At 43.9% G+C, this 250837-nt stretch overlaps 1 protein-coding gene across 1 annotated transcript; it reads right to left on the bottom strand.

Moving 5' to 3' along the window:
* Positions 1-8872: 8872 nt before the first annotated feature.
* On the bottom strand, positions 8873-208135 carry LOC146855232 (uncharacterized). Its single transcript, XM_085650584.1, has 6 exons — positions 208082-208135; positions 207890-207973; positions 161440-161660; positions 11619-11708; positions 9976-10095; positions 8873-9181 (listed from the first exon to the last, which is right to left on the bottom strand). The coding sequence occupies exons 3-6, from the start codon at positions 161626-161628 to the stop codon at positions 9044-9046; spliced, it is 537 nt and encodes a 178-aa protein (XP_085506710.1). The 5' UTR covers positions 161629-161660; positions 207890-207973; positions 208082-208135; the 3' UTR covers positions 8873-9043.
* Between the last annotated feature and the right edge of the window lie 42702 nt (positions 208136-250837).

Genomic DNA, 250837 nt, shown 5'->3' with positions numbered 1-250837 from the left:
GGAAAATGTGTTTTTTGGGGGGGATTCCTGTTTTTGAGGGGGTGTTAAAGAAATGCCTTTGTTGTGTGTGCCTGGTGTGTTGGTGTGCACCCTGCAGACCTTGTTTTGCCCTGTGGATTTTCGTTTTTGCATTTTATTGCATTAAAAAGGCACAGCAGTGTGGTTTAGCATGCTTCTTTTGCCTGGCTTCTTTATAGGCCTTTTGGCAGTTCATTGATTGCCAGGCCTCCAGCTTGTTGCTTGTGATTTGCGAGTGTCCATGTGGCTGTGGGCCTTTTCTGGTGGGAGTTATTAGTGTGCTGCTTTTGCCATATATAGGCCTGCATGGTATTCCTTTGTGGCCTAGGCTTCTTGTTGTGGGCCTGGCCATGAGGCTGGCGGCCATTTTGAAGGCAGGCAGTGAGTTTTTTCCAACAGGCTTGCATTGTCTGTCTTCTGTTTCTTGTAGTTGGGTGGACCTGGCCATGTGGCTGGTGGCCATTTTGAATACTAGGCCTGCAAGCTTGTGTGGCCTTGTCTGCCCATGGGCCTGCCTTCATCCAGTAGGCTCAGAGCAGGTAGCCACAAGTGCATTAAACAAGTGTTTATCTGTTGGTCCTGTTGAATTTAAACATCATTTAGGGAATGGATGGCATTGCATTGAGTTGGAAAATGAGTTTTTTGGGGAGGATTTCTGTTTTTGGCGGTGTGCTAAAGAAATGCCTTTGTTGTGTGTGCCTGGTTTATTGGTGTGCACCCTGCAGACCTTGTTTTGCCCTGTGGATTTTCGTTTTTGCATTGTATTGCTTTAGAAAGGCACAGCAGTGTGGTTTAGCATGCGTCTTTTGCCTGGCTTCTTTATAGGCCTTTGGGCAGTTCATTGATTGCCAGGCCTCCAGCTTGTTGCTTGTGATTTGCGAGTGTCCATGTGGCTGTGGGCCTTTTCTGGTGGGAGTTATTAGTGTGCTGCTTTTGCCATATATAGGCCTGCATGGTATTCCTTTGTGGCCTAGGCTTCTTGTTGTGGGCCTGGCCATGAGGCTGGCGGCCATTTTGAAGGCAGGCAGTGAGTTTTTTCCAACAGGCTTGCTTTGTCTGTCTTCTGTTTCTTGTAGTTGGGTGGACCTGGCCATGTGGCTGGCGGCCATTTTGAATACTAGGCCTGCAAGCTTGTGTGGCCTTGTCTGCCCATGGGCCTGCCTTCATCCAGTAGGCTCAGAGCAGGTAGCCACAAGTGCATTAAACACGTGTTTATCTGTTGGTCCTGTTGAATTTAAACATCATTTAGGGAATGGATGGCATTGCATTGAGTTGGAAAATGAGTTTTTTGGGGAGGATTTCTGTTTTTGGCGGTGTGCTAAAGAAATGCCTTTGTTGTGTGTGCCTGGTTTATTGGTGTGCACCCTGCAGACCTTGTTTTGCCCTGTGGATTTTCGTTTTTGCATTGTATTGCTTTAGAAAGGCACAGCAGTGTGGTTTAGCATGCGTCTTTTGCCTGGCTTCTTTATAGGCCTTTGGGCAGTTCATTGATTGCCAGGCCTCCAGCTTGTTGCTTGTGATTTGCGAGTGTCCATGTGGCTGGGGGCCTTTTCTGGTGGGAGTTATTAGTGTGCTGCTTTTGCCCTATATAGGCCTGCATGGTATTTCTTTGTGGCCTAGGCTTCTTGTTGTGGGCCTGGCCATGAGGCTGACAGCCCTTTTGAAGGCAGGCAGTGTGTTGTTTGCAACAGGCCTGCATTGTCTGTCTTCTGTTTCTTGTAGTTGGGTGGGCCTGGCCATGTGGTTGGCGACCATTTTGAAGTCTAGGCCTGCAAGCTTGTGTGGCCTTGTCTGCCCACGGGCCTGCCTTCATCCAGTAGGCTCAGAGCAGGTAGCCACAAGTGCATTAAACAAGTGTTGATCTGTGTGTCCTGTTGAATTTAAACATCATTTAGGGCATGGATGTCATTGGATTGAGTTGGAAAATGTGTTTTTTGGGGGGATTTCTGTTTTTGGGGGGTGTGTTAAAGAAATGCCTTTGTTGTGTGTTCCTGGTGTGTTGGTGTGCATCCTGCAGACCTTGTTTTGCCCTGTGGATTTTCGTTTTTGCATTTTATTGCATTAAAAAGGCACAGCAGTGTGGTTTAGCATGCATCTTTTGCCTGGCTTCTTTTATAGTCCTTTTAGCAGTTCATTGTTTCCCAGGCCTCCTGCTTGTTGCTTGTGAGTGTCCATGTGGCTTGTGGCCTTTTCTGGTGGGAGTTAATATGGGTCTGCATGGTTTTCCTATTGGCTTACTGCTTCCATCCATCCCCTTTGCCAGCAGCTCCCTTTCATTACATTTGTATTTTTGTGGTTGTTCTTATTCTTTCCTATCCTTCTTGAGAGTGTAGTGTGTGTATACTGAACACAGTAAGTAGTATACCATAGCCCTTTTTGCCAAAGTCTCACAAATGGCCACACTATATCTTCTATTTTTTTGTTTGTACTAGTAGTAATTGAACCACAACAACAAATGCAACATTTCACTGATGTTCTTCTCCTGGCTTATTTGCTTTTAGGTGCACAAAAAGACATAGGAGAAGGTAACTATCAACATCATCCATTGTACTGCCAGACAGAAGTCCTGCTGCGCACCACATCACGTCCAACTGTGACCACAGACATCTCTGCAACTTGTGCACCTGCGTCCTGTCTGACCTCTGAAGAAAATGGGCCCAAAGAAAGGTACCAGGTCCTCCAGTACCAAGAAAGTTGCTGGTGAGAAGAAGGAACAGAAAAAACAAGAGGCACTAACTACGACTGGTGTGCCGGCAAATGTGTTTTTTTGGGACCAAAAAACACACGCCTGCAGCATCGTTGTCCGGTGGGAACCAAGCTGGGAGCAGCACATCCGCACCAGCGGGCCAACCCCACCAACCTAGGCCCAAGCCCATGAGTGTCGCAGAGGTAGCCAGTCTACTAACGAGCAGTGATGTTGGAATGTCAGTATCGCAAGGTAGTACACAATCAACGCATGCCGAAATTCAGCAGATAAGTCTGCAACAGCAGGCGCAGCCACAAGAACAGCAGGCGCGGCCACAAGAACTGCAACAGCCGCAAGAACAGCAGCAGCCGCAAGAACAGCCACAACACCAGCCACAATAGTAGTTGTTCCTCCTGAAGTAGGGGCATTTCAGGAAATCGAGCTTCCTGCAGACAAAGAGGGGCAAGCCACTGTTTCAGAAGATCCATTGTCTTCCAGACCCTCGGCAAGGAAAAGGAGGGTTATTCCATCATCTTCTTCTTCAAGCCCCGCTTCTGATGATCTTGATGCCACTTGGAAGCCACCAGCTCAGTCTGAGAGTGATGTATGCCACAAGACAAGGCTAGTGAAAAGGAAGGTTCCAGAAAGCTTTAGAGTTATGGAGGTAGATGTACAAGAGGGAGATGATGATGATGATGAGCCAATCATAACGGACATCACTCCCGGCCCAAAGGATATGGAGACCAACATTATTACCCTATCCAAAATGGCTGCAAGGGATGTAGCACGGATACCACCAACACAGTTAACACCACCATGACCTCCAGCTTCCATATTTTCATTTGCAAAGGAAAGGCAGGGACCTACATCCAGCTCAACCACCACCTCAGTAGGTAGTGGTAGAAGTCACAGTGTAGCTGCTCAGAGTCTCATTCCAAGCACACCCTCCAGTTCATCTGGTATTGAAAGTGGCACATCCAGCAGCACCAGAAAGTTCCCCTCCCCAGTTTGGGACTTCTTTTCAGTTAGCAGTAAGGAGGAGAACATTGCTATATGCTCAATTTGTTGACATGCTGTTCAGCGGGGTAAGCTTGGTACAAACTATGGTACCGGAGGCCAAACAAGTCATCTCAAAATACACCACACTATCGTGTGGGAGGCTCACCTACTTCGCTTAGAACAAAGTAAAACTCAACCCATTGTTGTTGGGCATGAAGAATCAGGGGACGATATTATCGCGGTGGAAGGTGAACAAGAGGGAGACTATTCTAGCCCTGTCCCCAGTAGTGTAGTAGTATCGCCCACATCCTCCTCAGCAACATCTCAGTGGCACCGCTGTAAGAGTCTGAGTTAGGCTGAGACACCAAGGCGACCAAGTAGTACTGCAATGATTATGAAACAAAGTGCGTTGTTGAGCCTAACTGGGTTAATGAAAACTGCACCACAAAGGAAAATATTCCAGACTACCATTGACAGCATGCTTAGGTTGGAGGGGCAGTACCAACGCAACCACCCAACGGCACGGTTGTACAATGCGAAGCTGGCTAAATGTTACCGCTGGACCTTCTCACTTTTTCATTTGTGGAAGGGGTGGGTTTCCTTGCATTTGTGTCAACCATCTGCCCTAAATGGAAGGTTCCCAGCCGATCCTATTTTGCAAGAGTTGCTGTTCCAGCACTACATCATGATGTGCTGGAATTGGTTGGACAAGCTTTGCAGCAGAGTGCTGTTCACAATATCCACCTAACAACAGACATGTGGACCAGTTGCCAAGCCTCTGATTACATGTGCATCTCTGCACACTGGGTCTCATTTGTAGGGGTTAGAGATAAGCAATCTGAAGGTGCTGTTGACGCAGCTGAGATTTTTAAAGCTACTCGGAAACATGCACTGTATCCATGTTCGCCATGGAGAAATCTTATACTGCTGTAAACATATTGGAAGAGTTTCAGAGCAAGGTTTTTGAATGGCTGCGCCCAAGAGGGCTTAAGATTGGTTTTGTTTCCACGGATAATGGCAGTAATGTACTTAAGGCCATGGAGCTTGGTTCCTATTTCAGGGTTCAGTGTTTGGCGCACTGCATTAACATTATTGTTCAAGACTTTCTGAAAAAAGAAGCCATAGTCAGCAACTTATTGACCATCTGCAGAAGAATATGCACTCATTTCAGCCATTCTTTTAAAGCTCAGAAGCAGCTGAGGATCATTCAACGTGACTATAGAATGCAAGTCAAAGCACTCGTCCAGGAGGTGACAACACGTTGGAACTCAACTTATTACATGCTTGACCGTTTGTTTGAGCAGTACAGGCCAATCAGTTAATATGTCATGCGAAGAGGGGATGCTACTGTGAAAGGCATGAGCCTTCAGATGGACCAATGGTGCCTAGTTAAATGCCTGACTGAGATGCTTCTTCCTTTCGAGGTCTTCACACGTGAAGTCAGCAAGGAGGACTGTACTATGGGCGAAGCTATCCCATTGTTGCAAATGCTAGAGCATCAGCTGAAGAAGGTGTCTGAAGCATACAAAGATGTAGAGGAAAAAAAAGAAGCATATAAGTTGGTGGAGAGCTTAGCTCGTCGCTTAGCTGACAATACAAGGGTGCCAAATAAGATTTTGTCACAAAAACATTACATTTGTGCCACAATTCTGGATCCACTGACAAAATGGGCACTGAAGACATTAATTCCTTTTTCAGAAATGGATGCTGCCTGGTACAAAACGTGGATAGCTGATTCAGCGAGTATGTTGGAAAATGAACGGCTGCTAATTAAAATCCAGCTAGATAAACCCACAAGTACTGCAGCAGGGCATCTGGCATCAAGTTCAACTTGGGAGCCTGAGCGCAGTGCGTTTGGCTCAGAACACTCACCAACACTATCTACAACAGCAAGAGCTGTATCTTCAGGCCCAGTAAAATCGTTACAGGATTGGTATTTACAGCAAGGCATTGGTCAGTCCACTGCTGATGCAACAAGAAAAGAGCCCGAAAAAAGTTTTTCACCCCTGAACATTGAGTGGATGGTCCAGGCCTATCTGGATGACCCAACAGGGGTGTACATTGATCAAAACCCATTGAGGTATTGGTATGGGAAAAGGGCCCAATGGGCAGTGCTCAGCAGGCTGGCGATAAACTATCTGGCTTGCCCTGTCGCAAGTGTCTCTTCGGAACGTGTTTTCAGTGCTGCTGGTTCCATTGTAACAGTGAGAAGGACCAGTCTCTCACCCAAAAACGTGGAGAGGTTAACAATGATCAAAATGAACTTTATACCACAGAATTACACAATACATAAATCAAGGGAGGAAGATGAGGACAGCGGCTCAGGTGACGTAACTGGTGTGTTAGATGATGATTACCTACTTCTGGTTGAACCCCCAGAGTTTGAGGACGAGCTATACTTCCCTGACAATTAGGCTTGCACTTCCAGTTCTTACTGTCTTCCTCACTTATTTTCTTTTATTGGTGTATCTGTCTTTCCGGTTAGAAACTTTGAATCAAAACAAATCCATCACCACCGTCTTCTAATTGTTTTATTGCCATAGACAAGTTTCGGCTGGCTGCATATCACAGTACACTCCTCAAAATCCTGCTCCTCCATCCTCCTGAATCTCCCTAAATCCATTGCCCTCAAGAAGTCAGATGATGATTGGATGATGCAAAATAGAAGAAAAAAGAAAAAATATTTCCAAGTCCCTCCAAAATAAGTGGAACATGATTGATGATGACTACTATAGCTATCCTCCTTTGTGATCCGAGAGAGACTGCCCATTAACTGAAGATGAGAAGGAACAGGTACTGAATGGTACCATGCATTGGATGCTGACTGAGTGATTTTGTTGTTGTTTGTTGTGCATGAAGTTACTTCATTGTGTACTTTATGTAATAATCTACACACTAAAAGTAACTCAAGTCCCTTTTCCCTTCTTGTTTTTTAATACCAAATTTGTACTTCTACTGCAGGCCGATACATTGCATTTTAAATATAGGAAGGGGACTCACTCGGTACACCCAGACTGAGTTGAACAACACCATCATGATGACCACAGTGACATAGTATCTTCACAGTCACTCAGTACACGGATCGGAGATGATTGATGGAATAAGTCAAGCCGTTTCATGAGTGGCATATAAGGTAAACAAGTAAACAACAACCACAGCAGACCTAAATGTCTGTGTAGCGGTGTAGTCAAGTGTAGCGGTGGTATGACTGCGGTAAATTGTAAAATGCTATGTTGCTGGATATGTGCTTTGTCCAACTCTTTCAAAAAATGTACGCTAAATGGAAGATGTGAAAAGGGTGCCGTCACCGTGGGCCTGCTCTGTCCTGTTGGTGTTGTAGGTTAATGCTGGAAACAGACTAGAGTAGAGCTGATGCATCCATGCCGCCTCGGAAAGTGTTCTTGTTGCACTACAACATTAACTTGTCCATATTTTTCAACTTGGTTTCAATCTCAATATCCCTTTTGTTTTTGCATCTACAATTACAGGCCGGGCCTTACCCTGTGCTATACTGGGGAAAACAACAATGCACACTTACCTTACCAATGAATCTACATCTGCCAGGCAGGCAGTGGCGTCACCCAAGATTGATGGACGGAGCATCCATGGAAGGGAGGACCAAGAGGAAGGCCGAGATTCAACTCACCATTTGACCAGGATAACACAGTAACAGTATCAACTTTCATCTTTTAAATGCTTAGATTCATTTTTTTGTCTACAATCATTACAACAGTGTGTTCTTGTTGTTATTACTATTATTATCATTAGGTTTGCTCCCTGTCTATAATTCATCCCTACAGATATTTTAAAATTTTCTTTGCTGTCTGTAAAAGTAAGCCCGGTAACACTGAACACAAACTGTATGTAATCCTGGTCTCTCCTTATCTTCAATCAACATGCAAGCATTATTTCCTTTTTCTCCCTTAACATATTGATATGGATATGGTAGTCTACAAATATTCTGTTGTTTGATGTTTGTCCATGCATACCGTTTTTCTTTCTCAAACCTTTCCCCAAAACCCCCTTTCCAACCATTTAACAAACCCTAACTCTCTTCCCCCGGGCTGTGTGACTTATTGAGGTATGACTACATTAAATGTACATCAATAATTTATCACACGCTTGCTGGGGCAGATGTGGCAAAAGCAACAGTACTTCAATTTCAAGGCAGGGCGGGGATCTTCGTCTGCTTGCCCACCCATGAGCAGTATATTTGTGAGTTAATTTTTTTACCAAAGGAACCGGCTAATACATCAGCATTAATTCCCAGCATTGATTAGATTAATGGATTTCATTCGTTGTGATCCTCCTACACAGCGCTAATAGTTACGCTTGTGTCAGTGTGCTGTAGGCCTAGTAAAGTGACTCGACAGAACTAGAGTTTATAACTCTGTGTACTACTAGGCTATCTCCACCACCAATATGTTTTGTTGTATTTGGTCATATTATTGTTTGGCAGTAAGTTCTGTACTGTTCTTCATTCTACTACTCCTTGAAGAGTCTCTCTCAGGCTACTGACTGTCTCATTTTCTTTTTTGGCAAATGCTGCTCCCAGTGTCTACTACTACTACTACCACCACCACAACCATGGCATGTTAGGAAAGAAAACCATCATCACCATGCAGCCATCGCTGTGCCTAAGTTAAACATCAAGCAAAGGTAAGAGAAGTTTGAGGGAGGCATAATTAATAATGGACATGTCTTCATTAATTCAATTTCACACACCCCTTTGAGTCCAGTTGCAGAGTGCCTAGAGTAGAAGAGACTGACAGTACTAGTAGTAGGACAAGTCACTCAGTGAGGGGTGTCGCATCTATCTGTTTCTGTCTTTCAAAGTCATCCAATTATTAAAATCCAACACTGGCTGTGAGCGGCCCTGCACCAGCAAGGAAAGAAGGATACAGTGTGATGTAAAACAGTAACCCCACCCAGAAAACATTAACAACATTGTATGTAAACTTAAGTAGAAATATATTATTTAATACCCTAAAAAAATAACCTATGTAAAAAAAAAACACACCTGACCCACCACTCTCCCTAACCCCAACCAATGTCTGTAAAGAAAATGTCAAATTGTCCAAAAGAGAAAACCCAACGCCCGGTCCCACCCACCCCAAGAATAATTTAAAAAGGGGCAAAAAGAACAGGGTCTAAGTTCGGCGGGCTTTTTTCAGGAGGACACGAACTTGCGGGCAACACAGCGCTTCAATCCGCGGCAGTTGCATCCACAGGGGGGGGCAGCTCTGATAGAGGGGCGGCAGCGGGCAGCTGCCAGACGGTGGTGCCGTACCACTGGTGGGCAGTGGCTGGGGCCCGGGGCATTGGAGGAGGCTGCAGCTGCTACCGCCTCCTCCTCTTCCTCCTCCTCCTCTTCCAGGACCACCAGCAGCCGATATTCAGTCTGTATAGCATCCAGTTTCCGGCGCCGGGCCTTGGCTGCCAACTCCTTCCGGTCATGTTTCCCCTTCGAAGGAGTAGCTATATATGAAGAAGAAAAAACAAGACTATTGTAAAATATACTCTTAGCAAAGCAGGAAGACAAATATTTCTACACATAGTGTCATGGTAGCACTAGCAAACACTTAACATTTGTGGTATGTACTATCTATCCTCCCACTTTCTTGGATTTTAACATTTGTGGGAGTTTCAGGCATTCAACCAACCATGTATCTGATTCCTATCAGCCACCCGTATGCATGCTGCATGCATCCCACGAATCCTTCTCTGTCAGTCATAAATCTTAAATCTCGCCCGTCCTTCTTCCTTCCACTCTTCTTTCCCTTTTCGTTCAACCCATCCATCAAGGTCATCTGATCTGACTTTTAGTCTTCTCCATAAAACTTTCACAGCTGAGTTGAAATCCAGTAGCGGTCCGTGGAGGGAGTTCGGTGGGGCAGTGAGGCGGGGCGGGGGAGGGGCAAAATGCAATGCAGCGCGCGCAGCGAAATTCGTTTTATTTATTTAAATGTGTACTTACCTCCGTTCATCCATATTCTGATCTTTACATTTCCCCACCCTGCCCCTCCCCCACCCCACCTCACTACCCCACTGAACTCCCTCCACAGACCGCTACTGTTGAAATCATCAGATAGAAGAGGCCATTGGTTACTCAACAACACTCCCGCCACTAATGCTTTTACTAATGCTAAGTAAAGGGTGTCTTCAACCGTTCACAACAACCTCTTACTTAGTAAGTCAACTGTACAGTACTATACAGTACACCCTTGCAGTGAGTATGATGTCAATAAGTTAGGATTAGGTATCTAGCTTACCACCGCCTGCCACTGCTGCTGGCGCACCCCCTGCAGCTCCTCCTGAAACTGCCGCCTCCTCCTCTCCTCCGTCAGCAGCCGTGGCGCCGCTGGCCCCGGCACTGGTGGTTGGTAGTGCGCCTCGAAAAAACATTACACATTTTTTAGGTGTCATATCCACCTCCCTCTATTTTTCACTAGCAAGATTGATAAATGAGTTAATAGTAATACATACATATACAACATACATCACTAGTACAAATCAGGTAGTAGTAGAGTAGACACTAGTAGTTATATGGTCCCTAGAGTCATTCTAGTCTTTGCTTAGTTAGCCCGAGCCATGCTACCATTTTACCTTTGTGTCTTTTATTTTAGCACATGCGTCGTCACCTCGCAGCTTGTTGTATAAAGAGTGAGGCCTTTGAGCTCACATGAGCTCATACTGCTACTGTCTAAGCGCTGCGTACAAGGTCAATCAAAACAAGCCACTTTGTTATGGAGTTCTGGTGTTAGTCCATATTGCTTATCCAAAATGCTACACTTTTTACCACAACTGAGAAATGCTCGCAATATACTAACGCGCACCATTTTACTCCTAACAGACGGAAGATTCCATTCTATGAACCAGAGCTTTTCAGATCTTTGATGTAACCAGTACTAGCTTCTTCTAAAGTGAGGGGTCCACAGAATTCGCTCAGATCTTCATATATAATTTTATATAAACTATATTCCTATTCCTACAAAGGGGATCGTGGTGCTTCCACCACTGTTCACTTATTTATTAATCATGATTTTGCTTTTTTTTTTCTTCGTTCTATGGACTTGTAGTTGTTGTAAGTGTAACTAAGTGCAACAATGTGTATAGTTTTAATCCTATGCATTTTGCTGTTGATTATAGAACAACGTACATAGCTTGTCAGTTGCAAATAAAAGTTTTGAACTTACATAGACTCGGTGGTATTTGGTGTGGATGGACTTACCCGAGTGAACGAGCGAAAGGAAGGGTGTGCAAACTGTGCTTGTGCATTGCTTCCACGACTGAGAGGTCAGGAGTGTTATGTTCTGGGTTGTCTACTCATTGGGTATCTTGGGGGGGGGGTTCGGAGAGATAATAGTAATAAAACACTATTATAACTAGTTGGGCAGGGGATTGTGGTGGGTTCTGTTCTGACTGAGGTGTGAGTGTGAGGAAGGTCCAACCTCCCATCGCCAACATCCTATTTTCTTGTGCAACTGCAATGTTCTGTATGTGGAAAATCCCTACAACAGTAGTAGTATGTCCTATCCTATCAAAATAGTAAAATCTGGTTGGGAATTTTGTTGGTGAGAATTGTCGAAAAACATCAAGATTAATAAAGCCTCAAAGATTAAGAAGAATAGAAGGAGTACAAGAAGACAAGAGGACAACTCAAAGGACTGGACTCATCAATGGCTAGACCTACTGGTGAATCTGAGTTTTATTTAAAACCTTTTAAATAAAGAGTGGCCAACTGGGCATTCTTAGCTACAGACAGACTAATAGTAGTAGAAACAGATAGTCTAGATCGAAGGGTAATTGTTGGTAAAAAATAGCATTAGGAAACTTAAACAATAGTTCGGGAAAAAAAATACGGTGCAGTAAAAGTTAGTGAATAAGAATTAATATTAAAAACAGGAAGACTTACTGGGGCCGGCAGAAGAGCCCTCGTTCTGGTCCTCCTGTCCGACTGGAACTGCTCCCGCCCACTCTGCCCCCGTCTTCTTGCCCCTGGGTGCTGATCATGAAAGATATAAGAAAGGAAGAGAGAAACATTGATGATTGGTGTGAAACAAATAAAATATTTTTATAAGACTGTCAAATAAACATTTGTGTAAACAACAATTGCAATAAAATTGACCTATCTAATCTGGTCGACAAGTAGTATCTGGGAATTCGCGGACCGACTAGTTATTATTTATCTACATTAATCCAGTGTTCCATTCTGATTCCAGAATACTAACTAAGCCTAAGTAGTACGTACCACCTGACCGAGCCCACCTATTCCAGGCGTGCCAATTGTTCATTAAGTAAGCATTTCCACTTCTTTTAGTCGTCAAAAATGCATAAATGGAGGACATATGCCTGTGTTTTTGCATACACAAAATTGTTGGTTCGTTGATGCAGATGTTCTGCTAGTGCTAAGCCTATTAGCACTCACTGAACAAACTACAAAAGGTTCTACTAAGGACTGGGGTAAGCAGTAGCAACACTCAGCAGCATGTGACGTAATAGAGGGGGCGTCGCAGACCACTAAAAAATTACAAACTTATAATAAGTAACTAAACCTAAGTATCAAACCACCCCTATCTCTTAGTGACAGGACAAAGGAAGTACTAGAGTCACTCTAGCATTACCTAACTTAAGTTGTCTAAAATAAACTCTTACATAATCACGCAAAACGAGCGCAAACGCAAAGTTGCAAATAACAAGATTAGTAGCGCAGAGCACCAGTGTCATAACAATCACAGAAGACTTTTAAATGTAAATTACCTGTAATGTATGTAAGCAGCAGCATTCTAGCTGGTCGGAAAAAAAATATATTCGCAATATATAACACAGAGCAGAAGAACAGACACAAAGTAGTAATAATTAAATAGCTACTCACCAAGACCCGGGACCTCCACTCCTAGCAGGTCCAGCAGGTCCTGCTCCCGGTCCAGGATATCGGACCACTGGTGCGTCAGCTGGTTCTGGCTGCGCCGGACACACGAGCATCGAAACACTGCCCGGCGCACCTTCCCCCACCGCTGCCGACGCTCCCGGAGCCCTTACCCGGACCCAGGCCTGCCGCCTGCTGCCAGGGTGAAGGGGAGGTGGCGCTGCACAAAAAAAACCAGTGCAGCCAACTCCACCTCCCCAAATAAGGCCCGTGCCTGCACCCCTTGTGGGCGCTGCCTTCCGCAAGGAAGGTAGTCGCGGCTCAGGCTGCGATGCCCCCTGTGGCCCTTTGCCATGGTTTTGGGGTAGGCGGGGGGCGGTAAAGAAAAGGTAAAAATTAAAAAAATAAGTAAAAGAAATGAAAAAAGCAAGTAATAGAAAAAGAGTGAAAAAGTAGTTGAAAAACACAAAAAAAGTAGACAAAATCAAAAAATAGAGAGTCAGGAAAATAGAGAGAGAGATAATAAATAAAACAGATCATAAAAAAAGTTTTCAGAAGCAAAGAATTGAAAAGATAGAGGGAGGATTGAAAAGCAGGCCCCAGAACCATGGCATAGAGTGAAAAACAAGATGGCTAAGCCCATTGTGACCGCATGGGCAAGTTGCGAGATATTTTGCCCCCGAGCACTCAAAAAGCATCGCAAACATGCAATACGCGTTCCCGAACAGGAAATACCTAACGCGAACAAGCGCAAGCATGCATTGTGCGACCCGGAACAGGAAATAGCATCGCGAGCAGGCGGGACAAGTGAAAACAAGATGGCTGCGCCCATTAGCGACCGCATGGGCAAGTTGGCGACACATTTCCAATGCGATCACGCAAAAAACATCGTGAACGGGCGGGACAAAAACTTCCACGTCTTCGCGATATTTCCGCGCGTTCGCGATAATTTTTAGTGTTTTCGCGAAGTTTTGCGGAACGCGATTACGCAATTTCCACCCACCCTTACTCATTTTAACTGTGTTGCCATAAAACGTGGCTTAGTCATCATTTCAGTACATTAATCCTATCAGCAAACCACGGGTCCAGAACATTGGAACATGCCCTCACCCTAAATCGCAGGGATCTCAAGAAAGTAATTCAGAGGACACGTCGAAGGTTCGACTGCTTTTAGTCACGTCTCTAATAACATGGTAATTGGAGGTAAATGCAGCAACCGAGATTCATTTCGTTATCACAGTTCTGTCATGACATAAGGCCCTCTTTGTAACCAATATCTTCAATCGGAAACGGACAATAGGTTATGAGAAATAAATAAATAAATAAAGCAGCCATGGGGCATGTGATCATTGTCCTAAGATCATATCAACGATTGTGGGAGGACTGCTGCATGTCACTTAAAAAATGAACGCATTTCAATAGGGTTTAAGTCTTGTACTTTTAAATCACAACTCCACAATAACCTTGTGTATGGAATTATGTTATAATACACTAGACGGGAACATTAAGCAGTTACCTCAAACTCACGTCTGCAATCAGAGGTTTGCAGCTGGGAAATGAAAAGCGCACCTTGCCACATGTACCACAGCAATCACTGACCTCTAACTGAAACCAAGTATTGCAATGTTTAAATGAGGCCCGATGCAGAGGATTACTGCATGCTGAAATCCTATCCCAGGCCTGACAAGTTAAAGAATCGATTCAGAATATTGCAGCACATCATTTTCTTCTACAATTCAAAGGTCCAACGCAGTGAATTGACCTAGGGGCACACATAAGTTAATGTACGTTCATAGCTGGTCAGCGCAGCTCGTCGTTCGTACAACAATCCTCGGATCTAAAACAAGCATTGGCATAGCCTATTGGTCTCGCCTTTGGGACGTTATAAGTGTTTAGTAATCCAGCACAATATCTTTGGTGCAAATGTTTTGGAATGCTTGCATGCATAAATAGTTTGGAATGCTTTCATTGTAGTTCGATGGTGGTGAAGGAATGCACGTGTGAAAACGCGCTGAAAGTTAAAAAATAAAAACAAGAACGCAAGTGGTGCGCACGCGCACCACAGCAAGCCATGTGTTTTGAATTATCGCGTCCGTGTCTAGGCACGATATTTCAAAACATATGGTGCCTGTGCGGGTAACCGCAAGTAATAGGCCACACACGCACGAGCGAACGTGTGGTGAGCTTTTGAAAGCCCCTTACTAAAAGTCTCGCCAGAGCAGCACATGCGCGCCGCTACAGGCTCAACCTAAAAACGGCCTAATCAAGAGCACATCAACTGGCCACCTTGGCACAGTTACAAAATTAAAAATATGTTTACAAAAATACAGTTTGCAAAACAATGGGGCCTAATAGGAATCCTCACAATTCAAAAAAACAGGTTTGGCAGAGTGAGTGGCCAAAGCTAAAATCCATTCCTACTAGAGTAAATTGTAAGATTGCATATAAGAAATTACTTGTCTAAAGCCTGTAACACAATGTGTTAACAACCGACTGTTAAAAGATTACTGGCTTTAACAAATGCTTTTCACAATAAATAAGCTAGTTCAACTGCCTTTGTCACAACTCTTCGTAATAAGCAGATCAGACTTATGGCAGCAGACAATGTTTTGCAGTGCACCAATAAGGCCAATTGCTTGTAAGTAAAAGCGACTTTCCAAAAGACACACAGTCGTAAAATTAGAAAGTCATAGAAAATTACACTTGGTTAAGCAAAATACTCTCTTCTTTAAGAGAGCTTAACAAAGATCCTCACATAACAAATCCTCAATGTCCAAGGTTACCACAGGGGGGTAACCTGCACCAAATAAATTGCCTGCTGTGAAAATCTGTGGGATTTCATATAATAAAATACCAATCTGCAGGCTATTATAGTAAGCAATAACAATCAACCCTTAAATCCAACTGACTAACTTATACATCAGGTTTAGCGCCTATATCTTAGCATATCATAATAAACAAATCAGGCCTATAGCTTTTGCTTGCCACCATAGCCAACTCAATACTGCTGTATCAAGTGCAATACAAGCAGTCTTTTTAGTGGAAGCACACAAATTTGGCCCAATCAAATCCTGTACTCAGGGAAACCAACATGTGGGTGGAACCTATGACCCTCCCCCAGTAGTACTCTGAAAGCTCTTTTTTTATTCATCACAAAGTCGGAAGACAGCTGCCCTGTTAAGCTAGACCTAAACATTCATGCAGATTAGTGTAGCTCTAGGCATGCCATACGGCACTCAAACACACAAAGACACTATAGAGTCTAAAGTTAATGATGGAAGGGGGGGTTCTGGGACTGGAAAACAGCAAACATTCATTATGCCATCTCTCCTCCCCTCTGTGCTGGTGCCAGAAAAAAAACACACTGTAAATGATCTACATATTTAAGACACTTTAACAGCATTACAATGTCAGGTGAGTGGCTCAGTCATTCAAACCATACTGCTGCTGGCTCAGGCAGAAAGATTAAAAAAACAAAATATTCACAGCTGTGTGGTGGGGAAGCACTTTTTCCTGTGTAAGCACACAACTTCTACCCAATCAAACCTGTGGTCCTTCCTGTCCACCAACATGTGTGCCGAGTCAATATACATTTCTGTAATACACCTAAAAGCTCTTTTTAGGTTGAACACAAGGTCAAGTGACAGCTGTGCTGTCTAGCCAATCATAGAAAGCACAAACAGACAATTTTAAGTGTTAGTAATTACTTAATTCAATGATTCGAATTGACATCAGAATAAAGGGAGATTGACTCTGCCCTCAGGATTCAATTCGATGACCTGCAGGTTACACAGGGATCCCAGTAGACCCAGCTGCCTTACCAGAGAAAAATGTGAACAAGTCAGACACTTACCACTAAAAGCCAATGTGTAGTCTCCAGATGTCACAAAGAACAAAATATACATTGTTAGTGCTGTGGATGCACAATAGTGTGAGGATTGTGAAAAGAAAACATGTAAGAAACAAACACTTGCTGGCGTTGTTTTGAAGGAGGTGGCACATAGCAAGGAAGAGCAGCTAAAGCGAATATCTATAACATAAAAGCAATCAGACGTTGTTCATACCAATGAGGTGATTGTAAGAAAGATTTACCAACAGCCTTATTCGGTCACAACATTTTAACCACCACAATACGGAGGCCATCCTGCAAATCAATGCTTGGTTAAAGAATGCATCAACTAACCATCCAGACCCAGCACATCAGAAAAAGAGAACCGATTTCTAACTTAACAATCAAAAATAGAGGGATGAGTTGAAAAATGCAAGGTGACCACTAGCCAACTGATGGAACAGATGATGTTCAGATGCAGTGAGATATTGACTTTTGTCTTTTCAAACACTGTTTCCTCATCATCTATTAAATACCTATGGTTTTGGTAGAGTAGATGCAAGCCTTAATTACGTCACATGAATTAACCATAAGTTATACTATTTTATCGACCTTAAAAGGGTTAGAAGCAGAGTTTTCAAACAATTACTTGAACCCAATACCTTCGGCTTAGAAACCAATCTCTGAAAAGGATGACTAAGTCCCTGTGCTAGTCCACCGGTTGGATAAAAAGAGAAGGGAACTGACTACATCACTGGGAAGCACGGGTGGCCAAGAAAAGATAATGTATAAATTAATTTCAGAGTTTGCGAACACCTTCCGCATGCCTGCTTGGTAAGACGAAACCGACAGAGGAAGGTTCTGGTATAGAGGCATAATGGTCTCCAATTAGTGGTGTCCATCACCTCACTATAAGAGGGTTGGTAAAGGACAGATCCACCACAGGGTTTAGGATGTCTCCTTTCCCAGATTTGTATAAACACAAAGTTTTAAGGAAGCAAAACGAAACTCCGCGAAAAAAGTGCTATGTAGAAGCTGGACATTTTCATGCTCGCAAAGACAAACAAAATCTTTGTGGAACTCAGTCTATTCCCACCCCCGTACTTCTGCTGAGCTCAGAACAGGCTTTTACTAAAAATACCCATGACAAGAACCGGTGTTCTACTGAAACAATCACATACAAGAATTACCTGTAGGCTTCTTGGGCTTCCAACTAACCAAGTTCATTATAAAGGCTTACTGGATGGGCCCAAGCACACTCCTAAATTAGTTTGGTCCCTGGGGTTGGTTGCTTGAGGAGGTTGGCACTGCCACATGCTCAAAGAGTAGTTTGTCAACCTCCTGAAAGCCATATTGAAGGCCAAAAACACAGCTCAATGTCTCAGGTCTAGTAGCTATGGCACCGGCATCTAAAAGTTAAAAAGAGCTAGTGATATTCTAACAGCAGTGCAGAACATTATCCTACGCTTAGCTGCCGGTCACGATTACAGACACATGTGAAAAGGACACAGAATGGACGTATCAAGGTCCGAGTAAATATTCAACCCACAAAGGAATGAAGCAGTCCTCATTTATGCGAGGTAGCTCTTAGAAAGGATCGAATACTTTGAAAGCAGTTTATCTCTACTGCTCGTTCGGGGTGAAATTTCATCCGTTAGTTGTTCGGTATTAATCAATACAGAGGTTAATCCTTAGAAAGCAGGGTCACGAACAATCGGACATGACAGTTTCAAATCAGAGCTTTGAAAAAGCCCAGGGGGCGAAAAGTGCATCGGCTGCTGTTGTTCTTCGTGCTTTTAAAAGTGAAAATAAAAACGGAAGGACCTGATTCAAGACTTTGCCTGATTTTCAATTGAAAGGACATTTGATTAGTGGCATAATTGGAACACATTTTGTGGAAGAAACTCCACTCTATCTTCTCTGACTTCTTAGTTGGATTATAGACATAATGATCTGTGTGCTCGGTGTATTGTGTTTTATTATCCTAACATACTCTGACTGTGGAATGTGATTCACACTCGCGATCAAGGATGTGAAAAAATAAATATCCAGCTTGGGGTCAATAACCCCTATATATGTTGCTTAAATAGTCAAAAAAGGCAATGATTCATGGAAACAAAAATATATAGGTGACATATCAAAGCAGAAAATAGTCTGAGACTGAAGTTTAGCAAAAGAAAACACAAAAACAAACACAAGTGCCAAACTAGCTTGATATCATAATAATACTGGAAGCCCTTTAATGGGAAAGAATAAAACAATTTGCTAGAAGCCAAAAGAGCTCCATTTCACTACTAGCCACAACTAGGGTCAAAACCACCTAATATATCATCAGGGCTCATAAAGAATAGCAAAAGAGCATCTGACTCCAGGGGGGCTTTGCCAGCTTACAAAAACGCTCTTTGCAAGTTTCTGACCATCCAGAATTCACCAGCTTGAATAACCTCTCAAGTTCAACAACTCCTGCCACTGGTCTTATCATCCTGTGAGTAAATTTACCTTCCCATTCCCTTTTAATGTTACTATCTAGTGTTCTTGAATTATACAGCCGTTTCCATTATTAAAGGCTCTCAATCGAGCCCTGCCCATAGGAATTCTACAAATTATATTTGGCCTACACATTTTTAGGTGGAGTCTGTGCAGCGCATGCGCTGCTCTGCGGCATGCTGCAGTGGAGTATGGAATAGAAGCCTCGCCCACTCCCCGCCCATATTTGTAATTGGCTTTAGTCACTGTACTTCGTAAATGCTGGCTTCTGATTTCTTAATGAGCTTGTTAGTCCCTCTTTAGTACCGCCTTGCCTTCATTTGTAACCTCCCATGAGGACTGGCCCTTTTTGACTTCGGTTGTTACACAGTATGACTTTAGTCTGTAAACACTATTTTCTTTAATGTGTTTCTCCTACTGCAGGCACCACATTCTTTCCAGCAACATTCAGCGCACCATGCATTCTTTCACTTCTTCTGCTTCTTTGAATAGGTCTTGCATTTACAAGAGTTTGAGCTATTGGCATTGCAAATGACAGTGCCTTTTATTTGTGTGTTAATTAGCAAAACAGATAAATAAAAAGGCAGTCTTTTACAATGTCAATAGCTTAAACTCTCGCAAATGCGAGACCCATTGCATTGCAAAAGCTTGTTTTTTTTAAACTGAGGACAGAAACCAGAACTTCACTGCTTTACAACCAATAGCCGAGAAAGGCAGTGTGCAAAGGTTGTAATATGCCTCAAACACCGACACAAAAATGAACATTTACATGTTATATAGGTTTAGGAAGAACTCAACTCTGTGCAATATCTTTTCTTCCCTGGACAGCGCCCAACAATGCAAGGCTGGGGTGCCAGTACACTACATGCACATGAATGCTCGTTTTTACACAGACCCACCCCACAATTAGAGAAAGCGATTGTCGAAGGAAGGACAAAACGTATGGGCGTGAATACACATGGAACGAACAAAAGTCCTTTTTATCGAAAAATAGAAACCAAAGCTCAATTGTTTACAAGAGGCGACTATGAATATTTAACATGAACCATGAATTGTCGAGGCACGCATTTACTTTTCACAAAGGCTTGCTTGTTTTTTCGTCCCACTTAAAATATTAAATACAAAACGAAGCTAGCAATGGTGGATAGCAAGACACCCAGCAAGCTATATACAGCACTACAAATACATTTCAGTCGGTGAGTGATCATTTACAGAGTGCTGCTTCTAAGCATCGCAAAATCACAGTAATGAAAAGTGTGAATCTCTGCATGCAGAACGCTTTTCACCAAAACAAGCAAGGGAGTGGAGAGGGTCCCAGGGCGGGCTATAAGCGAACCCTCGGCTTTCATTCCGGATGGCCGATTCAAAAGGGAGTTTATTTTCGGCTAGTTTCAGTCTACTGCGCAATAAGAGCGTAATGTAAAGAAGAGAATAACGCTGGTACTTATATGTATACAGTACAGAGACAAAAATACACACGATCATAAAAATATAACAAGCGTGCGCGCCTCGCGCTAAAAGTGGAAGGGGTGGGGGAGTGCGACAGCATACAAAGCGTTTCCTTTGAGGGAGCGAGCCAGGGGCACCATGTGTTTGTAAGTTAATTACAAACATATGGTGTCAAGCTCGCTCCCGCAAGGCAATCGCCACATGTGCACGCATTGCCATTGAAGGCAATGGAACGTGTTTTGGCTGAAAAGCCGAAGCAATTGCTAAAAGTCTTTTTGCCTCTGCAGTGCATGCGCGCTGCATAGGCGAGACCTAAAAAGGAGCAGCAGGTCATTCTTTATAAGGTATGCACTACAGTACACTCGCACAAGTAAATAGTACACCTTAAATTACAGGTGGATACAGTTAGTGGAATGTACTTATTAAAGTACAGCATGCCATTTCTAAACGGTCAGTCAATTAGGTCTATAGTTTGACCGAATATGTATGCCATGTAATTTTATTATTTTACGGCGTTTTATATAGCGCAAACTTGACCCGACAATTGTAATTGTTTATAAACTATAGATCTACCAAAGTAGACATTATGCAGCCTAAACCTAATGAGTTGCAGTATGCAGCCATGATTCCAAAATGGAAGTTTGACTAAGTCACTTTGTTTGATGTAGACTGAAAATATGAAGAGAAAAAAATGTGAGCGAACGGCGATATCCCTAATGGTTTAAGTGTACTTTGATCATGACCAACGCCTGACAAGATGATGAAAGTGCTGTGTACTGTGTTCATAATTTAAGATGTTTGTTTTTTAGCATAAATAATAAATAAAAAATGCCCGTTTGGTAGAACACAAAAGAAGCACGTAAATTGATACGGGACAGCAGTCGAGCGTTGTAGTCCTCTAGATGCGTCCAAATTCAGAAATAATTAGGACCCAAATTCTTTTTGGGTCGGAGTTACAATTCCAAAAGGAGAAGATTAAAAAATGACCGGAGGAAAAGTGGGTGCATGGGGTGATTTGCGCAATGTGGGGATATACTGAAAAATTGCTTATTGTTAAAGAACACCAGCTTTGGCAAATTGCATCCGTTTGGAACAAGGCAGGTGGCACAGAAGTATGCTGGTAAAAACAAACGAGCACGCAAGTGGTGCGCGCGTGCGCGCCACAGCAAGACATCTATTTTACGGGCATAATAATGCCAAACAGATGTCAGACGTGCGGGTAACAGACACCAATAGGCCATGGGCGGGGCAAATGCGGGACATGCGCCCGCATTTGCCCAATTGCGTGCTGTCTTTGTTAGAAAGACGCATGCAACGCCCAATAGCCTGCAACGATAACAAAATCACACACACGAGCGTGTGGTCAGCTTTCAGAAGCCCCTACATGAAGTCTTGCTGCTCATGCAGTGCTAATCACTGCAACGCTAGGCGCGAGACCTAAAAAAGAAGATTTTCACCTGTACTAGTTACACTATGTGCACGTTACAGGATTATACTTGAAAGAACATTATTATTTTTACTTGTTTAACAGCAGTACTCTAACACAAAGGTAAAATGCACACATTTTAAAAAGTGACATTTCTCATATACTATATATGGTTGCTCATAAGGCCCCACAATTGAACGAATTGGTTAATAGGCTAATTAAAAAAATGGGGCAGGACAGTAGGAGAGAGTAGTAAATTGGAGGAAATCTGCCTTTTCTGCATTGTCACCCCTGAATATTCACATTTCTTTTAGACACTAAGGGGCATATTTACAAGAACTTAAAGCAGCCGTAGCGTCAATTTTTTGACGTTATGGCAGCTTTTTTTTATCACCGTATTTACAAGTTGCGCTAACTGCAGTTAGTGGATTTTTTCAAGCGTAAACATGAATTTTTAAGATCGTCACTTCTGTTAGCGGGACTTAATGAACAATAGATGCAAGGTGGTCGTTCCCGTGCATAAACTGCTGCTAACCCCATTTTGTGATATTTACAATGAAATTCCCATATGGCGATAACCAACCAAAACTGGCTCTAAGTCTAGTTAGAGGCAGTTTTTTAAGACCAGAAAATAGCTGGTCTTAAAATTCATGCAAACACTTGGGGCCTCATTTCAGAGGTTTTGGTGCTGGACACCACTGCAAGGAATGTTGCTGCACTGCCCTGCGACAAAACAAAAGGGCAGGAATGCACACTATCAATAAGATTAGGTGCATTCCTGGGCCTCAATCATGAGAAGTGTTGCATCACTGCGATAAAACAGAGTTGCAACACTTTTCACTGCACCCTCCTTCAGACACCATGGATGCACCGTATTCAATGCATGGCACTCCATGTCGCAATCAATGACAGATACGTCTGGAATCCTGACGTTTCTGGCAGCGCTAAAGTCACACATTGCTACAGTTGTGTTGCAAGCATGACACAACTCAAGCAATGCATGGGCCTGCCTATCCCTATGTCACTGCTTCACCCTTATGCCTGCCATAAGGCAGGCGTTGGGTTTTGACGCAGTGGTGTCCTACAATGTTTGCAGTGAAATCAGAAAGACTTCATTGGGCCAATCCTACAAAGCTTTGTTTCGTGGGAACGCCCACCCTCATAAATCATACCAGACGAAGGTATAATGTGACACAGGGTTTCACAAGGTCACGCATATGCCTAGATGTGTCACTTTGTAAACACAGTGCAACATCGTGCAAGATTCACACTGCAAGTGCGTCAAGAAAATGACGCACCAGAGGCATTAAACTGCCGGAAGGGGATCACAATGGTTGCCATGCGCAAAACGCAGGCACCCTTGCACCATTGTGCAAGGGTGACTGCGTTGTGGAGTTGATTGATATTGTTGCTCCTTCTCTACTCGAGACGTCTGCAGGTGTGTCTGGACTAGTGGAGGGCAGGAGTGAAAAAGTTAACCTTCTTGGAGTGTTGTTTGCCTGGTCTTTTCTTGAGGGGTGCCAGGGTGTCAGCGCAGTTGAACATCTATCAGTGGAGGTTGCGCGCTATGGGTTGGCGTCTGTAGGTGTAGGCAGAGTGGTGGTTCCAGAGGGAGTTGACGAGAAGTTCTCGGTGGCCTTGTTCCAGCTGCGATGGGGGGGTGGAGGCTGATGGCAGTGGTGTACGGTGGGCGTGGTGAAGGCATGATGTAATCAGTCCAGGAGAGTTCTGTGGTGTGGCTGCAGTTTAAGTTCCTGCTGGCAGAGAAGAGCATGTGTCCCGCTATGTGGGTTGGTGCGGTGACTAGCTGCTTGAGTCCAATGTTGGTGAGATTCCCCAGGAGGGGTGTGGTGTTCTGGCACTAGGTTGTCCTGGTAGAACTTGAGTTCTCAGAGTAAGATGTAGTCGGTGGATGGGAGAGCCTGGGGTGCGACGAGGTCTACGATGGCATCGGTGAATGGGGGCTCATGGACTGGGGGGCATGTAGACAAGGGTGCCACTGAGGGTGGTGTTGGGGTTTGTCCGGATCTGGAAGTGGAGGTGTTCCATGGCCTCCGTTTGGTCATTAGAGTGCATGGTCAGTCAGAGTGTGCTTTTGTAGACGATGGCAATGCCTCCCCCTGGATGGTGGGGGTGGTCCTTGCAGGTGATTTTGTAGCCGCTGGGGATGGCGATGTCGGAGCAGAGGTTGGTCCAGGTGTGCATGAAGAAGGTGATGTCTAAAGAGGTGGCGTTGAAGAGGTCCCAGATTTCTATGGCATGTTTGTTGAGGGAACGCACGTTGAGGATGATGCAGTTGAGCCAGTCAGGTGCACTGTTGGCCAGCTTGGCTGCAGAGGCGCTGGTGTGTTGATGTGGGAGAGGTGCGTTCTGCAGTTGTGGTAGGCACAGGCTGCAAGGGTATTCTTTGGTGATACTAGATGGCAGGTGGCATGGCGTCAAGGGTTGAGGGCGAGGAGGGTGCTGGTGTCGTAGTGGTAGGGTGTCCAATTGGCAGGGTGCGGTGCATGGAAGGGGGGCGGACAAATGCAGACGAGCTTGGCTTTGGCTTACCTTTGGCGCACAGCATCTGCCATTAGGTAGTGTTGCAGGGGGGCTGGATAGCTGGGAGGCAGGAAACGCAGGAATGGACACTGGAGGGTGCGGGGACGCAGGGGATCGCAGTGGCAACGAGGGAGAGGATAGGAAAAAGGAACTGTAAAAAAGCACAGGAAAAACAAAGCCAAACAAAGCAAAGATAAAAAAAACAAAGGCAGAAAATCAATGAAGAAGAGCCGAAATATGAATAGGAACAGCAGAAAAGAGGGGCAGGAGGGCAGTCAAGCTGCAGAGCAGTGACGCTCTACCATTGGCCCACCAGGGATGAGGCGCAGGCAGGAGCCTGTGGGTGGAGGAGGGACTCAAACTCCTGACCTCCAGGTCAGAGGAGCCAGCAGCAGCAGATGGGGACAGCAGCAGCAGCAACCAGACAGCACGGCGATGTGGGAAGAGGAATTCCACTAAGAATTAGTCCCCCGTACACCCAAAAGCAAACTAACAGGGGGCAAGGAAAGGCAGCACCATCCGGTTGCCTCTTCCAATCTAACAGTGGCGACCAGATTCCGTGTTTCCCAGTTCCTCAGTGAGTAACGGCGGATCAAGCTGCATTCACAAGGGCCTGGGCCAGAACCGGCCCTCGTGCCCCTAGCACTCACAGCCACCAATGGCTGATCTCAGAGACTTGAGCCAGTTAGTGAAGTCCCCCACCAGTCTTGTGCGGTGACCTCAGTGATGTAGGTCAGCCACAGTGCAGGGATTGCTCAGAGCATGATGTGCATCACTCATAGGTGCTAGGCCTGGGCCCGACTCGCCCCTGGGCATCCTCTGCTAAGCGTCCCACCTTCTCCTCACCTGGACATTGACACCGGGGCTCAAAGCGCTGCACTCTCTCCAAATCTGTGACTCAGCCAGCAGGAGCCTCAGCCAGGAGGGATTTCACAAGCCTGGGTACAGCAGTCACCGCCAAGTCCACTGGGGACCCTCCGGATGCAGGTGATGCAACAGTGCCCCACAACACAATTTTGATGCAGCTCAGGGACCTCACCCTCCACAGCGTTTGACCAGCACAACATCCTCCAGCCTGTGATGCAGAGAGGTGCGGCCCACCATTGGTAATCTCCTCCGTGCACCGCGGTGTAGTAGTGGCGCCTGGTATGTAATGCAGACCTCCCGACATTGGTGCACAGGAGCGCCTCTACCATTCACAGCTCCAAGGTGCCCCAGGCGGTCTTCTCACACAGGTCAGCAACGTCTCTCCATGCAACCTGCCAGACTTCAACATCAGGTAAGGGCAATAGTAGACATCTCAATGTCTACTGCCACAGCCCAGCAACTCTAAGCACCTCTGCCTCCCACTCCGGTAAACAGACGCAGGTCCAGCGAGGCCTCTTGGCCCCGGTGCTGTCCCCACTTTCAAGGTTTTGGCTGGCATGGTGTTGCAAAGAGGGCACTATGAGGAGTGATGCATCACTGTTTTTCCCCAGGCATGCACCTTGTTTTATAACTGTAGCCCTGAATCTGTATTCCCTCTTTCCCTGGGACTCTGGGTGGTCATCCTGCCTGTAGGGAAGGTTGGGGAGGGGGGTTGTTGATCTGTGCTGCACTTGGCCCTGGCTGCTCCATTCTGCATTCCATTGGATTAGTTTCCTATTTTCCATTGGAGGTGGACATATAGGCTTTGTTTGCCTCCAGAGGCAAAAAAAGTCACGTTGGGCTGACTGACGTGAGTTTTTTTGCCGCTAACGGGCCTTTGGTCACTTGCCGCTCGCGAACGTCAACATTTTTATCGCCTTGACGCTAGTGTTAGCAGCAGTTTTCACCGCGGCTAGCTGTTACTATCACGATGTAGCGATGTATTGTAAATACATCGCTAACAGGGCAATAGTATTTGGTGCTAGGCCATGTTAAGAACTGCAGCTAACTAAAGCTTACGCTAGTTAGCGGCAGTTCTTGTACATATGACCCTATTTTTTGTGGTAAATGGACTCTGTGCCCTGTGATACTACTATTCAGTGCCATAGTGAGTTCACTCTGGCCCTTAGATGATAATTTTAACATTGCTTCTGGCAACTTGATCTTTCCTGTAAAACCCTAGCAGATGACACAGAAACCACACCAGTAGCATGGAAGTTAAATCTCATATGTGGGTTACAGTGTGTAATTACACAACTTACATACATGACAAAAGTATATATGGGTGCCTGGAACACCACTGTGCTCTAACTAGGCTGTCTTTTATAAGCAGTTTATAAGCACTACTTTTAAGTAATGGAAATTGCCTTTGCCATGCAAGACAACAACATTTATAAAAATGAATTAAGCACCATAACTGTACCTTCTGAGGTCACAAGGCAAGGGTACTAACACACTAACAGACACACACACACACACATGCACACACACACACACGCAGTCTCTCTTTCTCTCTCTCACTCAAAAAAACAAAGGTTACAGGGACATTTCAGTTAGGGTCAGATTTTGCACATAAAAACCATACCAATTCAGCAGTCATTATTATACATATCTCAAGAAACTATAATTCATGCCCTAGGGTAACTATAACTTGCACCCGCACCATGCACAGTTTTTTCATCAATAATTTTATTGCAAATGCTGAAGTGATATTATCAATGGTGTCATAAAAGATGTCATGACTGATATAATACGTGTAGTAATTATCAGTGCATTGAGAGGGAATGAGTTATAGTTTCTTGAGATATCATTTCTTGCAATAAGGATAGGATAGGATAGGATAGGATAATCATTTGTATAGCGCAACGAATGCTGGAGCGTCTTGGCGCTGGTAGGGAGAGAAGGAAAGACGTCATCTTCACCAGCAAGTCTCATTAAAGAGCCATGTTTTTAACCGTTTTCTGAAAGCTTGATGATTGTCTGTTGATTTCATAGAGCAAATAGCTTATTCCAAAGACCAGCGGCACGGAAAGAGAAGGCTCTACCACCCCATCTAACTTTCCGTATCCGATTTATCTTGATGAGGCTTTGTGTAGTGGACCTTAAAACCCGTCCGGGAGAATAAGGAATGAAAAGCTTCTGAACATCCTTGGCTCCTCCTCCAAATATAGCCTTATGTACTAAACATATAGCCTTAAAGTCTATACGCTGCTGGATCGGGAGCCAGTGTAGTGTTTTAATTCCACCAGAGATAGATTGATCTCTGGGGACAGCTATCAGAAGTCTTGCAGCAGCATTCTGCAGAGTCTGCAGCCTCTTCATCTGTGTCCTATTTATCCCTAACAGCAAGGCTTTGCAGTAGTCAAGTCTAGATAATACAAGGGCCACTACCACCGTCTTTCGGAGGTCAGGTTCGATGAAAGGAAGAATCTTCCGCAGGGTCCTTATTAAAAAGGAACAAGATGACGCAAGGTTGCTGACGTGTGCTGAGAAATTGAGCTGATTATCAAAGAGCACACCCAAGTTCCTGACTTTATACACAGGACAGGGGCACTCCCCCGCCTCCACCGGCCACCAAGATCCATTCCACACAGGGCTGCCCTGGCCGAACTCTATAATCTCTGTACAACTATAACTGCTCAATTTCTATGGTTTTGTGTGTGTAAAATCTGAACCTAAATTCCTGTATCCTTTAATTTTTTCAGTGAATGTTTAAGGTTTCTTAAATTCAGTTTCTGAACTAAAACATCTCTGTTTCCTTTGTTTCTTTCAGAAAATTTCTGTTGTTTTTTTAACGTAAACTAATATTTTATTACCATACGTTAATCTATCTCTATGCTGCTCATGGTCTTTAGCCATGCACAGCGGAGGGTTGACTGCAGGGCCTGGCTTGTGGTCAACCCCCCTGCATGCAGCAGAGATGATGTAGCCTTACCGATAGAGCGCCGACTTTGGAACTGTGGAACCAGGTTTGAGCCTCGGCGACGGCTCAGCAGCCAGTGACTCTTGGCAAATCACTCAATCTCCCTGCACCTACCAAAAAATGAATATGTAACGTAACTGGCGCTCATGTAAAGCGCTCCAATACCTTCAAGTTGAGTTCGTGCTATATAAATCTTTTTTTTAAAACAACACACACTGCACATGCTGGGGACCCCTTCTTCTGGGGACCAGCCATTTTATAAAGGGGTAGGGGACACAAAGCTCCCCTCCCTGGGTCAATTTCACCGCAGGGACCCCATACCCGGGGCCCAGCTAATTAGTCAATTGTTCAAAATTGGGGATTTTATTGTGTTGTTTCTTTACTTTAAATTGTTGGTACTCTTTGAACTTAATAGGCATTTTTCTTGGAAATGGCCTGCTTCACACCAAGGCTTAAGCAACGTTTCTCTGAGCCTTGCGTCGAGACCTTACCAGGGTGGGTGTATTCAATTGGTGATTACTCCTCCTTTGCAAGTGAATAATCCACTTTCTGACCCAGAGCCTCTCTGAAAGTAATCTGGGATGGACTGCCTTTTCTCAACAGAAAGCCAGGCATTCACTAGTGTCAAGATGGACATGAGAAAAGGGAATGCAGATGTATAACAGCATTATTCATGAGTCCGTTAGGTCATTTTTCGTTTCCCCTACAACACAACACCCCTTTTACACAACATGAGCACTGCTATGCAATAACCAGCCCACCTATTTGGCAATCCTTAGCAATCAGCCTTTCAGAGCAGTCTTTCCATTCTTACCTCCTTTGCTGCTCCATCCAGTGGTATGTTACCTAACATTTGCTGTCTTGTTAAGAATGTTTATAAAGTTCTCAGACGTATTATCTTGATTTTATTTATCTCATCAGGACATGTCTGAAGAAAAATTCAGATCCCAACTTGGCATTAGCCATCTCTCATGGGTACAAAATCCTTTCCAGAGACAGTCTAGAACATTCATAGGGTGGCATTGTGTTGAGTCAATTCACTTTGCTACCTTTTCCTTGGACATAAAACTTTCCCGTTAACTCCTGACAATATTTAAGCAAGTCCTAATTCTAATGATAAGATTTTTCTAATCAGACACCCTTGTGCCCTCTGCTCAATAGATCACCTCTCTTCTTTATCTCTTCTTGGAAGGCAAATCATGGCAGCTGCTTACTAGAACATTCCTGGCAGAAGACAGTGTGAAGAAAAGTACAGGAATATCACCCTTAATTATCTAGGAATTAGAGGGAAAGGGGTAGAATTGATGACACTTGCTGTTTTCTTAATGACCCTTGGCACCCTCAGTGCAAGGGGTACAAAAGGACAATCCAGAGGCAGTAACTGCCCCCATTAGCAACTCCTAAATAGTATCCATGCATTTTAGAAAGAGAAACAACTATGTCTGTGAGCAACGTTGTCATTTGGGCCAAATCTCTGGTTGACACTATCTGGCAAGATCCTGCTAAAACCCATAAATCAAAGAGCATTGACCTGATATTAGCTTCATACATACTTATTCATTATTCATTGATCATTCAATTATCACTGCCTACAAAGCTCTACACTCAAAGCTTTACTACTTATGTATTTATATTATTTCTAATAATGTTGATGTCGCCATATTCCATTACTTATAGATTTTGAGCGGGGCGTGGCTAACTGACGATCATGGCGGCCGCAGATTAGAAGAGCTTCTGAACCCGGGCACAGTTATCCTGGTAATCTACCGTGTGCTGGGCCCATTGTGCCGTGCTGTGCGACCAGTATAGTAAACATTTTGCCCTGATGCTGGGAGGCTGTGGCACCCACGGTACCCAGCGAAAATCGTAATGCGGCCTCCCCTCCGGTTGCCTGCTACAGAGGAAATGAGGCCTAGTGGACAAGAGCCTATATTAGACCGAAATGTCGACAATTATACTTTTTCTCGTTTTTATTATTGTTTTTATTATTCAGAGAAGGTGTTCACAATTGTTACTAGGAAGAATATTTATGTCAAAACAGCTTCAACTTTGTACCCTTTATGAGAATTGGTTTTCTAATAATGTAAAACTCTTTTGAATATACACACCTGTGTTCTTGGTATATCCAACATCTATGCAAGATTTACACATGAGTAAATAATTGTGAATATGTCTTTTGATGAATAACGTTTGTTGACAAGCAAATAGAGACAGCTTGTCACCATTGAATGTTTGAACTGTTTTAATTGTTTCACTGAGTAAATCCCTTGTTGACCAATTCACCTTGTTTAAGGCAGACCAGTGAAAGAAAACAGCTTAGCCCTGGAAGAACTACTGCTTCAACACAAAGACCATGTGTTTCAACTCCAAACTCTGCAGAGACAAGTCACAGGCCTCCTAGATAGGGTCGAAGATGCGAAGGGTAGTGCTAGATGGAACAATTTACGTGTGATTGGGCTCTCGAAACGAAGCGAGGGGTCAGACGCCACCACCTTTATGGAACAATGGTTCCACACACATGTAGCCCCTGATGGTCTATCAGATTTTTTCTGCATCGAAGGGGCCCACAGAATCCCTACTGGACGACCGAAGGTAGGAGCACTGCCAAGACCACTCATCATCAGGATCCTAAATCGAGATACTCTCCTCCAGAAGGCACGAGAACGGACCCAGATCCTATTCATAAACAGCCAGAAATCACTGTATTCTGACTACACACTGATGGTCCAACGCAGTAGATCCTCCTGTCAGGTGGTAAAAAATAAGTTGCGAGACATGACCCTAAAATATGCACTGCTGTTCCCTGCCTGCCTGAAAATAATTGATGATCAAATAACATACTTCTTTGAAAGTCCAGAAGATGTGGAGGAATGGATCGAGGTCATGGATCCAGCTCCATTGTCTGGATACACCACCAGGAAACCGCTGAACAGTCCCAAAACGGTCAAAAGGTCGATGATCACGTCGTAACACAAGACTACCAGTAATCCATCACTCGCTGGCCCCACTCATGAACAGGTGCAACGAAGCAAGGACATAGCGCTAGCAGCTGCGTATACGTTCAGAGACAAAGCCATCCGACGGGACTCTGAATCCTCAGATGGCAGCACAGTGCGATCCGATTTGGAGAACAGCTTGACATTATTCCCCATGGTAATGCCACAAACTACAGACGATCTGCTGGGCCGGCCTAGGAACGGAAAATAGACTATCCAGCACATACCGCAGACACGGAGCATGACGGAGCCGGTACAAGAACTCATGGACACGTATATCTTTTTTCTTATTTGAAAATATGACATGAAAATGACAAAAGTATTCGCTCTGGCTCAGAAGAGCTACTGCATGTGATTGCTTGGACATGGTTGGTGTGGAAGCTAATCCCCTACTTGCGAATGCTACAGTTTACTATAACAAAGATCAATGTATTCTGTTGTTGGTTTGGCTTTGTTTTGTTCTCAAACAGGGCCTTGTATTAATGTTACAATGGGAGTTTAAGGGCTCTGGCAGGCAGCAGCTGATATGTCTTGATTGTGTGCATTATCGCCGACCTGGACGCATACATCACAGTTAACACGCAATGCACAAGCTAGACAAGTATAAGTTAAGTGGAATGTCCGGGGCCTGGGTTCAGCACAGAAACGGCACAGTGTACATGCGCAATTGCTGCAGCTGCAGGCACACATTGTCTTCATACAGGAGTCACACATGATAGAAATAGAAGCTGCAAAGATGCAAAAGAAATGGAGGGGTCAGATCTTTACTACTAATTACTCGGCATTTGCTAGGGGTGTGACAGTCTGGGTTCGATATGGTGTCCTGTTTGTAGTACTAGATAAAAGGATAGACACGCAGGACAGGTACATATTTTTACGTGGCACGCTGGATGGAGTACCTGTTGTGCTACGGTCTATATACGCTCCAAATTTTGATCAGAATAAATATTTCTTGGGGCTAAACACGATAATGGCGGGTTGGGAGGCATACCCATGGATCTTGGGGGGAGATTGCAATGTGGTCATGGATGTCGGGCTTGACCGATCACATCCGCCTCTCCATGGCACGGTGGCTAGTAAACAGGCAGAAACACTCTGCAGCTGGGTGGATGGGTGGTCCCTATGCGATGTGTGGAGACAAAAAAATCAGTTGAACAAAGAGTATTCTTTTTACTCTCCGGTACACCAGTTACATACCAGTATTGACCAGATTCTACGTTCTCTTTCCATATGCAGATCAGGTCACCTACATCACATATTTAACTAAGACATTTTAAGGTCATAACCCACTGGAGATCTCCCTTAATTGGGGGAATACCCACCCTAGTGCCCACATGGAAGCTTTGGCCCCAGTTACTGGAGGACACAGTTTTCCGCAGTACACTGTCCAATACACTCACTCATTCCTTGTCTGAAAATAGAAACACTGCATCCACGATGCTGATTGAATGGGACGCCTTAAAGGCAGTAATTAGGGGGACGGCAATCAGCGCCACAGTAGGAGCGAGACAAGAGATACATCAGAACCTGAAAACAGTGGAGGACACTATGGGGGGCTTCAACAAGAAGCGGTGAAATACCCCACTAAACAGGCCCCATTACAGGAGGCACGCATCCAACATGCGAAGCTATTGGAAACCTTTAGAATAATCGATTACAGGGCCTTCACCCAGATAAAACACCCTGAAGCAGGCACATAGGGGACACTGTTAGCTAAGATTCTTAGAGATGATCCACCAGTCACCGTCATTAGCCAAATCAACACACCTGGGGTAACGTGGTATGCATGCAACTTCATATTTTAACGAGGCCTTCAGCTCAGACTATGAAACACTGTATAGTAAGCCGCCGGCTTACTATACTATCTACCTTACCCGCAATCTACCTTACCCGCAAGCCCCGGCGTACATGGAGGAAGCCTTGGCAGGCCCTATCACCAGGGTGGAAATAAAGGCAGCTATTAACAGGCTCCTACGTAATAATGCACTGGTTCTGGGTGGCTTACTGGTGGAATTCTTTGAAACTTACTCGGAGATACTACTGCCTCAACTGGAGGAACTATACAATAAGTCGGTGGAACTAGGCCACCTCCCCTGCACTACTGCGCAAGCGTTAGTGGTATCATTGCCAAAGCCAGGGAGGGATATGACTGACATGTCGGGTTATCGTCCATTATCATTATTGGCAACGAGTACAAAATATTAAAATATTAAACATTTTGTAGCGCGCCCTCCATCACAAAATGCGGTGCAGCGCGCGCTACAAAATTCTTTTATTTATTTAATTGTTTACTTACCTCCAATTATCCATTTTCCGGTGTTTAGTACCCCCCACCCTGCCCCTCCCCCGCCCCGCCTTTCCGCCCCACGGAACTCCCTCCACGGACCGCTGCTGCTCGATAGTACCGCCTTTATTACACACCGCACTAACATGCTGGAAAAAAGCCCTGAAATACACGTTTAGCTACAGCCCCTACGCAGGTAACATCCCGTTAGTGATCCCTCTTGAGCGGTAGACTCACGAAACACAAACTCAGACCGTGGCTAGATGCAGGGGTAGGAACAATAGGGGCACTTTTTAGCGGGGAGATCCTAATGGATCATGATAATTTTGTGCGGGAAACGGGGGCACCAAGCACTCTATATATGATACATGCGGCGTTACTGCAATATGTTAAGAAACACTGGTCTCCTCACCGGTAAGAACCCAAGGCGCATGAATTGGTTAAATCTCTTTACTATATGGGACAGGGAAGCCACCTTATCAAATGTCTAATTTTGAGCATCTGAACACATGTTAAATTGCCACTGGACACCCTCTGGGTCCAATGGGTAGCAGATGTGGGAAAGGACCTCTCTGATAGGGAATGGACAGATATTTTGGAGCACCCAAGGAAGGTGTCCCGTAATGCCAAGTTTAAGTTCATACAATATATGGCCCTGCACAGAGCTAATCTAACGCCACATCGCTTACAGAAGATGTACCCAAACACGACACATCGATGTCCCAGATGCAAAATAATGGAGGTGGATTTAATACACATGCTGTGGGCATGTGCGTGTCTTGGCGAGTTCTGGGGAGGGGTTAAATGAATAATAGAAGAGACTACGCACCTTTCAATAGATGTCTCGGTACTGGAGTGCTTGTTGGGCCTACGGAAGCATAGGAAGTCACAGAAGGTCCAACTCCACTTCCTGGACTTGGCATTTATAGTGGCCAAGTGATCCATCACGAAGCGCTGGAAATCAGCTAAACCCCCTGCACTATATACATGGCACAGCGAACTCATAAAATTGGGGGGAGTCAAAAGCGCTGGCTTGTGCAGGGGGAAGGCCCGAGGAAGAACCCATTATCATTACACTGGAACACAATGCTAGAAGACCTTAAAGGCACTATCCCGGACGACATCTCTAATACCCCAAACACACAGTAGGCACTGGCATTGAGTAAGTGTATATGGTTCTTCTATAATAGATGAGTAGAGGGTCGGTGTACAAATTTGCGCAAAGTAAAGGAAGGACAACACAATCCCGGGACGTAATAAATGTCTTTGATGCGTAAGAGATTGCCAGAGTTTAGGTGGGTGGGGGAGGACTGGTCTGGAAGAGGTTGCAAGTTCAAAGTTAATGATTATTGTATGTACTTATCGATGACACTGCACTCGGTTATATCTGAAGTAAATGCCTGTGGTATTTCAGCACAATAGAGTAGGCAAAAGGTCATGAATGCAATGTACGCAATGCCAAATTGAAAATATAAATGTACAAAGGACAAAATATTGGATTGTAATGGTAATATGTTAAAATCAATAAAGTATGTTTTAAAAAAATATATAGATTTTGAACTATTACATCCATCATTGCCAACATTGTCAGGCATGCATGGGTAAACTTTGAGCCTTGTCAAAATGTCAAACAGTGACTAAGTAGATGCTCACGGATACTGCTCAAGTATACTTTACTTATCATTGTCATCAATAGTTGTGTCAAGATCCTGTTGTAGCAGTCATAGTGTGTGCTAAAATTAACTGTTGAATCACTGCTATCAAAGTAGTTTACAGTTTAAATGGACAAAAATGTATTATTCAACAGCACACGCTGTTATTGAAGATAAACAAGAAGAACTATCTGTCAATTGACAATTTACAAGGTAATGTTTAGTGCCCATAATTAATAGCTATAAATCACAAATGGAGAAAACTCATTGAAATGATTGTGAAAATTACATATATTAAGTCTTTGTTAAAGGAACCTCAAACATTATATAAGTATGGTCTCACACATCAAAACTTAGAGGACTCATGGTAAAATTATCGTACAAGAGGGGCCTAAAATAGGCACACAAAGGCATAAACTATAAATATTAAATCAAATAAGTTATGCCATAATGTATGGAGATGTATAGCTTCTCATCTGATTGACAATAATTATATGCTTACTCATGGAAACTTTATTGTAGGAAGCTGACTTTTTATCTAGTAGAACCCACCATGCAAAAATGACCCTTATTGATTTACAGGAATTACTTTAATAATCCCAAGGGCACTATTTGTGGCAGTGTGGTCGAGACGCTTAGCCTTATCAGAAAGGGAGTGTTAAGCTTTTGTTGCACACATAGGGTGAATAAATAAAAGACACACTCAAGAAGAAATTTGAGACCAATTTAGAAAAAAGATGCTGATTATATATAGTATAGACACCAATATCATCAGAATGAGGTAAGTACTTTCAGAGCTATTCATGTTTACAGTTAAACAGTAAAAGGCTCAAATAATGTTTTTTGAGGTAGGAACCTCGAAGCAGTAATAGTATGCCATGGGAGAAACATACACTGCATACATATACTTGGGAACAGTTGTTAAAGGTGCCTTTTAGGACTTAAGGTGCTTATGGGCAAAGGACCAAAGAACCACCAGCAGTTTGGTTTTACCTGCACTGGTCTGTTTCTGTGCACAGGTGCTGGTCAAGTTGGTAGCCTCAAGCGCTACACGTTAAAGTCAATGGAAGGAAACCTGGAACAAAAAGGCTGCAAGTGGTTTTCTTGGGGATAAGTTCGGCAGAACCCAAAGGAGGCCTCTGCTCATGAGGAGCTCTCAAGCAAGAGGACACAGTCAGTTTACGTGTACCCAAGTTGTGGGCTTGGGTGCAAAGGTGTTTTGTTCAATGAGTCGCTTGCATTTTAGGCTCTCATGATTGTCGATGATTTAGCAGAAGTGGAAAAAACAGGAGAGCTGGGCCACCCTCCTCATGGGTCTTTCTGGCCTTGAAGTCCCTCATCATGCAGGTCAGTCTTCCTTGGTGGTGGTATCCTGTCTGGACAGAAATAATCCTTGGTTTACGCATGTACTCTGGTACCCAGGGTATTAGTGCAGGTAGGTTCCTGGAGGGTCTAGTGTCTTGAAACATGGTGCAGAGAAGAGGCTGACCTCCTAGAGTCACAAAGACCTCCTCCTGACTTGTTGCTCCCCTGGTGGGCCGGATGACATTCAACACAATGTATTGGCCAGATGCGCTCGGTGCCTCCAGATGCAGGGGGATGGCTTCTCCACCCCAAGGGAGATGCTAAGTGATTGTTGAAGCACTGGACAGTCCTCCAAGGGATTCAGAGGATAAAGAGCTTTTGGACCAGTAGGGCCTTTGCAATGGTCAATGTACCAGCAGCCAGGCATGGTCTGACTCCAACTTCATAGCAGGTCCTCTTTTCTCATGGTGACCCTTCTTCTGTTCCCAGGTAGACAAATCAGAAACTCTTGTGTCGGGGGACTCCTCAATACTGAATTTAGGGGTGTTTAGGAGCCTGTAGGGAGGTAGCCAATTGGCTAACTACCTCTTGGGTGTCTACACCCCCTATGTGACAATTTCGTGCAAGGATTGGGCATAATATTGACCCAGAGTTCCTAGTTTTACTAAAACCAAGATGATGAAACCTTTCTTTGACTGATCCCCTCAGGTGGTCCCCCTTGGGGGTGTGCCTACCCTGTAAGTGTGACACACCTTCTGACTAACTAATTGTCCACCTGATCTGGTGTCAAATAGGCCCCAGTGCAGGGGGTTGCATCCCTCAGGTCTAGAGGGAAGTCAGGGTCGCATTTCAAAGGTGGCGGAGGCTTTATATGCTAAATCACTGACCTGCCCAGGGAAGACCTGGCTTGGCAGTTCGCGCTGGACTGTTCCCATAAGGAACAGTGTCAAGACTGATTTGCATATAGCCCGGTTTGACCAGGGGTGGTGCAGTTCGCTAAAGAACTATGATGATTAAACCTAGATCTGTGACTGGGGATGAGTGTCTGGAAAGTTTCAGTACTCTGTCCATCATCTCCTTGTGTTTGCTTTGTTTGCCCTAAGTTGGCAGGGCGTGCCAGACATGGGTCCCTTGCTCACTTTGCCACTGGATTCAAGCTAGCCTGGCTGAACAGGGGTGTTACCCCAAAACAGGTCCCAGGTTGCCTGTTTCCGGTCCAGGGAAGGCCTGTGCTTTGCAGTTCGGGCTGGACTGTTCCCATAAGGAACAGTGTCAAGACTGATTTGCATATGGCTGGGTCTGACCTGGAGTGGTGAAGTGAGCTAAAGAATGATGATGGATTAAACCCAGATCTGTGACTGGGAGTGAGTGTCAGAAAGTTTCAGTACTCCGTCCATCATCTCCTTGCGTTTGCGTTGTATGTAAAGGCCAATGTATTTACATTTGGTGGTGTGGGATGCTGCATTCCTCCCCTCACTTTTTATGAGTGCTGTGTCAAACCATAGAATGTCTTGGAGATTGTAGATTTGTGCTAAAGACATATGCCCCTGAATGCAATTAGGACATATACCATTCACCCCTCTGCTAGAGCGGGGCAAGTTCTTAATATGGTGTATGTTGCAACTTTTAGTTTAATTCAAATGCTATTCATGCCACGTGCACCATTCTCTCTTACCAATGTACCTCTAAGTTTGGAGAGAACTGAATTCCTGAGTGATTCTAGCAGTACTCTTGGAAAGCTGTGACAGTAATAGCTTTGAGGATAATTCACCTCAGTAAGCATGTATGAAGCAGGCATATATTTACTTGTGTTAATTTCTCATGGGGAAAATTGTTTTTGCCCGTGGAGAACACCTTTCTCTTACACATGCTCCAGGGGCCAGCCATGCCGGTTATCCCACCTCACACTCAGCCAATTCCCTCAGAGAATCGCAACTCTCATACCCTCCACTCTCTCCTGCCACCACCAATCGAATCACTACAGTTGGACTTGCGCGCTCAGACTCACATTTCCCCAGTCCGAGCATACCCCCCGCTAAACCGGTTAGGAGTTACACTTCCATCCGGGTGTTGTATCTGAACAGCCGTTCCCTGATAAAACACCAAGCCGATATCTATATACTCCTGTCTAATGAGAAACCAGACGTACTTCTGCTCACAGAAACCTGGCTGACTACAGATTCTCTCCCTGACATTCTGGCGGCCCTCCCCCCAAATTATTACATCCTTCATGCCGATCGCACTGGAAATCGCCCCGGGGGTGGGGTGGCAGCCATCATATCAAAACACCTTAACTTCATCTCCACATCTTCCCATATCCTCCCGGAAGTAGACAACCTAATCATCAGCCTAAAAACCGATGTAGGAGCCCTAACACTCCTTCTCTTATACCGGCCTCCACACCTTATGCCGTCCTTTGCTACCACCTTGATGGAACAGCTGTCCGACCTACTGACACTGCACTCCAGATTAGCTTTCTTTGGCGACCTTAATTACTGGTTCAATGACGCCAACGCCGGGCCCCATGCCACAGAACTCTTCGAAGCCCTTAACAGCCTTAACCTGACCCAACAAATCTCCTCGCCCACCCATATCAAGGGCCACATTCTGGATCAGATTTGGACACAAAACTTAGCACTCTTCCAGCCATCTGTTTCCCCCTGCGTCTGGTCAGATCACCATCTAATCGACACCACCCTCACTGTCACAGGCAGGACTTCCGCCCCTCGTATGGCCGGGAGCCTCTCGCGCAAATGGAACTCTCACGACTCCCAAGGCTTTCTCGCGACCTTAGCCAACACCCGCCCAGTCATTAACACACCAGCCAATATCGACTTGATGGAAAGTGATATTGGCACCTGGCTAACGTCCGCCAGTGACCAATTCGCCCCCTTTACCAAGTTCCCCCGCACCAGACACCACAACTCCCACAGATGGTTCTCTGGCGAACTTAAGAATCACAAACTGAAGGTGCGCCAGCTGGAACGGACGTGGAGACGCAATTACTCTGAGCCACATAGACTACAATACACCATAGCTCGCAGGGAATACAAAAACGCAATCTCCTTAGCCAAATCGGAACATTTTTCAAACAGAATTTTTTCTGCGGACAATAAATCAAAGGAGGTCTTCAAAATCATGAACGAACTTACCTCAGACGACAGAACTCTCCCGGGTCAGATCCCCACCCAGGAGACCTGCGATGCTCTTAATCTGTTCTTTATCGAGAAAATCAATAAAATCAAGGACTCCATCCCCCCTCCCTGAGACACTCGCCCCAGATACCCCTCCGAACAACTCATCGTCCTTCACTCACTTCCCCACCCTCAACCCCAACTCACTAGCTGAACTTGCGACCCGGGTAAAATCAGGCTCTCCGAACGACTGCTGCCCTCTACGGGACGTCTGTCTTAAACTACCCAACTGCATTCTACCCCTACTGAATGGTTTTCTCAGCACCGGTATTGTCCCCAGTTCCTTCAAGGAGGCCATTTTAGTGCCTCTCCTGAAGAAACCTGGTGTGGACCCGGCGGAACTTTCTAACTACCGTCCCATATCGCTTTTGCCTTACTTTTCCAAATTAATGGAGGCCCACGTTACCCGGTCTCTCTCCAACTTCATCGAGACCTCCTGCCACTTGGAGCCTAATCAGGCCGGCTTTAGGCCAGCCCATTCCACCGAGGCCGTGATCCTAGCAGTTTTGGACACACTGAGGAGGAACGCTGACACAGGGATTCCCCAGGCCCTCGTACTCCTGGATCTGTCTGCCGCGTTCGACACGGTTGATCATAACATCCTTCTTCACCGTGTCGAGCGGGCAGGCATCCAGGGTCCTGCCCTCAAATGGACTCAGTCCTTTCTAACCAGCAGAACACAAGCCGTCTGCTTGGGCCCCTACACAGCGACCAAAACTTCCACGACCTGTGGAGTCCCTCAGGGTTCTTCCCTGTCACCCCTATTATTCAACCTCTACCTCCGTCCCCTGATTCACTCGCTTCAGAGCTGGGACATTACAGTGTACAACTATGCTGACGATCTGCAGATCATCTTCCCACTCAACTCCTCGGATGCTGTGAATAACTTCCATTCCGCCATGATACACATCCAGGAGTGGATGAACTACAACCAGTTAAAATTAAATCCTGGTAAAACTGAGCTCCTTCTCCCCGGCTCCAGCCCCTCCCACTTGGGTCCGCAGTTCTGGCCTAATAAACTTGGCTCCCCCCCGGCCCCTGTGAAATCAGTAAAAAGCCTTGGTGTGATCATCGATACCGAACTCTCCCTCAGATCCCATGTGGGCGCTGTGATTTCCTCATGTACGTTCCAGCTGCGCAAAATCCGTAAAGTCAGTCACCTACTACCATCCGCCGCTCTGGTCCAGGTTATCATCTCCCTGGTACTAGCCCACCTGGATTTTTCCAACTCCCTGTACTATGGACTCTCAAAATCATTGCTACATCGCCTTCAGGTCGTGCAGAACCAAGCAGCCCGTCACATCTACAAAACTCCCAAATGGCAGTCGGCCAAACCTTTGCTACACAAACTGCACTGGCTACCCATAGAACTAAGGGCGGCCTTTAAGTTGGGCTGCCTCACGTTCAAATCCCTCCACTGTTCCAGCCCTGCCTTCCTGACAACACTAATCAATCCACACCGTCCAACGCGCAATCTTCGTTCAGCTCTTCTCAACTTGCTTACTGTCCCCAAAACCAAAACCCACAAATTCGGCGGCCGTCGGTTTGCTCACCTTGCCCCCAAATTTTGGAATCCTCTTCCCCTGACCATCAAATCCAGTAGCTCCCTCCTTCATTTTAGAAAACTGCTCAAAAGCTTTCTTTTTCCTCCACTCGGCTAATTCCGTCTCCTCTGACCCCAGAGTCTCCTCTGTCTTACAGCGCCAGAAAACCCACGGTGTCAGTGCGCTTTATAAATTTCACTTAACATAACATAACATAACATAACAATTGTGAAGGTACGTCTTCACTATTCCCATCACAGCTTTTTGCCATCTTGCCTTTTAAATTGTTTCATTGTTTTTCAACAGCATCTTCAACATTATACAGGTTCGCAAAAAACAAACTTAATTATTGTCTCTCTGGTTTAGGCCCATGTTTGGAATACAGTTATGATTTAGATTTTTTGTTTTAATTCTCAAAAGATTTATGAGTTCTAAAGTGAATCTAGGGAATATTTTCACACAAACACATTTTCTTACACCTTAACCAATTGTGAGGATGTTCCCTCCCAATTTGCTACTCTCGATACAAATTTATTTCTGCCTTTAAAAGGAATAAATCTTCAGCTGAATGCAGGGGGCCAGATTGTGCCATCCAGAAGTGTGTCAAAATCCAAAAACTCGCAAGTTTGTGACTGCTTCTCTCCTTTTCAATAAATAATCGCAACTAAATTCAGCCTTGGTACACAAGCTGCTTCGCAAATCTGGCTCAATGAGGCCATACATGTGGATATAAAAATATCATGGAACAACACTTACCTATTTACTAGATCATCCGATCATGGATGTAAAGCAACTCAAGCACATCTACTATACAATTTAATTTTATTGCTTAGAAAGATATTATTTCACAAACCAGAAGGAATCAATTGTAGACATGTTTAGCTATTTTGAAACATACAAGTGAACAAGGGGATGTAAGTGCCAAGTTGACTGCAAAGTAGCATTTTAATAAAAAACATTTTTATAAAATGAACTAAAGATGAATTACAAATACAGCCCTTAGCCCTAAGCTGAGTGTTTAAGATGTTGCTTAACCTGTTTTGTGCTTTGAAATTGTGTTTGTAAAGTGTATGTAGCACTCATTCCTGGCTGGAAAAAGAAGGTATTTAAGTGAATGAAAAGCATTATTTAGTAGTTTCATTTGGGCTTGACCTGCAGAGCTGAACAGGACCTACAACGTGTGTATTGGCCTGTCTGTATTCAAGGAGATTCTGAGATCACACCAGATTCTGCTTTACCGAGTGGCTCACAGTACCAGAAGACACTCTCACATACCCTTACATCCTCACTACAACACAACCAAATACACTTTTAACTTACTTACCAATAAAACACAAAATTCGCACGCAGTCATAGTCATAGGATTTTATTAAGCGTGCATATCATCCATTGGTCTCAAACAGCTAGCCAAAACAATAGAAGGGATTGAGAGACGACAGTAGAAGAACAGAAGTGACCAAAAGAGCCAGGTTTTAGCCTTTTCTGAATATGGCTATGGTCAGTAACCATATGTAACTGCAGAGGGAGTGCTTTCCCCAAGGTGGGGGTGAGATGTGAGAAGGATCTGCCACCGTTCCTGGTGGTACTGACCCTGAGAGGAGTGAGGAGATGTTTGATTCCTGATCTGAGGGTTCTGTTAGGCAGGTACCAATTACGTTTTTTTGCCAGGTAACTTGGCCCGTTCCCGTGGATGGTTTTGTGTACCAGACTAATGATCTTAAAATGCATTTGTTTCCTGATGGGGGGCCAGTGGAGGGCTCTCAAACTTGGAGCCGACGGGCACCGTGACGGTAGATTTAGTGCTTGTCTGGCGGTAGTATTTTGTAGCACCTGAAGTTTGGTAAGAAAGAAGCTCTTTGTTGATGAAAGCCATCAGGGTGTTCCCGTAATCGAGCCAACTCATGATTAGACACTGCACAAGCGGTGTTCTTGACTTAACTGGGATCCATTGGAAGACCTTGCGTAGGCTTCGCATTAATCCATATCAAATGCCTGTTACATGGTTAACATGGTCTTTCATGGACAGTTTGTTATCGATCATCATTCCTAGGTTTCGAACTAAGAGTTTAGGTGAAGGACAGGGGCCAAGATTCTGAGGCCACCAGTCACTGGACCAGGATTCATTGGCTTTCCCGAAGTGGATAATCTCCATCTTACTGGCGTTGAGCTGAAGGTTGGTTGGTTTGCATTCAGGTGCTGATATGGCCCATGCAGTTTAAAAATTTGAGTTTAGTGTCTGCGCCAAGATTGATCAATAGTTGCGTGTCGTCTGCATATGACACTGTGTCGAACCTGTGAGATCTGATCACCCTTGCCAAGGGTGTCACATAAAGATTAAAAAGCGTGGGACTCAGGATAGATCCCTGGGGTACTCTCGTATCCACTATCCGGCTTTGAGAGACGAAGGTACCAATTTGAACCATTGAGGTTTGATCCGTTAGATAGCTCCTGAGTCAGTTTAGGGCATTTCTCATGATTTCCATCTCCCACAGTCGATGTATTAGAGTTCTGTGGAAGATGGCGTCAAACGCAGCTGATACATCAAGTAGGACAAGCATAGTTGACTGCCCGTTGTCTTGGGCAAGTATAATATTGTCAACTACCTCTATCAGCAATGTTTCTGTGCTGTGGGCTGCCCTAAACCATGATTCAGAGGGTTCCAACAATTTATTACTTTCAAGGAAGTTTGCTTATTAAGCAAGGACTCTAGAACTTTCCCAAAATAGGGAAGGAGAGAGTTCAGTCAATAGTTGCTTGGTTCTTTAGGGTCTATAACAGGCTTTGTCGGGATAGGTTTGACCCTGGCTGCCTTCCAATTTAAGGAAACAGTGGCAAAGTTTAGGGATAGATTAAAAAGGTCAGTTAGACTTTTAAGGAGAGTTGGGGTAATGTTGGACATGAAATGGGGTGAGACAGGGTCAGCCGGAGAGCCTGATTTGATGTTGGAGAGAGCAAGACTCTCGTCCTCCTGGGTGAGTTTCGTTAACTAATTTAGATAATTTAAGGTAGGTTTGGGATTGCTAATGGGCGCGTTATAATGGTATTCAGTTGTTGAATCAGGAAAGAGGTTATAAATAGTGTTGATCTTTTCCTCAAAGAAGGCGGAAAGTGTGTTAGCCCAATCTGTTGAGGTGGGATCTTCACACTGACAGGAGCAGGGGCTGATGAATTCCTTTAGTAGTTTGTACAGTTCTTTTATTGAGTTTGCAGCCTTGACAATTCTGTCACTAATGTATCTTTTTTTAGCTGATTTAATGTTGTTGAGATAGTGTATGTGTATAAGATTGTACTGCTGCCTATCCTCAATATTTTTGGTGTTCCTTCATTTGCGCTTAGCTTTCCTACTGGCCAGTTTATCAGATTTTTTAAGTCTTCTTTAAACCATGGTGATACTTTGTGCTTGAGTTTAACTTTGGTCAGGGGTGTGACGATGTCAAGGGCCTAAATGATTGCCTTCTCAAAGGCTTCTACTGCATGGTTTATATTATCGGTGTCTTTGTAGGATGGAAGGCTCAGGTGTGGTGTGAGAGTAGCTAGACTAACTTATTTCCAGGGTCTACTCCACTTCTATTCACTAATGGGATTATTGTAAGTCGAGACAGGATGTAAAGAAGATTTTAATAAGCAGTGGTCTGACCAGAGCACAGGAACAGGGGGTTCTACTTTAATATTGAATTAATATGTGAACAGGAGATATAATGTATGGCCTGCTGAGTGAGTGGACCCTGTTACCAATTGTTGTAGACCCTGTGTATTAAGACTGGAGATCAGTTGGCTAATGTTGGTTTCAGAAAGAAGTTCTGCATGAAAATTAAAATTGTGATGAGGAGAAAGTTGTCAGCTGCTAACACATGTGAGGCAATAAGCTCTATCAAATGATTAGTGAAGTTAGTTTTGGTGCTGGGGGGCCTGTAGACTAAGGCGCCTCTCCAGTTTCCCTTGGTGTAGGTTTCTATTTTAAAGATGCAGAGTTCAACCCATTCCGAGAGAAAGGTATCAAGTATGCTAATCTTGGTGTGAGCCCTGGCGGCAATTGCTAGGCCACCTCCTCTCTTATTATTCCTATCCTATGTTTAGTATGTACTCCGAGGGGAAGGCAGTTGCAACATCAGGGAGGGCGGCTTCATTAAGCCAGGTTTCGGTAACAAAACATATATCAGTCTTTTCGGAGTCAAGCAGTCTCCATATCTCGAAGGTGTGTTTAGGGATTGACCGGGCGTTAAAGTAGAGCCCTGTTTATTGTTTAGGATGTTTAGAATGTTCAGCCCCTTTATTCCCTGCTGTGTTTGTCAACACTGGATTGGGATGAAGGAGGGGTTCAGTTGTAGCATGTTCTGTGTCTGAATTAAAAGGAAAGGTTGATAAAGAGGTTGCCATGAAATTAACCGGGGAATTGGCCGAGCATTGCTTATTCAGTGCCTTGAGTTCTAAGCTCGAGTAACGTTGGACTGCCATTAGAATGGAAAAAATACAGCTGAGCCTATAACTAATGGTGAATAAAGATGAGAAGGAGGCAGAGATGAAAATGGGCAGGGGTTCCGGCGGCCGACAGCAGCCAGGCACGGACAGACACTGACCGGCTTGCCTTTGGCGCGCCTCCGGTACACCACTGCTCAGTTCCGCGCCCTTTCGAGACTTATGTAGGAATGAGGTGGAAGGAAATGAGAGACATCTAGAGTGCTGCCCGTGAGTGGAATTGTACTCACTTTGGGGGAGGCGAGTAAGTATTGATGTGTAAGTCGCTCTGCTCAAGCAGCACCAGCCGTGGTGGAATGGGGACAGTAGCAGGGAAAGTCAATACGGCGCAAGTAAAATCATAACGTGAACAGCAATAAAATGTGGATCTTAGAGAAATGCCCGTTACATGTTACCACGTCAAGCCTTCCGCAGCGAGGGATTAGCTGCGGATCTGCGCTCTTTCCAGGCTTATGTAGGAAGGAGGTGGAAGGAAATGAGCGGCGTCTAGAGCACTGCCACGTGAGTGGATTGTACTCACTTCCGGTGTGGCAAGTAAGTATTGCCCTGTAAGTCCCTCCGCTCAAGCGGCACCAGCCGTGGCGGAACGGGGAAAGTAGCTGAGAAAGTCAGGATATAATCATATAGTCACATATAATCTCACAAACTGCCAACCTTGCACCATGAATACCTTTCACTACCTTCTCACTACTCCTAACATTACACTTGTGATGAGTCTGAATACTCACTTCAACCATCTGTGATGCCGTTTAACAACACAACAATCTTCATCTTCTCACACATGACAAATAACATGCTATCAACACTACCTTACACAAATACAGCAAATACGGCAAAACCATTGCCCTACTCAACCTATAAACATATCTCAAATCAAATATTTTGCCTCTCTCACAATACACAAAGTCTATACTCACATACATCCCTCCCCTTCTTCTTAAACATTCAGAACTCACCAATCCTTCACACTCAAACAATACACTTCAAACCACTTACTATAAAAACAAACAAACGTGTTAGACTTGGCACCATTGGCGTGGGTCTCCCTTCCATTTTTTGCTGTTGCCTCCTGTGTTTCTGCTATGTGTTTTGCTGGTCTAGATGCTTTGGGCACTGTGCCACTGCTATTCAGTGCCACAGTGCAAGTGTTCCCTAGTGTTAAGTGTTGTAATGGATTAGTGATTCCATGATTGGCTTGTTTGATTTACTTGTCAGACCCTTGTACAGTGCACCATGTGTGCCCAGGACCTATAAATCAAATGCTGCTGGTGGGCTTGCAGCACTGGTTGTGCCACCCACAGAAGCAGCTTTTAAAATGTAACTCAGTCCTGCCGTTGCAGAACCTGTGTGCAGCCTGGGGCTACCATGTCGACTTGGCAAGTGCACCCACTTGCCAGTCCCTAAACCTTCCCTTTTCTACATTAGTCAACCGTAAGGTAGGCCCAAGGGCGGGGTGCATTGTAGGTAAAACGTAAAAGGAAAGACATGCCCCGATGTGTGTAGCATGTCCTGATAGTAAGTTACAGCCAATTGCGTTTTTCACTATTCGTAAGGCTACCTGTTCCCATAGGCCAGAATGGGCAGTTTGATTATAACATCTTATAATCCTAACTGATTAAGGGAACTAGGTAAAAATTCGAGTTTAGTTTGCCTGAACTCAGAATGATAAACTACATCTTTTAATGAAGTTGGTTTTAACATTCTGTGTTTGAAAATACCACTTTCAGAAAGTAGGTATTTTCTTGCCTAACCATCCAAGCCTGCCTCTGCTAGGTTGTGTATTCCATGTCTGGTTTGTGAGTGACAGGGGCTGGGGGGCTCCAGGAGACAGGGTGAGTCAGCAATAGACCTGGGCGGTCAATTCCGTTCCGCTCGCTGAATTTGCGGAATTTGGGTAATTTTGCGTTCTGCGGAGAACAATTCCGCGATCCGCGGCTTCGTGGAATTTTTTGCTTGTACACGCTTTCAAAATGCGTGTTCGCAAGATATTTCCCCTCGAGCAAGCACTCATGAACAGGAAAAAAGCATTGCAAATGAGCGGAACAAGCAACTCCACGTGTTTGCGGAATTTCTGCATGCTTGCAGAGATTTTTTACCATTTTGCGGAGCTTTGCTTAGCGCGACTACCCAAATTCCACCCACCCCTAGTCAGCACAAGGCTGAATAGACCTATCTGCATGAGGAGTTGTGGGAGGAGTAGCACCTGGGCCTGAATAGGGCTGTGCCTGCCTTCCACAATGCTGGCTCCACCTCCTGTGGTAGAGGGATTCAGACCCCAGAACTTTAGATCACTTCTGGGAATCAAGACGACCCTTTGCAAGGAAAAGAACCAAGGAAGCTGAAGGAGGAGCAGCCCCTGTGCTGTGCTGTTGGGGTTGGCCTGCAGTGGTTACTTTATTTGCCAAGGAAAGGAGAAAAGGAACTTTGTGTGTACTTTTGCAATCTTGAAGAAGAATCTCCAAGGGCTTGAACTGAGCTTGCCTCCTGCCTGAAGTCTCCGGAATACAAGACTTCACCACCCGTTCCTCTGAATTCCCTTCCTGTGGAATTCTGCCTGCATTCGAGGGGCCTACTGTTGTCTGGGCCCTCTGAAGAGACTGCAAGTCGCAGGGAGCTGGAAGCGCGAAGCAACAAGGAGTAGCGTGTCACCGCCGCAGCAGTTGCCGTTGCACCGCTGAAGAAGCGTGCCGCCGCTGCAGCTGTTCCCCATCGCATCATCGACGAAACACGCTGCATCATCGGAGAAGCGCGTTGCTGCCGCAGAGGTCGCCGTCACATCTCTGGAGAAGGGTGTTGTGAGGCATGTCGCGGCTCAGAAGTTCGCCGCACGGCCGTCGGGCATGCAAGCATCCCATCCAACGTTGCTGCATCGCATCAAGATGCCATTTTCTCACATCGCACCAGATCGTTGCATTACATCGAGGTGCCATCTTGTCGCATTGCCCTGGATCACAGTTAGAATCCGACGCATCACCTCCTCTCCGGTAAGGAACTGACTCATCACCTCCCCTGCACTACAGTAAGAAACCGACCCATCACCTCCCCCGAAGCAAGGAACCAACGAATCACCTTCCCTGCGACCCTTTTGTTTGTATTGCTTGACGCATCCGTAAAGTGTCGCATTTACCATCTACATTTGAACTAAGCTATTTCTACCATTTTGAAGCCTATTTTTGATTACTGTATTGTGGATGTATCGTTTGGTCTTGTGTTAAGTCTAGTAAAGATTACTTATTTTTCTAAACTGGTGTGGTGTCCATTTGTAGTGTTTTCACTGTATTACTGTATGTGTTCACAAATGCTTTACACACTGCCTCTGAGATAAGCCTGTCTGCTCATGCCAAGCTACCAAGGGGGTGAGCAGGGGTAATTTTAGAAGTGTACCCCCTTGCCCTGACTAGAAGCGAGGGTCCCTATTTGGTCAAAGGTACCTACCTCTGCCAACTAGGGACCCCCAGTTCTAACAACATACAAAATCTTCTAGCACATACTCTCATTCATCCAACACCTCGCACCCATCCCAACACACTTACATACATTCACTCCACCAATCCCCAAAAATAACCCACATTTAAAGCCTTCCCAAACTCACCCTCTCCATACAGTATTCACACCAGTCGCTCAATCCACAAACACACAACAATACCCACCAACACATCTACCATCAATTCAGAGTCATACAATATGACACTCAGGCTCCACCACCACTGTTCTCCCACACACACTGATCACCTTCAACATATGCAAAAGAAAGCAACCACACAAAACTCTTCATAACTTCGAATTCCCTTGTCTATTCTAAAACAAAGCCAGCATTCAGACACAACACAGCAGCCCAACCCCTCCAGTTTAAACACACTCACCACCACTCACACAACCAGACCCCAAAACATGTCTTCTAAACCTTTTGCAAGAAGGCAGTAAAAACCATCAATAACATTCCTTCTCCAACCCCACAGTTAATTCCTCCGACACCACCCACAACCTCAATGGGCAACACAAACTCTCTCCACCTCTGCCTACTAGTTACTCTGCCGACTGATAAATGCTTCTGCCATCTAAAAAACCAGAAATCGGGAAACAACCATTACAATGCAGTCATTACAACGCACTACCTTTACAATGCAGTCATTACAACGCAACATACTTTACATCGCATGCCATTGCAATGCAGCCATTACAATGCATGCTATTACAACACATTATAAGGTAAGTAATGGGAAACAGTAATTTTTACCCCTATACTATCCAACACTTACCCTACTGATGCACTCACTGGAGTGGGAATAGCAATTTTTACCCCATCACTATCCAACACTTACACTACTGTTGCCCTAAACGTATTATTCGTTGTAATGGTATGCGTTGTAATGGAATGTGTTGTAAGTGCGGTTTCTAAAAATGCGTTGTGATGGCATGCGTTGTAAAATCATACATTGTAATGGATGTTGCGATGTAAAAACCACGTTGTAAAGGCATACGTTGTAAAAGTTTCCGTTGTAATGTGTTCTGTTCCCACAAGTCCAACTTTCAATGCCTCGTTAGAGATCGTAAGTGCCCTGAAAGTACATTTACAAGTACAATATTTGGTCTTAAGATCTTTAATAACAAGAACATGGCACTTCACTCATCAGCATACTAACAGCCTCGGACTCTCTGCGGCCAAGCAAGAGTACTAGAAGCCCTACTGTAAGAAATTGGGTAATTGGTTGAAAGGGGTGGAACTCTATTCAAACAGCAACCATAATCCTTACCAGGGTGCAGTGACATGCAATCCCTTAATTAACCTGTGCTTAGCCCTCTGATAGCTTGGCACAATTCAGTCAGGCTTAACTTAGAGGCAATGTGCAAAGCATTTATGCAACACTTCAAACAGTAATAAAGTGAAAACACACCACAGGGAAAATTCAACACAACTTTTGGAAAAATAGATTAAAACGTAATGAATAAATCAAGACCAAAACAACAGAAATTCAATAGTAGACCCAGAGATATGTAATTTTTAAGATTTAAGTGAATATAGCACCAAAAGGCCCAAAGCGCCACTCTCTGCTATCTGGTCGCATGAGACCAGCCAGGAGAAAGTCGCAAGTTCATGATGGAGCACTGGTCGGATACAGGGACCTGATTAGTCTCGCTGTAAAGTTACCTTCTCAGTCCAGTGCAAATACTCCTGTTCACGATGGAGGGGGCAGCGAGGAGCAGGGAAGATTTGCTGCTGGTCAGCGATGTAGCGAGGGGCACAGGTCTGTTGTCATTGATTATCTTAGCAGTAGTGCAAATATCCTGTTCCTTGTGGACGGTCGGACCAGAACTTTGCTATACTGCTCCCCATGGTCAATGCTATAGCGCGAAGGGTTGTGATGGTGGAACTTTGCGTTGGCAGGCAGTACAAGTGACAATGTTTTGGCACCAGCAGGCTTGTTCATAGTCACAAAGAGCCCAAAAAATGCAATTCGGCTTGACCACACCAAGGGCCCAGAATTTGAAGCCACCAGTTGAAGTTCAGGGGGTAGCTCTAGTCGGATCTGGGCACTGGTTCAGGAGTCTGGGCACCCAAAATGTCCCGGTGACACTTAACAGGAGGCCAGTAGACTAGCCCTTGGAGCCCTTGGAGCCACTCTGGAAGTCCTGGGTTTGTGTGCATGTCTGATCCCTCTGACTCACACAAGAGGGCTGCAAGGCAGCAAAGCAGCAGTTCAGCAGGGCAATAGTTCTGCAGACCAGCTGTCCAGCAGAGTGGCAGTCCTTTCAGCTGCACAGCAGTTCTTATTTCTGGCAGAGTTTCCACAGGTCCAGAAGTGTACTGAAGAGTTGGTGTCTGACGTCCAATATTCATACCAGGTGCCTCCTTTGAAGTGGTAGAAGCTTCTAGAGGTTTCCGTTTGAAGTAAACAGGTTTCATGCCCCCCTGCCCTGTCTCCAGACTAACTACAGGGAGTATGCAGCCCTTTGTGTGGAGAAAGGACACAGTCTATAAGTGTGAGGAGGGTTGTGACCAGCTCCGCCTACTGTCCTGCCAGTGATGACCCATCAAGGCACAATTAAGCTTTCTATTGTTAGTGGCTATCTAAGGGAAATAGACAAAGCTCAACTGTCGGCTACACCCAGTCATGTGACCCAGAGACAGGCTGCAGGCACTAAATGGCTTAGGCAGAAAAACGCCAACTTTCTAAAAGTGAAATTTTTAAAATTGTAATTTAAAATCTGACTGTACTATAAGAGAGGAATTTTCATTACAATTCCAAAGACATCAAACGTGAACTAGTTACCTGTTCCCATTTGGAAGTTTCAGCTTTTTAAATGTAATACAGTAACTCCAATTTTATCTTATTGGAGAGGTAGGCCTTGCAATAGTGAATCATTAATTTAAGAGTGTTTCATTACCAAGACATGTAAAACTTAACTGTATTTGCTCTGCCTTTTAAATACACCACATCCTGCCCTCTGGGCTGCCTTTGTATAACTTATGTGCATTAAAAGGAAAGGTTTTGTGTGAATTTTAGCATCAGAAGTGACTTTAAGAAGTGAGGCCTATACCAAGAGATAATCTGTATCGGAGAAGCTTGTGTCTGTCGAGTGGCAAAAAGAAGGTAACTTCATTACCCTTTGGGTTATGCAATCTCCACACATCTAGGAGTCAGTGTGAAGAGCACAGTTTGGCCATCTGTTTGTAGGCTTTGGGTGTTCTGAAGTTGAAGGTCGAATGTCTATCCAAATTTGGGTCCATTGGCAGATTAAAATCCCCTCCCAGAATTATCTTTGCCTCTGTGGAATGTCATCTTCGTTTCAGACATGCGCATTATCACCATCTATTCTAAATCAGCCAAATAAAAAAGAAAATGAAATATGTCGGGATATCCTGTGTCAGAGAAAAACGTGGAACTAAGGAAAGAAATGTATCTTTTCTTTAGGAACAGCGAAAACTCTGTCTCTTTCCCTGTGACCTTTTGGGTCACGTTTAACTGTGTCATGAGGGTACACATTATTAAACTATGGCAAACAAAAACCGAAACATAATCCTTGCAGTCCCTAGAAATTGACATCAAAAGAAAGGAAGAAGACATGTGGGTGACAAATCCCTCTTGAAGGACATTAAACAACTAAAATACACATATAATACCATAGTCAGCAAAAGAGCGCAGCTCTTCATTCATGCTCAAAAGTTCAAACACCTTCATTTTCATAATAGAGAATGGCTAATATGCTCATATTCAAGAACACAAACACCCAAATTACACATATTGAAGCATAGGATGGAGCACAGAGAGTGAAAACTGAAGAGATTCTGGAGGTGTTTAGAGAGTTTTACGAAAAGCTTTACACATTCCATAGTACACAGGACAAATCTAAATGTCTGGAGTAGTTAAAGTCCTTTCCTATTGCTTCATTATCTGACAAGGAGAGAGAACACCTTAACCCCCATTCACTTCTGATGAGGGTATTAAAGCAATAAAATCAGTCAGCTCGAGAAAAGCTCCTGGTCCCGATGGGTTTTCCATCAATTTTTATAAAACATTTCCTCACTCGATCATTTCATATCTTAAAAATACCCTGGATCATTTTGTGTTGTCTGTCTAAGATACATTATTGCCACGTTTCAGTAAATTGAACCAGACTCACGTTAAATGGGTTGAGATCTACTTGATTCTGCTTACCGCCTATTTTACAAGATTTGACGCACTTGTATCAATCGCTAAAGAGTTTTGAGAACTGCTTATGATGATTTATGCCTAATACATGTTCAATAAATCTTTCTGGTGAAAAGCGCATTTTTTTTGTTGTTTAAAAATTACACACCAGAGGGCTAAGCGTACACCCAGGGGGTCATAACCAAGAAACAGCTAAACATCCCTGGAGGCAGGAGCGGTTCAGATGCTTGACTCACAAACCCCAGTGCCATATTCAGCATTTAGGTCAAACTCATTGATAGCCTCATGAACTATTTACAATTTCAGGCAACTGCATAGCTACAGTAAGATTACAGTCAAATGAGGTCTCTGGGTTGCTACACAGTTGTGCCGAGATCAAACCATAAACCTGCTGTTGAATTCCAAATGTAAGTGACTACCTTTTAAGGAAGGGAGGCTCCCACATCTGTTACTTGTCATTACTAAGTTATTCGTGTACTGAGTTCATACAGGAACGTCAAAGTCCCTTGCAGATCCTACATCTTTTCTGTGGGACTAGAGGTAATGTATGGTTTGAAAGGCGAGTTTCCTGCTCAGTATATTTGGGATTTGACTACTAGCACTCTGAAGATCAGTAACTGACACTTACGTCACACGCGTGCAAAGGATTCTTTAAATTGTATAACGATATTCTCCAAGAAACCTCTTAAATTATTTGAGTTAAAGCCAGGCCGATAGATCAGAGCTGCCCGCTCCTATATCAAAAGCACTGCGTAACCTCACAGCATGACCCAATGGAAAACACGTCTATTTTCCTCTCTCCCTAATAGTTGAAGTAAGTGTTAAGGTGGACCATATGCTGAAAGGGCAGGCAAAGCACTCAGGTGCTGATGCAGTGTCTGGGTGCAAACCTGTTAAGTTAACTTTATTATTTAAAGTTCTACATTTCCTTTTGCGTTGGATTCTCCCTTAAAGGCATGTATGTATCATTAGCTACGTATATGGCCGTAAAAGTCTCAAATGATGCCTGACAGCTCTCCACAAAAGGGAACTCGTCAGGCATAAATTGTTTTACTACTGCATAATTGTACACCATGAATGTACACAATACATAGTAGTAAACCCCATGCAAGGGGTGGGCTATTGGAAGGTTAATCCTTACCTTGCATTGAGTGTTTGTGGATGCCACAAACTCATGAGCTTCTCTCCTACCATTTGCCACCCTGGAAATGATTATGAATTTACTCCAGCATATGATGCCTTAAGTTTCTTCTAACCAGGAAAGGAGAATGGAACACAACCAAACATCATTGGGTTGTAGTGGAAGAGGATTCGTCGCAGAGAAAAAAGTTTTCACATGGAAAGAAAAAGGAAAAAGTATGCAATCCATTGCGGTATTATACCCTGTGAATAGCTGAGCATTGGAGAAACAGCAGATATCCCATGACATTCCGAGTCATATGCCTGAAAAACTGTGAAAGGCATATATTTTCAGGCATGCTGCTGAGAAAGTTTGTGAATTCTTAAAAGATATTAGAACATTGGAATGTTGAGCACTCCTTTGAAAACAATGGAGTGCTACGGGCTTCTAATGGCAGTAGAAGCCTGGTGCACCAAAATTCCAATGTTTAAAAACCCTCACGGAGTCCGAGGAGATTTCAACACCCTTGGACTCAGTGAGGCCTTTGTTTTACAAATTGGAACACACTGCCCTCTAGGGGCGGAATATTCTAATAGCCTTAGAGTCCTATGTAGCGGACTCTACCGGCCTTTACAGGCCGCTCCCTTGTTAAACGCCCTTGCCTTAGGCTCGGGCCTTAAACGCTGGAGTGGGCCTTTAATTGCCCTGTAGAGCCCGCGACAGAGGGCTCTAAGGCTACATTGGATTTACAGGCTCACATAGGAATGAATCTATGCTTCTAAATGTATGACTTTTCCTTGTGAATACAACTGTAACTCTTGGGATTACTGAAGAGACTAAGGGGCATATCATCAAGCGGCAGTGATAATAATCGCTGGCTGCACTCAGAGCGAAAAATGTTATCGCCGGGTATCGCTGTTAATTATCGCCATGCTAGCGCTAAATCAACAACGCATAGCGCAATGGCGATAATTATACCAGCGATAGTGGTGTTTTCCATGGAACATCGCTGGTTTTTCAGCGATGTTCCACGGAAAATGGCAATAACCTTGCTGATACGACCCTGTGGTCGTATCAGCATAATCCACCCCCAATGGTAAGTATACCTAAGTCAGCATTTTTGCAGACGTTAGTTTATTTTGCCAAAAACGAACGTCTGAAAAAATGCTTGGGCCTCCTTGTAAATATCGTGATGTGCACATCAGCGATAATTTAGAAGGAGTACTGCACAGTGACTCCCACTTTGCATCTCATTAGAGATGTAAAGCTAGGCTTCGGGAAAACGGGTGCTAACATGTGCTAATGCATGTTAGCATACCCCTGTAGATAGGGCGATGTCATTTTCGCACTTTTTCAGCTTTTAAATAGGGGTGGGCGGAATTTGCGTAATTGCGTTACGCAAATCTCTGCGAAACGGTAAAAAATCTCCGCGAACACGCAGAAATTCCGCGAACACGCGGAATTGCTTGTTCGCGATGCTTTTTTCCTGTTCACAATTGCTGTTTGCGTGCTCGGGGAGAAATATCTCGCGAACACGCATTTTGAGAACGCGAACAAGCAAAAATTTCGCGAAATCGCGGAAAGCACACTTTTGAGCAATTTCGCGTTCTCCGCGGAACGCTGAAATTACGCAAATTCCGCAAATTCCGCAAGCGGAACGGAATTTGCCGCCCAGGCCTACTTTTAAAGCCAAAAAAGCGGCAAAATGGCCCTTGATAATATGCCCCTAAGAATCGCAGCATCCTGTTCTTTTCACCCAGTCCTCTGTCGGGTCAAAGTCTAAGCTTCTACTTATTGAAAGGATTGTGAGGTGTAAATGGGGAAGTAATCGATCATCACCTCCAAAATCCCATTCCTTATTTGTGCTGTATGGCAAAACAAACCCGGGCAGAAGACTGATAATACTAAACTATTTAAAACACTGGAAAACAAACATGATGTAAAAACAAGCAGGATGTAAAATACAATGGCCTTTACTATGCTGAAAAGGACAACATTCACAAAGATATGGAACTCTGAATTCCCATACAGAAGGTTGTGTCTGCAATACGTATCAGCAACAAAGTAAATGAGCTTGTTCTAAGTTCTGACCCTTTCTGCTACAGGAAAATCCTATACTACTCCCATAAAACAGGCATTCTCTTCATGGTGTGACCACAAGTCTGCCAGAGCACATGCTAAGGCAGAACTACAGGTTGAAAAAAAGGCAAAAGTCATGCATTCTTGACCCAAATGCCTAAAATGGAAAAAAGGAATATTTGATCAAATGAAAATTAAAAATCTGTTGAAATACAAGAAAACAGCCATGTAAACATTTAACACGGTCTGGAGCATTTCCTGTTCAGAAGGAAGGAAGAGACTGATGCTGCGATGATCTGCTCTTGTATTTGATGGAATACTAGAGGTACCTTGGTTACTAAGTCTGGCTTATGATGGAAAATTAGATCAGCAGGAAAAGGTGCCAGTAATAGTTTTCAGCTTATCAGAAGTTGAAACCTACCCATTCACAGGGCCGAGGTAATAGGCACCTGAAAACAACCTCCATGGTTGGGAGATTTGAACTGCATGCCCCAAAGGTTTAAAGAATACGCCCAGAGAATGAAGAAACTGAGTCAAGTCCCATGATTTGACGAGAACATAGGAAAAGGCCTAAAAGTGAAAATGTGTTACAGTAATCTTGAAAATAAAGCTCTCCTCCTCCAAACGTCTTGAGGGCTCGTTGAAGGTCTCAATGGTCCCTGACAAACCCTCGAAAACTGAGCATCTTTTCATAAAAAGAAGCAATTGATACAGGGGCTGCTCCTCCTTCAGCTTCCTTGGTTCTTTTCCTTGCAAAGGGTCGTCTTGATTCCCAGAAGTGATCTAAAGTTCTGGGGTCTGGGTCCCTCTTTTAATACCCCAAAATCCTTTGTTCTCTGAAGGCAGAGAGTGTCTGTACCTAGTCCAAGCCAGTTCTGGGTGCATTCTGCCAGTGCCCAACTTCTTCCTTTGTCAGTGTGTCCCAGGGTCATCAGACATACCACAGGAGGTGGAGCCAGCATTGTGGAAGGCAGGCACAGCCCTATTCAGGCCCAGGTGCTACTCCTCCCACCACTCCTCATGCAGATAGGTCTATTCAGCCTTGTGCTGACTAGGGGTGGGCAGAATTTGCGTAGTCGCGCTAAGCAAAGCTCCGCAAAATGGTAAAAAATCTCTGCAAGCATGCAGAAATTCCGCAAACACGCGGAGTTGCTTGTTCCGCTCATTTGCAATGCTTTTTTCCTGTTCATGAGTGCTTGCTCGGGGGGAAATATCTCGCGAACACGCATTTTGAAAGCGCGTACAAGCAAAAAATTCCGCGAAGCCGCGGATCGCGGAATTGTTCTCCGCAGAACGCAAAATTACCCAAATTCCGCAAATTCAGTGAGCGGAACGGAATTGACCGCCCAGGTCTATTGCTGACTCACCCTGTCTGCTGGAGCCCCCCAGCCCCTGTCACTCACAAACCAGACATGGAATACACAACCTAGCAGAGGCAGGCTTGGATGGTTAGGCAAGAAAATACCTACTTTCTAAAAGTGGTATTTTCAAACACAGAATGTTAAAACCAACTTCACTAAAAGATGTATTTTATCATTCTGAGTTCAGGCAAACTAAACTCGAATTTTTACCTAGTTCCATTAATCAGTTAGGATTATAAGATGTTATAATCAAACTGCCCATTCTGGCCTATGGAAACAGGTAGCCTTGCGAATAGTGAAAAACGCAATTGGCTGTAATTTACTATCAGGATATGCTACACACATCAGGGCATGTCTTACCTTTTATGTTTTACCTACAATGCACCCCGCCCTTGGGCCTACCTAACGGGTGACTAATGTAGAAAAGGGAAGGTTTAGGGACTGGCAAGTGGGTGCACTTGCCAAGTCGACATGGTAGCTCCAGGCTGCACACAGGTTCTGCAACGGCAGGACTGAGTTAAATTTTAAAAGCTGCTTCTGTGGGTGGCACAACCAGTGCTGCAAGCCCACCAGCAGCATTTGATTTTCTTTTATGTCTCATTCTTCTTGGCTTTTTTCACCTTTCCTCTTCCATGTCTCATTTAAGCAAGAGTTGATTGTATCTGAACATTAATGCTTTGCAAATTAATGGTCAAGGTATAGAATCCTAAGGTGGGTAACATTTGAGGCATGAAATGTGATACAAACTAGAGAAGCGTTTGAATAGTTTGCTGACTTATATTGCAATAACAGAGCTGCTCTACTTTTAGCAACACAGTAAATCTTGTATCTCATAACTTGAACATGGATGCCAGTGCAGGCACAGCTGTAAGCCACATGTTGAAGATGTTCTTCAAATAATTTAGTGTATTTTGTACTGACAACATTTGGATCCTGGTGTGTTGTTCCTTGATTGGCACAACTATTTCTCCCAAAACCATTAACCAATGCAGCGGAAGCGAGTGCTTTCCTTAAATCCACAAGTCCTCCTTACCATGCATGCTCTAGTGCACCTCTATTATTTTTGTCCTCCTCAGATCAAGTAATACTGCATTCATCTAATTAATATAGTGCTGGACTTAACATGGATAATCACCAACTGATGGAACATTGTATTTGTAAATGATTACTCCAATTCCTTATTAATGGGTGCGTTGGTTGTTTCTGTTTTTGTGTCATTAAATTTTTTTGGCTTATTTAACTACTATCAAATCATTCTTTATCCTATTGCAATCATAACCACAAAAGATAAAACCACAGAGCAAATATATTAAATACAGTATCATAGTTAAATACCAATAAAAAGATAGAATAAAATCACATTTAGAAGAATGTACTGTAAAAGTATATAACCACATAAATCAGTTGGGTCTCAATTGTCTTGACCTCAAAGCTGCCCGAAGAAAGGAGGTTAGTGCAGAAAGGGTGCAAGTACATGAGCGCCACACAGGCTTGTGCAAAGTTCAGGATTTTCAGGAGAGGCAGGAGAACCTGCTTCCTGGGCCGGCTAAAATATTTACAAAGAAGCACAAAATGCAGGGACCCTCGGTCGCAGCCACAGGGCCCTAGCATACTTGATTGAAACCAACCAGATGGAGTGGACAGAAGATGGTGTAGCTGAAAGAACCAGAAACGAGCCACTTAAAACCTACCCTTTTCTCTACTAAGAAGAGAAAGGTAAATCTCTATTCCATGCACAGTTTTCAATAATAAATGTCCCCACACTGCAGGCTTCACAAGGTGTGCGCATTCATGATGAAAGAGGGCGTACTTAAAGAACAAGTTCATCACATGCGTAAGGGAATCATGCTTGTAAAAGATATCCATCCTGCTTAAACCAATGAAAGATGCCTTTACGTAAGTGATCCAGGGATTTGTATGCACATTGTCAAACAACAAACAGTCATTCAGGATCAGATGATTTAACTGGGTGCCCTCCCGGGACCATATTTTAATCCAACACAGCAGAGGCTTTAAGGCCACCAAGTCAGCAATATACTTGACCTCAAGCTCTTCAAGGACAGAAAAGGACAGAGTGCTTTGGGGAACCCTCAGGATCAGCCGTAAAAACTTGTTTTGTGCAAGCTGACTCTTATGCCCAGAAGTATAGACCCACACTTCGCTGCCATATAAGACCTTGGAGAGGCATTTGGAGTAATAGAGCTTTATTAAAACTCTTTGCAACCAAGAACCAGTCTCTGGACATAGCTAGCTATGGCCCCTATTGACTTGTTCATATCACACAACGTTCCCTCCGCCAAAGGTTTCCAACTCAAATTAGCATCAAAAAGCAATCCCAGATAAGAGAAAACCGGTATCTTAGCCAAGGTATGGCTCCCCGCCTTAGAAGTTTTGGACCAAGTCATCCAAGGGCCAACTACCAAAACGTATGATTTTGGGAAGTTGACCTTCAGATCCAAACTGTCCATAAAGGAGGCAAACCTATCTATTAAAGCCTGCAAACAAACTGCTCTATGGGCCATAAGCACTGCATCCTCTGCATACAGTAAAACTGGCAGTGAGTTTGTACCTACTTTAGGGAAGTCAGTCTGTACTGTTAGATTGGCCTCTAATGTACAGGGTGACCAGGAAGGCGCAAGTATGCACCCTTGACAAACGCCCCTTACACATTTGACTGTTCTGTATAGCCCACCCCCTGTGAGTATCTAACCGCTGCGGTGGTGTTAGCATGAAGGTCCTTTAGTAGAACTATTAGAGTCAGCACCCAATGAAAGGAGCAATTCCCATAACTTTTTCTGATTAACCCCATTAAAAGTGGACGTAAGGTCCATAAATGCTAAAAACAAAGACTCAGGCTAGCTCACAGTATATTTATGAACTATTAGATAGAGGTTTAGACACTGGCCAATCGTTGATTTACCCGGCTGGAAACCATACTGAACCTCTGTTAATATTTCGTAAGTGCCTACCCATAACAACAGTCTATCTAATAGGACCTTAACGACTACATCAATGAGAGAAATGGAACAATAACACTGTGGGTTATCCTTGTCACCTTTCTTGAAAACTGGTATTATAATGGCAGAAGACCAAGAAAACGGAATGTCCTCCCTTACTGCTGCATTTAGAACTAGGGTCAAAACTGGACCCCAGACCTCAATGTTTTCTCGAAAAAGGTCCTGGGGAATACTATCAGGCCCTGGAGCCTTGTTGCAGGACAGAGCCTGGATTCTCTGACAAACTTCCTTAAGGGAAAAAGTAACATTAGCTCTCCCCTGTAGCAGGTCTGCCTCCTCCTTCGTCCCTTCAGTGAGTCCAAAATCATACACACCTTAAACTGTTCTTCCCATTGCTGTATGGCATTATGGTAAGATAAGACTGGCCCGAAATGCCCCAAAAAGCAAGACCTATTTATGACCCTCAAAAAAAGTACGCTATCCCTCAGCTCACTAGCTTGAATAAGATCTTCCAAGGCCAGCATCTGTAGAGTTTGCTTCCATTTCTTAAGTGCCCCCTTATAATGCATACGACAACTGGCCTCCTTGTCACAAGGAGACTGCTTGACTTCATCTGGCAAAGGGCCTTTGAGCACTCACTGTCAAACCATTTAGGTTTGCCTGGACGACTCTTACCCTTGGGGACCGTTAGCAAGGCTGAAACTTTCTGTGAGATTGTTGCAAAATAACTTTTCCCCAAAGCGGAGGGATCCAGGCAGGCATTTATCTCCTGCTGGCAAGATGAGAAAAGTGAATGATTGAAGGCCTTAGAATCTACCTGTGACCACCTCAACCGCTTCCCCTGGTCAGATAGGGTGAGTGAGCCAAGCATCTTATGGGAGGATCCCAGCCCACTCCCCACCCCCTCAACTACTAGGGACAAGGGGTTATGGTCTCTGAACGGAGTGTGGGTAATCATTAAAATTATTGGCTTGTGTAATTAATGGGGCTCTAGAGCATTAATGTAATTGCACACATCGTCTTTGCTATAATATATGTTTAAAGCATGACTAAACCTCATACTTATAACATTTGATCAAATCATTTTCCTGACGGTGTATATTAGAAATTGTATAGTTTAATTTAATTTAGTCGTTGTGAATAGTGTGTATTCAGAAAGCTACTCATGAAAAAGTGCAAGCATCACTACAATATTTAAATTATCTCACAAGGAATAATTGTATTCACAATATATTACAGGTGAAATTAATGGGGCTCTAGAGCATTAATGTAACCTTCAAATTCTTTTAGTTATGATATATGTTCAAAGCATGACCAAACCTCATACTTATAATGTTTGATTAAATCATTTTCCTGAAAGCGCAATTAGGAAATTGTATAATTTAATTTTGTAGTTGCATATAGTGTGCATACAGAAAGCAACATGTGAAAAAATACAAGTATCACTACAAAATAAAATTACCTCAAAAGGAATAATCATATTTACAATCTATTGCAGGAGAAATATTGGCTGCTTAGATGATTGAGAGATACATATATACAGTATATACAAAGAGGCTTGGCTAGCAAGCAGTATCATAGTAGAGTAGAGTAGTAGAAAGGCATGTTTACAGAAGGATAGCTAAAAAGATGAGGTCGGAGCGGCAGGCATCCAACAGAATAATTATGGTTGAGTAGATTGATGAAATCTGCTGAACAGGAAATGTTCAGGTTTGATATCAATGAGGGAGGGTTACGATGAGAGGAGTGGGAACTGCATTTCAGATTTGGCGTGCACTGCCAGAGAAGTAGGACTAAAGGTCAGTGTTTCTTCATACCTAGTTTCCTGGTTACTTAATTCCCTAATTACTAGGATGATCCATTAGATTGGGGTAGGTGGAAAGGAGAGTAGACTAATTTTGTAAGTGTTGCCTACAGGCAGGTTTAGCTATTTGGAAGACTTCATATTACCAATACTGTACATCCAAGTATAAATAAGAAATTTACAGAATAAGTGGGATTAGTGTCAGCCCTCTTCAGACATTTACTTTCATCAGTTTTCCATAGCTTGTTATTGCTTGGTTATGCCACCTATTCAGCCCAAGGCATTCTGTGGAAGGTTACATAATCCTATTATCCATTTAGAATTCCCATTAGGTTTGGGCTTCAGGACATAGTTCCATACGTCGGTCTCCACTCTCCTCGTCTTCATGCCTTATTCCCTTTGTCCCCATTCTTTTTCTCTTACCTCTCCTATGCTACTGCTTACCATTTGCCCCCTCTATTGTCCCTCCCTATACCATTCATCTCTGGCTTCCTTCCTCCCACTTTCTTTCCCATAATTGATCCTTGTCATCCCTCCACCTCCGGACCCGTCATCAACCCCGTCACTGTTGCAGCATTTTTATGGCTCTTTCACATTTCTCTACCCTGTGACCCACCATCACCTCCCATTATTGCTGCCTTATGAGAGAAGGCAGGCAGCATGAGTAGAGGTTGATGCTGGTCATTGCGACCCTCAAGAACATCCTGCAACAACTGCTGGCTTTCAGTACCAGAGGGTGGGCTTTACAGTGGCATGAGCTGGTCTGCTAGCTCTAAAACATATTTGCTATTTTTCCCTAGACGGAAAAATAGCTGGCAGTTCGGGTTTGTTCCCATTGGCTATGGATCTGCATCTGGCTGGGTCCAAATTGAGGTGGGATGGTGTGCAAAAGAACAATGGACTGGGCTGCGTCCTGAGTAATTACCAACAGCTATGAATAATTCAATCATTTCATCCATCACGTTTTTGCATACTGTAGTGTCTCTTTCTAAAAGTAGTGTTTCCTTAATTGTGACTTAAAATCCAACTTTACCATTAAACAGGATTTTAAATAAATTATTTAGATACCAAATATGACATTTTAGCCTGTTCCCAAACAAAAGGTATCCCTTACTAAATGTGATAAGGTGACCCAATGTTATCCTATGGGAGACCTTGGCCTCACAGTAGTAAAAAATGAATTTGTGAGTTTTTCATTAACAGGACATGTAAAACTTAAAGGTATGTGCCCAACCTTTTACATACTATACATCCTGCCCTATGAGCTGATGAGGGACTACTCTTGGGGTGACTTAAATGTTTTCAAAAGGGAGTTCTAGGCTTGGCAAAGGCTTTATTTTGCCAAGTAAAATTGGAAGTTTAAAACTTCACACAGGCTGCAATGGCAGGACTAAGACATGTTTTAAGAGGTGCTGCAGGCCCACTAGTAGCATTTAATTTACAGGCCCTGGCTATTTATGACCTGCCACTTTCCTAGGCCATTATAAGTAAATTAAATATGCCAATCAGGTGTAATACAATTTTACCATGTTTTAAGGAGTGAACACATGCACTTTAGCATTTGTTAGCAGTGGTAAGTGTACAGAGTCGTAAGGCCAGCAAGAACAAAATCAGCAAACCAGGAGAGGAGAAGGAAGGTAATCGGACACAAAATGTTTTGGTGCAAGACTACTCTGAGGCTGACATGTCCACCAATTATGTAACACATGCTTAAGAAAAACTTAACAAGTACCTTTTTCTCCTTGCATCTGATCCAGAAAATAATTATCCACAAATTATCAATAAAGCTTGTGTCTATAAACGTCGCCAAATGTATGGCATTAGAAGCCATATAACATTGAACGTCTGGAAGAGCCACATCTTCCAATTTTTCTGGTTTATTGTGCTGATTATTTGGCATAAAGAGAGAAGAACAATGATGTCAGCTGGGTAGGGAAGCCCATGAACCATAACTCCTTGAACAAAAATGCCCAACCGATGTGGGATTATGAGTTCTCCGCATCTAATAAAAAGATGGCCATCAGATTAGCAAAACTAAAAAGAAAGTCAATTGTTTCTATTGCAAAGTATGTATTAGTGCATATTTACCAAGAAGCAATAAAACCATTTTGGTCCAGGTGTATCAACAAGGGGATTTGAACTATAATTTGTAAAGCTAGCATTTTGATCAATAATTTATGATCATCAAGTAACATGATATGTTGATAGGAGTAGTCAACAAGAGGATTTTCTCTTTTTTAGAAAGCAGATTAATGTGCCCTTTGTGGAAGGAGGAAAGAATATGACCACATCTTAAGATAAAACTAAATAATGTAGTAAGTGGGTATTTTACCTCATTTCTGAAAACATAAGTTGTACATTTCTACTCTTGCATTTTTTACTTTGAGATGTGATTATGTTTCCTCTTAGAGTTCTTTGAAAGCATCCCATAGCACATCAGGAGTAATAATACTCCTCAATTACTATTACTACTTACTAAACTTACTCCACCAGTTGACAAGGGGAATGTATTTGCGATAACAAATTTCCAACATCAAAAGCTACAATTTGGGCTCTGCGTGATGGAGATCCACGCCTCCACGTGCACCTGAGGATTCCCGGTTCCTGACTCCTCCCCCCCTCCTCGAGGCTGTGCAGTTTCGGCTGCGGCTGATGGCGGATGGCGGCGGTTGGCGTTCTCCTTGTCAAGTGGATTTGTCTGGTCTTTGCTTGCGCCAGAGCATGCTGGAAGCATAGCGGAAGCATAGCGGCTCCTTTAGCTTCATCGTTAGATCTTCTGGGGTTTCCTCGGCATTTTAGTTTTCAATTCCGCACTTCACGTTGCTGCTTCGTGCCTTGAGCTTTGTTCCGCGGATGCAGCAGAAAAGGGAAAGGTAGAAGTGGAAGGAGCAACGCGGGCTGTGATCGGCGGTGGTGTATCGAAGAGTGTTGAAGAATTTGAATTTGTTTACCTGAATGCCTTTCTCCATCGCAGCGGATTAGTTCTTTTCATTCAGTTTCGTCGGCAGCGTGAGTTTGCCTAAAACGGATGACCAATACCTGACGACGAGGACCGAGGCTTGTTAGTCTTACCGGACGCTGGACGCCGGACGCCGGGAAGAAGAGAAAGGAGAAAAAAAAAAGGGTATCTTGTTGCCAATACTGCTGCTCCCGGGTTTTTTTTTTTTTTTTTTTCATGAGATCTTGAGGTATTGGGCCTTAATTGGGACTGAAATTATAAAGGAGTCAGTATTATTATCGACCACTTCTAAGGATGGGGAAATTATTGAATACTCGTAAGGCAAAGGCTTCACGTATTCAGGCTAAAGAAGCGCGGAACGCGGCCAAACTATTACATAAAGATGCCACTGGCGATGGTAAGGCGAAGGAGAAAAGTGACAGCGCAGGAAGCTCGGAGGAGCTGGAAGAATCTATTGGCGAGACTCCGTCTCCAGACTTAAAAGCTCAAGACTTAAAGGCTTCTTATTGTACAGAAACGGCACATTCTTCACTCACTCAGGATTTCTCGCCCACGCAGGTCAGCTTAATGGAGGCGCTTAAGGGCACTAAACCTTTTCCTCTTTTCTATAAGAAAAGCGCTGTACCCTGTCAAAACACCTCCGCCCAAGTTTGCCCTTCTCGTTCTTCCTTAATTATTCAACCTCCCAATTTTCTGCATAAGTCCAACATTGCGGCATCTTCTATACCTTCTGTACACTCCCCGACAACTACGGATGATGCATTGACTCTGGGAGGCACAGGTATAGTGGAGTCAACCATTGACAAGTCTTTAATTTCCCCTGTGAAGTCTGTCTCTAGTGTGAGTCATCTCGGTCCTTTGTTAGATTTAAATACCGAGACCGTCAGGGAGATTCAGATGTCAGTCAAAGATATGTTAAATTTAATCCTCGACGAGGTCCGCGAGCTGAAGAGATTTCAGAAATCCAAGCTTGCTTCAATCCATCAGCGCTTGGACAAAATGGAGGATCTCTTCTCTACATTCCCCGCCGACTCCAAGAAGCCGAAACTCGTATCTCCAATCTGGAGGATCAAATGATTAAGGTCAAAGAGGATGCAAACCAGCTTTCCCTCACTTCACGTACACTCGAATCTAAATTGGACGATTTAGAGAACTATAATCGCCGATCCAACCTTCGCATAGTGGGGGTTCCCGAGGGTCTTGAAGGCCCTAGCACGTTGCAGTGGGTTACCTCCTTTTTAAAATCTAAAGTGATTCCTAATCACGAGGGTGACTTGACCATTACGCGAGCACATCGCGTTCCTGCTCAACCTTTCCCAAATTCTTCTCTCCCTCGAACAATTCTATTAAATTTTTCTGACACACGGATTAAGGAGACTATTCTCTCGACGGCAATTCAGAAAAGACAATTTTTCGTTAATGAAACTGTGAAGTGTTGTATTTTTTCAGACATGTCTGCTTCTGCTGCTCGGAGAAGAAAAGAGTTTGTCCAGATGCTACAATTATTTAAAGCGAAAGGAGCTCAAGCCACAATAGCGCAACAATTCAAGCTTAAAGTTTTAGTTAAAGGCAAATTCTTTATGCTATCTGACATTGCAGCAGCACAGGACTTGCTCAGGGAAATTTCGAACTCTTCATGAGGTTAAAATTTAGAGGAAATTATATGGAGCTTTTTCTCTGTGTTTTTTTTTTTTCTCCTTTTCTGTTTATAGATGTTGATAGAAGCGTTAAGTTGGGAAAGCCTTTTTCCTTTTTTTTTGTTGGAGGGAATGAGTGGGGGGGGTCAGTTGAGCAAGGTGGAGTGCGGAATCCAAGGGGCCCAGGGGGTGCGACAGGTCACCCTGATGGTGGGGGTAGGATCCGATGGTCAGCGTGGGAAGGAGAAGTTCGACCATTGGTGGGGAGGGGGGGGGTTCAGGGGGGTGAGGATGGTGAGGGTGGTCACGGTGTTTGGTTGGAGGGTTGTGGTGTTATAACAAAAAATGAAGTTGATGATGTCAGGATTTTTGGTTATTACGTATGGGCAAGATGAGGCCTGCAGACGATTCCTTATATTCAGATAATTTAAGATGTTAATGTCAAATAAGGAAAGTCTGAAATTGTTTTCTCTTAATGTCAATGGTTTAAATAACATAAAGAAAAGGCGAGCGGTTGAAATTTGGATCAAGGCAAAAAATCCATCTGTAGTTCTGTTTCAGGAGACCCATATCTCCTCTTTTAAGATAGATCAGTTTTCAATGTTTAAATCATGGGCTTCATATCGGTGTTTTGCATCATGTAATGAATCTAAACGGGGGGTGGCGATATTTATAAACAAGAATATACATGCGGAAATTATTCACTCAGAAACTGGGGGCTCAGGGCGTTGGTGCTGGGTCTCTTGTAGAGTTAAAAATAGACCGCGACCTTTTATTTTTCTTAGTTGTTATGGCCCATTAAATTATGATTTCAATGTTTTTGCAGAGATGTTTCAATCCTTATTGACCTTGTCAGGGGATATTGTGATCGCTGGCGACTTCAACATCTTAATGAATCCCAATTTGGACTCATCGTCTCAACAAAAAAAACAACTTAAACCTAAAGTTTTTTAGACCATCTCTAATTATAAAAGACTATTGGATCTCTCTGATCATTGGCATCTAGATAATCCCTCTAAAAAAGAATACACTTGCTAGTCGAGTAGATTTAAGTCCTCATCTCGTATTGATTTTGTTCTAGCCTCACGTAATCTCAGGTTAGGCTACTCTAATACAGTGCATAATGTATTCTCTGACCACACCATGCTCACCAGGGAATTTATCTTAGGGGATACTGTAAGGTCTTCCAAAAGATGGGTCTTTAATAAATTATATCTCAACGATGAAATATGGGTCTCTGAACTTAAAGATATGATTAGAGAATTTATAATTCGTAATACTGGCACCGCCCCTCTCAGTATTATCTGGGATGCCCTAAAAGCTTTTATTTGCGGATTTATAATTACAAAAGATGCTGCCACGTTCATTGCCGCTAGGGCTATAAAAAACTCCTTTGAACAACGTATTCAGGTTCTAAGCGAGCTACGACAACAAAATTCTTCTAGAAATATCAAAGATCAACTAGATGAAGCTAAACGCGAATTCCGTTCATATTTATTTGAGCAAGGAGAGGCGTTTTTTTGTCGTCAATATCAGAAAATCTACGAAGAAAGTAATTTCACGGGTAGATTTCTGGCCTGGCAGGCCAAAGAACAAGCCGCCTCCAATTTAATCTCTGGTTTAATCTGTCCCGTCACTGATCAATATGTGACTGATTCCGAGGGGATAGGTAAGATAATGCATTTTCATTATCAAAAAATATATAGTCATCAGCATGAAATCGATCACTTAAAATTAAATGCATTTTTGAGAAAGGAGGTGATCCCTTCCCTTTCCGAATCTGAGCAATTAAATATGGTTAGTAAATTCTCCCTACTAGAAGTACAATCGGTAGTGAAAGAACTCCCATCAGGAAAAGCTCCCGGCCCAGATGGACTACCTGCTGAATTTTTTTAAGTTTTTTTTCCCGCCTTCTCTAATCTTTTTCTACAACTCATCAACTCGATGCTCGCTGGAGCCTCCATCCCAGATTCGTTTCGCGAGGGCACGGTGGTCAGCTTTCTGAAGAAGGGGAAGGACGCTAAGGATCCTAATTCATATCGCCCCATTACTCTTTTAAATTCGGACTATAAGATTGTTACTAAATTACTTGCTATCCGGTTTAACCATATTGCCCCGGATTTGATCCATGAAGATCAAAATGGGTTTATCGCTGGCAGACAATTGATGACTAATACTCATTTTCTTTCGGAAGCCTTGGATTATTTTCAGACACAGACGATTCCAGCCCTAATTATGTTATTTGATGCGGAAAAAGCTTTTGATTTGGTGGTCTGGGAAACTCTTTTTATTATTTTGCAATATTTTCACATCCCATTAATTATTATTAATTTTATTCGTAATCTTTACACGGGTGCTAAAGCTAATATTATCATTAATTCATCGACAGTGGGATCCGTGTCAGTTAATCGGGGTACACGTCAGGGTTGCCCTTTATCATCAATTCTTTTTGCCTTTTTTATTGAACCCCTCGCAATTGCAATTCGGCAATGTGCCAAGATTTTGCCTCCGATTCCATCAATGTCAAAAATAAAACTTTACGCTGACGATATTATGCTTCTTATTAAATCTGATTTGCAGTCTCAAGTCTGTGTATTTCAGCTCTTTGAGGAATTTGAGACTCTCGGGGGATATCGTATTAATAAAAAAGAGACAGAAATATTGATCTGTGGTAACCATAAACCTGAATCATACCCGGACCTAAGGAGCTGCATTAATAATAAGCCTAAAAGATATCTTGGGGTTTTTTTACAGCCTCAGTTAAAGTTCTTTTTAGTCTTAATTTTGAACCCCTCCTTCAGAAAGTTGGCTCAATGCTCACTCGTTGGAATAAATTACCATTGTCAATCTTGGGCCGCGTCGCTTTGATTAAAATGTCAATCTTACCGTTGTTTAATTTTCTGTTTTCAACGATTCCCTGCTTTCTTTCGGGTAGTTTTTTTTCTAAAGTTGAATCTATATTTTTGCGCTTTTTGTGGGCACACAAAATGCCTCGCATCGCGCTGAATACTCTTTATGAGGATTTGGACAATGGCGGTCTCGCATTACCCAATATTAGAGATTATTATAATGCTTACTTTGCTCAGTATTTGACTCGATTTAAATCTCCAATGTCAAACTCCAACGTTTTTATTAGTTTTTTTGTTGACTTAATTTTTTCGGAAAGTCAAATTTTTCCCCCTCTCCAAGTTACTAAATCCCCTAAATTGGTCAGGTACAAAATAATTGCTTGGTTTTTCAGGAAACGTACGGCCATGTTAAAAAGATATTCTCTATCCCTGTTTCATTCCTTGTCTCCGTTGACTAATCTACTTTCATTCGATGGACAGGCGTTTGGCTCTGATTTAATGGGTCATTGGACAAAAGCTGGATTTAGTAAAGTGGGTGATTTTTTACAAAATAAAAGATGGATAACTCCGATGGAGATGAGATTACTTATTCCAAGAAATTTTTTGTTAATTGGCTCCTATACTTACATTTATCAATTCTTGCAGCGACATGCCCCCATAATTATTTACTCAGATCTCTTCCCTAAACAATGATCTCTTTTTTAATTATAACTTGGTAAGGAAACCTGGAGAGTGGAAACGCTGTCTTGCTCAATCAAGACAAAGGGATCTGTGTGCCAAAGCTGTAAAAAAATGGTGGGAGCAAGAAAATCATGTTTTGACAGTGTCTACGTGGCGAACTATTAATAAGCTGAATTTTTCTACATTAAGGGGAGCCAATTGGCGTAGAATGTTATTTTTTGGAAAATGGCTTTTGTATCGCACTCCGGCGGGAATAGCTAAAATGTATAGTAGCTATCCTTCAAATTGTTTTCGATGTTTAAACTTCGCCCCTGCAAACTGGACTCATGCAATCGCTGATTGTAGCTTGGTTAAAACATTTTGGGACGACAATTTTGTTTTCTTAAGCTCTAATTGTTATATTCAGATATCCTAAAATGTTAATCTGATGCGCTATGGTTTTGATTCGCATCTTAATCTATCTGTATCATTGGTCCAATTAGTTTATATTTGTATGGCCGTTGCCAGATCTCTGCTACTTCAAAATTGGCGTACAAATCAAATTCCATCCATATATGAATGGCTTTCCAAAATGCGAAGAGTAAAGAGGAGTGAGCGAAGTTACGCTCTGAGGACTGGGGGGGGGGGAGGAAATTCGATAAAATTTGGGGGACCTTTTTTGATTAATTTTTTCAAATATTTTGTCTGTCTTTTCAGTATGGTTAACTGTAAATTCATTATCCGTGTATATTTATTGCTGAAAGCAGGATATTTTCGTTGCGAAGATTTTTGTGCTTCATTTCTGTCTTCATTGTATATATATCATATTTTATATTCAGTATATGTATGACACCATTCATCTTCAATAAAAAATAAATAAACATTTTTTTTTAAAAAAGCTACAATTTCGAGCGCTATATATGAGTGACATAGTTTAATATTATGCATTAGCCGCTAAATTTTCCAACAATTGAATGGTAGAAACAGGCTGATTAGACATCGAATTGTATGGGATATGTCTCTGCAAAACAAAAAAATCTATTATGAAGCGCAAAAAGAAATAGCTTTACCGATGCTTGTTGAATCTTTCTATTGATACTATTTGGCTAGGGGACTCTAGGCAGTTGAAGCTTTGGGCTGTTTATATGTTCTGTTTTGGGAAGTTTGACATATATTTCACTATCGTTTGGCAAGACATGGTCTCAAATTAACTGAAAATATGTAATAAATCCAAAATTGTTTCAAACTCGGGGTGTAAGAATATGTTGTGCCCCAATATTTAACTAACTCAATGTATTTATATTTGTTCCGTACGTAGCCCTCTGCTGATATTCATTGTCCGTTTTGTGTCCTGTCAAGATCTCTGCACCTTCGACTGGTATCCACTGTACCCTATGCAAAGCTGCTGATAAGTAGAATGACAGGCACCAACCCACGTAGGGGGCGGGTGCCTTTAGTTGCAGCCAAGGGGCAGAACAAGGCAGGATCTCTTCCGGGTTAAGCTACCCGGAAGAGCTTGAGTATTGCGGACCCCCCTCCCCCGGAAGTGCGTCAGGTGGCCATAAACTGGCGGGGGCTTTAAATACTCAGGGGGCAAGCTGGACCCCCTCTTTGTCCCCTCACCGCGCGGACGGCAGCATCGGGCGTCGCAAAGTTACCCACCCACCCATCCCTAAGCTCAGAGTTTGGTTAGGCGGGGTCCTGGACAAGAGATAGGTCAGGGACTCCGGTTGGCGGCGGCTGCTTGGCCCCAGAACGGGGCGCGCATTCTATTGTGGGCTCTGGGCTGGCGGGAGAGGGGTCTGACCTGCTGGTGGCCCTGGACTCTCTGGCCCTACCCAGGAAGCCGGTGCTAGTTGTCAGCACGGATGAAACTACCTGCGGCTCTGTTGGTCGGTGGGCAGTCAACTCTAAAGAGAGCAGAGTATCTTGGTTGGGGCCTGCTGGCACAACCCGCGGCAAACGACCGGTGGAGAGTCAAATGTAAATACAAATGTAGAGATGAAAATTATAACCGGATATCTTATTAGTGTGCTGTGGTGTATTGAATAAAGAATAATAAAGTTGGTGAAGAGTTTAACAGTGACTAAGCCAAAGTTAAATTGGCGGTAGCATGTTTCAAAATTAATAAAGACTACGCTGTGAATACCGAATACAGCCTGGCGTGTTTTACTGGGGATATTATACACGGCAGGGGTGGGGGAGAGAAGGTTGAAGTTGGGGTGATTTGCACAGTGTCTGCCAACTATGAATAAATATGAATGAACATGCATAAATAAATATAAAATACATTTACAAATGCATTCATGTGAGCCAGTTGCTTAATTCACCAGTTACCAAAGGGTGTCAAAGACAAACCTGTGCTACTGCATCTTTGAATCTACAAGTGCCATCTGGCAAAGGGTCTTCTGCTGAAGCAGCTCAGCCATGAATCCTAGCTGTGACTGCGTCCAAGCTTAGCAATGAATCCCTGTTTATATCGAATGCACAGAACACGCTGTATCCCTGCCATCTCTAACAGTTCAAGCCCAGAGCAAGCAACACTATGTCATCTGATGCAGCTGGTTTGGGGTGGAAACTTAATAAGTGTTGGCTGACGAGTTAGAAATGTTGATGTCCTTAGCTGTAACACTTACCAATGATTAATTGTCACATACAACATCGTGGCATAGATTCAGCCATGCTCTTCCAAAATCAAACTCTTGAATAACGCCAGGTAATGTGGAGACAATTATTACTTTCCAGAAAATTAATTGTATGTTTATTTTAATACATAACACCATTACCATCGAGGCACAGATACAACATCTTGGTAGATGGCAATGTAATTCAACCGACCAAATTGAGGTGGTATATATTTCCATATATCTGGAGAGGGCGAGGTATATGTGCAGGGCCAGTAGTGCAGCACTGTGGTGTGATGTGTTGCACACCATCATCATTTAAATTGTGATCCATGTATGGTATGCACTAGATGTGTGTGGATGGTAATTTTCTCCTAAGTGCATGTTGTTACAGCTCCTGAGAGAATGCCGGTGAAAGTGTGTACGCATGCGCAGGAATTGTCTGCTGCTCGTTTCAGAGGGGCGGCAGAGAGGCAGCATTTTTGGTAAACACTCTGGACTAGAGCACATTGAACAATGTGTCCTTTTAAATTGAACCCAATATGGTCCAGATGATTGACCCAGTACTGTCCTGATTAGACCCTTGAATTAAAAGATGGGGCCACATGTGGCAAGAATGGAAAGGGGAAGCTTCCAGGCAAATTATTACTGAACTCTTACCGAATGCCGGCCTGGACTGAAGAAATTGTGGTTTCAACAAAATCCCCTACTAAGAGCATCTTGCAATAGGGTTCGCACAAAGGTTTGGACTTCAAATTTAGTTGCAACAGACAAACACAGTTATAATGTGGTCGTGTTACACTTTTTTTGCTCTTTCAAGATACGAAGGGGCTTATTTACAAGCCCCTTGCGCCGCCGGTACGTCACTTTTAATATGCGAACACGTGACGCACCAGTGGCGCAAGGGGCTTGTAAATAAGCCCTGAAGATTTTAAGAGAAAATATTGTTTTCTCGCTTTTCTCTCCGCATATTTGTTGTACTTTTCATTCATGATGTTATACTCAATTGAGTGAGATTACCTTTCCTAAAAGCTATTGACAAGTCCTTAGCTGCTTATCGAATTTACATCACAACAGTAACATTGAATGTATGTTAATGCCAATATTACCATGGCGCACTAGTAAATATGAATTTGTATATTCAAATGACGCAATATCATTAGGATTTTCATTAAGTGTAACACAGCCTAAGTTATTGCCCTGCGAACCAAAACCAGTTTATTGAAAGCTACAGCCCAGCATGAGCATTCAGCCTCTTGCATGGCTTCACACCGTACGCAGTCATTCTGGGCTTGTATACGTTTATTATTATCTATGCATAGCATCATATAAGGGGAGTGTGCGGCCTCATGCTGGCTCGCAGCGTGCCTGAGTACAATATCTAATATATTCTGCCCAAAGATCGTGTATCTTGATACCTTCATGTCTTGCTATGGTAAACTGTACTCAAGTACCTGGATCTCCTCTGGGCCTCAGGTATAATCTTCCAGACACCGACCACACACTGACAGGCCATATAACAGACTGGAGCTTATTTGAATGTGTGCTGGGTACCCCGATCAATCAATCAAACGACCAATATCTTTGTTCCACTTAAAGGTCATAAAAGAACATTTACAGAAATCCAATACGATGAATGTTAAAATCACTCCTTGATACATACATAAAACATGAGTTTAAAACAAAAAGTTCCCTAAAACCAGAATAAATGAGCCTGCTCGCTACATTCCACCTGGGTACATGCGTGGTGAGAAGCAGGGGAGGCAGCATGTCAGTACATGAATGTAAGTAGGTATCCACCCTCCGTGCTTCTGAACTGGCCTATGCACAGCACGTGGCATCATTTGATGGAACACAGCAGCATAGCCCCGTTCTGTGCATCTGAACAGAGCAGTATATTAACATGGCCCTGGATACATCTGAGCAGCCCTGCAGGCAGGCAAATACAATAAACATCATACTAATAACAGGGCCAAGTCATGTTTTGAACACTGTCCTAATAGTACTAGAATCACTTCAGAAAACATATAGCTCTCTCCAGGATATACGGCTACAAATGCATTGAATTGAGTGGGCAGCGTAGCAGCTGACAGTGCGATGGCCTCCAGAGCTAGAGGCTCACCGACTGTGACAAGCTCACTCATGTCAACGTCTTCGAAACTCTCCGTACCCAGGAGGCAGCGGGACCCGGGCCTAGGCCATTCCTCCAGGCTTGGCACGGCAAAGTTCCGGCTCCCAGTAGCCACTTGGAGTAGCAGGAAGAGCATGCTTTGTGCTTCCAAATAGAAGATGGCGGAAGTGAGTTTAGAAAGAGGTCTTTTTACCCCCAGTCTAGGATACAGAAGAAGTAATTCTAGGGTAACTTCTTGTTCCTCACCTATATAAATAGGGGGCTACTGCCACTTTCTTGTACTGCAGCACTAGTGAAATATGTTACATCGGGCTTCAACCCCTGGTTCCTTCCAGGTTCTTTCCGTGAATTCTGTTCCAGTTAATTTGCTTCAGTCCTCTGCTCCAGTTCATTTGCTTCAGTCCTCTGCTCCAATTCATTTGCTTCAGTCCTCTGCTCCAGCTCATTTGCTTTAGTCCTCTGCTCCAATTCATTTGCTTCAGTCCTCTGCTCCAGTTCATTTGCTTCAGTACTCCGCTCCAGTTCATTTGCTTCAGTCCTCTGCTCCAGTTCATTTGCTTCAGTACTCCGCTCCAGTTCATTTGCTTCAGTCCTCCGCTCCAGTTCATTTGCTTCAGTACTCCGCTCCAGTTCATTTGCTTCAGTCCTCTGCTTCAGTTCATTTGCTTTAGTCCTCTGCTCCAGTTCATTTGCTTCAGTCCTCCGCTCCAGTTCATTTGCTTCAGTCCTCCGCTCCAGTTCATTTGCTTCAGTCCTCCGCTCCAGTTCATTTGCTTCAGTCCTCTGCTCCAGTTCATTTGCTTCAGTCCTCTGCTCCAGTTCATTTGCGTCAGTCCTCCGCTCCAGTTCATTTGCGTCAGTCCTCCGCTCCAGTTCATTTGCTTCAGTACTCCGCTCCAGTTCATTTGCTTCAGTCCTCTGCTTCAGTTCATTTGCTTCAGTCCTCTGTTCCAGCTCGTCTGTTGCAGTCCTCTGCTCCAGTTCATTTGCTTCAGTCCTCTGCTCCAGTTCATTTGCTTCAGTCCTCCGCTCCAGTTCATTTGCTTCAGTACTCCGCTCCAGTTCATTTGCTTCAGTCCTCTGCTTCAGTTCATTTGCTTTATTCCTCTGCTCCAGTTCATTTGCTTCAGTCCTCTGCACCAGCTCGTCTGTTGCAGTCCTCTGCTCCAGTTCATTTGCTTTATTCCTCTGCTCCAGTTCATTTGCTTCAGTCCTCTGCACCAGCTCGTCTGTTGCAGTCCTCTGCTTCAGTTCATTTGCTTTAGTCCTCTGCTCCAGTTCATTTGCTTCAGTCCTCCGCTCCAGTTCATTTGCTTCAGTCCTCTGCTCCAGCTCGTCTCTTGCAGTCCTCTGCTCCAGTTCATTTGCTTCAGTCCTCTGCTCCAGTTCATTTGCGTCAGTCCTCCGCTCCAGTTCATTTGCTTCAGTCCTCTGCTTCAGTTCATTTGCTTTAGTCCTCTGCTCCAGTTCATTTGCTTCAGTCCTCTGCTCCAGCTCGTCTGTTGCAGTCCTCTGCTCCAGTTCATTTGCTTTAGTCCTCTGCTTCAGTTCATTTGCTTTAGTCCTCTGCTCCAGTTCATTTGCTTCAGTCCTCCGCTCCAGTTCATTTGCTTCAGTCCTCTGCTCCAGCTCGTCTCTTGCAGTCCTCTGCTCCAGTTCATTTGCTTCAGTCCTCTGCTCCAGTTCATTTGCTTCAGTCCTCTGCTCCAGCTCGTCTGTTGCAGTCCTCTGCTCCAGTTCATTTGCTTTAGTCCTCTGCTTCAGTTCATTTGCTTTAGTCCTCTGCTCCAGTTCATTTGTTTCAGTCCTCCGCTCCAGTTCATTTGCTTCAGTCCTCTGCTCCAGCTCGTCTCTTGCAGTCCTCTGCTCCAGTTCATTTGCTTCAGTCCTCTGCTCCAGTTCATTTGCGTCAGTCCTCCGCTCCAATTCATTTGCTTCAGTCCTCTGCTTCAGTTCATTTGCTTTAGTCCTCTGCTCCAGTTAATTTGCTTCAGTCCTCCGCTCCAGTTCATTTGCTTCAGTCCTCTGCTCCAGCTCGTCTCTTGCAGTCCTCTGCTCCAGTTCATTTGCTTCAGTCCTCTGCTCCAGTTCATTTGCTTCAGTCCTCCGCTCCAGTTCATTTGCTTCAGTACTCCGCTCCAGTTCATTTGCTTCAGTCCTCTGCTTCAGTGGATTTGCTTTAGTCCTCCGCTCCAATTCATTTGCTTCAGTCCTCTGCTTCAGTTCATTTGCTTTAGTCCTCTGCTCCAGTTCATTTGCTTCAGTCCTCCGCTCCAGTTCATTTGCTTCAGTCCTCTGCTCCAGCTCGTCTCTTGCAGTCCTCTGCTCCAGTTCATTTGCGTCAGTCCTCTGCTCCAGTTCATTTGCGTCAGTCCTCCGCTCCAGTTCATTTGCGTCAGTCCTCCGCTCCAGTTCATTTGCTTCAGTACTCCGCTCCAGTTCATTTGCTTCAGTCCTCTGCTTCAGTTCATTTGCTTTAGTCCTCTGCTCTAGTTCATTTGCTTCAGTCCTCTGTTCCAGCTCGTCTGTTGCAGTCCTCTGCTCCAGTTCATTTGCTTCAGTCCTCTGCTCCAGTTCATTTGCTTCAGTCCTCCGCTCCAGTTCATTTGCTTCAGTACTCCGCTCCAGTTCATTTGCTTCAGTCCTCTGCTTCAGTTCTTTTGCTTTAGTTCTCTGCTCCAGTTCATTTGCTTCAGTCCTCCGCTCCAGTTCATTTTCTTCAGTCCTCTGCTTCAGTTCATTTGCTTTAGTCCTCTGCTCCAGTTCATTTGCTTCAGTCCTCTTCTCCAGCTCGTCTGTTGCAGTCCTCTGCTCCAGTTCATTTGCTTTAGTCCTCTGCTTCAGTTCATTTGCTTTAGTCCTCTGCTCCAGTTCATTTGCTTCAGTCCTCCGCTCCAGTTCATTTGCTTCAGTCCTCTGCTTCAGTTCATTTGCTTTAGTCCTCTGCTCCAGTTCATTTGGTTCAGTCCTCTGCTCCAGCTCGTCTGTTGCGGTCCTCTGCTCCAGTTCATTTGCTTCAGTCCTCTGCTCCAGTTCATTTGCGTCAGTCCTCCGCTCCAATTCATTTGCTTCAGTCCTCTGCTTCAGTTCATTTGCTTTAGTCCTCTGCTCCAGTTAATTTGCTTCAGTCCTCCGCTCCAGTTCATTTGCTTCAGTCCTCTGCTCCAGCTCGTCTCTTGCAGTCCTCTGCTCCAGTTCATTTGCTTCAGTCCTCTGCTCCAGTTCATTTGCTTCAGTCCTCCGCTCCAGTTCATTTGCTTCAGTACTCCGCTCCAGTTCATTTGCTTCAGTCCTCTGCTTCAGTGGATTTGCTTTAGTCCTCCGCTCCAATTCATTTGCTTCAGTCCTCTGCTTCAGTTCATTTGCTTTAGTCCTCTGCTCCAGTTCATTTGCTTCAGTCCTCCGCTCCAGTTCATTTGCTTCAGTCCTCTGCTCCAGCTCGTCTCTTGCAGTCCTCTGCTCCAGTTCATTTGCGTCAGTCCTCTGCTCCAGTTCATTTGCGTCAGTCCTCCGCTCCAGTTCATTTGCGTCAGTCCTCCGCTCCAGTTCATTTGCTTCAGTACTCCGCTCCAGTTCATTTGCTTCAGTCCTCTGCTTCAGTTCATTTGCTTTAGTCCTCTGCTCTAGTTCATTTGCTTCAGTCCTCTGTTCCAGCTCGTCTGTTGCAGTCCTCTGCTCCAGTTCATTTGCTTCAGTCCTCTGCTCCAGTTCATTTGCTTCAGTCCTCCGCTCCAGTTCATTTGCTTCAGTACTCCGCTCCAGTTCATTTGCTTCAGTCCTCTGCTTCAGTTCTTTTGCTTTAGTTCTCTGCTCCAGTTCATTTGCTTCAGTCCTCCGCTCCAGTTCATTTTCTTCAGTCCTCTGCTTCAGTTCATTTGCTTTAGTCCTCTGCTCCAGTTCATTTGCTTCAGTCCTCTTCTCCAGCTCGTCTGTTGCAGTCCTCTGCTCCAGTTCATTTGCTTTAGTCCTCTGCTTCAGTTCATTTGCTTTAGTCCTCTGCTCCAGTTCATTTGCTCCAGTCCTCCGCTCCAGTTCATTTGCTTCAGTCCTCTGCTTCAGTTCATTTGCTTTAGTCCTCTGCTCCAGTTCATTTGGTTCAGTCCTCTGCTCCAGCTCGTCTGTTGCGGTCCTCTGCTCCAGTTCATTTGCTTCAGTCCTCTGCTCCAGTTCATTTGCGTCAGTCCTCCGCTCCAGTTCATTTGCTTCAGTACTCCGCTCCAGTTCATTTGCTTCAGTCCTCTGCTTCACTTCATTTGGTTTAGTCCTCTGCTCTAGTTCATTTGCTTCAGTCCTCTGCTCCAGCTCGTCTGTTGCAGTCCTCTGCTCCAGTTCATTTGCTTCAGTCCTCTGCTCCAGTTCATTAGCTTCAGTCCTCCACTCCAGTTCATTTGCTTCAGTACTCCGCTCCAGTTCATTTGCTTCAGTCCTCTGCTTCAGTTCATTTGCTTTAGTCCTCTGCTCCAGTTCATTTGCTTCAGTCCTCCGCTCCAGTTCATTTGCTTCAGTCCTCTGCTTCAATTCATTTGCTTTAGTCCTCTGCTCCAGGTCATTTGCTTCAGTCCTCTGCTCCAGCTCGTCTGTTGCAGTCCTCTGCTCCAGTTCATTTGCTTCAGTCCTCTGCTCCAGTTCATTTGCGTCAGTCCTCCGCTCCAGTTCATTTGCTTCAGTACTCCGCTCCAGTTCATTTGCTTCAGTCCTCTGCTTCAGTTCATTTGCTTTAGTCCTCTGCTCCAGTTCATTTGCTTCAGTCCTCTGCTTCAATTCATTTGCTTTAGTCCTCTGCTCCAGGTCATTTGCTTCAGTCCTCTGCTCCAGCTCGTCTGTTGCAGTCCTCTGCTCCAGTTCATTTGCTTCAGTCCTCTGCTCCAGTTCATTTGCGTCAGTCCTCCGCTCCAGTTCATTTGCTTCAGTACTCCGCTCCAGTTCATTTGCTTCAGTCCTCTGCTTCAGTTCATTTGCTTTAGTCCTCTGCTCCAGTTCATTTGCTTCAGTCCTCTGCTCCAGCTCGTCTGTTGCAGTCCTCTGCTCCAGTTCATTTGCTTCAGTCCTCCGCTCCAGTTCATTTGCTTCAGTCCTCTGCTCCAGTTCATTTTCTTCAGTCCTCTGCTCCAGTTCATTTGCTTCAGTCCTCTTCTCCAGTTCATTTGCTTCAGTCCTCTGCTCCAGCTCGTCTGTTGCAGTCCTCCACTCCAGTTCATTTGCTTCAGTCCTCTGCTCCAGTTCATTTTCTTCAGTCCTCTGCTCCAGTTCATTTGCTTCAGTCCTCTGCTCCAGCTCGTCTGTTGCAGTCCTCTGCTCCAGTTCATTTGCTTCAGTCCTCCGCTCCAGTTCATTTGCTTCAGTCCTCTGCTCCAGTTCATTTTCTTCAGTCCTCTGCTCCAGTTCATTTGCTTCAGTCCTCTTCTCCAGTTCATTTGCTTCAGTCCTCTGCTCCAGTTAGTTTGCTTCAGTCCTCTGCTCTAGCTCGTCTGTTGCAGTCCTCTGCTCCAGTTCATTTGCTTCAGTCCTCTGCTCCAGCTCGTCTGTTGCAGTCCTCTGCTCCAGTTCATTTGCTTCAGTCCTCTGCTCCAGTTCATTTTCTTCAGTCCTCTGCTCCAGTTCATTTGCTTCAGTCCTCTGCTCTTGTCCATTTGTTTCAGTCCTCTGCTCTGGTTCATTTGCTTCAGTCCTCTGCTCCAGTTCATTTGCTTCAGTCCTCTGCTCCTGTTAATTTGTTTCAGTCCTCTGCTCCGGTTCGTCGGTTACAGTCCTTTGCTACAGTTCATCTATTCCAGTCCTCTCCTATATTCATCTGCTGCTGTTATACTTCAAGCTTCTCCTGTCATGCTGTCATCCGAAAGGTTTTTTACCGGTTGCCTTTTTTCCTCACTGGACCCTATTCTTTGCTACCTTTTGCTTCCTAGCAACACCAGCATCGGGACTACTGGAAGATCCCAAATCAGTAAGTTGGGTCAAGATAGGCATCCTCATACTCCCCCACTGACAATTATGTATTTTGACAGTGTGGTGCATGCAAAAAGAGTTGACTTTTTTCCAAATGATCACACCTACTTTGGGGTGTTTGCAGCAGTTTGCTGCCACTGTTTCTGGTCGTAGGGGCTGTCAGCTGGAACTTGTGCCTTGGAGTATTTTATGTGATAGGTGGGAAGCAGGGGAGTCTTGATCCATAAGCTTTTGCTAGCCAAGGCCCCAGCATGTGCATTTCCACCTTCACGGTCATTCCCTAACTCCTTAGGGCCTCATTACAAGTACGTTGGTCCATGGACCGGCAGACTAGTGGGGGCGCTGACCAGGCCGGGAGGGTTGCCCTTCCACCACCGCAACTGCGAGGGATCACAGATCCCTGACGGTGGCGCGGCAGTCTTGAGTCTGCAATATGCTTGGCCGTCCTGCCAAGCATATTATAAGGTTTCTATCCACCAAGGTTTTCATGGCAGTTAGGCTGCCCTGAAAACCATGGCAGGGATGAATCGAAGGGGCCATGGGGTGCATACAGTGGGGGGCACAACATGTGCATACACCCCAGTACCTGTACGGCATGTATTGCAGCAGTCCATGCCATGCAGATACTGATTTTGATATTCCCATTGCCGTGCCTATTTCACAGGCATCGCCGTGGGAACACCAAAGAATTGCACGCCAGACAGAAGAACACTCCTAATCTGGTGGGCGGTTCAACCACGGGTTTGGCGGTACAGGAGTACGCGGTCTCGCTACCCCACCGCTAATCTCGTAATGAGGCAATTAGTGTGGTGAGGGAATCGTGCACCACTTCTACCTCTGCTGTATCCATTCTGTGTTTATGTGGGAAGCCTGCACTGCTTCCTGGTGATACTGATCTGTGTGCCTTAGGAAAACTTGCATTGGTATTTTGCCTGGCCATTTAGGGGTATGGATTGGCATTAGGAGGTTTTGTTGGGCATTAGAGGCTGTAACTGGGCCTACCACAACTGTCAGGCATGTTTCTATCTGTCTCTGAGTGTGTGTTATGTGCATCACTGACATCTCATGTTAGCAGTCTGGTTAGTATGTAAATAATAATTAAAATAGACTTCTACCAATTTTAGCAATGTTTTTGTTATTTTATTAATAATGAGTGCAATGTTTAAAGTTGTGCTTATTGTGTTCTATCTAAATGAAATAACTTCCTGTCAAAGGTCATGTGACGCGTGATGCCCCCAGGGTGTGTTGTCAAAGGTCATATGATATCACTTCCCCTTCCACTACCCCTGGCCTTTTGGTGCATTATTGTCCATTGTTATCACCAACAAGGTAATAACCTACACAATAACGTCACTGCTTCCCAGACAAACCTCTCTTTCGTTGGTCAATACAGGAAGGAGAAATTAAGAAAACATGCCTCGTCCTCCTTTTCACCCTTCCTGAGGAACATCTCACCCTTCCTAAGATTGCCAATATTTCTTGAAATAATTTTTTTTTAAAAGACACTGCTATCCTGCCTTGACAGTTACTCTCTTCCATTAATGGAATCTGCAATGAATATTATGTAAAACATGTATATCCTGTAATCTTTGGAATTTATGACACTTTTTTAACTATGTCATACTGCAACAATGATATAACATTCTCGGCCTCCCATTTGTGAACATTCGCTCGTGGTCCTATAACTTGCATGTGGTTTCTCACAATGTCTAGTTCTCAAGTAAAGTGCTCCTTTCACTCTTCATATGTAATTTGTGTTGTCCTCTAGAAATAACAACACATGAAAAATACATTGTTTTATTGCTTTTTTTGGGCACTTGTGTACATAGTCATATTTATAATTAAGTATATTGCCTTGCATCTCATCATTAGGAAGTGGTTCGACTGCCCTATTACAAGTACGGCAGTTGAATTTCCATGGGAGCGCCGACACCGCCAGGGATCTGCGATCCCTGGTGTTGGTACGATGGTCTTGAGGCCCCAATATACTTGGTGGTGCCACTGCGGCACAGCTAAGCATATTACGAGTTTCCTCACCACCAGCAGTCTCATGGCGGTTCTCGCGCCATGAAACTGCTGTCAGTGAGGAAACAAAGGGGGCCCTACAGGGTCCCATCTTGCCTCAGGACCAAGGGGTGTCTGCAGGCTGTGTGCAGTCACCCCCTTTCATGCATGGCATGGACTTTATAGTTCATGCCATGCAGGAGTGGTCTATGGCACTCCCATTTTGTTGGCTTTTTAATAGGCACTGCTTTGGGAATGCCAAAGGACTGCCCGCCAGACCACAAGATTACTCGTAATCTGGTCAGTGGCTGGCAGTCATGTTTAGCTGTCCTGGAGTGGGGCCCTGGCGTGGTGGACCACTCCAGGACAGCCACACTTGTAATCATGCCCTAAGTTATCACCATGACAGTGAGTTATATGTCTGTGAAGTTTATAAAGGCTACATGATTGGCGAACTGCAACTTTTTATATAGTAGACGGGGATGTATAGAAAAACAGCCTAAGAGTAGCAGTCAGACTAGCCCTCTGTTGGGAGCTTGTTTTACTTCAGTATGTCACTTTTACAAAAATGTGAGGTGCAAATTGATTGCATCTTTGCTAATGAGCAAGACCATATGTCGAGGATCGTTGCTGTCAGCACTTGTAGGTGACAAGAAAAGCACTGCATAAACATGTTCCTGAAACTCCACTTTGATTGCCACGCTCTTAAAGAACTGAATCACAGTCTTAATTCCTTGGAGCCTAGTTGCTTCAAGTTCCTCATACTCGCTCTCTGCTTGTAAAATATAACACTATTAACACAGCTATTTTAAGGGACTGCTGAGCAAATCACTTCCCTCAATGTTAATTTTAAGGAGATTTCAAAAACGCTCAAATTCTCGGGAAACCAGGAACGTCTAACCACATCCACACGATGGTGGAGCAATAAAAATGCTTGACTTGCTTCAGAAAACATGGAGCTGTTCACAAATTGCATTTTGTAGTACGTGAGTAGTTCATAGTAGAACTACTCACATACTACAAAATGCTATTCACCAGCAGCGGTCCGTGGAGGGAGTTCTGTGGGGCAGAAAGGCGGGGCGGGGGGTACTAAACTCTGGAATATGGATAATTGGAGGTAAGTAAACAATTAAATAAACGAATTTCGTAGCGCGCGCTGCACCGCATTTTGTGATGCAGGGCGCGCTACGAAATTTGTTTGATTTATTTAATTGTTTACTTACATCCAATTATCCATATTCCGGAGTTTAGTAACCCCCACCCTGCCCCTCCCCCGCCCCACCTTTCCGCCCCACGGAACTCCCTCCACAGACCGCTGCTGCTATTCACAAACCTAGTGACGGAGACATTTATTACCGCCTCTCCTTCCTCACTTTAACAATATCTCCTCTATGGTGGGGGTGATCACCACACTTGTATGGATGTTTGAATGGACATTTTAGTAGTAAATCAGGCAGGTACAAGCGGGAGGGCCTGTAAAATGGTGAATACTCACTACAAAATTGGACGTGTTTAGGGAAAAGTAAGGAATGGGTTTAAGGAGGAACAGCAACTACAAACTCCCACCCAAAAATAGAGTACAACCATTGGTATTCATAACTGGGTTTGAGTCTCAGCAATGACGCTCAACATCCTGTCATTCTGGGCAAATCACTTAATCTAGCGCTCTGATACAGGATACCTTCTGCTCAAGTTCGCGCTATATAAAACTCTGAAATAAAAATAAAATAAAAACTAAAAGTATTTTAATATTTCACATTTTGATAAAAACTTACACATAACATTTAACAAAATACCTATAAAATAAAGATCCAAATAATACTGTTGTTAGGAACTGTTCAAAAATATTCTTCAAGAATTATTATTTTTAAATTAAATAAATATATGTTTATTAAATCATAGTTTAATGCACACTTACTTTAATGAGTTAATCTGCTGTTGCATTTTATTTTAATGGTTCTAGTTTTATAATGGATATTTTAAATGTTTGTACATTTCATTTTGTGTTAAAATATTTGTAAAAGATATATTGTTAAAAAAAGTATACACTTTTATATTTTTCCCAATACTTTCCCATAAGGAGATCTCTGCCACAGTGGTGAAGATGTCTACCTATGTGTGAAAAGCTGCTAGCAGTAGCTATACACTCATAAGTCCTTTGTGTAAATCTGCACTAGGAAACAACAAAAATATGTATGCATTAGTAGATTTACACATGAGTATATTTACATATGGAAACTTACTTTTGTGAATCAGATCTGTGGTACCCATGTAAATTCAAATTGCACGCGTAATAACTGGAATCTCCATCCTGTAAGTTTACATTTGGAGTAATTTTGAAAGTTTATGGAATTAAAGAGAAATCCAGGTATATACTTGGGAATCTGCGACTGTCTCAGATTGCCAGAAGTAATAACATGCAAAACCGTTTACAAAGATGGAATAGTACAGGTGTACAGTTCACTGGTGGAAGTTGATACAAAATAGCATTTGTGTTTTTAAACCTTTTCATATCTTTTCGTTTCTCCAAAGGGAAAATATTATTCCAAAGCAGAAACTACTTTGCAGATACGGCCATGAGGTTTGAGCATATCCTCTCCCATCTTCAAATGAAATATACATTTACGTCTGCCAATGCTAGCAGTAAATCTACCAGCAAAATAAGGGCACAAAATATCAGAAAAAAGGTCATGAGAACCCACAATCTTATGAGTTTATTTATGGCACCAACTTAAACTGCTTACACCATTTTAAAATGTCCACAAACGCACCACAAAAAATTATATGCACACATGGGGAATACAATGCACAGTCAAGATGTTGTGGATGAGGACTCAGATTTTGTTAGACCTGCCACCCTTGGGTGGTAGTTCCCCAAACATTTTGTGGCACCCCTCCTATATTGCTGAATTAGTTATTGTTGGCATAGCACCATGTGTACTTGAGCACAGTGATAAAGTGCATGTGCCCTCTCCTTAAAACATGGTAAAATAGACCTACACCTAATTGACACATTTAATCTATTTGTAAATTTCTTGTAAATTGTACTACATGTACTTAGGCCTGCAAATTAAATGCCATTAGTGGGTCTGCAGCACTCATTGGGGCATCCAATAAAAAAACAATTTAAAATATGTCTCAAGTCTGCCACTGCATATTGGGTACAGTTTTTAAAGTGCCATTCTGGCCTGGCAAAATAAATCTTTTAACAACTTTCTGTTTTAATACATGTAGGCCTTGGACAGCCCAAAGGGCAAGGCGCAGTGTATTTAAATGGTGAGACATGTACTTTTTAGTTCTACAAGTCCTGGTAGTGAAAAACTCTTAAATCCATTTTCACTACTGCAATGCCTACCTCTCCCATAGGCTAAAATTGGATTGCCTTATTACATCACATAAGTGAAAATGATGGGAGCAGGTGATCAGTTCATGTTTGGTTTCTTTGGAATTTTAATGAAAAATCCCCTCTCATGGTGAAGTCGAATTTTAAATTACAAGTTTGAAAATGCCACTTTTAGAAAGTTGGAATTTTACTGCCTTAGCCATTTAGTGCCTGCAGCCTTCCTCTGAGTCACATGACTGGATATAGATGTCAGTTGAGCTTTGCGTATTCCTCCTAGACAGTCACACTCAATAAGGGCTAAGGGCCTGATTTAGATATTGGCGAATCTGGTCCTGCCGTCACTTTTTCAGTGATATCACTGCCCACCTACTTGGTGGTACGCCCACTTTATTTAGATGTTAGCGAGTCCATGGATGAGAGATCACCCGAGTGCCGCCAACTCTGCCAGGAACTTTCACGCACATTGATGGTGTCATGGGCAGAAGTGGCTGTTGGCGGGAGTCTAGCTTAGATTACCACTGGGCCAATCATGATGTGCCTATCCGTCGAGGTCACTGTGGCAGGGATACCTCCTTCTTTAGGTTAGTGTTTTCGAAGGACATGAGGTAGAAACTTCGCTTTTTTCCGTTTCCCACATCCGTTTCCATCTTGAACCCCATTGTCCAGGTCCTGCCTTTGCTGCTAGTACATGACCACGATGCTAATCAACTCTGATGTCGCAGGATCTAAGTTAAGCTTCTTTTACACTTGTCTTACTATAAATAGTGTGTTGACAATTGCTTTAGTCTCGTGTATTTTTACATTGCTCATATATGCATTTTTTAATGTGCGATGCATTAGTGTACATTTTACAACTTATCAAGGTAATATGAACACACTTGTATTGATAGTAAACAAAACAAGCATTTGCAATGCAATAGGCCTCGCATTTACGCGAGAGCTATTGCATTGCAAACGGGAGTGCGTACGGGCGGAGAGAGGAGGGCAAGCGAGAAGGCACAGATATCGGGAGTGTGGGGGGGTGAGAAAGCAAGGACATTGGGAGTGCGGGCGGGGAGCGGGAAAAAATAGTGCCTATTAAGAACACATAGGGTACAGTGTAATACTCCAAGTAAAGGGGCCAATAGCCCTGAGAGGGTACAAATGACGACATGGACATAATAAGGAGGGACTAACAAGCCTCATAATCAATCAGAGCACAGAACTGATGAAGGACAAAGACAAAAGCCAATGAAAAATATGGGCGGAGAGTGAGGGAAGCTTGTCTCTCCATACTGGACTACTGCATGCCTCGCAGAGCAAGCAGCCCTTGCGCACTGCCGCTAAAGCTCGACCTAATTATGTTGTTGTGGGTGTTGTGCTTGTGTGCCTGTGGGTGTGCGTTCAATAGTGTGTGGTTTTTGTTTGTGTGCTATGCAATATGTAAGAAAAGGGGCATAACACATAACCTACATTTAGAAACAAAAAATTGTATATATGTGTATGGACACATAAATAAGTAGTACTTACCAGTCTCCACTTCACCAGGGACTCACTCAATCAGCAAACCACTACTAGAAAAATGCCAACTTAACGGAGACATCTAAATAGGCTTTGCGCAAACCCGCCGACCTGACGGCGATGGGGTACTGTAAGCCAGCAGAGTCTGCTGCCTAGACAACAGTGCAACACTTACACAACAGAAATAGTCTGTTGATGCGGACAGTGGTTCACTCCGCACACATCTAAATACAGTGGGCGAGATAGCATCAGCTTGGTGGAGTACTAGGATACTCCACCACAGAAGGACGACTGGCGTTCCGCCAAAATCTTATTGAGGCCCTAAGTGTACCTGGATGGGCCATCACTGGCAGAATGAAAAGGCAGAGTGGAGCACAGCCCTACTTAGACTTGAAAAGGCTGTGTACTGTCTCCATACAAAGGACTGCATACCTCCTGTTGTTATTCTGGAGCCATGACAGGGAAGGCAGGTTGCCCGGGGACTTCAAAGCAAAACCTCTAGAAGCTTCTCCAACTTCACAGGAAGGCCCAGGTATATATATTGGAGCCCAGGCACCAATTCTTCGGTACAATTCATGACCTGAGAATACTCTATCAGGAAGAAGAACTGCTGTGCTGCTGAAATAATTGCCCCATAGAAGGACTGCTGCCCTGCTGTGCTGACCTGCTCTATACTGCACTTTTGCCTGGGTAAGAAGGCCTGGATCTGCAAATCTGAACCCAGGACACCAGACTGACTCCAAGGGCTAGTAAACTGGCCTCCTGATCAAAAGCCTCAGAACCATAACAGGCTCCCAACAACCTTGAACCCTGCACCTGGACTCTACCATCTTAGAACCCTGCCCTCCCAAGAGGCGCCACCCCAGTCCTGGACCCTTGGAAGTAGCCCTGAAGGTGCTCTGCCAAGCCTAGCTGTGGTCCCCATCTTCAACTGATGTTAAGTGGCGTGCAGCTCCACAAAGCCTTGCTGCAGAGCTGCCAGCCTCATCGGAATCAATGCCTTGCGACATGAAGCTCTACAACAAAAAGGCAGCCATCCTCATCGGAATTGAAACCAAGTTGTGCAAAGCCCAAAAAAGCCTTGCTGCACACCTTCCAGTTCCTTCGGAACTGACACAAAGCAATGCAAAGCCCAGCACAGCCTCACTGCACAGGTTCATCAGAACCGACGACACAAAGGCCTGCATAGTTACGCTGAGCAGGTTGTGCACATGGATTTAAAGTACTTTGTTCAGCGGGCCTAACGGGGTCCCTGTAGCCAAACTATGCACCATCTTTGACCCAGTTTGGTGCGACCAGATAACCACAGTTGGCACTTCATGCTTTTTGGTGTTATTTTTTACTTAAATCTTTAAAATTCTAAATGAATGTGGGATATTTCCTGTGTTGTGTTTTCACTTTATTTCTGTTTGAAGTGTTACGTAAATACCTTACATATTGCCTCTAAGTTAAGCCGAATTGCGCTGTGCCAAGCTATCAGAGGGTTGAGCACAGGTTAATTTGGGGTTTGCTTGTGCCTCACCCTGACAAGGATTGTGGTTGCTGCTTGAGGAGGGTTTCACCTCCCTCAACCAGTAACCCAATTTCTCACAATATCCATAAAAGAAACATATTATAACTGTTATGGTAATAAATAAAAAAGACTATTTAATTGGTTATAATTTAATTTTAAAAACGCAGATCACACATTCCCCAAAAAGGCCAATGCGCCAAAAATATGCAAATTGATTTTAAACATGTAAGCAAATAAAAACACTGTAATACTTGACACATTTTACATTATTAATAAGTAGTGTATGTACACTTTAATTTAGCAAAACTCTTTCAAACAACAATGCCCCACACAATTCATAAATAAAATCCCAAAATGATTCAAACAGATCATTTGTAAATGAACACTAAATATGTAGAAAACAATTTCCAAATAAAGAAATGCATAATTATATATATATATCACGCTCCAAGGTCGCCCAAGCAGTGAGCTGCACTCCACACAGGCACTTCCTGACATCATGCAGAGCTACGATGACTGTAGTGTGCTCCCGATACTCATGTCTCCGGCGCTCGGTGGGGCCTCCTGACCTGCACTGGGGAGCGCGGAGATCTCTGGTGTGGCGCCTCTCTGGGCCTGGAGGAGGGGCCTGCGATGAACAGCTCTTGCGTTCAGCCGCGCTGGACTCTACTGCCTGAGGAGTGACTGTCGCTGCAGCTCGAGCCCCCAGACCGAGGCATAGTGCCTGGTGGTTCCACTCACCGCCTGCGCTCTCAATTGGCCAGCACCTGCAAAGCATGAGGCTTGGGACGAGCTTGAGTGCCCCGGTTGTGGCGTCGGAAGCTGGTGAGCCTTTTCTGAACTGTGGTCTGGCACGGCATCACCGGAACTGTGTCCCCTCCCACTGAGCTGTTCTCCGCATGCGGTGGTCCTGCGCCGCTGCAGCTTGGCCTCCCTGACTGAAACCTGGTGCCCGGCCCTCCACCTGCTGCCCGCACTGTCTGTTTGTCATTGCCTGCATGGCGTGAAGTCTGAGGCGAGTCAGGAGCCCCTGCTGTGACGCCGGAGACACTGGTGAGCTGATCTTCGGAAGCAGACCGGTGCGGTGTGGCCATGGCTGCGTCTCTTTCTCCTGGGCTGTCTTGTGTGAGCGGTGCCTCTGCCTTGAGAAGCAGCCCCATTGGACTGGCATGCTGGGCTGGAGTGGAGGTGGCTGTGGTGCCCTCCTTTCTGTCCTTTCCTCCCACATGACGGCGAGTGTTTTTCCCGAGGGCTGCCTCAGAAGCCTTATCCCCCTGAGAGGCGCCGGAGGTAATGCGCCCGATATCCAGCACACAGTGTGAAAGTTTGCTCATAGGGCACAGGCTGTTGCTGCCGTTAACTGATTAGCCAGGAGTGTGGCTGTGACAGTACGGCTCCCCTTGCCTGACTTACCTGGTTGCGCCTATGCTCCCGGTCTTGGGTAGATCTTCATTTTCTGGGGTCCACTGGTGGTGCGCACTGCTGTTCTTTTACTTGAGGCGGCGGGTGTCCTGCTGGTCTTCCGGGCCCCCCGGCACACTTGAAGAATGGTACCTAATGATGGACTGGTATTGGGCATTGATTGTGCATGCAGTTATGTGGAGTGGGTGACGCTGCTCCTCTTGGCTCTTCAATTTGTGCATGCCATCTTCTATTACGAACTCTGACTCAAAGTTGCCTCAACGAAGGCACGACCTGACCGGTTCCAGGTGAGAACCGGTCTGGGCGCAGTGAACTGGCTGGCTGACTACTACCCATTTTAATTTTTGTTTGGAGGCACGGTCCTTGGCCTGGGGTTGCCACCATACTACTACTGTTCTTGATGCGGTGTGCACTGAGTCCATAGTGTGTTGTCACACGCTGCTGCGGCGCTGGCCACTGGAGTTAATTTGCTGCTTCACGGCATGCCGGCTGACCTTGTCCAGTCCCCACAACGATTCGTAGCTCCTCCAGCTCTGGGGTATAACAGCTGCATACTGGGTCCGTCTGTAACAGAGCCTCCTCAAAGTTTCCGCTTGGACCCTTCCATATTCGTATCTACTCCATAGTTTAGCACGGGGGTGGCCATGGGCAGGGGTAAGCCGCGGATGGCTTCTAGAAGCGGTAGGGCAGGATCGCTCTCGCCATCATCCGCGAATTGAGCAGCATTAGATAATCAATTGGGCACGATCTCTGTGGACCTTAACCTCCTTAAAGATGATCATTGGAAGATGGCTTATAAAGTGAAGTCCACAGAACGAACGCTGGAACCTTTGCTGCCACAAGAAGAACAATTATGCCAAATGCGCCAGCAGATTGACTCGCTGCAGTACCGCCAGGACGATGCGGAGGGCAGGGCCTGCCGCAACAACCTGAGAATTGTGGGCCTTCTGGATGGTTCGGAAGGATCCAACCCTACGATTTATATGGAGAACTGGTTGAAGACCACGGTGGCTCCCACTGGGTTATCAGCGCATTTTATCGTTGAACGGGCTCACGAGTTCCGGCACGCCAACCGCTACCTGGGGCTAATCTCCACCCAATATTGGCCAGAATTCTGAATTAAAGAGACCGTGATCATCTGTTACAGGCCGCCCGTGATAATGGCTCACTGCGGGTGGACAACACAACCCTTTTGATCTTCCCCGACTACACATTGGCTGTGCAGCGGATACGTTTCTCGTTTATGGAGGTGAAAGCTCGGGTCCATGCAGCTGGCCTAACATTTGCCTTACTGTTTTCTGCAAAATTGAAAGATATATATCATCAGCGCTCTCTATTTTTTGTCACACTGGATAGTGCTTGGGACTGGCTGCACAGAATTTTTCCGGACACTCTTCCCGCCAGATGCCTGGATTCTACTCTGCCAAAATCACAGCGCCCCCCTTGTAGGCGCGGGACAGGACTCTTTACGCAAATTGTGGGACCCGGCACTCCGCCGCAGCGGCAGGTGATGGAGGGGCAGCGGGAAGCACTGTAATCTGCCGAGGCCTTCCACTCCAATCGTCCACCTGTCAGTACAAGCCCTTCAATTGCAGACACTTCGTCACTGAATAGGACGGCAGTGTGGCGCTGTTCCCAATGGTCTCCACACAGCTAAGTAATGATCCACTGCGGTGACTTTGTTGAAGTGTGCCTTATCCCATTAATATGGTCCAGTTAATCTGCAGCCCATGGGCATGGTATGCTGTTCATAACTGCACCCTGCGGTTTTGTATGCTCATTATGTTCGGTAGTCTGTAACTCAGTTATGTCTGATTTGTACGCTAGGTAAGGGATTGTGGGATATGTTCCCTGTCCTGGCCTGTCTTGGGCGTATTCACGGATTGCTCTTTTAATAGCACATGGAAGTGGTGCTAGTAGATTCCCCCGTGAGTGATAGTCACAGTTTGATGTGAACTATGTTAATGTTTTTTACACAGTTTGGTCGTGCGTTGTTAGGTCGTTGGACCCAGTATTGGGTTATGGTATTATTGCTAGCACTTTTGCCACAAGATCCAGTGTGAGGGGGTGGGTGGGGGATGGGTTGGGGTGGGGGCGGGATGGGGGGTTTAACATATCGTGAAGAATTCCACTCCCAACTCTTATACTCTCATATCTTGGAATGTTAGGGGAATGGGAGCGATTCCTAAACAACACCGTATAACAGCACAACTACACCGCCGTAAGGCCCAAATAGTATATTTACAGGAGACACATCTAATACCCTCCGAAACTGCAAAATTGCAACGACGTTGGAGGGGTCAGTTTTATGCTACAGCATATTCCGCTTTTTCTAGAGGGACTGCAATATGAATCCGGGGGGGAATTCCCTTTTCGCTTAATGAGAGTAGGATAGATGAGCAAGGGAGGTATGTGTTTTTACGGGGCACCTTAGATGGTAAACAGGTGGTCTTGGGGTCCCTTTATGTGCCAAATGTAGACCAAGATACTTTTGTATCACGGATGTCACTGGCTCTCTCGTATTGGTCCTTCTATCCCTGGCTATTGGGAGGGGACTTGAATGCAGTTTTTGATGTCTCCCTAGACTGCTCTCAACCCCCCTTGCCGAATACCGCAGCACACACCCAGGTGTCGACATTGACCCGCTGGGCCCAGGGGTGGAATTTAATAGCTGTATGGCGGGCACAACATGTAAACATGAATGCATACTCCTTTTATTCTTACCCCCATGTATTACATACCCACATGAACTACTTTTTATGTTCGCCCGAACTCTCATCTACCATTCTGCAATGCACTTACCTGGGCAAGACAATCTCGGACCTCAATCCCATTGAACTAAATCTCCAGTGGGGAAGCTTTCCCGCACCTATACCGACCTGGCATATTAAACCCCTGCAACTGGAAGATCAGGTGTATAGGGCTACGGTAGCCACTGCTGTGGAGTCGTATTTTACAATAAACGAAGGTACAGCTATGACCCGATCAATAGAATGGGGGGCGTTTATGGTGTCGATCTGGGACAAAGCCTTGTGCTCCTTGGTGGGAATTTGGAGGGAAGCGTTTAGGGATCTCACAGAGCTGGAGGGAAAATTGCAAAAGCATGAGGTAGAGGCCCAAACAAATGAAGGAGTAGAGCGCTTCCAGTCAGCTCGGATCTAAAATGAAGAGTTATTGGAACGTTTAAGGCTGATTGATTTTAATGCATACATGCTTCGCACGCACCCTGAGGCGGATTGGGCTGGCACCTTATTGGCGAGACTCGTTGCGCCTCGGACAACCCCCACTCCTATATTGGCGATTAATACTGATCAACATTCACAGGTCACCACACCAATGGAGATAAACTCCACCTTTCAAACCTACTGCACTCAATTATATGCGGCTCCATGCCTAGATGTGCTGGATGCTACTACTCGCTTCCTTGCAGAACTCCCAGTGATTTCAGATTCTGACGTCTAGGACTTGAAGGCTTCGCTTACACTGGTAGAAATAACAATGGCAATTAAGGCCTTGTTCGGAATAAAATGCCGGGCTCAGATGGGCTCCCTATTGAATTATATTCCACCTTTTTGACTGCTCTGGTCCCTAAGCTCTTTCAGCTTTACACCACCGCGCTTGCTGAGGGTACATTGCCCCCTACAACTAGGGAGGCACTGGTCACTTCTTTGTTGTAGCCTGACAAGGATTCCCTTGAGCTTACATCCTAAAGGCCTCTGTCCATTCTTAATACAGAATATAAAATACTCAGCAAACTCCTGGCATCAAGGCTTCTTCCATTGCTCCCCCAACTCATACACATAGATCAGTGTGGATTTGTTCCCAAACATAGCAATTCTTTAAACATTTGTCGATTCCATGCTATACTACATGCGTCTAAGGCACAGGTCCCGCGTACTGGTTGTCTATCCCTGGATATACGCCAGGCCTTTGACACTCTGAGTTGGTCTTATATGTTGGCGGACTTGACCAAGTTCGGCCTACCCCCGGAATACTGTGCCTGGGTAAAACTACTCGATACTACTCCTATAGCCCGCGCTAAAACTGGATCGGTTGTATCGCCAGTGTATTCTATTTATCGAGGGACGCGACAGGTTTGCCCCCTGTCGCCTTTGCTGTTCATCCTGGCGCTCAAGCCTCTAGCCCGATATGTCCGGCAGACTATGGTCCCCTATGGCGTTCCCATATTGGGTGCACTTCACTCTGTGTCACTTTACGCAGATGACATGTTATTGTATTTCGGGGACTTAGATGTAGATATGCATGCGGTAGCAGATGTGTTTTCCCAATTCAGTGAGCTATAGGGATTGCACATTAATGCCTCTAAGTCCATAGCATATTCCTTTAATAATATGTATGCTGCCCCCTTTTTGGAATTTGGTCCATTGCGGTTTACAGTCGAACCAGTAACCTTTAAATATTTAGGGATTTATGTATACCGAACCACCGCCAACACAATAGCGGGAAATGTAGTCCGGACCGCCGACTCCTTGCGGTCCCAAATCTCCTTCTGAAATTCTTTACCACTCACAGTAGAAGGCCGTCTCGCGGTGTCCAAAATGATGATGTTACCTAGGCTTCTTTATCAGTTTATAAATCTTCTGGTTATTCTTCCAGTATGGATATTTAAAACACTAGACACCTTATTGATCTCCATACTGTGGGGTACGAGTAGACACAGACTGGCGCTAGCCAAGATGCGGCTCCCCAGCACGGCACGCAGGATGGGAGCTCCCGATTTTAAAGCTTATTGCATAGCTGGACAATTGCAATGGCAGGCGTATTGGTTAGCGGGCCATAATATGTTTGAGATAGCGTACACTCCTGACTAACTTGGCCGTGGTACCTTACAGGCGTTGCTGTGCCCCGGGGCAGACAAATTGCAGAACCCTCCCTTTCTTTTACATATAGCGCACCATTTTTGGAAACTGGCAGATAAATATGTGAAATTACCCTTCACATATGCCCCAAATGTCCCACTCTGTGGATTACCCACAGTGAGTGCAATAATAAGCAGGATGCAGATCCGTGCTTGGAAACAGCTAGGGCTTGAGACAGTTGAAGGATTTTTTCAGGATGGCAACCTGATGCCACATGAGGAGTTTGTACGCACCAACGCAGTACCTGACACTCTTTTCCTTCCACATGCCACTATCACACACGTTAGGGGGTTGAGGGAACATCTGAATGTCCCGTTGGGGTCTCTCCGACAGAAATGTGAAACAACGTTATACCGCAGCTTCGACGATAAGGCATGGACCCGGATATTAGGGCATCCTAGAGAGGTATTTCACAATTGCCGTCTTAAAGTAATACAATTATTTATTGTGCATAGAGCCTACCTCACCCTGAAAACGCTACATAAAATGTATACTGTTGCCTCCCCAACCTGCCCCAGATGCCCCGCTCAAGAAGCTGACTTTGTTCATATGGTGTGGTCCTGCCCCACATTGCATGAGTTTTGGAGTCAGATCACACAGACTTTGTCTGTCTTAACAGAACGCACACCCTGGGACACTGTAGAGGCATGTATATTAGGCCTTTTCCCACTCCCCTCATAATCAAAGCTGCTGCGCCGCTTCGTGGGCCTAGCCCTGATGATTGCCAAAAGGCTGATTACACAGCGCTTGAAATCTCACGCCCCACTGCGTGTAGGTAACTGGAAGGAGGAGGTCCTTCGTTGGGCCACTGCAGAGAGAGAGGCTCTACAACGGGAAGAATACAGGGGGTTACGTAAACATCCAATATCCTTAGAATGGGCTCAATTGATAGAACTATTTAGGTCAGATATGGAGGTGTCGCAGTGAACCCACAACACCCCCAAATGAATAGTGGAGTGGATAATAGGTCCCCTTTCATATAAATGCCTGGGTTGTTGGTGGTTGTCCTCAAAGTAGTTGGTCGGCTCCTCCCTATCCCCCCCTTTGGCCCCATACATGATCGCTGTCCCCCCCATCCCCTTATCCCCTATTACACACGGTTATATTTCCCACCTGGTGTCCTCATCGGGATAGTAGGTGATCACTGCACAGCGGCAATTGGCTCGGTTTTGTTTGTTTTGGTTTTGTATCAGGTTGGGTTTGCAGGGGTGGGACAGGTTAGGTGAGATGCATTGGGCTTTTAATAACTATTTGCCTTAGCCACGACTTTTAAAATGCATGATTCTAATGCAAAGTAGAAGACAGTGTTCTTGTTTAACTATTATGATTATGTACAAAGTTATCTGAATATCTTATGTGAAGATGTTTTGTCATACTATATATGTAATATGAACCCCCTGTTACCAGGGTCCACCAATCCAGAGTTAATGATATAATGTTATCCAAATGTACCTAAAAAAAAATGTCGTCCATGAATTTCATGCCAGTACAAACACATCTCATTCAATATTTAACCTCATTAAACGCATTGAACATTTAACAGAGCTGCTAGGATGCTTATGCAGTCCCATCCAATTTCAAAATGAAAATATGATACATTGGTAAAAACAGTTAGTGATGACAACTCACGGTGAAAACTATCTGATCATGAAATTGTGGGAAGCAAACACTATTCAGGTGACAACTGATATGCCAGCCAGTAAATTTTAAAACCCTAGTGGGATGGCTGACATCCTTACCAGATATGCTAAATATTGATATGCTCAGAAAACCTTGCCATCTCATGTGTCATCACTGCATGATATCATACAATAACTAATGCTACTGCGCATTGATTGAAATAAAATCTAAACATTGAAATTAATAAGCTAAATGTAAAGTGTGTTCCACCTTCCATAACTTGTGCCCCTGCAAAACAGTATAAAAACACATCAACTCCAATCCTCATAAGATGACGAACTCATTTTGACATAATTGCACAAAGTGCCTAAATGTCATATCCATCTGAACAGACTAGAGAGATTCTAAAAATCAACCTTGTTTATGTGCATAAAGATGTACATGCAAATCTTCTTCAATGTTTAACCCAATAGGTGTTATGGTAATCAGATTCAGGATGTACCGAGACCCCAGTCTCATAAATTGCAGGTCTCTGTTACCTCCCCTTACATTAGTTGGTATGACATCAAGGATAAAATAACCCAAGTCTGTATCTCTACTGTCATTGACCTCTTCAAAATGTTGTTCCACAGTGTAGCTACGGTCTGTATTCTTTATTGCCAGGATGTGTTGTAGGTCCGGCAGATGCACTTTGAGAATCGTTCTCCATACATACATTTTTGGGCACATGCATTGTATTATATATATGCGGCTAATTATCTTGTACAATGTAGGGGTTTACAGATTTTCAAGGAAGTACTGGACAAGGGTAACATCACCTCCATTGTGTTAACCCCATAGCGGCCGGCCCTACACTTGTGGCATTTTCTAAAGTCTGGACTGCTAGAAAGCCAGCCCTCTGACGTTACCATTTCTGGACTTCTGACCACCAAATATTGCCTCATGGATTTGGCTTTTCTGAATAACATAATGGGCTTACTCTGCATCATGTTGCTAATCGTAGAGTCACTTATTATAAGGTGACAATGTTTGTTAAATATACATCTAGTCTCTTGATGTTGTGTAGAGAAACCTGTGATCATTCTTATGTCATGTTCCCTTGGTTGATGTGTGTCTTTTTTTGATGAAAAATAATGCATTTCGATCCCTAGTACTGGCGTTAGTTCTAGCTGCCTGTACCACTTCCTGACTATACCCCCTTCCTAGGAACCTCATTCATCGAGAGTTCTTGGGAGCTAAAAAGTTTTCAAGTCCCAGGTTTTAAATATGTTAGCAAGAGTACACTGTGATACAGTCTAGGGTCCCAGGACCGCAGAAACATAACTTGGGGGGTCAAGACTCACTCCAGCAGATGCCACTAGCAGGGTCCAGGGAGGTCTGTTGGAACTGGTCAGCTGGGCTCTTCAGGAAAATGATTCTTGCAGCATGGTGTGGCCCTGACCCTTGGTGTCAAATTCTTTGTCCTGTGTACAATTAGGAGCAGTTCTAGCCCTTTAGGTCACGTCACAGATCTCAAACATCAGGTGCAGTTATTCTTCTTTTCTTCCACTGGTCAAGAGAATTCTCAAGAGCATGGCAGGAAATGCCACATTTATGCCTGCCACTATCCTGTGGGTGGCCCCTCCCTAACCAATAGGGAAAAGGGTCCCCAAGGCCACCCCATCCACTTTTGTAGTAGTTCCTGTATGCTCTACTAAAAGCAACCCCACATGCCCCTCTCAGCCTATATCTAGGATGGCGAAATCCTTCTCCACTTGTGCAAAGTCTATGTGCTCATGTCAGAGGAATGACCAGGGAAATGAGAAACCTTTCATCTGTGTTCTATTCAAACCACTTCTATCGACAGCTCCCTTCCCACTGTGATTGGAGCCTGTCTTACTGGGGGAACAAACAAAGGGCCTGTGCAGATGTCATTTGACATCTGCCTGTGAAAGCAGAGGCCCACCTGAAGGTAATCAGGTTCTTGGGCACTGCCCAAATGATCATCCTGCCAGAGGAACAGAAACACCTCTCCACACCCAGGCCTTTTTTCTGCTCTGGGAGCAGTTTTCACACTTCATTCAGGATGGATGTGAGCACTCAGAGAGCTCCTCCTGAGACTTTAGGCAGGGAAAAGTTAATTATCTAAAAGTACCTTCCTAAATTGTTTCCCAAGCCTCTAAAAATGTTACAGGTTTTACATTTCTACCCTTGCAATAAATCCTAGAGGCTGCTTGCTCCACTTACATTTTCTGCCCAGAAATTGCTGTTGTGTGAATGGGTCATGAATTGGGAAAAACACGCAGGCAGCGGACTATGGGCCGGATTTAGACCTCGGTGGACGGGTTACTCTGTCACAACAATGAGGGATATCCCATCTGCCGAAATATAAATCCCATTATTTCCTATTGGGTTTATATTTCAGCAGACAGGACATCCTTCACCCGTCCGCCAAGATCTAAATCAGGCCCTGTGTATCTGGAACCAGCAGTGCAGGGGCGTGAATACGTCCAGGAAGGAACAGTAATGCCAGCCCCTTATTCTCATGTTTACTGCACCAAGCAACTGGTGATCAAGGTCATAGATTCAGAGCCCTGCATATATTGTTTTTCCAATCTGCTAAATCTGGAAGTTGGAAGGAACGACGATGAGGGTTACCAGCCGCAAGTCTTGAGAAGTGTGCTGCACCTAAATTCACTTCACTTTGTACAATATTTCCAAGGTTTTGTCTAAGCAACAAGTGTGTGAAAACATAACATCGAGACTGCTTTTATGCAAACGGAAGGGCATTTTTCTTTCTAATTGTTGATAAAATGAGGGGGGAGCTGCGGGCGACGGGTTGTTGAGGCATTCATTAATGGGTTATTGGATATCAGAAGTATTGTTAAATTGATGTCTGCCGCTCACAACACCTAAACATTATTTATAAACATGAGCACAGGTCAGTTGTGAAACTTTTTTAATGGAAAACTAACATACCATAAAATAAACAAAAACACTTACCTCTAAAGACAGGCGAGCAGCATTGTGTTCAAATTACAGAAGTACAGGATGATAAACTAGAGAGAGGCATTTTACTTGGTGAAGGCACTCTGCAGTGAAAAACCTGCCATCTCTCAAACCGTTTTTCATATTCGTGTCCATTCTCTCATATTTAAACTGTTTCATTTTCATGTGGTAAAACTTGCGCATATTGCATGGCATGTCTTTAATTTTATTAGTCATGGTATTATTCTTGGAAACGTAGATTTTGCTGTAACTGCCAAATGGAAATATTCCACTCCTATTTGTGTGATAATATTTCCCACTGCACTCTGGTGCATTGCCATCCTACATACTTCATAATTTCTCTGAAATATATTTTCTTCCTTTTGAGGAAACATGCTTTAGTGTGAATGCAACTGTAATAGCTCAAACTGTCACTCAAATGCAATGACCCGAATATTAGCAACAATTTTAGTCACTCATGACTATATTTTCTCATTTAATTCATCTATTTGTTAAATACATGTTTGAGCTAATCACAAATTATCCACAGTAATAGGAATAAAACACTGGTCCACCAATATACTTTTTCAGGATCACACAGCAAATTGGTGTCTGAGTCAGAAGTGATACTCTAAAAACATCATGCAGTATATGTACTATGAATAAAAAAATGTGGAACGTTAGCAATGCAAATGTAATAATTGTGCAGGGGCAGCGTGTCCATTGCGCAAATTAACAGTGAAAGTGCAAAGCATGCAAACACACAGTTGTCCTGTTTCTGAAAAGTGTGGAAAGTGCACAGATTACAGGGAAACAGTTTGCATTGCTTCACCCACGAGCAAGTGATTTACAATTATCCAGAAAGAAGCCAGGAAATGCCCGCTACTTACTGATAATCTTCACTACCCTTAGTTCATCTCATCCTTGTCACAGTCAGTATTAATGAGGGGATTGTCACCTCATGACAGATATCAAAAGAGATCCTAAAATGCTAGCCCCACCCACCTGGTAACCATTATGGGGGCTGCTCCTCCTTTAGATATCCAAAGGACTGAAAGGGGGCATGGTGGGTGGGATGTAATGACTGTGACAAGGACCGGATGCACTAAGGGTAATGAAGATTAGAGGTAAGTACCCGGGACATTACTTTGTGCATCCTTTGTCCTTGTCTCAGTCATTATTAAGGGCTACCAAAGCTGAATTCCTGTGACCCATTCATCAAACCGGCCAAACAAAAGTATATTACAAAGTATCAAATATGCATCATTCTATTTTTTAATGCTTATAAGAAGAATAAATCAAGTGAAAAATTCAGGCATTATCATGCAGAACCTAAGGACCCTGTTACCAGATTCAATTGTAAGTCTGAAACAGATTGTAGACAATAATGTCTCACAAAAGTATGTTCTGATGACCAGGTAGGTGCCCTGCAAATTTCGCGGATATACCGTCCCTAAAATTCTGCCCAAGAAACAGTCATCCCTTTCTTGGATCCTCCCTGATCAGAAGGTTTGCCTAAACTGCCTGATCCAGCTAGCACAATGGTTGACACCTGCTGAGAGTCATTGATTGTGCCGTCTTCCCCCTTCCAGATTGATCAAATGGCACAAACAAGTGATCAGACTCTCTGCAATGCTAACACCTGTCAATATATAATTCAAAAGAGGTCTTTTAACATCTAAGTTACTCAAAAACACTTCTTCATATTGGAAGTTGAAGGAAAGAAGGAAGAAATAATTTGTTCTTGAGACCTGTAATAAACAAACAACGTTTGCAGTAAAGGTAGGGTCATGTTTTAGAATAACAGCATCAGCCATAAACCTGATATAAAGAGGATGGCATCTCAAGGCATCCACTTCCCCTATTGTATGGGTTGAAGTAACAGCAACCAAGAAGAACACCTTGGAAGAAAGGAATTTTAAATCAAGAGTTTCTATCTGTCCAAATGGGTGACCTGTAAAGCTTTTCTTACCAAGAAGATCCCATGCTAGAAAAGGAGCTGAAAAAGATGCTGGAAGAGGTCTAGACGCGGCAAAATACTTGCACAGTCTGGAAATCAGTAATTTCAGTGCAGAATGTCTCCTTGATTTCTGAATAACTTCCACCAAAGAGGGAGTAAGGCCTTTTGCCAAGAGACTGGACTTTTTCAACTGTCAAACCGATTGTCTGAGGTTGAGAGGGAGGACAGAGCAGAAGGTTTATTCAGAGATTGCGAACGTACCCAATGTGGAAAAAGTACCAGGGATTTCAGCAAAGGAAATTAGGGCCATCATAGCCAATAGAGAACCCCTAATATCAGATCTCCTTTCTCTTCTAGATATTTAAAGGGAACTTTCTGTGTCAATGGGAACGGAGGATAGAAGTAAAGCAGTTGTTTCAAACATCTCATCACTTGAGCATCCACTTCCCCGGCTTCCTACTCTGAAAAGCTGGAGCAGAATTTCGAGAGCTGAGTGCCCACTGGGACCATTTGATACATGGAGATCTAAGAAGGAGACTCCACATTTCTTGTATATTCCCCAGAAAGATATTTTAAAAGAGTGAGATCCTGTGAGGGAGGAATCTTTCCGCTCAGTGAATACACTATCATGTTGTCGATCCCCTTGATCTGAATTACTGAAAGATAGAATAAGTTCTTCTCCACCCAAGTGCTCAATTAAACTGCCCCCAAATTAAGACTCTTTGAGCAGGTACTTCCTTGATGGTTTATTTAAGGAACCACAACAAACCACAGCTGTGTTGTTCATCTTGACTGATACATTCCTTTAAAACAATATGATCTGGAAGAACTTCCGTGCCAGGAACACTTCCATCTGTTCTCTCTTATTCAAAGATTTCCAACTCTTCAGGAATGACCACTTGAACTGACATGTTTTGTTTAAAACCCTTGCTTCCCATCCGAGATGACTGGCCTTTAGTGGCAGAACCACCAGAGACTCTTGATACATCCTCAGACAATTTTCCCGAATCCAGACATCTAACCACCAAGCAGGAGATTCCTTTACTTCTGATGAAAGCGGGATCAGTTTGTTTAAAGGATGTATGCATGATGATTACTGGCTGTTGAGATGCCACAAGAAAGTTTGTAAGTGCGATCTCCCCAAATCAACAATGAGCACCTCTCCTGCCATGTGTCTCTAACCAAAAACCATCTGGAGACCCTGGGGTGACAAAATTCTGTGTATTGCTGAATGGAAGTGTAAAATTCTCTTTTCTGGGAAAAATCCCTTCCGCATATCTGTTCCCAAGCAAGTTTTAATGAACACTCAATCTTTGGATGGAGATAGTTGAAATTTGTTGATGTTGAAAAAAACTCACAGACAATAGATGATCATTTGCATTTGCTTCTACATGAGCCTGGTCTGATCTATTGTTGGAGCTTGAAATAACCAGCCGTCTAGACATTAAAAATTGTGATTCCTTATACATGAGGATAAACAACTACTGGAGCCATCATTTTTGTAAATTCTCGCAATGTTGATCTTAGAACGAAAGAGAGGACATTGAACTGTCAATGATGGCCGATAACTGCAAACCTCAGAAACCTTTGATGGTGCTTGGCAATTAGAATACTGAGATATGCATCCATGAGATCTAAGGTTACAGGGAAATGGTTGGACAGAATCAGTGGAATAATCATCTGCAAGGCTTCAATCTTGATCCTGGTATTCCAAATAAAAGTGTTTAGGTTCTTCAAATTGATCATGAGACAGAACTGTCCTGAGATGTTAGAACCAGAAAGATAATGGAGTATACTCCCAGAACCCTCTCCTTTTCTGGCACTATAAATTTTGCTCCCTTAGTCTGAAAAGCAGAAATTCCTTTTAGGAGAGCTTCCATTTTGATATGGTCTGAGTGGAGCGGAGCTTGAATAACCCCTGTTGGCACTGGTTTCAATAGGAACACTTTTGTGTAGCCCTTGCTGATAACTTGAAGAATCCAAGGATATGTCATGATTCATTGCCATTCACAAATGAGCTGCTGAATCTGATCTCAAATCTTTAACGGAGAACTCTCTTCCTTGGCATAGTCATGCATGCTGGCTCTTGTTACTTCTGTCCTGCTTTTGCTTCATATAGGGTCTGAAGTAAGATTATTTTCCTTGGAAATTAGAAGATTCATCTTGGGATAGTAGTCTCTTTGATGGCTGGAAAAACAAGCTTTTTGACTTAGAAGAACTTGACCCTCTTCCTGATTTGGCGTTGCAAAGAAGAAGAATGTTTTCTTGCTTTAGATATGCAGTGTGGCTTGCACTCAAGCTTAGCTCCTAGAACCCTTGAATGATGTTTTCAATGCTGTTGCTTCGGGGCAGCAGCAGTATTCCAATCCATGACGTATAGTTTAAATCCTTGAGGTAAAGGTTCCTTCTTACCACAATAGAGGCTTCCTTTGCCAAGGCAACTGAAATAAAACCAAATCAAAATAAATGTCTGATAGAAATTCTAACATGTCGTCTAACAAAGATACACACTCTGCTTCACCATGGGGGTGGGAAATAGATTTTTTTTAAATCAAAAATCTAGGATTGAAACATCATAAATTCCTGCCTTCATGGTCACATGGCATCCAGAAAAAAATGTTGTGACCCACAAAACTGGCCACTACACAGTCCACATGCCTGGCAACACTGTATCCATAACTTCCAGGGGGTAACTTTTATCCATAGATCTTGGGAGAGTAATCCTATCTGGATTTTTCCACTCCTGTTTAACTTGATCCAAGGCAAATTGTTGAATTGGTAAACCCACACTAGATAGCTTCTGGAACTGCCTAGGATTATTGTCTGAGGATCCTGATCTCTCAACAAGAGGAAAGCCCATGTTATTCCTAAGCAGGGCTAATAGTTCTGGCATTGCATCATTTGAAACATGATTGCCCTTTTAATTAATAGTGGCTGGAGGCTCTTCACTACTACCGGAGCCCCCAGAGTTTAAGGGAACCGCCAGCTTCTTCTTTCCGGAGACCTTCTCACAAAACATTTGTAGCACAATTCTGCAGATTCACTTTTTCTCATCCTCTCTCTCCTATCTGCAGCATATGGGAGGAGGAGACCAGTCAGGAGAGTGTGAGGAGGATGGTGAATGAAAAAGGGACCAATAAACACAGTTTGAACTAGGGAGTCCTAGGGAAAGTTTTAGAGACCACTAAAGGATTATTTCCCCAAACAACTATTGACAAAACGCAGAAATCCTAGGGTCTACGGACTACCTCTAAGTATTATTTAAACCTAAGTGGTAGTAAACCTAACTTTTAGGGAGCCAGTGAGCGCAATATGCATAAGGGCAGATCCCTTTAAGGACGAGATCCCTCACTCACCATTGGTCAGGGCTTTAAGTGGGCCGGGTCTGTCAGGGTCTGAGCACCGGCAGTTTTTTTTTGGGGCCCTCGAAACGGGTATCTATCGGGCTCTATTTTCGTGGCTACTAAAGGTAGTCCGTTCTTTATTTTTTTTTTTTTCGGACCCGTTTTGAGGGCCCAAAAAAAAACTGCCGGTGCTCAGACTCTGCCCACTGTTGCTGCACTGTTAGGCAGTGCTTTAAATGGAAAAAGAGAAGTGCCGGTACTCACCAAATTGATAGGGGTGAGCCTGGGAGGTGCGTGTCTGGGGGCGTGGCTTCAAGGCAGCCTTGTACACTTGTGCATTTTCTTCTTCAATGTTCAAAGTGCCTTTGGCCAAGTTCTGCCCATAGCTGCAGGGTGTAATTAGCGTTTGTTGTAACTATATATAGCGCGAACTTAGCCCGAGGGCATTAACATGAGAAGCAGAAGTTTTACGCGAAAGCAGATTTTTTTTTTTTTCAAGGCACTCTGACAGACAACGGATCTGCAAACTTCTCCTATAACTCACAGCGCGACAGTTCCAATGTCGAGACCTCTAGCTTAGAAAAACACAGGTGTCTTCCTGTCCTGTTGCGCTGTCAGGGCGTGAGCAGGGCCGGCCTGTTTTAACACCTCATTGTCCCTTTCTTCGCGCTCCTTTCACCGTCTCACCCCTGCTGATACACACACCAACAGACCCATCACCGTGAGGCAGCTAAACTATCGGTGATTTAGGTGAGCTGGGGAGGTCCCGAGGCGTTTGGGTTCAGGGGGCAGTCACTGCTTAGCTCAACTCAAAAAGGACCCCCTGCTGCCGCATTTCAGTCTCTATTAGCAAGGGCGCCAAATTTCTCTCCGCCTAAGGCGCTATCTTATCAAATGCCGGCTCGGAGTGTAGGGCTGCAGCCGCAACCTAGCGCCGGAATCCACTCGACATTAACTGTCAAGCACCCATAACCTAGAGACTGACCACAGCATGCCACTAGGAGTACCGGTACTCTCTTAACACAAGGAGAAGTCCCGGTACTCAATGGGAGAACACGGAGAAGTGCCGGTACGGTACTCATGATTTTCTTAAGCACACAGTGCTAGTTATTTTGATTTAGACCACGCCCCTACTTGGATAGGCCACGCCCCTTCAATACATTAACCACGCCCCTTTTAGAGCACCCCCAGTTTTTTTCCCCCACTTAAAGCACTGCCATTGGTGACATGCTTCATGATAGGGACTCTTCTCCCAAGGGAAAAACCTTGGGACAACCCCCTCTCTGAGAGGGAGGAGCTCAGGGATGTTTTATTTTTGATGTTCAGGACTAACTAAGTCCACATATGATGAGCCAGGAAGTGTGAGCAAGGGTGCAGCGCAAGAAATGAAATTAGTTAGTGTGTGGAAAATAGTGATAGACTAAAACTGGCTAGGAGGCACCAAAGCCAACTTTAATCAAAAGGTGCCTACTGTCAGGATTAAAAAGCAGTACACCTGCAGTATGGATTTAGAACTGCTATGGTGTGGGTTTTAGGTGGTCAACATGTTTCAGCCCACGAAGACCAAAGGTGGATCGGGCTTTCGTCAGGACCTTTCAGGAAAACGCTACTGCAAAGTGAAAAAAGTGAATAAACTGTACCAAAAAGGATATCGGGCCAATGCAATGTCATCAGCCTATATTTAGACCTGCATGCACCCAAAATGAGAAGGAGATGCCACATGTCAGGAGAAAGTAAAATGTGTCATAATAGTATGAAAAATTTACTGAAAAACAGGATCTGCATATACATAAACAAAAGAAAGAGATACCTTACCCGCGAAGGCTGGGTACAGGATCTCACCTCTCGCCTGGCAACCGCTCAGGAAGGCAGCACCGCTCTACAAGAAAACTGTTTTTTTTTGATAATGTGTGGTGCAATAAGATTCATCAAAAATCTCAGAAAATGATCGTATGATAGTCAGATGCTTAACATATCGATCATAAGAAAATAACCATAAGCATGGGGAGCCATGAATAGAGAAAACAGAAGCGGGGTGAAACCATTTAAACACACACTACACATGTTAATGGGATTTAAGTAGGGGCTCCAAAAATACTGAAAAGCCAGCCTACTGCCCATCAATCTCATTAAGAAGTGGTGGAGTTAACCACAACCTGTGTGAATAGTGATAGACAAACTGGAGCGTCTAGCACTCAACATTCAAATCCCAAAAGTCAGCAAAATCCAGCAAAATTGGTTCAAACTGCCATGCTGACAGGCATCAAAGAAATGCTCACAAACACTCACCTATCCGTCGGTACTGCTAGACCAGGAGAGCCTGCTGCCGGAGTTAAATGTTCGTCTCCGGTCGTGCTCTTAAATAGCCATTATCGTAACCGCCTAATCGCGCTCAGGTGGGGATAGTAGTGTGTCAAGTCGCGCATGCCCAGTGCAGAATATGTGGAATTCCAATACAGCGCATGCGCAGAATCAGAACACCGTTACTTCAAGATGACGGTAACAGTGTTCTCTTGCGCAGGCTCAGAGAGTGTCATGATAGATCGTATAGACGGAATGGCAGTGCTGGATATAGGTGTTGCTCTTATAACAAAGGGGTCGTGTTACGACCTTGTATGCACACGCGTGTCATCAATGTTACGGAAAGAATACCCTGTAATGGTGGGAAAACACGAGTCGAACTCCGAGTCTAAATGGAGATCGACATCGCGGATGCTTGGGGGGTGAAAACTGGTAACGGAAGGCAATAATCATACCTAAGAAACGCGCATAGTGTGCCTCTGGATTTATACACGCATAAGCGCTATGTACAGAATTGGACTTGTAAAATCATAAACTGGGATGTAAACCCATATAATGGGTATAAGGGCGCTCCGTGTAAGAAGTGTAGGAATAATCATGTACCCTCAGGGAAGGTAAGAATATTGAAATGAACCCGTGTCTAAGACTACGTGTATTAAACAGACCCGCAATAAGTAATGCGGCAGAAAACACAGTAAGTCAACACAGTGGGTACATATAGCCACTGAACCACAGAGGCAGAGATAACAGGGATATTCACCCAAAGGTACACTGCGGTCCACAGCTAAATTCAAGCTTAAAGGCCAAATGACCAAAGGCACTACAAACAGGAGGTAATGCCAAAGGAGGCCGGAGGCCTCACACGGAGGAAGTGGCACCTATACCTGAAACAAAACAGCAATAAGTGGTGTTATAGTGACACCCAAGGAATGTCATCATTAAGACCGGACTTATCAGTGTCCAATTTGTAAACCCATCGTTGTTCTTTCTTGAACAGAAAAGAAGAGATGTCTGTCAAGTGAGTGGGAATAATAGGGCGTTCTAGCACAGTCCATTTAAAATCTTGGGGACTGTGTCCGGCCGTCACAAAGTGTTGTGTCAATTTTGTGGAAGTTTTCTTGCAGCGAATGGTGCTCTTGTGTTCCAGTATGCGTGTCTTCACTTTACGTGTCGTCATGCCAACATACCGGAGTGAGCAGGGGCACGTGATGAGGTAAATTAGATTATTGCTATTGCAATTTGTATGGCTAGCCAGAATCCAAGGTTTCAGAGTCCCAATGTCAATTTCGGTGGTATGTACTGTGTGTGCACATGCAGCACAGTTGCCACAAGGGAAGTGCCCACGTACTCTTGGTAAATCCCACAATGTGTCTTGATGGTGTTTCTTATTCTCAAGTGGGCGGGTATGTACAAGCCTATCCCTAATGTTGGTACTACGTCTAAAAGCAAACAGAGGACGTGGTAACGGAGTCGTTCCGATATTGAGTATCTTCCAGTTTGCCAAGATGCTTTTCTTGATCTGATTCGAAAAACAACAAAATGTATTGACACAAGTCAGTCTGTTAGTAGTTTCTTTAGGACTGATCAGTTCAAGTAATGCAGCCCTATTGTTGTTCGCTGCACGTTTCAGAGACTGTTTTACCAACTTTTTGGGGTAGTGTCTAGTCACCAGCTGATTTGACAGTATTCTAGCATGTTCGTAGTACTTGTCCGTCGTAGAACAGTTCCTCCTAATTCGCAAAAACTGCCCAAAGGGCAAATTTTGGCGCAAGGCTTTAGGATGGAAACTGTCATATAGCAACAGTGAGTTTCTTGCCATTGGTTTTTTATACAATTCGGTGCGGAGACCGCCGTCAGCCGGAAAGATCAAAACATCAAGAAAGGGCAAACTCACTTTGCTAAACTCACAGGTGAACTTCAGAAAGGCATTACGGGTGTTTAACCAGGCTCTGAAGTCATTGATAGAGGATAACGACCCAGTCCATATGACAAAAACATCATCGATGTACCGTCTCCAACAAAGTATGTGATGTCTATATGGGTTGAGAGGGCACAAAATGTGTTCCTGTTCAAAACTATGGACATAGAGGTTCGCTAAGCTCGGAGCGAACACACTTCTTCATATTGGAAGTTGAAGGAAAGAAGGAAGAAATAATTTGTTCTTGAGACCTGTAATAAACAAACAACGTTTGCAGTAAAGGTAGGGTCATGTTTTAGAATAACAGCATCAGCCATAAACCTGATATAAAGAGGATGGCATCTCAAGGCATCCACTTCCCCTATTGTATGGGTTGAAGTAACAGCAACCAAGAAGAACACCTTGGAAGAAAGGAATTTTAAATCAAGAGTTTCTATCTGTCCAAATGGGTGACCTGTAAACCCTTTATTACCAAGAAGATCCCATGCTAGAAAAGGAGCTGAAAAAGATGCTGGAAGAGGTCTAGACGCGGCAAAATACTTGCACAGTCTGGAAATCAGTAATTTCAGTGCAGAATGTCTCCTTGATTTCTGAATAACTTCCACCAAAGAGGGAGTAAGGCCTTTTGCCAAGAGACTGGACTTTTTCAACTGTCAAACCGATTGTCTGAGGTTGAGAGGGAGGACAGAGCAGAAGGTTTATTAGGAGACAGAGATTGCGAACGTACCCAATGTGGAAAAAGTACCAGGGAATTCAGCAAAGGAAATTAGGGCCATCATAGCCAATAGAGACCCCCTAATATCAGATCTCCTTTCTCTTCTAGAGATTTAAAGAGAACTTTCTGTGTCAATGGGAATGGAGGATAGAAGTAAAGCAGTTGTTTCAAACATCTCATCACTTGAGCGTCCACTTCCCCGGCTTCCTACTCTGAAAAGCTGGAGCAGAGTTTCGAGAGCTGAGTGCCCACTGGGACCATTTGATACATGGAGATCTAAGAAGGAGACTCCACATTTCTTGTATATTCCCCAGAAAGATATTTTAAAAGAGTGAGATCCTGTGAGGGAGGAATCTTTCCGCTCAGTGAATACACTATCATGTTGTCGATCCCCTTGATCTGAATTACTGAAAGATAGAATAAGTTCTTCTCCACCCAAGTGCTCAATTAAACTGCCCCCAAATTAAGACTCTTTGAGCAGGTACTTCCTTGATGGTTTATTTAAGGAACCACAACAAACCACAGCTGTGTTGTTCATCTTGACTGATACATTCCTTTAAAACAATATGATCTGGAAGAACTTCCGTGCCAGGAACATTTCCATCTGTTCTCTCTTATTCAAAGATTTCCAACTCTTCAGGAATGACCACTTGAACTGACATGTTTTGTTTAAAACCCTTGCTTCCCATCCGAGATGACTGGCCTCGAGTGGCAGAACCACCAGAGACTCTTGATACATCCTCAGACAATTTTCCCGAATCCAGACATCTAACCACCAAGCAGGAGATTCCTTTACTTCTGATGAAAGCAGGATCAGTTTGTTTAAAGGATGTATGCATGATGATTACTGGCTGTTGAGATGCCACAAGAAAGTTTGTAAGTGCGATCTCCCCAAATGAACAATGAGCACCTCTCCTGCCATGTGTCTCTAACCAAAAACCATCTGGAGACCCTGGGGTGACAAAATTCTGCGTATTGCTGAATGGAAGTGTAAAATTCTCTTTTCTGGGAAAAATCCCTTCCGCATATCTGTTCCCAAGCAAGTTTTAATGAACACTCAATCTTTGGATGGAGATAGTTGAAATTTGTTAATGTTGAAAAAAACTCACAGACAATAGATGATCATTTGCATTTGCTTCTACATGAGCCTGGTCTGATCTAATGTTGGAGCTTGAAATAACCAGCCGTCTAGACATTAAAAATTGTGATTCCTTATAGATGAAGATAAACAACTACTGGAGCCATCATTTTTGTAAATTCTCGCAATGTTGATCTTAGAACGAAAGAGAGGACATTGAACTGTCAATGATGGCCGATAACTGCAAACCTCAGAAACCTTTGATGGTGCTTGGCAATTAGAATACTGAGATATGCATCCATGAGATCTAAGGTTACAGGGAAATGGTTGGACAGAATCAGTGGAATAATCATCTGCAAGGCTTCAATCTTGATCCTGGTATTCCAAATAAATGTGTTTAGGTTCTTCAAATTGATCATGAGACAGAACTGTCCTGAAATTTTAGAACCAGAAAGATAATGGAGTATACTCCCAGAACCCTCTCCTTTTCTGGCACTATAAATTTTGCTCCCTTAGTCTGAAAAGCAGAAATTCCTTTTAGGAGAGCTTCCATTTTGATATGGTCTGAGTGGAGCGGAGCTTGAATAACCCCTGTTGGCACTGGTTTCAATAGGAACACTTTTGTGTAGCCCTTGCTGATAACTTGAAGAATCCAAGGATATGTCATGATTCATTGCCATTCACAAATGAGCTGCTGAATCTGATCTTAAATCTTTAACGGAGAACACTCTTCCTTGGCATAGTCATGCATGCTGGCTCTTGTTACTTCTGTCCTGCTTTTGCTTCATATAGGGTCTGAAGTAAGATTGTTTTCCTTGGAAATTAGAAGATTCATCTTGGGATAGTAGTCTCTTTGATGGCTGGCAAAACAAGCTTTTTGACTTAGAAGAACTTGACCCTCTTCCTGAATTGGCGTTGCAAAGAAGAAGAATGTTTTCTTGCTTTAGATATGCAGTGTGGCTTGCACTCAAGCTTAGCTCCTAGAACCCTTGAATGATGTTTTCAATGATGTTGCTTCGGGGCAGCAGCAGTATTCCAATCTATGAGGTATAGTTTAAATCCTTGAGGTATAGGTTCCTCCTTACCACAATAGAGGCTTCCTTTGCCAAGGCAACTGAAATAAAACCAAATCAAAATAAATGTCTGATAGAAATTCTAACATGTCGTCTAACAAAGATACACACTCTGCTTCACCATGGGGGTGGAAAATAGAGCTTTTTTAAATCAAAAATCTAGGATTGAAACATCATAAATTCCTGCCTTCATGGTCACATGGCATCCAGAAAAAAATGTTGTGACCCACAAAATTGGCCACTACACAGTCCACATGCCTGGCAACACTGTATCCATAACTTCCGGGGGGTAACTTTTATCCATGGATCTTGGGAGAGTGATCCTATCTGGATTTTTCCACTCCTGTTTAACTTGATCCAAGACAAATTGTTGAATTGGTAAACCCACACTAGATAGCTTCTGGAACTGCCTAGGATTATTGTCTGAGGATCCTGATCTCTCAACAAGAGGAAAGCCCATGTTATTCCTAAGCAGGGCTAATAGTTCTGGCATTGCATCATTTGAAACATGATTGCCCTTTTAATTAATAGTGCCTGGAGGCTCTTCACTACTACCGGAGCCCCCAGAGTTTAAGGGAACCGCCAGCTTCTTCTTTCCGGAGACCTTCTCACAAAACATTTGTAGCACAATTCTGCAGATTCACTTTTCCTCATCCTCTCTCTCCTATCTGCAGCATATGGGAGGAGGAGACCAGTCAGGAGAGTATGAGGAGGATGGTGAATGAAAAAGGGACCAATAAACACAGTTTGAACTAGGGAGTCCTAGGGAAAGTTTTAGAGACCACTAAAGGATTATTTCCCCAAACAACTATTGACAAAACGCAGAAATCCTATGGTCTACGGACTACCTCTAAGTATTATTTAAACCTATGTGGTAGTAAACCTAACTTTTAGGGAGCTAGTGAGCGCAATATGCATAAGGGCAGATCCCTTTAAGGACGAGATCCCTCACTCACCATTGGTGACATGCTTCATGATAGGGACTCTCCTCCCAAGGGAAAAACCTAGTTCCCTTGGGGGCTACAACCCCCTCTCTGAGAGGGAGGAGCTCAGGGATGTTTTATTTTTGATGTTCAGGACTAACTAAGTCCACATATGATGAGCCAGGAAGTGTGAGCAAGGGTGCAGCGCAAGAAATGAAATTAGTGAGTGTGTGGAAAATAGTGATAGACTAAAACTGGCTAGGAGGCACCAAAGCCAACTTTAATCAAAAGGTGCCTACTGTCAGGATTAAAAAGCAGTACACCTGCAGTATGGATTTAGAACTGCTATGGTGTGGGTTTTAGGTGGTCAACATGTTTCAGCCCACGAAGACCAAAGGTGGATCGGGCTTTCGTCAGGACCTTTCAGGAAAACGCTACTGCAAAGTGAAAAAAGTGAATAAACTATACCAAAAAGGATATCGGGCCAATGCAATGTCATCAGCCTGTATTTAGACCTGCATGCACCTAAAATGAGAAGGAGATGCCACATGTCAGGAGAAAGTAAAATGTGTCATAATAGTATGAAAAATGTACTGAAAAACAGGATCTGCATATACATAAACAAAAGAAAGAGATACCTTACCCGCGAAGGCTGGGTACAGGATCTCACCTCTCGCCTGGCAACCGCTCAGGAAGGCAGCACCGCTCTACAAGAAAACGTTTTTTTTTTGATAATGTGTGGTGCAATAAGATTCATCAAAAATCTCAGAAAATGATCGTATGATAGTCAGATGCTTAACATATCGATCATAAGAAAATAACCATAAGCATGGGGAGCCATGAATAGAGAAAACAGAAGCGGGGTGAAACCATTTAAACACACACTACACATGTTAATGGGATTTAAGTAGGGGCTCCAAAAATACTGAAAAGCCAGCCTACTGCCCATCAATCTCACTAAGAAGTGGTGGAGCTAACCACAATCTGTGTGAATAGTGATAGACAAACTGGAGCGTCTAGCACTCAACATTCAAATCCCAAAAGTCAGCAAAATCCAGCAAAATTGGTTCAAACTGCCATGCTGACAGGCATCAAAGAAATGCTCACAAACACTCACCTATCCGTCGGTACCGCTAGACCAGGAGAGCCTGCTGCCGGAGGTAAATGTTCGTCTCCGGTCGTGCTCTTAAATAGCCAATATCGTAACCGCTTAATCGCGCTCAGGTGGGGATAGTAGTGTGTCAAGTCGTGCATGCCCAGTGCAGAATATGTGGAATTCCAATACAGCGCATGCGCGGAATCAGAACACCGTTACTTCAAGATGACGGTAACAGTGTTCTCTTGCGCAGGCTCAGAGAGTGTCATGATAGATCGTATAGACGGAATGGCAGTGCTGGATATAGGTGTTGCTCTTATAACAAAGGGGTCGTGTTACGACCTTGTATGCACACGCGTGTCATCAATGTTATGGAAAGAATACCCTGTAATGGTGGGAAAACACGAGTCGAACTCCGAGTCTAAAAGGAGATCGACATCGCGGATGCTTGGGGGTGAAAACTGGTAACGGAAGGCAATAATCATACCTAAGAAACGCGCATAGTGTGCCTCTGGATTTATACACGCATAAGCGCTATGTACAGAATTGGACTTGTAAAATCATAAACTGGGATGTAAACCCATATAATGGGTATAAGGGCGCTCCGTGTAAGAAGTGTAGGAGTAATCATGTACCCTCAGGGAAGGTAAGAATGTTGAAATGAACCCGTGTCTAAGACTACATGTATTAAACAGACCCGCAATAAGTAATGCGGCAGAAAACACAGTAAGTCAACACAGTGGGTACATATAGCCACTGAACCACAAAGGCAGAGATAACAGGGATATTCACCCAAAGGTACACTGCGGTCCACAGCTAAATTCAAGCTTAAAGGCCAAATGACCAAAGGCACTACAAACAGGAGGTAATGCCAAAGGAGGCCGGAGGCCTCACACGGAGGAAGTGGCACCTATACCTGAAACAAACAGCAATAAGTGGTGTTATAGTGACACCCAAGGAATGTCATCATTAAGACTGGACTTATCAGTGTCCAATTTGTAAACCCATCGTTGTTCTTTCTTGAACAGAAAAGAAGAGATGTCTGTCAAGTGAGTGGGAATAAAAGGGCGTTCTAGCACAGTCCATTTCAAATCTTGGGGACTGTGTCCGGCCGTCACAAAGTGTTGAGTCAATTTTGTGGAAGTTTTCTTGCAGCGAATGGTGCTCTTGTGTTCCAGTATGCGTGTCTTCACTTTACGTGTCGTCATGCCAACATACCGGAGTGAGCAGGGGCACGTGATGAGATAAATTAGAATATTGCTATTGCAATTTGTATGGCTAGCGAGAATCCAAGGTTTCAGAGTCCCAATGTCAATTTCGGTGGTATGTACTGTGTGTGCACATGCAGCACAGTTGCCACAAGGGAAGTGCCCACGTACTCTCGGTAAATCCCACAATGTGTCTTGATGGTGTTTCTTATTCTCAAGTGGGCGGGTATGTACAAGCCTATCCCTGATGTTGGTACTACGTCTAAAAGCAAACAGAGGACGTGGTAACGGAGTCGTCCTGATATTGAGTATCTTCCAGTTTCCCAAGATGCTTTTCTTGATCTGATTCGAAAAACAACAAAATGTATTGACACAAGTCAGTCTGTTAGTAGTTTCTTTAGGACTGCTCAGTTCAAGTAATGCAGCCCTATTGCTGTTCGCTGCACGTTTCAGAGACTGTTTTACCAACTTTTTGGGGTAGTGTCTAGTCACCAGCTGATTTGACAGTATTCTAGCATGTTCGTAGTACTTGTCCGTCGTAGAACAGTTCCTCCTAATTCGCAAAAACTGCCCCTAAGGGCAAATTTTGGCGCAAGGCTTTAGGATGGAAACTGTCATATAGCAACAGTAAGTTTCTTGCCATTGGTTTTTTATACAATTCGGTGCGGAGACCGCCATCAGCCGGAAAGATCAAAACATCAAGAAAGGGCAAACTCACTTTGCTAAACTCACAGGTGAACTTCAGAAAGGCATTACAGGTGTTTAACCAGGCTCTGAAGTCATTGATAGAGGATAACGACCCAGTCCATATGACAAAAACATCATCGATGTACCGTCTCCAACAAAGTATGTGATGTCTATATGGGTTGAGAGGGCACAAAATGTGTTCCTGTTCAAAACTATGGACATAGAGGTTCACTAAGCTCGGAGCGAACACACTGCCCATAGAGGTACCGGACACTTGTAAGAAAAGCTGTTCTTCAAATCTTAAGAAATTCTCCTTCATGGCGATACGGGCACAATTCATGATAAAGGACACAGGAGTGATGGAGTCAGGAGCATGTTCCATGAGCAAATCCTCAATCTTAGCAAGAGTCTCATCTTGAGGAATGCAGGTATAAAGCGATTCAACGTCAAAAGAGACAAGGAAGTCACTATCCATGTCAAAGTCAATTGTTTCAATAAGATTGAGAACATCTTTAGTGTCTTTAAGGTAAGTTGGCATATCCAGAACAAGTGGATGTAAAAAATGATCCACAAAAGTAGACAGCGGTTCTAACAGAGACCCCAAACCCGAGATGATGGGACGTCCCGGAGGTGGTCTCTGTGCTTTATGCACCTTTGGTAGAGCATAAAAGTATGGAATAACAGGATGGCTTTGTATAAGAAAACCTGACTCCTGCTCGGTGATCCAACCATTTGTTACCGCCTCCTCTACCATGGATTTGATCTCTTGTCCCAGTCTAGCGGTAGGGTCTTCTCGTAGGGGTTTGTAAAACTGAGTGTTACCCAACTGTCTCAGGCATTCAGCGTGGTACACAGAGGAGTCCATTAACACTATGGCCCCGCCCTTATCCGCTGGTTTGATAGTAATTGTCTCATCTGTAGCTAGGGACTGCATAGCCTGCCGCTCTCTCTTATTCAGGTTTTGAAACTGTCTGACCCCCTTGGTGCGAAATTTGGAGACTTGGCTGATTACAGCTTGCTCAAAAGTGAGGACCTGTGGTGGAACCTGATTAGACAAAGGATTAAACATTGATTTGTTCCTAAGGCCAGTATTGGTTTCAACCTCATCCGTATGTTCCAGGTGTTTATCTCGGAAAAAGAAATGAAGACGGATCTTGCGAAAAAACTGCGCAAGTTCTTGTCTAATCTGAAAGAAATCGCCATGAAAGGTAGGGACAAAACCTAAACCTTTGTTGAGGAGAGCCTGTTCATCCTCATTGATGGTTCGACCGCTAAGATTGATTACTACGTCGTTTCGTGGCTCGGACCTGCTTGTGCCTCTGTCATGCTCCTGGTAGACCGTGCTGGTGGATTGTCTGCCCAGTGAACATGAGGTCTCTGGTTCCGGCGTTTTCCTCTTGACCTGTTTCGGCCAAAGTCTAAAAAAGACTGGTTATGATATAGCTGAGGTTGCGGTTTTCTTTGATGCCTGTCAGCATGGCAGTTTGAACCAATTTTGCTGGATTTTGCTGACTTTTGGGATTTGAATGTTGAGTGCTAGACGCTCCAGTTTGTCTATCACTATTCACACAGGTTGTGGTTAGCTCCACCACTTCTTAGTGAGATTGATGGGCAGTAGGCTGGCTTTTCAGTATTTTTGGAGCCCCTACTTAAATCCCATTAACATGTGTAGTGTGTGTTTAAATGGTTTCACCCCGCTTCTGTTTTCTCTATTCATGGCTCCCCATGCTTATGGTTATTTTCTTATGATCGATATGTTAAGCATCTGACTATCATACGATCATTTTCTGAGATTTTTGATGACTCTTATTGCACCACACATTATCAAAAAAAAAACGTTTTCTTGAAGAGCGGTGCTGCCTTCCTGAGTGGTTGCCAGGCGAGAGGTGAGATCCTGTACACAGCCTTCACGGGTAAGGTATCTCTTTCTTTTGTTTATGTATATGCAGATCCTGTTTTTCAGTAAATTTTTCATACTATTATGACACATTTTACTTTCTCCTGACATGTGGCATCTCCTTCTCATTTTAGGTGCATGCAGGTCTAAATACAGGCTGATGACATTGCATTGGCCCGATATCCTTTTTGGTACAGTTTATTCACTTTTTTCACTTTGCAGTAGCGTTTTCCTGAAAGGTCCTGACGAAAGCCCGATCCACCTTTGGTCTTCGTGGGCTGAAACATGTTGACCACCTAAAACCCACACCATAGCAGTTCTAAATCCATACTGCAGGTGTACTGCTTTTTAATCCTGACAGTAGGCACCTTTTGATTAAAGTTGGCTTTGGTGCCTCCTAGCCAGTTTTAGACTATCACTATTTTCCACACACTCACTAATTTCATTTCTTGCGCTGCACCCTTGCTCACACTTCCTGGCTCATCATATGTGGACTTAGTTAGTCCTGAACATCAAAAATAAAACATCCCTGAGCTCCTCCCTCTCAGAGTGGGGGTTGTAGCCCCCAAGGGAACTAGGTTTTTTCCCTTGGGAGGAGAGTCCCTATGATGAAGCATGTCACCAATTGTGAGTGAGGGATCTCGTCCTTAAAGGGATCTGCCCTTATGCATATTGCGCTCACTAGCTCCCTAAAAGTTAGGTTTACTACCACATAGGTTTAAATAATACTTAGAGGTAGTCCGTAGACCCTAGGATTTCTGCGTTTTGTTGAATGAAAAAGGGAGACATGCCTTCGCTTGAATAATGTTTCGCCATCATAAAAAAGAGAAGCAACAATGAACAAATTGCCCCACATCTTTTCTTCAGGAGAAATATCTCAAAACGGTATGGAAAACGCTTACCCAGTGCTTTTATATATGCCTCCTGACATGCTGGCATACCTTGACTAAAATGAAAGTATTTGTATACGTGGTCAAAAGAGGCTCTTCCGGGCATGCAGAAGTCTAAAACACAAATATGCCTGTGCTAAATCAGATGCTTTACCCTTTGTTGGCTGCCGGGAAAAATGAGAAGCTTCGCCACCCAAAAGCCCCATAAAAACAAGAGCAAAGATCAATTGGGCAAAGTAAAGGAGCAGGCCAATGGTTTAGCTCCTTTAACTTGATGTCCCATGAGAGAGACTCACCCACCCAGCAATGGAGGTATCTCAATCTCATTAATTGTCTTAACACCAGTAGAGACCTAACGCATTCATAGTCCTGGCGACAGGAAAAATGCCACGAGGAGCCAGGATGGCCAGCCCTGTTTATGGCACCTATGTTGGCTGAGTAAGGCTAGCATTTTAAGATCCTCCTGCTTTGATTCCTGTAGTGAGAGGACAGTCGCCTCAACAGTAATGACTGGGACAAAGGCGAGCATTGTAGGGGGTATACTACTTTTGCTTCCAAGCACACCTGCATACTGTATAGGTGTAGAATGTGTGATAGGTTCCCCTATACGGAACCAGTGAGAAAGTAACAATCATGGTGACTTCCCGAATATCCTCTAATAAAATAGCGCATGCAGGTTTTAAAGCCACACATGGTGTACTAGGAATGCCTAAGATTCATTATAGACAATCGGAATCCATGCAACTTTGAATAGCACGATTTTTGGAGTAACTCCAGATCTGACAAGCTGTCCTACTTGTTTAAGATTTGATGTCAGGGTTGTATGTTTCTTTACATATAGAAATATTTGCTGAAATATGTTTTTTATAAAACAATGTTGCACACATATTATAGTGGCCCTTTCAACTATGCGCTGCTAAAGTTAGGCACATGGTAGGCTGGGAGCAGGGCTTGATATATTGTCAGGTTTGGACTTACAGGGGGCTGGGTGCAGGGCATGGCTGCATTATGTCACAGTTTCACCAAAACAATATCCACTAAAACCTATAAGACTGGCGGGTTGGCTAATAGACTAATAGCTAAACAACCCCATTGATGTGCCTTTTATAGATCATGTCTTGGAGTGTATGAATGCCATTCAAGCACCATCTCATCCATTAAAATACTTCCCCCAAAAGTTATTTCGGTGTTGTTCTAGAGAGGTATACAGCAATGCATATGTCTACTTTCTTGCAGTTATTTAGTCTCCACAATGAAATCTTGGAGTGTAAGAGTTGGTTGGTAGTTTCTGGGTGTATTTTGCACAACCAAGTATAGAGACGTACATTTCACATGTCTGAATGCGATCACACAGACCCAGGGACAAACCGAGAAGCACTCACACACGCGCAAACAAGACACAGGAAAACACAAATCATAGAGGCACACACAGGAACACATTCAGGTGCACACAGAAACATTCACAAATGCACACAAATAGGCACACTCCTAGGCACCTATACAAACACATAGATGCACACACACACAGACCAACATGGTGGTAGACACACCATGGCCAGACACTAAAATGCATAAGTATAGACATGTACATGTATTTAATTGAATGTGGGACAAAGTACCTCCATCATACATTATAAGGACTTTGCCGAGGGGTTTCTTTATGAGTCAATGATACTGTGAAGTGACTTCAAATGTCCTTAAGATGTAGGGCAGAGGGTATTTTGTTACATATATAAATTGCCACAGCATCACCCTCTTTCAAACAACTAAAATCCTTGTTGGCTTCCTCTTTCATATGAAATAGATAGTACTGTTGCAGACAATAAAAGCATGATCTGGTATGAAATTAAAAAAATTACAAAAACAGTAAGTAATATGTTGCAATAATATAACATTATAAGGTATCACTTTAATGTAAGTCAGATTGAAACAGTGATGGGGCTCACAATGAGTAGATAAATGAAGAAATATTTTATTTTTCTTGTGATCCCCTTCAGTATGCAAAAAATAAACGTTTCAATAAATAGCTCCTTTCTGCTTATTACTGACCCTTTGAGAAATAAAAAGATTAAAGAGTGAAAAGTCACTGTTCGTTTTCAATGTTTTGTGTAAATTGCAGCTGTAATGATGCTTTCTGACCTGCCTTTCACCCTGGCTGCTGGCTCTGGTAGCAGATATTATGGCATAAAAATCGAAGATAATAATATAAAATACATGGGTTCCTGCAATCCCTGTATAAAAACCATCTCTAATTTCCTTATTAAAGGAGAATTGTGACGCACCTATTCACCAGTGATTAAGAAATTACATAGTCAATCAATGCCTCCTGCTTGCAGCCCCAGGGGAAAGACAAGTCACAACGCATAATTAAAGCTGCTGTTTCAAAAACAAAAACGAAAAGTGGCATTTACTTTTTCTGCTCTGGTTTTCTACATGATCAGTGATAAGCAGTAAGAATATATCTATGGCAATATGTTTACTTTGCACTCTTCAGGAAATTATAGATAAAATAGAACATCCATGCATGTTTCTATACATTCTGAGATACAACATTTATTAAAACCAGACTTGTATTAAACTGATTCTAATATCTTTTTGCACACATATCAAAATGCGCATTTGTGAGGAAGAAGTTGCCGCTGAACCAGGAAGAGGGAGCCACGGGACGCCGCACCTTAGGTAAGGCATTTTCTTACTTTAAAATACTTTAAGTTATTTTAAAATGAGGGCGGGTGGGAGGCGGGTGGCAGGAAGCTCTGCTCCGCCGTGGCATGTGCGTAGCGCTGCCTGCTACGCCTACTTCGTGGACCACGATACAGGCAGCACTACATACACTCCATGGGCGGAGCTTAGCACTACGCGCACCCTTAATTGGAACTTGGCCTTAGGCATCATTCCTCTAAATGGTCACAAAAACCCTCAGTGACTTGAAATATCCTTATAAAGTTTGACAGGGATACGTTATCCTATATATTACAGTTTAGCATCTGCCTGATTTTTTTATTACAGCTGAATATGGACGTCACAAGCCGCTAGTAACAAGGAAAATTAGAGACAGGTTTATACAGTGTTGTATCTTTTGTATTATATAGAAATATTGCAGTTTATTTATGGCAATCCATACATGCACACGTATGTGCACAGTGACACACTACCTAAAATGAAACGTTTGACTTAGAGGAGAGATAAACAGGCAAAGCATTGCTTTTGTAATGTTTTCCGAGTACCTAGGGCACTTTGTATATAGGTTACACAGTGCAAACCCGGCTTTGATGGAGCCTACTGTCATCACCTTCATCCTGGAATAAGGCAAGCTTGTTACACAGGGACCGCCTGGTACATTCCAGGGGCACTGAAAAGCCACAAGAGCACTGTGACCAGTTCAGCCTATAGTTTTTTAGTAAACTTGGGGTCTCCAGGGTCAGACTGGGACAGAAAATAGGCTAAAACAAAAGTGGACCCCATTAGCGAATTAGATACCAAAAAAGGTGTCCCATATTTGCAAATCAAGGAAGTTTTAGAGATAAGCTGTTTATGTTTTTTGCAAGATATGGGCAAATGCAAACATTTGTGCTTGCTGTGATGGAGCAGGTAAAATATTTTGTTTTTATATACCCAATCCATTTATATAAGTTTATATTAAAATAATTAAACGATTAATTTTAATGATTAACAGTGTGCTGTGAGGAACTAACCAACCTTATTAATCAAGAGAATATACGTGGGAATGCATTAGCATGGCTAAAATAATAAGTGAACAAAGTTTGTATGCATATTAAAATGATAAGTATTGCTTAGGCAGTGTTAATGTGAATTGCGCTTAAATAAACCAGCATTAACGGCTTTAAATGTTGCTTATGGCTAGTTAAATACATACACATAAGGGTATTAGTAAGGGAATAACACTGTTAAATCATTTCTATGTATTAATTACGAATCTTGTATCTTTTACTTAAGTTGACCACTTCGGCCTACTAAAAGATGGCTGCCGACTGAATCCTTACTAAAGTACATGACTTCATTATTTGAGACATGGAGAAAAGGCCTGAACTGATTTCTTCGTGTCCTCACCATGAACTAATGAACCAGGACCATGAAGAATACTCTGGGCGAGATGCCAATGTCCCTGAACACGGATGAAATGTTGCCATCTGGGAACCAAAAGCCACCTATTGACAATAGACTGTTACTTTCCTGACCTGGGAACAGCTTTTCCCATGCGCCTAGTTTATACATCATCCGTATGTGAACTTTGTCAAATGTTTCTTAAAGTATTGGGACAAGGTTGATTTCAGCCAAAAAACGGCCTGGAAATAAAGAAAATGATACTGTAATATGTAAATGTTAGTATAAATATTAGTAGTCCAGAGAGGGAAATTAGGTTACCACCCAAAGAGCTTGAGACGCACCCTGATCGACGCTACTCTATGCGGCACTCCATGCTGACAGCAGAGGACGGGACGGTAGAACTCTGATGAATTTCTGAGGACCAGTTTCTTACTTAGAGAACGACAATTAGCCAGACTAGGTAATTATGACAAAAGATAATATTGCATTGTTAGGATTTAACCTGCAAATTTAATTAGATAAAGAAAAAATCTTTGTTTGAAGAACTGCGTCGGGTGGTTATTTACTTGTAATGTTTATTGATTAATATTAGAGTTGAAGTGTTTTTCATCAAATTCTAAACCAACTAAATGATCCAGTCAACCTCCGGATGCAGGAACTGTTAGGGTAATTAAAAGATGTGGTTTCCTCTATCCAAGTAAAGAAACTGTAGTGCGGGATAATTTGAAAATCCCTCTGTAGGCACGGATAGCTTGATGAGAATGTATGTTGGTGTTATGGGCCCCACCAGCGTGTGATGTGTGTATGTGCGTGTGACTGTGAAATCATCCTGTCCGTGGAAGTAGAGGGAGATTTTGTGTTCTGAACTGCACCAGCTGCAGGCCATGTTTGTGGAAATACTAAGTGAAATGATCGACCCATCACACCATAAAACAGACTCACAGACAGCCAGAAAACGTCAAGGCACTGCCCTGTCAGACGAGCCCTTCAGACACTCACGGGATTCCCCAAAGGCCAGTCTGACCCCGGTGGTCTGCTTACGTTACTGTACATAAATGAAATCAGGCGCTGCCTTCTCACTCGTCTGGCGGGAACTTTTCAACACGGCTGACAGGCCAAACTGCATTTCAACATTAGTGTTGAACAATGCTATCAGGGGGCTATGGTCGGCGGCTGCTGTAATGCGACCTATGGAAGGAGGTACATGACTTTAAAGCTGCTGATCTGAGTATTCCACGCTCTCGGAAGTCCAATGGAGCTGGCCGAGCAAGTTCACCGGGGACCCAGGGAGGAAGCCAGGAAGGATTCACTTTACTTGGTATCCAAACCAGGCCAGTTCTGCTATTATATCATCAGAACTCATCAAGTGACTTACGCGGTTCTTCGCCAGAGAAGGTCCATGACTCGCGTCACTCCGATCTCCCAGTATATGAGCTCTTAGTGCACATGCTGGATGCTGGACTTCAGCATATGAGACACAAGCCTTGATTGAGGTGTATGACAGGTAAGCCATCATGCACAAACAGCACAAGCACACTTCAATTACCACTAGAAGACCGCATTTCCATTAGATGCTTCTGGCTTCAGGAAGTGCACAAGCTGCTGCACTATGCCCTTCGGTCGGGGCCTCACTCGGTCTCACGGCAGTCAGCAGCAGCGGCGGCCGGCGTCACAGCAGTCCAGCCCCATGCTCCTCCGCTCTTCGCCAGCAGACGCTTCGAGGCGGGGTGGGCTTCCGCCGCGCCACTGTCACCCTGGGGCACTTCACACCACGGACTGCCCGCTTACTTTCAGCATTACGATGGGGGTCTCGCCTCATTTTTCTGCTGGCCACATGCTGTCTCCTTCCTTCTCTCTTTGCCCGCACTGCGCTGGGGCTTGAGCGGGCACCGCAGATGGCTGGCCCTCTTGCAGGTACAATGTCTTTTCCTCGCTGGGGCGGGGGTGTGCATCTACTCCCTTCTTTCGAAGGAAGCTCACCTTGCGTCCGCTGGGTCATTGCGGCCAATGTGGGTGGGCTCCACTCGGCTCGGGCCTCTGTTGGAGGCCCAGCATGTTGGTGGCAGGGCTCGCAACCGGCTCCTCTCTCACCACACCAGAGCCTCAGCAATTCTTCGTTTGGCTGCTGCCATGCATTGCTGGGCACCTCAGGCGCAGGGTAGACTCCTGATCACCTCACTTACACCCCGGGGCTCTTCGCTTGCCCCGCAGGTCTTCCGCTGAGCTACGCCAGCTGCAGGGGTGCACTAGACACTGGCAGCACATTCTCTTCACACCACCTTCACAAACGGCGGCTGCACACGCGAGCAAGACCCGCTCGTCACCAAATGTGTCAGGGGATCTAGGCCCACATACTGATAAATGACTGACGCCAACACACTGGACGTGGTTAATCATCTGGCCACGAGCATGTGCACTCGGGCCCCTTTATTAGCCCGGTCACGTCACTCGTGATGCCGGTGATGCATGGGTGTGGGGTGTGTGTGTGCCCACTCCCATAGGGGAGTGGCGACTATGTCAGGGCCTGGCGAGGCACTAGAACGTGTCTCGCAGGACACAACAGACACCATCTGAACAGTAGAATGGGAAGTATAAAGGCCAGGAGCAGGAAAACAGCACTCCCTTCTTACCTTCTTGAAGAGTGTGGATTGAAATAAGGGGTAGGTAGTAGCAGACTGGCAACATCTGTAACTGGTTCAGGCTGGGTGACTTCATGGCAGAAGCTGGCGAAGGACAGCAAGGTTGCTCTCACCTGTGTGTGGGAATTTTAGACAGAGCTACAGCCAGAACAGCTAAGCGGAAAAACACCAAATTTGGCAGAAAGTTACATCTTTATCCACAAAGAGACTTTTTGTGATTTGATGTAAATTCATTCAGTAATTGTGAAGGGATAAAAGTCCAGAATGTCTAGATATATTCACAGTTAGTCTGAAATTAAAAATTTCAAGCCTTATTTTTGGCTGAGGGGGCTTTTTGGAGCAAGCGCTCTGATTTGCTGATCGCATCATGAACAGAAATGTTGCAGCAGCCACTGAAGGACTTGGGTACTTGGTCTCCAATCCTGAAAATGTTTTAAAAACTATATAAGTGGGCAGAGTGGGAATATCCTGACCCTGTAGCCCTCGTGGGGGTGTCCCAGAGGGATCCCCCAGGTGCAAAATATTTTTTTGCTTGTCATGCAGTCCCATGGGAGTCCAATGAGAGCAGCCAAAAAAAAGGCGCAGTATTATTTTTAATACACCAGTGTACCAGGGCCCAACGGTCTGCACATCAATACATTTTAGTTATTGTAGGGAGGAGGGCACGTGTGGGGCCCCTTCCCCAAGGTGACTTTCAACCCCAGGGGCCCCATCCCCCAGGACCCAATGTAATTCTGTCCTGGGGTTCCCATCCCCAGGAAAGAGTGAGTTATTAGCTCTCTGCTGCATGGCGGACAGGAGAAATAGTGCTTGTCTCCCACTGGCAGGAGTTAAGACAAAATACTTCTCCTGCCCGGCAGGAGCACACAGGACGTTTTTTGGGCTTAAGCACATCCCCCTAGGACAGGGGATGCGCGCATGGGGCTGGTGGGGCCGTGGTGGCCATGAGAGGCCATGGCTCTCAACAATGAAATAGGTATTGGGTGTACAGGGTGGGATCCGGTACCATAAAAGAAGATTAAATCTTGTCACCACTGTGTACTTACACATAAGTCAAGGTTTGCATAGGAAGAGTGCTTTCTTTGTTTTTCTTATAACTTTGGCACTATTTGGCGAATCTTCACAAAACATACCAAAATAAAAGTTTATCCACCCCAGCCCCTTCCTGGGAAGTTGTGGGGGGGTCAAGAAAAAGGGGTATACCATAACACTTGTTTCCTCATGCAATTTCCAAAGGAAAAATTACAATACAGAGAAAATGGCTAAACAGAGTTACAACAAATTTGGCAGAAAGCTGGATACCTAACCAGAAAGTGTGCTTTGGTGATTTTGTGTAAATCCGTTCAGCTGTTGTAGAGAAATTAAGCTTTAAAAAACATAGTGATATCTATTGCTGCGGAACTTCAAAAACATAAAACATTCTGATTGGTAGGCCTGCTGTGGGGCCAAGCTCTCTGATTGGCCGGTTTCAACACGATGAGAAATAATGTGGCCATCATTACAGGACTCGGGCCCAGTCCCCGAATCCTAAAAAACTAATTAATAAACCATATAAGAAAGCATGTTAAGGATGCCCTGACCCCATAGCAACTGTGGGGGCGGCGGGTGAATATATCTTTTTGGTTATTGAGTTCCTGCAGGATTCTCACAGAAGTCAGTACAGCTCCCTGTGTGGGAGTCCTGTGGGAAAAAACAACAATTTAAAGCATTCTGATTGATTGGGCACACAGGACAGAGAGCAGCCCCGCTAAACCAAGATCTCTGATTGGCTGGACTCAACATGAGGAGAAACGTTGTGGTTGGTATTACAGGCCTACGGGACTCGATCCTCAAAAACATCAGAGCCTTTGCAACCTGACATTGTCTGGTGTAATGACAGACGAAAATGGAATCAGAAATGAACGTAAATTTAATCTTCAGTTCTCGCCCTGAAATAAGGTAAAACTAAAGCCCTAATATTTTGAATGAGCATTTGACTCACCTGAAGTTTACTGCGAAAACGAGACATAAAGAAAGACATTTTGCTTCAGAAAAGTGACTTGTTTAAAAGAAAAGACATTGCTAAGAAGAGTGATTTGAAAGACATTGATACAGACAGCGATTTGTTAAAAAGAAGACATTTCCGTGAGAAAGCAAACTGTTTATTTTTTGTTAAAGTAAAAGGCGGTTTCTTTAATGGAAACGTTGGTTGTTAAAAAATGCAACTCTGTGACTGAGATTATAATTGTAAAACATTCGGATTCTGGGGCAAAGTCTAGTTTGAAAAACTGCAACAGCTGCATTCTCAAGTAGACGTGGTCACACAAGCCCTGAAGTGAGCATATCGATTATTGGTAATTTTGAGTGATGCTAAATCAAGGTTTAGAGACTCCTTCTTATTTATTTGCAGAAAAGGGGAGCAGATAAAGAAAAAAACATAGTAAAATGGGATAGGTCTTATGCTGTATTTAAACTCTTAACTGCAGGGACTACCCCCAACAGCTGAGCACTTTTTTGGCTATTTGGGGTATTTTGCGCTTAGGGCTCCATATCTTTTATTCACGCCAAAATGGTGTTTTGTTTTTTCCAACATCCTGGGGACTCTAAATGTACCCAGGGTGTGTGGATTCCCCTGGAAGGGACCGAGAAACAATTCAAATATAGCTAATTATTTATTGTTTTTAGGAAAAATAGGAAAAAAGTGCTCCGCAAAAAAGTGGTTTACTGTGGTAAAGTCACCATCTTCCCAGCTTTCAGGAACATGCAGAACTGTATAAAAAATCTATTTTTTTACCACAGTTTTGGTATTTGTCAAAGGGGAAGCCCATTCATCCTATTATGATGATTTCAACATACTTCCAGTTTTTGGTGAAAACCAGCGTGAAACTCATGGGAGAGCCAGGAAAGCTATAGAGTTCTGGAAAAGTAAACAAAAAAAATGCTGAATTCAGCAAGGGGCATCATTGTAGATCCCTCAAGGTTTTCCTAAAGAAACTAGCTGTTGAAATATTGAACATGAGTAAGAAAAAAGAGCCATTTGTGACAAAGTTTTCATCTGTAACCTTTTGTCTCAATGGCAGATTTAATAAAGCAACATACCATTATGTCCGCTAGACCCTTCTAGTTGTTGGAATATATAGAGTTTGTAGGCTGTCCAAGAACTCAAAATACCCAGAACCAACAAATGAGCTGCACTGTACAATGGCTTTTCATTGTGTACCAAGTATAGACAAATACATATGGTGAAATATGTAGAGTGAAAAAAGGGTATCAATAAAACGTTTGTACTTCTAAAATGGCCTCAAGATTTGGAGGTTAGGAACAATGGTTATTTATCCATCTCTGAATTTGTGGGCATGCATACTGGCATGTGATCCAGAGGGCATTTTTCAAAATGTCTTCTTACCCACTGGCTTACATTTGGAAGGCACAAATGCATTGAAATGTAATTAGTAATAACAAATGTTCTATAATGTCTTCCGACAAAAATGGTACCTGACTTGTGTAGGTAGGCCTAGTGCTTGCCACAGGAAATGGCACAAAACACAACATGGATGCATCACAGTTTTCCACTGAAAAATCACAATTTTTAGGTCTCGCCTGGCGTTGGAGCGTGCATGCGCTCCTCGCCCTGCAAGGACTATAGTAAACACTCTAAGAAGGGGAACTTTAATACATGCCCCTGTGTCTCGACCGTTTCCAATTGGCTTAGGTCGTGATTAATGTTTTTTCTGTGCTTCTGGTTTGCTGGCTGTCACTTTTGTTGAAGCCCTTGCAGTTTTGTGATGCCGCCCATTGTGACAAGTGCATCTGTTTTCACTTAGCCCCAGCACGATGCAACAAATACAAGTGGCTGAGTGAAAACAGATGGCGAGTGCTTTTCAGGTCTCGCCCCTCTGTCCTAATCGTTTCTGATTCGCTCACGTCATGATTAATGTTTTTATCATGCTTTTCATTTGCTGGGCGTCATTTTTGTTGACGCCCTTGCTGTTTTTTAAGTCCACCCATCGGGACAAGCGCACGCCATCTTTAATCACGCTGTGTTCACGCCGTATTAGCATGCGGCAGTCGTCTCTGTGATTGGTGGACCTTGTCAACCAATCACAGAGACAACTGCCGCATGTGAATGCGGCGTGAAGGCAGCGTGTCGTGAGTGCAGAGCTCCGGCATGTGTACCTAGCTCTCTCCACACTGAATTTGTGTGCGATTCAATTGCCTGCAGCTATTTCCCTGGAAGCTAAAGCTTTGCAGTCGGAATGAAATAAGGGTAGGTAACAACTGTCCTGTACTCTCAGCTCCAAAAAATCTCCTGACCTGCACACTGTCACCTGTGAAACCCGCTTCAGAGGGGGCTATCCTCCCACATCGCTCTCAGACTGCATGTCAGCTGTGTAATTGAAGCAGTCTCCGTGAACTGTGCATGCAGCGTGTGATAATGTGACAATATGTCGAGTGTGTACTCACACCACCACAACAGAGATATGTATTCACTTTGCAATCATACGAAGTTAGTGCAATTTCCCCTGTTTTTTTTCCCACTGTCTCTCTCATTTTTCTCACCCTCTGCCTCTTATTTCTCCTCTTTTCTGTTATCACCCGTTGCCTCCGTCTCAGCCTAATTGTGGTAACTAGCGTCTGTGCGTGCAGGGACCGGAACATTTAATTATGTATGGCCCTTTCCTAAAGGTAATGGAACGTTAGGAAAATGAAAAATATTCTGATGTGCTACATTTAGACTCAGTTCTCGCCAGGAAGAAGGATGTTGGTTTGTGCATAACACCCACCTTATCTGCATCGTCTCCTGGGTACATAGCTGAGTTTTAGTGCCCATGACAATAGCTTGTCCATGCATTCCCTGGAGTAAATGTGTAGGGAAACCCGTGTGAGGTCACAGACTCATAGCTCTGAGGAACAAATGCAGAAATCCTGCGGTTTAGTGTTTACATCATTATTTATGTGGCTGGGAAATCCGTATTATAATCTGTCTTCCTGGCTCAGGCAGGCTGTGTGATCATGGGGAAGTCCCTTTATCACGCTGTGCTTCGGTTCTTTCCCTTTCAACAAACTGAGAGCTCTTCAAATCAGGGGAACCCTAGAAGCTGATAACAGTCTGGACGTTACAGGTGTCATGGGTTGGAACATGGAACGAACAGACCTGGTATGTACTCAATCCCACCTCAGAAGACTGAGAAGTGGGCTCTTTGGCACACAATCGCATGTGGGACCGCCCGCCTCTGCTTCTCTGCCGTGTATCGAGGGTCCGATGAACCCTCCCGGGGTGCTGCATACTTACGGTAGGTTAATGACTGCAGAGTGGTCCAGAGTGTCACACCCAACCTACCCCTCTCCAAAGCACTGCACCTCGGCCCCGTGCCTGCTGATAGCTGTTCGGTGCCCGGCTCGATACCCCGAGGGCACCTCGCCAAGTGTGGCACGGGTGAGCCCAGCACGGCTTGCACAATGATGTCCAGAGGTGTCGAAATTCGGCCCGGGGCATCACATGGGGTCTGAGGGTGCACAACAGACCAGACCATGCTCTTGGGTGGGGGAAGGGGCTTTCATGGGGTGTGTGAGTGCACAACAGACCAGACCATGCTCTCGGGTGGGGGAGGGGGCTTTTCATGGGGTCTGAGGGTGCACAACAGACCAGACCATGCAAAAAACATTGGCATTTACAATACCAACAACTTTATATGTTACAAATGCGAGACCTATTGCATTGCAAATGCTTGTTTACAATATCGGTAGTTGTGGATTTTGCTCCCTAGCTCAGCCGGCACCTAGAGAAACCTAGCAAACTTGTACATTTTTGAAAACTGGACACCTAGAGGAGTCCGGTGTGGGGTGATTTGCATGGCTCCACCAGTGTTTTCTTCCCAGAATAACTTGTAAACCTCAAACTATGACTAGAAAACACATTTTCCTCACATTTCTTTGACGGAAAGTTCTGGAATCAGTGGAAGCCACAAACTTCCTTCCCAGCGTTGCCCCAATCATGGCGATAAAAGAGCTGCACCAGTTGTGTTGCTGGGCCTTATGCCCGTGACAGGAATGGACCAAACCAAGGTCAGCGGGAGTCCCCTCGCCACACATGTGACACTGTTTTTTATCAGCACAAGTGGAGTAATGCTGTGTGGTAGGAATTTTATGGATTCCTGTGGATTCCAACAGGTTCCATAATAGAAATCGAAGCAAATTGTGTGATTTCAGGCAACATTTGAGGTTTACAGGGCATTGGGAGTAATCAAACCGTGTGGGATTCAAGCAAGGCACATTACCATGGAATCCCCTGGTAGTCTGGTTATCAAAACTGTCTGTGATTTGTAGGTCTGAATGGGTGGTACCACAGCACGGCCCCAAATACCGCACCTAACCCTATTGCTTATCTCACAACAGACTGCTCTATGGTCATTGTGCCATGGTCTCTTGGCCCACCCACATAATTGGGGTACTGTTCTTATTGGGAGATTTGGAGGAATGGTGTGTGGTAGGAATTTGACACTCATTGCAGATTCCAGATGTTTTCCTCACAGAAATGTGAGGAATTTGTGGGTTTTAGTCGAAGTTTTAGGTTAGCAGGGTATTGTGGATAAGACAATGTTGTGAGACCCACCTGAAGCACAGCACCCTGAACTCCCCTGGATGTGTAGTTTTCAAAACTGCTGGGTCTGGTAGGTTTTCCCAGGTACCAACGCCCAAAAAGTGCAGCCATTCATGATTGCAAGTGGCACATTATTTGGAGTTATCCACTCTCTCCTGCACATTTGTCAAAACAACACACAGATAATCAAATGTCCTCTCACTTGCCATTGGGATGAGATGTTTTAGTCCACAGGAGAGGCAAATCCATGTAGGGGCAGAAAGATGTGTTTGTTCCATTTGGGGTAGGGGTGTGGCAATGGCAATGGCAGGGAGCAAAACTGCACTCCTCTCTTTTGCCCCAAATGCAAAATTCCTGGTGTCAGGTAATCACCGCCATATGGAAAGACTATCAGCACATTTATTTAAAACCGCTATGTGCTCCTGGGGAACTGTCTGCCTTGTTTTTTGGGTGGGGTCATAGACATGCCCATGGTCGGCAGCACCACCTGTATGTTTAAAAAAAAACAATTCCCCAGAGCATAGTGAGCTTTCTGGCTCCATGGGGCAGGTTCGGGGTAATCACCCTATTCACCCTCCCAGTGGGGCAGGCGGGCTACCAGCATATTTATTTATGGTGAGGTCATGGTCATGCTTATGCCAAGGGTGGTCAGCCCCCACCCTTATATTTAAAAAAAATATCCTGTGGTGTCTAGTGGGCTTTGGGGATAATCACCCCCTACTGCCCGAGGGGAACTGAAAGACCACCTGCTTTGTTTTGGGGGGGGACATGGCCATGCCCAGGTCTCCAACTTCCTCCCCTCAGGGGGGCTGAAAAACTGTTGACACATTTTGTGGGGGTGGGTGGATGACCATTTCCATGGTGGGCAGCCCCAACCATATATTTCTTTTACAAACATTCTGTGGTATCTATTGGGCTTTTTGCCCCACTCAGGGGGGCATACTGGGGTTAATCACCCTTATCCACCTCCCTTGTGTGTCAGAAAGACTGTCTGCTTTGAGGGTGGGGACAACTCACCAAGGAAATGGTCATGCCTATCTATTCTTTTTTAATTCCCTGATGTCTAGTGAACTTTCTGCCCTCACAGGGCCATATTGGGAGTAATTATACCCACCTGCCCCCATGGGGGACATAGAGACACATGTATTTGGGGTGGGGGCATGGGTATGTCCTTGGTGGGCAACCCACACCCCTATATTTCTTTTTTAAAACATTCCTTGGTGTCTTGTGGGCATTCTGTCCACCCCCCAGGGTTAAGATAAAGACTCCCCATCTGCCCCCCAAAAAACTGTCGGCTAAGATTTGGGGATGAGGACATGGCATCCCCCACCCTATATCTTTATTTTTTTATTTCCCTGGTGTCTATTGAGCTTTATGCCCCCAAGGAGAGCAGATTGCGGTAATCGCCCCATTCCCTCTCCGGGCTTTTCCTGGTGTCTAATGGACTTTTTCCTCCTAGGTCAGATCAGGGGTAATTAATTGCCCCAGACTGACATATTTCAATTGGCTTGGGGGTTGTGTAAACCTTTGCCTAAGGGGCTGCTCCCTCATCCCTGTTGCCAAGTGGGTGGATTCCCACTTGGGGATCACTCTCTTGTGGTGATCCCCAAGCAGGGATCTACTGGGCAAAGGTAGCATTGGAAAATATCCCCTTTCCGAAAATACCTCTCCCAAAATTAATCAGTGCTTGGGAGACTGAGATATGCCCCTAAGCACTGATTGGCTGGTTTTAACTTTCACTTTACTGTAATCTCACCCTGATTCTCATAACAGTAAACCCAAAAAAAACACTCAGGCAGGTCAAGAAGCTCTTAATAAGGAGCCAGAGGTAAAAATGAAATAAAGGAATCCCTCTGGTGTGGGCCTTTAAATACCTCCCCAGTGTCAGCCAGTGGCCGAAACACACACTGGGGAGGTAGTGTGGTAGATGGGCAGCCTTAAGAGATTAAAAAAACCTCTTTAACATTGTTTGCTTTTAAAACCCAGGGTTGGTGAAACTGGTTGATCTTGAGGACATCTATTCAGTGGGGAAAAAGGAGTCCATACATAGGTGGGAAATATCAGTGAAAAGCTAAAGTATTTTTAGGTCTCGCTGAGCCAAAGGCTCGAAGAGACATTTTATATGTGGGATTTTCAAAGTGCTACCCACAGTTTTGGCTGGCCTAAACCTTGAGTGCACGATCACATGCACGTGCACAGCTGCTCCCACTCCCCCCTCCCTTCTCTATAGCCTTCTTTCACTTTAGCCGCTTTGACCCTTGCATTCCCCCCTCCCTTCTCACCCAGCCCTTTGATGCTCTGCTCGATTACTTTCACTTTTGCTGCTACAAACTTTTCAAGCCTTTTACCGCCTTTGATTTTCTTTTATTTCGCTGAGCCTTGATTCATACGCGCTTGTTCCGATTTCAAGGGAAGTCTTACACATCTTCAACTAACAGCATGCAGCCAAGCATGAAGGATTATCGCTTGTACTTTCATTTCATATCATCTACAGTGCGTGTCCTCTAACGCATGTAAATAAATGTAAAGGCACGATCAGACAAACGGTAAGGATAATCGCTTGTGCTTCCATTCAACTTTGTCTTCAGCACGTGTGTTTGTCAGCGCGCAGCAGATTTTCATGTTTCCTCGCTCATGACTATACATCGACGCTTGGATCATGTTTCTCCATCTCTCCCTTCCTCCTATGTTGTCCTTAGTTAACTTTACATCACTCTCTGCTCCTTTGCCACACACTCATTTGTCCTCAGTGTATCGCCTTCACGCTTTGCATCCACTGATCTCGCTATTCCCTCTTCTTCTCTCACTCATCCCGCAGACAGCCTTTCTCACTGCCTCCCATTCAAGCTCATTCCTTTCAATTCTATCTCCTCGCTCTCGCCCACTGCCAGTTTGTGTCGCATTCACCCTTCCAGTTCCTCTGACTCTGCTTTCCTCTGATTCTCTCCTTGCGCCGGCTCCCTCTTTATCTCGCCTCTTTTTCTTTATCTCTCTGCCCTCTCCTGCTTCACCCCATCCTGCTCTCTCACAGCTGTTCTTTCCTCATTCTCCCCGTCCTGTAGCCCCGCTTCCCCCCCCCAACGCAGCGTTTTTAGACGTCCTCGCCTTTCACTTTCCGACTTGGCTGTTCTTATTTCCCTTCCGTCCTCACTCTCTGCCTTGCAATCCTCTCCCTCCCTTGCAATCCGTCGGCACCGAGGCCTTTTTCCCTCGTGCTCCTCCTTCCTGTTTCTCTCTGCTGCTCTCCTCTGGCTCGCGCCCCTGCCTTATTTATCAGCCTTCCACTCTTCCTCTGCCGCACTTCCCTTTTCTTACGTGCTTCTAGGTCATTGTTTGTCCTGTTCGTGTCTCTTACTCCCTTCTCCTGTAGTTTCCCTATTCCCTTTCCTCATTGCTGGTCTCCCTCCAGCACCTCTATTTCACAGCTCTAAAACAAGAACACATCATGGGGGGTGATCACAGGACTCGTGATGTGCGGAAGATGCATTCATTTTTTATCTCCGATTTCAGAACATTTCACAGCCTTGTTTTAAAGTTTTACCAATTTGGATTATTTTGTTATTTCAAAAGAATAAAAAAACAACTCGAATGACACACAGATTCAGTGTAGTTAAACACCTTCCCAAAGTCTAAATGCTCACGTATTTCCTACACGCACGAGCATCTCTAGCAGATGATTCTCTGTAATAAATAAACTAATACCTTGAATTTGGAGATCGTGATTCTGCCACAGCAGGATAACCCGCTGTGCTGCTCAGATACTGGGAGCCAAATAATTACCAGAGGCATTACAAACAAGAGAGAAGCAGCACTCGTCTCAGACTGCACAAGTGCCCGGACCTACAAGATCACCACCAAGACCTTCACCCCCCTCCCCCCAATACCCGACGAGTATCCGGCCGACGAGCAGCATACCGCTAATAGCGCCTGCATTAATAAATGCCAACCTAAATATAATTGTTATTAGAGTTTCCTGGCCAGATAATGTGATAGCTGCCTATCGATATGCTCGTGAACAGTTTGTGCTAATTTTGACCAGTCTCTTGTGAAATTCACGATGCGCGATGCACTGTGGTATCAGATGCACAAATGTATTCTACTTCGCACGCACTTCGCCCTCCCAGCTCTGAGTCATGCGGAAAAATGCCTGCACTTGTGTGGTCTGAGTACAGATTCATTTTTGTAATCCTACGCAATGCGCGGTTCGTCTAAAATTAACCATGCACTAGTCTCCGGAGGTGACGCGCAGCAGAATTCTATAGCGCTTAACAGTTTTTGCCAGTTTTTAGCGCGAATGCGACCCGAGGGTATTGGAGCGCGTTACATGAGCATCAGTTATATTACACAAGGAGACATTTATTTTTTTTGTAGGCACAGGGAGAGGAAGTGATTTGCCCAGAATCACAAGATTCTATCCGACGCCGAGATTCGAACCGAATTTCCCAGTTCCGAAGTCAGCACCGCTGGAGTATCCCAACGAATCCTAGTTAGATGTGGCAGAGATTTTTTTTTTTTCAGTGTTGTGGTCTTTTCGAGGGGTTGCGAAAATGTGTGTGCACATTTAAGCCCTTCTAATGTGCAGTTCTTTATTTTTTGCAAATGGGTGACAATTATGGCAATCATAAAGTCGTTTGCCAACATTTCATTGTATTATTTCTCAAGTGTACACGACTCTGCTCTGAAAACAACACGCGTGATTACGTTCACGCAGATAGCCCAACCAGAGAAGATAAGCACATTTACAAAGATAACACAACGCTGGAAGCCGGGGCTCCGCGAGGAAGAGCCCTCCCTGGTTTGTGATTGGTGAAACAGAGGCCCGCTCTTGACTGGCTGGCCTCTTTCCTAGACCATCGCACCTTCCAGGTGGTCTCGTCCGGTTCTTCCTCCTCTGTTCGTTCATCTGCGCATGGTGTTCCGCAGGGGTCTTCACTTAGCCCTTTGCTTTTCAATATCTACGTGAGACCCCTTGCCTCCATCGTTGAAGACTCTGGTCTTTCCTTTTACTCATACGCCGATGACACTCAGATTCTCTTTTCCCTTTCTTCGGCCGCTGCCAACTCCCCTTCCGCTCTTAAACTAGGACTTAGTCGAGTTGCAGAGTGGATGCAAGTGAATCTCCTGAAACTGAACGGAGAAAAAACAGAGGTGCTCATTCTGGGCAAGCAAAAGCACCTCTGGGGCCCTTTACATTGGCCGGCTGAAATGGGCCCATTGCCCGTTCCAGCGACTCAGGTTCGCAATCTCGGATTCATTATGGATGAATCGCTCTCCATGCGACATCAGGTGGGTTAAGTTAGCAGCCACCTGCTTTTCCATTCTGGGGTGGCTGCGTAAAATCTTGTGGATGCTCCCAGTAGGATCCAGACGCCAGGTGGTCCAGGCTTTAGTCACCTCTCGCCTGGACTACGGTAATGTCCTCTACCTTGGCATCACCCAGGAGCTCCAGCGGAGACTTCAGCTGGGTCAGAATTCCGCGGCTCGCCTCCTTTGTAAGGTCCCGTGGAAATCTTCAATCTCTCCTTTTCTTAGAGACCTTCACTGGCTCCGCATTACAAACCGGATTAAATTTAAGGCCCTCTGCTTTCTGCACAAAATCAATCTGTGATGGGTATTTCATTGAATCCTTCGGCGCCGGGAGACCCCTTGTGGGTAGCTGCGCGCCCTACAAATTCAAATACAAAATACAAATACAAAATACAAGAGTGAAGGTGTGAAAGGTGCGCGCAGTACAGCTCGGCGTCACCTTCAGAATGACCCGCGACACTTATTTCGTGATTGGCCGGCAAACGCCTGTTAGTTCTGGGAGTTTTTTAGGCTCCCTTCATTGTTTGTCACTTGTGAGAGCGGCGTGGTTGATTGTGGCTTGGCAGCCTGCGTGATCATTTCACGGCCGCTTTGATGTTCTCAGTGAGCCACGCGGCCACTTAGACCATCAAAGGTACATAATATATTCTGCATATTATAGCGCTGTATAGTACAGCACAGAATAGCAGCACCTCAGCACTATATTATTTTCTTTGGTACGGCGTAAGAATTACTCAGATGTGGAGCTGCAAATGGATTGCCCCTTCAACAAGCATTTGCAATTCAATAGGTCTCGCATTTACACGAGTTTAAGCAATTGGCAATGTAAATGGCAATGCCTTTTATTTATGTTCAAATATCAAAAATAAAAGGCATTGTCATTTGAAATGTCAATAGCTCAAACTCACGTAAATGCGAGACCTATTGCATTGCAAATGCTTGTTTAGTAAGTGATTAGTATTACTATTTGATAGATGTCTCGTTTTTTTCTTAGCAAACACCTGAGTAACCTGAAGATACGCATCAGGGAATTCCCATTGCATTCTTGAGAAAAGGCCACTTTTCCCTGTCTACCTGGTTCCTCATCTTATCAGAGCAATCACAGGGTGAGGGAAGGGAGATAGGGGAGCTCGGGATCAGCTTCATGTTGCTTGCTCAGGAGATAAGCAGGAGGTTAGTATTTAAGTTACTTTGCTGAATGTTAAAATAAAGATTAAAGTGGAGTTATAATAAGTAAGGTAGAAAGATGTTAACTTATGGTAAAAAAAACTTCTACATTCAGTTGAAAAAAAAACAAAGTGAAAGTGGAGTTATACATAAGTCTTTTACTGGTAAAAAATATGTTAAATCCAAAAACAACTGAAATTCACTAGATATGTAAAATTACTTATTTATATATAACTTGCACCCAGGAACTGGAGCTTGAGGGGGCGCTGCGATTACCTGATGCCCCTGACCGGGCCCTACTTTGGACCCTATTGCTTGAACCTAAAAAGGAGCCTACTGCGAGCCGGCAGAACCTGGTTATACTCTGTAATTATTAGTATTTTATTTTTATTTTTTTATAGTCCTCATTCGCCTTGGGAAAACACTGATGAAACATATTCTGGGGCCCCCCTTTGACAAAACACTGACCAGATATCTTTGTCTTTTTGAGCCAAGGGTAAAGCCCTTTACACAGAACTTCTCTTTCTGTGGACTACTGACTGCAGCACAGCCGTTGTCAGACAGCCACCAGACTAGTAAAGTAATAAAGGCCTAATCATGGGACTGTATTTGAATCCAGAGAATTTAGCCACTGTTCACACAACATCCAGAGCTCATTTCTCTTGTTCTCCGAAGCTCTGTCTAACAGGATCTTATTTTTTACAGAATTAATCCAGCATACCTCAGTTTGGAGGACAGATTTTATCCAGTTTTTACAAATATCTCTACGAGAAAGAAGCATCAAATAAAAGATAAATTTTCTTACATTAGTTGGTGACAGCTCATACTCTGTCAAAGCACCCAAAGAAAACCAGTACTCTGCTTACCTGGAACGTCTTACCGAGTCTCCCAGACATACAGTTACTCACATCTGATCAAAAACAATGGATACTGGGACACTCCAGAAACATGTGGATATCATCCGCCTTTTCTTGATCACATATTTGGCAGCTTGGCATGGCTCCTTTCCCCAATTTAGACAACCTTAGAGGAGTCCAATAAGCCCTGTTTAGACAGAAAATGTGGTTTCTCCTTAAATTTGCAGCACGAACAGTGGAGTACAGAATGTTATAGGATACTTGCCATAAGCCTTCTAGCTCCGTCACCTGCAAATCTCTTCCCCACAGGTCCGCTGGTAGTCTGAAGTCGCCGTCTGCTAAATCCACCAGAAGCGAATACCAGTCAGCCACTTCCTTTTTCCTTTTGATATTGCTAGCCATCAAAGTCTCTAGTTCATTCGAGGAGCCGATGTCTACCCCAACCGAGTGGCACCAACTTTTCATTTGTAGACATTTAAACCTGGATAGCTTGTTGTTGGTGATCTCCTGCCATTTCTCCCATGGGATCAAACACCCATTGTCGACTATCTGATCCCATCTCAGTACCTCTGCTGCTTTTAAAACTGTGGCCAGGCTATCCTTGGTCCACTCTGGAAAACCTGGAGCATCCCAAATAGGGGCCCGCCCACTATAATAGCTGAGCTTCATCTCCTTTCTGACTCTATACCATGTGGCAGCCAATCCTTGTAAAGTCTTAAGGTGCACTTTAAAAAGAAATCTTGGATCTCTGAATTTATGCAAGAATCCTTGTGCTCCCCCTTTCACCTCCGATAACATTGCCCTGAGCATTTTCCCAACATCCGATCCATCTGGATCGTTCAGGAGCATCTTTCCATTTTTTAAAAGAAAAACCCAAGCATAGTAAGACAAATCCGGTAAACAGAGAATCCCCTCATCTTTCTTTCATCTGAACTTTTTCCAGGCAATCCGTACTCCTTTAGAGGCCCAAATAAAACTATAAATCTTAGCCTGAAGCTTTTCGAGCCACTCTTCCTTGAAAACCATTGGTATATTCTGAAACAAGAAGGTGAATTTTGGGAAGATCGACGTTTTTACAAGATTCACCCTTCCGATAATCGTCAATGGCAGATGGGCCCAACTTGATCATAACTTACAAACTTCCTTGTTGATGTTCCAGAAATTAACTTCCGGAATTCTTTCTATATTTTGTGTAATTCTGATGCCTAAGTATCTCATGTCCCCTTTAATACAATCTTACTGGGTATTCATATTCCAGGCCATTATTTCCGTTTTGTGTTCATTCACCTTGTAACCAGAGACGCACCAAAATCGTGACGTCATATCATAAATTAATGGGACAAAGAAAAGCAAATCAGACGTATAAATCACTAGGTCGTCTGCATGACCCCCCACCTTTTTTTCTTAACCCCTATACCTAATGGGACGTATTGCTTCATTCTCCCTGATTTTTACCGCAAGGGGTTCAATATATAGGTCAAATAGAAGGGGAGACAGTGGACAACCTTGTCTGGTACCCCTTGACATTTTGAAAGGTCTGGAAAGATTCCTATTTACCAGGACCCTAGCTGTGGAATTCTTATAAATCGATCTACGGTACTGCAAAAGTTTTCACCAAGATAGGTCACCCTTAGTATTTTCAGAAGATACACCCAATTTACCGTGTCAAAGGCCTTAGTGGCATCCAAGGTAATAATCGCCAGGGGGACTTTATAAGCAGAAGCTATATCAATCACTCCTATTAGATTATATGTGAGGTCTTCAATCCCCCTTCCCCTGACAAAGCCTTTTTGAACTTTATTTTGTAGACCCCCTGCCACCCTGTTTAATCTTTCTGCTAATATTTTTGCGAAGATTTTATAATCGTAATTCAGCAGTGAAATGGACCTGTAGGAGTCACATATATTCAGCGGTTTGTCTGGTTTGGGATTAGGGTCACTATGGCCTCCTAACTTGAAGCTGGCAATTCACTGCCATTCTCAAAAATTGCTCCAAATATCTTTGCCAATGCTGGTATAATAAACTCACCCAGTTTTTTATATACCACAACGGGTTATCCATCTCGACCAACAGCTTTACCTAGTTCCCCCCATTATTGCTTTTTTGAGATCACCCTCTGTGATTTTCCTATTGATGGCTTCTCCCTCCGCTTCGCTATCTTTAAGGGGAACATCCTCACCCAACCAACCATCCACCTCTTCCTCCATGGTGATCAGATCTTCCTAATATACTTTCTCAAGATGTTTAAGGAAGGCCTCTTCAATTCCATCCCTGGTCGAAAGAGGCATTCCTGTTTCTTCACACTTAACTTCTTTAATGAAACTTCTTGCCTGATCTTTCTTCACTTTCCAAGCTAAGAGTTTTCCACACCCTTCTCTGTATTCAAAATGAGCAAGTCTACTTGCTTGTCATCTTTTCCGTACTGTCTCCTCTACTACATCCACCAGGTCTAATGTTAAGGCTTGCAGAGCTGTATGTAGCTGCCCCTGCCCCTGTTGTGCCCCGCTCATTAATAGCTGTGTTTCCCTCTGCTGTATGTTACCCTCAATTTCCCCTATCTCATCTCTATACTTTTTGCTTTTAAATACAAGGATGGAGATAATTCTCCCCCTCAAAAATGCTTTATACGCATCCCAAACGACTCCCATTTGGGGCACTATCCCAATTGCCCTAAAAAAACTGTGTGGTCCGACAGATGTGCTCCTACATGCCTTACTCCCTGAACCTGGTCTTTTAATTCTTGATCAAGCAAGAAAAAATCAATCCTTGATTGATTACCATATTTTTTAATATTACAGGTAAAGCTCTTTGCGAACCCCATTTTTACTCTCCAGATATCATACCACTCCAACTGCTTCATAGTACTTGTTATTAGAGCCCGCATTTTGCTTTTTACCACCGCTCTGCTCTTGACTGAGCGGTCCAAATTACTATTGAGCACCACATTAAAATCTCTTGCTAAGACAATTTGGTCTGGGAAATCTAAAAGCTCCGTGTGGAACGGAGGCGACCCCTACCCCGTTACAGCGGTGTCCGACCGCGGGGATCCTGTCCCCCGCGCTAGGTAGATTAACGTCCCGGTCACCCAGGACGCCCTCTCTTTCTCGTCCCCTGCAGGTACCGGCCCCTGGCCTTGGTGAACCGGAAACGCTCGCCAACCATCCCGGAAGCAGAAACTGGGTGACCTCGATCGACCCGGAAGCACCCGACCCTGACCCCGGAAGTGGGCGGTCCGACAGCAAGGAGGGAGCTAGAAAAGGACCCGAGGACGACGGAGAGGCGTTCGGAGCAACCGACTCGTGGCAGGAGACAACGGAGAGCGACGAACCCCCGACCGAGAGCGGCGCAGCACGACTGGACCGAAGCAAGGAAGAGGACGAGGACGTCTGGACGGAGGACTGGTGGCATCCTCAGGAGGAGGCTGGAGAGCGGCCGCAACTCGGACGAGAGTTGCGGCAGGGCACGTGAGTACCCGTCACCTTTCTCCGTGCTCCTCTTGCACTTATACTTGTAAATATAGGAACTGTAAATAGCATAGGAGACACGCGCACTCAGACACTTATACTTATCCCCCTTCTCACGAGCACTGTATAAATCCCCAATCACTGCCCAGCACCTGACACCTCCATTCCCCCCCCCCTTTCTCGCCTCTTCTACCTCCCCGATCCTTCCCGCCCTCACATCAGTCTTTCGTAACCCCTCCCTCTCCGGTGTCGGTGGAAGTACTGCGACGGTGTCGCTCAGTCTAAAGCCCTTACGCTTCTCTCCTTTTCTCAAGCCTCCGTGGAGCCCAGTACCCTACCGAGGGGATCGCCAGCTGAAAAGGGGAAGCAAGACTTGATCCCGACTCCACCACGCCAACCGGGGTCACCAGCCCACCAGCCAAGTCTACCATCTCTTCCGGCATTGGGACTCAGTATCTCTGTTTATCTGTCGATTAAAAACTCAGACATTGCTCACTATATTCGGCCTCCCTGCCTGTTATTCCGGTCCGCCCTTCCCACACGTCCACACTCCGTCAGCAAATTACTAAATGGACCAGGGTCTTCTGAGGTAGGGCCGTAGTAACCAACAACTGTATACATCTGATGGTAACACTTTAATCGAGCAATAGCCCACGTGCCTAACTTGTCTACTCTGCTCTCCTCTATTGTGGTGCAAGGTTTTTTTTAACCAGGATTGCCACACCTTTTATAGAAACCTGTTGGGTAGTAAAAACTATTTCTTGCACCCATGTTCTGGATTTAAACATCTCTCTCATCTCTTGACCCGTCATGTGAGTCTCCTGCAAAATTATAATCTGGTGCCGGCACATCCCTCCTATACTTCAGTTTTAGCCCATTAACATTCCAAGACAAGAAGTCAGTCTGAACCCTCTGGTCCGTGCTCATCCCTTGTACCATAAACTAAGTGCATCGGGGTTGCCTAAAATCATGAATAAACGAAGCAGACCTTTTTTTGGGATTTCTCCCAATGCTCCCACCCAGTGGCCCCAACCCTTCCCGTGCCCCCCCCTCTTCCCCAGAGAACCCTCCTGCTGCCTCCTCCATGGCCAAAGCCTATGGGGGACCCCGGAGTCGTGAGAATACAAAAACCTATTTTACCACTAGAACTAACCACTATTTTACTGAAATTTTGAACACACCTAGGGAGTGATCAGGGGTAGAGAAACCAGAGAGCCTAAAAGCAAAGATGAGTAAAAAGACATTAATGCTTTCCTCGGCCCCCTTAACCCTCACTAGTGTGACTCTGCATTTGATAAGGACTTTACAAACCCCTCTGCATCTTCCATGCACCTGAAGTTCTGCATTCTATTGTTATGCATCACACGTATAGTGGCAGGGAATCTAAGTTGCGCCGTGGCACCTAATTTTCTTAATGGGTCCAGCAGCTTACTTAGCTCCCACTGCTTGTTTGCCGTGATCTGTGAAACATCACACCGTATCTCAAAACTGATGTCCCCCATGGTTAGCGTCTTCATTTTTAAGTCCTTGGCAAGGATTTCTTCCTTCATTCTGTATGTATGAAAGTGAACCAGGATTTTCATTGGTTTTGTTTTGTTTGGTGCTAACTTAAAGGGATCTCTATGAACCCTCTGGATATCATATATTATGTCTTGTTCTGAACAATCTACCTGGGTCCCTGCTTTAATCAATCTTGCCACAGATGATTTTATATCATCCCCCTCTGCTCCCTCCGGCACTTTTAACAAGTGCAAGTTATTTCTCTTCTGGTTATTCTCCAGAGATTCCACCTTTTCTTGCATCCCCATTCCATTATCTTTTAACAAAGTAACCTCTCTTTTGTTGGCCTCCATTCTAAAAGCCATTTCCCTTAGTGAGATTTCCAATGCTGACGTCCTGACAATAAGATCATCCAGCTTCTTCTCTACTCTATCGCAAGCTGATATAATCTCCATTTGGTTAAGTTCGTAGGTTTCAAATCTGCTTCTGACTTCAGTCATTAAAAGCTGAATTAGGTCTGATACTGACTGTGATGGTGCATGATCTGAGGTTGGAGGTTCTGCCCCCTGATCTGACTGCTTATCCGAAGCATCTCATCCTATTGCACTAGACTGTGAACCCCCCTGCCCCTCTGTCTGCTGAAATGATGATGGAGGTTTGAAGTCTCTGTCCGCTGCTGACATCATTTTTTACCCCTCCAACATCGAAGTGCCGGAAGTAGCAACCTCTGCAAGCTGTGGAGTCTCAGCCAACAATTGGAATTTGTTTGCACTTGCTATACCCTCTCCCTCCAGGGGAGAGGTTATAGCAAGTCTGATCAAATGATGTTAGTCAGCGAGGATACCTGAGTTTTTAAGGGTTAATGTCTTTGGCATCAATTTTAAAAAAGTCATCAGAGAAGGATTGATTTTTAAATTCTGTATTTGTACATCCACTTTTTTCTTCCTGGTTTTCCCTTCTCTGTGAAGAATTCAATCTTCCGCTACTACCTGTCCTGTAACTTAAACGCTTCTCAAATAAGATAGATACAACATTTGACAAATCTATGGCAGATGCCTCCACGGGATCCAAACCCCATTCCATGCACCAAAAAAACCACTTCTTCCGTGCTCCAACATACCTCTTCCTTGCCCATGGTACCCATGACTTATTGAGCAACTCTTTAGCCTGCTCCGAAAGTCCTCTGAACTGGATTCCTCCCCTGAAATCTTCCAAACAAGAAGGCTCAATGCCCCTTGCAAAACCAAGGGAAGAAAAACCTCTTCTTCCCCTAAAAGAACATCCTCTGTTTCCGAAATCAGAAATGGCTCTTCTACTGCCATTTCTAACAAACCTGGCATCCACGCCTGACCTGCCCAAAAAGGTGTCACAATAACAAATTGACATTTCTGTCTCCTCACCACCAACAAATCTCTCTGCATCATTGCAAAGGGGGCAAAAGCATACCCCTTCACCTTGCTCCAGTCCTGTTGAATAGCATCCACGTCCTCTGCTAATGGATCCGGTCTCCAACTGTAAAACCTTTCCAGTTGAAATGTCAGCCTTGACGCAAACAAATCCACTTCCAAAGGACCCCATGTCCAATAAATTCTCTTGTAATAGACCACATTCAGCTTCCAATTGCTGAAATCTCTTAAATATCTCGAGTTCTAATCCTCCACAACATTCTCCAAACCTGGAAAATACTCCCCCTCCAAACCTATTTTCTGATCGAAACAATAACTCCAAATCTTTTCTGCCAGCTGCGTCAGACTTCTCAATCTGCTTCCTCCCAACTTGTTTATATAGCGGACAGCAGAAACATTGTCCATCTTTAACAAAACGTTGAAATTCCTTAATTTCTTTCTAAAACTCCTCAAGGCATAAAGTCCTGCTCTTATCTCTAATCCAGTTATATGATCCTTCTTCTCCTCCAAAGTCCACTTTGCTCTTGTCTCCTGATCCTTTAAACACGCACCCCATCCAAACCGGCTTGCGTCTGTCTCCAACACAAAATCTGTACATATTCCAAATATCGCTCTTCCCTTCCAAGCTTCTAAATTCTCTAACCACCAAAGCAAAAAAAAAAAAATGTAAATCCGTATTTGTAAAGTGTGAACTACTCACCCTTACGGGTCTCATGGTGCTGGTGGCTGTCGTAGAAATTAAGTGAGCTATTGCCCAGAGTCACATGGTGTTGAGCTGAGTTGCTGCCGGAGCCAAGGATCAATCCATGAACCTTGTGCTCCGAAGTCAGCTGCCCTGGCCGCTGCACCACAACTATCCACTAGCAACTCCTCCCGTGCTTCTGATGTTAGAGTTACCAGACCTCCATACCACAAACCTTTCCTTAAATGGAATGCCTTCATCCTCTGCATTGCCCTGTAATGAAGCGGACCTGGAAACACAGCCTGAATAGACGAAGAAAAAAGACCAATCACTCTTGCTAAACTCCTTAGAGACACTCTCTCTTTTCTTAACAAACCCTTCACTTCTGATTTTATCTTCACTACCTTTTTCTCTGTTAGACTTAAAGACTTTTTTACTGTATCTACCATAAAACCCAAGAACTTCAAACACTGAGTCGGTTCCAAAACTTCTCCTTGTTCACTATAAAACCCAAATTCTCCAAAAGATTCATTGTTAACAACAACTGATCCTTCAAATCCTCCTGACTTTGAGACATAATCAAAAGGTCGTCCAAATACATCACCATGTGCACACCTCTCTCTCTCAAATACTTTGCAACAGGTCTCAACATTTTTGTAAAGCACCATGGTGCAGATGCTAGACCAAATGGAAGCGCACAAAACTGAAAAAGCTCCCCCATCCATCTGAATTGCAGATACTTCTGACTCTCTTCTGCAACAGGAATAGTGAAATACTCATCCTTCAGATCCAGCTTCACTAACCAGTCGTTCTCCTGAAGAATGTCCCTCAACAGATGGATCCCTTCCATCTTGAAATATCTGTACACAACATACTGATTTAAATCTCTTAAATTTATCACTGGTCTCCAATCTTTTTCCTTTTTTCCTTTTTCTTTACCAAGAAAACAGTACTCACAAAACCGCGATCTTCTTCTGCAATCTTTTGAATCGCTCCCTTTCGCAACATCTCTCTCATCTCCTCTGTAACTATGATTTGCAAATCTTTTTGAAAAATAGCTCCCTTGGTTCCTTAATCTGAAACGGCTCTTTCTCGAACTCCATTACATAACCTTTTATAGTCTGAATAACCCAATTGTCTGTAGTTAGTATTTCCCAATTTCTCACAAACCATTTTAACCTTCCCCCTACCTCACTGGGGAAAGAACCAATAGAGATCCTCGTACCTACCTTGGACCCCATGAATGGTCTGTGCACACGCTCTTCCACACGTTCTTTCACGTCTTCCTCGCTGAGGATAAAATCCGGTTGGTGCCTGAAATCCTCTGAAAGCAGCTCTACTTTGAGATTGGTACTGAGCCCTGCTGAAGGATTGGCTAGGGAAAAGGGCTCTTGCCCCAGCCCTCTCAAAAACTCCTCTTCTGAAATCTCTTCTAGTGACGGTATTTACATATTTTCCTACTCCCTTCACTAGACCCTCACCGAACAGATAAGATAACCCCTAGTATCCTCTGTCGGTTCTTTTCTTGCAAAATCCCCCAACTTGTGTCTTATTCTCATTAGAATAACTTTCCTCCTTTCTGCTGATAATGCTGAACTCGGATTACCCAAAAAACATACCGCTGTTTGAGCCCAACCTCTTAAAAGCTTATTGACAATAGGGACAGACTTCATCTTAGCCTCCTCTGCCATATCTAGAATGCGTGCTAAAGGACCCAACACATCCAACAAATGGTCCTGGCACTGTTTAAGCGCCCTTTCTAAACCTTTCCTTGGGTCTCTTCCCATCTTGAAAAGATAATAACCAAATCCGGGTCAAGATCCGGAGTCATGCATGCTTTGCCATCCACCACAGGACGCGAACATTTCACTTTCATTACTGCCCTTTCTTCTCTTTCAAGTGGCCTTTTAATCCAATGTTTTAAAAAACTTGCCATGTGTGGTAATGGCCACCATTCAGTGCTCCTAGGATGACGAATACTATCCAGGCTAAGCATTTCCTCACACTGAGGATCCTTAATAACTCCCTTATCACTCCTTTCTTTCTCTTCTTTTTCATAATCTAAATCCCACTGGTCATATATATAATCATCTAAAACAAACTCATCCGCTTTCTCATCATACTCCTGACCTAGGAGTTCTTCCTTACGTTTTCTCCATCTTTTGCACCGCATAGAACACCCTCTTTTGTGCCACGACGGACACCTTCCTCATTTGTGGCGCTTGGCTCACCTTGATCCTTTCTCAAAAACCTTACTCCTATTTCAATATTATTTTCTTTTCTCACCCTTTTTCCATAACTTCTCACCTCACCTCCCTCTCCTTTCTCTGTTGACCAGTATTCATCCTCTGAGCATTCCACTGCCCTTCTTTTCTTCCTAAGCACACTCTCTAAAACCTCCTTCATAGATGATCTCATTTCCTCTTGCACAATCTTCCTTAAATCTCCCTCATTAGAGATCTGTGTGCTCTCATTATTCTCCATTTCTCTTCATTAAATTAAAAAAATATATATCGTTCTACTTTTTTTAATTACTTTTCCTTATTATTATTTTTCTTTACTATAATTATAATCCTCTTTTATCCAAAGATTGTAATCCTTAAACCTGCACTACCGCTTCCTACCACATGCTCCATGAACCAACTGACAGAAATCCACTGCTTTCCTGTTGTTCGCGCTACGGAAAAACAATGCGCAACACTCTCTCTAAAATGGCTTTCTTGCGTCTGCACGTTTCGCGGGTCATGACGCAATAGGGAGCTTCCCTACAACCAAAATACCTCGCATTTCAGATACGCACCGCATCCGCGCGCTCTCTCACAAAGAATCTCTCGCGCTCACACGCGCACCGGATTCATTGTTCGCCGCGAGTTTCAAGATTCAAATCGCTCACGGTGCAACGGAAATTGAAAAACGGTAAAGCCATACCTTTACTTGAATCACGATATATTAAAATTTAAAACACAGCTTACCCAACCTTATAGCCCCTTCTCCAATCGACCCATCAATTGGGTCTTAAGCTAAAAAATTTGAAATCAAATTAAAACAAACCATTTTCATAACAATTTACATAATTTCCTAAATATCAAAATACCATAAATAAATGTTATAACAAACAATTTAATTCATAACCTTAAAAAGAATTATCAAATGTAAGTACTTATCTTCCAAAGAGCAGCAATAAAAAGAGGAAGATGGCTGCTGTGTTAGGGTTCATATGTGTTATGGACATTCTATGTTCTGGAATTTTGAAGTTTTGTGATGTTTTACTTTGAAGTGCTGCAAGGAGCAGGGGCAATAAAAAGTAATGCATACTGCTAGCCTCCGGTCCTGTCATGAAATCCAATCTTCCACTACTACCTGCCCTGAGTGTAATGCTATGGATTCCCTTACTGAATCCGTAGTGGTGTTCTTTGCTCCTTTTAACTGCAGTTTACCTTGCCCCCACCAACCCCCCCTGAAGCTAAACTTCTAAGGGGATATCCGACCGGAGGTGTAATACTCTCCTGCGCCTTTACCCCACTATCCAGATCCTGGGTAGCCTTCACTCTCCCTTGAGCAATCTTTCCTCCTGCCCCACATTGACAACTCTGCTTTTTACTTAAATTTGCCCCTCTCTTAGAAATATTACCTCCTTTCCCGTCTATGTTCCTGTGTTTTTCAGGGTCCCTTGTGTTGTCTCCCTACTTCCTTGGCTCGACTTCCACTGCCCTCCTTTCCACCAGCTTCCAAGGGCTTGCAGCCCTTTTGCTGCCTCTACCACACCTCCCCCGGATCGAAAACTGAGCGATGGTTTTCCGCCCTCTGCCGAGCTCGAGCAGTGCTCGAGCCCAGTGGGAGTCCCGATCCGGTCTCCCTGCAGATGGGCCCACTGACACAAAAGGGGGAGAGACTGTATTGCTCATTCAGCCCCCCGGGTGTGGTAAGCGACCCTTCTTTTCTTTCTTTAATATCTGCGAAAAGTTAATCCATACATCCTAGTGGGGAATGAAAAATATAGCTTGTGATTCCAGAAGCCTCCACGACCCACTATTCGCCGGCCACCATGTTCTCCCCGCAACGAGCTTGCCTCTTTCTCATGCTCTGGAATTATTGGATGACGGTACTCCACCAGACCTGAACATGCGCCTACGTATCCCTCGGACTGCCACTTCTGGCCCTACTTACACAAGTCAAAGGGATCAAACGGGGTTGCCTACAGGACTGGGTGGTGGCAGGCTGGGACATGGTGGGTGTGCTTTATATGGATGGTGGACAGCTCTCCTTTGAGGACTTGTGGATGGGGTTTGACTTCCCGGTGGGACAATTTTTGTTGTATGGCACTCTGACTGCAGATGTGTGGAGGCTTTGAGAGAGGCGAGATACTGAACCTCAGCTTCATCATAGTTGCCATTTTCTTTGCGATGCCACTAACACTCGGAAACATGCTGTTACCTCTTACAAAACTGCAAGACAGATGGGAGACCAATTTAGAGTCACCCTTGATGGATAGAGACTGGACTAAAATGTGGGCGGTTGCTCCTAAGTTGTCCCACAATGCTTATGTTAAGCTCATTCATTATTACAGCATGCATCAGACTTAACTTACGCCCCAGAAACTTAACATCTATTTCCCACGTACTGCCCATAAATATCCCCATTGCTATGTGGATGATGGGGGTCTGCTTCAATGCAATAGAGTTATGTCCACCTGGCTTCCTCCTGGTCCGAGGTGTTGAGCGTATTAGCTGAGATTGCGGAACTCTCGTTGGACCCCTCTCCCAAGCTGTGTTTACTGCAGAGTTACCCTAATCCTGCTAAACATTGGGTGACAAGCAGGTTCCTTGACTTGGCACTGGTGCTTGCCAAGCAGCATATAAAGGATGCTGCTGGACCCAAAGTTAAGCAGTGGGGCAGACCTGCTTCGATGGGCAGACTGGGAGTGGGGCACATTACTCAGGGAGGTGCACCAGGGCTGGAGACCTATGGAATCTGCGCTGGTTTGGGAGACTCTAACTGATGCGTTGAAAGTGGGGGAAGATAATGATGGGGATGGAGAGTTGGATTAGTTACTGCATAATCCCACTGAGTGGTGGCCCTGGATCGAGAGTGTCCCTCAGCTTTAGGGCACCTTGTTGCTGCAAGACTGACTTGCGCCTTCTGTGACTTTCTGGAGATAAAGTAGATGGTGTGTTCAGAGGGAATTTGTGAATTGCCACCCCATTCCATTTGTCCCGGCCACATAGTTGGCAGGGTCAAAAGAGGGTGGTCACCGCAGAGTTTGGATGGGGGAAGGTGGGAGTTTGAGTGGGCCTGGTTGGCCGGGTGGCCCTATTTCAATTACAATGATGGAACAAATGCTGTTTTTCTACCCTAGATGGATGGGTGTTGTACATCGCACGCATATGGAGCACTGTTGCAGGAATTGAGAGCTTCATATCAAGTAATAGATACTGTATGTAGTGGGTGACATGAACCCACTTGGTCTCGTTAATCGTCCTTTAATGTGTCTGTAAGATGCGGTGTAACATGTGTTAATAAAATTCTGTTTACAAAAAAAAAGTATAACTTGCACCACTGTGATCACACTGATGTTGTCTAATCTATGACAGTTCAAGGTATACTGGTAAGGCTGATGCTGAAGAACAGATTGCCTACAAAGATCACCAGTGCTGTTTGCCTTCAAAGACAGAGTGAATGGCTTAATTTAAGGAAACAAGAAATATATATAGTAAGATTTTCATAATCTAATTTAAGCATAGTGGATTCCAAGGAAATATTTTATGGAGCTGCAGTAAATTATGAATAATATTAATCTAGCAGATTCTAGATTGCTGGCTAATGTATGTTAGCACGTGGATGAAAACAGAGACATATAGTAGATATGTGGGAGAATTCATGCCCAAGCATGCAGACTACAATGTGAATTTAGACTCACTGTACAAGGTCCTTACATTCCTCAAAAGCATGAGGATCCAAATACTTCTTAGTCCAGAAGTGCAGTATTAAAATGTGGATAACATCCTAGTAGGAAGTACCCTAAATAGTTGTGCTGAGATTATTTTATTTGAACTACAAAATAAGAAAGAAACTTGAAAAATCCCAAATGCAGGGCATTCAGTGCCCCTGTGGGAAGAGGGAAGTTACAGGTCTGTTACGTTTTTCTGCTAGAGGTTTTGAAGGGACGACCTGAGGTCTATAACAGCAACCAAATTTGATCTTCTGGAGCTTTAGTAAATGAGAACTAAATGTCTACCATCAGGGATACTGATGTCAGCCATACCATTGTGAATGAAAGCACGACAGCCTTTGTATTGGCAATGATTACACTGAAATAGAGGCGATTCTTGCCCAAAGAACTAACTTTGAAGTCAGACCTAAAACACGCGTGTATATTAAATGAAATGGATGTGCTGAGTATCTCCCTAGACGCAACCCTGTGTGAATATGAAAGTGTGCATTATACCTATAGGAACCTGGTGCTATAAAACCAGAAAAGAGTTCAAATTCAGGCTGTGTCTGTTGCCGAGGCATTCATTAAAAGTTTCTCGTATTTTGGGATAGAGCCCTAACTTAGGATAGGGTCTAGCCTCCGCCATTGAAGAACTGCCTTTTCCGTCTGAGCCACCAGACATGAGAGGCCCTTGAAAGGAAGACATTTTCAGGTTATAGGAGGCCATTTTACTCTTTGAGGTGAATGGTCCAGGACTTGCAACTGAGAGGCCATGTCCGATGGAGACCTATGGGTGTGCTGTTTTTGCATGGGAAAGTGTTGGAGAACTATAAAGGAACCCTGTCATAAGTTTTGCCCCTTCTGCATGCTCTTTTAGTAGAATGAAGACGTCTGGTGGCCATGTGAGAGTGTCCAATCTTTGACATCTACTTTAATCAGGCAGAGGTTCTGACCAAATGTGAATTTCAAAAGCAGGATTAGGAATTTGAGAGGGGAATCTTGCCTGATTCGAAAGCACCTTTACCTAAAAATGAAGTAGAGGCTCACTGAGTCATCAGAGAGTTCACTGGCTGTCAGTCAGGGCATAATGAAGCAGTCAGATAAGCATCTGCCAAATTGTGTCTGAACCATCCTTAAAGGAGTCTCAGTTTGGCAGCCCAGCCAGTGTCTAGGGACACTATATTGCTTAATAGAAAATGACTACCATAGGGTAAGTGCTTGTTAATCTCCTGAATGGAGAGCAAACGTTTTGATACCTCTGAGGAAGTGGTGCCCATTAGACTGTGGTCTAGCACATGATGATGTTATGCTATGCCAACATCGTCTTGCCTAGCATGCTTTATGAAGCTAAAGGGTTCAAACTGAAGGGTGCCACTTTTAGAGACACAAAGTGAAAAACAACCACTAACTACAAGCTTTCTTCAGAGACCAAATAGTGATCACTTCTCTAATATTGATTTGATGCTCTCATGCCTCAATAGTACAAAGCAGAGCTTTCCAGGGAGCAGCCCCATGAACTGGCGAGGTTGCTTTTACTCGAATAAGTCTCCTAGTTCTTTAGCTAGATCAGTCTCATCTGCACTATGGTTCTCAACTGTCACCTGGATGCCAAATTCTGAATACATTTTTAGGTAATTTAGGCCATCATCCCATAATGCTGACTATGACAAACAAGGTGTTCCTAAATCGACTTGCTGCTTCAATGGAGACCAGCAAAGCACTTTTTTAAATGCAGTCACATAAGTATATGTATTTTTCCTGAGCATGTAACACACCAGTCAGTTTTGTACTGTGTGAAGTCAATATCCCAATATTGAGACATTGTTGCAGCAGGATTCGTTCAATAAAGAGAGCTGTCCTACGAGCTTTGGCCGTAAAAAACATAATTTTTAGAATTGTAAACAGGCAGTCATAGGGGCATATGTACAAGGAAATGTTGACGCACGGAGCTGCTACAAGTTCGGCAGCACAGCCCTCCAACATTTCCAAAATGCAGGGATGCGCCATATTTAGAACAATAAAGCACACCCTGTGTTTCCCTTGTGCTGGTGCTAACATTAGCTGCCTAGCACCAATGCAGGTACCCTACAACCATAGTGTAAGGGTGCCTGTGTTGCTGGGAATGATTGTGTATGTGCAGGAAGGTGTCCCTTCCTGCACATAAATAATAATGCCAATGTGTTACTTCTATGTATGCTGCAGATTGCATCACACATAGAGGTTGCAAATCGTCATTATTAAGTATGGTGTTTTGCTCTTTCGATGTGTGCTGGAGAATGCACCACACATAGAAAAAGCAAAAACGAGTAGAAATAAAAGTATTTCTCCTTGTTGCACCATTCTAACGCCTGCTGTTGCATGGCGGTAGCTTTCAGCTCTACCTCAGATGTACAGATCCCTGTAAATGTGAGGCAGCATCAAAAAGCAATGAGTGATGCGGTGGAACACCCACAACAACACCCATTGCACGCCTCTTTCACACAGATCCCATGGCACAATGCCCTTGTAAATATGCCCTGTAGCATTCAGCAAATGTTGAGGTGCGAGAATGGATGAACGGATATTGGTCCTAAAGAACTTGTAGATTTTTAACAAGCAGAATAATTTCTGGTGTTACACTGAAGCCCTCTGGCCAGAAAAACAGGGGTGTAATTGGGTTAACAACCCATAAATGAAATAGTGTTATTCTTAACCTTTATGCACACATTTGAACACCTTAAATAGACATGCACAGTCCACACTGCTTTTTGTCTGCACCTTCTTCTTCTAGTCGTCCCAAATAATTCTATATTCGCTATGTAGAGCTGAATGTCAAGCTCCAAATTCAAGCCAATGGCAAGGTATAGTCTTTGAAAAGGAAAGGAGCAATGAGAGAACCTTGATGGAATGCAGTCTTAGAATTTATGGTGCAGAGATCTACCATGGGAGCCTCTCCATTTAAAAGGCATTTCAGCCACCCTTTTGCAGTGCCTTTGATAGGATAGACACAGTCATTAATGGCTATGAGAATCCAGTGGCCAACCATATCAAAGGCTGCAGAGAGGTCTGACAAAATGAGGAACAACAGCCACCACAGATCTCTCACTATGTCCACAAATGTATTCATATAGTGGTTTGAGATGAATGGGCACTGGGATTGGTCTAAAAAGTCCAAGGCAGAACTTCTATCAATCAGCGTGGTTCTACCACCATATCCTCTGCTGTACTTGTGGTGAAATGTCTGCTTCATTTTATAGTCTAAGTCTTGGCAGAGGAAGTCTCTGCATTCTAGTGACTTTCTAATCCCTGGAAGGAGCCAATTGAGGGGAAGCAATATTTAGAAGAAATTTCAATGTGCAGCAAAGACTTTTGTAGAATTACCAAGGCCCTTGAGGCAGAGGGAAATTTCTGGAACACAAAAAATATATCCCCACCTTAGAGTTAAATTATCAGTGCCCACTTACCTTGTGTCCCTGACATGCTGAATGCCTTTTACAAGAATATTACGGAATCAATACTTCCATTTACATGAAAGTATAGCCCAGAGCAGGAGTAACAAGGAGAAATATTTTGTTCCTCTTTCCATATATTTTGCATTCTGCAGCACACATAGAAAGAGGAAAATGCCTCTCGGGAATGTTTTTGTACAGGAAGATGTGCCTTCCTGCACAAAAACAATCATACCTACAATGGAGGCCCCCTTTCTCCATGGTGCAAGGGTGCCTACGTTGGCGCTAAGCAGCAAATTGTGCGCCAACTTGGCTTAAAGTACAGGAATGCACCGTTTTTCAAAAATACAGCGCATTTCTGCCCTTTCATTTTTACGTAGGGCAGTGCAGCAAGGTGACTTGCTGCGCTGCCCTACACCAAAATCCCATCAATAGCCCCCCTGTGTATTAAGCTCATAGGAGCTATGTGTACAAGAGTATTGCTGAACACATCTAGGGTGACAACTAATTCAGGTGACGATGAGATGATTATGCGTATCTGTGACGTTCATTTAGACGAAAATAGACTCTGAAATGTGTTCCTCCAGCTAAGTGAATCCAAAGGAATCCGGTCTTGTACAAACACTAGAGAATGGGGAGCAGTGATTGTTGTATTCCTTTTCACTGAGGCTGGCAGTCAGAATCTATGTAATAATGTATCCTATAGGGTGACTGCATGGAAGGTTGATATAAAAACGTCTTTGCGATAATCCACAACACCATCAGTCGTTTCAACGAGAGGGAGCCCTAAGTTTAGATTGAGTTTGCAGTCCTGTGAGTTTATGTCATTAACCAAATAGAGCTCATCTGGGAGTCCCATTAAAAATTCCTCCCATGGGGAATCTGGTGGTAGTTAGGAAATTAAAACAAACTTACTTGCTGGTCACTGTCGCCAGCCGCCACCTCTCATCGCAGGAAGAGGAAGCATCCAGGCTTCCAGACTCCCCAGACCAATCATGACACTCCTGATAGCAGCATTTTGATTGGTCTGAGCACCGTGGTTCAGCACTCCGAGAGGGAAAGGGAGCCTGGGCATGTTCTACGCCCAGCCTGTAATGCCGCCAGGGAGGAGAACGTGCAAAGCGCACATGACTGGCTGGACTGAGATGGCCGGCCAAACAGTCATGTGCACTTTAGGTGCAGCAGCAGCCCCTCCTTCTCCCCAGCATCATGGGACCCCAGCCCCTCCCCGCCCTAAGTTGGTGGCAACAGGCATACAAAAAATAAAATAATAACTCCACATATTATCATTTTATTTTTTCAATTGCCCTGCTTTAAAGCAGTGGGGCGATGCCCCTCTGCCTTAGCGGAGGTTCCGCCACTGCGATCAGTAGAAAAGTGGTGCCTATTAATGAAGCAAGTACATTTCTGTGCGCCTGGCATTTTCATCCAGCAAGTGGCAGCCCGGCTGCTTTAAGAGACAGCGTGCAGTAAATGTTTGATCATAACTCAGCCCCAGCGTGCCTTTCTTTCAGGGTGATGTATGGTAAGAAGACTCATAAACTGCAACCACATTCTTCTACGCATATTTTCGAACATATCTCCTCTTCTTGCCAATTTAGCTATCCGGTTACTGTGCAAACATGCTCTGCCTTTGTGCTTCCATTAGATTTGCTGCCACCCAATACACCATGAACTAAGGCTGTCTCCTGGTAGGATTAGTTTCAAGGAGTCTTTCGAAAATTTTCTCTTTATTGCAGGAAAAATAAAACAGTATATCTTACAGACTTGGCATTGAGTAGAGGCCTGGAATCGTCTAGATGTATTCAGAAATTACAGGACTTTAAATGCCTATTTATACACAGTATGACACCATAGCCTACAATCTATGCACAATGGGTTCAACTGCCCTTAAATAAAAAATGTAATTGAAAGCATTAATTTTGACTAACAGGACCTTCTATCCCCTTCCTTTTTTTATTGAAAGATAAAAGCAGTGCAAAGAAAGAAGCTATGGACTTTATTCAGAGCTGGGAGTGTTTGGATGCGCGCCACAAACTGGCGGATGTACCACCCACTGCATTCAGAGTGCCATTGACACCAATGCACTGTTAATACTGGACAAGACTTCCACCAATTTTTGTCAGTTGTAACATATATACCAAACTCTAAATAAAGCCTGTGTTTTCTTCGAAGGCTACAGGATGAATGCCCTGACGAGGGGCAGAGAATCAAAGCAATACCCAGTGGTGGCTGCTCTGCTAAGATGGAGGAGAGTCGCCCCATTGCTCAAAAGAAAAAAACAAAATGCTAATAATGTATCGTTATTATCATTTTATTTTTCCTATTGAAGTCAGTGGCTCTCGAGGTGGGGCTGGCGCAGCTGGCCAGAGCAGGGGGAGGATTGGTTTGCACTCCTTAACTGTGCATTACTGCTTGGTTGGCCCTCTTGGGCCGGCTCAACAGTCATGCGCACTCTGCATTTTCCCTACAAGGCTGCATTACACAGCCTGGTGGGAAACATGCCCATGCCTTAAGTTCCCATCAGAGCACCGAGCCACGGGGAGCATGGGAGTCCGGGTGATTCCTGCTGTTTCCTGCTGCCGTTGATGGAGCGGGTAAAACAACATTTTGTATACCCCCTCATTCTGCATGTTCATACTAATTAGAATAATCTATTAAATATAATAAGTATTAATGTGTTTGTTTGCTATTAAATCAACCAACTAATGTATGAATTACAAGCGGGATTTGCATTTGCATGGCTAATATTACGTGGTATATGTTGCTTTTGTGATGTAATTGTAAGTTGCACCAGATGACATCACTGGGTGAGTATAAACGCTTTGAATGTCGCTAAAATGCTATACAATTACACACACATATGGGAATTAGCGAGGGTTAAACATTTTATTCGTTATTTCCATGTTTTAATTACTTTCTGTGTTTGTTTTGCTTAAGTTGACCAATTTGGCCTACTTTAAAATGGCCAACCAATGGACTCGACGAGACAGCTACCATTCCACGAGGATTCCGAATAACTGCGCATGCCCCAGGCTCCTGAACAAGTGGCCTCAAGATGACCCACACTGCTTGTTCCACTGACAAGGTCGCGACTGGACTACTACCAAAAGCTTTAACAATGGACAATCTTTACAAACCGGATGGATCACGTCTGACAAGTGTGACATCATGGACTATGAGAAACCGGAACGAACGATCTTAACCATCCAATCAGATGTGCCTATAACTGACTTTTACTACATTTTATCATTAATTTCATTATAAAAGACGATAGAATAGTGAGTTGACGATCTCTCTTCTTTTCCTGACGTTATGCTGACGGAGAGGACAGTGCCACTGCAGGACAGCTGTTTCCCGAATCTTTGACAGATTAGATTGATGCCCATTTCGCCTGATGAACTGAGAACATTTATACTGATGGGCATTGATTAATGCAGGACACGTTTATGGTCCATACCAATCTTTGGGACTGTAGCGTGTTGCATGACGAATTGATTGACTTAAAAGGATGACTAATAGCCAGATTAGGTAACTATGATGTTCTGTGGATTGATTACAATTCTTACTAAAGAAATGTGCATTTATTAGATAACAAATATTATTGATTAACAAACAAATGCGTTGGGTTATTTATTGTTGTCTGAATATAAATGAGATGGATTAGAATCACTTTTCCAAATACAACTAATTTGATCCATCGCTAAAGTGGAAGGGATTATCTAGAGATTTAGAATTAAGATGTGTTGGATTGAGGATATTCAATGTATGTATATGTAAATAGAATTTTATTAGACTAAAGATATTCTTTTCATGCCAGCGTTTGGAAATCTATCTCTCCAGTAAGAGCAGATCAAGTGTGTGTGTTGGTGTTATGGGCCCCGCCGATGAATGTATTGAGTGAAAGCGTAAGTATGATATCTGGTCTGTGACGAAGGGAGGATAGGAAACTCCACGCTGGAGCACTGTCGGGGACGGAAAGAAGGAAGAGGACTGAGGAGAGGGAGCGGCATAGGCCGATACTCTAAAAGACATCACACAATGTTACTAAAGCTGAGGTAGCATTTCTCACTCCAGCAACACTGATAGCAGTCATGAGCTCTGTTTGTGTAATAAAGAATGAGGGTAAACCATGTGCTTGGCATGTACTAATTTGTTTTGTTAGCACTGAATGCTTACTGCCATCTATCATGGCAAAGCTCTTTTTTCCGCTGTGTGAGTTTCTTCATTTATTTTTTGTTAAAAGTTTTTCAGTATAATTTCACAAGGCATTTGTGAAACAAAAAAGACAACCATGTAAGGAGATACATATTAAAAGAACTGCCAACATAAGAAAAATATATAAGGAAGACTATATTTTTGGGGTTTTATACGAAAAGGAAAGGAAAAAGAGCAAAAGAGAAAAGAGTAGGAAAGAGAGAATCAGAAAAGGTGGGGTAAGAGGAAGAAAAAGAAATTAAGAAAGTGAGGAATGCGAAGAAAGAAAAGTAGTAGAGGGTATCCAATATAAATTAGACTTAACCTTTTGATGTCAAATAGAGGAAGATGCAGTATATATTCTGTGTTCACACAGACAATAAAAAAGAGTGACTGTTTAATACGAGCGGCTTTAGAAGTAGTAAATATTTTAAGCCACAATGTATTCCAAAATTGGGAAGAAATTGCTATCAATCAATCAATTAGTGGTTTATATAGCGCGCTACTCACCCGTGAGGGTCTCCAGGCGCTTGGGGGTGGGAAGTGGCTCCGGATCAGTTGTAGATCCAGGTCTTGAGGTTCTTCCTGAACGTGTGCAGGGTCGGGGAGCATCTGATGTTCACAGGGAGCTAGTTCCAGGTTTTGGCTGCGATGTAGGAGAAAGCTCTCCCGCCGGTTCTGTTTCCATAGATAGATCATCTTCCCATATCAATTCCAAACGACTTTTAGTTCTAGTGCAATGTAGAAATAGTAAGGTCTTCTAAATAAGAGCAGCTTTAGAATAGAACCATGTAAGACATTATGAATAGGTAAAACGGGTACTGGCAGTAATGAGTCAGGAGTTATGTGGTACTTGGAGAAAAAACATTGACTAGAAGAGAACACCCGCCCCTCAGCAGCTTGAGACCCTAACGGGTGAGTAGTGCACTCTACAAAACCCTTATTGATTGAGAAGATTCATTGATATTCATCTAAAAAGGAGTCAGGTAATTGATATTATGTTTGTAAGTAATGAAAGGGTAGAATATTACAGTTCTTCACAAAGTGGTATATATAAATAATACCTTGTTCCTTCTAATGTTTAAAATAAAAGTATCTATTATGTAAAGAGTAATGGTAAAGTTTAGAATATGGGAACCTGGCACCTCCTTCAAATGTTGGGGGTTTGAGCCTAAAGAGAGCATTACGTGGAATTGTATTATTCCATAGAAATTTTGTACAGATGGACTACATTTGTTTAAAATAATAATTAGGAATTTTAAAGGGTAGCATTGAAATGGTGTATAGTATATGGGGTACAATCATCATTTTAATAGTGGCAAGTATTTCCAAACATAATGAATATAATGGAGACCAAGTAAAAAATATTGCTCGTATTCTAGATTTTAAAATAGCAAAGTTATGGTAAAGTGAGTCTTGAAGAGTGGGAGAAAACCAAACATCAACAATTGACTTTTGTGCTAGGATCACTGTTGAGTAAGAATCTAGATTATTTTTGTATATTCAGGACCACTAAAGTCTCCCCTAGGTGTCCCAGGGGTGGAGGGTCCACTAGATATAGGCAGGGTCCTTGTAAAGATGTTTTATAAGCCCTGGTTTTGGAGAAATTGTCCAATTCATTTCCCCATTGTAGATCCCCAGTCACATAGGTTAACATTACAATAGTTTATAAATTAAAAACTACAACAAGGGACAACAGAAGAAATATCATTCAATTACTTATGCTGTTTTTGTATTTATCCTAACATGTATAGAAAATAAGTTATAAGACTTTCTTGTCTGTAAGCCAAAATTCAGTTTTCCAGTGGTCTGCCCTGATTGGTCAGAGTTAAGTAGATAAGCCAGGCTGCTTTGATGAAATGATAAGGGACCCACGATGTGAGGAGGCATCTGGGGGAGAATGTTCTTCTACACAGGAATGCCTGAGAAAGGGGTAGGGGTCGTAAACCTTGACCTTCATAGGAAGAAGGGGACAGGCAGGAGAAGCCAGGTCCATCTACACCCATCCCCTATGAACCCAGAAGGATGACAGGCTTAAGGAAGGAATGTGTAGATGTCAAGGGGAGGTAGAATATGGAGAGTAGCCATCCTTGAGGATGGTTTAGCTAGCTCTTGCTCCTCTGCTGAGACTTCAGTCATATTGAATGTTGGAACAAGAGTGCTTTCTGTGAGAGCATTGTGCCACTCTTTGGAGGAAATGGTCATACCCTGGGTGTTGTCCAGTACCTCATTGAAGAGGAGTGCCCTCCTGCTTGACTTCAGAGAACACTGAATAAGTATCTGAGAGGGGCAAGGCCTCTCAGATCTGCTGCCTAAAACAAGAGAAGAAGAAGGGTCCATGCTGAAGGTTTGATTTGCACCAACCAGGCCCTGCAGTCCGACTGACTGCAACTGCTGCTCAATCTGGACCTACAGCCCTGTGGACTGAACTGGCTTGGAGAGTAATAAAGAGTGGACTCCTTGCAAGCTACAGGTTAAAAGAGTTCACCTGTACCATCACCACCAAGACTCCCAAGCCTGGAGTGTGCCCAGTGAATTGGTATGGGTTTTGGCCAAGTGGATTGTGGGAACTGAAGTCCCAAACTTTCATTGACCATCTTGGAGCTTCCAGACACTTGGAGTATGTTTTGGACACTTTGGGACCCTCAGCGGAACTTCAGAAAGAAGTTCCAGAAGTTTGGAAAAGTTTGGAGAAACTTTGGAAAAAAGCTCCATTAGTGGACCGACTCGACCTGGCCAGCCAATCCAGAGACCCTCAACCGCGAGCTGACCTGCCCTCCGGGTTTGTCCCAATGAAAAGCTCAGGAGGTCTGACTTTCAGAGTTGATCAGGTGCTGGTCGAAAGTAAGGCGGGCAAACCTTCACTGAACCTGGCCTGGTGAAGATCATCGAGGGGGCCCGGGAAAAAAAGCTCCATAAATGTTTCTAAGTCTGAGGATAAAAGACTTGATCTGCTCCAACTGAGAGAGTCAAGCTTCCCAACTTAAACTGTGAGCTGGCCTGGATCTCTGGTTCATCCTGCTGGAAAGCTCCAGTAGTCTGACTTCCATTGTTTGACCGGGAGCTCGTCGAAAGGCAAGCCTGCAAACCTTCACCGAATCTGGACTGGTGGAGAGTTTCGATGGAGCCTGGCAGAAAAAGCTCCAGGAAAGTTTCTAAGTCAGAAGGTAAAAACTTTGACTGAGGCCTACCACGAGGGGTAGTAGCGTGACCAGATATCCCAATAGGTGCTATAGGTTTCTATGAGCTATATAGTGCTAAATCTTTAAAAATTCACATCTCCGGTTCCCAACAATGGATAAATATATTTCCTATTTTTATAAATTGGTGTTGGATTTTTATTATGTGTTGTGTCTTAATAATTTACTGAATTGGTGCTTTTAAATGCTTTAAATACATGTCTCTGAAGTTAAGTCTGTCTGCTTGCAGCCAAGCTACCAAGGGTTGAGCATGGGAATAATTTCAGAGACCTATTCTGAGCTCTAGAATGTGTTAGTAGTGGCTTTATTGCCAGCGGTAGATATATATTTACTACTAATAATAATCCTATTTCCAACAATAAGGGAGAGCGGCCTATAAGAGTTGCATCTTTCTCCTCGAAATATACATTTTTGCTTAGCTGTTTACTGGTAGTCCATCATGGCTGCCCTGATCTGACCAGCAACTAGCTTACCCTACAATGTTTTGATGTCTGTCTCTTTTTTCTTAAGGGAGTCTCTAATGGAGTGCAGGATCCCTCCGCTGTTAGGTAGGCAAATCCCCTGGGTGGTAACCTTGAAGGCCTCCCATGTTGTTCTAATCTGTGGGACTGAGTCTTTGTTCCTGTTGAAGAATTCAACCACCTCTTGTCTCATTTCCTCCCGCAATGCCCCATCCAGAAGTAGTGTTGGAGAAATTCTCGATTGGGGAAGGAGAATCTGGGTGGGACAGCACCATCAGTGCTGGTGAGTGGTCTGAATAGGTATCTGCTAAGTGGGTTGCATCATGTAGGCAGGTTCCAAACCTTCTGGATATAAGACAGTAATCTATTTTGGACCAGCTGTTATGGACCCCAGGGTGGAAGGTTCCCTCTTTTGTCATCGATGAAGTGTCCTCAATGAATCTAGCGTGCTGTGATAATCTACAATGGTTTGAGTGTGTCCGTCCCCTGATAAATAATAATGGGATGTTGCATGTGATCTGTCCCATTGTGCATTCAGCACTACAATAAAATCTCCTCCCCATATGATGCTAGTGGAGCCAGTGTCAATAATTGGTCCCCAGAGCCTGTCAAAAAAATCTGTGCCATTCATGTTTGGGCTATAGCAGTTAGCAATGGTGATGGATATAGATGCCAGTCTTTCCCATACCAATGTGTAGTGGCCTTGGGGATCATTGATAGCGCAATGATTCGGAGCATAAGTGAATAGGTTGCAAAATAGCGATGGGGAGGCCCAGTGAGCCACAAAAAAATGGTGTGCAGAGTCCCCAATATGAGTCTCCTGCAATAGGGCAATGCTAATATTGTGCCAATCTAGGCATGCTAGTATATGGTGATGCTTTTGCAAATCCACAGTCCGCGTATATTCCAAGTCAAGCAATTATATCTCACTCATGTGTTTTATCTGTGGTGTGTGGTCAGTATCAGCCATTCTTAGTGGATTGTTGGTATGCTGGTTAAACTCTCCGAGACATATATGTGAGTATTCGTGGGGTCAGCATTTGTGGTTGTATAGGCATTTGTGGATGTGCACTTAAACTCAAACATAACAAACCCAGGCCTTCCCTCTTCCCACTCAGATGGCCAATCCCACCAGAGAGATGACCCATCCCCAAAAACAAAACAGTAGGGGAATATTCTCAATATCAACCATCGGGCTCAGCTGAGGATTGCCAGACCAAGCAGGCCAGTCGTGCATGTGATCCATAGTTAGTGAGTTTGGTAACAGCCTCAAAGATAGAAAAATAAAACAGAAAGAAGAAGCCATGGTTAAAAACTGAGATAGAATAGCACGTTATAAACGTACCAGATTGGAGAGAAAGAGAAAGAGGTAAGTGTATATTCAGTTGGAATTGAGTTAAAAAGTCATAGCAAAATACAATCTTTGGGGTACACAGCCAGAAAGTTAGACGGGACATCCTTGAGTAAACGAGGCTGTCAGGGGAGCACGCTTGTGTGCATCAATCAGCCCTCACTGCCCCAAGGAAATCCTTCAATGTAAACAGGGACTGTAGCACAACATCTGGTATAAATCGTTGGGCAGTTCTTAGGGGTCTGTGGTCTGTCTGAACAGGGAAGTAAATACACTTACAGTGCCCAGACCACAGCAAAAGCTTCCCTCTCTATTGTGCTCCACCTCTGTTCCCATGGAGGTAACCTCCTACTGATGAAGGCTACAGGTTGATACATGTCTTCTTGTTTATCTGTAAGACCATTGCCCTGGTGCTATTTACTGAGGCATCTGTCTGTACGATGAATTGTTGGCAGAAGTGAGGGGCCTTGAGCACAGCTGCCATGCACATGGCTTCCTTGGGTGTGTCAACAGCTTTCTGGCACACCTCTGTCTAGATCACCTGACCTGGCCCCTTCCGTGCAGACCTATTGTCAGGGAACTATTTATTTTTCTTCTCAGCAGGGGATGGGAGTCCTGACCCGAAGAACTATTTTGGAGCCCTTTAGCGAACTCCTTGCTTTTGTTTTTGTCCCCCCTCCTTCTTCTGCTGAAGACCCTGTGCACCCTTTTGTTAATCCTCCCCAGATACTTGCTTGTGGAGTGTCGTGCTGATCCAACGGTCTGTCTCCTTACCAAGCTCCCTGAAGTTAGAGAGCTTACAGTCAATCAAGTGTTGGTGCAGAACTGTAAAACAAAGACTACGCATGTGCTCTTTTAAAATCAAGCTATACAGCCCCTAATAATCCTTAACATCACTGCTCTTCAACCAACCATCCCCTGCCTTGCAAAATGAATCAACACAATCCCCCCAAACCTGTGGGGATAGTTTCTGACTGTTCCTGAACTTCTTTCTGTATTTCTCTGCAGTGAAACCATATTTTTGATCAGGGCTAATTCATGGAGAAATAACTCACCCTGTCACTCCCTTCTAGGGCCAGTAGGGCATCTCTCCCCTCAGTAAGCATATGCTTCCACAGACTAGCCCCACCAACCCCCTCAGGGATTGTGTGCATCTGTAAAGCAATTTCATAAGCCTCAAACCATCTATCTATGTAATCTCCCACTCCATAGTCATGCACCAGACTGTTGGGTAGGTATACTCTCATGTCAGCGGACATTGAAGAAATGCTGCCACCATCTTGGCTGGACTCAGCCCTCCTTGCCTACAGGTCCAGCTCTTTCAGGCTCAGCTCCTGAGCCAACATTATTTTCCTTTTCCTTCTGGACAATGTTTTCCCCTACAAATCATTTTTTTTCTTCAATTTGAACTTAGCCAACTCCAGTTTAAATTTAACTTCTTCTCTCCTGTCCTCTGGCTCCTCTGGGGACAGGCCTCTGGATGATATACTGCTCCCTGCCCTGCTGGGAACTGCTGCTCCTGGCAGGATGCTAGCCCCCTGTACCAAAGGCAGTCCCAGATTCTTCATGGAATCCTGGTCCAGCTCCTCATCATCATCCAGTTCCTCATCCTCCTTTGGAGTCACAGCAACTGCATCACAAGCTTCAGCCCATGCCCTCATGGTCTTTTGCAGCTCCGCCTTCCTGGTGAAGCCCTATGCAGAAAGCTTGATCCCTTTGCAGAAATCCTTGAGCTGGGAGCCAGTATAACTTGCATGTTTTGCCAGGTCAAAATCCATTTTTGCAAGCGCAGATGCCATTCCTTCAGTCAGAGACATGATTTTGGAAAAAAAATTAAAATACCAATCAGGGAAACTTGAAAAAGGTTTAAATTGGTCTTTGATATGGATAGTAGTGCACACCAATTACTGTATGGCTCCATACAAATACAAGTCCTATTCTTATCGCTGATCACCAATGTTAGCTATTGAGTTTCTGGTTAGGAGAGGTATATACCCTGTCCAAGCAGGACCCAAAATCTAAGTCAGAGTAAGTCAGAAACACACTTTAAATTAACTTGTGTTCACCATCTGGTAGCTTGTCACAGAAAATAAATTTTTAATTTAAGAGGCAATGTGTAAAATATTTGAGCAATGCTTCAAAGAGTAACACAGTGAAAACACCACAAAAAACTCCACACCAATCTAGAAAAATAGGTTATATTTTTATGAATAAACCAAGACTAAAACAACAAAAATCCAATAAGTAGAGTTCAAGATATACATTTTTAAAAAATAAACTGTTTTGTAGTGCTTAGTAACAAATAGCGCCAACTGGGGCTATATGGTCGTGCTTGACCGGGTCAAATCCAAAAGTTCAGAGCAACCGTGATGGATCATGGGTCTAATGCAGAGACCAGCCTTGTCCCACTGAACAGTAACTTGGATGGGTCGAAGTCAATAGCAATGCAGGGAGCAAAGGAGGTGAAGAGTCATCGTCGATCTTACAGATGAAGGCGATACGTCGGTTCTGAGTTGCGCAACATCAAGGATGCATGGAGAATCATATTATTACTAAGGGTGGGCGTAGTGGGCGTAGTGGGGCTACGTGAAGCAGCACGTAGTGTGCCCAAATCTACGCACACTACGTGCTTCGCGTAGCCCCACTACGCGCCACCCGCCTCCCGCCCGCCCTCCTTTTAAATCAAACCCCCGCATTTACAATAAATACTAAATTAAAGAAACTTACCTGAAACGCGGCGTCTCCGGGGCTCCCTCTTCCATTTCAAACTTCTTCTGACAAATGCGCATGCGCGGAAGCCCGAGCATGCGCATTTCTTGCGAGAAATGCGCATGCGCGGGCGTCCGCGCATGCGCATTAGTCAGAAGAAGTTTGAAATGGAAGAGGGAGCCCCGGAGACGCCGCGTTTCAGGTAAGTTTCTTTAATTTAATATTTATTGAAATTGCGGGGGTTTGATTTAAAAGGAGGGCGGGCGGGAGGCGGGTGGCAGCGGCAGGCAGCTACGCTTCGCCCTGGGTGTGCGTAGCGCTAGCCTGCTTCGCCTACTTCGAAAACTGCGAAGCAGGCAGCGCTACGTACACTACGTGGGCGAAGCGTAGTGTCTCGCCCAGGGTTAATTATTACACTGCCACTTTTAGCACATTTGACCGTTATCAAACAAATGCAAGTTGCTTACTGCATTTGGGGTTCTGAACATAGCATACGATATTCCCTATGAAAGATATAGTTATAACTGGATAGTCTGAATATATATTTCTTCAGACATTACGGACCATGCTATATTACCACAGAATGTTTAATCAAAAGAAATGAGTAATAAGTGAGACTTTTTACATCATTTCACTAGTATAGCCAGAGCCCTAAAGTATCCTTAAGTACATGGACAGGCAGCACTTGCTGAGCATTCATAAGTTGTCCGTGCATACTCTGTGGGCATGACTCCTTCAGCTTTAACCCCACACATTAAAATGTCTTCAGAGAAAGTAGTAAAAGAATTTAGGAAGAAAATTTCTGATTCCAAGAATCAAGTGGTTGACATCAGTAAACAAAAAATATAAAACATTGGGAAGATTTTTAAATCCCTGAAATGCTTCAATATAAAAAGTAAAATACTGAACAGGGTGGTGACATGATCTTTTAGCGGTTCAAGTTAAAAGTCTACTACTGCAGAGACCTATGTGTAGCAGACAAATTCATTTGAATCATAGCCACTCCACCACAAACTTTCCCCATTATGGAACATTGATGTAATTAGAACCACTGAGTTGAATTGGGAATATCTAAAGTTATGAGGTGGGTACATGGACGGGACTGAGAACCAAGCAACTGCAGACAATAATGCTGAAACTTGTCAGACAGATCAGCGGCTAAGGCATGCAACACAAAGTCAGCTCCATCCTTGTCATGTTTGGAAAACATCCAGCATGCTTGCAGAAATTGTGGAATGGATTATGAAGCCAAGGGACAAGAAATATATACGCCAACACTCTTGATTTAGGCAGAAGACTGATGCTTTTGCAAGCTACACATAAAACAAAGTTACCTTTGTCAGTGTAAAATGTCCTGTACCCAAGGATCGAACAAATTAACTCCACCGTCAGTCCACTCCAGAAAGCATACTATTTAATATAGAGCACATTTCCATGTAGATGTGATTGCTTTAGATGCCTGAATACTCCAGACCTGCTCTCCTATTTGAAGTATGCTTATCCAGCCCTAACCACCACTTACTGTGGCTGCGGTGGGTACCTTCACTCATTTTAGGCGATTGGGGCTCATTTTCCACCAACAGACCTTGATCCAGAGCAAGAGAGAGAAAAAAAGGTAATAAAGAGAAAGAAAGAAGGAGAAAAGGAGATAGAAAATCAATAATGAGGGCAGAAAAGGGGATGAAAAAAGAACCTGCAAGAATAAGGTAAAGGCTAAGCAAGTGTAGGGTAGTGAAATAAAAAGGTAATGGGAACCCTGGCATTCAGCAATGTGTTATGCTCTGTATTTATGTTTTTAAAATTATACACTGCCACCAAAAGATTGTCACCTCCACATTTAGCAGCAGGTATGTTTTTTGTTCTTATTCTTTCCATTACTATATATAAACCACCCTCACATTCACCAGCTCAACCGAAGAACAGTTCACCCTGAAACCAGGACAACCAGAATACCCACTGTTTGAAAGGGCCCTTTTTGCAGGGTTATCCCCAAACTTTTTGCTTCTTCCTCCTTTGTTTTTCCTGACCTATGGTTGTTGGCTATAAGACTCTGGGCACTTTACCACTGCTGATCAGTGCTAAAGTGCATATGCTCTCTGGGTAAATTGTTACTGTGAGTGTTGGAACAAATACTTTACACATTGCCTTTGGGATAGGCCTGTCTGCTTATGCCAAGCTACCAAGGGGGTGAACAGGGGTTATCTAAAGTGTGTATCCCCTTACCCTGACTAGAAGCAAGGTCCCTATTTGTTCAAAGGTACCTACCTCTGCCAACAGGAGACCCTCATTTCTAACATTGGTGGCAGCGGTGGGATTTGAACTTGTATTTGTTCTTGACCCACAGTGATTGGTGTACATCACTAGATTAGTGCAGACCACTAGGCAACCACATACTGTGTTTACTTTTTTGGTTCTGCTTTTGATCCTTGAGTCATTCACGCATCATGTCTCTAGAGGGTAAACCAGAAAGTGAGGTTGCAGAACTGGAGTTTGATAAAGAAATGTTAAGTGGTTACAAAGTAGGTCATCTCAAGCAGTTCTACAGGAGCTTTGGATGTTCCATGAAGAGCAGCTCCAGGAAGGAGGAGCTACAGAAGGCTTTAAGGGCTGGTGGGCGGCCAAAGAGGCTGGGAAGACAGTTGATGCAGAGGTGGATGAGGATGTACAAGGGGATGGTTTCAGGTCTCAGAATTTGCCTGTGTCAAGAGCAGCCTCCAGGGCTGGCAGCAACCATTCCACTAGAAGTTTTTCCTCAGAGGAGTTGAAGGAAAACCAGAGGACCAGAGAGTATGAGCTGGAGGTCATGAGGCTCCAGGCCAAGGCGGAGGAGAGGAAGAGGGCTCGTGCCCTGGAAGAACTGAAATTGACCGTGGCACATGAATTAAGGATGAGGGAGCTTGATTTGGAGCTCGAGATGCTGGAGGCCGTGAGTGTCTAAGCCTGGCAAAAAGAGATGTGTGTAGCTCAGGAAGTGAGCTTTGCTGAGTTGGAGGTGGAGCCCAGCTCAGATGATGGCAGCAAGATTGTGTTATCTACTGCTGAGGGAGAAGTACAAACACCCAGAGATGTGGCGCCTGACTTGAGGGAGGGGGTTAACATACACCAGGGGGTTCAGGGTTATGAGGTTGCTCCAGTGGTGTGCAGTGTTCCTGAAGTAGATTGGGGAACTGATTGCGTAGTTTGTGCTACTTCGCGCTACGTGAATTGAGCGTAACACAGTGCAAAATCGCGTAGCGTAGTTGGCATTTTTTTGCTCGTTTGCGGTCCTCAACGTCAAGTTGGAGACCACGGGCGAGCAAAATGACATCCCGGCAAGTCTTTTTCCTCGTTTGCGATCAGCAACATCAAGTTGCCGATCGCGAGCGTGGAAAATAAACCTTCCAGCGAGATTCTCAACGCGGGGAGGTCAGGTTTCTCATTGCGAGTGGTTGCATATGCTTGCAACCGCCCACGTTGAGAAAGCTGCCACTCGAGTAAAAATCTACACAAGCGGCAGAAAACGACCGCTTGCACTGTGCAAGATGCCGTTTGCCATGATTGCACAGTGCGGACAAGCATCCGGCACTGTGCAATCATAGCGAACAGCGTACTATGCAGTTCGCGTAGTGTTACGCGTATCTCCCATAGTGCGAAGTGCACTTCGCGTAGTGCTACTACGCGAACTACGCCCAGGGTTAGAACTGACACAGGGTATCATATTCCTAGTTGTGGGAGGGACGCTCTACTGACTCTATATGAGAGGTGCAGTGAGAGGGCTTCCCCCATGGTAGAGGTCCTGGTGTGTGAGTGTGGAGACCGCCCAGAAGAGTGTGGGTTGAGTGACAGAGAAAGTCAGACACTGTCTGCCAATCTCAGGAGAGTGGTGTGGGGTACTTGTGTGAGGCACTGGAGGGTGATGCAAAGGGTAGCTTGGTTAACAACTGTGGGGGGCTGTGTGATTCATTTGTTGGACAGCATATTTTAAGTCCCTGTTTTCCAGAGCTATGCCAAAACCCGGTGGAGTGTGAGTGCTCTGATTCCAGGGAGCTTGCGTTGGAGGCAGACCTCTTGGTGGATTCCGGAGGGCCTGAAGAGTCATTTGGGAGTGATCCTAAAAGATGTGGCTCAGGTATCTTCCAGACCTGTGTGGTGGGAGAGGTTCAGAGTAGCCCAGCTAGGTAGTGGGGGGGGTCATGGGCCTAGGCTGAACTAGTAGGCCATTTGAGGGAGATATCCTAGTGTCAGGAGAACCTAGAGCATCGGTAAACAGAGCTCCAGTGGTTCTGGTGTCTGGCGGTGCCGTTCCAGTTGGGAGCGTGCAGAAGCCAGATTAAGGGGTGAGAGGGGGATTGTGCTCCCCAGTGGGAGAACCAGTGGGTCAGGGACCAGCCAGAAAGGCTGAGTCTCCTAGGAGTGACCATGGTGACACCACTGCTGTCCTGGGATCTTCACGCACTGTCAGATGGACAGGGGTCACACGACACATGAGTCATGTGTTACCCTCGGGGGGATACTGTGGGAGTCCCCAGAAGTCCTGGTGTGACAGGCAAGTGCTCTGCTGCGGGGATCAGACCCAAGGTTGGGAGGCCAGGTTCAGGATCTGCCTGACCTGGAGGGAAGGACATCTGTAACCAGTGTCCTGACCCGCTTGGCTTCCAGGGGTACCACTCTAGGTGGGAGGGTGCAGCACTCTGGAAGGGGGAGTTCTTGCCTCTGACCCTGATTCAACCTGAGGCTTTAGATCCTAGGTTGGGAGACCAGTTGCAGGAGAGAGGTCCTGAACTGGTGGGATAGTTGTGTCCTGAGGGTGTAGGCCCTGGGCTGGTGGGTCATTGTCAGAATGCCATACCTGACTTGGCAGGAGGGAAAGTGGAAAAATGTGCCAGGCACCTGGGGCTACTGCCCCCCACTTTCTGATGCCACAGAGGTTTGAGAGGCCTAACAGGCATGAGGCCTCGCTCTCATCACTGACAGCTGTCAGTGGCCACGGTGGCTGGCTGTCCTGTTGGACAGAGTTGCCCCTGGGAGGTGGGCTGGAGTCACACCCTGGGGGTGGACTGGGCCACACCGCTGTTTTGGCCAGGTGGGTACTGTCTACCAGTGCGGACACATCTGTTAGCATAGTAAGGTTAGGCGCTGCACAGATGTGGTCCCCAGGTGAGGCGAAGGGTCCCCCATGGTTTAGCTTAGTGGGCCCTGAGAGTATGGATAGAGGGATCCAACTGGGTTCAGGAAGGCGTAGAACAGGAATAGACCCCTTCTGTTCGGGCCAGGTTCCATGTTCTATCGCCCCAAGCAGAGAATCCCTTTGAGGTATCGATTGGTCTACCATGGCTTTAGGCTGGAAGGGGATTGTGTTGGAAATGGCCCTTTTTGCAGGGTTATCACCAAACTTTTTGCTTCTTCCTCCTTTGTTTTTCCACACCTATTGTTGTTGTCTATAAGACTCTGGAGACTTTACCACTGCTGATCAGTGTTAAAGTGCATATGCTCTCTGGGTAAATTGTTACTGTGAGTGTTGTTACAAATACTTTACACATTGCTTTTGGGATAAGCCTGTCTGCACATGCCAAGCTACCAAGGGGTTGAGCAGGGGTTATCTAAAGTGTGTATCCCCCTTACCCTGACTAGAAGCAAGGGTCCCTATTTGGTCAAAGATACCTAACTCTGCAAACTTTAGACCCCCATTTCTAACACCCACACAATGAATGGACCATAACTTTCACAGTAAGAGGTATCATATCCATATCAACATAAGTTTAAGCCACACAGTATTCAAGGGTGAGAAGGAAATGCTGATAAAGTTAACTCACAACAAAGTTACATATGCAATTTCAGTCACAACTAGCATTTTCAAGAGCATATTGGCCTTCGTAAGGAAATATTGCTAGTTTTCATAGAAAAAACACACAAGTGTGGAAATGTGGGAACAGCGAGAGGAACCACAACTATGGCAAGTAATCTACATTAGACCACACTCACTAATAGGAACTTTGCTCATCCTAGATATGTTACACTGCCAACATGGTGCACTGCGGAAGGCCTACTTGTTTACAGTTGACAAATATATGCATAGAGATAAAACATCTGGATCTTAGTCCGGTGTGAGTGCTTTTTCAGTAAGATATATGCTTAAAGAGAATATTTAAACCCTGAGAGATTAATTAAGGTTTCCCTCAGGCACATAAATTATCTGTTGTCGTTTGATCAATTCCGCCGCATCAAATGTTGTTCTTTGCTGTCTTAGCACAATTATAGCATTGTTGTTAGGCCAAGGGAGCATACATGGTTCTAAGTTCTTATTAAACTCAAGGTATCAATTTTAGTAAATGCCTGTCAATGCAATGATACAACCTGAAACCTATGATGAAACATTGCTGCATTTTTATAAAGCAATTTTCTTTTAATTGCAAAGTGACTTTGCATATTTTACTTGCTGGTATCATGGCTCAGCTTGTGCCAGGGTTTTTCCTGTTAATTTGTTCACTTGTCCACTTATAAAGAATCTATGGGCCTATTTATGAGCTGGTTTGCATTGCTCTTGCACCACGCAACGTGGTGCAAGAGCAACTTAAGCCTTACATGTGATTTATGAGGCCGCGCAAGGCAACTTTGCGTGGCCCCGAGTGGCTTCATAAATCTGGAGTACGGCAATGCAGTAGAAATCACTGCGTTTCCTTACTCTGCTCTCGGAAGGTGTTACATGGATGTTCCAGCACAACTCCCATGGTATTTGATGCATGACTAGATTTACCAGAGCTGGTAGACCTGGGAATGTGGCAAAAGGATACGCTTTCTCAGGTGACGCATAACAAGGAGAAATATCTTTCTGTGTGCAGCACACATAGAAAGAGGAATTTGCCTCTCATGATTGTTTTTGTGCAGGAAGGTGCCCCTTCCTGCACAAAAACAATCCTGTATGGAATGCAGGCACCCTTGCAAAGGTGCCTGCATTGGCGCTAGGCTGCCTAAAACACACCAGCACAGGGTAAAATGAAGGAATATGCCATATTGTCTTAAATACTGCCCTTTCCCTGTCACTTAGTGAGGCTGAGCAAGGTGACTTGGTGCACTGCACTGTATGATATTCGTGTTCATAGGCCCCCTAGTGTTTGAAAGCATGGCTGGGACCTGGATGATTGTAATGGTACCTTTGGGCCTAGGCTTTGGAGTCTGCAACATTTCGTTGGAATCAGGCCGCATGCCAAGCAGGTTCTGCATCACTGGGGCAGCATTTTGTCCAAAATAGGACATAGTATTTCTTTCGCAGTGCCATGGGGTGAAGTCTAGCTGGGGTAATAGTACTTACCAGGATCTGGAATGAAGACCTGGATATCACAGACCCATCTACTCCTCCTCTATTTCTGCTGCAGAAATCTTTGTGTACTCAGTAAATCTCAAGAAATAATAATAATGGTAAAATAACTCCGGTGTTTAATGCATATGCTAGAGAGATTTGTTTTTTTCTTGTCACTTTTTTTACTCAAAGTAGCATAGGGATCCCGCAGGGATCATCTTTGAGCCATACGCTATTTATTATTTATGTCTGCCAGTTACCAGACATAATATGCTCCTTCGGTTTTAAGATGATTGCTTATGCGGACACCACCCTGCTGATTGTCATCAGACATGGACTCTGTTTCCACAAATCTTAATAGCTGCTTAGTAACAGTGTCAGAGTGGATGGCAGCCAGTTCTTTGAAACTAAATGGTGGGCAAACTGAGGTTTTGGTCTTGGACAACAACCCGTCTCTTTGGGAAGAGATCATTTGGCCACCTCTCCTAGGTGAACACCCATCCCCTCATCTAGAAGTAAAGAGCCTAGGGATGTACTTGGACAACAAACTAACCATGGCATCCCATGCAAAAATAGCTGGAAGCTGTTTTGATCTTTTGAGAGCCCTGAGAAAGGTTCTGAAATGGCTAACGGTTGAATCGCAGAGAATTGTGATTCAAGGACTAATTGTATCACGCCTTGACTATGGCAACTCTCTGTGTCTGGGAAGTCGAAAATTTGTAATAAAAAAACTTCAGCTTATTCAAAATGCTGCCATCCGAATTCTGTTAGGCATGAAAAAACTGAGGCAGCAGGCATGGCGCTTAGACATGTCCATTGTCTGCTTATAGGGTCCAGAATACAATTTAAGGCATTATGTGTTGTACACAGGAAAATACATAACACAGGCCCCTCTGTCCTACAGCAACTTGCCATTTCCTATCAGGCCACTAGGGGCCTGAGATCCAATAATTTGGAACTGATTTTGGTCCCGAGAATCAATAGAGCCGTAAGGGGTGGCAGGTCTTTTATGTATCTTGCACAAAAACTCTGGAACTATTTGCCAATCAGTATCGAAGGGAAGACAAGTTTGTACATTTAAGAAAAAATCTTAAAACCAATCGTTTCCCCAATCTCCAAAAGTCTGTTTAGCTTTCTATTGTTGCTCACTTCAACCAGTCCAATAGCTCTAGGAAGCCCAATTATGGGTAGCTGCAGACCTTATAAAATTTGGAGAATATAATAAAATAGAGGGTCAATATATCTTCTGCAAAGCACATAGGTGCCAATTACGATCCGGTAAAAAAATTCCCCGTGCGACTCGTATCCGGTCTTTTTACCGTACGAATCGTACAAGTGCCGTACGAACTGGCAATCACGATTCGCATGGTAAAAAGTCCATACGAACCGCATCGGGAATGATTTCCCACACGTCCTCGGGTCGGACAAGGTGTCCGACACGTCCTCGGACGATTTACCGTACAAATGTGAAAGGTGAAGTCCGACCGAGGAATCACGATCCATCCCGTGCGTCCGATCTCACAACCGTATGGAAAAAACACTGTCCGCACCGAACTCCCATAGCAACCATGGAGACATGTGCCCGCATACGCGCCCAACACTCCCCCCGCCCCTGTACGTCCGACACGTACCCCCCGTGTATGTACACCCCCACCCGTGTATGTACACCCCTGTACGTTTGAGTCGTACCCCCACCCCTGTACGTGTCATACCACCGTCTATGTACACCCCAGTACGTTCGAGTCATACCCCCACCCCTGTACGTGTCGTACCACCGTCTATGTACACCCCCCTGTACGTGTCGTACCACCGTCTATGTACACCCCCCCTGTACGTGTCGTACCACCGTCTATGTACACCCCCCCTGTACGTGTCGTACCACCGTCAATGTACACCCCAGTACGTTCGAGTCGTACCCCCACCCCTGTACGTGTCGTACCACCGTCTATGTACACCCCCCCCTGTACGTGTCGTACTACCGTCTATGTACACCCCCCCTTGTACGTGTCGTACCACCGTCTATGTACACCCCCCCTGTACGTGTCGTACCACCGTCTATGTACACCCCAGTACGTTCGAGTCGTACCCCCTCCCCTGTACGTGTCGTACCACCGTCTATGTACACCCCCCTGTACGTGTCGTACCACCGTCTATGTACACCCCCCCACCCCTGTACGTGTCGTACCACCGTCAATGTACACCCCAGTACGTTCGAGTCCTACCCCCACCCCTGTACGTGTCGTACCACCGTCTATGTACACCCCAGTACGTTCCAGTCGCACCCCCACCCCTGTACGTGTCGTACCCCCGTGTACCTACACCCCAGTACGTTCGAGTCGTACCCCCACCCCTGTACGTGTCGTACCCCCGTGTACCTACACCCCTGTACGTTCGAGTCGTACCCCCACCCCTGTACATGTCGTACCCCCGTGTACCTACACCCCACTACGGGTATGGGTCGTACTTACACTGTTGGGGTGGGGGGTACGCTCCATGCATACGCGGGTGGGGGGACGTGTCGTACGTACAATGTTGGCATGGGGGTACGCTCCTTGCATACGCGGGTGGGGGTACGTGTCGTACTTACACTGTTGGGGTGGGACGTACGCTCCATGCATACGCGGGTGAGGATACGGGTCGTACTTACACTGTTGGGGTGGGACGTACGCTCCATACATCCGTGGGTGAGGGTACGGGTCGTACTTACACTGTTGGGGTGGGGGGTACGCTCCATGCATACGCGGGTGGGGGGACGTGTCGTATGTACAATGTTGGCATGGGGGTACGCTCCTTGCATACGCGGGTGGGGGTACGTGTCGTACTTACACTGATGGGATTGGGGGTACGCTCCATACGTACGCGTGTGGGGGTACGGGTCGTACTTACACTGTTGGGGTGGGGGGTACGCTCCTTGCATATGCGGGTGGGGGTACGTGTCATACTTACACTGTTGGGGTTGGGGGTACGCTCCATGCATACGGGGTGGGGGTACGGTCCGTACATATCCGTCCCCACGCTATGTGATGCTTGTGCGGGCCGTACCCAGGCCTTTGCCACGTCCCGCCATTGTTGGGGTGACGTAGGTGTGGGCGTGGTACGACTCGTACCCACGCTCTTAAGGCGTGGGTACGGGACGTACCTGTCTGGTTGTGTTGCCGGTTCGCGTCGTCAAGAACTTCCGTTGTGGCGGTCGCTGGCTTAGCTGGACACGCCCCCACCCCCTCGTAGTGACCAGGGCCTGGGGGTCAGTTATGTCCAGGGCATGTGTGCTGTGTGACTTTGGTGGGGCTTTTGTGGCCTGCCCTGGTCCTGCCACCCCCCCCTTTCCCCCCTCCCTTTGTTGTTCTGACCTTCTGCGGCGTCTGAGTCGGAACTTGTAGAGGAGGTCGACTGCTATGAGGGCCGGGATGACACGTAGGTTCGGGTCCATGTCTGTCCGTCACGTACTGGTACTCCTTGTTCGCGTCGTCCTGTCTGTCCGTCGCGTACCGGTACTCCTTGTTCGCGTCGTCCTGATTTCCCGGCAGTTTTTGGCAGACGGAAAATATTGTCCGTGCGGGATGACGTCGGTGCGAATCGTAATTCCTGGTTCGTGATTGGCAGGCTGCGAGCGTCCCGACGTCAGCTCGGCGCTTTCCCGGATCCCATTTGTAGGTTTATTTTGTTCGGTCGGGGTTTTTTACGATTTGTACGGAAATGGTGTTGCCGTGCGAATCGTAATTCCATGTTTGTATATTTTGACGACCGGGTACGCGTCGGACGGAGAATATGCTCCGTCCGACGGTTCGTACCCGGTTTTTACCGGATCGTAATTGGCACCATAGTGTAACAAGCAGAGAACACGTTTTTAGGTCGAGCCTTAGCACAGCGCGCATGCGCTGCTCTAAGGATATGGCCTCTTGCAGCTGAACTCCACTTTTCACAAGCTTGTGCTTGTGAGGATTTTTCAGAATTATTTTCATTGGCGTTTGTGTGCATCTTTAAAAAAAGACAGCACGCAATTGGGTAAAGGGGGGTGCATGTCCCGCATTTCCCAGCCAATGTAACCGCCCACGGCCTAAGGGTTGCGGTTATGTGCCTGGGCCATATCTGTTTTCAATTATCGTGCCTAGACGTGGGCGCGATAATTGAAAACAGATGGGCTGCTCGCTCTCCCAAGCTCGCGCGCACCTCTCGCGGGCTTTCCTCATCCGTTGCCGCCGTTGCCACCGTCGCCACCCCTTTTACTTCTGTTTATGTATCTTTTGTTGCAAACGTATGGCTATCCCTTTTAGTTGCCAGCAATCACTCCGGATTTTTGGCACTGGCAGCACCGTGCCCTTCCTGGTGCTGGAGGGGTGAGGGGCCGCGCTCCATTCTCGTACAGCTTAGCTGCCTTCTTAGGGGTGTCCTCAGCCCTTCGAGTAATGCCTGTTTTTGCATCTAGTTTATCAAGTCTTCAGGATGGAAACATAAAAAATATTGTATTTTACGCAATCTACTTGCTTTTTGTATGGCGCTTTCAGGCCTGGCGAGGCACTGACTCGCGTGCAGTCCTCTTGAGTATTGGCAGGGTCCTATCACTGTCCCATGCTGATAACTACGGAAATGCAGAAGTGCCTGTAGTTTCTAAAAATATTACCTGCTGCCCTGCACAGAAGTGCCAGTTCTGTTGCCTAAGGAGCATTGTAGGGACTAGAAGTGGTATGTTTTACCTATCACCTTTCCTGCGGGATAGTGTGAGACTGGATTCTATCCCTGAAGTGATCAGTATGGCTGAGAGCCAGCCAGCACCTGTCCTTCCCTTAGGTGCATGGTGCGTACAGCAACAATGTGCAGTAGGCACCTCTCCTTCAGCTCGCTTGCCCGTTACCCTCCACAGGAACGGTGCAGAGCCCAAGGTATTCAAACAAGCATCTCACCAGGACACTTTTAGGCTGCCAAGAGATACAGTAACGGAGATATTAGTGGCAGCGCATAAACGAGAGGGCCGTGATCTCTTGCCTGCTCCGTCACGGACACTGCGTGTGATTAGTGAGCCTTACACCTTTGCATTTTCAGTCATCCAAAATGCTGAGTTTGTTTCTTGTATGCCCACAAACGCGTCTCTTTTTAAATTATGTTTCATCCTCTCAGAAAACACCACATGCAGTCTCATAGCTGTGACTTCTGCCTGTTAATGCTATGCAGGAAAGAGAAGCTATTTCTACTGTCATTTTATAAAGGTGGGTAGGCGAGGATTGTTTACCTCCAAGTGCTTTTGTGGGTGGTATAAAAAGCCAAATGTGCCTGAGTTTTGTTTTTAAATGTAGAGGCGGTTTTCTGTCCATGGCCACAGGCATCTTCCTCCTCTGTACATAAAAAAGCTGTCACAGAAGGAGATGAATACCCTTTTAAGCGTCAGCTGTCTTGGAATCCTGGATGTGAATTTCTTAATATCTCCCTAATCTTTGATTAGGCGCCTGTTTCTTGTTGGTGTGTGCAGACATGCAGGATATCCACTGCAGAGCGGCGTTATTTCATCTACTCCCACTAAATAGACCAATGGATCAAGTGTCAGACTGTCAAAGGGCAACTCTAGATTAACAAGCATTGGCATAGCCAATAGGTCTTAGCTTTGGAACCTTATAAGTATTTAGGCATGCAGTACAATATCCTCCTTGGTGCAACAACATCAACTGTTGCATGGCTAAAGACTTATAAGGTCTCAAAGGTGAGACCTATTGGCTATGCCAATGCTTGTTATTTTATATAGATAGGTAAGTGGGTTACTGCTTTTAACACAGAGATCCTTTTATTACTTGCACTTAATAAATTGCAATGCTTCTAATACAGCACAGTGAGGTATAAATAACTCTATGTAACTACTACACCTTGTAACCCTCTTTGCATTATGTAACAATCCTGTGCGTTGATTTACACACCTGTAGAATTTATTTTCAATGTATAAAATGTGCGTGTGATGTAAAGCACTCTGACACCCAACATAAAAGAGATTTAAAATATGGCGGTATTTGAATTGTTATTTGTGTAAATATGTGTACAGACTAACACATCTGACATTCCTACAGTGCATGCATCTCTCTTTTACAGAGGGATTGAAGAAAGTGAAAAGTTACTCGCGAATTGTAGTTTGTCTTAAGTACTGATGAAGCTATTACAAGCTGTGTGCCTTTGCTCTTAACTGCATTAGCACCAAGGTGTGAGGCTCCAAAGTGCTCTCAACCAGGATCAAACTTGAACAAAAGGAGGGCTGGTGGCCTCTTAACTTTGTTTTTGGCCCAGTCTGCCGCCCACCTTGAATCTAAAATGCAACAGTCCCCCTTGTCTACACATTTCTGCTCAGAACAGAAAGAGGGGACCTGTCTCACTTTAGCACTTACAGTGCTAACTTTATGTGATAGAAGTAGATTTCTTTTATTGTACACAGTAAAATATAATTCACTATAAAACGTAGTATCGAAATATAATGATAAAAAACAATGTCAGACAGTATAAATCGACTCAAAAACTGTAAGAAATGTTTACTAAAGCATATGAAATCACAATAATAAACCAATCTACGAACATGTACAATACGACCAATGAAGTTACCAGATTTACTGCTAGAACAAAGCAGTACCGCTTCGTGTTTTATATGATAACCCCCCTGGTGTTCTGCATTTAAAGCTATGGTATTGAGGATCAACAGCAGGAAAGCTGTAAAACTAACGCTGTCAGGGGTGAAGTGTGTGCTCTCAGGTCTCTTTGATTCGCAGAAAAATGCCAGAGTCGTGGTTGTGGATTAACATATCGAATATTCATTTCTTGCAGTGAATGCCGATTGATTTAGTGCATATTTTATGTCAAACCTGGAAACGATGAGACAATCCCTTGGTTTTCTATATATACCAACACGTTTTATTTTCATTGCATACATAATATTATTCTGCCAACACGTCGGAGTCTATTAATATTAAGTTAGCTAGTTTAGAATGCCTTGGAGACTTGAAAATATCTATAGTTCATCGCTTTGTTAACATTGAAAGGGCACTGAAAACATCAAATGGGGTTCTTTTGATGTAGATTAGAGTCATTCCTTTCCCGGGCTCCCTGTTATTTGGGATATGGCTCACTCTGACCTGACGGTATGTGTTCAAAGCATCACAAGGGACTGAAAGGCATCAATCACCTTTAAACAACAAAGTTCAATGAAACTGCACATTTAAAACCTCCTGCTTATTAAGCCAGATACCTGCTATTAGCAAACGTGCTTTATGGTGCCCAATATTTGTTACAATCAATTACTTGTAATTCACATGCTTAATAAACCTCTAATGTGGGCTCATTGAGCCGCTCCATGGTGTCTCATTAACTTCGGATTTCGTGTTTTAAAATACTGCAACCCATTCTACTAAACAGGAGGAGATTAATGACCAGAAACAGGCAGTCCTCTCAGCTCAGGCTGCTTTCAATTTCAAACTAATTTTACATGTCAGGTCATTACAACATTGGAGCTTGTGTGGTCCTCCAGGTAGCTTTTGATACTGCAAATTAGGTGCAAAAGCTTGTAAAGAGTTGAAAATGTACAATATTGTTGGATTTATGTTTGCACCTTTGTATGAAGATGGCTTAATGTTGTGGTGCATATATTTGCAATTGCGGACCTATATAACTTCGAGCAGACGTTTAGTAATCTTTAGTTTTATTATGCTTTGCGATTGTGCTACTGTTTCTTGGAAATATGCTACTAAATAACCGTAAAAAGACATAGAAATGACAGAAAGGTTGGTTATTTATTTTTGATTGAAATTGCAATACTAGACAAGCAGAACAAATAGAATGCAGACTATGTTTTGTATGGTATGACTTAACAATAGTGTGACTTTGTGGAACCTATGGAGTCTTGGCCACATCTGTTTTAAGTTCCAGCCGCTTGTGTGATCTGTGTCAGGAAGGGATTCAAGATCTAAGACACGCATTCGATATTTGTCCAGCAGTCTCAGTAGCACATCGTCGATATATACCTCCTTTACATTTTACATTTAGCATAACAAGTACAGACTAAGAGGCCTTTTTTCAAGCCCCTATCGCCACAGGAACGTCACCTTTTATGACGATCCTGTAGCCATAGGGGCTTCGGCTCATTTACAAGGTGGCATTAAGCCACTTAACTTTGCTTCAGACCGCCTTGTAAATAAGGCCCCTTTTAACCCTACACTTAGCGTGGGCAATGGGTATTGCAGTGGACATTCCGCCGCAACACCCAATGATATTGACCTTGCCCCCTATGAACAAGGGCAGCGTAAACAGGTGGCAGCGCCAAAATTAAAACCAGGGAAAACCCGGTCTTAACATGGCAAAATGCTTTATTTCTCTCTCGTTTTGTTGTTTCTATGTGTGATGCATTATGCAGCACACAAAAAAACAGCAAAATGCCATGAATTATTGTTTTTGTGCCATAAGGTGTCCCTTCCTGCACATAAACAATCATTAAAAAAATGATGATTTGTATCTTCTATGTGTCCTGCACAATGCAGCACACATAGGAGTTGCATTTCGCAATTCTGGATTGTTTGTGTGCAGGAAGGGACACCTTCCTGCACATAAATAATAATTTCCCCCAATGCAGCACCTTCGCACTAAGGTGCAAGTGTGCCTGCATTGGCGCAAGGCAGCTAGCAGGGGCAAATGCAGCGCAGGGGCAAATGCAGGGGTTCGCGGCATTCATGTGAATAAGGCGCAGCCCTGCAATTTTCAGAATGGAGAAGCGTGGCATTAGCAATGTTTGTTCAATCGACTCCTAAATATCTCATTTGAAAATGTCACTACTAAATGAATATGTGTGTTATAATGAATTTACATTTTTTAAATATTCTTTTAACTGTTTTAAATATTTTATGTATGAGTACTAGTGGACACACAGCACTTTTGTGGTAACAGTATTTATATTGTTGATCCCCGCAGGAGTCTTATTCAATAGATTTTGACTTGAGTTGATTTCCCTATAGTTGAATGACTGGCACAGACTGAGGTACAGGAGGCGTTCTACAAAACACACTACAATAAAACCTGAAAGCCAGTTATATTTGCCATTAGGACACAAGAGAAGAGGCTATCCAAATAATGATGGCAGAACAATCAAATTAATCTCCCCAGTGACCGTTCAAACTTAACATTTATCCTATGTTATGTATCGCTATTTCTTGTGTCCATGTCCAGAGAGTTTTTCCATTTACTTCTTAACTTTGAGTTAGATGATGAATGGATATTTGTTTCTGAATCTCACAGGGCTTGAGGTGGCTCAAGAAAGTATGTGGCAGAAGGGAATGTGTGATGAAAGGGAATTTTTGGATGAAGCAGCAAATATGTTGCAATGTGCCTAACATGGCATTGATAGTTATGAGATAAAGGTTTTATGGCCATTCTTTAATACTGGCCGACATCACCATGTTACGGTACAAGTGTATGCTTCAAAGTATAACATTTGTTGTGTGTCCCTGGGTACTTACAATACATGGCTTCACAACACAGCGGCGCATGCTTGCTGATGTGGTTTTCACTAGGGGTGGGCGGAATTTGCGAAATTCACTTTCTCAAATTATCGCGAAAATGTTAAAAATCTCCGCAAACACGCGGAAATATCGCGAAGATGCGGAAGTTTTTTCCCGCCCGTTCGCGGTATTTTCTGCGTGGTCGCGGCTCGCCAACTTACCCATGCGGTTGCTCGCGGGCGCGGCCATCTTGTTTTCACTTGTCTCGCGGTGCATGATCGCGAGAAGAAAGATGTGATCGCGCGACGAATGACGTTACTGCGGGCGCGAACTGTCGCGAGGCAGCGGAAATGGCTACCAACAATCCAACATCTCATGGAGAACGCGACCGGATCAGGAAAACTTGTCGGCAAACGCGGGGATTCAGGTACGGCGATCGCGCGCACGTGAGAATGTATTATTTTACAACACGAGCAAGCAAAAAATTTCCGGTAAACTGTCAAATTATCGCAATTTCTGCGAGCGGAACGGAATTTTAGCCCAGGCCTAGTTTTCACAAAACCCACATCTGTTAACCAAAGAAACATTTGACAAAACTTGCACATAGATCAGTTGTGGGTCTGCTATAGTCCAAATAATTTGCATTGCCTTGTAATTCAGAAATCCATTGGGCAATAATATTTGTCTTTGCTTCTGCCTTGTTGGTCTTGTTCCTAAGTTCCTGCCAGGGAGTATCTCCTGGTGGTTGCAATCAGTAAATAGTTCAGTATCTATGGGGGTCATTAGGATGGCGGAAGGACCACCACTGCCAGGCCGGCGGTGGCGGTCCTTCCGCCATAACTAAGTGTATTGCCCACCACTCAATTAGGATGGCGGTGGGTACCGTGGCGGGCGCAAAGTCTGCCCACCACTTCACCGCCAAAGGCAATCGCACTGATTGCCTGGCGGATGGTGCAGAGCCACTAAAATGGTGGCGGTGCCTAGCAGGCACTGTCCACCAAATTAGGATGTGGGTGAGAAAAGGTCTTTCCATGACGGCATCGAGGCTGGCGGGGATTGGGTTTAGGGGCCCCTTGCAGGCGTCCCTTGTTGGAGGGGGTGTTGCTGCACTGGAGGAGTACCCATGGAACCCCCCTGGCATTTCCCTACACTGCGTGGCAGGCACCGTGTGGTGCCTGCCACACAGTACAGGGAAATGCAGTGCATGCCATTTTAACATTGCGAACAGTGCCGCAATGTTAAAGGCCTGGGATGCCCCCACCAGTATGGCGGGCGCCTCCTAATATGTGTGGTGGGACTGCCTCATGTCTGCCGGGCAGTCCCAGCACCGCAACAATGGCGGGCACACTGATGTCTGCCTGCAATCATAATGAGCCCCTATGTCTCTAGCTTAGTCCTTATTTTGTTCCACTGCAAGCTAACTGGTAGTAACTTCCTTGAGCCCTTAGATCTTTTGAAACAATTCCCAATGGGAATGCAAGACCACCAGTTCTCCATTCCCTGTCCAATGTGGTAATGCTCCATTATGCTTAAGAGAACTCCTAATACAACGGCATGCACCAGTTTGGAGAGTCATCAAGAACATGCATTTAATACCTAGGTCAATTTGGAAGGACACATAGAGGATATCATAGGTGGAGGAAATCCCTCAGTGTGTGTCAAATGTGTGATGAAAGTTGCCCATTCTAAAAGCTCTGTCAGACTGCACTAATGTTCATGTGCACCTGCAGCCTTAGCATTTTTGAGAAAACATGACTCACCCCATGATAGTAGGTACGGTGGGTGTGCCATTGTAGGAAGCCTTCAGGACCCCACCAATTGTAGCAGATTTTCTGCATATAACGACCTATCACTGACACAATATGGAAGACAAAGAAATCGTGATGTAGTAATATCATCTAAAAAATGTCGATCACAAAAGTATCGTTTTTCTATACATGTAATGGTAAGTACAAAAATATTTTTGGAAAATATTGTTTTACACCAATAGTGAAAAAATATATACAATAATATCCTGTTTTAATATGTATAGAGTTAAATAAAGGTAATTATTAAACATATTAACATATAACAGTAATGTAATGTAAATTAAATATTTTATATAATTACAAACACACAGACATATATATGAATGTGTGTATATTTATTTGCACATATTTAGTATAAAACTATTCAAAAAAATATGAATTATAGTCTATATTTTAATTTTCTAATGTTTTTAAATATACCAATATAACTACTATATATATATTTACATAGAGATATAAAAATTTTTATTAAATGTAACAAATAAACGGCAAAACAAGTAAAATATTTCTAGTTTATATATCCATAAAACAGTATACAATATGTCAAAATAGGTTTTACTAAAAATATGTTACAAATTACATACATGTGTATATATAGAAATGCAAAATTAAATACTTAAACACTTAGGACCCTTTTACAATGTTGGGCTGAGTTTCCTCCGCCCGACATCGTCTTGGTCATGTGTCTGACCGACACCCGGTCAGCCATCCCGACCGACTAATTGGGATGCAACCAAACACTGTTCAGTCGCATTCCTATAGTTTACAGTGGGACATGTATTCTACCCAGTGTAAATGCTCCCATTGTAAAATAGGAGGTGCAGTCCATCCCTGCACCCCGTGGCAGCCACCTTGAGGTGCCTGCCATGGGGTGCAGGGATAAACAGGGGGAACCATAGGTGTCTCCTCGGCCTCCAAACGGAAGCCTTGCACCCATGGGTGCCCTGCCGGGGGCCCCCAAAGTCGAGTTCTGACAGCCTTCCTGTGTCAGAAAGACCTGCACAGAAAGGCTGTTGAAATCTGACATCGTAATAGCTCAGGTGGAAAGAGCCGCCCTTGGGATTACTGATAGCATTCCAACTGTTGGACGGGCTCTCTGAGCCTGTCGGAAAGCCAGTCTGAATGACCGGAATGTAATGAGGGGGTGTGGAAAGGAATCCGACTGGCACATAATAATAATAAATATTTAAACAATACAAAAAAACTATTAGAATCCAAGAATGATAAACATACTATTCCCACTCCAGTATGTGCAAAAGTAGGGAAAGCATAGGACATCGAAGGTGGACAATTTACTATTCCCACTCCAGTGTATGCAACAGTGGGAAAGAGTATAACTCAAGAGGGGTAAAATGTATTATTCTCACTTCAGTGTGTGCAACAGTAGGCAAAGCATAAGATTCAGGAGGGTAAAGTTTAATTTTCTCACAACACTGTGTGCAACAGTAGAGAAAGCATAGGACAGAGAAGGGGCAACATTTATGATTCACCCCCCAGTGTGTGCCACAGTGGGAAAATGTAGGACTCAAGGGAGTAAAACTCATTATTCTCACTCCAGTGTGTGCAACAGTAGGCAAAGCATAGGATTCAGGAGGGTATTATTATTTATTATTCCCACAGCACTGTGAACAACAGTAGAGAAAACACTGGACTCAGGATGGGTAAAATTTACTATTCCCACTCCAATGTGGACAACAGAAGGGAAAGTATTGGACTCAGGAGGGGAAAAATGTACTATTCCCATTCCAGTGTGTGCAAAAGTAGTGAAAGCTTTGGACTCAGGAAAGGTTAAGTTAACTATTTCTACACCAGTCGCTGCAACAGTAAGGAAAATATTGGACTCAGAAGGGGTAACATTTACTATGCTCACTCCAGTGTGTACAACAGTAGGGACAGCGTTGGACTCAGGAGCGGTTAAATTTACTATTCCCACTCCAGTAGGTGCAACATTAGGGAAAGCGTTGAACTCAGGAAAGGTTACAATTACCATTCCCACTCCATTAGGTGCAACTGTAGGGAAAGTGTTGGACTCCTGAAAGGTTAAGTTAGCTATTCCCACACCAGTCGATGCAACAGTAAGGTAAACGTTGGATTTAGGAGGGGTAACATTTACTATTCCCACTCCAGTGTGTGCAACAGTAGGGAAAGTGTTGGACTCATGAGGGGTTAAATTTACTATTTCCACTCTAGCAGGTGCAACAGTAGGGAAAGTGTTGGACTCATGAGGGGTTAAATTTACTATTTCCACTCTAGCAGGTGCAACAGTAGGGAAAGCGTTGGACTTGGGAGAGGTTAAATTCACCATTCTCACAGCAGATGGTGCAACAGTAGGGACACCATTGGACTCAGGATGGGTAAAATGTACTATCCCCACTCAAGTCAGTGCAGCAGTGGGGAAAGCATTAGACTCAGAAGTGGTAAAATGTACTATTTCCACTCCATTAACTAGTACAGTACAGTGAGATTACTTCACTTCAAACAAATAACATATTTTAACTACTTTATTAAATGACCAAAAATATAAAATTCTAAATCTAAAAATGAAAGGGCCTATTAGGATATCTAGCGGATCACCACCACCGGCCCAGCGGTGGCGATCCGCCCGCCAAATATCCATTTTCACCCCCCCCCATATTAGTATGGCGAGGGGCACCGCGGCGGACGGAAAGCTTTTCTGCCGGTCGGATTGCCAGCCGGGCGGAAAAGGCAGACAATATGGTGTGCATCTCCAACCATATTAGCATGCCTGCGGTGACATGCCTTTCCATGGCGGAGACTCCGCCATAGAAAGGCATGCGGAGAATGCCTTCGGGGGCCTGTTGCGGGACCCAGGGGGGTGGGGGGGTGGATGCCTGCACTTGGGGGGTACCCATGGTACCCCCCTACTGGCATGCACAAGGTGGCAGGCACCACGCAGTGCCTGTCACGTTGTGCATGCCAATGCACAACATGCATATCTTGCATTGCGGCGGGTGCTGCTGACAGCACCGCCCGCCGCATTGATGGCGGTCACATCCTAATTGCCATTGCAGGACCGCCACACCTCTGGCAGTTGGTTCCATTTACCGTTAAGGTGGCGGGTGGACAAAGTCCGCCCACCATCGAAATGGGCCCCTAAATGTCTTAATTTTAGCAAAAAATTTAAAAATAAGATAAATATAAAAATTTGTAATGCTTATTATCAATTAACACAAAAATTATAAATATAATTAAAATATCACACTGTTTTCCTACCAGCATAACAGCCAACAATTAAAATGTAATAGAAATAAATGTATAACACAATTAAATAATACAATTTATTTTAAAAATGAATTAATATTTTTATTTATTTATGATTACTTATATAACATTCTCCATTCCTCTACAAACTAAACAATTCAGACCTAAACTGTAACTTAAAGAAATATGAGAAGTTCAAAATTAACACAATTATCAATTAAACAATTAATATTAAAGTGATAATTAATTATCAATAAATTATTTCTTAATTAACTTCCGACCCTGCAATCGTAAAAACACAACAACCTACACCTGACATATAATTAAAAAAAATATCTAAATGACACAATTTATATAATTATTTGCCAATAAAATAATCTATAATAATTTACAATAATTATTAATTAATTATGATTAATTTACTTCCCATACTGTACCCCTACAAACCCAATAACATGCACCTGACATATAATTAAAAAGAAATCTTAATTACACAATTTACATAATTATTATTTAAATAGTTAATAATAATTTAAATGGATTAATAACTAATTATTATTCATTTACTTTACACCTTGTACTCAATAAACCACATAACCTGCACCTAAAACATATCTTATTTAATTAGATAATTCACATAATTAATTACCTATTAAATAATTAATAATAGTTAAAAAATCATTATTCATTAATTATAATTAAAATATTTCCCACCCTATACCCCTACAAAAACCACAACCCACTACGACACTAAAAATTACAATAATTAATGACATTTACTTTTTAAAAAACTACAAATTTGCAAATTATATTAAAAAACATCAACAATAATCATACTCACAATTTATTACATATACAATTGAAATATATACTAAAATACTTCAAAATCATTAAAAAAATATATTTTTGACATTGATATCAACAACTTAGATATTTTTGTAAATGCCATTAATAACATAGATATTTTTCACATCAATATCACTTACCATAGAAAATCGATATTATTTTCAATGATACTTCTGCAACACAATATTTGTGGATCATGATATTAAAAACTCGATATTTCCGGCTCTCAATATCTTTTTTCCAAATACCACAATGACAGAGTGGTCAATAAACCTGTCACTTTTTCACAATATGTTTCACAGTCCTTCATGCATGTAGAAACTGGGGCAGTTTCAACAATCACAGGAGGTTGTGCTTTTTTCAAATAATTTGGAATATGGAGATCATATTTTGTTCTCACTTGTTTGCAAAAAACCTATTGCAAACCTACAGTGGACTAACTTACTATTGGTTGGTTTTATTGTCACTTTGATTTTCTTGCTTCTTATTCAATTATTTGCCTTCCACTTCTGATCTTTCCCTTTCCCCTGGAACATAGCCTTTTTAGGATTAGCTGACTTGTATCCTTCCGCTATTCCATATTTAGGCAATTACTTTTTTCTTTTTAATTCACCACTCCATTAGTGTGCATGTGTTTTTTAGCTTTCTCTGTCATGTTCTGCTTCGCCTGTCAAATACCCACCCGCTCTGAATTGCTCCCCACCCCTCAAAGCTTTTTGTAAAAGCACGGCTATAGAGATAGTTTTTCTGGGGTGTTAGAAATGGGGATCTCTAGTTGGCAGAGGTAGGTACCTTTGTCCGAATAGGGAGCCTTGCTTCTAGTCAGGGTAAGGGCGATACACACTTTAGATAACCCCTGCTCACCCCCTTGGTAGATTGGCAAGAGCAGGCAGGCTTATCCCAAAGGCAATGTGTAAAGTATTTGTACCAACACTCACAGTAATACGGGGAAACACCACAAATGGACACCACACCAGTTTAGAAAAATAAAGTATATTTATCTAAACTTGACAAGACCAAAATGACAAAAAACCAACATACTGATACTCAGTAAAATGTATTTAAAAAGGCTGCTGCAAAAATAAGCTTGTAGAAATCAAATAACACCAACTGGGGCTATCACGACGTCAGGACAGTACGAAATCCAAAGTGCAGCGCTGCCCGCGAGGATTGCGGCGTCGGGCACGCAGTCACACAGACCCCCAAACAAACAGTACCTTGAAAATGAGGTCGGTGACTATGCACAGCGTCGAAGATGGCCGATGTCGGCTTCGGTGATGATGCGACGTCGGCAAGTTTCTCGAGTCACTCTCGGCAGTTATCGGCGCTGCGATAACAAGATGCAGGCTCTGGTGAAGACGGAGTCCATGCGAGCTCTGACGTCGGGCAGGCGCGATCACTGCCGGCATCGGCAGGCGTCATAGGGCATCGGAGCTGAGGAGCAGGCTGGGCGCTGCATCGTTCACTTCAAGAGCCTTGGCGTCACATCGACGGTGTTGATGGCATCGGAAATATAGTTTCTTGCTTCTCTTGGGTTCCTTCCAGCTCCCAACAGCAGAAGAGGGGTCAACTCAGTTACAGGCACCTCTTGGCAGGTCAGAACTCCCAGCAAGGAAGTTCAGGGGAGCTGGGGTGAAGTCCTTTTGTTCCTGAGACTTCAAAACAGGAGGCCAGCTCTTCTTCAGGCCCTTGGAGACTTTCTTTAAGCAGGGGACACAGCACACAGCAAAGACCTTCTTCAAGCAGGGGACACAGCACACAGCAAAGTCTTTCTCCTTTCTTTGGCAGAAACAGCAACTGCAGGCCAACCCCAGACACACAGCAAGGGCAGCTCTTCTCGTCAGCAAAGGTTCCTCTTGATTCCAGCAATAGTCTAAAGTTCAGGGGTTTTAGGTCTAATACTTATACCCCAAAATGTCTTTGATCCCTTTGTGCAAGGGGCTCTGAGCCTAGTCCAAACCAGTTCTGGGGCACTGTGTCAGTGCACAACAAAATCCTTTGTCAGTTTGGGCCTTGGTTTCAGATGCACCACAGGGGGTGGAGCCAGCATTGTGGAAGGCAGGCACAGCCCTATTCAGGTACAGGTGCTACTCCTCCAACCACTCCAAATGCAGATCAGGCCTATTCAGCCTAGTGCTGACTCATCCAGACTCCTGGAGACACTGCAACTCCCCAGCCCCTGTCACTCCAAAGTCAGGCAGTCAATCCACAAACACGCAGAGGCACACAGAAATGTTGAACAAGAAAATAGTCACGTTCTAAACGTGCTATTTTCAAACACAGAATTTAAAAACCATGCTTACTAAAAAATGTTATTAAATTCTGAGTTCAGGGATACCAGACTCCAATTTTCTCTCTTACTCCTATGGGAAGATACGCTTGTAAAATGTTACAGAGCATTCCCCATTCTTTCCTATGGGCAAGACAACCTTTCAATAGGGAAAAACGAAATTGGCAGTATTTCACTATCAGGACATGTTACACACACCAGTACATGTCCTACCTTTCACACACACTGCACCCTACCCAGGGGGGTACCTGCGGCCAACTATTGAGGTGTCTTATGTGCAAGAAAAAGGAAGAGTAGGGCTTGGCAAGTGGGTGTACTTGCCAGTTCGACATGGCAGTTAACAAACCGTGCACAGGCAGGCCTGCGACCTCTTTTAGAGCTACTCTTGTGGGTGGCACAATCAGTGCTGCAAGCCCACTAGTAGCATTTGATTTACCAGCCCTGGCACACTCAGTGCACTTTACTAGTGACCTACTGGTAAAACAAATAAGCCAATCAGGAAGAACCAATCACAATATCAAATTACACAGAGAGCACTTGCACTTTGACACTTATCAGCAGTGCCAAAGTGCCCGAAGCATCTAAGCCAACAAAAACAAAATCCAGTGCAGCATCAAAAACACAGGCGATAGAGGCAGCACACATGGAAAACGCAAAATGCCATGGTGTGTTCATGTACAAGAAGGTGTCCCTTCCTGTACATAAACAAACCTTTTTTAAAAATGCCATTTTGTAACTTACATGTGTGCTGCTTCATGCAGCACACATGTAAGTTACAAACTGGCATTTTTGGTTTGTTTATGTGCAGGAAGGGACACCTTCCTGTAGATAAACAAACCTCCCTGCTTGCAGACACCCTTGCACTCTGATGCAAGGGTGCCTGAATTGGCGCTAAGTCATGAGACTTAGCGCCATCTCAGGGGGAAATGCCAGGCTGCACCACATTCTTGAGAATAGGGTGCAGCCTCGCGTTTCCAAAGTGGCAATGAGAGGTGGTAAGCCAAGGAGGCTAATGCCTCTCACCGCCACTTCATTGAGAATATCCCCCCTAAGTATGTAAAGTTATCCATCCTACTTAGAATATGATCCTGGCTCTCTTTGTGTTCTTTGGTCTCAGGATCATAACATATGATTTACTAAAATTAGTGCGCAGATCCAAACTATTCATAAAATAAACAAAAAGAGTTAAAAGCTGCTGTAAAGACTTTGCTTTATGTGCAATTAAAACAGCATCATCTGTGTGTAAAAGAGCCGGTATCAATCTGTCACTGACTTTGGGACATCTAAACCCTTAGCCGTAAGTGCCTTTTCAAGCCGATTCACATACATAATAAAAAGAAAGTGGGCTAGTATGCAGCCCTGCCTTACCCCCTTACTAAATGCAAAATTATTAGTACATGCATCATTATTGCTGAAACATACTTTAATCCATGATGAAGATCCCTGAGGAAACTATCCAAACACTCATGTACCCCCATGGCCCCCAGCTCGCCCCAAAGTTGTTCCCGATGGACCAAATCAAATGCAGAGCTGAGATCCATAAAGGCAAGTTGGAGAGAGCCTTTTTTTGCCCAAATATATTTATTTAATTATAAGTTGAAGGTTAAGATTCTGTTCGTCAGTACCCCTCCCTGCACGAAACCCATACTGAATATCAGACAAGATATTCTGTTCTTCAGAACACTGGGTCAGTCTATTCAGGATTAACCTGTCTATGATTCTTACTTCAGTACCTATTAAACTAATGGGTCTATAACAGGAAGGGTCATTCCCATTTCCCTTCTTGCAAACCGGAATAATAAAAGTGTTGCCAGGACTCACGGAGTGTTTGACCGGTAGCTGCATTAAAATACAGTGTAAGGAGAGGAGCCCAAAGATTCACATAGAATTTTAGAAAATCACTCGGATCCCATTTGCCCCAGGAGCCTTACCCCTTGGTAGAGATTCTATTTCATCTTTAACCTCCTCCCAGTGCAATGATAGTTTAGCTGCCTGGTACCTTGGGAACAGCCCTCGAACAAACACACTCCCGGAAATAGTACCAAAAGTGATCTTCCCATTTCTGGGCTGTTACCAGGCTCGCTTAAGGGCATATTAACAAGACAGGCGATAAACTTATCGCCGCTTTAGCGGCAGAAAACTGCCGCTAAAGCGGCGATAGTGGGCTTGATAATATACTCTATGGAATTCCAATTGAAGCCCATGTTAGATGTCCTTCACATCTAACATGGGCTTCAATTGGAATTCCATAGAGCATATTATCAAGCCCATTTCCGCCGCTTTAGTGGCAGTTTTCTGCTGCTAAAGCGGCGATAATTGCATCGCCTGTCTTGATTGCCCCTAGGTCTCCCCTCTCTCCTCTTTAAAGAAGGGATGATTAACCACTTTCCAGAAGAGTGTACTGTCCTTCCTGGTACTTGCTGAGAGTAAATCCTTCCACATCTCTGCCTGTAGCTCCTTGTTCCTATGAATGATTGTGGCATTATATACGACCCTGCAGTGTTTAATTTTATTCTTGTCCCGTGACAATAATTTTAATTGTGCTAAGAGTGCCCTGCACGCCCTAGTACAGGTCTTATCAAACCAATTTCTTACATTGGTAAGAATTAAAGACTCTATGCTAAAGTCCGTAGGACTATGTTTTGTGTTATGGATGTTGACAGACTGCCATAATAGCAAGTGTTTGGGAGTTTGTTACCCACTCTAATAAACACTGTGTCAAATCTTGCCAGACCTCTTACAGGGAATTGTGTGTTTGTTTGCTCCTTCAAAAGCACTGACTTTATCTTGGAGGTTAAACCCCTTCATCCTCTCTGAAGTGGGGGTTGATCTCAGGCCATTGGCCTTTGGCCTGCACCGAACCTGCCAAAGGCAGTACTGCAGAGCCCAATTGTCAATATGGACAAGCTCTGATTGTTTTTTTTGTTGTTGATGGTTCTCAGAATACATTTTTTTTGTTTTCTTTGTTTTTTGGGGTGAGGAGTATTTTCTGTTTATGTGTTTATTTTGGGTGAGGTATCATTTTTTGAATTGTTTTGGCAAATTCCCCTTATAAAAGTCTTCAATCTTTTCATTCCCAATGTATGAATTCTCTTCACCACACTAAATGTGAAACATGTATTACTTGCAGTGAAATACAAATTCTCTGCTCTTCTTGCCTCAGGATGTCCACAGGAATAATTGTCAGGGTTTTGTCCTCCTCTTCTTTTGCCACATCCCGTACTCTTCTAATGTTGTAACATGAGGTGTCGCCAATGGTGGAAGTCGGAACGGTAGTGTCCTCTTGGCCCCTTCTAATGTTTTGGGCACATAATGTGCATGTTATCCAGCTCTCATTAAGCTACAGTTTCCCCAGTGAATAGATGAAGAATTCCAAGACATCAGTGTCCTAGATGGCTTTGACGACCTCTTCAGTCTAAGCAAGATGAGCAAGTTATTTTTCTTCTGATGGAGTTGAAGAGGATGGTCCTAGAATGTCTTGTTGGGCTGCCTCCGTCACAGATTTTTTTGATGTAGCATTGAGTCACATTAGATCCTCTTCAGGTCACCTGCTTTTCAAATAATGGTAGACATGCCATCTGTTGCCAAGGAATTAGCACTTTTCCTTGTTGTGGAAGGATACCTGAGCACTCAGACAATGTTAACCTCTGAAAGCTCGTCTGTCAGGGGCTGGGGATTGGTTCTCTCCGAGTTTCCTTGTCTTTAGCTGCCAGAGGTATGAGTGAGACATTCTAGGACCCACGATGACACAGTTCCATAGCATAAGCCCAATGGCTAGTGGCCTCCAGAAGGAGCCCTATGGAGGAAAAGGCTAAAGACAAAAAATGAAGCCTTAAAGACTGAAGCTATGAGGTTGAGATATGAAGAGATGGATGGTAGAAGCCTCTGGAGCAAACATGTATTAAAGAAGATCCAAAAATAAGAGAGAATACACTTATGACGAAAATTGAACTAGGAGTGAAGAATACAATGAAAAACAATTTTTCCAAATGCTTTGAGACACAAGGAAGTGTTTTATAGCCTTCTTTTTATAGGAAGTACATAGAAAGATTCCCATGATCCATCAATTATCCTCCTGTAAGCGGCGTGGGTTGGGTATTAAGGAAGGACATAATATCTTTGTAGAATGGGATTACACTTGATATTTATTTTCTTTAAAGAGTGTTTTCACTGCCACAGTACTCCAAAAATGTCCCTATAGCAGGTTTCAATGGAATCCCTTTCTTAGAAAGGTCTCCAATGTCCTTCCTTGAGAATGGACATTCCCACCCAGAGTCCCTTGGACAGAGAAAATGTAAAACATAGATAAGTATTCTGTCCCAATAAAGATGCTTCTGTCTCCCTATTCCCTTTCTATGACCTGTCTCTGGAGTTTTCTTTTCTGTTGTGTATGCTCTGTACTTTTCCTCACAGGTGCTCTTTCAATCAAGTTTATAAGTTTTTACTTAGCTATTTCCACCCTGGATGAACCCAAGCAATTCCAAAACAAACCCAGCCCCAAAGAAAAGAAGATTGAATGACCACACGCAAAGTTCCTGACCTTCGAGAGACAAGCCCTGTGGCTGCGGAACAATCCCTGAATATTGTAAAATGGTGCATGGACTAGACATGAAGCTGATGGACTATAGAGAAAGCCCAACCCTTATTGCTAGTCATGCTGATTCAGCAGATTAACAATAGAGACTGCAGACACTACTACAAAAACAAGCATTTGCAATGCAATCAGTCTCACCTTTGGGACCTTATAAGTATTTAGCCATGCATCCTGAGTGCTGAAAAATCTACATTACTGAAGACTGGCACACTACTGTAGACTAGCCTCGCTCACAGGTCTCTTCAGCACAATGACATCCCCAGCTCACGTAATCACCACAACACAAGGAAGTCCCAACAACGTTATTATATATGATTATTATATATCATTTTTTATTGCAGAAACATGTGTCAAAGCAGACACTGAGGATCTGTATTTGCCTTTCAGTGCCTCGATGTGGGAACATGCACTGGAATGTGTTTTTATTACTCTTTATGCCATGGTGATTCACCTGTGGAAAAGGGCCTGAATGTTCCCCTTCTTCAAAATAATGACATGGATGGTCATATCGCCTCAGTTGTTTTCAGTAAACATAGAAGTGAAGAGTTCAACTTGATCATTTTAGATGGTTCTACAATATGACACTTTGTGGCCTGTTGATTTTTCTGTTTCTGAACAACATTGGTTAAAAGGCAAAAAAAAAAAAGCAAAATCTGTTGGCACTGCGAATGCTTGTTTTCATGTAGTGATTGCTAGAGTAAGTGAAATTTACGTCATGTGGTTTGAGGTTACACGATTTCATGAGGCAATTTGATGATTTATATTTTCAGGAAATTGCCATGGTCTCGCCATAAGGAGGCATAAAAGTGTATGAGAAGGAGGGATGAGAGATGAGATTAGACTGTGTGGCCTTGGGACAGCCCATGTGAACCTGTGAGTGTGATGAATGTGATAGTAGGTAGCAGGGACTCGCTGTGCACAAGAGCGAGATGCTGAGCTCTTAACCAGGGGTGTAATACAGGCCACTGCACCCTCTGCAGGGCAGGGGTTCCCCCAACTCTTCAGGGGGCCCATAGCCCTGTAGAAGGGGCCCCAATCATCCAAGGCCAACATATATCTGTTATATATGTGAGACTCAGGCGCGCAACGCCTATTGTGCTCAAAGGGCTTCAGCCCCCCCCACACCCCTCCGTCGTGTGTGTCAGCCCAGGCTGAGACAGCTTTCCAGCAACACACACAGCCGCACATTAGTACTTCACAGGTCTTTAAGAGACCTTTTGCTAGTTAATGAGGCTTTGATGTTTTTCACCCCTTCTTAGAGCCCCTGCAGCTCCACTCTGCCTTTTGCTTGAAGAATCAACCCCCCCCCGAAATGTATTCTTAGCCCCCCCCCCCCGAAAATTTTGACTCTAGTTGCGCCTTTGGTGAGACTCACCTAATCACATTCAACAAGGGGGAAGGTCATCATTTTGCATTACATCACAGCTGTAAACACAACAAAGATGGCAGAAGGTGGCTCACAGAGACTGAGTATGGGCATTGGATACTGGACAAAGAGAAAGTAAGCACCAAACTGAGAAAAGCGCCCGGTATAAGAACACATGGCGAGAAATACTGCCCATCAGCAAGGAATGGTATTGTCCATAGCTCTGTTCTTAATGTAGGATCAGGGCCTTCAGTGGTCATATCACTGAAAATACGACATTAAAAAAAATGATTGTCTGTGGGTGCTCACGGAAGGCACATTTCTACAGCCTGGAATCTAGGGAATGCTAAAGCGATGTTGGTACTCTAGTGACCTTTGCTGGTCATTTTCTATCAAGAAAGTTAAATAGAGGCAGTTGCTAGAAAATTAAAAAATAAAGTCCCTAAGCAGAAAGCGATCGATTCTGTTATTTTACTGACCTCTGCTGGACGTTTTCTATCACAACAGTTAAATAGGGGTAGTTTCTAGAAAAAAATGTCCACAAGCAAAAGCGGAAACAGACAAGTCCTGGGGTAATGTAGGGGAAGCGTTGTTTGCCCACTCCTAAGTGCGCATGACTGTTTGGTCAGCCCTCTGGGGCCGCCTAAACCAGTAATGCGCACTTTCCCCATTCTCCATGCTGGCTGCATTACAGCCGGCATGGAGAACATGCCCAGGCCCCCTTCCCTGGTTGAGAGTTAAACCAGGATGCTCAAATTCATTCACAATGCTACATTGCAGCATTGTGATTGGTCAGGGGAGCCTGGGTGCCTACCAATCACACCGCTGCATTGGAGCATTATGAATGGTCAGTGGGGCCTGGCTGTGCTTCCTGTTCCTCGGGGAGAGCAGGAGCAGAGAGACGTGGGACCCGGTGTGAAGGTAAGTTGATTTAAAATAAATTATTATGCGCATCCTCGTGCGACCACCTTTCCGCCACCCACGAGCCATGCCGACCGCCACTGACATAATCATTGCTAACTTCTTTCCAAGCGTGATTTTATATATAGATTGACCATAATTAGTGATTTTACTAAGTCTGGGTGGTGAACTCCGCTCCGTTCGTCAATGTCAAATTGGGGAGCACGAGCAAGGAAAATCCACCTCCCAGTGAAATTTTTCCTCGTTTGTGATCATCAACATTAGGTTGGCGAGCGCAAGCATGGAAAATCAACCTGCCGGTAAGATTTCCCAACGCGGGCGATCAGATTTCTCATTGTGAATGGTCGCGTATGCTCGCAACCCCTCGCGTTGAGAAACCATCCATTCGCATTGAGAAAGCTGCCACTCGAGTAAAAATCTACTTGAGCAGCAGAAAGGAATCAGCACCCGCTTGCGCTATGCATGGTGCTGTTCACGATGATTTCACAGTGTGGACAAGCACCTGGCAATGAAAATCACTGCAAACGACATTTATCTAACGCACGCCACTGCTTGTGGAGCTCCACTTAGCGTGGCAGAGTTTTTTCTGCACTTCACTGAGTTCCGTGTAGCAGAACTCCACGAACTCCACCCAGGCTTAGATTTTACATTGAAAGTTAATCTAGTTACACTCTGTTCATCTTAGGTTAGCCATAGTTATTGTAGTCCCAATGTTAAATTAATTGTGGTGCTTTTGCTTGCTGTGCATAATCTTTTTCGTGTTTCAGAGGCCAAGTTCTAACAGTATGCTGACTAGAACTGTGTTGCTAATGTTAAATTCTGTGTGAAGGTCATTGAATGTATCTCATAAGCAGCTGAACAGTAAATCTTAAAACCTGTGTATGAGATTGAATGGCTGAGCTGTATCCTCCCTTGAAAGATATCGATAAAGGCCACAAAGCCTAATTCTACTACTGTATGATTTATGAGAAGAGGGCCAACATTAGGAGTTTGCAATAGTTTAGTTTTGATTGGTACCTGCTCTGTGAGAACAGAAAGGAGTGTCCAGATTATTGAATGTTATCTTCTAAATGTGCATCGCTAAGCTAGACAGTCAGATTTGCTTTTACCTACCTTCGGAGAACCATGCCCTTATACTGCAAAAACATTTTTCATTTGTCTAATATGAACCTTCATATGATTCTGCCTTAGAGGTTTGATTTGCTGACACCTGCTGCTAAACACTTCTGAAACCTTAAGTTAGTTGTAGGGAGTTTCTCTTCAGGGAAACTGAATCTTTCATGATTTTCCGACAATAATGCTTAAATAACTTGGTTAAGATCCCAGCATAAACATTGACTATATTAGGTGTAACTTGTCCTCTAAGGTTTGTGGTGTCTAACCATTAAGCGCTAATGGCTTCACAAAGATAGGGACATATTAAAGTTCTGAGGGTGTACTAATTGAGATTGTAATATGGTTAAATCTTTTGTTCACAGAAGAACACCACACTGGTCAGGGTGATTTCCGCTGGTTGAGATTTCTCTCTGTGTTTATGATAGCATCAGAAGGGCCATATTCCCAGTTCCTCTTAGAGTGACTGTGCACATTGAACTTTCATTTAGTAGAAAAGACAAGAGTAATCTTTTTTTTATTTCAATAATTTGCTATTGCAAAGCTGATTGCTGTCGAGTGAATGCTGCTTTGAGCTGCTCAAATTGTGTCATAGTGCGCCATGATGGTCAGGTGGTGTGTACCGCGCTGAAATTGGTCATTACATCAGAGAGTGCTGCTCTGTGAGTGGCCAATTTAGTGAGGTTGTGCTGATACTGGATGTTAGTTTTGTTGTGTATTGCTTTGTGATGTACTGAGAAGTTTAAGGATTCTACGCTGTACCATACACAGGGAAAAGATGATATTTTGCCAAGAAAGTGAGAGCTTTGCTTAGTGATAATGTGAAAATACCTGTCTGTGAGTGTGAGGAGGTCCCTCCTGAGGACACGCTTATGCACTACACAGTAACCCAGGTAAATTTACACATGTGCATCTGGCTCAAACAGTGGAATAAGATCACTAGGATTGAAGGGTCGTTGCAGTTTCCCCCATATAGTGCTTACAATCTGAGAATAATTGAGAATTTGAGGCGACTGTTGTATGAGGTGAAACACCCCACCAAGACCACCCCAATATGAAGCTTTGAATGCATGGGAGCGTGCAGTACATGTGAGGGTAAATATCAGACTAGAACTAACAAAACAGTTCGTAATTGGATAGAAGCGAAATGGAATGCAGAGCAGCAGGCATGGAGAAAAGATGTATATGAGGAAGTTAGGATGTACCCCGTGCTACCCAATGGAATAACATGGGGAAAATAGTGACAGTGACTCTAGCGATGACTTTTAGATGATTTATTGGATACTCAACCACCTCTGCATAATGTTGTTCAGTCAGGAGGATGAAATCCACGAGTTGGAAGGAATTAACCATTGGAGAACCCCCACTCATGTTCGTTTCTCCTTGGGGGTGGTGTTAGTTTTTACAGGTTTGCCCGTTGTCACTACAGCCCAAGTTGCTTACCCAATCATAACAGTCCCCCACTACCTTGAGCTCTAGATCCAGGAGTTGCATACTGAATGGTAACATCTCACATGGTGAGTTGGCCTGCAGTATAAGTTGAAGATAGCTCTCTGTTAAATACTCCAGATGAGACTCCTACACTGGTGTTGGATGTTGTGAAAACAAAGAAAGAGCTTACAGAAATTATTAAAACTTTTATTTGGACTTTATAAATGCAGACAACAAAACTGAGTGAAAATCCTGACCTTTGGTAAACCCAGGTTGACAGATTTGTGAAGCTCTCTAAGGTGCCTTGGTAGGATTTGAATACTTTCTTTGACATTGTTGTTCCAAATGATTTGCGGACTGACTGTAAAGTATCAGTCAATGACCTACTGCTTTACCACCAAGAGATGATTGGATGAATGATTTTTCTCAGACAGTAACAGAAAAGTACAATCATGTGCTTATCTTTTTGAAAACTAAGGTTCCACAGAAAAATACTGATTGGTCAAAAGTCCAAAGAGTCAGTGCATGCCATTACGAAAGACTTATGCAAGTCTTTCACCAGCATAGCAGTGGCGAAAAACCAGAGCGAGGAAATCTAGTAAGTTTGTGCCTCAGTTTGTTCTTGGGCTATGCCTGGAGATTAGTTCACATATTCAAAAGGATGTGATTTGTTGGTAGTCAAAGCCTTTCAATAAAATACTGCGATATGTGAAGCATTGCAGTGATGATTTGGAAGAGAGGCAGAAGAAAATGAAAGGGAATTTAATATTGGCTCAATCAAAGTTAACCCAGAAGGAATTTCAAAATGGTCCGTACATGGCAAATCCTAGCTATGGTTTAAATGTTGGTGCTGGAAAGCAGGGAGTTGTATATCAAGGTGGTAGTCAGATGATTCAGAATGGAAATGGTGTCCCGCAAGGTAGAGGATCAGGAATGCCGGTTGGTCTACATTTGGGGATAGATATAGCGATGGTAAAGAAAACCACTCCATATCATTATTGTAACAAGTTGGGCCATTGGAAGCAAGAGTGTTGTTCAAACTCAGTCAAATTCCTAATGTAAATGTTATGCTAGCTCAGAATATGCAAAACACAAGACCCCAGAACCTTATAGGCCCCAAAGCCTGTTAATGCAATGTAATTTGAAAAACATGACCCCTTCAAAGATTCTGACAGTCTTCAACAGCACCAGTCTTTGACATTTTCGGTGTTCCAGGTTCTGATCAATCACAATGAGTGAAGAGGAAGATTACGTGCTTGACTCAGTATTTGAGGTAGACCAGAGTGGCCCATGTATGGATGGAGAAGTTAAAGGCCACCCTGTGTTGTTTCTTATTGACACCAGTGCTACTCTTTCTACTGTAGGAATTGTAGAAGTCCCAAACCTACCCCTCTTTAGAAAACAAGCACATGTTGCAGGTATCTTCAATAAGCAGATAGTGATCCTGTTTCAGTTAACGTCCTTATGAAAATGGGTCTCCTTGAAGAGGACCATCCATTTGTAATATGTGGTTTTAGCCTGGCCAAATTATTGGACAGGGCTTGTTAGATAAACTTAAATTGTGTGATTTACTGTATGCTGGATGGTGTCGAGTTCCAAACACATGATGAGCATGGAGAATGCAGAACTTAAATTGAGGGCTCAAAAGCCACTTGTTCAACTATTCCAAGTTTTTGCAAAAGACAATTTACCCCCCTGACGTAGGGGACTCTGTGAAGGAGGAAGTCTGACTCTGTGAGAATAACAATCAAACAGAGCAGAAAATCTCTCAGCACCCCAAAACAACCTCTCATCAGACATAGTAGCTGCAATTGCTCCTGTGATTGAATGCACGCAAGAACAGGTCATCTTAAAAGAGATCTTAGGGAGTGCCTGCAATTTTCCAGTTATGGGCCTGCAGAAATCAAACAAAAATAGCAGATGCAGCAGGACAAGTGAAAGTTTGACAATATTGTTGTTGCATGTTGTCCTGTGTTACCAAATCCTGCTGTGATATCGTTCCAAATCCCCTGTGTTGCAAAGTGGTTTACAGTCACCGACCTGTGCCAAGCATTCTTTTTCATCTTATTGCATGAGGATAGTGTTATATCCTGCTAATGTTAATCCAATGCTATTCTACCACAAGTGGAATGTTAATGTGATGATGCTGTCAGAATGTTGGGGATCTGTCAGAGAAGGGACGGTTGACTGGGCTGAGCTGCCTGCTGGCTGCTCCTGGTGGGGTCTCCCTCTGGACCTGAACTGATCCTGATCTGGTCCTGTTCTAATCTTCCTGTGATCTTGTACCATCTTCTAATAAACCTCTTTAAATCATCTCAACTGAGTAGACTTGATCACTACAGGATTTTGGCGACGATCTTCTAAAGAACCTGCTTCTGTCACCTCTACAAGGTCTCCAAGCAACTTAAAATACAGAATCTCCTGCAACTGAAGTCATGGTACCCCAACTGGCATCCTGACCCCACCAGTGACCTCCCATCGGTCGGCCTCTACGCAAAAGTGCCAGTTTCATTCTCTACGCAGCTCTAGTATTTGCCTGCTGTTCTTACAGCATCTTAAAAGGTCTGTTCTTGCTGTCCCTACAGTGTCTCAAGAAGTCTGTTCCTGTTGTACCTACAGGGTCTGTTGTAACTGCAGCTCAAGACTATACATGCTGTTTCTGCAGTGTCTCAACAGCAAGGTAATTGTTCTGTCTGAATGGACTGCCTGAATTTGTGTTTCCAAAGGGAGTGGGATTCAGTCTCACACGTTCAATTTTGTTTGGGACTAGTCTATATTTGCACACAGTAAAGGTCGCATTAACATGTTCTCTGCTTCCAGTCAAGCAACCTCACACTACAGAGTGTAATTTGAAGTATGCTCAAACAGCTTGACAGTCCTTGCACAAGTGAAGTCATCTCAACACCTGGCAATAAGTCATCAAAGCTGACTACGTTTCGCCTCTACTAAGGTCTACAGCGCTACAACAAAGTCTACGCGGCAACTACAAATGTCTACTTTGTCTCATGATCTAAAGTAACCAGTTTTTGCATCCAGTGTGAAGTGCAGAGTTTCTGCTGTCAGTAAGGCTCATTCGTGTCTGTTTGGTGCAAGATTTTGCCTTTCTGATGGATTGGATGTTTTAACGCTTCTCCCTGCCAGCGCTGCTCCGGTTTGTACCCATTTGTTCTGTTCTAATTTTCAACTACTGGCTCTTTGGTGTTTTCGCCGGGTCATTTTCCATGTTGGAAGTGTGGAGACATACATGGTGAGCAGAGCGTTTTCAACTTTGTTTTTGCCAATGGTTGTTGTCTTCTAGGAGGCCAGTGTTTGGTGTCAGTTGTGGGATAATTCAGAATTCAAAAGCGGCTCGAGCGGCTTACCTTGTTTTTGTCGCACGTAGCTGCTCAAAAACTCTTCATGACGTCCTGCCAGTTCGTATCTTGTCGACTGACGTTTTGCTGCTGAAGCGTGCCGTGAACCTCTCGGTGTACGTCTCTGAGCGTGCCGCCATCTTGTTGTTGGCTGATTCAGTCTCAGCTTTCACCTTAAGTGATGCGCGCTCTCTGCCTGTAAATTGCCAACCACGTTCTTCTCGGCACAGCTTGGAATTACTTCACAGTGTTTGGCGATGTCATCTCATCCGGTCAAGGTTTCATTTCCGGTTTGCCTGGTGTCTTCATTTCGACATCTTGAAGGTATTTTTTATTTTAATTTTTTTGTTTTGGGTGCACATCAGTTTGTTTTATCACAGTGCACAGTCATGGGTGGAAAGTGGTTTTTCCATCTTCAACTCATCTCTCCTGACTCGCTGCAACACGTTTGGATTTTCCATGTTTTGACCTGAGGACTCCAGAGCCATTAGTGTCCAATGAGACAGTGGACACATGTTATGTTGCAGTCATGCTACCTTTATTTTACAATCAACTCTGCTTTTATGGGTTTACTGCTTACTTATCATTTGTATTTCATGTTACTACAGTTCTGCTGCTTCCACAGTGCGATTATTGGATGATATGTTTAGAGATGAGTCATGGGATCCTACCCTTATCCCTACACTGGGATTGCTATGAGTAGGTAGTCCTTTTTGCCAGCAGTGGGTTTAAATCCCATCTGCGCGTTGTTCACTTGTACACATCTCACATATGATTTAATATTATTGATGCACACGCTATAAATGTATACAAATGTTGATTGTAAGGAAATAAAACGTATCCAGTGAAGACTTCAATTCTTCTTTATTTATTGACAAGGTTCCTCCACTCCCCAACGCGTTTTGTCGTTTCAAAGGGATTAACCCACACGACTTCCTCAGGGCTGGAAGTAAAAAAAATAACAAATGTATAGAGTCGTAATGGTAAATAATATTAAACACAAAATATACCCCACAGTTTGTGGACTGGTGCAAAGAAATCTCCGGTGCAATTACAGGCAGGTGCTCAGTAGAAACGTATATGCGAAGCCATGAACAAATCAGAGTACAAAATAATTCATTACCTGAATAATCATAATGTCAAAGAGCAGAATTCAAAGTATGGTGACAACACAAGTTTATAGCAGTACTTGATTTACTCACCAACCCATGTGAGTCACATGCTTCATACAGCTAATACACAAAATTATTTCTGTACCTTAGTTTCTGGAGAACTGCAAACCTATAATGGTACAAGTAATCCTAATTTAGTAGTTGCGTCACACATGAGACACGATAAACCAATACGCCCATGAAATAATTAAAGCAATGTCAATACCTTATTGAGGTCGAATGCAACTGCAAATCCTATTCTCCAATTTCGAAATATATGAATGTTCTTAAAGACAGCTAAAATATGTAATGCCCGAATTTTCTACCACTTGAAACAACATTATACTGTTCTGCATCACTGAACTACTGAAACGCCAAAAACGGACACCAAAAAAATACATATATCCCGCGCTTACCCTGTTAATAAGTCCAAATCACATTGTATATGCCTTAGAAAAACAACGAGTTCGTTGCAGCAGGTCGTCCCTAATATGGATAACCTACAAACAAAAAGAATCTAGAATTACCAATATTCTTAAAGTGTTATTAAGATCCAGAACAAGAGAATAAAATTCTGTTGTAACTAACTGTAACCCAACCCAACTCACCTCGAAGACGGTATGTGACCCGAGTACAGGTAACGAGCGCTGCCGCCGTCAAACTACTTCCGCGTAAGTAAAAAAAGGGAGGAGGGGTGTAAAGGTAGAAGAGGTGACTATCCTCTAACTACGAACGTGAATGCCATGTCTAAATAGCATTACAGTCCCTATAGAAACGATCGACTATTATACTAATCGTGACAGTATTATCAATAATGCGCCAAAATGAAAAAATAAAATAAAGATAATACAACACAGGTATGGATTTTTCCCACAAAATTGAAACAAAAATCTTTGGCTATTCTTGAAACCATATGATGCTCCCGACTAAAATCATGGGCGCCATGTTCGAGTCATAACACGGCCCGTATAATACCAGACATTGGTTATATGTCTCACATTAATATTACAAAAAGAGCGCCAAACCCAAAATTAGCTGTGGGATAAAATGGCCTCATCAAAAGGTACTCACATATGCACTATTCTTTTTCCCTCACTTGGAGGATCCATGTAAAGGTTACACTCCTTTTGCAGCAGTGCGGGTTCCTACCCATACGCTTTCTAATGTACCTGTCTACAGGGTGCATCTATGCAAAGGTTACAGTCCTTTCGCATTAATCAATTTACGGGTTCTTACCCGTACGCTTTCTAATGTACCTGTCTACAGGGTACGTCTATGCGAAGGTTACAGTCCTTTCGCATTAATCAATTTGCGGGTTCTTACCCGTACGCTTTCTAATGTACCTGTCTACAGGGTGCGTCTATGCGAAGGTTACAGTCCTTTCGCATTAATCAATTTGCGGGTTCTTACCCGTAAGTTTTCTAATGTACCTGTCTACAGGGTGTGTCTATGCGAAGGTTACACTTACTGTTCTTACCATATGGGTTCCTACCCATATTTGTTTGTTTTTTTGACATCATGTCAACTTTACAAGGACTATGTTCATAAGGGTCTTAGCCCCATCTGTTACTGTTGTTTTGCCTTATATTTCTAGGGCGTGTTTTCGAGTTATAGTCCTCCCGAACCTCACATATAGTTAAGAATTTTATTATGCACTGTTGTCTTTAGATTACATTTTAAATTTTATATTGATGATGGTGTTTCTTGTAGGTGAGGATTACCCTTATATTTTTCCTCATCTTCCTTGTTTCTTTCTTCTTTTCTGTTTTCCTTCTGAGGTCTTCTTTTCGTGTCTCTTGTGGTCTCTGGACTTTCCCTTGCTTTTCTGTTGTGTTCTTTTCCTCTGCATTTGTCGCAGCCTGTAGCCCTGTGTTCTGTTGGTTTTCCATTTTCAGCCACCAGTTCATTCCTGTTCTGGCCAGTGGGTGCGTTTTGGGGGAGTCTTTTATGCTTTCTTTTATCCTTTTCTCTTACGTTGTTTTTTTTTTCTTCGCTGATGTGTGAGAAGGGAGGATGGTTTCTATGTTTGATTTCCCTTCTTCTCTGTTCCTTGATTTCCCTCTTGGTTGCTCTTCTTTCTATGGTTGTTCTCACACTGCTCTTCTTTTGATGGATGTTCTTTTATTGTTGTTCTTTTTGCTTTTGTATAATCATTTTGCTTTCACTTTCTCAGGTTCTTCTTTTCTGTTACTAGCTTTTTGTTTCCCCGTATAAGAAAGGGGGATATGTTATATCCTGCTAATGTTAATCCAATGCTATTCTACCACAAGTGGAATGTTAATGTGATGATGCTGTCAGAATGTTGGGAATCTGTCAGAGAAGGGACAGTTGACTGGGCTGAGCTGCCTGCTGGCTGCTCCTGGTGGGGTCTCCCTCTGGACCTGAACTGATCCTGATCTGGTCCTGTTCTAATCTTCCTGTGATCTTGTACCATCTTCTAATAAACCTCTTTAAATCATCTCAACTGAGTGGACTTGATCACTACAGATAGTTAGTTCCTATTTGTGTTCTGGTTCCAAAATAAGGTTTTGGCATGGTGCTGAGTTCCTCATGGCTATATAGAGAGCCCCTCAATCTTCAAGTACTAAAAAAGAATCTGGAGACCTTGGAGTTACCATGCAACTAATTTCTAGTCCAGTATATAAATGACCTATTGGTGGCGTCGACCACATAAGAAGCATGCACACAATATACTACTGCTCTATGTTGGTTCATTTGGATTCAAATGTACATGAATGGTGTCCCTAGTTGCAAAACCAGTTTATATAGGCTTACTCACAAAGGTGTGACTGATCTATTACTAAAGGACAAACAATGCATGAATGCCTTCCTCAAGTGGGAGAAACCTTCTGCTGTGCCGCTGCTCCAATAATGCCAACTATGAGAGATACTTTGTTTAGTATTCTAGCAAAAGGGATGGGGGCTTGCACTCTGTGCTCACACATAGTGAGGTGATCCCAAGCATCCCATTGCATAGTTTCCAGCCACTCTTGATCCAGTAACCACAGTGCTGCTTAGTTGCCTAAATGTGATTGCCGCAGTTGATGTCAGTAATCAGCAATGTGGCTGTATTGTCATGAGCTACTCTCTTAAAGTCATGGCTCCAAATCCCATTGAAATCTTACCCATCCATATTCAAACCCAAAACATGACCAACATCAGACTCACACATCATGAGCAGGTTATCCTGACAGTGGAGAGCATATTTCTGTGGAGGTGCTCCCGTCTCAACCCTGCCAGATTGTTGCCAAGACCCATCATACAAAAAGTCCTTCTGGAAGAGCATGTTTATATGCTTTGAAAGCAACATATGCTGTTTTCACCTTAGAAGGTGTTGTGTAAGCCTCCTGCTTTTGCAATTTAACCTCTGCACAGATGACTGAACTGGTTGCTCCTACTAGAGTGTGCTGTGTCTCTGAAAATGTAAGCGTCTCCATCCACACTGATAGTCTATACAGGTTTGGCGGTGTCCATGATTTTGGGCAACTACACAATGGATTTACTTGAAGCCCTGCAATTGCCTGCTAAAGTAGCTGTAAGGAAGTGTGTAGCACACAGGAGCAGATATGATTTTGCGGCCGCTGGCAACTGCTAAGCAGATGAAGTAGCCAGATACTGTGCTCTTAGGCCTTGCACCTTCAATGGTGACTATTTGAATGAATCAGAGAAAAATGCTTCTATGAACCTCTTGATGACTATTGCGGATACGTGCAAAGAGGTTAAGAGATTACAGGAAGAAGCTCCAGAGAGTAAACAGAAAGGATGGGTGTTAGACCTGTTTCCCCCTGTCTTTTTGCTTCTGCCTCTTGATTTTGGATGGTATGCTGTACTTTGTTTTTGCTGGCTTTTGAACTCTGGGCACTTTACCACTGCTGATCAGTGCTAAAGTGCAAGTGCTCCCTGTGTAAAACATGATTGTGATTGCTTATACATGGTTGGCATATTTGATTTACTGGTAAGTCTCTAGTAAAGTGTATTGTGTGTGCCCAGGGCCTGTAAATCAAATGGTACTAGTGGGTCTGCAGCACTGATTGTGACACCAACAAGTAGCCCTGCAAATATGTCTCAGGCCTTCCACTTCAGTGTCCGCTAGGCCAATTTTAAACTGCCATGTTGGCCTTGGCAAGTGCACCCACTTTCCAGGTCCATACCTTCCCTTTTATAACATGTAAGGCACCCCTAACGCAGGCCCAAGGTAGCCCCATGGGCAGTCTGCAGTGTATGTGAAAGGTAGGACATGTGTTGGTATGTTTTACATCACATGATTGTGAATACTAGCAACTTCATGTTTCACTATTGCAAGGACTGTCTCCCATAGGTTATCCTTGGAGCTGCCTTGTAGCAACTTACAAGTGTAACTTTCAATTGGGAAGAGATAAAGATTTGAAGTTTGGGTTTCCTGAACTCAGGATTTAAAAAAACATCTTTCTGTGAAGGTGTTTTTTGAATGCTGTGTTATAAAATACCACTTTCAGAAAGTGGACATTTTCTTGCTTTACCATCCTGTGCCTGTGCCTCTGCCTGCCTGTGGAATCCACGTCTGGTTTAGGCTGTTTGGGTATTCACTCTAGACAACCACACAAAGGGAGCTGAGGTGCACCCAGCATATCCTGATTGCCCATCAGCAGGCTGATGCGTCTTCCTGAGCTAGAGTGGTGGGAGGATTGGTCACCTACACCTGAATAGGGCTGTGCCTGTCCTCACACAAAGCTGTCTCCATCCCCCAGGAGTGTGTCTGGAGACAGGTCAGGAAAAGGCAGGGTCATGTGCACTACAGAGACTATCATTTTAAGTGTACCTACTTCAAAGGCAAAAAGGGGTATAGGTATTGGACCTATAACCCCACATTTTTAGAACACTTCTGGATCAAGAGGAGATTCTGCCAAGAAGAAGATTTGGAAAAGCTGTAGGAGTAGAAATGCCACTCTGCTTGTTGCTGTGTTGTGCTGGCCTTCTGTTTTCTGCTTTTGTCTTGGGCAGAGGAAGGATTGTACTTTCTTATCTTGCTTATAAAGCTTCTCCAAGGGATTTTATGTACTTGCCTCCAGTTGGAAGTCTCGGGGCCAGCAAAGACTTCATCTGCAGCTCCCCTGAACTCCTTTGCTAAGAGGTCTGACCTGCCAAGTGGTGCCAATTCCAGTTTTCTGCCCTTGGAGGTGGTTTTCACTGCTTCAAGGACTGAAAACCCATGCATCGCCCTTCAGTGCCTGTTTTACCCACCACAAGCTTGCCGTGCGGTTGAAAAACCAAGGCATCGCTACGGTGAGGCCAAAGAATCAATGCAGCGCCTGTTGTGTGGCTGAGAAATCACCGCAGATCAAGTCCTGAGCATTGTGTCTTCCATGTCTGAGACCCCCACTCTGACTTCGATGCAGGCCCTGCTGTGCGGCTGAAGGAATCAATGCATCACATGTCTGCAGCTGAGATAATCGATGCAGCACCTGCTTTGCTGCTGTATCGACCCAGCGTGCCCAAATTTTCCATGCATCGCACCAGTTCGCCAAGTCTCTAGCGACGCTGTTAGGAGTCAAGACTGCATGATCAGAATTCAATGCATTTCTCCTTGCAGAAAGTAATCAATGCACACTTCTCCAGCATGCAGCAGAACTGACGCCTCCATTCCCCTGGTACTCAAGAATAGACACATTGCTTGTGTTTTCCTATGCTTCGCTCCTCTGCAGCTGCTTTTTGTCTTGAATTTTGCCACATCAAAGGTACTTTGTGCTAAAATCGAGGCACCCATAGAGTTCTATTGACTAACTTGCTCAAACTTTTAAAAAGTGATAACTTTGCTTAAGTGTGTTGGAGTTTTGTCATTTTGGTCTTGCTTGGTATAGAAAAATATTGGTTCTTTTTCTAAATTGGTGGGATGTCCATCTGTAGTGTTTTCACTGTTACTGTGTGTTTTATGTGCAAATGCTTTACACATTGCTCTGAGATAAGCCTGGCTACTCGTGCCACGCTACCAAGGGCGTGAGAGGGGATTATTTTGGGTCTGTCACTCCCTTAGCCTGACTAGAAGGAACAGTCCCTACTTGGATAGGGTGAAAGCCGCTGCCAACTAGAGAGCCCCATTTCTAACGGTTTTGGTAAGTGGAAGACCTATTTTGCCAAATGCCCTATTGTCTCCACCCACCTAGGGAGAGACGCAATATAGCATCTGTTCAAGACATGCTGGTTTAATCCCCATTTCCCTGTCATTGCTGAGCATTTGTGTCACAGATGTGTCACTTGACAACAGATAAATCTGGGTAGGGGTACTGAGGTGACTATGAGTTGTGTAGAGAGTTCAGGTGGTCTTTTCAATCAGGTGCAGCTTGAATTTTTTTGAATACTCTTGTGTATAGGGCTCAGGTACATTTTAGTTGTAGAGTTTGTCTATTCATGCTGGGTGGATGTTAGAAATGGGATATCTGGTTGGCTAGGGCATGCGCCTAAGCCAGGCAGAAACCACCACTCTAGTCATAGCAAGGGAGTTACACACAATCGCTAACCCCTGCTCACCCCCTTGGTAGCTTGGCAGAGCAGTCAGGCTTACCCCAGAGGCAATGTGTAAAGTGTTTGTGCAGCACACTCACACAGCAGTGACACACTAGGTACACCACAAAAGACACTCCAACCAAGGTTATATAAAAATAGCCTTTCTATTGCTCATAAAAAACATTAGAAAGTAATCACATATATACACTGTGCCACCTGGCACTAGGTATCACTTAACCTCTTCCATGCGTCAGACAGCCCCCGGCCTTTTGACGTCAAGGTGGGCATGTGTGTAGGACGACCAGGCACAAGGTCAAGACTGATTTGCATATGTCTGGGTCTGAACTGAGGTGGCGAAGTGAGCTAAAGAACAATGATGGATTCAACCCAGATATGTGACTGGGGGTGAGTGTCTGGAAAGTTTCAGTGCTCTGTTGAGCATCTCCTTGTGTTTGCTTTATTCGCCATAAATTGGCAGGGCATGCCCAGACGTGGGTCCCTTGCTCACGTTGCCACTGCATTCACGCTAGCCTGGCTGATGAGGGGTGTTACCCTGAAACCGGTCCCAGGATGCTTGCTTCCGGTTCAGGAAAAACCTGGCTTGGCAGTTCGGTCTGGACTGTTCCCATGAGGCACAGAGTCAAGACTGATTTGCATATGGCTGGGTCTGAACAGAGGTGGCAAAGTGAGTTAAAGAACGATGATAGATTTAACCCAGATCTGTGACTGGGGGTGACTCTCTGAAAAGTTTCAGCGCTCGGTCCATCATCTCCTTGTGTTTGCTTTGTTTGCCCTTAGCTGGCAGGGTATGCCCAGACGCGAGTCCCTTGCTCACTTTGCCACTGGATTCAAGCTAGCCTGGCTGATGAGGGGTGTTACCCCGAAACCAGTCCCAGGATGCTTGTTTCCAGTTAAGGGAAGACCTGGCTTGGCAGTCCAGTCTGGACTGTTCCCATGAGGCACAGGATCAAGACTGATTTACACATGGCTGGGTCTGGTCTGAGGTGGCAAAGTGAGATAAAGAACAATGATGGATTCAACCCAGAACTGTGACTGGGGGTGAGTGTCTGAAAAGTTTCAGCACTCCGTCCATCATCTCCTTGTGTTTCCTTTGTTCGCCCTAAATTGGCAGGGTATGCTCAGACGTGGGTCCCTTGCTCAGTCTGCCACTGGATTCAAGCTAGCCAGGCTGATTAGGGGTGTTACCCCAAAACCGGTCCCAGGATGCTTGTTTCATGTTCAGGGAAGACCTGGCTTGGTAGTTTGGTCTGGACTGTTCTCATGAGGCACAGAGTCAAGACTGATTTGCATATGGCTGGGTCTGAACTGAGGTGGCAAAGTGAGCTAAAGAACGATGATGGATTCAACCCAGGTCTGTGACTGGGGATGACTGTCTGAAAAGTTTCAGCGCTCGGTCTATCATCTCCTTGTGTTTGCTTTGTTTGCCCTAAGTTGGCAGGGTATGCCCAGCCGAGGGTCCCTTGCTCACTTTGCCACTGGATTGAAGCTAGCCTGGCTGATGAGGGGTGTTACCCCGAAACCGGTCCCAGGATGCTTGTTTCCGGTTAAGGGAAGACCTGGCTTAGCAGTCCAGTCTGGACTGTTCCCATGAGGCACAGGACCAAGGCTAATTTGCACATGGCTGGGTCTGATCTGAGGTGGCAAAGTGAGCTAAAGATCAATGATGGATTCAACCCAGAACTGTGACTGGGGGTGAGTGTCTGAAAAGTTTCAGTGCTCCGTCCATCATCTCCTTGTGTTTGCTTTGTTCGCCCTAAGTTGGCAAGGTATGCCCAGACGTGGGTCCCTTGCTCACTTTGCCAATGGGTTCAAGCTAGCCTGGCTGATGAGGGGTGTTACCCCGAAATCGGTCTCCGGATGCTTGTTTCCGGTTCAGGGAAGACCTGGCTTGGCAGTTCAGTCTGGACTGTTCCCATGAGGCACAGGGTCAAGACTGATTTGCATATGGCAGGGTCTGAACTGAGGTGGCGAAGTGAGCTAAAGAACCATGATGGATTCAACCCAGATCTCTGACTCGGGGTGAGTGTCTGAAAAGTTTCAGCACTCCGTCCATCATCTCCTTGAGTTTACTTCTAAAAGTGCCATTTCTAAAATAGTGATAATAAATCTGCAAACACCATTATCCAGCATTTATTACCACTATTCCAAACATACAAAATTTGATCATGCTATTCCATCATATAAGTAATTGCCACTGAAACATATATCAGGGAATCCCCAATGCACTCCTATGAGAGGGCAGCCTCACAGTAGTGAGAAACCAAAATGGCTGCTTGTCACTACCAGGACATGTTACACAGTTTAGTCACATGTCCTACCTTTTACCTACAGCGCACCCTGCCCATAGGGCTTGCTAGGGCCTACCATAGGGGTGACTGATATGTAGTAAAAGAGGAGTCACAAACGTTGACACCCACTTTATTTGCCACGTCTGACTGGCAGTAAACTGCACGCGTAGGCCCTGCAATGGCAGGTGCCTGAGACAGGATTGAAAGGCTACTTTTGGTGGGTGACACAAGTAGCGCTGCAAGCCCATCAGCAACATTTAATTTACTGGCCCCGGGTATATGAGATACCACTTTACAAGGGACTGATAGGTAAATTAAATTCGCCAAACAGGTGTAGACCAATCTTACCAAGTTTACCATAGAGAGCACATGCACTTTAACACTGAACAGCAGTGATAAAGTTCCCAGAGTCCTGAAACCACCAACATCAGGTCAGAAAAAATACCAGGAGGAATACAAAAAGTTCAGGGATGACCCTGCAAAAAGGGACAAGTCTTACAGTGGAGATGTACTCAACCAAGAGAAATGGTAGTCTCACTGTTGCCAAGCTATTGTTAAGGGAGCTGGTCCATCAGTTTGGACTTCTGGTTTCTTTGAAGTCAAATTGTGGAACTCATTTTAATAATGAGATAATAAAGATGCTGTGTGTAGACTTGCAAAGTGGATCCAAGAGTTCATTGCAATTACTGGCCTGAAGCATTACTGATTGTTGAACAGATCAATTGGATACTGAATTCCCGTCTAGCCAAAGTGTATATGTCAACATCCTTTAAGTGGTTAGATGCCCTTTCCTTAGTGCTGATGAGTCTCTGAAGAAATCCTGACAGGAAGACGGGACAGTCACCACATGAGATTTTCACGGTAAGAGCCATGAGAATTCCTTCTGTGCCTGCAGCTGTGCTTGTGAAAATCACAGTTGATATGGTTCTCGTCTACTGCAAAGTAATGGCTGATGTGGTGTGTTCTGTATCTCATCAGGTTGAAGCAGCAACTCTCTTTCCAAGTCAGGAACAGTGCTACGACCATAGTCCAGGGATAGGTCCTGGTGAAGAACACATCAGAAAGTCACGGCTTCAGCCCTATTAGCATGGCCTCTTTCAAGTTATCCTGGTAACCAACACTGCTGTGAAGCGTGGTGGCCTTCCAAACTGGGTGCATGCTTCTCATACCTGAAGAGTGAAACAAACAGGTGAACAGGCAGTGACCAAAGATTTGCCACTGATTTGCAGAGACAAGCTCCCGAGCACCTTGACCAATCTGAGGGGATCCAAGTGTCCCAAAGTCAAGCTGGGACAAGTGCTGATCCTGTGGTGAGTGAGCCATGAGTATTCTCATTGAACCGAACTGAAGAAACTGCAAACAACAATTCAGGCCTGGAAGAAGAACCAAGCAGTGCAATTAGAAGGGGGCCAATAAGAGAAGGCTGGTCAAGGAAGGGTGAGTGATGGAGAGCTGTTGTGTCTGAGGAGCGCATCCTAGAAACTGCCCATGAAAATGCAGAGATAAGTGACAAAGTAACAGTGAAGATGAACAGTTAGTGATTTGGAGATCAAAGAACATGGGTGCCTAGTCCAAGGTACTCACCTCCTGAATGCACATATTTGCTGAGCGTGAACCTGACTCAAGAACCTATGAAACTAAAGACCAAAGAAAAGTGCCTGAATCACCTCAGTGAATAGGGCTACCACAGTGGAGAGTTATTAATTTCTCATTGTTGACTGACTTAATCCAAGTGAACTGTGCAAATGAACTGAACTTTGTTGAAATTTTGAAACTTCCTAGGGCTAAGGCTCCTTCTAAAGGATAAAGTTGTCATTCTTGTAGAAGGTATAGTAAGGTTAGGAATAACTTCTAAAGATAATCAAACTTACTTATTTATCTTTGAATCAATCAACATTTTGCAGATTTACACAAGTAGAAGATGGCAGATGGAATTTGCTTTTCCTTTAGATTCTGTGCTCCTCAAAATCTGACTCTGAAGAAGCCATGGTGATTCTTTCACTAAATCAACATAAAGCAATAGCGGTTATAGTATCAATCATATCTATTATCTGTATGATTTGATCCTTAATAGGTCTGAATTGTTCTGTTGATCTTGTTTCCACCAAGCCTAAACCTAATCTTGCTCATGTAGAGGAGCAGCATAGATTCAACCTAAAGATTTTACATAGAGATGGCTTTGAGTGAAACATTACTACTAACATCTTTTTCAATCTTTTACACAAGTATTCTTGTGTAATGCATACCAAGGATTGCTATTTCTGTAATCATTTGCCTGCATCTGTGACAGAGGGTATGACTGTCATGCCCCGCGGTCATGCCTGGAGATGCGGGAGGTATTTAAGGAGCATTGAGGGCTTCTAACACTGCTTAGCGTTCTAGCTGTTAGCCTGTTTCCGTCCCTTCGTTGTATTGCCTGACTTCCTGTCTGGGAGTGTTTCCTGTTTCCGGTTCAGAGGTCGTTGTTGTAGCGGACAGTACGAGCTCCGTGCTGTTCCTTGTGCGGCAGTGGTTGGATTTCCCCGTAGTCTTTGGGGACAGCAACGGTAGTCACGCGCTGGTCCATTTGCCCTGCTGAAGTCGTCTACGGTCCAGAAGCCTCCGGTGTCAAGTAAGGCCTCGGTGTTAGTAGCGTGGTGCTACTCAGGGGGCTATTCTCTGTTCAGCTCTCTGTTGAGCTCTCTGTTGTGGACTACTGGTGCTTATTTTATACTAATCCTGCGGTTAAGGAGCCTCTCCGACTATTTTTGGTCAGAGAGATATTGTTTTCTTGCAACTCTTTAGTTCCGTTCATATTTCATTACCCCCATTAGGCAGGAGAAACTGGCGTGGACCTTTGGGGTTTATCGTAGGTTACAGTGGTACTTCATCAATAAACACGGTAACCATTAATCATTACATGGGTATATTTGGGAGAGGGTTGTTCAAGTATATCCCTTACATTCTTTTCCACTCATATTCCCTGCAGCTCTTCGTTGTCATATTCACCTCAGATTTTCAGTGGACAAACAAGGAGACTAGAATTCCGCCTACTCAAACTCATTAGAAGATAGGGGTAAGCGCCACCATTACAGTTCAAGATTGATGCTCTAGGAAAGGATTGAACGTTGGTGGTAATCTTTGTGTATTCACATAGGGGTCCTGACATCTACAATAAGATACATGCTGAGAATTCCCAAAGTTAAAATAGCGTGGTAGGTGTATTTTCACTCACACAAGGTTAGACTGCAAAGGGGGAAATTAATGCACATTAACGAAGTGTCTTTGTTTTACAGCTGTGAAGGTCTGCCTGTTACCCAGACGTTGTGCACAACACGATCTGCCTTTTTTCCCCTGCCTACCCTTGTTTTGTTTCCCTGTTTTCCCTAGCGTCCCTCCTGGCTCTAGTGTTTGATAGAGCGGAAGGGGCGTAGGGGACGACTGAGGACTTCTCTTCAGGATTCCTGGCGCTCCTGCGGAACAGAACCATTGATCATTACAGAACGCTAAGCCTAAATAGATAGTTCTGCCCGAGCGCCATGGACCTGGGAGCAGTCACACTTGCTGATTTGGCTGGCATGTTGGGTAGTTTACAGGCGGAGACACAGGCTTTGTCGACCAGACTCGACTCCCTGCAGCACAGGCATGAGCCAGGAGCTGCTGGGGGGAGAGTTGAAACCTCGCCCTCCGTGATCCATGTCACTACCCCTACCTCCATCCCTTTGGCCCCTCCTGAGAGGTTCTCGGGTGATGCTTCCAGGTGCGGGGCTTTCCTTAGCCACTGCCAGTTGCACTTTTCGTGTAAAGCCTCTTGCTTTCCCACAGATCAAGCCCGTGTAGCCTTTCTAGTGTCTTACCTCAGTGGAGCAGCCGCAGATTGGGCTATACCCTTGATAGACCGCGATGATCCCCTCTTATATAATTACTCTGCCTTTACAGGGGAATTTCGCAAATTATTCGACAGACATACATATACCCATTCTGCGGACACCGAATTGCTAGCTTTGAGACAGGGTAACCAGGATCTGGTGGCTTACATTACCTCCTTTCAGAGATTGGTGGTCGAGGCCAATTGGCCCGAGGAAAAACGGAGCACTTTGTTCTATAGGGGGCTCCGCGACGATTTAAAGGATGCGCTCTCTCAAATTGTGGACTTGCCCTCTGCTTGTACCGAGCTGATAGACTTAGTGGTTAGGATCGAACACCGACTCCAAGAACGAAAACTAGAAAAAGGAAAGGGCGAACCACGTTTTGTGCCTGTTAAGGAGAAGCGAGTGGAAGCTGTGAAGGGTACGGATGACAGCGAGCCAATGCAGATAGGTATAGTGAGAGGGCCGTTGTCAACGGAGGAGAGGCAAAGGAGGAGAGCTAATCGGCTCTGTTTATATTGTGGAAAGGCTGGTCATTTCCTAAGGACATGCCCAGTCAAACCCAATACATTCAAGAGTTCGGGAAACTAGAGAGCCGGGGTTTCGTGGAGACGGGAGCCCTGGGCAGTTCTGGTCTAACAGTCTCCTCTACTGAACATGACATTACACCTATCCCTCACCTCTATGTATCAACCTTCCTCACTGTAGAAAATCTTGGCATCCATGTATCCACCATGATTGATTCAGGGGCTTCTGGGAATTTCATGGATGAGGAGTGGGCAAGGAGTAATCTAATTCCCTGTGTTGTGAAAGACGTTTCCACCAAGGTCTTTACGATAGATGGGAGCTCTCTTGTCTCGGGGCCAGTGACTCATAAGACAGTTAATCTCCATATGCACATTCAACCTGATCATCACGAGGTCATTGAATTTGACTTAATTCGGTCACCACAAATACCTGTTCTCTTAGGCATTCCATGGTTACACATGCATAATCCCATTATCGACTGGAAAGCAGCGACCCTTACGTTTCGCCCAAATACACACTGTGAGGCTCAGGTGGCAGTGGTCCAGCATTCGCTTGAGACAGAAGTGACCAACCCTGTATCCGAATTACCTGCCTGTTATAGCGACTTATACACAGTTTTTGATCCCTCGGAAGCAGAGGTCCTTCCTCCGCATAGGGTGTATGACTGCAGAATAGACCTAGAGACTGGAGCCAGAATTCCGTGCAGTAGAGTCTATGCCCTTACGGAGAAGGAGAACCTATATCTCAGAGAGTACTTGGATGAGATGTTGGAGAAGGGGTTTATTAGACCGTCTAGATCTCCTGCCTCTTCGGCCCTGTTTTTCATTCCCAAGCGTGAAGGAGGTTTGCGGTGTTGTATTGACTATAGGAGACTGAATAATATCACCATCAAAAACCGTTATCCCTTGCCTCTGATCGCTTCCCTCCTTGACAGAATACGCAACGCCAAGTATTTTACTAAACTAGATCTGCGGGGCGCCTACCATTTGGTACGGGTCAAGGAGGGAGACGAATGGAAAACGGCCTTCTGCACAAAATACGGATTATTCGAGTATTTAGTGATGCCCTTTGGGCTTTGTAACGCCCCAGCGGCGTTTCAATTCTTCATCAATGAGGTGCTCTGGGATATGCTTGACGTTCATGTCATCGCGTACATTGATGACTTACTGATCTATTCCTCTACTCTGTCTGAACATATGGGTCATGTCCGAAAGGTGTTAGAACGTTTGCGTGATAATAATCTGTACTGTAAATTGGAAAAATGCTCCTTCCATACGCAAGAAGTGCCTTTTCTAGGATTTATTGTTACGCCCCAAGGACTCCGCATGGATCCCATCAAGGTCAAAGCAGTCCTCTCGTGGCCGGCACCTGGTTCCATCAAAGAGCTTCAAAGGTTTCTAGGGTTTGCCAATTTTTATCGGCGGTTTGTTCAGAATTTCTCGGAATTGGCACTTCCTCTCACTGCACTCTTGCGGAAGGGGACTCAGTATGTGTGGTCTGCTGCAGCTGAATCCTCATTTCAGCGCATGAAGACGGCCTTCACATGCGCGCCTGTCTTACGACATCCTGACCCGGCCTTGCCCTTTGTGGTGGAGGCGGACGCCTCGCAGGTGGCAGTGGGAGGGGTCCTGAGTCAGACAGATCCAGAGAGTGGCGAGTGTCATCCTGTAGCTTATTTCTCTCATAAGTTCACTCCGGCTGAATACAACTATGCTGTGGGTGATAAGGAATTATTGGCGATAAAAAAGGTCTTTGAGGAGTGGAGGCAGTATCTACTGGGAGCCAGGTTTCCTGTTGTTGTATATGCAGATCATCGCAACCTTCAATACCTTAAGACAACCAAGGCACTGTCCATGAGACAACTTCGTTGGTCTCAATTCTTTTGTGAATATGAATTCACTATACAGTTCCGTCCTGGATCTAGAAATGGCAAGGCAGACGCTCTATCCCGGCTGGGGTTTCAACATTTAGAGAATCCGGTTGATGCTCCGTCTATCATCCCCGAGAAGCACATCATAGGAGGAGTGATCACCAGAGATGTATTTCAGGACCATGTTAGGAAGAGTCAGCTCTCGGCGAACATGCGGGCCATTGTAGGGTCGCATGAGACTCGAACGGTGGATGGGTGTGTTTGCGTTCAGGGAGGAGTAGTATTACCTACATCTGATTTGCAAGCCCAGGTACTAGCTTGGTATCATTCACATCCCCTGTCAGGGCATCCCGGAATAAAGAAAACTACTAAGATCATACGAGAAAAGTTTTGGTGGCCATCCATGTTGCGAGATATAGAGCAATACGTGAAGACATGTCATGTTTGTGCCCAAACCAAGAGTTCCCGTCAGAAACCCGTGGGTCTTCTCCTGCCTATTGCCTCTCCTCCGGGTCCCTGGCATACGGTCTCCCTAGATCTTATAGTGGACCTACCAGTAACGAAGAAATTGAATAACACCTTGCTGGTAGTAGTGGACCATTTCACAAAGACTGCACACTTCATCCCTTTACCTGGTCTGCCCAAAGCCTCAGAATTGGCCTCTATTTTCTTACAACACATTGTCCGCCTCCATGGCTTGCCCTCGGTTCTGATCTCAGATAGGGGGGCTCAATTTGTATCTCGGTTTTGGAAATACTTATGTGCTCTGCTGCGGATTGATGTGCGACTATCTTCTAGCCATCATCCGCAGTCAGATGGCCAGACCGAGAGGGTCAATCAGTGTTTTGAGCAATATGTAAGAAATCAGGCTTTGCACTCCTTGGCTGACTGGGACGAGTGGGTATGGTTGGCAGAAATATCGTATAATAACAGTCCACATACATCCACCACTATGACACCTTTTTTTTGTTCCCACGGTTTCCATCCGAAGTTGTTGCCTGTGGGGGTCTCGATTGACAGCCCTACTCCCGCTGTCACTGACCTAGTACTGAAGCTACAAACCCTACACAGTAAGACATTGGAGGAACTAGACATGGCCAAAACACGATATAAGGAGGGGGCTGATTTGCACAGGAGGTTGGAACCAATCTATGCTCCAGGGGATAAAGTGTGGCTTTCCACAAAAAACATTACACTCAAGGGTCCTCGCAAGTTTACTCCCAGATACATAGGTCCATACACTGTCCTTAAGGTGGTCAATCCAGTGGCGGTGAAGCTCGAATTACCTGCTTCGTTTCGGATTCATCCGGTTTTCCATGTGTCATTGATAAAACCCGTTGAGCCTGGCACGAGTCTCCCTAGAACACCCGCTCCTGTCCTTGTTTCCGACACAGAGGAATATGAAGTTGAGGATATTGTAGACTCACGCACCCGGGGTCGTTCTCTCCAATATCTGTTGCATTGGAAAGGGTATGGGGTGGAGGAGCGCACATGGGAGTACGCTCGTGATGTACATGCCCCCCGGTTGGTACGGCAGTTCCATCGTCGGTACCCTGACAAACCCAAACCCAGTGGAGAGTTTCTTAGGGGGAGTGTGCTGTCATGCCCCGCGGTCATGCCTGGAGATGCGGGAGGTATTTAAGGAGCATTGAGGGCTTCTAACACTGCTTAGCGTTCTAGCTGTTAGCCTGTTTCCGTCCCTTCGTTGTATTGCCTGACTTCCTGTCTGGGAGTGTTTCCTGTTTCCGGTTCAGAGGTCGTTGTTGTAGCGGACAGTACGAGCTCCGTGCTGTTCCTTGTGCGGCAGTGGTTGGATTTCCCCGTAGTCTTTGGGGACAGCAACGGTAGTCACGCGCTGGTCCATTTGCCCTGCTGAAGTCGTCTACGGTCCAGAAGCCTCCGGTGTCAAGTAAGGCCTCGGTGTTAGTAGCGTGGTGCTACTCACGGGGCTATTCTCTGTTCAGCTCTCTGTTGAGCTCTCTGTTGTGGACTACTGGTGCTTATTTTATACTAATCCTGCGGTTAAGGAGCCTCTCCGACTATTTTTGGTCAGAGAGATATTGTTTTCTTGCAACTCTTTAGTTCCGTTCATATTTCATTACCCCCATTAGGCAGGAGAAACTGGCATGGACCTTTGGGGTTTATCGTAGGTTACAGTGGTACTTCATCAATAAACACGGTAACCATTAATCATTACATGGGTATATTTGGGAGAGGGTTGTTCAAGTATATCCCTTACATTCTTTTCCACTCATATTCCCTGCAGCTCTTCGTTGTCATATTCACCTCAGATTTTCAGTGGACAAACAAGGAGACTAGAATTCCGCCTACTCAAACTCATTAGAAGATAGGGGTAAGCGCCACCATTACAGTTCAAGATTGATGCTCTAGGAAAGGATTGAACGTTGGTGGTAATCTTTGTGTATTCACATAGGGGTCCTGACATCTACAATAAGATACATGCTGAGAATTCCCAAAGTTAAAATAGCGTGGTAGGTGTATTTTCACTCACACAAGGTTAGACTGCAAAGGGGGAAATTAATGCACATTAACGAAGTGTCTTTGTTTTACAGCTGTGAAGGTCTGCCTGTTACCCAGACGTTGTGCACCACACGATCTGCCTTTTTTCCCCTGCCTACCCTTGTTTTGTTTCCCTGTTTTCCCTAGCGTCCCTCCTGGCTCTAGTGTTTGATAGAGCGGAAGGGGCGTAGGGGACGACTGAGGACTTCTCTTCAGGATTCCTGGCGCTCCTGCGGAACAGAACCATTGATCATTACAATGACCTATAACCACATTCCCCTTACTTATAGCTTGTCCTGCAGTATAATTCTTAGTCATTTGTATCTTCAAGGTCATTTTGAATATTATTTTTCAAATTATGATTTAGTGCTTTCAGAGGTACAAATAAAAATGTAAATCCTCATTATAATGCTATATATATGGATACTATGTGGCATTTCTTTAGGTCAGCAGTCAAGCTTGACACTGCCCTAGCCCAAAGACAAGATTTGACATATAAGTTAAGATTGAAAAGGATTTCATTGATGATCTGGAAGCTAGAAGGGTACAGCTTGCGTTGAAAGCGAAGAATAAAACAGATTAACCTAAGAATGTGTGGGGAAAGGAAGAGGTAAAGCATAAATTAGCTCGAACTTCAGTCTAGATTGGCAGCACCAAGGGAAACTGTTTCATGAAGCGACAAGAAAACATTTGGAATTCTGAGATAATGGGTTTGATTGAATGCATGCTCAGATTTGAGGTTTTAGGTAAGGGAGATCAGATGTTTCAAGAAAAGGATCCTGTTGTTCCTGGAGTTTAATTTGCATGTGGAAATATTGATTATTGTCACCTTCCCGCAAATTAGGTTGGGAGGTGCTATTTAGCCTTAGAGTTCACCTAGGTGTATTATGTAGATGATATAGGTTACAAAGGAACTTTCTTTAATGGGAGAGATACGAGTAGTGCTTCACAAATAATAGGAGACATTTTTGGGGCTATAATTCTCTTCGTATGAGTAGTTTTAAAGGATTTGAAGATCAAAAAACTATCTACATTGGTCAATAGACTTCTGACCAATACCACTGGAGCATTTGTAGCCATTAATCTAGAATTAGTTGGCACAATGGTTTTGCAAAATAGCCTTGCTTTAGCTATTTTGCTCGAGCAGGCAACGTTTGTAGGATGCTGTGTGCCAAGAAATGTTGTGTACATGGTAAAAGCATGGGCATCAACAAGCATGTAAATAATATCACATGTCTATCTAAAAATTTAAAGGAGCTAGAAGGGACAGGCGCCTAGGAGGCAATTGGGAAGGGATTTTCTACTGTTGATAGCTGGCTTAGTGGGTCTGATAACGGTCTCTTAGGTGCTGTGTTGAGTCCTGTGTTGATTATTGAAATTTGTGTCATCTGTTTTTGATGGTGAAGGGATTCAAGCTGATGAAGTTGAGGAAGGAATTAGAATATAAATGAGGAGAAAATTAAATTGGTGCAAGGAATAAAAGGAAAGCAAGAGGAGATAGAATTAGTGGTGAGACGGTGCCATGTCTATGATGAATTGTGGGAACTAGGATAGAATAATTTGAAAACCGTCATAAAGGGACCTTGTGAATGTTTTCCGTGATGGCTCTATGAGCCATCAGAGGGGGGGATTGGTGATGCGTTGTCTCTATTTTCCATTTTTGCTTGACAACATACTAATGCATACCACACATAATCATTGTCTACTTGTATACATGTGATTTTATATTTAGATTTGACCATAATTAATGATTTTACATTAATATTTAACCATGTGTACACATTAACTTAGCCATCAATATTATAGGCCTCGATTTAAAAGACCCCGTGTTAAATTAAATGTGTTTTTGATTGGTGTGCTTGGTCTTTTTCTCATTTCAGAAGCCAAGTTCCAACTGTGTTGTTATTGTTAACTTCTGTGTGAAGGTCAATGAATGTATCGATTAACCAGCTGAACAGTAAGACTGGTTGAGATGTATCCTCCCTTGCAAGATATCTATGAAGACCACAAACTGAAATCTTCCAAAATCCATTCACTCTAGTACAGCTGGGATTCGAAATTTGCTCCATCAATGGAGGCATCAAGTTCTGTTTTGGAAGCCCCAGCCTGTTCAATATTGAGGTGAGAATATTTTCGCATAAAGTGGAAATTTGTTGCTGACATAACTGAAGCTGAAGAGAGGCGACCTAGGGCCTGTTTTAAATTTTGATGGGAGGACTGTTGATCCAGCTTGCGGACCGCCCGCTAAATTTATAAATGACAGCCAAGCAGGTGGTCATTAATAATGCATTGAAAGGAACTGCCATCACAGCGGTTCCTGTCAATGCATATTGTTGTTTGGTACAAGGCTATGACAGCATGACAGAGCCCTGCACCAAACAGTTTTCTTTTTTTCTTTTCACACAAATCCTGAAACTACATTTTCTTTTTGAAAAAAGAATGCTCAACTCACCATGGGCATGTTTTGCCATGATAGGTAAATCATTCCAACTTTATTTGATTCAGACAGAGAATCATAAAAGCTTACAATTCAATACAAATTTAAAAAAGGAAAGAGTTAATCAAATCATTAGAAATAGGTGCAATAAAAACATTTACAATTTTACGGTGCAGCAGTTAAATAAAAACTTTTACAATTTTACAGTGCAGCAGTTAAAAACTTTCTTCTAGAGATGAGAGACCTCAAAAGTCTTGTCACTACCACACATGTAAACAAGTCCGGAAGCAATTGTAAAAATAAGTAGGCTGGTCTGCATTGTCTAAAATGTAACGATTTCATTAAAGGCTTAATAGAAATATTCCTTAAGTCTGTATAAAATTTGCAAAAAAACAGTACATGGATAGTTGATTGTTCAGAGATCTGGCCGCAAGGACAGCATGGTAATTGACGAGACCAGTTATTGATATTGGGGAAGCTTGTCAAATGATGAAAAATGTCTAATCTAAAAAATGTCAAGACAAATCTATGTTGAGCATTTAAAACACCAATTAAATACAGTTGCATTGTGTACCACTTCAGTACCATTTGATTATGTTGTACGGTGGGCTTCACAAGTTTCAATGTTAATCTCTTTTCCTCTAAGTTGTTCAAACATACTCTCATTAATGATACTCTTGATATGTGTAACAAAGATTCGGGATTTTCGTAATATTCAGAGTGACAAATATCATGCACGAAATTTGTTATGTACTTCAACCACGGTATTTTCAGTGCGTGATCAGCACTGCAGCAGTCCTGTACAATGGCTCTGTTAAAACCTGTATGATCCGATGTCCATAGCTTGTGCCAAAGGAGGACTGGCTGCACCCTTATCAAGTCTTCTAAATAGATTACCCCCAATTCTGCATGACACACAAAATTAGAACAGCTGGTTGGAAGCCCTAAAAGGTTTTTAAGAAACCCATTTTCTACCAGCTGCAAGGAATCAACATCTACGTGTCCCCACAACTCAGAGCCATACATCGCTAATGACCGGCATTTGGCTTTGTAAATTCTCAACATATCCCTGGGAAATTTATGTCCCAATTTCCTAGAAAAGTTACTCAGGAATTGATCTAAGGAACTGCATTCTTATCGATTTTACTGCACTTTTCCAGTTACCATTGCTATCGAATAAAATTCCTAAATACGAGAAAGTTGATGTTTGAGGTAAAATCTCATTTTCTATTGAAATATTGTGCCCCTTGGCTAACTTTCGACCAGCTTTCATTATGTACGTTTTACCTATGTTAATCAAAAGACCCAAATTCTCCACAAAAGTTACAAATTTATCTAAAAGGTGCTGAAGAGTGTTGGGGGTGCGGGCCATAAGCACCGCGTCATCCGCATACAATAATACTGGTACTGGCCTATTACTGATTTGAGGCAGGTCAATACAGGAGTCCACAAGGGTACTGCCCAAGCCATTGATGTATAATTTAAATTAAAACGGCGCGAGTAGGCACCCCTGGCGGGCCCCCTTCTTAATGTCAACTGGGTTCCTGCATTCGCCATTCACACCATATCGAATCTTGGCAGAACTCATTGAATAAAAAGAATGGCACAGTCAACACCCATTGAGGCCATAGTAGACCAGAGTTTATCATGGGCGACACAGTCGAATGCGGAGGACAAGCCCACAAACGCCACAAACAGATTGCCCCCTTTTATTTGTGTACTTGCTCACTAGCAAATTCAAATTGATGGCCTGCTCTGTGGTCCCAACACCCTGGTGAAAGCCATATTGAAAGTCGGACAGAATATTGTTACAATCTGCCCACTCCTGTAGTCTGTCCAGCACAATACGACCCACCACCTTAATCAGCTAATCAAGCACGGAGATGGGTCTATAATGTGCGGGGCAGTTGCAGTCTCCCTTTTTAAATATTGGCACGATATGTGATTATGACCAAGACACTGGAAAACCAGCTTCCCGAAAAGACTTAAGGACCAGGGTCAGGAGAGGGGCCCAGAAATCAGTGTTGTCCTTAAAGATGTCAATCGGGATCCCTTCGGGGCCTGGTGCCTTTCCTCCCTTGCTGGCTCCAAGTGTCTGAATTACCTCCTCCAATGTGAAGTTAAAATCTAAATATAAACAGAGTAGGCCCAGGGTAGACATCTCGTAACTCAGCCACAGAGTTATCTTGATCTTTTTCAGCCGAGCCCATATATAATTTTGCAAAATGGGCCACCCATTCTTGTTCTGTAATTGCTGCCTCCATTCTGGGTTTATCATCGTCACAACAAAAGGGAGAATTTACAACACGCCAAAATAACTTAGAATCTTTGTTCTGGCTTACTTCCTGCAGATGGTCCCAAGCCTCCTCTTTAAGAACCTTTTTGCGATGGTTAAGTGCTAGTTTATAAGCCCGCCAACAATTTTGTACTTCTATGTTATTCCTAAGTAACTCCTTCAAGGCCCTCTTTAATTTATTGTGTGCAAGAGTGCACGCTTGGTCAAACCACCCTTGCTTTTTCATTACCCCTCTAGTCAATAATCAGCCCAGCACTAATCTCCTTGCTGACGTGTCCAAAAGCCTCCACGACCATACTAGCGTTGGCAGTCTCATCCAAACAGACCTCAAAAGCCCTACTCTGTTTTATAAAAATTTGCTGTAAAAATCGGGATGGGTAAACCATGGACCAGCGCCGTTCGAACGGAAGAGTACTATGTTCTCCGCGGCAAAGGTGGATTGCCCTTGGCCAGGCTTATTCTGAACACTAATATCCAATACAATACTCTATGGAAAATGATCACAAATGACGATGTTATGTAGTATAAAGTTAAGAACTAGTGCAGAGTAACGTTTGGGAAATAAGAGGAAATCAATGACACTCCTACCCCTGCTACCATCAAATGTACAGGGTACTACCATCGGGCTGCCTCCAAGTTCGTTACTAAAACCTAGATCGTATTTCATTAAGTTTCTCCCCATACCCTGAATGAACAAAATGGGATAGGTAAATCATTATTTGCATTTTCCTGGGGGTGACTGACAGTAAAAAAATGGCTAAATCTCTGCCCATCCTGACTGAGTGGGGAGGACATATAGTCATTTCTCCGATGGCCTTTACACTGTCGGGCTGCTGGAGAGGTTTGGTTATAGCGTTACCGGAATATTGGCAACAATAGTCAAACCTAAGGTCAGTCCGCATGTGAATTTGGCAGGTGGACCATTATGTATGTGGTATGTATACTCTGTCACCGTTGCAACAGAGTATACATGCCACACACATATAACTCAGGCCCCTAGCCACTAAAGTGAGGATGAAGGAGGCAAGTCAAAGGCCCTTTTGCTGTAAGGAACTGCTGATTGGTTCTACGACTGCTATTTGGTAGATGGCTGGAGTGAATGGTGGAATTGCAGTCTATGTTGTTCAGAGTGAGAAGGATCCTTTAGGTGAGGTCAGCCTTTTGTCTCTGTCCTGATCACTTCACTATGCATGCAGTGGTGGGCGCGCAAGTTTCAGTAAACTGTAACTGGCGAATATCTGCGGTTTTATTTGGTCTTTAAACAATTTTGTTAATCTTATTTCAATACCTAGCTAAAATGTCAGTTTATCCTTTTAGTTTTTTCCGTCATTAATATATATATGCAATTTTAAAATTTGCACCAGCTATTTTAAAATGCTGTATTGAGAATCTGCATATACCCCCTTCTAGTGTTTTATGCTTATTAAACATAGTATTCTCAAGTCTTAGCTCATGCTGAACTAATTTCCGTGCATCACCTGCCTGTGCAACATATTCTCGTAGTAATATGTGTCAACTAATGACTTAAAAATGAATGTCAATTGCAATTATTGACACACACTAACGATCAGTAAAATGCGTTTTAGATTTTCTTACAAACGAGGGTGACTTGATTTGCTTTCTTTTCTAAACCTTGCTTTTTCGCACTCTTGTGCTAGTGATTTAATAGCCTTGATTCATGGCTTCAAAAATAACAGAAGGAGTTTAAACAAACGTGCAAATGCTACCAAAAAGTGCCCTGCTGGTACCAGGTGTCAAACCCTTCCATAAACCTCAGTCAAATATTATTCTTGCGGAACACTGCTGCTTACAGCGGCCATTCGAGAGGGAAGCGGGAGCGGCTTCGCAGTCAGTAAATGAGGTGTCTGCTCGGACACGAGGTGCACGGCCTAACCCTGGCTGTGAAAAATAATTGGCGGGGTGAGTGGATGTGCTGTTCTCAGGCACCCGCAAGTCGTACAATGTTATTACACGCACAGCGGTAACGCTGGACAGCACGCCGGTCGCAGTGTGTGGCAGTGCCGGGCACAGCCCTTTCCTACTTGTAACGAGGCACTAAAAACTACAGATCGCTTACATACAAAGGAAGGGCAGAGGGGTCAGGTGAAAAGCGAGCTGCCTTCTCCTCGCCGTAAGTAGCAAGTTTTCCATGTTAAAGTCAATTCAGCTACACCACAGTTATCGAAAAGTGCAAAGCTGGGAAAAAAGTGTTCCATAGTCTATCGAAAAAACGTTTTTCTCAGTATAACTTCAAACTCTACATGAATATAGTAAGTCCTGGTAAAATTATGTCAGGCCACATTCTGGAAAAGAAAGGACGAGACGGCAGTATATTCATATTTAGTCCAAAATGGGAAGAGTGGATTGTTTTGTTATCCGTGTTAATTCCCAAACAAGCATATAGGACACGATTTGCTGCCAACCCTCCTGGCCATTGCTGCCAGGTAACAGGAAAAATACTATATTTCAAGAGTACAGAAACTGTGGAAAAAAGGGCCCATAAAAGGTAGTGGAGGAAAACGGGTTTCCCATCCAGCCTTCTGGGGGGTGTCTCTTCACACTGGTAACTGCGGAGCTAGGCCAATTTTAAGTTAAGACATGTTTTGAAGCAGTGCCATGCCTAGGAATGCGTTGCGTGATATACGCCAAACTCTACATTTCAGCATTTATTGTAAATGTGCCCCAGGAGCTGACTGGAAAAATGTCCAAATCACGTGATTATTGCCTCCATCACAAGGGCGTTTGTTAAGGAAATCAGAGGCTTTGAAGGCTGAGACCGTGTGCTGGGCAGTGTGAAGAATGGACATACAGTTTAGAGCCCAGTAAGAGGAGCGTTGCGAGCACTCATGGATGAATGGGTTAAGGTGCAATTGGGAACATAATAGTTCCATTGGGATGAGTTGAGCTTCTCTCCAAATGGTTAATAAAACTGAAGCCATTCTGTGGCTCACGTCACGTGATATGAATGGCCCATGGAAAGGCATTATATTCAAAGATAGTCTTAGCTCACTAGGGGTACCGGGCCATATGTTTGATGGCACTGCGGCTGTACAATGGATAAAGCAGTGAGTTTATTGATAAACCCCATGGAACCTTTTCCTGCTCATGTCAGTGGAGGAGAACTCTTTGAGTAATGTAAAATGTACATTTATGACGCAATTGTCAATGCTAAAAAAGCGCATGGAAGCCACAAATGAAACAAACATATTTATTTTTAAGAAATTAGTAACGTGTTTATCCTTCCCCGCCGCTGTTCGGCATTTCTTGTGACCAGGACATTATTTATAAAAGTGAAATACAAGAGAAACATTGCACAACAATATACCCAAGATAGTGTGCTAAGGATTAACTGGAAGTAAACAGAGTACATATGATAGAGATCAGGGTGTGAATAATATTCCCACTACCACAGATAGAGTAATCTCACAGTTACACGCACATACATTCATCATACGCTAGGGCCCATTTCACTAACATACGCTCAAATACTCTACCGGCAATTAACCTGTGGAAAGAAAACTCCTAATCACCCTGCATCTATATCGAGGTCGATAAGACCTGGTTATTGTGACTGTCCATAAACATAATCTATACAACCTATACGGCAATAATCAAAATATAATACACAATAATTGACAAGAAATAATATCCAACACCATGTTCAAATTATATTGCTTTATCTAAATTAGTCAAATGAAAATCAAGCAGAATAAATCATTTTTCTCATAGTTACCTATTCTAGCTAAATGTCAGAGCGGGTCAGGACAAGTCTCTCGGTAAAGTCTCTCAAGACAAAGTCCCTTCAGCATCAAAATCCTCAGCAACGCAGATTCGGTACGCGGCAAAGGCAAATGGCAAGTGGCAAGACCCTCTCTAGGCTAACAATTCTTATACTGAATCGAACAAAAGAAAGATACATAAAAAAGTTGTAATGTCCGCTGGACCGCTGAGCAGAGCGAGAAGGAAAGGATGTAACATTGCTACATTCGAAAATCTCCGCTCAGGAAAAATCACAAAATAAAGACTACGGAACAGGAACCAAGAATCACAAATGTATCTTGTTAGTTTTACTTCTCCTCGGCAATGAGACCAATGCTCAGAGTCTTTCTCTAAGGCTCCTTTGTTTTCCCAAGGTTGCCAAGGATGTTCCATTTCACTCGAAGATTACCCAGGCTGCTGATGTCCTCACGGAAAATTTTGCAAGGCAAGCAAGGACTGTGGTCAGCTGACTTCAGGACCATATTCAGCAGGGCTCTCTTCCATCACAGTTTTCTACTTTCAAATCGAGGCCAGGCTTACAAAATCGGCCATCTTTGACTAGGCCACCATAGGCCACAATAGACCATCTTAATTAAAAGAAACAAAAACAACGTTACCACAGCATAGTGATTAAACAGTGTTAACCCCACTAATACCCTTATGTGTATGCATCCATCTAGCACTTGCAAAATAGGAAAGCATTAATTCGGAAAGCGTTTTGTGCTCAAAAATAAACAGCACATAGCAACGTTTAAACATGAAAACACGCACGTTATTGTTAAACAGCACATTTATGCGTACCCACGTGTAACTCTCTCTTATTAGAACAAATCGGATTGATTAATATAAACACACTTGCACAAGACAAATAATTAATTGCTAGTAATTAATAAAATTAATATAACAAATAGACATGCCAGAGCTTCAAAAACCAACGAATTTTCAAACAGAAAACTCTGCTCCAGCAATCCCCCCTTTGGTGATTTTATCACCAAACAAACCCTAAAAAAAAAAATTTGTGAAAATTTAGTCCCATTTTAGGAGAAATCGGAAATGTCTTTTCCCCTTACACAACATTACACACCAGTCACTCTTTCATCATCCCTTTTTGTCTCTAAGTAAACACTCTCCCTTAATTCTTCTAATTCAATTTCTTGAGGTTCTCTTTTCAACCTCTTGTTTTTCTTCTCTTTATTCAATTTCTTTCTCCCTCCCCTGTTTTTACAACACACACACACTAATCTTATTATCAATAAAGCAACAATTATACAAGTTAAAGGAAACAATATTCTACCTATAATAGTACTACCTATTTTTGCAATAAAATCCTTAACAGCTATCATTTTATTAGCTATTTTAGTCCATAAATTCTCAGCTTCAAGTGGTACTAATTCTTCATGCAAATCAGTAATATTTTTGATATAGACCTTCAGGTCTTTGCTTTCGTCTGGAATGTAAGTGCAACAATGTTGAACTTTCAGCATTCCACAGACTCCACCCTCCTTGGCCAATAGAATATCAAGGGCAAGTCGATTTTGCATAGACATGGCACGTACGGCACTTAATTCCGTATTCACCAAAAGAAACCCTCCAGCGGTATTTGTCGATAAGCGATCAACCACTGTGGACAGTTTCCAAATTCCATAAGCATTCAAAGAAATTCCCACTGCTGGAATCAAAACTCCAAAAATATCACCTACTATTTCAGACCAAGTTTCTCTCTTAAAACGCATTAGTAAATTAATATGTTCTACATCTGTTATCTTATCTATATGAAAAATCTTTGGAAAAACCAGGCCCACATAACACGTGCCATACCAATGGTCAGGCAACTTGTAATAAGCCTTGTTCCCACAAACATAGTATACTCCTGGAAAAATTGTATCTTCTCCACCTCTGAAACCCCAACCTGTTGCAATGAAGTATGTATCATGGCACTCACTAGTCCCAACAAAGTATGTATCATATTGGGATTTCCTTCTTGTAATGCAAAGTTTACCCTTCTGTGATGCATCTAAAGCTAAAGTTGGACTAGCCCCATTCTTCAACTCTTTTCCCATCTTAATGTCCCAAATTGTCTCACTCACTTTATATGTTTTTGCTTTCTCCTGCATGTTCAATCTCCTTTCCTCTACCATATCCAGGAAAGCTTTCTCCTCTCCTTTCAGACTGCAAGTTAAATTATTCTTAAAAATGTAATCTAATGTTAGTCCTTTTTCTTCAATAAAAATTTCACCAAAAGTGTTAGCTTCTTTAGCTGGATTCAGCTCTTTGTTCATTGGCAAATGCCCAAAAATACTATCTCTGTTAGACATCTTATAATCTACTTTCCCTAACAAATAAAAAACACTACTTAAAATACTACAAGAAATACCATATTTAGCTGGTAAATGATGATAAGTAACACCCTCTGAAACGGATGCAGGTAATTGCATACAAACGTAGCAATCCCTTACTTCCATTGTTTTCACATATTCATATAACAATTTTGAAAAAACATTACTAGAAAAGTTATTAATCGACCTATCTTTGTGTACGTAAGTATTACTAATTCTAATTGGAACTACTTTTTGCGAATTCTTCTCTACATTTGTCACATTCTCTGTATGCATCTCAAACTCTACTTTAAAAGTAACTAATAAAACTAAAACACCCCATAGAAGCATTAATAATCCAGTACAGCAGCAGCACCTTCTACACCACCTTTTAAAGAAGGCACATCTATTTCGATTATCCTCTATGTTAGCCATTTTACTACTTTAGTTTAGCCTCTACTACTCCACTACTGAAATTGGAACTCTTAAATTCTTCAGCTTCCTTCAGTTTTCAGTTCTTCCAAATGATCCTTTCGTTCACTTAATCCAAGTGAATCCTTCCTTTATTCAGTTTGGATACTTGTCATTCTTCACTTCAATTTCTTCAACATCAAATTGTATTAGATCTCCAACATCAAAATCCTCAGTACTCGACTCTTCTCCAATGTCAGTCAAGAGTACTTTCAGAATTTCACCAGTATCTTCCTCAACCACTTCTCTCAAGATCTCTTCCGGATTATCTCGAGTCACTGTTTCTTCTTTTCCTTCTTCAGACAGTGCCACATAAGACCATTCCGGTGATCTGTACTTTTGGTTGGGTCTTCTTACTCTCTTTATTTCTACTGGTTCTTTTGATTCCTTTGATTCTTCTCCTTCAGCTTTTGAACTTTGACTCGATACTTCATTCACTTGTTCAGCTTTTGATGTATTTGTTCTTATTATTTTGTATCTCAGCCTCTTAACTCTGTTGTTAGGCCAACGATCTCCTTTTATCACCTTTTTCGGCTTTATTTCTTTATTACTCCTTTCTCCAATCCAAGTTCTCTTTCTCAGAACTCGACCTTCTGTTTGTTCATTCTCATCATCCAATTCTGTTTCAAGTGCCTCTTGTTTTCGTTTTCTAGCAGTTTTCTTCTTTTCCACAGATTCTTTCACCACTGTTTGAGATTTCCCTACTTCTGTCCCTCCTCGAGTCTCCGACACGCAATCTTCTTGCTGTCTACTTGTCCCTTCACCTAGCTCATCAAGAATGTTCCCTACACCTCCTCGGGGGTCTTCCGCAATCTGTCCCTCTCTATCTTCTTCTGACCCTACTTCTTCAAGTATTATCTCAAGTGGTTCCTCAATCTCCTCCTCTTCTGATTCAAGAGTAGTCTCTGTGAAATTTCTCTTTTCTTTTCTTTTTCCTTCACTGCTTTTTGAAACTTCAGGCTCTCTTACAGAATCTGATCTTTTCTCTGATACTCGCAGTGGTTCATTCGAAGATTTTCCTACTTCTTTCCCCACTGATTCTGTATCTTCATCATCACTGGAATCTGACTCCTCAAAATACTCTTTACCAGTCCCTTCTTTTGGGTTTGGAACTCTCAGAGTATGACTTGCATGTACCCAGTGTTTCACTCCAGCACACTTTACTGCAGTCGTCGTAGTCAGAATAACTTGTCTCGGCCTTCCCCACCTTGGAACCAAGCAATTTCTTCTTCTGTGCACCTTAATCCTCACCCAGTCTCCTGGACTCAGATCATGGGCTTGCTTCTTCTCAAGTGTGGTAGCTTCTTCTCCAACCTGGTGAAACACAGAATGAACTGCGTCAGCCAGGCCTTTACAGTAATCCAAAATCATGTCATCAGTTATTGTCACCAACTTATTGACAGGCACAAATGCATGGCGCATTGCACGTCCCATGATTATTTCGTGCGGACTCAAGCCAGTAGTTCTATCTGGAGTAGATCTAATAGTCATCAGCACTAGAGGTAAAACATCTGGCCATTTCATGCCAGTGGCTAAGCACATTTTTCCAATCCTGTTCTTGATTGTGCCATTAATCTGCTCAACCACACCAGAAGCCTCTGGTCGGTATGCACAATGTAGCTTCTGCTGTATTTTCAATGCTTCACAAATCAAACCCATGAGTTCATTTTGAAAGTGCCAACCTCTATCAGACTCAACTGTTACTGGAAACCCGTACCTAGGAATCAACTCCCTTAACAGTAACTTTGCCACTGTTATTCCATCATTTCTTCTAGTCGGGTAAGCTTCCACCCACCTTGAAAACAAACAGACTACCACTAGAACATACCTCAGTCTGTTTACTTGGGGCATTTCAATGAAATCAATCTGGATTCTTGTAAAAGGACCTCCTTCTCTGCCTATTGTTCCCAGACTCACCACTGTCTTATTCCCAGTGTTAAATTGCTGACAAACCAAACACCTTTGACAGATGCTTTCTGCAATTGTCCTGAACTTTGCATTGTACCAGGTTTGTTTAAATGACCTAACCATCGCATCCCTCCCCAAATGTCCCTGGCCATGATACATTCTTGCCATTGACGACAAAATGGAGTTAGGCATTACTGGTCTGCCATCTCTGTAGACCCAAACATGGTCTGTTTCTCTTGGAGCACATCCTGCCTTAATCCAATCTTTTTTCTCTTCCTCTCCTGCCTCATCTTGCAACTGTTTCACTTCATCCCAGGTTTCTAAGACATTAGTAAACATCACACTGAGAAAAGACATTTCCCCCTCTCGGTCCCGATTAATGGACTGATTTGTCTTGGCACAGTATTGCGCAACATCATTGGCGTAACGGTTTCCAACCGTGATAAAATCTTCTCCCTGTCCATGGGCAGCACATTTTACAACTGCTAACTCCTTAGGCAGCTGTATCGCCTCAAGCAATTTACCAATCATTCCAGCATTCTTTATCGGAGTTCCACTCGATGTCAAGAAACCTCTTTGTAGCCAAAGCTGGCCAAAGTCATGCACCACTCCAAATCCATACTGACTATCAGTCAACACAGTCGTCCTCAAATCTTTCCCAATTTCGCAAGCTTTTGTCAATGCTATCAATTCAGCAACTTGCGCAGATTTCACTCCTTTCAATGGCGATGCTTCCATGACCTCTGAAACTTTGCACACCGCATATGCTGCACATAGCACACCATCATCATTTCTCAGGCATGATCCATCCACAAACAACACATGATCACTCTCATGTAAGGGAAGATCCCTTATGTCTGGTCTCGGTTTTGTACAGTACTCAAGCACATCCAAACAATCATGATCATCTTCCATCTTTACACCCACGTTTTCAATATCCGGCAAGAGTGTCGCTGGATTCACATTCACACATCTTTCAAGAGTCACATTTGATGCTCCCAGAATCACTTTTTCATATTTAGTCAACCGACTATGTGACATGTACTGGGTTCTGCTTCTTGTCAAAAGAATTGCCACATTGTGAGGTACAAATACCCTTACAGGATATCCCATTATGATTCCCTCACTTTGTTCCAGACTCCTGCATGTTGCAGCCACAGATTTCAGACAACCTGGTAAACCCACAGCTACAGGGTCAAGTGTCGATGAGAAGTACGCAATAGGCCTTCTCAGTAATCCATGCTTCTGAATTAACACTGAAAGTGCACATCCATTTCTCTCACTGCAGTACAGCTCAAACTCCTTTTCGTAGTCAGGCATACCTAAAGCTGGAGCCTCACACATTTTACTTTTGAGCTCTTCAAATGCTGCCATTTGTTCTGCATCTAGATCCAATGGATCTGTCATCTCACTTTTTGTCAGTTTAATCAGTGGCTTTGCTATCAAGGAAAAATTAATTATCCACTGACGACAATAACCCACCATACCCAGGAACATTCTCACTTCCCTCTGAGTTTTTGGGGCTTTCATTTCTCTGATTATTCTGATCCTGTCATCCGTCACTTTTCTCAGACCCTTTTCAATATTGTGTCCAAGATAATGCACCTCTTTCTTGCAAAATTGCAATTTGGCTGGAGATACTTTTAACCCTCCATCTGCCAGATGATTCAGTAAAGCTATGGTATCTACTTCACAAGCTTCACGTGTCTTTGATGCCACAAGTAGGTCATCAATGTACTGCACTAGTACTGAGCTCTCAGGCATGATCAAACTCTCCAACGATTTCTTCAATAACTGATTGAATATCGAAGGACTCTCCGTATACCCCTGTGGGATACGACACCATGCTAAGATACGCTGGCCAAACCTAAATGCAAAAATCGGCTGGCTATCATGATGTAATGGAATTGAAAAGAACGCATGACACAAATCAATTACTGTATACCACTCGGCATCATGTGGAATTTGATACAGGATCACTGATGGATTTGGCACAATAGGACAACATGCCACCACAATTTGATTAACTTTTCTCAAATCCTGTACGATCCTAAATTTCCCATTAGGCTTTTTTAGTCCCATTATCGGTGAATTACACGGACTACTCAGTAGTTCTCTCAGGACTCCCTGCTGAATCATTTTCTCAATTATAGGAGTTATTCCTTCAATTATTTCTGGTGTCATTTTGTATTGAGAAATGTTAGGATATGTAATTCCCTCTTTTACTGCAATTTTCACTGGATCTACATTATTCATCAATCCCACATCCTCTCCAGTAAAATCCCAAACTGTCCTTTTCACTGTGTCTCTCAGCTCTCGAGGCAAATCCTCCGGATTAAACACAGCAAATGCACCAATTAACTCACTTTCTCTATTCTCTAGAGTCACTCGGTACAAAACATCCTCATCTGGTGTCTCAAAGGCTATTCCATCCGGTGTACAAAAAATTGTGCAGTTCATCTTGCACAACAAGTCCCTACCTAACAGGTTCACTGGACTCGTGTCACAGACAATGAATCTGTGCATGTCTGAAAATTTCCCTATCTGTACTCTTACTGGTTCAGTAAGACGTGTTCTGATTTGCGTATTGGCTACACCAACTACTTGGATTGCTTCATCCGAGAGAGGAAGATTTCTAACATCTGTTGACCTGACAGTTGATCTTGTCGCACCTGTGTCTACCAAAAAAGTAACACTCTCCTCATTTATTTTCCCATCCACAAATGGTCCTGCCTGGTCTATTTCTAGAGTTGCACCAAGTATGCACTCTTCTTCCTCTCCTCGGCACCGTCAATAATCACCCTCAGATTCACTCCCTTCACTCTTTAACAAGTACTGTTGTACCTTGTTTGAACGTCTTGGTTTGTTTACCTGTTCATCATTGTAGAATCCTGAATCCTGATTATACTTTTGTAACCCTTTATTCTGCGGCAAGGGCGGTTTTGGCTCTTGACTCTGCTGTCTCACAACTTTCTGTTGTTGCTGCTGTTGATTATTTCCTTCATTCTGCACCTGTTGATTTAAGGATTTATTCTCATTACTCACTAATGGTGGATTAGGACACTCCGATCTCCAATGCCCCAATTGGCCACAGTTGTGACAAGGAAACTTTTTTTTCGCTTCCTCAAGACTTCCTTTTCCTTTCCCTGCATATCTAGGTCTATTCCCTGCATTGTTTCCTGGATTATTCGCCTGTTCCACTAACTGTGCTTCCTGTCTTTCCGCAACTTTCACTTGTGCTCACATTGCTTTCTCTTTCAGCTTTCTTTGTTTCGCTTCAATTTCATCACTGAAGTATTTCGCATGTCTCAGAATCTCATCTACTTTCTTACTCTGCCAATCCACTGTATGCTCACGAATTCTCTCACCAATTTCAGGTCTAAGGCCATATACAAATCTGTATACAAAATGACTCAAATCTTTGTCACCCAGGTGTTCATCTCCACTGAATTGTTTAAATGCTAGTATCAGCCTCTCGTAAAAAGCATGAACTGATTCTTTCGCTTCCTGTTGTGTTCGATCTATCTTTACCCAGTCTGTCTCTTTTGCAGGAACTTTACTCTTCAGGTATACCATCACCTGATCATACTTTCTCATTACCTCCGGATCTGGTGCCCCTGTTCTTGGGTCTCTTGGATATTCCTCAGTAGGCCAACTCACAACTATTTTACACTCAGTCCACAAGTCTGCTGGAACAATTATATCAAACAGACTATTCAGGTCAACCCACAGCACTTTCGACAATTTCACAAACCTATCTACCTGCCTATACCACTCGACGGGCTTTTCTCTCAATCGAGGGAAATCATTCGTAAATGATAAAATATCCTGTCTGGTCCATGGAACATGTACATATCCTCCTCCAGGTATTTCTCTCATAGGATAATTATCCACTGGTTTCTCTTTTTCTCTCACTGGAAATGCTGAATAAGTTGTTCTATCTTCAGCTTCATCTCTTTTCTTATACCACCTATCTTTCCACTTTTCTACATCACCCCATCTTCGCAATAATGCTACCATTTCCTTAATCTGTCCTGTTCTACCAGTAGCATTCAAATTCTCAATATCCTTCTCTGTAAAATCCATCCTATAGGTTTTTTGTAAAGCTTTCACTTTATCAATGTCAACTCCCTGCTCATTCGCTATTGCTCTTAGCCTGTCATGTGTATTTCTTGCTCTCCAAGTAATGTTCTTGCACATAAACATTAGCTCACCATCATGATGACTCTTCAGAATTTCTGTTGGAACTGTTCCTGTAACAAGCTCTTCTAGTTCTACACGCAACCTAGCCACGTCAATTACTTGTGAATCTTTATCCTTTTTCTGTAGAACTTTCATCCAATCATTCAAATCGTCAACTGTTATTTCAGCAGTTTTTCTCACTGGAACCACTCTCTTCTGCGGTTCTAAAATTGGCATCCCTGAACAACTAGCTGCACTAGCATCTAATATTTCACTACATGTGTCATGTCTTGATTGCCTCAGGTCACTTCTCTCTGCTCTTTTGCCTGAATCTCCTGAAGGACCAACTGAATTTGTCAAATTATTCCCAACATATGGAATCACCAGTCCATTTTCACCTGTCCTCTGTTTGTCAAACACAGGCATAACCGGACCTATAGTTACAGGCACCGTAACAGCTTCCAGATTCTTAGTTAACTCCCTAATCTTCTCAGTCAACTCTGTTGTAGTTCTAGCTAATTGTCTGGCATTCTCATCAAGGTAGTGATCACTTCTTACCTCAGGTGTCTCATTTTCTGTCTCGCTGACACAAACTGTATCTCTTATCGGAGAAACAACTGGTGTACTTTTATCCAGTTCTGGTCTATATGGAGGTGGTCTCTTGTAAATCATGTCATTCAAGACCTCATCCTCATACTCATTAACTCCATATTTTCTCATTTCTGACTCAGGAACCCTTTCTGCTCCTCCTTCAACTGTTCTCATCGGATATACTCCCTCTGACATACTAACATCTCGCCACCTTTTCATTCGATCATGATGAGTCTCACGATCATGTCTCCTCCCAAACATATATCTGTAGTACCCTCCAGATCTCTGTTTTTCTCGCTCATGTACTTCTTCTTCCCATTCCACTAAAGCCTCGAACTGTGTAGGTCTTGGTTTCGGGTCTAGACATAACATCTTTTCCCGTAAATTTCTCAACACGGCCAGATTAAATGAACCATGTTCTGGAAATGCTAGAACACCATCTTCTTTAGTATACCTAACCCAATTCTCCAACCATATACAGGTATGAAACCCATGTCTTGCAGCCATGAAGGATGCAGGTGTTTTCGTTGGAGGTAACAACTCACCCTCTCTCGTTTTAACATCTTTATCCTTGTTAAACCACTTTTTAATTTTACTAAAAAATGTTTTCTTCTTTTTCTCTTCTTGGTAATACATTTTAGCGTTTACCAAAAACTCTCTACTCTTTCCGTATTAAAAATATACAATACGAATTTTCAACCAATAGCAGCGCGACTCACACTAACGCACCAATCCTGGAGCGTCTACGTCACTAAATAGCTCTTCCAATCCTTGCGCGGCTCACACTAACGCACCAATCCTAGCGCGAACACTATTCTGATCTATTATCCAATCAGAGCGCGGTCTTTCTGACGTCAACAGTCGCTGCAGTCGCTTGTCTCCTGTCTTCTGTCACTCGTCTACCCCTCCTTTACAAAATCTTTTCAGTAGACTTCGTGTCAAAATTTCTACAAAATCTATTAGTTACAACATAGAAACATCTCCATTGTCTGCTTCGCTAACCACAGAATAGTAAAAGAGAGTCTATTTCACAAGAAACCTTTCGTTGACACAGTAGCACTTCCTCTACTCTGCCCTTCTAACATACATTCATTAACTGTTTCCTCTAGGACTTATCCAAAGAGTCTTACAGTCAACTAAATATGTATACATTTACGCACATTCATACAAGAAAATATAGTACATACATACAGAATCCTGCTTCCCGAGAACAGACAATAATCTGCTCCACTACAGAATTTATAACATACATCAACTAAACAGCTTTCCTCTGTTCAGTTTCTCAAACAAGCTCAGAGAATACCTATTACTTCTCCCGCGATAAGCTTTAACGGTAATCCTTACGGATCCCTGGGACTTAAGACCAGAGTTTCACAGATAACCTTCACTATCATACACACTCCTTATTTACCAGAAATGTCTAATAGTAACATACGACGATGTCACTGATTCCGAACCCAGACAATGTGACGCGCAACTTCAATTGTCACACGTTATTCCTTACAATTCCGTCTTTCCCGAGAGCAGCATATACTTCCCTCTGCCCTACTACGGAACTGCTACCAGCTTCCAAGTTCCAGAAGCACTACATATAACTCAACATTACGACTCCAACATATAGTATTAGTACATATACCAACATCAACCAATAATCAATAATCAATAAGCTAATGTACATGCAATCTTATCAGATCAAGACAATCATCAATAACCATCCTCTGCTACCAGGAAATTGATAGAGATCAGGGTGTGAATAATATTCCCACTACCACAGATAGAGTAATCTCACAGTTACACGCACATACATTCATCATATGCTAGGGCCCATTTCACTAACATACGCTCAAATACTCTACCGGCAATTAACCTGTGGAAAGAAAACTCCTAATCACCCTGCATCTATATCGAGGTCGATAAGACCTGGTTATTGTGACTGTCCATAAACATAATCTATACAACCTATACGGCAATAATCAAAATATAATACACAATAATTGACAAGAAATAATATCCAACACCATGTTCAAATTATATTGCTTTATCTAAATTAGTCAAATGAAAATCAAGCAGAATAAATCATTTTTCTCATAGTTACCTATTCTAGCTAAATGTCAGAGCGGGTCAGGACAAGTCTCTCGGTAAAGTCTCTCAAGACAAAGTCCCTTCAGCATCAAAATCCTCAGCAACGCAGATTCGGTACGCGGCAAAGGCAAATGGCAAGTGGCAAGACCCTCTCTAGGCTAACAATTCTTATACTGAATCGAACAAAAGAAAGATACATAAAAAAGTTGTAATGTCCGCTGGACCGCTGAGCAGAGCGAGAAGGAAAGGATGTAACATTGCTACATTCGAAAATCTCCGCTCAGGAAAAATCACAAAATAAAGACTACGGAACAGGAACCAAGAATCACAAATGTATCTTGTTAGTTTTACTTCTCCTCGGCAATGAGACCAATGCTCAGAGTCTTTCTCTAAGGCTCCTTTGTTTTCCCAAGGTTGCCAAGGATGTTCCATTTCACTCGAAGATTACCCAGGCTGCTGATGTCCTCACGGAAAATTTTGCAAGGCAAGCAAGGACTGTGGTCAGCTGACTTCAGGACCATATTCAGCAGGGCTCTCTTCCATCACAGTTTTCTACTTTCAAATCGAGGCCAGGCTTACAAAATCGGCCATCTTTGACTAGGCCACCATAGGCCACAATAGACCATCTTAATTAAAAGAAACAAAAACAACGTTACCACAGCATAGTGATTAAACAGTGTTATTGTTAAACAGCACATTTATGCGTACCCACGTGTAACTCTCTCTTATTAGAACAAATCGGGTTGATTAATATAAACACACTTGCACAAGACAAATAATTAATTGCTAGTAATTAATAAAATTAATATAACAAATAGACATGCCAGAGCTTCAAAAACCAACGAATTTTCAAACAGAAAACTCTGCTCCAGCACATACACAATTTGCACGTTAATAGAGACTAACTATTTTTTTCCTAATGGGTAATTTTAAAGTAAAGGGAGGACCTGGCTTGGCAGTTCGGGCTGGACTGTTCCCATGAGGCACAGGGTCAAGACTGATTTGCATATGGCTGGGTTCAAACTGGAATGGCATGATGAGAAAAAAAACGATGGATTTAGGCCCAGATCTCTGTACTGGGGTGAATGTATGACATTGTTCTGCATTCTGTCCATCAACTGTTGTTTTTGTAATTTTAAAGTAAAGACTTTTACTGCGTAGCAGCTATGGGGGGGGGGGGGTTGTTTACTTTCTACATGCTGAAATCTGTAAATTTGCCATAATATCAATTTGGGGCATCAAGTAGGGATACATGATCACGTTTTCCCTGAAACTGTTATTTAGTCCTTGTCTGTTTTCCTCAAGATTACGGTATCTTGCTAAAACGGCATCCTCTTGTATCACTTCTATGCAGTGCTTAATTTGTAACACAACAAAAAGCGTCAGGGCGCAAGGTATTTCTTGGCAAGCCCCTGCGTGTGTAACCTACCAGCGTAACCAAATGCCATTGTCACTCTTACCTTATGTCCCACACATTTCAATAAATATCCCTATTTGGATTAGTCCATGTCACTAAAGCTATTACAGTGGACTGGACAAGGTATTTTCATTTTACTTTACGTTTATAATGACATTGTAAACAATCCATGGATGTGCTTTCCTCAAGGAATAGACTGGCAGCGCCACTGTGTGGTGGAATGTCAGGAATAAGTGCTGGTGTTGAGAAATAAGTGTTGGTGTCAAGCACGTTAAAACACCGGCACAAATTAAGCACTGGTTCTATATATTTTATGCATGTTATGTAGTTCACATATATCACGCATTCGCCAGTTACACGACCTCATAATGCTTTGGTGCAAAGCTTGTCTGGGATTATGGATTTGCTCAAGAGGGAGAATTCTACATGGCATGAGTCCATAGACAGGCCCGTGCTGAATAGCTCAGCATGGTGGGGAATGGTAGGGTTGTCTCATGGAAAGGTTCTACGAGAGAACGAGTCTTGTAACCTGGGCCACATTACACAGAGTACCAGAGAGCGCAACAGGTGTTTGTTCCCTCTTTTTGCACTCCCCAAGGCAATTTGGTATTACCAGCACATGCATGTTCCCTTCTGTAATAAGGATCAAATCAGTGCAAGTGTTCTCCATCACTCAGTACCCCACTACAAGGCATCACTGCCCTCCCGGTTCACCACCTGCAGGGACATTTGGACTGACGGTTTCAAATAGCAAGTCTTCCTTTCACGAATGTGCTGTTTTCAGGGCAGGCATAAGTCTGCACCAGCTCTTAGAACAGCAATTTTTTTATAATTGAGTATATAGTCCTGTGCTACTCCTAGTGAGCTCTATGAAGGGTGGTAACAATGCAGATCAGAGTTATGCTGCCAATAGTTAATAGGTCCCAATCTCTCCTAACCTGTGTACAGTTTAGATATCTCAGTAGATTATATCAATTTGAATCTTGTACGATCAAGAACATAGATTGTTTCTTCTTAATTCAAGCAACATGTTTTCAAAACTTGTCGTGGGCTCACTGCAAACAAGCATTGACAAATTCAATGGGTCTCGCCTATGCGAGATCTATTGGCTTTGTACTTGTTTGTAGGTCGAGCTAGACAGCGCGCACGCGCTGTCTCCAAGACCTGAAGTTATCTCCTCTATCGGCTTTTGGCCTGCCCATGAATTGTCATTTGTTCGTTGTTTTGCCATTTAGAAATACGATTTTATTGATGCATTGGGTCTGATTCTCCCGCCTTTGCGTGCTTGGGTCGCGCCCAGGCGATTTCACTCAATGTTTGCTTGGTTTGGCCATCCCAATGCTTCTGTGGTTCCTCCTGGTCATCCTGATCTGCCGTTTTATTTTGTAGGCTATCAACATCGTTTTAGGCTTTCAGGCTGTTTCACAGAGCAATGCTCTGTTCCGCACCAGCAACGTGGCAATTTCTGTCCAGTAGTTGTTGAGCTATGCCAATAGCTCTAACTCAAACAAATGCAAGACCTATTGCATTTCTAATGCTTTTTACGTGGTTTGCTATGGGCTGACATTTTAAATCTGTCATGATAGCAATAATAGTCTGAGGACTCAAGACACATGACAAAAGATGTGAGCAAGGGCAACGCCGGATGTGTGACCAGGAGTGAAAGGTGGCAGGCGTGTTGCAAAGGATATAAGGCCTTAAGCCTGTGATAGCAAGATCGAAGGTCTCAGGGTACAAGATGAACAATGACAAGGTTGGAGGAGAGAAGTCTCTTCGCACAGACAACTGTGGTGTAAGGAGCAGCAGCTGTGTACAGAGAAAAACAAACTGGGAGAATGCTGGGAGGGGGAACTATGTACAATCTGGACATTGGGCACTTTTATCTGTTGATGCTTTGGACTATTTACTGTCCTAGTCTGACCCTGAGAGGAGCGTGACAATGAAGAGAAGAGATGGTGGAAATATATGGGAGAAGAACGACTGGGATAGATTAGGGAGAAGACAAAAAGGTAAGAAAGAGAGAGGGACTGGAGAGAGAGAGAGCGAAGAGAGAGGATACAAGAGTGAGATTATACAGCGTACAGAGAGACTGAGGAGTGTAAGGAAAGGGGAGTAGGCCTGAGAAATGAATGGGCACACTGAGAGACTGGAGAAAGAGTGTAGATAGAGATCAAAAAGTGAAACGACAGGGAGGTAGACAGTGGAGGAAATAGACAGCAGTAGTGCAAGATGACAGATCATAAAGTTAAAGAAATGAGAGAGAAAGACAGGAAAGGAGAGTTGAAAAGGAAGACATGTTTGAGATAGGGGTTGTGTGCAGGGGCGTCGCTAGCAGTGGTGCAGCTGGTGCAATGCACCGAGACCTAGGGGCGAGGAGGCCCAGGCTGTCCTGCACTGGCAGCGATGCATTTAAATTCTATTTTTAAATGCCTCCCCAACCCTGCTTTAGTGTTTACTTTTATCACTCAAGGGTGAGGGGTTGAAAAGAGTCCGCTGAGGGGGCCTAACAGCCCATAAAGCAAGCCAGGCCCGCCTTGTTTCCAGGTGGGGCTGATGATCCTGTGACCGGCCCTCGTGGAAATTCTATGAACTGGTAATGAGACCCAGGAAGTCTATTTTCATCCAACAATAATACAGGAACTTTTACCTATTTTTAATGTTGTAACTTTAATCAGTGGCGGCTGATACCCTAAATATTTGGTAAGGCAAACAGCCACTGACCAGCATGCTTTTGAGGTCAATGCCAAAGCTGTCAGTCATGGCTCTTTATGAACAGTGTTTATAAAGAACCACGACTGAGATCTCTGGCATTAAGGCTGAAGGCAGTGTGAGTTGCTTACAGGTCTTGTCACCCGGAAATAAATTAAGAAAATAAAAATGTACTTCCCCACTCTGCTGGCTCGCCTTCTCCGATCCTCATGCTTGAGTCCTTCGGTGCTGGTCTGCAGCAATTGAATTATCCACACCAATCCAGACGCTGATCTCATGCTGCTGGTAATGTTAAGCAGCATGAGAGAAGCACCAGGATTGGTTAGAGTGGGCTTCCTCAATGCCCCCACAGGCACTGGTGGACTGTGCCAGCTCTCCACCCAGCTGTCCAAGACAGCTGTTGGATTGAGTGGTTGGAAGTGCGCATGTCAGGCTGGTCATCGCAAGACAGCCAGCCGAAATGACATGTGCACTCTAAACTGGTGGAGCGAGCACCACCTTTCCCCCCGCCAGTCAGCAACAGTGGCGCCACCCCCAAACAGCTCGGGCTGGGGAAAGGGAAAAATAAAACAGTAATAAAATCAATTTTTTTGCCATTTTATTTTTCATCTTCGCAGCACTGGCTGCGGGGGGCGATGCTCATCCAAGGGAACTTGGAGTCAGAATAATCAATTATACTTGAATAAAAGTATGACTAGTAAATCATTGTGTAAATCTAAAGTAGTAGATTTGAGAGTGTGTGTGTGTGTGTGTGTGTGTGTGTGTGTGTGTGTGTGTGTGTGTGTGTGTGTGTGTGTGTGTGTGTGTGTGTGTGTGTGTGTGTGTGTGTGTGTGTGTGTGTGTGTGTGTGTGTGTGTGTGTGTGTGTGTGTATATGTTATTGTTTGTATGTGTGTGAAAGAGAGATTGGAAGAGACCTTTGGATTCTGGGTGCTATCGTCTCATTTCCTCCCATTGAACCAGTTGGACTAACAGAACTGATAACAGTGATTAGTGCTAGAACATTGCAGGGTTTGAAACATGGTGGTGTGTTGAAAATGAGTGATATAGCCACCCAATCCTCATTCCCACCCCAATATTGCTTCAAAGTGTTGAAAATGAAGAGAAGAAAGTACGGGATGAAAGCAGGGTGGCAATAAATCAAGGGGAACAAAATGCAATGAAGGTATAGGAAAAAAGAGAAGGTGGCAATGGCACATCATGCTATGTAACTTGCTCGTATAGAGCTTGCTCAAACCTAAGACCCATTAAGGTACTGGCTGGTTAAAGACCCAATAAGGCACTAGAGGGGACAAAAGAAAGGGTGGGGCAAGGAAGAGGGACGAAAATGAGCAAAGGAGACTAAGAGGGCAATGAGAGAAGAAAAGAGATCCTGGAGAGAAGAAACGACCGATTGTGATGGTATTGCATTTCACACTGGCATAATGTATGTGCCACGAGAATCATGTGTACCCGAAGCGTTATGCAGGCATGCATAGAGAGTGTAAATCCTGCCCTTTGGCTTCCTGCAGTGACACAAATACATACAGTAAAGAGAGTTACATCTGGGATGTGTCACTTTCTATAACTTCCTCCCAGTGAGTCCACTGTTCACAGACCTAAAACTGGATGTCACAAGGGTAAATAACACAAGCATGTAATAA

The sequence above is a fragment of the Triturus cristatus genome, chromosome 4_1 (genome assembly GCF_964204655.1).
Source record: "Triturus cristatus chromosome 4_1, aTriCri1.1, whole genome shotgun sequence".
Classification (NCBI taxonomy): domain Eukaryota; kingdom Metazoa; phylum Chordata; class Amphibia; order Caudata; family Salamandridae; genus Triturus; species Triturus cristatus.
Note: the sequence above shows the minus strand (reverse complement) of the source record. Positions and strands in the feature narration are given on the sequence as shown.

Excerpts from the sequence above, each read along its gene's own strand:
- LOC146855232 (XM_085650584.1), bottom strand. The coding sequence starts at position 161,628 with ATGATCTATCTATGGAAACAGAACCGGCGGGAGAGCTTTCTCCTACAT. Across the intron at positions 11,709-161,439 it reads GCGCCTGGAGACCCTCACGG|CACCCAGGGGCAAGAAGACG; the intron begins GTGAGTAGCGCG and ends TTTCATGATCAG. Across the intron at positions 10,096-11,618 it reads GGGCTCTTCTGCCGGCCCCA|GCGCACTACCAACCACCAGT; the intron begins GTAAGTCTTCCT and ends TGTTTTTTCGAG.